A 288358-nucleotide genomic window follows, 5' to 3' on the forward strand; every position below is an offset into this window, starting at 1 on the left:
AGGGATGCAGATACGTTATCTGCATCCCTGATCAGCGCTTGGCGGGACGCACGGACAGATGCCATACAAAAAGCGTCGGGGATACGGAAAAAAAAGTCCCGCCAAAAATTGAGCAGGGATGCAGATACGTTATCTGCATCCCTGATCAGCGCTTGGCGGGACGCACGGACAGATGCCATACAAAAAGCGTTGGGGATACGGAAAAAAAAAAAGTCACGCCAAAAATTGAGCAGGGATGCAGATACGTTATCTGCATCCCTGATCAGCGCTCAGCGGGACGCACGGACAGATGAGGTGTAAAAATGGACAGGGGATACAGAAAAAAAAAAAAAAAGTTATACTCACAGTACCCAGAGGATCACTGACCAGAAGAGCTGCAGAGGAACAGATGGCAGAGAGATGGACAGCTTTACAGGAGCAGCAGGCAGATCAGCAGAATGCCCAGGAAGGACCCAGCGATGGAGGCAGATGTGATCGGGCCGGTGAAGACAGGTAAGAGGACGTCGGGGGAGAGCAGAGGGAGAGAGGGGGGGGTGAGAGCACGGGGGGGGAGCAGAGGGGGAGGGGGAAGAGCAGAGGGGGAGACCGGAGAGGGAGCTGCAGAAGCAGAATAGAGATAATGGGGGAGGCAGTCAGATCGCGGGGGGAGCAGATCGGGATGTCGGGGAAAGGGGGGGGAGCAGATCGGGATGTCGGGGGGGCAGATCGCAGGGGAGCGCGCACGGGCTGCAAGGTGAGCACAGTACTCACGTGCAGCAGGAGCAGTGACCTCAGCTACGGCGGCGGCAGCAGCAGCGGTGGCGTGGTACCACAAGTACCAGCCACTGCACGCTGCAGACATGTTGGGGGAGGGCTCGCAGGCCAGCACAGGCCTGGGGAGGGCGGCCACCGGCAGATCAGACCGCCCCACTGCACACTGATTGGAGCGATTGCGCATCATAGCACGATCACTCCAATCAGTGCTGCAGGGGCTGGGGGCGACATGTTTGAGGTCCACCTATGATATGCTGCAGCAGCTGCGGCATCTCATAGCTGGATCTCACAGTATCGCACTATTTCTGGCATTATTTTTGCCGAAATTAGTGCGATGTGGTTGGCGGTTCAGATTTGAACAGCCAATCACATCGATCGTCGATAGGGGGTGGCGATGCCGCCCCCCCCTGGAGTCAAGCAAAGGTCCCCTGCTGTAAGAAACAGCAGGGGACATCATTTGAAAGCCGTTGCTATGGCCACGGCAATCAAATGAAGTTTAGGCCGTAAAATTACGTCCCTGGTCGTTAAGTCACGTTAAAATAGGACGTAATTTTACTGACCGCGGTCGTGAAGGGGTTAAACTGGCCCTCAGTCTCTTATCCCAGAGGTACAACAGATGGTGGTGAGGTCTAGACCGCCAGCATAACCCTAACTCCTGAGAAGCCCTGATCTTATAACCTCTTATACCTACCCCTGGAGGGGGCTGGGACTGGAGTGATAAATCCCCACACAAATAGACAGACAGGGAGGAACAAAAACTCTAAAGGCCGTTTTACACGCTGCGATCTCGCTAGCGAGATCGCTAGCGTGCGTACCCTCCCCCATCATTTGTGCGCCATGGGCATATTGTGACGCCCTGGACTAGTCAGGTCGTCCCAGGTAGTCACACACAACACCACACCCCCTCCCGATTACGTAACACCAGTCAAACTAAAACCCTTGTCACCACCCTCCAGGTTTGATGTCCACATCAGGGGGCGGAGCCAGGCAGTTGGCTCCACCCACCGAGGAGTTCACAGGCCTGAAGGCGGAAAAACACACACAACAGTTCTAGTTCAAGTGGAGAGCAGTCAAGTTCACAGGCAGTCCTGTGTCCAGGCCTGCCAAGAGACTACCAGGTGGCTGGGTCAAAGCCCAGTCGCCATTGGCAAGGAGGCAGACAGTGGTGGCCACCTGCAGGAGCTGGGATTACAGCCGGTGGAACCGTAGGGACCGGGGTCGGGCGGTGGCCCGCCGATACCGAACCGGGGAACCGATTGGAAACCGGAGCACCAGGAGGGGTACTCAGACCCAGTACAAAGCCTTGAACCGACAGGGCCGAGTCAAATCAACTGATTGCGGACTGGACTTTAGGACCTATCCCACACAAGTCCCGTTAGAAGACAACAGCCCAACCATACAGGGTAAAGCCACCGCCAAGGCATAGAGACCCAAAGGGCCAGCGTCTGCGGAAAAATGGGCTCCTACAGCATATACAATTCGGGGAGTGGACTACCGGTGTCTAGGCATAGGAGTCAAACATTTACACACAGAGGTGCAGGAGAAAGGCACAATCACCACAACCCGTGAGTGGCGTCACGAACTTACATCATCCCAAACCAAACCACCGCGGCCCCAGCCGTGGAACTCCTCACCCAAGTCCCCACGTGTGACGCCAACTCCCTTGCAGAGCGACGTGACCCCCGGGTCCATGAGAGGCTCAAGCCACCACCCGCAGTACGAGCATGGATCCGAGCGGCTCGGCGGTCGCAGCCGAGCCCGCGGGGCGGTAAACATCGACTCTTCTGGCATCTGCGAACAGGATAGAACCGTCCACTTACCTGTGGAAGTGTGCCTTGAGATCATCGCCAGCGGTGTCCCGCTGAAAAATTGGAGAATCCGCCATCTTGGGCGCGAAAAGTTCCTGCCCGAGCCGTCTTCCCTGAACAGAAAGGGCGCGAAAGTGAAACCCCGCCCCCCGAGAGCGGAGCAGAGAAAAAAGCAAGCAAAGTGCTCGGAAAATGCCAAGGGGGGGGCGAGTGAAGAACGAGCCTCATGTGACTGAGGAGATAAAAGGCAGGGATGCCAGGACTCTGCTACCCATCTGGTTCCTGGACTCCTCAACAGCACCATGTCCGCCTCGTCAGGAGAACCCGAGTTCCTGGAGCCCGCGCCCGGATCGGCAGCGTGGCTGGAGGCCCAGACGATGCTACTGTGTCGCCACAACTGAGCCGAAGTGCGTCTCCTGATGGATCGATGGACAGCCGAGGTGGAGGAGCTGGTTGCGGTCACGCGGTCGTACGAGGTGGAGACCATTTTTGCGGAGCGGGTAGGTGATCCACGGCCGCTGCGGCTGAGGGACCCGGTCTGCCCCTGGCCCCTATATGGTCTTCCCTGTTGCCCGTGCTGGCCGCCATTGCTTCCCCGCCCGGCCCGCTGCCACCTCCACCAGCAGCAGAGTTCGCAGCCCTGGCCCGAGAGGATCCAGATACCACTAAGATCGTTGGCCTGCAAGAGGGCATAGCAGTGGCCGCAGGGGCTGAAGGAGCGGCCGACCTGGGGGTGCCGGCTGCGGCCCCCGGTGCGACAGCTGACGGTGAGCGGCCCGCAGCTGAAAAAGGGGTGGAACCCGGCCCGCAGGATCCCGTCGCCTGTCCCGAAGAGTCGGATAGCAGTGACTCGGGGCCCGACACGGAGCCGGTTTCGGAAAGTGAGGAGACCCCCGGTCTGATCGACATGGAGGCCATGTACATCCCGCGGAATGGTGGGAACGGGTACCGGATGGCCCGATCCCGCCGCGCCTGTTGTGTGCTGGAGTTGTACGAGGGCGAGGCAGAGTCTGCCTCAGAGGATGAAATCCCTCGCCCCCGACCAGAAGACAACTTAGAAAATGAAAGTTAAAGGCAGCGGAACCCGGCTGCCAATGTGACAGTCCCCGTTGGGACCTCTACTGCCCATCCCCGTTGGGACTTTTGTTGCCCCCGTTTTTACAAAACACAAGGCCGAGACCTGGCAGGCCACCCAAAAACTATTGGGCTTATAAATAATACCCCCCCTTAACCGGCCGTCCGGTTTCACCGCCTCCGGAGAGGCAGACTGGAGGATGGGCCTGCGGGAAGCTGTTGGCTGAGGCCCGCAACCACTACAACCGGTGTCCATCCTCCGAGTTAGAGGTCTCCTGGATGTGGGGCCTCTGAAAGGACTGTGAAACCTGCACCCGTCACGTTAAAAAACACCTGGGCCCATTCCTGGACTGGGGAAAAGGGGTGCTGCCCACTTCTTAGGGGCAGCATCAAGGCTAGGTTGTTTGGGTGGGAGACTGAGGACCCGGTTCCCGTATTAATAATAGTGTTTGACGTTCGAAACGTTTAAGTATGTGCCTCCCGTAAGGGAAGATTCAAAAAGCTAAAAAAATATTGAAAATTTGTACAAATGTTAGTATAATTGTATTATGTTCCCGTTTTCTATTTTACAGAAGCAAAAGAAATAAACCGGTGATGGACGGGCAGCCCATGGACAGTCTGCATTAAACCAAGTGGGAATGTGACGCCCTGGACTAGTCAGGTCGTCCCAGGTAGTCACACACAACACCACACCCCCTCCCGATTAGGTAACACCAGTCAAACTAAAAACCTTGTCACCACCCTCCAGGTTTGATGTCCACACCAGGGGGTGGAGCCATGCGGTTGGCTCCGCCCACCAAGGAGTTCACAGGCCTGGAGGCGGGAAAAACAAACACAACAGTTCTAGTTCGAGTGGAAAGCAGTCAAGTTCATGGGCAGTCCTGTGTCCAGGCCTGTCAAGAGACTACCAGGTGGCTGGGTCAGAGCCCAGTCGCCATTGGCAAGGAGGCAGACGGTGGTGGCCGCCTGCAGGAGCTGGGATTACAGCCGGTGGAACCGTAGGGACCGGGGTCGGGTTGTGTCAGAGTGAGTAAACCAGTGTCATCAGGCACCGCACCGCAACACTTCACCCTGCACCCCGACCCTCGCCAACCGGGGTGCAGCAACACCCCCTACCCACGGAGGGGTCAACACCTAGCTGCACCATTACACTGCTCCCGGGAGCCCCCATACCTTCACCGCAGCGGTGGTGTCTACAATCACCACAACCCGTGGGTGGCGTCATAAACTTACATCCCAAACCACCGCGGCCCCGGCCGTGGAACTCCTCACCCAAGTCCCCGCGTGTAACGCCAACTCCCTTGCAGAGCGACGTGACCCCCGGGTCCGTGAGAGGCTCGAGCCACCACCCGCAGTACGAGCACGGATCCGAGCAACTCGGCGGTCGCAGCCGAGCCCGCGGGGCGGTGCAATATCGCTGCCAGTGGCGCACAAAATCGCGCGGACCCGTCATACATACTTACCTGCATAGCGGCGTCGCTGTGACCGGCGAACCACCTCCTTTCTAAGGGGGCGGTTTGTTTGGCGTCACAGCAACGTCACTAAGCGGCCGCGCAATCAAAGTGGAGTGGCGGAGATGAGCGGGACGAACATCCCGCCCACCTCCTTCCTTCCTCATTGCTGGCGGGGGTTGTCACCGATTAGCGATTTTGAACATTTTTGCAACGATTCAAAATCGCTAATAGGTGTCACTCACAACGACATCGCTAACGCGGCTGGATGTGCGTCACAAAATCCATGACCCCAACGACATCACTTTAGCGATGTCGTAGCGTGTAAAGCCACCTTTACTCACAGCGGAGAAATAAGGAAAAGGAAGGAAATATGCAAGAAGGGTATCTCCCCAACACACCAAGATAGCATAAATCAGAGCTCCAGCAGCTGAATAACCATGCAACAAGACCGTTATTATTTTCGCTATATTCGGCATGGAGGAACAGGATCCACCATCTTTTAAAGGGCAGAGGCGGCTGTGATAGGTCTTCAGTAACCTGTGACCCCAGCAGCAACTCACAGGCTATCAGGAATTAACTCCTGCCAGACCGAGCACAAAACTGGTCGATGCCCGGCTCTGACTAAGCAACACAGAAGAACCAGGTGGTGTGTCAGACTCTGCAGTGTGAACAGAGTTCGAAGTCACCATGACATCTAGTGTGTATAGAGCAGCACATGTCAGTTCAGCGGCTTGTGCCACTTACATGGACAGAGCTGCTGAAATCACTGATTGTCTGCAATGCTACATAACGACAGCACTAGAGACAAACAACAGAGACCAGGGTAGCATTGGAGAGTAAAGCTGGATCAGGAGAGCATAAGTAATACTGTTTGTTTTTTTATTACTACTTTCGCTTTTGGAAGAAATACAACACAAATCTCTGTAATACGTTGCTAATACTTTACAATGGTCTAGACTGCATTGCATTGACTTTTTAGCTGAGGGCAGAACTAAAGGTGAACACACTATCATATTAATGTTGACCAAACCCCTTATCAGAGGTGAACACTGAGAGCAAAGGGCCCTATGTGCAAGAATTGTGTATGCCCCCCTTGCCCGAGGCTAAAAGTCACCTCTGGGACAATGTGTTCTTGAGATTCTGGAGCGCAGTGATGTCACTGAGAAGAGGAGAACAGTGCTGGACACTGGAGAAAGCAGCGGTAGGTGAGTATATTATCACACACTACATCACATGCACATACACATATTTAATGAATAAAAAATTTAATGGGAGCCTTCTTTAACAATGGTAAGGTTGTTACCAGAAAACATCAGATTTACCCCTCCATGCTGACCACCCACGCTCACACTTCAACGTATAGTTCTCCTACTTCTCCATACTATCCCCCTATGCTCCCACTTCTCCATACAATCCCCCCATGCTCCCACAAATGCATACTGTCCCCCCTATGCTCCCACTTATACATACTGTTCCCCCTATACGCCCACTTATCCATACAGTTCTCCCTATGCTCCCACTTAGTGATACTGTTCCCCCTATGCTCTCACTTATCCATACTGTACCCCTATGCTTCCACTTATTCATACTGTCTCCCCTATGCTCCCACTTATTCATACTCTCCCACTTATCCATACTGTTCCTGTTATGCTCCCACTTATTCATACTGTCCCCCCTAAGCTCCCACTTATCCATACTGTCCACCTTATGCTCTCACTCATTTATATTGTCCCCCTAAGCGCCCACTTATCCATTCTGTAAACCATGGTCCCATTTAGCCATATTGTCCCCCATGTGACCCCAATTTTCTATGTGGTGCACCCACCCCACACTGCTCTCTCTCACACTGTTCCAGTCTCTGGCTGCAGTCTGACGCCGTGTCATTGCCACCTCTGCAGCACAGCGTGATGCGATAAGCAGTGGTGGTCATTAAATGTCACTGCAGTGCACTGCGCGCTGATGGCAGTTCCAGGCACATAGCAGTGACATTCAATTGCTGCTGGCCTATCACAGGCCACTTGCTAACATGTCCAACCTTTGATAGGCCGGCGGCCAATAAATGTCACTGCTATGCGCTGCATGCTGACGTCAGCGTGTGGTGCATAGCAGTGGAGTTTGATGGTCCATAGGAGCGTCCTGCCAACCGCAGTTACTGGTGGCGGGTCCCCTCTATATCTAGCTCAGGGGCCCACCAAGAAAGCAGGGCCCACCGGGGAATCCCTTGCTGTCTCACCAGGCCAGTCAAACCTTGGATGTGAGAGTCCCCCCATACCCATATGGGCCTTGGTGCAGCTGCATTAGCTATATGTCCACCATTGCCCTTTATTTTCGGCAGGGTCAATTTACTATTTAATCTAAGGGTGTCCTGACTTCTGTATTGTCAATTTTTCATCAGCCCCTTTCACGGGATTGGGCATATTAGCTCTCATTATGTAGAGAGGTGATGATAACTTTAAATCGTTATTCGGACGTTTCCGCTCTGTGCCAGTAATTTCACTGGCTGCCGATACATTATACAATCCAATTTAAATTACTTGGTCTCACCCAGAAAGCCTTTCACAGTGTAGCACCCACCTACCTCTCCACCCTTATCTCTGTCTATCACCCTATCCATTCTCTATGCTCCGCAAACGACTTATGACTAATATTAACACTAATTCAAACCTCCCACTCCCGCCTCCAAGACAATCCCCTGGAGTGCTCTACCCCAAGAAACTAAAATGATCCATAGCTCGCACAGCTTCAGATACTCCTTACAGACACATCTTTTTAGGGTGGCCTATCACCCATCCTAATCAAAGTCAATTCATATATATCCTCTCCACTATTTCTCAGAACATTAATTCTCCCTCAAACTCCACTGTACCCAAAGCAATACAAAGGTTGGCTGATGATTGGTTCATGCAGCCTTTATCTATCCCCTCATTTTTTGGAGATGGCTGGACCGTCATTGGAAATAAGCACTTGAACCTTATATCACCCCCACCTCACCCCATTGTAGACTGTAAGCTCTTACGAGCAAGGATGTCTTTCTTTTTGCTTTAATATTATTGTATCTTCTATAACAGTTACATATAGAAACTCTGAATTCTAAAGCACTGCGGAATATGTGGGCGGTATAGAAATAAAGATTATTTTATTGTAAGTTTCAAAGTTGGGAATAACGTTTTCAAATTTTAGATGCCATTGTGTTTTTCTTTATTCCCAATGGATATATCTTTAAACGAACAAGATATAAAGTCACATGGAGTGCTCTTCTTCCAGAAATAGAGCCTCTGAGCTATGAGATATTTTAATTTATTAGCTCTATGTCAAATTGTACTGGGCTTAAGAAAAAAGGACAATGACTGCACCATTTTAGGAATAAAATTCTGTTGTGGCGCATAGTCTCTATTATAAATATTAGGTGGATGTCTTTAATGTTTAGATCATAATGGTTATCTCAATTTTTGTAAATTCATATAAAGAGCACACAACCTTCACTAAGGGGGGCTTTGCACACTACGATATCGCAGGTGAGATGTCAGTGGGGTCAAATCGAAAGTGACACACATCCGGCGTCGCAGTCGATATCGTAATGTGTAAATCCTTTTTGATACGATTAACGAGTGCAAAAGCGTCGTTATCGTATCATCGGTGTAGAGTCCGACATTTCCATAATGCCGGTGCAGCAACAGGTACTATGTTGTTTCTCGTTCCTGCGGCTGAACACATCGCTGTGTGTGAAGCCGCAGGAGCGAGGAACATCTCCTACCTGTGTCCCAGCTGCAATGCGGAAGGACGGAGGTGGGCGGGATGTTTACGTCCCGCTCCTCTCCGTCCCTCCACTGCTATTGGCCGCTTGCCGTGTGACATCGCTATGATGCTGCACGACCCGCCTCCTTAGGAAGGAGGCGGGTCGCCAGCCAGAGCGACGTCGCAGGACAGGTGAGTGCATGTGAAGCTGGCGTAGTGATAATGTTCGCTACGCCAGCTATCAAAAGATATTGCTGCTGCGACGGGGGCGGGGAATATCGCGCTCGACATCGCAGCATCGGCTTGCAGCGTGCAAAGTACCCCTTAGTCAATCCAACTAAATCTCTCATTTAATGTTTTTTTACACTATTAAAAATAGGGGACCCCAAAAAATTCCTGAATGTAAAATAACAAAAGCCAGATAGTACTCACCCTCCTTCGCTCTAGCACCAGCTCCTTGTTGGACTCTGTATTCTGGCTTCATTGGTGACAGCACATCAAAACTACAGCCAATTAATGAGGTCAGTGGCATTTCCATCTATATCGAGAGTTCAATGATTGGCTGCAGTAGTGATGTGAGCCTTCAATCATTACCACTGCAGTTAAAAGGAATCTATTTGCAGGTTTTTGCTATCTCATCTGACAGCAATATAATGTAAGCAAGGAGATTCTGAATCCAATGGTGTATCACATAGATTACTGGGTGCAGCCATTCTCATATAATCAAAGAATTGATCATGGAGCTGTCCTGCCCACACCAGGCTCTCAACAGAGATTGTGCATTGACTGTGAGATGTCAATCACAGCAGGGGGCGTGTCCAACTCCCAAACAGGAGCCAGCTGGACTCAGCTTACATAGCAAAAACCTGCTTACAGATTCTCTTTAACCCTGCTGTTCTGTTTGAGTCCATATGACCCAAAATGAAGTTTGAGACCCTGTAGATTATTTATTATGCGGATATGAAACTTGTGATTAAATGACTTCTCCACAATTGAGGGGTTCTTACAATGAGTGTTGTTTTTCTGTTTTTGTTTTGTTTAGTTTTTGCTACACACGGATTGTTACACTTGTACTGTTCGGGTTCAACAGGTCACTAATTATTTCTGCCTGCAAAATGTATATGTTTTCCTGTGTACTTCATCTCATTATTCAAAAGGGTGGAGGTTTCACTGTTCTTATCAGTAAGCAAATACTCATCCAGTCATTTCACTAGCCCCTATTAGAAATGTTTGGAATAAATGGGTAGAAATTCTACCAAAATTCTATAATAGTGGTGAAGCTGTAAATATCGAAAGACAGTTTTCCTAACAGGACTTGAGTGAGGTCATACCCTTGTGACCAGAAGGGGCGGGGCCTCAGTCAACAAAGCTGGATAACAGGTCACATGGTATGACCTTACACAGGTCCTGCAAGAGACAAAGTGAGTCGTTTGTATAATACTTATGCTAATTTTAACAGGGGGAGGGGATAACTATGAATATATGTTCTGCTCCATTGCAACTGTCCCTCAACAAGCAGCTCATTTTATAAACTTTACTTTTTTGGATTTCAAAACCTAAACATCCGAGCTGATCACTAAATGTATGTATGGAATCAGCCTGATAGTGCCAGTATAGCACTGGCTTTAGGTTATATAGGAATATCCTGGTGACTGGTTCCCTTTAAATCACTGTATGATCTTAATCCATGTGGTTTCAGGGTGTTGGCAATCTAATTATAGCCAACGCTATCTTTATGTAGAGCAACAATTTTTTTTTTTTCAGATCCTCAGAGAATTGTTTCCCATGAGGTGCAAGGCTAAACTTCTAGTGACCGGTATGAGAGTGTGCAAGTGATAACACCAAATTTAGCAGACCTGCTCCCCATTCACACCTGAGACCTTGTAAGGCTGCTTTCACACTACGTTTTTTTAACATGCATCATGAATGTTTTTTTGCTGTAAAAGTGGATCCTGTTTTTACAAAGAAAAACGCATGCAAACGCATGTGTTATTTTGCAGGATTCTGCCACTTGAAGTTTATGGGCGGGCATTGAAGTCATGTGATCGGGAGTGAGGGGAACGCAACGTGATAGACTGGGAGCCGGCATCTGACAGCTGCAGACGCTGGTAACTAAGGTAAACATCGGGTAACTAAGCTAAGTGCTTTGCTTGGATACCCGATATTTACCTTGGTTACGAGCGTTCGTAGCTGCTAGGAGCCGGGCTGCCTGCTCCCTGCACACGTAACCAAGGTAAACATCGGGTAACTAAGCGAAGCGCTTTGCTTGGTTACCCGATATTTACCTTGGTTACGAGCGTCCGCCGCTCTCAGGCGGGTGAGAGAGGGAGGGGGAGAGAGGGAGGGGGAGAGAGAGACTGATCACGCCAGGCTGGTTTCTGGGCATGCTCAGTAAAGCAAGCAGGATCCTGTCTATCAGCATGCCAGCGTTCACATGTGTTTGCGTGCAGTATAGTCAGGATCCAGTGAAAAACAGTATTTGGACGCAGCTCTAGCGTTTTTGAAAAAAGTTAAAAAACAACTCGCTGCATCCTCACTATAACGCACGCAAACGCATGTGAACGCATGTTGACGCGAGTCCATTGCAAATGCATTGAAATGAAAACGCATTTGCACTGGATCCGTTTTTGCATTAAAAAAACGTTCATGACGCATGTTAAAAAACGCAGTGTGAAAGCAGCCTAACACTAATCCAAGACACGATAGTGGGAAAATGGCTAATTGAGCACAATTAGTCCATTTTCACTTAGGGGTGTACTCACTTTTCTTCCAGTAGTTTTGACATTACTGGCTGTGTGGTGAGTTATTTAGAGGGCACACCAAATTGACACTGTTTTACAAGCTGTACACTGAGTACTTTACATTGTATCAAAGTGTCATATCTCCAGTGTTACCCTATGAGAAGATATAAATTATTTACAAAATACTGTGAGGGGTGTACTCACTTATTATATACAGTATATCACAAACTGAGAGACAAACTACAGAACCTTTTTTCTCAGGGTGTACAATATGTGGTCTTATCACGAGATGAGCAACAATGGAAACACAGGGTTTTTTATATTTAGAGTGAGGAAATGTCATAAAATGTTTACATTCCCGTCAAGAGTCACCTGAAGGCAAAGTAAATACTTTAATGGATAGAAGGATGTCACTAGCGATGTCCCAATGTCAATATCGTCACTGATCAAAGCTCTTAATGACACGATCTTTAAAAAGTGGTGTTTTCCGTGTATCGTACCTGAACGTTTTGTTCCTCTTCCTGTTCCTTCTCAGCAGCTCTGACGCAGGCGAAGTCAAGTGGGTGCGTCTTTCACGACTCTAACAAAACAAGTGGGTACATTTCCACCTGGCAGAGTGTCATGTCTCCTGCTCAGGACGCAATGTCACCCTCCCATGTTCTTCAGTAAATCTCCTATGGGAGGTTTCGTACATACTGTATATAAGCAAAAAAAACCATAATGTATGGTGCTGCGTTTTACCATAGAACCCAATATACCCAAACAAGCTGCAGGTTGTCCTGGTGTTACCAAATACTTCGACTACCAAGAATCAAAAGCAAATGTTGTGGCTAAATGCTTTAGAATGCAGTACATACGTAAGAACGCTGGACTCCATCCAAGATGCAGTCAGATGTAAATATTTCTTCTTGAACACCTCACGGACGGTTTAACTGCCTCATGCCTTTATAAGTCTCTTTGTAAGACTCTCATAGATCTATGTATTCAGTCGGTGAAATGTAATAAGATCACCGTCTTTCCTTATAGACTGAAAGACACTTGGTCACCTGATCCTGGGTTTCTTCAATGAATTAATATTTTGTATATTTTTTAAAAGGGCTTTGCAGGTAAACGAAAATACTTAAATCAGAAACTTGAATGGTATGTTCTACAATTTACTGATATGCTTCAATTATCAAAGGTGTCTCAATCTTCATATATGAGAATCCTGACAGGTTTGCTTCTGGTTTCTACTCAGTAGAAGAAAGGATCAGCAGTGCTGTGTGTGATGGGGGCTGGCTTATTGGCTCATTTAAAAAGCCATGCCAGCCTCCTTTATCAGCTATCATTTAGACACAGCACAGGTGACATAGCGTTTGGGAAAATAAATTCTGAGAGGGAGATTTACAGTACTAAATACGGCCTAAGGCCAGGGTCACACTGACGTATAGCATTGGAAATGAGAGCATCAGATGCCATATACTAATGACATTTGGCTCAGGCTCTGCTGCGAGCGTGAACCGAGTGTCATTTACTGTGATCCCATTCTCTCGCATGCGAGAATCAGATTACAGGTGCGTAGAAAATGGAGAGATTAAGTACTCCATCTTCTCCATTGTCTGTCTCAGCGTATTTTGGACTGCACTCTGAGGACATCAGTCTGATGTTTTACATGCACCCATAGAGTTATATGGGTGAGTATGATCCGACATACACTGCCAATCATAGCATCCTGTGATTGTTTTCTCATGCCGAAAAATGCTGATCAGCACTGCTCCACAGTATAACATTGGAGTGACTGCTATGCGATAAAACATCAGAGAGCCCTCGTCTGATTTATATGCAAATGTGAGCGACTCCTAAAGCTGTTTTGCATGCCTTTTACCCCATTTTTTTAAGAGGTTTTAGAGACTTTTAGTTACTTGTTCGTCAAGAAGTTATGGTGCAATGAGATACAGGCATCGCACTGTAGAAAGTGGTGTGGGATAACATGCAATGCTGTGAACCAAAATGTGCCACTTTTTTGTGCAAATTTATGGCACAAAGTACGTCAACTACTATGTGGCCTGAACTTAGATTAGACAGTCTAAAAATGCACTAAATTTGTTTTACAGCATGAGCCACAGTGATCAGGATTGGCCTGGCTCACATGGGTATATTCCCTGGTGGGCTAAAGTATGCCTCCTTCATGAGTAGTGCATGACACAGTACATTTGATGCACTATATACGGTAAGCCACCTTCTGCAGTATGAACATGCATCATATAGTGTCTCCTTTCGCATCCTAACTTATCCACCATTGTAGACCTACTTAAAAGAAAGAAAAATTTTTTTTTCCAATAACTGAAAAAATATAAAGTATTAATGTTTTTCTGTTATGTTTAAATAAAATTGTTTTTAATTGAAAAAAATATAAAATTGAAAAGTTTGATATTTTCCACTCTTAAACACTAGGGGGAGCAGCTGCTGAAATCCTACTGTAGAAGTACTGTAGAACTAGATCACATTACAACTGCAGTAAAAGTGGGCAGAATCTGCTCTCCTGTGTGTGATGTCACCCCCCCTCCCAATCTGGGTGTTTCCAAAAAGATAAGAGAGGATGAAGTTTATGATCACAGTGCGGAGCCATTTTGTTGGTGGCCGCAAACTGATCCTAATATGTCTAAAGTGTCACTAAGGCCAGCTGCATAGTGCTCCACTGTCTCTCTATGCCCCGCTCGCTGACAGTCTCCCTATGCCCCGCTCGCTGACAGTCTCCCTATGCCCCACTCGCTGACAGTCTCCCTATACCCCGCTCGCTGATTGTCTATCTATGCCCGCTCTCTGACAGTCTCCCTATGCCCCGCTCACTCCCAGTGCCTCACTGTATCTCATGCCCCCATATACTGTGCTGCCGGCCGGGATCGGAGGTCTGAGGTGACATGCGGCAAGGAGGGGTGATCTGCAGCCTGAGCGGCACCGCACTACAGATGTCACGCCGCGCTCACCGCTCCCAGCCGCATGCACTCACCTCAGATCTGCACCCCCAGCAGCCTGTCTTGTCAGCGATCACAGTACAAGCAGCGGAGGCCCGAGGTAAGTACATGTGGGGAAGAGGGGGTGAGCGGAGTGGTAGGGGGGTGACCGGCAGAGTGCGGCAGGGTGACTGGGCAGAGTATGGAGGCGGGGTGACTGGCAGAGTGGGGAGCAGCCAGGATGAGTTACGGTGCAATCACCGCTGCCCGACACCAGTACTCACCCCATCCATCCCGGCGGGTGACAGGGGGAAAGTGGAGCACACAGCATACGCTGTGAGCTCCACAAAGATGGCGGTGATATCCTCCCTTTGTTGTGATCTGGACAGCCCAAGGGGCGCATCCATTTCACAGCAGACGCTGTCTCTGTATCAAGTATAGGAGTCGGAGTCCGACTATCAGAGCGAATGCTCTGGGGGTTGCCATAAAGGAGGTGAGTAACTGTCGTCAGTCTCAGCAAATCCAAGATGGCATCACTCTGTGCTTCAGTAACACTAGAATTAAATAAAAATTAAATAAACAGTGAATTTAATTTTGTATTAAAAAATACTTGATTTCATAATCACTATTATTAATACAAAATAAAAAAAAGTGACACCTTCCCTCTGAACGGAATCTGTGAGCAGATATTTCCCATGTAATCTGAAGACAGCAGGAGATAGAGGCTGATTCACTGACTTTAGAGATGTTTCACTTATTAGGCTGAGTGCTGTTGTTTTAATACAATGAGCATTTTATCACTAAGAGATTATCACTGCCTGGATTTGAGGCTCATGAGCAGTTGTATGACTTTGCAGCCTCCTCTGATAAGCAGTTAGCTATCAATATACAATATACACAGAGAGCTGTGGTGTGGACGGGGTTAGGTTTCTGAGCTGTGCTACATATAAGAACAGTGATTGTTTCACAGCTGCTGCACCCAGTAAACTAAATGATACATCTTTGGAATCAGGATCTCTGCCCCCTACATTTTGTTGCTCTCAGATGAGGTAGTAAAAACCTCAGATTCCTTTTAAGCAACTGATTGCCTTACATTCAAGAATATTCTAGCATAAAGTGCAGTTTATTTTAAAATTTAAATAAACAAGCCCAAATCTTAAACTCATCCACCATCACACTTTACATATGTTGTATACAAGCAAACATCTCCACATCTGATCGGTTCAAAGGATATCCCAAAACTGTTGTGAATTGTTTAGATAGCCATTGCAAGCCATAATCATGCTAACATATTTTGTCTGGAGAGAAGGTGCTTTTCAACAAACAATTGTGCTGTCATGAATATAAACAGGACTGACACTTGTAGACATGTAGGCCACACACATAAGATATTGATGGAACATCAACAACTAGGAAGATTGATAAGGAGGTATTCACATGCAGCAGATTGTGCTCCAGGAATGATTAGAACTTCCAGAAAACCACATGCTGCAAAATCAGTTGTATTCAGAAAAATGGGACTGATTTTAGTTGCAAAAAATTGCAAAGAAAGTGTGAAGCTCTTTGTTAATAAAAAAAAAAGCCATTCTACTCTACAGTAGAATGATGAATTTCTAATTGTTTGAAGTTGGCCTTCACAGATTGGTGAGCTGCAACAATAGATTCCCTGAGGTCACATCTGAAGTCCTTTCTTCTTGGCATAACATAGCATATACCAGAGTGTTCCAGAACATCTAGATGATCAAGAAATCTTGGGTATCTGATTTTTAACACCTCGCTGTTAAATACTCTCTTAATTATTGGGGAAATTGTGTACTTACCGCTTCCATCTTAGTTTTGGAATGATTACTTTTATGGAAAAAAGTTTCTACATAGAAATCTGCTATACTTTCTCTGTTTTACCATTTGTTTTTACCATGGCAATCAGGAAGAGCAGAAACAAAGTGCCAGCATCTAATGTGATGTGCCACTTCTGGGGTGACTGCGGGCTGATATTTTTAAACTGGGAAGGGCCCAATAACCATGAATTTTCTCAGCCTGATAATATCAGCTCACAGCTGTCTGTTTTACTTTTGCTGGTTATTAAGAATTGGGAGGGAGCCCTCATCGTTTTTTTTTTTTATATACAGGGCAGATGGTGTCAAATGGTGGTCACACCAAATACTGACTGGATTTTTTTGTGACCCCCCCTGGACCTCCCAATACTGTAAAACTCCACATTTTAGAGTAGCCTTTTATTGTTGCTGGTTTCACGCATTCGCTTTTTGACGGTTTGCCGGATTCGGTGCACGCCAGTACAGTGTATAAAGTACAGTGGCAGCACAGCAACTTCCGGGTCACAGGCTCCGGTCACATGACAGCATGTGACCAGCACTTGTCGTGCAGCCATTGTACTGTATACACTGTACTGGCGTGCGCCGAATCCAACAAAACGGCGAAAAGCCGGATGTGTGAAACTAGCCTTAGGCACACCTGTGCAATAATCATGCTGTCTAATCAGCATCTTGATATGCCACACCTGTGAGATGGATGGACTGTCTTCGTAAAGGAGAAGTACTCACTAACACAGATTTAGACAAATTTGTGAACAGTATTTGAGAGAAAAAGGCCTTATGTGTATATGGAAAAAGTCTTAAGGCCGCTTTACACGCAACGACATCCCTAATGAGATGTCGTTGGGGTCACGGAATTCGTGACGCACATCCGGCCTCGTTAGTGATGTCATTGCGTGTGAAACGCACGAACGACCGTTAACGATCAAAATTACTTACCTTATCGTTGATCGTTGACGCGTCGTTCTATTGCCAATTATCGTTGCTGTTGCAGGACGCAGGTTGTTTGTCGTTCCCGAGGCAGCACACATCACTATGTGTGACACCGCAGGAACGAGGAACATCACCGTACCTGCGGCGGCCCGCAATGAGGAAGGAAGGGGGTGGGCGGGATGTTCCGCCCGCTCATCTCCGCCCCTCCGCTTCTTTTGGCCGGCCGCTTAGTGACGTCGCTGTGACGCCGCACGAACCTCCCCCTTAAAAAGGAGGAGGTTTGCTGGCCACAGCGACATCGCTAGGCAGGTAAGTACGTGTGACCGTTCTTAGCGATGTTGTGCGCCACGGGCAGCGATTTGCCCGTGATGCACAACCGACGGGGGCGGGTGCTTTCACCAGCGATATCGCTAGCGATATCGCTGTGTGTAAAGTGCCCTTTAGATCTTTGAGTTCAGCTCATGAAACATGGGAGTATAAAACAAAAGTGTTGTGTTTCTAAAGTATACTTTAGAAAAGCTGATTGGCATTAGTAACAGAAAGTCTAGTAAATATCTCCGTTTCTGATAACCTAGAGAAGTGTCGGGGTTTCTGTGATCATATTACCATAGCAATTTCTTTATAACCTTTACCTTAAAGGGTGTAGCTCTCCTGGTTTAATGCTCCCTAACCATATGACAGAAGCGTATTGACAAAAGAGGCAGATTGTATGTAGACGTTAACCTGTCATTTTCCAACCAAATTGTGACAAATATAATAATAAATGTATATTCTGAATGTTTCCGATAGAACTAAAAAGGTTGGCCATTATGAGATATCTGCACATGCTCTAATTAACATTGTGTCTCTAAGGCATCAAAAAGTGTCCTGTAGCAAAACAGTTAAAGGAAACTTGTAATACCAGCTGAGTCAAGGTCACAGCGCACAGAATAAACTTGTGAGAGGTTGTGACGCAGCACAAATGGAAGCTTCATGGAAAAAGCATCAACAGAAAACGAGGCGTGCCAGCTGAAAGCTGAAGTACAGCTGCTGTAGACATGCAGAGCCCCAGCATTATACCATACAATGATGAAACTGGTAAACTGCTGCGGGCAAAGAAGAAAATCGCTGGTAAACATGTTAATATAGAAATGTTGCTTAATCCAAAATCTCCGCAATAAGCAGATAAGTCCTAACATTAATAGGAGCTTGCATTTGTTTTTTAACTGATGACATTTTTAGCTGCTGTGAAATACGACACTTATGTACCTGATTAATCAAAGCTTTTCTCCATTATTCTGTTGTGAACAGCTTTGAAATGTTGCATATTTTTGGTGAACTTGAGGCAGCGCTAAAATTTTGTAACTTAGCCTGCCATTTTCCCCTAGCTCCAACAAAATGGGCAGAGCTGTGGTGAAACGGGGGTGAAGCAACTGCCACTTGACAAATTCATGACGAGTGGTGATGTTTGCTACAAATTTTACTCCACCTAGGACTGCAGTAGGATTTATGGTAAGGCGTACACAGACGTGTATGCCTCTTCATGAATCAGGAGTGCCGAATGAGTGGGGTACATCTCTGTGTGCACCTCACCACAAATCCTACTGCAGTCCCAGGAGGAGTAAGATTTGTGGCATAGACCGCTTCATGAACCAAGAGTGCTGGATGAGTGGTGTACACCTCTGTGTGCACCTTACCACAATTCCTACTGCAGTCCCAGGTGGAGTAAGATTTGTGGCATTGACCGCTTCATGAACCAGGAGTGCTGGATGAGTGGTGTATGAATCAGGAATGGTGTACACCTCTTTGTGCACCTTATCACAAATCCTATTGTAGTCCCAGGTGTAGTATGTTTTGTGGCGTAGACCACTTCATGAATCAGGAGCGTCAGATGAGTGGTGTACACCTCTGTGTGCAACTTGCCATGAATCCTACTGCAGCCTCAACTGCAGTAAGATTTGTGGCCTAAACCTCTTCATGAACCAGGAGCATCTGATTCTACCACAAATCCTCGCAAGGATTGGTGTCAACAATGCCGGTCTTAATGATTATGTTTGTAATAGGGCATTAATCATAAACCATATAAATACAATAAAACCATGAAAAGTGTGCCACTTTTTGAAATGTTCAGGTCTAATGTCTATTTAAAGAGGTTTTCCATGATAATTCCTTTTATAATGATGTGCTTCACGTATCACCACTGCGTCTATCTTTGTTGACAGACTGCAATGGTGATGTGGTGACTTCTGGAGTTAATCACTGAGCTCAGTGGTGATGATGATGTAGATGAGCCATTGACGTCCATGATTGGCTACAACAGTCACATCAGCTGTAGCCATTAGAGATGGGCGAATAGTAGCTATTCGTGCTCAGATAATGTGCACCAAATAAACAGTATTGTTCCAGTATTCATCACGGCAAGAAAATTGGTGAGGTTCCTCATTGACTTGGGTTAGTTATTTGTGACGAATACTGGCATAGTATTTTGGGATTCATTACAAATAATCAGAACATGAATGGTGACTATTCGCCCATCGCTAGTGGCCATGATGTCCTGCTGCAGCCTGTCAACGAAGAAATGAGTAGCTGTGGTGAAGAGTCATTGGAGTAACGGCTTCATTTATTTTAACCTTGGAAAAAAAAATCTTTAAGGCCTAAAATACACTTCCGCAAAAAAAACGTACGTGTCTCACGGTCCGTTTTTCGGGTCCGTGTTCCGTTTTTTAGGGGCGTTTCTCCGGTACGTATGGCATTCGTGTAATGGCATATGCGAGCCGTGTGTGCGTGTGGAATGTCCGTATTGACATAAAATACGTACGTGTGCTGTCCGTGTGCTGTCCGTTTATAAAGGTCCGCATTCTTACCCAATTAACGATTTTAATCATTCATCATGAGATCCTGGTGTTGTTGTTTGCTTTTAATTGTCCTGATAGATTGGAAACAAGTGTTTCAGATTTCGTGATGAAAAACGGACACGGACGATACGTGCTGAACACGGACATACTCCGTGTGCGGTCCGTGCAGGCACGGACCCATAGACTAAAGCGGGTCCGTGCCTGTGTGCTACCGGCCAAAAACGGACATGTCGTCCATGTAGAAAAGCGCACACCTGTACTTACGACACGGACACACGTTCCGTGTGATTTTACGTGTGTGTGCCATCTACCATTGAATAACATGGGTCTCCGTGTGTACGTGTCTCCGGTACGTGCAAATACGTACCGCACACGTACAAAAAAACCGGACGTGTGTTGCGGGTCTAAAAGGGTTTTCCCTATTATTAAAAAAAGTGCTAAAGTGATGCATATAAAAATAAACAAGTTTGTATATCGTAGTGTTTGAAGGTTAGCGAGGTTTCTGTCCCTATGTGCTTATCTCAGAATTGTTAGGCATAAGCAATTTTGCTTTGTACAAGAAAATGACTATAAACCAAACAGAAATACATCTGGCATGGTCAAAGAATATAGAATTAAAAAAAATGACTTATGGCTATACACCAAAGGATGCATAAAGGGTTAATTTGGCATTTCATGCAAACCTGAGGGGGCACAACTAATCAACTTTTTGCATTGACTACTCAAATGAAAAATGGTTCCAAAATACCCATATAACAGGTCATCTTCTTGCACAATCTTTGAAGTAACTGCTGTCCAGGTTCACTAATCCACAGTCTTCCAAAAGCAACTTAGCATTAAAACATTAATTAAGTCCTATAGGATACAGACAATATCTGTTACCCCATCAAATCCCCTGCCCTATTCATACAAGAATATGTGGACTATATGGCTCCTATTGGATGGAATTTTAGAAATGGTCATCAGGCCTTGATCTAAAGCTGGTGTCACACATAACGACGACGACAACGACGTCGCTGCTACGTCACCATTTTCTGTGACGTTGCAGCGACGTCCCGTCGCTGTCGCTGTGTGTGACATCCAGCAACGACCTGGCCCCTGCTGTGAGGTCGCCGGTCGTTGCTGAATGTCCAGCTTCATTTTTTGGTCGTCACTCTCCCGCTGTGACACACACATCGCTGTGTGTGACAGCGAGAGAGCGACGAAATGAAGCGAGCAGGAGCCGGCGTCTGGCAGCTGCGGTAAGCTGTAACCAGCGTAAACATCGGGTAACCAAGGGAAGACCTTTCCCTGGTTACCCGATGTTTACGCTGGTTACCAGCCTCCGCTCTTGCTGCCAGTGCCGGCTCCTGCACTGTGACATGTGGCTGCAGTATGCATCGGGTAATTAACCCGATGTATACTGTAGCAAGGAGAGCAAGGAGCCAGCGCTAAGCAGTGCGCGCGGCTCCCTGCTCTCTGCACTGTGACATGTAGCTGCAGCACACATCGGGTTAATTAACCCGATGTGTACTGTACCTAGGAGAGCAAGGAGCCAGCGCTAAGCGCGGCTCCCTGCTCTCCGCACATGTAGCACAGCGACGTTATGATCGCTGCTTCTGCTGTGTTTGACAGCTAAGCAGCGATCATAACAGCGACTTACAAGGTCGCTGTTACGTCACCGAAAATGGTGACGTAACAGCGACGTCGTTGTCGCTGTCGCTTAGTGTGACACCAGCTTTACTGAGATTTGGAGAATCCAGAGGAGGCAGGGAAGTCAACAAAGTGATTAGTAGGGTACAACCACTGGACATGTGATTCTCCAAAAGCTGATAAATAGATCACACCTAACTTGAGCAGGTAAGTTGGGTGGCCAAGGCCCCTCAATGACTGATATGGTGTCTGACCAGGGGTATGTGCCTCGTGCAGCCTTTTATTATAATAATAATAATAATATTTATTCATTTATATAGCGCTATTGATTCCAAAGCGCTTTACATACATTGGCAACACTGTCCCAATCGGGGCTCACAATCTAAAGTCCCTCTCAGTATGTCTTTGGCATGTGGGAGGAAACTGGAGTACTGAGAGGAAACCCACGCAAACACGGGGAAAACATACAAACTCCTTGCAGATGTTGTACTTGGTGGGATTTGAACCCAGGGCCCCAGTGCTGCAAGGCTGCAGTGCTAACCACTGAGCCACCGTGCCGCCCAATCCAACCATAGCCCAAGTGATGTAAAGGAGTTTACAGTATTATCTCCCAGTTGATTGATTTTTATTATTACAAGTGGGTATACTTAAAGGAAATGAGAACAAAGACTTACCAAAAACATTACTTGAATTCAATGTATTAGTAATAATGATAAAATATGTTTATCTGTAAAAAGATAGCATTATAGATGCAGTACTAAGTTTGGAAGTCATCCCCTATCAAAATTAATTTTGGTGGCTGTTCACCCTCAGCCACCTCGCCCTTTTCCACAGGCATTTAATTAAGCACCATTTCCATGGGCCTGCTCCGCCTTCATTCATGGCTGCTGGTTAGGCACTGTGAGGGTCAGTTCTGACATTGTCCTGGCGTGTGTAGCATCTGCTGCACATTCTGAGGCCTGGGCTGCCTTTATTTGCAGCTGCCTCTCTTTGCAACATGGAAGCGGTTCTGAAATGTTACAGGTATATGTGTTGCTTTAATATGGTTCTGCTTTTAATGTATTTAGGAGGCTGCATGGCACAATGGGAATAAAGAATATAGAGTAGGACTCCTCCTATCGAAATTTGCCGTGACGTGGCAGGGGTGGCTCAGAAAATTGATCAATTGTTTGCTAAAAATCTCATTTTGTATTGTAGTACAGTTGGAATGAATATGTTAATTTACACTTTTAATTGTTGCATGCCATTCTCAGGCAGTGCTGGCTCCCCTCTCTTTTTTATCTACAGGATAACGCACCGGTAGGCAATTGTTTTCCCAAGGAACCACATGAGATACCATGACTGGTGCGGAGGGCCGAACCAATAGGCTGAAATTCTGCTCAATATTAATTATAATCTCATGATTTTTATCCTATCATGATTTTTACCCTATCTGATCTGTATGAATCCTGTATACCCTCCTTAACAATATATGTATATGGTATGTTTTGATATATTGCACATTTTTTAATATTGCTTATCTCAGACATGTGAGCTATAGCTCAATTTTGCTGATATTGCTTTTCAATTTGTTAGTGGATTGATTATGGCACTTGTTTGTCTGATTACGTTTCTTATTACCCTACTTCCTGGTATTTGGAACGCATTGCATTCCACAGGTATGTTTGGAGAGCGTCCTGATTGATTTATCATTTCCGCCGGGTGGAACGTGATTTCATGCTGAGAAGAGTCTACACACAGTGCTCTGTGTGTATACAGGTTCCGCTGTTGTCACTTCCGGTTTCGGAGCCTGTGCACCCATTTTTTGTGCAAACGTTTGCTAAGCGGAACTAATGTGCACACACGGGGAAGACCTTTCTTGTTGCACAAGATCACGTGTTCTCCAGTTCCGGTTTCCGGACGCTGAATAATTAGATGCCGTGATTGTCTTTGTATGTGGTAAGCTATACAAATATGCGAATATAATGGCATTTTTTGAATCCATCAATGCTATAACTCCTTACATCTATCTCTGTGAAGTTTGTTGGTTTAAACGATAATTGTATGATTTGTTTAATGAGTCTGTATACTGGCGTTATAAAAACCCACTAAGGATGCTCATTGTAACATATGCCCTTGGAAAAAGCCAAGGCGAAACGCGTCAGGATGTCTCATTGGTAAGGTTTTATTAATATGTAGCAATGTGGTACAATCATCTATTGTTATTTGGCAGTTTAGTTACTTTTGTATCAGGTTTTCCCTGACATATCTATTATTTTTTATTTTTTCATCTGCCATCTTATTGATTCTTACATTGTTTCACATTGCTATCATATTATGCTTATGTCATCTTACTATGTAGGTTTCACCATTCATTTTTGTGGCACTGCTAATGCCTGATATGTTTATTATTCCCACTGCTGGGTGATCGTGAATATTTTTTGCACACTGTCATCCTTCATATAATAATTACCTATGATGGCTTAAAATTTATGTTGGCAGCTGTGTGTATTGTATGACTATCAGTTTCTTCATGTGCCACATACTCATTTCTACATTTTAAAATGCTGTGTATTCGTGAATTTCTTTGTATTTTTTTGTAATAAAGATTTATTTTAATTTAAAATCATTTGGATTTTCTTCTGGGTAGTTTTATAGGCATTAATTTTCCACTGAGCAACTACCTGGTTGTTCTTTTGCTACTATGGTCTCTCTCTTTTGATTGGTGGTCACAATTGTAAGTCTTCTCTTTAATTATAATCATATTGTATAATAATATAAATTGTATCACTTAATATTGAGCAGATTTAAGTATGTTGACATCCCCCTATATACAGTATGAGCCCACACACAGCCCCCCCATATACAGAATGAGCCCCCAACATAGCTCCTTACGTACAGGATGAGCCTTCACACAGCCCCCTATATACCATATGAGCCCTCACACAGCCCCTCTATATACAGTATGAGCCCCCCATATAATTATGTACATGATGAGCCCTCACATAGTCCTATATATACAGAAAAGGTTTGTCCGGCTCACCTGCTTGAATGGAGACCATAGACTGTGGACCGTGCAAAGAACAGAAGGTCGGCAAGTCCCTGTAGTAATGATGAAGGAGGAAAAATTCCAGCAACTGGGTTCAGACAGAAGGTTCTTTAAAACGTAGATTAGAAGTCAGTCTAAGAACCTCGTGTTCGAAACGCGTCCTCTCTGGCTTAGGCTTTGTTTCACCCTAACATGGACTTTTTAACATGTAAATAATAAAGAATCTACGTTTTAAAGAACCTTCTGTCTGGACCCAGTTGCTGGAATTTTTCCTCCTATATATACAGTATGGGCCCTCACATAGCTCTTCTATATACAGTGAGCCTCCACATAGACTCTCTATGTTCAATGTGAGCCGCCACATAGCCTCCTATACACAGTATAAGCCCCCACATAGCCTTCTAAATACTGTACGAAACAGAACATAGACTCCTAAATACAGTATAAGCCCCACATAGCCTCGTCAATCTAGCATGAGCCTTAACATGGCCTCCTATATACATTCTGAGCCCCACAAGCCTCACATATACTGTATGAGCACCCACATAGCCTCCTATATAGATTATGAGCTCCGCATAGCCTCCTATATACAATATGAGCACCAACATAGCCTCCTAGCCTCATATATATTATGAGCCCTACATAGCCTCTCAAATATATTATGAGCCCCACATCGCCTCATATACACAGATAATATGAATCCTCAGATAACCTCCTATATACATTGAGCCTCATAAAGCCTCCTATATACAGTATGGGCACCTACATCACCTCCTATATACATTATTAGTCCCACATAGCCTCCTATATACAGCATAAGCCTTGATATAGCCTCCTATATTCATTATGAGCTCCACATAGCCTTCTGTGTACGTTTTGAGCCCCAAATAGCCTCATATTTACAGTATGAGCTCCCACATAGCCTTCTACTCTATATACATTATGAGCCCCACATATTCTGCTATATACATTTCTGAGCCCTCAGATAGCTTTCTAATTAAATTCAAACATCCCATACACATGAAAAAAAAAGCACCACATAGTCACCTTCTCTTGTTCACCCTGACATTCTGCTCTGGCGCACTGATTCTCCACACAGCACAAGCAATGATGTGAAGTCATTGAGGGTGCTGTTCAACCCATGGATTGGTGGAAGACAGAGCCAGCCGCACCATCCTCCACCAATATATTCACCACTGTCTCCATCATGAGGGGATATCAGCAAGTGGGTAGCGGCAGGGGAGGGCATGGTGCAGCTCGAAGTCCATTGTTTTCAGCCCTTTGGCTGTCTCAGACTGTGTGGTGGACTGGAGGCCCGCTCCATTCACTCGGTGCTATTCAGTGCCTGGATTTTTGGAATCAATGGGTGTCCCAGTGGTTGGACCCCCAGTGATCGGGAAGTCATACTCTATCCTATGGATACAGGATAACTTTCAAACATGGTTTAACCCCCTTATGTGATCTTATGTGTGACAGCAATTGTTGAAGAAAATAGACTAGACTTCAATTTGCCTTTTCTTCAAGTCATTGAGAGACATTTTGAAAAAATAAACACACTGATAGAGTACAGCTAACATGGAGAATGAGTCTTACACATAAGGGTCCATTGTAGACAGCATTTCCTGAAAAAAAAAAAAAAGGAATAGATAAGTATTCACAATACTGTACGTGTTTAATTTTTTTTTATGAAATACCAGAAACTAAACACTATTATAATCATTATATTTATAGGGTACAATTAGACTGTCTAAACCGGCCGGTTGCTTAAAAATCATAGTTTTCGGCAGCACATTGTCCTGTTTAAGCAGGCCATGTGCTGCCGAGAACATTGACCATCTGTGACCGCAGAATGATTGGACAAATGATAGTTCTGTGCTCATGGACATACAGTCTAAACAGGCTATTAAACTATAGGAATGCGATTTCTCTGTGGCCAATCGGCAGTCATTTAACAGCCATTGGTTGGCCAGTCTAAATGCACATACAGTGGGCTATCAAGTTATAATATTTGTTCCAGAATGACCATTCCAGGCTGAAAATACCACAATGTTAGATGCTATCAGAAATGATTAATTAGTTCCAAAACTCCCAAATTATCCAAAATTAACCAAAATTAACCAAAAATAAGAAAAATGCAAAAACCTAATACAGAAAAACAAAGTTCTTACATATAAAAGTCAGAAATATTTGCTGAAAGCCATCATCGAGCATACTTTTAGGCTTGTTAAGCTATATATTTGATCAGTGTACTGTCCTTGAAAAAAAACAACAGAGCACTGATCCAATAATAACCAGTGTATCTGCACATATCAACGATAAAAAAGTTAAAAGGAACCCCTTCATCTGGTGGTAATAGGCAGCTAATCAGTGCATGCACTTTGGTAATACAGGGGCAGTGAAATGTCCATGCTCATTGTATTGTGGCTATTTTATTTTTTATCGCTTTATAGTTAGATGTTTTATAGATAACTTTAATCAATTTTCTTCAATTAGGAAAGCTCTACAGTAAAATAATCTGTGATCATATTCCTGAAGAAGGAAATTTTATCTCCGAAACGCATTGAATAAAAAATCACCATCAAGGAAAATGTGTGCATTCCGATATTTCTTCACGGCATTGCGGTGTTAACCCCTTCTTTCCTACTTTGTGACCAGTAAAATAATGAAATTCTGATCCCTTGCAGTTGCCACTTGTAGTTCACTGAAGAAAAAAATAGAATTATGGGAAATTGGTCCAGAATTATCATCCAAGGCTAAGTTCACATGTCCAGTAATCATCCGTTAGAACGGATCCAGCAGCAATCAAAGGGCAAAAAATTTGTATAAACACTGCTTTTTTTGTCCATTTTTATATAATTGATTTTAGCTGGATCTGTTTTTTTACATTGGATCCAATGGAAAATGGATTTATTAACGGACTGCTATTTAGCCATCTGGTGTTCTATTATTTGTACAGGATTCATTTTTTTTACTGGATCAGTTTCAAATGGAAGATAAATACCAATCCGTTAACGGATCCATTTTCCATAGACTCCAATGTTAAAAATAAATAATCCAGCTGAAATCAGTTATTTAAAAACAGACAAAAAAAATGTATGTTTCTACAACTTTTTTTGCCAACGGATTCCTGCTGATTCTTTTCTAACGATCATCACTGGACATGTGAACTTAGCCTAATGTAAAATACAAGTAATGTAAAATAGAGCTATGTAGTCTGTGTGGATTTTAAATAATTGTACTGCACATGAAATACCAATTAGGGAGAATATTCCCTTAAAACCCTGCTATTTAATAGTGAATATAAGTATTTACTAAAGCTAACATGCGAATGATGACAAACCGTTCTGCATTCTATTTGTAATGAGCATCCTACGTAGGTTTACATAATGAATCGTTATATATGAATTAGAATTTGGAACAGTTATGAAACACATAAACATGTGTCTGTGAGCAATGTCAGAAAGCAAAAACATCAGGGCAGATTTGTTCATGTGAATGCACCTCGTCTTTGGTGTAAAATGCATCAGATTGGTGCAGATGATCAAATCTTATTTTCAGAATCAGATGCATTTAAAACACTGTTTGTACCTCGCTTGAAAAAGGGATGTGCCTTTGTAAGGGGTGGGCAGACCCCTTACAAGGAGATGCAGTTTTCCCCCTGAAGATACCCCACGCTGGGGTAGATAGTAATGTTAATGTTGATGTTATTAATAAAAATGTCTTTACTGTGTAGTGGGTGTTCCCCTAGAGCCCGGGTGGGACGGCTGTCCCCATAGAAACTGTGCAGGAGGGAGGAGGAGCCGGCAGCTTAGGGGGAAGGGAGAGAAGTGTGTGGAAGGCAGTTGAGTCCGGGACTGGAGAGAAGAAGCAGAAGGGGCAGAGTGTGGGAGCTGGGTGGACAGAAAAGCGAAGGAAAGGAAAGAGAACGTGTCCTCAAAGGTGAAGCAGGAATTGTGTGGGTCAAGACTGTGATAGCCGGAGTGGGAGCCTAGGTGAAGTGAAGTAGCCGGGCACATCCCCACTAGAGGAGACGTCCAGAAAAGGTTTTCCCCCAGCAGAAGTCGTGAAACCATCTGATTATTGCCTCTGTTATGAAGATGCGTACAATAAACATGCCTTCTGGTTCAACCGATCTACGTCTGCCAAGTCTTTGTACATCTGACGGCGTTATCTGCACCACCACACTCTGCCCCACCAAACAATCTCCTGTCCCAATAGTGACGGCGGAGCCGGGGGTTAGCCTGATAGAAAAAGGGGCCACGACTACAACCCCCGAGGCACCCCCGGCACCCCGTTACATGTGGCGTAGTCGGCAGGATCCGGATTATTGGCGAAGGGTCCCGATTCCATGGTGGGAAGAACAAGTGGTGCCTAAGGCGTTGGACCGGGCACAAGATGGCGGTAAGATGGCCGCCGTCTTCACGAACACAGTGAGCGCGCGAAGAATTGGCGCCAAAAGAAAAGCATGGGGCTGGCCGGTGAAGAAAAAGAAGTGCAGAGTGCGCCGCTCAAAGAGGGGAGGTGCTGGCCCCAGGATGCTGATGAAGACATGTGAAGTGGGCGGCGTTACAGGAAAAAAGAAGAGCCGCCTCGGCCGGGTCGATTTGATCTGCGAGACTGGGGGTGGAGTGTATCCAAGAGCGGGAAAAGAAGGCCCGCCTCCACCTTCCCCAGCATCTCCACCTGCCCCGGCGCCATTGCAAGAAACGCCAACCCAGAGACCGACTCCGAGCGAGATGGAGACCCCGAGAAAACAGCATGCTGCAGTGGGCGCGCTGGTAGCAACCAGCCTGGGGAGAGGACGCCTGAAGCAGACTGCGGCCGCGGAAGGACTTACCCTTAACCTACCGGCTGTGCCAGGAGGACCGGAGCGGCCCACAAAAGTAACGTGGGTCACTTCCTGGGATGCCGCGACCGGTGAGACCTCGACTGAAGTCCGGGCCACCCACAAGGCGCAGCTACGGCTGGGAAGTGAAGTCCTGGGAGCACCACTCCAGTGTCCGGAGGTGTTCACACCAGTCGAGGTGGGACCTCCAACGCACACAGCAGTTCCGGCCCCGGAAGAGCAACATGCCCGGGAGCTAGAAGAAGATGAGTGGGGATTCTTTTGGGAGCCGGTAAAGCCGACGCCCCTGACTCAGCGAAAGTCCCCACTGCCTGAACCCGATCCGGTGCAGGAAAGGTTACTGGCCGAGACCGTGGCCCGCGAGATGATGGCCGGTCCCCTTAGCGACGAGTTTGATCGGCAGTGCACCGTTGGCACCATGGTCAAATTCAATCAGGCGGAGGGCTATGGATTCATTGAGGATGAAGAGACCGGTGACCATTTCTTCTACAACCGGGTTAACCTGGACACTGAGGGCTTACCACAACGCCTTCATACGCTGTACCCGGGAGAAAAGGTGAAGTTCCGGAGAGAAGTGGGATGCCGGGGCCTATTTGCCGTAGGAGTGACCCGAATGCCCACTGCACAAGAGGCCGCACAGTGGCAGCAAGAGATCAAACGGGAAGAGTGTCAGTACCGGAGACGTACACAACAGAGACCGGTGCTGGCTGAGATTTCCCGGCCGAGAAACACGCTGGCGGTGTCGCCAGAAGTCATGACAGGACTGAGTGCTGACCCAGAAAAGGGGCCACCGGCGGTGTTAGCGATCCACCAGAGCATGGTCACACACCCGGTGATCGTCGTGGGTAGTCCCCAGCCGTCCCGTTCAGCGACCCCGTCACCCCCGTCGGGGGTTGAAGAGGTAAAACCGGAGACAGAGGCGCCAGAACCACCAGTCAACTCAGAACCATTCCGGAGGCTGCGCCGCTTGCCAGGTCAGTCCCTTTCCGATTATGTGAGGGCTCAGCGGGCCGAATGGCAGCGCGCTTACCATCCCGTGTGACCCGTAATGACCGGAGGTAATGGACCTGTTCGTGTCGAGTACCGGCATTGTTAAAAGAGCCGGAAAAGTTCCACAGTTTGCAACTATGTTTAAGTTACCGAGCCCGGAAGGAGCATGATGCTGGACTGAGCCAGGGGCTCCCTCTGTGTTGTTAACGGAGACTTTACTGTTTGTACTTCTACCTACAAAGACCGGGAGTGCTGTGAAAGCCTCCGGGCAGAAGACCAGCCAAGACCGGGAGTGCTGTAACGGCCTCCGGGCACACTGTCTACAAAGACCGGGAGCTCACAGGAGGGACTCCGGGCGCAGAACTTGTGCGCTCAGTGGTTGACTTTGTTTATGAAGGTTTTAAAGTTTTATCCAAAGTTTGCCTTGCTGCTAAATTGTGTTTTACAGGTTCGAGCCTTGCCGGGAGGCTTAGGCAGAAAGAGGGGAGGAATGTAAGGGGTGGGCAGACCCCTTACAAGGAGGTGCAGTTTTCCCCCTGAAGATACCCCACGCTGGGGTAGATAGTAATGTTAATGTTGATGTTATTAATAAAAATGTCTTTACTGTGTAGTGGGTGTTCCCCTAGAGCCCGGGTGGGATGGCTGTCCCCATAGAAACTGTGCAGGAGGGAGGAGGAGCCGGCAGCTTAGGGGGAAGGGAGAGAAGTGTGTGGAAGGCAGTTGAGTCCGGGACGGGAGAGAAGAAGCAGAAGGGGCAGAGTGTGGGAGCTGGGTGGACAGAAAAGCGAAGGAAAGGAAAGAGAACGTGTCCTCAAAGGTGAAGCAGGAATTGTGTGGGTCAAGACTGTGATAGCCGGAGTGGGAGCCTAGGTGAAGTGGAGTAGCCGGGCACATCCCCACTAGAGGAGACGTCCAGAACAGGTTTTCCCCCAGCAGAAGTCGTGAAACATTCTGATTATTGCCTCTGTTATGAAGATGCGTACAATAAACATACCTTCTGGTTCAACCGATCTACGTCTGCCAAGTCTTTGTACATCTGACGGCGTTATCTGCACCACCACACTCTGCCCCACCAAACAATCTCCTGTCCCAATAGTGACGGCGGAGCCGGGGGTTAGCCTGATAGAAAAAGGGGCCACGACTACAACCCCCGAGGCACCCCCGGCACCCCGTTACACCTTCATGAGGTGGGGCAGAGTTTAGCTGGAAAGGTGCATGACTTAAAGGGAATCTGTCAGCAGGTTTTTGCTACTTTATCTGAGAGCAGCATGATGTAGGCAAAGAGACCCTGAATCCAAAGATGTATCACTTAGATTATTGGCTGCAGCCGTTCTGATAAAATAAAAGATTTTAACTGCCCCCTCCCACACCAGGCATTCAGTGCACATTTCCATAAACATGCTGCTAATTACAGAAGAGGGCGGAGTTGGACACGAGCTCTCGTGCTCCTGAGTCCATTATTGATAAAGCTACTGTAGCTTAAGCTAATATAGCAGGTAAACAAAATCACACTTTGTGATAAGACGCATGACTGCAATCTGTATGTTATCCCTTACAGTATGCTGTCTTCAGATTACATAGCAAAAACCTGCTGAAAGATTCCCTTTAAAGAGGTTCTTTCATAAGGTAACATATCATTCAGTATGAACCACACTAATAAACTTAAGGTACCGTCACACTAAACAACTTACCAGCTGATAGGGATCGCTGGTAAGTTGCTATGGAGGTCGCTGGTGAGATGTCACACTAACGCTCCAGCGATCCCACCAGCAACCTGACCTGGCAGGGATCGCTGGAGCGTTGCTACATGGGTTGCTGGTGAGCTGTCAAACAGGCAGATCTCACCAGCAACCAGTGACCAGCCCCCAGCCAGCAGCATGCGTGGAAATGATGCTGCGCTTGGTAACTAAGGTAAATATCGGGTAACCAACCCGATATTTACCTTGGTTGCCAGCGCACACCGCTTAACACTGGCTCCCTGCACTCCTAGCCAGAGTACACATCGGGTTAATTACCCGATGTGTACTCTGCTACGTGTGCAGGCAGCAGGGAGCCGGCTTCTGCGGATGCTAGTAACCACGGTAAACATCGGGTAACCAAGAAGCCCTTACCTTGGTTACCCGATATTTACCTTTGTTACCAGCGTCCCCGCTCTCATGCTGACAGTGCCGGCTCCCTGCTCCCTGCACTCCTAGCTGGTAACGAAGGTAAATATCGGGTAACCAAAGGTAAGGGCTTCTTGGTTACCCGATGTTTACCGTGGTTACTAGCATCCGCAGAAGCCGGCTCCATGCTCCCTGCACATTTAGTTGTTGCTCTGTCGCTGTCACACACAGCGATGTGTGCTTCACAGCGGGAGAGCAACAACTAAACAATGGTCCAGGACATTCAGCAACAACCAGCGACCTCACAGCAGGGGCCAGGTTGTTGCTGGATGTCACACTAAGCAACATCGCTAGTAACATCGCTTCTACGTCACAAAAGATGTTCCTCAGCAGCGATGTTGCTAGAGATGTTGCTTAGTGTGACGGTACCTTAAGTGTATTTTCAGTCTGTCTAGTATACAGGTTTACATGTCCATTAATCAGGTTGTTAATTGGCTCCATACAAGCTGATTGGAGGTCATTTAAATGCCTATGTACATAAGATACAAGTAAAATATATCTTTGTACCGTGTTAGCCAGTAGAGATAAAAAAAATTGTTTAAAAGAACAGAGAGTCCTCAGTGGTTGATACCTTTTAATGGCTAACTGAAAAGATGGTAATAATTGCAAGCTTTCGAGACTACTCAGGTCTCTTCATCAGGCATGGTATAACACAAAATCTGAAGAGTCACATATTTAACAGGACTTAGAATAGTGCAGTAAAAAAAAAAAAAAAAAAAAAAAGAAAAAAGAACAAGTTATATGAGACATGTCTCATATAACTTGTTCTTTTTTTTTTTTTTTTTACTGCACTATTCTAAGTCCTGTTGTGTATAAATATGTGACTCTTTTAAACAATTTTTTTTATGTAACCAGAATCCTTTGAACACCGAACAATTGATAATGCAATCATTTTGCACTCATGGAATATCATCATTACTGACAACACATTGTGACATGCTGCCGATAATGCTAATTATAATGCCGGGCTGAACAATCCACTCACCCAATGAATGTTTTGCTTATTCCTCATGTGACTTCTGGCATGTTTAATTAACAAGCAAGTGTTCTTCCCAATAATTGGCTTGTCTAAATAAATCCTACACTATGTGTATTAGACAGGATTACAAAATCTGCAGCACTAGATTTGATAATCTGTGCTCATTCAAAAGGCCTATGCTGAGCAGGTTTGCAGATTTGTATATTACTTAAAGGTCAAAATATAATCTTTTATTAGGAAAGCGGAAATTAAAAACAATGAACATTCTAATATTGAAGCCATTTTATTGCTCCAAACATTATAAAACTATATTTATTATGGCTAGTTCCTTTTTTATTAATCCCCATTTACCATACTTCCTCATCCAAACTCTGTAATGGACATTATGAGAGGCTCGTGCTCCACAGACCCTCATGTATAAAGGGATTTCCTTGCAGTATATAATTTACTATGAAATACAATTACTATAAATTACATGTACAGTACACTCATTGAGTATTTATCAATGGGGTATTTGGTGTACTTTTATCTACAGTTTGCAGTAAACACTATGTAAATGTTCAGTGAAGCCAGCAGGATCAGTTAGTTTTTATTCATGGTGAATAGATCTACAATTTGTCCAGAAATATTTGGACAGTGACACAAGTTTTGGCATTCTAGGTGTTAACCAAACATATTCAAAATACAGTTATATAATCAATATCGGCTAAAAGTGCAGACTCTCAGGTTTAGGGTACGCTCACATAAGCGTATGACTCGGACAAGTGCAATACGAGAAAATTTTATCGCATTGCACTCGGACTAATGTTATTCAATGAGGGAGGGCAGAAGGTCAGATTTTTTCTCATTCAGATTCTGGATGAGCGAAAAGTCGCAGCATCCTAAGATTGTCAGCGAGAGCCGTGTCACTCACACCCATACAAGTCTATGGTTGCGAGTGAAACATCGCACTGCACTCGGATGACATCCAAGTGCAGTGCGATAATTGCATCAGCTGACAATGGAGGAGATGGGGAGATTAACCCCTCTCTCTCCTCAGCAGTGCCCGCCCTCTCCTCCGCAGCTGTGATCCAATCGCAGGATCGGATCACAGTTGCATGACACTTGGCTCATGCTGCACAGTGGGATCTAAGGGTCATTAGCATATCACATTTGATGCACTCGCATTGGATGCCATACGATTGTTTGAATCCAGCCTGAAGTTGAGGGTGTTCATATCTTACGTGGAATAAGGGTTTGGGAATTACAACTTTAAAATTAGAAAATTTAGCAATTTTTGAACTTTGAATTTTTATGTCCTCAATCCAGATAGCTATATCACACAAAATTGTTAATAAATAGCATTTCCCACATGTGTACTTTACATTAGCATAATTTTTTATACATATTTTTTTTGTGTTATGAAGTTAGAAAGGTTGAAAGTTTATCAGCAATTTCTAATTTTTCTAACAAAATTCACCAAACCATTTTTTTAGGGACCACATCACAACTGAAGTGAATTTGAAGTGCTTATATGACAGAAAATACCCAAAAGTGACACCATGTTAAAAATTGCACTTCTCAAAGTGCTCAAATCCACATTCAAGAAGTTTATTAACCCTTTAGGTGATTCACACTGCTTCAAACTACTGTTTGGGCACAAGGCAGGACTCGAAAAGGAAGGAGCACAATTTGATTTTTGGAGTTCGAAATTGGCTGATATCATTATCGGACGCCATGTCACATTTGCAGATTAGCAGAGCACCTGATGTGTTTAAACAATGGAAATTCCTCACAGGAGACCTTATTTTGGAAACTACACGTCTCAAGGAATTAATATAACTGTGTAGTAAAACACTTTGAACCCCAGGTGCTTCACAGAATTTTAGATCATTGAGTCATGTAAATGAGAAAAGACATTTTTGCTACAAAAATGTTACTGTAGCCAAATTTTAGATTTTCACAAGGGTAGCAGTAGAAAATTAACCATGCAATTTGTTGTGCAATTTCTCCTGAGTGTGCTGATACTCCATATGTGTTGCAAAACTACTGTTTGGTTGCACAAGTAGGGCTCGGAAGGGACGGAGCACCATTTCACTTTTGGTGTGCAAAATAAAATAAAAATGAAATAAATAGTGGATACCATGTCAAGTTTGCAAAGCCCTTGATGTACCAAAACAGTGGAAAGCCCCACAAGTGACCATATTTTGAAAACTACATCTCTTGCGAAATTCATTTAGTAGAGTAGTGAACACTTTTATCTATCAGGCGAGTCACAGAATGCTATAACATTGGGCTGAATAAACAAGTGAAAGTTGCAAATCTGCCATTGGAGTGCTCATACATTGTAGTGCCTGTACAATTTGCACAACTTGTGCTTCTGGAGACAGGCACCAGGTAAATTATTGTTCAGGTCAATGCGATTTTAGCTATACAAGATTTATATACTACTATCACACACTAAAAACGCTTTTTTTTTTTTTCAAAAAAAATATTTTGCATCACCCTATTTTGAAAGCTGTAATTTTTCCAGATTTCTGCTGACAGAGTCATGTGAAGGCTTGTTTTTTGCAGGACGAGTTGACATTTTTATTGGTACCATTTTCTGGCACAACATTTTTGGATTGTTTTTTATCCTCATTCTTGAATGAATATGAAACAGCAATTTAGGAATTGTTTTTATTTTTTACGCTGTTCACTATTTGCTAAAAGTAATGACAGGTTTATTCTCAGGATCAGTATGATTATAGTGATACCACATTTATATCCTTTTTTTATTTGCCACTGTTACACAATAAAAAACATTTTATAGAAAAAAAAATGTTTTTGCCTTGCTATAGTCTGAGAGCTATAGCTGGAGCTGATGGAGCTGTATGGTGGCTTGTTTTTTGCTGAACAAGTTGATGTTTTCAGCAATATAATTTTTATATATGTTTGACTTTTTGATCGGGTTTTATTCCATCTTTTTTGGGTAGTATGATGAAAAAGCATATTTTGTTTTCATACATTTTTATGCATTTTTTAAAGTTGTTCACTAAAGGGGTTACAGTTTTATAAATCGGGTCATTTCCGGATGCAGAAATACCAAATATGTGTACTTTTTTGTTTATTTTTGTTTTTATTGCTATAATATTTCTTTCATTTTTTTTGTTCTTTAGTTTGTGATTTGTTTTTAATATTTTTACAATTTTTTTAAAACTTTTTTTATGTTTTTACTTAGTCACTCTATGGGATTTAACTTTTATTACTCTGATCGCTGGTGTAATGTATTGCAATACACATGGAAGGCAATACATTATACCGGTCAGACTAACACTGACAGATCGACAAATAGACCCTGCTTCTAACAGGTTTGGTCTAACAGGCCACCTTACATGGCCGACCTGGAGGTCATCATTTGACCTCCGGCTGCCATGACAACTCTCGGCTCCCCGGTAAAAACATTGCGGGGGTGCCAGAAAGGTGAGAGAAGGAGCCAACTCCCTTTCATAAACTTCTATATGCCATTATCACTATTAATTGCGGTATATCGAAGATAGCAAAGGGTTAACATAATCGGGACCCAATCCAATCAGGTCCAAATGATGTCGCTGGTCAGAACTAGCCTTCTGTACCAGAATCCCAGGGCCAGTGATACTCTGGGGATCCTGATCCTAGCTTGACCGCTGACTATAGAAAAACCTCAGCGCTGCACAAACCGCAGCAAAAGCCAAAGTTTGTCTACAGTTGGCAGTTGGGAACAGGTGAATATGTAGATGCCTCTTTTTCATGGGACCAAAAGTAATAGGACAATTATCTCAAAAGCTCATTAATCCATCATCAATTAAGCAGGTAAAAGGTCTGGAGCTGATTCCAGGTGTGGCATTTGCATTTGGAAGCAGTTGCTGTGAACCCACAACATGCGGTCAAAAAAGGTTTCAATGGAAGAGAAACACAATATAATTAGGATGAAAAAAAGAAGAAATCCATAAGAAAGATAACAGAAATGACAGGCAAAGCCAAATAAACAGTTTGGTACATTTTGCAAAAAGATTGAGAACAGAAGATTGGGAACTTAAAAAAGGCTGTAAGTCCACGGCATACAATAGTGGTGTAGGATTGCAGAATCCTTTTCAACATCCACTTGAGTGAAGATCACTCTCCAAGAAGCAGGTGTTTCAGTATGTAAGTCTACCATAAAAAGAAGACTATCATGAGAGAAAATACAGAGGATTCACCCCAAGGAGCAAATTATTAATCAACCTTAAAAATAGAAAAGCCAGATGAGATTTTACCAAAAAACATCTAAAGAAGCCGCCCTGTTCTGGAAAAGCATTATTTGGACAGATAAAACGAAGATCAACCTGTACCAGAATGATGGGAAAAAGAAAGTATGAAGAAGACTTGGAATGGCTTATGAGCCAAAGCACACCACATCCTATGTAAAACATGGTGGAGGCAGTGTGATGACATGGGCATGCATGGCTTCTAATGACACTGGGTTGCTAGTGTTTATTGATGATGTGACTGGAGACAGAAGCAGCTGGATGAAGTTTCAAGTGGCTACACTTTCTGCTCAAATTCAACCAAATGCAGAAAGTTTGATTGAACAGCACTTCACCCAAAACATACTGCAAAAGCAACCCAGGAGTGTTTTAAAGGAAACAAGTGCAATATTGTGCAATGGGCGAGTCAATCATCAGATCTCAACCCCATTGAACTGCATTTCACATGCATAAGACAAAATTTAAAGCAGAAAGACACAGAAACAAGCAACTGAAGTCAGCATCAGTAAAACGTGGCAAAGCATCACAAGGGAGGAAACCATGGTGACATCCATGGCTTCCAGACTTCAGGAAGTCCTTGCCTGCAAAGTATTCTCTACAAAGTATTAAAATGAACATTTTATTTATGGTAAAGTAAATTTGTCCAATTACTTTTGAGCCCCTGAAATGAGGAGACCTTGTAGAAAAATAGCTGAAATTCTAAACGTTTTACAGAATATTTTTGTTCAACCTCATAAATTAAACTTTAAAGTCTGCACTTCAATTGCATCTCAGGTGTTTCATTTTAAATAACAAATAGCAGAATGCAGATCCAAAATCACAAAAACTCGGTCACTGTCCAAATGTTTCTTGACCCAACTGTATATGGCTCACTTTATCCATCAGATATAAAAAGGTGTCCCTTTGGCAGACACCAGTATACAATTTGTTGGGATACCATTTTTAGAGTATGGAATAACGTAGCAGACGTATTTATATTTTTCATTAATTTTGTATAGGCGACGTTTTTCTAATTTGGAATCATTGTACTCCTGCCAAAGTAGACAGGCGTGCACTGTTTACAGAGCCTAATGGGAATAACCTAACTATCCTAGGAAAAACGGTTTAGACATGTAGGTTGATTAGTTCTCTGTTAGGCACTCAGATGTTCGAGAGACACATACATCCTATATCAGTGATTTTCACAGATTAAACACATACATACTCATTAAATTTATGGAGACTTGTCCATTTTTGATCAAAAGCACCTACACAAATACCGTCCACGTGGCATCCATATGGTGTCTGTGATGAATAAGAAAAATCACCGATGGTAAAACTACTGGTGAAATGAAAATCAGATCTAAACCACTGATGAAACATACTTTTTTTGGTGCATAAAAACCCCTCACTTTTGGCTGAATGAGGTCTTAAGGGTACTTTAAACGCTGCGATCTCGCTAGCGAGATCGCAACCGATTGTATCCGCCCCCGTCGGTTGTGTGACACAGGCAAATCGCTGCCCGTGGCACACAACCTCGCTTACACCCGTCACACTGACTTACCTGCCCTGCGACGTCGCTCTGGCCGGCAATCCGCCTCCTTTCTAAGGGGGCAGGTCGTGCGGCGTCACAGCGACGTCACACGGCAGCCGTCCAATAGAAGCGGAGGGGCGGAGATGAGCGGGACGTAACCTCCCATCCACCTCCTTCTTCTGCATTGCCGGTGGAGGCAGGTAAGGAGATCTTTGTCGTTCCTGCGGTGTCACACACAGCGATGTGTGCTGCCGCAGGAACGACAACAATATCGTACCTGCAGCAGCAGCGATATTAAGGAAATGAGCAACGTGTAAACGAGCAACTATTTTTCACGTTTTTGTGCACGTTGATCGTCGCTCATTTGTGTTACACGCTGCAATGTCGCTAACGGCGCCGGATGTGTGTCACTAACGACGTGACCCCGACGATATATCGTTACCGATATCGCAGCGTGTAAAGCACCCTTTAGAAGTATATCGCAGTGGATAATTCCGCCAAAGTGAGAACGAGACCACTATGAGTTGAACAGTTATCTACTGTATATAGCGAGCATGTGGCAGGAAAGAAAAGGGATCCATAATCTTTCATAAAAACAGGTCAGACAAGGAGTTCAATGCCAAGTCATTAGTTATACCTAAATGACTCATTTTGGAAATAAAACAGGGTCCTCTTGGCATCCGTTTCACAGGCTAACATCCGGATATAGCGAGTCTTTAGCTTTTACTATTCTCTGTAATATGGTATTCATCTTTTCTAAAATTCCGAAATCTGTATATTTCGATCCTAGAATACATCCTAATTAGGGATGATCGAATACCCTATTATTCGCTTCGCCGAATATCCGGCGAATACCTCGCCGCTATTCGAGTATTCACGAATATTCGACCCCCAATGTAAGTCTATGGGAAACCAGAATAATTCATGTTGGACCTGTCGGTGACCTGTGGTGACTGAGAAAGAGGCTGAAATGGATGGGAAAAGGCAGAAACAGTATGGGCACAGCCTGTAGAAGGTGCCTCACAGCATTTCTGCCCCCTCCCGATTCATCCAAGATGGCACGGCGCACACATGCAACAGAAAACTCCTCCCCGGGTCCAGCTAAGTCCCCCCCATACCACCCCGGTATTTCCGATTGTTCCCCCAGTGTCTTTACTTTTTTGCAGCATAAATCCCCCGCTTCCCTCCTCCTTCACAATAAATGCTAGGTGCATGTGCAGAGAGCGGCTGTCAGCTCAGCTTCCTGTGTTCACTGGGAGCTGCACTGGCTGCACACACTCTGCTGCTGTGACCCGGGGAGGGTAGGTGCAGATTCTTTGCACCCACACTACTCACATGGAGGGTCTGCAGTCCTAGAAAATGGGGGATACGTTCCCTGAGCGTTCCCCCCATATTGTAGAAGGTCCAGAGTCGTCGTGGGACTTCCAAAATGGATTACAGGGGATTTTTTTTTCTTTACAATAAATTGATGAAAGAGGGAATGTGTTGGGGAGTGTTTTTTCAAATAAAATTTTTTTTTGTCGTCTATTTTTTTTTCTATTTTTATAACTGACAGTTCGTGATGTCGGGTATAAAACTGCTGGGCTTAATGTCAGGTGACATTGCACATCTGGTATCAACCCCATGTATTACCCCGTTTGCCACCGCACCATGGCAACAGGATGAGCTGGGGCGAAGTGCCAGGATTGGCGCATCTAATGGATGCGCCACTTCTGGGATGGCTGCGGCCTGCTATTTTTAGGCTGGGAAGGGCCAATAACTATGGACCTTCCCACCCTGAGAATACCAGACCACAGCTGTTCGCTTTACCTTGGCTGGTGAACCAATTCAGTTCACTCTTTTTTTTCAATTATTTATTTTTAAATAATTATAAAAAAGAGCCTGGGGGCCCTCCAACCAAAGTAAAGCTGCCAGCTGTGGTCTACAGGCTGCAGCCATCTGCTTTACCCTAGATGGCTATCAAAAATGGGAGGAACCCCACGTCGCTTTTTTTTTAATTATTTTTTTTTTGGCTAAATCAAGGCTAGGCACCCTTTAGTGCCACATGAAAGTCTCTAAAGGGTGCCAGCTTAGAATATTCAGGGAGGTGGGACATTATATATGTGTTTGACATCGGTCTGCCTGTCTATCTATCTATCTATCCATCCATCTATCCTTTTTTATCCTTCCCTCTCTCCATCCATCCATCCCTCTCTCCATCCATCCATCCATCCATCCATCCCTCTCTCCATCCATCAATCCATCCATCCCTCTCTCCATCCATCCACCCATCCCTCTCTCCATCCATCAATCCATCCCTCTCTCCATCCATCCATCCATCCATCCCTCTCTCCATCTCTCTCCATCCATCCATCCATCCATCCATCCCTCTCCATCCATCCCTCTCTCCTTCCATCCATCCCTCTCTCTATCCCTCTCTCCATCCATCCCTCTCTCCATCCATCCATTCCTCTCTCCATCCATCCCTCTCTCCATCCATCCATCCATCCCTTTCTCTATCCATCCGTCCACTCATCCATCCCTCTCTCCATTCCTCTCTCTCTCCATCCATCCATCAATCCATCCCTCTCTCCATCCATCCATCCCTCTTTCCATCCCTTTCCCCATCCATCCCTCTCTCCATCCATCCATCCCTCTTTCCATCCATCCATCCCTCTCTCCATCCATCCATCCCTCTCTCCACCCATCCCTCTCTCCATCCATCCCTCTTTACATCCCTCTCTCCATGCATCTCTCCATCCATCCATCCCTCTCTCCATCCCTCTCTCCATCGCTCTCTCCATCCCTCTCTCCATCCATCTCTCCATCCATCCATCCCTCTCTCCATCCATCCATCCATCCATCCCTCTCTCCATCCATCCATCCCTCTCTCCATCCATCCCTCTGTCCATCCATTCATCCCTCTCTCCACCTATCCATCCATCCCTCTCTCAATCCATCCATCCCTCTCTCCATCCCTCCCCTCACTCTCTCCATCCCTCCCCTCACTCTCTCCATCCATCCATCCCTCTCTCCATCCATCCCTCTTTCCATCCATCCATCCTTTCCTCTCTCCATCCATCCCTCTCTCCATCCATCCATCCCTCTTTCCATCCCTTTCCCCATCCATCCCTCTCTCCATCCATCCATCCCTCTCTCCATCCATCCCTCTCTCCATCCATCCATCCCTCTCTCCACCCATCCCTCTCTCCATCCATCCCTCTTTACATCCCTCTCTCCATCCATCTCTCCATCCATCCATCCCTCTCTCCATCCCTCTCTCCATCGCTCTCTCCATCCCTCTCTCCATCCATCTCTCCATCCATCCATCCCTCTCTCCATCCATCCATCCCTCTCCATCCATCCATCCATCCCTCTCTCTCCATCCATCCATCCATCCCTCTCTCCATCCATCCCTCTGTCCATCCATTCATCCCTCTCTCCACCTATCCATCCATCCCTCTCTCAATCCATCCATCCCTCTCTCCATCCCTCCCCTCACTCTCTCCATCCCTCCCCTCACTCTCTCCATCCATCCATCCCTCTCTCCATCCATCCCTCTTTCCATCCATCCATCCTTTCCTCTCTCCATCCATCCCTCTCTCCATCCATCCATCCATCCATCCCTCTCTCCATCCATCTCTCTCTCCATGCATCCATCCCTCTCTCCATCCATCCCTCCCTCTTTCCATCCATCCCTCCATCCATCCATCCATCCCTCTCTCCATCCCTCTCTTCATCCATCCATCCATCCATCCATCCCTCTCTCCATCCATCCTTCAATCCATCCCTCCCCTCCCTCTCTCCATCCATCCCTCTCTCCATCCATCCATCCCTCTCTCCATCCATCCATCCCTCTCTCCATCCATCCATCCATCCCTCTCTCCATCCATCCATCCATTCCTCTCTCCATCCATCCATCCATTCCTCTCCATCCATCCATGCATCCATCCCTCTCTCCATCCATCCCTCCCTCTTTCCATCCATCCCTCCATCCATCCATCCATCCATCCCTCTCTCCATCCCTCTCTTCATCCATCCATCCATCCATCCATCCCTCTCTCCATCCATCCTTCAATCCATCCCTCCCCTCCCTCTCTCCATCCATCCCTCTCTCCATCCATCCATCCCTCTCTCCATCCATGCATCCCTCTCTCCATTCATCCATCCCTCTCTCCATCCATCCATCCATTCCTCTCTCCATCCATCCATCCATTCCTCTCCATCCATCCATGCATCCATCCCTCTCTCCATCCATCCCTCCCTCTTTCCATCCATCCCTCCATCCATCCATCCCTCTCTCCATCCCTCTCTTCATCCATCCATCCATCCCTCTCTCCATCCATCCTTCAATCCATCCCTCCCCTCCCTCTCTCCATCCATCCCTCTCTCCATCCATGCATCCCTCTCTCCATCCATCCATCCCTCTCTCCATCCATCCCTCTCTCCATCCATCCATTCATTCCTCTCTCCATCCATCCATCCATTCCTCTCCATCCATCCATGCATCCATCCCTCTCTCCATCCATCCCTCCCTCTCTCCATCCATCCATCCATCCCTCTCTCCATCCCTCTCTTCATCCATCCATCCATCCATCCTCCTCTCCATCCCTCTCTCCATCCACCGCTCTCTCCATCCCTCTCTTCATCCATCCATCCTTCCATCCATCCCTCTCTCCATCCATCCCTCTTGCCATCCATCCATCCAATCCTCTCTCCATCCATCCATCCATTCCTCTATCCATCCATCCATCCCTCTCTCCATCCATCCATGCATCCATCCCTCTCTCCATCCATCCATCCCTCTCTCCATGCATCCATCCCTTTCTCCATCCATCCCTCCCTCTCTCCATCCATTCCTCCATCCATCCATCCCTCTCTCCATCCCTCTCTTCATCCATCTATCCATCTGTCATCCATCCTTCCATCCATCCCTCTCTTCATCCATCCCTCCCCTCCCTCTCTCCATCCATCCATCCCTCTCTCCATCTATCCATCCCTCTCTCTATCCATCCATCCATTCCTCTCTCCATCCATCCATCCCTCTCTCCATCCATTCATGCATCCATCTCTCTCCATCCATCCATCCATCCCTCTCTTCATCCATCCCTCTCTCCATGCATCCATCCCTCTCTCCATCCATCCCTCCCTCTTTCCATCCATCCCTCCATCCATCCATCCCTCTCTCCATCCCTCTCTTCATCCATCCATCCATCCCTCTCTCCATCCATCCTTCAATCCATCCCTCCCCTCCCTCTCTCCATCCATCCCTCTCTCCATCCATCCCTCTCTCCATCCATCCATCCATCCCTCTCTCCATCCATCCATCCCTCTCTCCATCCATCCATCCCTCTCTCCATCCATCCATCCCTCTCTCCATCCATCCATCCATTCCTCTCTCCATCCATCCATCCATTCCTCTCTCCATCCATCCATCCATTCCTCTCCATCCATCCATGCATCCATCCCTCTCTCCATCCATCCCTCCCTCTTTCCATCCATCCCTCCATCCATCCATCCATCCCTCTCTCCATCCCTCTCTTCATCCATCCATCCATCCCTCTCTCCATCCATCCTTCAATCCATCCCTCCCCTCCCTCTCTCCATCCATCCCTCTCTCCATCAATCCATCCCTCTCTCCATCCATCCATCCCTCTCTCCATCCATCCATCCCTCTCTCCATCCATCCATCCATTCCTCTCCATCCATCCATGCATCCATCCCTCTCTCCATCCATCCCTCCCTCTCTCCATCCATCCATCCATCCCTCTCTCCATCCATCCATCCATCCATCCCCCTCTCCATCCCTCTCTCCATCCATCCCTCTCTCCATCCACCGCTCTCTCCATCCCTCTCTTCATCCATCCCTCTCTCCATCCATCCCTCTTGCCATCCATCCATCCAATCCTCTCTCCATCCATCCATCCATTCCTCTCTCCATCCATCAATCCCTCTCTCCATCCATTCATGCATCCATCTCTCTCCATCCATCCATCCATCCATCCATCCCTCTCTTCATCCATCCCTCTCTCCGTGCATCCATCCCTCTCTCCATCCATCCCTCCCTCTCTCCATCCATCCCTCCATCCATCCCTCTCTCCATCCATCCATCTATCCCTCTCTTCATCCCTCTCTCCATCCCTCTCTTCATCCTTCCATCCATCCATCCATCCATCCCTCCCTCTCTCCATCCCTCTCTCCATCCATCCATCCCCCTTTCCAGCCATCCATCCCTCTCTCCATCCATCCATCCATCCCTCTCTCCATCCCTTTCTCCATCAATCCATCCCTCTCTCCATCCATCCATCCCTCTCTCCATCCATCCCTCTCTCCATCCCTCCATCCAGCCCTCTCTCCATCCATCCATCCCTCTCTCCATGCATCCATCCCTCTCTCCATCCATCCCTCCCTCTCTCCATCCATCCATAACTCTCTCCATCACTCTCTTCATCCATCCATCCATCCATAACTCTCTCCATCCATCCCTCTCTCCATCCATCCATCGCTCTCTCCATCCCTTTCTTCATCCATCCATCCTTCCATCCATCCCTCTCTCCACCCATCCATCCCTCCCCTCCCTCTATCCATTCATCCATCCATCCATCCATCCATCCCTCTTGCCATCCATCCATCCATTCCTCTCTCCATCCATCCATCCATCCATCCATCCATTCCACTCTCCATCCATTCATCCCTCTCTCCATTCATCCATGCATCCATCCCTCTCTCCATCCATCCATCCCTCTCTCCATGCATCCATCCCTTTCCCCATCCATCCCTCCCTCTCTCCATCCATCCCTCCATCCATCCATCCATCCCTCTTTCCATCCCTCTCTTCCTCCATCCATCCATCCATCATCCATCCTTCCATCCATCCCTCTCTAAATCCATCTATCCCTCTTCTCCCTCTCTCCATCCATCCCTCTCTCCATCCATCCATCCCTCTCTCCATCCATCCCTCCATCCATCCATACATCCCTCTCTCCATCCATCCATCCATCCCTCTCTTCATCCATCCATCTATCCATCCCTCTCTCCATCCATACCTCCCTCTCTCCATCCATCCCTCCATCCATGCATCCATCCCTCTCTCCATCCATCCATCCATCCATCCCTCTCTCCATCCCTCTCTTCATCCATCCATCCATCCATCCCTCCCTCTCTCCATCCCTCTCTCCATCCATCCATCCATCCCCCTTTCCAGCCATCCATCCCTCTCTCCATCCATCCATCCATCCATCCCTCTCCCCATCCATCCATCCCTCTCTCCATCCATCCATCCCTTCCTCTCTTTTTCCATCCATCCCTCCATCCATCTATCCCTCTCTCCATCAATCCATCCCTCCACTCTCCATCCATCCCTCCATCATCCATAGATCATATTCCAGCTTTTATTTGTGATGTATGTGTTCCCCCCAACAGTATGTGTGATGGAGCAGTGACCCTGCGGGAGCTTGGATCTGAGTTCTCGCAGGGTCACTGCCGGTCAGTGACGTCACTCTGAGTTGTGCTTTACAGCAGCACTGAAGTTCTCGCGATATGGATGGATGGATGGATGGATAGATGGATAGATGGATAGAGGGATAGAGGGATAGAGGGATAGATGGATAGATGGATAGATGAATAGATAGATAGATAGATCGATAATGGATTGATAGATGGATAGATAGATAAAAAAGGATAGATGGATTGATGGATGGATAGATGGATGGATGGATAGATGGATAGATGGATAGAGGGATAGAGGGATAGAGGGATAGAGGGATAGAGGGATAGATGGATAGATGGATAATGGATAGATAGATCGATAATGGATTGATAGATCGATAATGGATTGATAGATAGATAGATAAAAAAGGATAGATGGATTGATGGATGGATAGATGGATAGATGGATGGATAGATAATGAATAGATAGAGGGATAGATAATAAATAGATAGAGGGATAGATAATGAATAGATAGAGGGATAGATAATGGATAGATGGATAGATGGATGGATAGATGGATGGATGGATGGATGGATGGATAGATGGCTAGATGGATAGATGGCTAGATGGCTAGATGAATAGATTGATGGATGGATGAATTGATAGATGGATGGATAGATAGATGGATAGAGGGATAGATAGAGGGATAGATAATGGAGAGATATATGGATGGATAGATGGATAGATGGATGGATTGATAGATGGATAGATGGATGGATGAATGGATGGATAGATAGATAGAGGGATAGATAGAGGGATAGATAATGGAGAGATAGATGGATGGATAGATGGATGGATTGATAGATGGTTATATGGATGGATGGATAGATGGATGGATAGATGGATGGATAGATGGATGGATGGAGGGATAGATAGATAGAGGGCTGGATAGAGGGATATATAATGGATAGATGGATGGATAGATGATATTACAGCTTTTATTTGTGATGTATGTGTTTCCCCCCCCAACAGTATGTGTGATGGAGCAGTGACCATGCGGAAGCTTGGATCTGAGTTCTCGCAGGGTAACTGCCGGTCAGTGACGTCACTCTGAGTTGTGCTTTACGGCAGCACTGAAGTTCTCGCAAGCGGTAACGTGTTGACATCACCAACCATGAGAAATGACCTGGAGTTACCCCTTACTTCAAGGAATGAAGCTGCATTGAGCACTTGCTCACAGATGTCGCTGAATCAGTGCGGATCACGCCGGACCTGGATATTTGAGGGGTTAATAAAGTGGTGACAGGGGGGCTTTTTGGTGTTTTATTTCAAATAAAGGATTTTTTTGGTGTGTGTTTATTTACTTTACTTACAGATTAGTGATGGTGTGTCATAGATGCTGCCATTACTAATCTTGGACTTAATCACAGCTATGGGTTGCTATTAACTCCTTATTACCCTGATTGCCACCGCATCACGGCAATCGGGAAGAGCCAGTGACACGCCAGGACTGTCGCATCTAATGGATGCGACATTCTCGGGGCAGCAGCAGGCTAATATTCTCGGCAGCGAGAGGGGGGGAAGTAACCAGGGCCCTTGCCCTCCTCAGCCTGAGAATATCAGCCTGCTGCTGTGTGCTTACCTCGGCTGGGTATCATTTGGGGAGGGGGACCACACGTCATTGTTTTAAATATTTATTTATTTTACTACACGATATAGACCCGCCCACTGGCGGCTGTGATTGGTTGCACTAAGACAACTGTCACTCAGCGTGGGAGCGTGTCTGACTGCAACCAATCATAGGTGCCAGTGGGCGGGAGAAGCAGGGAATACGAGATGGAATAATGAGCGGCCAGTATTTTCAAAAGCTGGAGAAACCGCCACAGTGTAACAGCCACGCCCGTGATCGGTGAGTAAGAACGAGAGAGGGAGAGACCGACTGACCAAAATGGCGGAAGCCTTATATAGCCCCTATGATGCTGTGCGGCCAAGCCAATCACAGTAACACCACAACAAAGATAGCTGCGGCATTACTGTGAGGGCAAGCAACGTCAGATGTGTTCATTGGCTGAAAAAAGGTGCCAGGAAGGCAGAAATGAAAGTATCGGAGCGAATACCATATTAGCCATCGGATAGCGAATACCTCTAATACCCCATTATCCGTCGGATACCGAATAGTGGCGAAAACATTCGCTCATCCCTAATCCTAATCAGTAGTGAGGATCATAACATTCAGTGTATAAGAGTGACATGCAATTCTACGCCTTTCCTGGAAACAGGGCGCGGTGCATGACATTAGTAACTTGACTACAGAAAATTAAGATTTACTTGTCACTTGATAACTTTAGATGACATGGAAATTATAACGTTCCACTTTGTAGCTTATCATAGAGAAAACTTCCCATAAGTACGCTGCAGGTTTTTTTTATTAATTGTGATGTGGAAGTCTGAATATCTCGGCTTCACTTAGTGAGTCATTGCTTATTCTTTACATTGACGTAAGAGACAAAAATAGCCCATGGGACAATCATGAGGAAGATGAGTGAGTAGGACGTTTTCTCCGATGTAAGTTAGGCAGTAAGTTAATGTACTGTGGCAGGCTGCATTGTAGGCAGATTAAGTCACAAAAAGAAATTAACTCTTGGGAGTCGATTGAATAGGAAAAGGAATCCTACAAAGCAAATGCGTGTAATAAGCGGTATGTGTTAGAATACATGTTAGCTCATGATATGAACGCAAAGGCAATACATGTTGGTCCTGAAACATTAAGACTGCTGTCTTAATGAGGGGTGTGCAGGAATAAAAGGAGTCAAATTAGTTAAGAGGCGTAAACCTATTAATGAATTTGGTGCATCATATCAATGAGGTATACTTCCTTGCCCCTTGACAGAAATTGCCACCACTTTTGGAGAATTTGTCTTGCGGGTATAGTCATGCCCCATCCCGCACCATCTCCCAGAGTTATCCTTTCTAGCGGAGCAGCCTGAAACTGGCATGAACATGTCAAAAGCTGAAACATTTTTGCTCAGCTCTGCGTTGTGGAAAGATTTTCTAACTTTTCAAAGTGTTTTACTACAGTTTTATGGCCTACACAATGAAATGAATAGGGGCTGTTCTCTCTTACTATTTCTAACTTTACATTTTTAACTAGCGGCAAACAAGAATAACAGGTTTGCCTGATGAAAGAACTCAATAGGATGGGACTTATGGGGAATGGTTCCATGGTGCGAAAGCTACACCCACTGTCACAGCAACTGTGCCAATAATAAGCTACTGGCTGGCGGGGATAGTCTTTGGCCTCATGCAGCTACTATACCCTTTTACTGCACACATAGGCATTCAGAGAAGGCTGGAAAGCAATATCTTCAATCAGACTGGGAAGTAATTAATCATTATGAATTAACACCATGAAAATGATCTGCTCTGAAGCTGCCATAGTCATGACATTTTACAGCATTTAAAGAGGTTATCCACCACTTTTACATTGATAGCCTATCCTTAGGATAGGTCATCAATGACTGATTGGCCAGGGTTCGACACCCTGCACCCCACCGATCAGCTGCACTTGGTATCAGAAGCAGCAGCCAGAATGCTCAATTCCGGAGCTGCTCCGTCTTTTGATAGAGGCTATTGCAGGGTACTGTATATCCGCCTTCATTTGATTTGAATAGGAGGCCACAGTACCTGGCCGAGGCCACAATTAGAAGATAGAGCAGCTCTAGAACTGAGCATTTCTTGCCGCCTGCTGCCACTACTGGCACCGAGAAGAGCTGATCGGCGAGGGTGCTGGGTGTTGGACCCTGGCCAATCAGACATTGATGACTTATCCTAAGCATAGACCATCAATGTAAAAGTAGTGGAAAACATCTTTAAGTTTGAATCTAGTCCCATATAGATGTACCATACATATGAATGGTTAGCCCTATTTTTTGGATTCTGCTCAACAGTTTTAATTAAAGGCAATCTGTCACCATATTTGATCTATCTAAACTATTATTATCGGCATAATGGTTAGAGAATGCTGAAAAAAAACATACCTGTCTGCCTCATATGAGATACCTTGCTATGGAAAAATCATCTTTTATCACTTTATATAAATGAGCTCTTCCAGGCTATGGGGCGGACGCTGCCTGGAAGATAACTCTATCTTCAGAGCTTAATATAAATAAAAGGGGGTGTTACCAGTGTGATATGTACTGTTTGCTCTCTACTCTCTCTGCAGCACTGTGTGTGATTATAACTGACACTTCTGCAGGTTCCTCCCAGCTTCAGCCTCTATATCACAGGCAGACAGTTTTACAATATTGTTGCAATACATCAGAGTTCCAAGAACTGTAAAAAATATATTCACAAGAAGACAAATTTCAATTCTCCTATTCTGCGTTAGTTACTTGTATCACACTTGTAACTCCTCGTTTTATTTAACCCCTTCACCACCAGGCGATTTTCCGTTTTTTTCCTCCCCATCCCCAAAGAACCATATTTTTTTTATTTTTTCCATCAATATAGCCATGTTGTTGTTTTTTGTGGGATGAGTTGTACTTTTGAACGTCATCATTCATTCTACCCTATATTGTACTAGAAAAAGAGAAAAAGTGTGGTGAAACTGCAATTGCACAATTGTTCTCGGATTTTTTTTATTTACCATGTTCACTATTTGGTAAAACTGACCTGACATTATGATTCCCCAAATCAGTACGAGTTCGTAGATACCAGACATGTATAGTTTTACTTTTAGCTAAGTGGTGAAAACATTTTTAGAAGTTTGTGAAAAAAAAGAATAGCGCTTTTGTCGCCATTTTCAAACCCATAGCATTCTCATTTTTCAGGATCTGGGGCTCAGTGATAGCTTATTTTTTGCATCTTGAGCTGGCATTTTTAATTATATTATTTTTGGATAGATACGACATTTTGATCACCTAGTATTGTATTTTAGTGCAATGTTGCGATGACCAAAAAGCTGTAATTCTGGCGCTTTTATGTTTTTCCTCGCTACGTTGTTTATCAATCACATCAATTGATTTTATATTTTGATAGATCGAGCATTTCTCAATGCGGCGATACCAATATTGTTTAATTTTCACTGGGGCAAAAAGGGGTGATTTGAACTTTTTGGCGAGGGTTCATATTTTTTTAAAAACTTTTTATTTTACATTTTTAATGCTTTTACTAGTCCCCCTAGGGGACTTTATGCCTGCACACTCCGTTCGCTTTTCCTGATTAGAGCGATGCTGCAGGATCATGGTCCATTATCAAACCATGACAAATATGTGAATAACGCCACGGTATTACAAATATCATTGAGGCATCACAATCTTTAATCAGCACACAACCATGGCCCAATTTGTAAAGTCCCTAGATGCATCCCCATGAACATATTATATCTATTTATGTAGTTAATGCATGTATCACTTATATGTACATAGTAATAGTGTGTAGAGGACAAAATATTTTACAATTCTGGACCAAAGTGGAGGAAAATTGCTTATAGGGATTGTCCAGTCTAAAATGAAAAGTCTGCAGGCACTCCACACTCCGCTATGATTTCTCAGTCTACAGATACAGCTATAGATTCTGTATGGCGTGCACTCAGTCAGGATGGAGGTGCTGGTAAAGGAGATGGCAATCCCACGTAGTCAATAATTCTAATCACCGCACACTCAGGCCTGAAACACACATCCGTGAAACACGTGCGTGTTTGGTCCGTTTCCGTGTATACTGGAGACACGGCCAAACGTGCACCAATGTTACTATATCTCTGCGGTTACAATTGCGTTTTTGGTTATGTCCGTGAGTCCGTCTCCGTGATGCGTTTTTTGGTCCGTGTCTCACGCCAGCATGTCCATTTTCTGCACGCAACACGCAGCACGGACCCAATGAAAGTCAATGGGTCTGTGCGCACGTCCGAGTGACACGGACGCATCTCTGTTTGCTCCCTGTACGTTTTGTGCTTTTTTCATGTGATGTCGGTCTTTTTTCTTTTTCTGTTTCGTTCTCTCCCTCAGCCCGTCGGTCGGTCTCTATGTCTGTCGGTCGGTCTCTCTGTCTTATCTGTCCCTCTAGCTGTCTGTCGGTCAGTTCCCCCCCCCTCTCTCATACTTACCGCTCCCCGATCTCCGGCGCGGCGCTGCACTGCTGTTATAAAAACTTCGGCGGCTTTTACTATTTTGAAAAAGCCGGCCGCCCATTAATCAATCTCGTATTCCCTGCTTTACCCGCCCACCGGCGCCTGTGATTGGTTGCAGTCACACACGCCCACCACGCTGAGTGACAGCTGTCTCACTGCACCCAATCACAGCAGCCGGTGGGCGTGTCTATACTGTGCAGTGAAAAAAATAAATAAATAATTAAAAAAAACGGCGTGTGGTCCCCCCCCATTTTAATACCAGCCAGATAAAGCCATACGGCTGAAGGCTGGTATTCTCAGGATGGGGAGCTCCACGTTATGGGGAGCCCCCCACCCTAACAATATCAGTCAGCAGCCGCCCAGAATTGCCGCATACATTATATGCGACAGTTCTGGGGCTGTACCCGGCTCTTCCCGATTTACCCTGGTGCGTTGGCAAATCGTGGTAATAAGGAGTTATTGGCAGCCCATAGCTGCCAATAAGTCCTAGATTAATCATGTCAGGCGTCTATGAGACACCTTCCATGATTAATCTGTAAGTGACAGTAAAAAAACACACACACCCGAAAAAAATCCTTTATTAGAAATAAAAAACACAAACAAATTCCCTCATCACCAATTTATTAACCCCGACAAACCCTCCATGTCCGGCGTAATCCACAAACCTCCAGCGTCGCTTCCAGCTCTGCTGCATGGAGGTGACAGGAGCAGCAGAAGACACCGCCGCTCCGGTCACCTCCACGCAGCTAATGAGATGAGTAGCGCGATCAGCTGCTGTCAGTCAGGTAACTCGCGGCCACCGCTGGATCCAGCGGTGGCCGCGGGTAACCTCAGTGGGTGGGTGCAGTGAGACAGCTGTCACTCAGCGTGGTGGGCGTGTGTGACTGCAACCAATCACAGGCACCGGTGGGGGGAGAAAGCAGGGAATACGAGATTGTTTAATGAGCGGCCGGCTTTTTCAAATTAGAAAAAGCCGCCGAAGCAGTGTGAACGCCGTGCAGCGCCGGTGATCGGGGAACGGTGAGTATGAGAGAGGGGGGGACACTTCAGTCACTCGGGGGATTAGCGGTCACCGGTGAATCCTTCACAGGTGACCGCTAATCAGTACACGGCACACAGAGCCGCAGCATGACTATGAAGTCGGGTGAAGTTCACCCGAGTTCATTCTCATCCCGCTACTCTGTCTTCCGACATGTAGTAACGACATTTTGCATCACACACGTACATTTCACACGGACAACACATACACATGTCAGTTATTTCACTCACGCACACACGGACATTCCACACGCACATACGGCTAGCATACGGGATACACACGCAGGCCACACATACCATAAAAACGGACCTAAAAAACGGAAAACGGACCCGAAAAACGGCCCGTTTTACACGGACGTGGTTTTCACGGATGTGTGGCGGAGGCCTCAGAAGTAGTTTGCAAAAAGTATTCAAAGTTTACTCACAAATGTGGTGCAATAGGTGGTGTCGGGAAATGAGGGACTAAAACAAGATTTTGACCCTGCATGGGTCTTGTTCACGTTGTCGCTCAGATATGCAGGGCAAATGGTACTCTCGTGCCTGTATCCATTAGTGGTAACCAATGGTGGGTACCTTGAATGATGTAATGAGAAAATAGGTATCTTCTGAGTCCTGGTTAATATAACGCACAAGCGTCTTGTAGTGATAGGGTTCTATTAGTTACATAGCTTTGAGAAAGGAGATAGTGATGCAAAACGTTCCTGCGTCTTGTAGTGGCAGAATTCTTACAGTTATATAGCCTAAAGGCCACGTCTCACTAAGCAACATCGCTAGCAACATCGCTGCTGAGGCATGACTTTTGTGACACAACAGCGATGTTGCTAGCGATGTTGCTGTGTGTGACATCCAGCAACAACCTGGCCCCTGCTGTGAGGTCGCTCGTTGTTGCTGAATGTCCTGGACCATTTTTCAGTTGTTGCTCTCCCACTGTGAAGCACACATCGCTGTGTGTGACAGCGAGAGAGCAACAACTGAATGTGCAGTGAGCAGGGAGCCGGCTTCTGCGGACGCTGGTAACCAATGTAAATATCGGGTAACCAAGAAGCCCTTTCCTTGGTTACCCGATATTTACCTTTGTTACCAGCGTCCGCCGCTCTCACGCTGTCAGTGCCGGCTCCCTGCTCCCTGCACACATAGCTGGAGTACACATCGGGTAATTAACCCGATGTGTACTCTGGCTAGGAGTGCAGGGAGCCAGCGCTAAGCGGTGTGCGCTGGTAACCAAGGTAAATGTTGGGTTGGTTACCCGATATTTGCCTTAGTTACCAAGCGCAGCATCGCTTCCACGCGTTGCTGCTGGCTGAGGCCTGGTCACTGGTTGCTGGTGAGATCTGCCTGTTTGACAGCTCACCAGCAACTCGTGTAGCGACGCTCCAGTGATCCCTGACAGGTCAGGTTGCTGGTGGGATCGCTGGAGCGTTGCTTAGTGTGACGGTATCTTTCGGAAGTAGTATAGGAGACCTGGGGATATGTTGTAAACATATGGCACGTACTCCAATAGTCATAGTGATAAGGTAGGTTTACCTTTAACATAAAGGTGATAAATCTGATGCTGCAGCATCTTGTAATAGCAGGGTTCTGACAGTTGTACAGCCTTGCAATTGGAGAAGGTTCACCAGCGTCTTGGAATGGCAGGGATTTTATAATTACTCAGCCTTTTAGATGAATATGGTTGATCTGACGCCCCAGAGCCTTGTAATGGCAGGGTACTGCCTTAAATAGCTGTGCTAGCGATGTCGCGTGCGATTGCACCCGCCCCCGTCGGTGGCACGATATGTAGTGATCGCTGCTGTAGCGAATATTATCGCTACGGCAGCGTCACACGCACATACCTGCTCTGCGACGTTGCTGTGACCGGCGAACCGCCTCCTTTCTAAGGGGGCAGTTCGTTCAGCATCACAGCGACGTCACAGCAGCGTCAATGAACCGCCACTCAATAGAAAAGGATGGGAGGAGATGAGCGGGCCGGAACATGCCACCCACCTCCTTCCTTCCTCCTTTTCCGGTGGGCGCAGGTAAGGAGATGTTTGTCGTTCCAGCGGCGTCACACATAGCGATGTGTGCTGCCGCAGGAACGACAAACAACATCGTTACTGCAGCAGCAACGATAATCGATAAACGATGAGCGATTTTGAACGTTTTTGCGACGATTCAAAATTGCTCATAGGTGTCACACACAATGACATCGCTAAAGCGGCCGGATGTGCGTCACAAATTCCGTGACCCCCAACGAGATCACTTTAGTGATCTCGTAGCGTGTAAAGCCACCTTAACTGCAGAATTTTCTTCTTAAACTGATTTACACCTTTAAAGGGGTTTCCACTATTTTGACACTGATGGTAGGGTAGGTCATCAATGTCTGATCGGCCAGGGTTCAACACCCCACATCCCCGCTAATCAAGTGACGTGAGTCCCAGCCGCGGTAGCAGGCAGCCAGAAATGCTCAGTTCCTGAGCTGCTCTGTTTTTTTATAGTGGCTGCGGACGGATACTGCACATCTGCTTCCTATTGATTAGAATGGGAGGCGGATGTGCAGTACCCGACCACGGCCACTACCAAAAGATGGAGCAGCTCTGGAACTGAGCATTTCCGGTTCCTGCTGCTGCCAATGGGACCAATGTCAGTAGATCAGAGGGGGTGCGGGGAGTTGGAACCTGGCTGATTAGAGATTGATGATCTATCCTTAGGGGTACTTTGCACACTACGACATTGTTGTCGGTGGGGTCAAATCGAAAGTGACGCACATCCGGCGTCGCTGTCGACATCGCAGTATGTGAATCGTTTTACATACGATTAACGAGCGCAAAAGCGTTGGTATCATATGATATGTGTAAGGTCCGACATTTCCATAATTTCGCAGCAGCGACGGTACGATGTTGTTCCTCATTCCAGCAGGCATCACACATCGCTGTGTGTGAAGCCGCAGGAGCGAGGAACATCTCCTTACCTGCGTCCCGGCTGCAATGCAGAAGGAAGGAGGTGGGCGGGATGTTTACGTCCCGTTCATCTCCGCCCCTCCGCTCCTATTGGCCGCCTGCCGTGTGACATCGCTGTGACGCCGCACGACCCGCCCCCTTAGGAAAGAGGCGGTTCGCAGGCCAGAGCGACGTCGCAGGGCAGGTAAGTGCATGTGAAGCTGACGTAGCGATAATGTGCGCTACGGCAGCAATCACAAGATATCGCTGCTGCGAAGGGGGCGGGTACTATCGTGCTCGGCATCGCAGCATCGGCTTGCGATGTCATAGAGTGCAAAGTACCCCTAAGGATAAGCCATCGATGTCAAAGTAGTGGACATCACCTTTAATATACTCTACATATTGTATCAATGGTATAATTTCATATGGATGTAATAAGCATTAACATTTAAAAGGAATCACCAGGTTTTTGCTATGAATCTGAAAGCAGCATGATGTAGGGGCAATGACCCTGATTCCAACGATGTGTCACTTACTGTACTGGATGCTACAGTTTTGATAAAATCATTGTTTTATCTGCTGCAGACCTAGCAGTTCTCTGAATGCTGATCTCTGGTATAACCCCGCCCACACCCCTAACTGATAGCTTTTTGCTGACAATGTGCATAGGCCGAAAGCTGGCAAGCATTGTAAGGGACAGGATGCTACAGAGCCAATGAATATAAAGGACTACATTTCAGCAGATTTACTAAAAAACTAGTGATCATCTCCAGCTCTCCTGCTGGTGATTTTCCAAAAACTACAGTAAACCGCCCAGTAAGTGACACATCACTGGAATCAGAATCTCTGTCCCTACAGTGCGCTATTCTCAGATTAAGTGTCAAAAAGCTGGTAATAACCATACTATAGTTAAAATGGTGTCTACAGGCTGTCAATACCTTTCATGGACACTGGTAACTCTTTCTACTACAGTTATGCTGATTATGACTTTAGTTAAACAATATGATAAAAAGTAAGGCTCCATCTTTAGGGAAGCAGTACTCCTAGATTTGGGAACTGCACTTACGATGTGCCTCTATTAACAAAGGAAAGAGGAGAACGGCTACATGAAAGGTAAATCATAACAATCAATTTTGTAAACCTTCGCTTTAAAGGGAACATGTCACCAGGATTTTCCCTTATGAACTGCGGCCATCACCAGTAAGACCTTGTATACAGAATTATAGAATAGTGGATATAAGTGCCCAGGCCACTTTGGGGGGCAGTCGGGTTCAATGGGCGTCGCTACTGGACCACCTTCTACAGAAGCGTTGTGCTTATCTGCAAAAGCTGGTCTCAGTCTGGTGTCTTTTCTATCTTGTGCAGCCACCATCCTCTTTCCTAGCTCTATGTGGATAACGCAGCCTATGTCATCTGTGTTGCTCAGGGTTATGGGGTACTCGGTCCCGGGCGGTGTATAACTGGGGAATGTCACTTTGGTGACCGTTGTCCAGTTCTGTGGCCTGGGTCTTTTTCGAAAAGGGGAATATTTACAAAGGATTATAATGGTGTTCACGCGTGATGCCACTTGTGGTGTTGTGGCTATGTAGATAGAGCCACCACTGCACAATGTCCACTACTGGGGCTGGTGTTAATGGCAGTTTGGATGTTAGGCCCTCCGCACGCAGAGCTGGGCCCCAGAGGGTAGGTGAAGGGACAGGTGTTGGAAGAACGTAGTCCACACAAGGGGTTCACTGTAACTGGTTCTTTACTCACTCTGGTGGTAACTCGTCACCCGAGGCCGGCTGGTTTCACCTTCAGGTCCCCTTTGTCCCAGTGACAGTTTAGTAATCTGGAACCTTCTTCCCCTGCACCTGTCTCTTGTTGGTGGGTCCCCGTGGCGTAGAGCAGCTGGGTGTCCCCATCTGGTGGTCTTCCACAACAGTCCATATCCGGGCCACGAGGTCACTTCTGTGGGTATCACGGTGGCGTGACCCGGTCTGTGATCCCAGGCTCCACAGTAAAAGGGGATTTGGTAAGGGAGATTGTCCGTGACGCCACCCACGGTTGTGGTGATTGTGTGGACACCACCGCTGCTCTTTATGGGGATCCCGGGAGTGGTGACAGGGAGCAGCTTGGTTGTTATTTCTCCCCTCCGTGGGTAGGGAGTTGGTTGTCCCGGGGCCCGGTGATGGGGTAAGCAGGGAGCAGGTGCGGTGCCCGAGGGCACGGGCATACTCACAGGTATTTCACACAGAGTCACTGGTAAACTAGGAATTGCCGGTGTCTGCAGCCTTCGGTACGGGGGGGTGTTAGTGTCCCACACACGGTGCAGCAGCTCCTGTTCTTTCCCTGCAGCCAGGTGCCTTTCTCTCCACTCTCTTCCTCTTTCTCTTTTCTCCTCAGCCGGGAACGGGGAATCCACTCCCCTGCAGTGATCCGGGTCACCCTAGGTACCGTCGGGCCACTACCCTGCTCCGGCTACCTCTGGCCCCTTCCTCACTAACAGCCTGTCCCGGCCCTTTCGGAGCACGCTTCACTATCAGCCTGGGAGCTACAACTCCAGACTCCTCTTCTGTCTGTCTCTCCACACACTGTGCTCCAGCCCCTCCCCTCTGCTCTGCTTTTCTCTTACACTGGGGGCTGTGGTTTGTCCTGCTGCACTGGTGTGGGATCAGGTTACCAAGGAGGATTAACTCTTTCTGTGACAACCTGGCTTTGCCAGGGCGTCACAGTAGCGTGAACCCTGTGGGGTTGGAGTCTCTGGTCCTGTCCCCGGTTCTCTCTTTGCTATTGATTCCTGTACTTCAAGGTCAGTGAGGTCCTTTATGGTCTCCTCACTGTGCAGGTGTTATCAGGCCTGCCAGGAGCTTCTGCCTGACCTAGGGTCCTGTACCCCGTTGGTGCGTAGTTCCGGGAGTACTCACCCGGCAACTAACCTCCTGGGCACCAGGTTACTGTTCACTCCTAGTCAGTGCGTCTCCTCATGTCCACCCTCACAGTCTGAGTCTGACTTACTACTGTCCACTGTCTGTCCCTCCCACCTGGTTAACTAGTGGACTGGACTGGCTCCACCTCTAGGCGGCCATCCATTGGTCCGACCCTAGCCTTGTACCATTTTATGGGGGATTGTCGGGGAAAAACTGGGATTTTGTGAAGTGTTTGTGTGTGACCAGCACTTGTCTTCTGGGTCCCTAGGGGGTAGGCCCTGCATCCTCGTGAGGATGCAGTACCTTGTAGCTCCCTGATGGCTTCAGGAATGCTACATCATCCACACAGAGGTCTCCATTGTGTTACTGTGCAGGCATACTTTGATCTGCCCGGCTGAGGGAACAAAGAGAGAACAAAGCATTGTAGTGCGCATGCGCTGACATCCTTTGACCTTTCCCCATGCCTGCGCATTACAGTACATTGCTCTGCCCCCGGCAGAGCAAATAAAAAAGGAATCCAATGGAGAACTCTGTGTGGATGATGTAAAACACGTCATTCACACAGAGCTATGATGGAGGAAAATGAGGGAACAAAGAAAGGAGGCGACAGAGAGAAACCAGCGACGCCCATCGGACCAGACTGCCTCCCATGTGAGTAGAATAAAAGCTCTTTTTTATGTTATACAAAGAGGCCTGGGCTCTTATATACAGTGTTCTAGAACGCTGTATATAAGAGGTCACTGGTGGTGGCCGCAGCCTATAAAGGAAAAACCTGGTGACAGGTTCCCTTTCAGGCTCTGTGAAAGCAACAGGCCAAAGAGACAATCTATAGTTTGCTGTGCTTATAGTGGAATATACAAGCACCATGACATATAAGTCATGCATTCCTCATTACCACTGACACATCGAGCCGTAAGGGCAAAAAGACATTATTCTCCTATTATCCTAATGAAGGAGTAATGATATTTTGGATCTACCATATGTACAACCTCTCTCGCAATGAAAATAGACCTTACTGCAGCATAATTATGGTGCTTTAGATTTCTCGCTGCCTGCAAGAAACTCCATGTTGCCAATAATATCTCTGCTGACATCACAAGCTGTGACGCCGTTCATGTTGCCAAGATGACTTAACACCCTCTATTCTTTATGCCAGCTGATACATGCCTTGAGGCTGATCCAGGAGGAAATTGTAACTCATTATTTTCCAGTGATATAACATTGGTCTTTATTATATCAGCTTCACAGCACTGTCACAGTTTGTGAATTGGGAGATTGTATGTGTGAAGAAGCTGAAACAATGCATGGATTCATCACCCCGTCAATATGGCAGATGGTTTGCTTGGATTTAATTGAGTCTGGAAGAGGATTAGAAAAACTGACACCTAAAAAAAGATCTATGACATAAAATTTGTATTAAAAATATTACTGTTCATTTCATAGACCTGCAAGCTGTTTAACCCCTCTAGAACCACAATAAGCGATTTGGGATTTCAGCAGCAGTAAGGCTATGTTCACATGTTGCATTTTTGCAGCACTTTTTAATGAAAATTAAAAGCTGTTTTTTACAGTACATGCTTATTTTTTTTTTCCTGATTGCATTTGAAAACTCCTGCCTCAATGAATTGTGAGTAGTGATGGGCTAATACACCGATGTTTGCGTTCAAGAGACTCGCCCGGACTTTTTGTCTACTGGCCGCTTCTGCTTCCGGGGCCGAGCATTAACTTCCGGGGGTATTCACTACACTGTTCATCACTCGGAAGTCTTCGGCTGTTTTCGGCCATGTTCGCGGTGACGTCAGGGTTCACCCGAGTCCATGAGCCATGGACTTGATTGAACTTTGACTGTCACTGTGCGAGTCTGGCATCGGTATCACCTGGCACTACGCACACTCTCCTTACAGAAGTGGGTCGGATGCATGTATTTCCATGCAGCTGAGGCGCTCCTGTTAGGAGAGTGTGCGTCGTGCTGGGTAATACCAATGCAAGACTCGCAGGAGTCATACGCAAGTGGAATCATACCCTCAGTGTCAGCCTTCTTCTCACTCTGTAGAGATGCTTGTCTGCACAGAGCGATGAAACACAGCTGACATTGCTCTCCCTGTGGACTACATCAGACTAAGGATTTTTGTATAATAAAGATGGAGTCTCTAAATGTTTTTTTTTGTTTTATTTCTAATAACAATTTTTTTTCCATGTGTTGTGTTTTTCTTTTTACTGTTTACTAGACATTCATGGTGGCCATGTCTAATTTGGCAGGACACCATGAATTTCGGGCGTAGTACCAGCTGAGACTACAAAGCTGGTATTACCCCTTTATTACCCAGCGTACCACAGCCATCAGGGTCGCTGGAAGAGCCGGGTATAGCACCTGGAAATGGTGCTAAAAAACAATGCGCCATTTCCAGTGGCGGCTGTTGTGAATGTCAGTTATGCTTTTGCTGCTGTGAGGCTCCCTTTTGTGGCCAGGAATGGTTTGGATGGAGACCAGGTGTGCTGGAGCAATGGGCGTTTCCATTGCTAACTCTCTGCCTATTTAAACCCTGGCCTCCTAGAAGGGCGAGCCGGTTATCATTGTCCTGTAGCTCTCCAGCCTTTTTATCTTGCTTCTAACCACATCTACTCCAGATAAGTGCTTGGTTCTTTCTTATGTTGTTTTTGTTCTTTAGTTCTTATCTGGGTTGTCAATTATTGTGGTTGTTTTCAGTTTATTTGCATGCAGGAATCTTCCCTCTCTGTTGCTTTGCTGTGAAGCTCCCTGCACCTATGTTTGGAGTTTTGCTCCTATAAGTCCATGTGTTTGTTGCTTCTTGAATTTGTAATTGTCCTGTTTTCTGTTGATTGGTTTGACAAGAGCGCCTGATATAGGACGGAGTGTAGCTCGTGCAATCTGAGGACCTTTTTGTACTATTAAGTATTTGGGTTTTTGTAGGGTTTTTCTCTGGCCACCATCAGTCCCTTTCCTATCCTTTCCTATTTAGCCAGTGGGGCCTCACCTTTGCTGATCTTATCATCCATCTGTATATTGTATTTTCCTATATCACCGTAGTCTTTGAATGTGGGGGGCTTGCTATACCTTTTGCAGTCTATTTCTGAGGCAGAGAATGATTCATCCTTCCTTCCTTTTAGGATAGCTAGTTCTCCGGCTAGGTTTGCGGTGCATAGGATGTTAGTTCACTCCTCAGCTACTTCTAGTGTTGATGGTTAGTAAGGCGATGGCAGCCAGATTAGTTGCCAATGCTCTTGTCACCTTTTGCCAATGACCTATTGTGATCTTCCATGGTCCCGGATCATAACAGTATAACCGGCCCCGCAGGACATCTCTCTGGTTTATCCCCCTGAAATTCCGCCAGTGCCAACCGCAGATCAGGCGAAATGGCCGAGAGAACTACACCATCATTCAGGATAGTAGACAGCTCGGCAACCTCCAAAGAGTCAGCACAGAAACTCCTAGAAAAAGCATCGGCCTTAACATTCTTGGTGCCCGGCAGAAAAGAGACCACAAAATTAAACCGAGGAAAAACCAAAGCCCACCTGGCCTGCCAAGGATTCAACCTTTAGGCAGATTCCAGATAGGTAAGATTCTTGTGGTCTGTAAGCACCACAACTTGATGTCTAGCCTCTTCCAACCAATGTCTCCATTCTTCAAATGCCCACTTCATAGCCAATAATTTCCGGTTGCCCACATCATAATTCCGTTCAGAAGGAGCAAACTTGTTGCATCATTCCCATGAAGACTCATGGCTGTACTAGCTCAAAAGGATGCTTCTACTCAATAAAGAGCAAAGGGTTTGAATATTTATGACCGTATGATATTTCAGTTTTCTTGTTTAATAAATTTGCAAAAATTTCTACATTTCTATTTCTTTCTGTCAAGATGGGGTGCAGAGTGTAGATTAATGAGAAAAAAATTTACTTTTTTGAATTTACCAATTGGTTGCATTGAAACAAAGAGTGAAAAATTTAAAAGGGTCTGAATACTTTCAGTAACCACTGTATATTCCCCTTCTATAGCCCTGCAGAATATGTGTACTTGGTGAGATTTGGCACTTGTCACACGGAGCGTAAAAATTACTAAGAATGTGGCTGCACGTTTACTTTTCTTAAAATGGCCACCCCAAGTAAAAACAAAAAGGGTAATGTCTTCCGTAAGTATCAGTGTATGCAGACCTATCCAAACATTGTTTCATGGAAGAGAGACAGATCAGCCAACTATATAATATGTATGGGAATGTCCCCAGATTACTAATGCCAGGAAAAGAAGCATCAACATGTAGGATTTTAACAAGTACTGGCATTTTTCCTATAGGAAATAATCCACTGCCAGAGAAGCCAAGTGTGCATTTATGATAGAGTCCGACGGAAATAGCTATAGACTGTATGAGCTCTTGGTCAACTGATATCGTTAAGTAGTACCTTTCACTGAACTTTTTAATTTACCTCCTCTAATTAGTGCTGCTCCACTGATTCTAGCACAGTTTTTCATTTTCTTCTGTGCCCCTCCATTCCAAAGTTATGACTCCTGGTATTAATGATTAATGCAATTTTCCCGTCAACCGACTGGGCATATACCACTGAACTTCTCTGTAGGTGTCTTTTATTCTATGACACTGGTGAATCAAAACACAACCACACTCACAGAAAAGTTGTGCGGTAAACGTCCATTGGGTTGATGGGAACGTTTGCACCATTATTCGGGGGGGGCATAACTTTGTAGCAGAGAGGCACAGAAGAAAAAGTAAAACTGTTACAGAATCAGTAGAGCAGTGGCAATTGGAAAAGGTATTCAGTTTAAATAAAAAAAATCTAGTGATAAGTTCTCTTTAAGCATGACCAACTTAAACCACCATTCCAGTGTTTTTTTTATTGCACCACTTGAGTGTTTCTTTAAATTTAAGTCCCCTGAACATTGGGTTATAAGCACCTTCTGGTGGCTTCATCTTCCAATGCCGCCGCTCTGGCTGGTCTCTGGCGATTTGTGATCTGCTGGCAGCTCCAGTGTTTGCTGGGGCACGCCGGAGGTCACAACTCAATACAACTCGCAGCAGATTGCAGCCATGACAGATGCACAATAAACAAGTTGTAAGAACTTACACAGTTTCCATTAATGATGTTTTCATCTGAATGTCACAGTTATTTGTCATGACCTACCCTGACAAGCAAAAGGGTAACAATGTTTTGAATTTTGACTTTCAGTCTCCATATCTTACTATTCATTACAGCTTTGCATGTGAGACTACCATTTTATTATGGACAATCATCTTGGCTATCTCATACATACATTTTACTTGTAACTATTTATCATATTCTTGTCATGTCACTATATTGTTACTGTTTTGCTCCTAAAAATATAAATTTTAATTTTTAACTTTTATTATTTTGTTAGTATTTTGTAAATCCGCCTTTGACTTTCAACACTGCCTGAATCCTTCTGGGCATGCTCTGGAACAGATTCAAGCATGTCTCGTCCACCTCTTGGCTTTTGAATGGACGGATAGACTTCATTTTGTATTCTTCCATCTGTCATGCAGTCACATGATGCAGTTTGGCAATTTTCCTGGTCGAGAGACCGCTATCGACGAGCTGGATGATGCTGTTTCTCTTTGCTTGGGAAATATTATTCATTGCTGCTCCTTAATATGAACCAGTGACCTTTCACTTGGCAATCAACTCACTGAACTAATTAGGAACTGTGAGAACAGGTTGTCATTTATAGTATACAGGAAGAACAGTTCAAAACGTGTGACGTCACAGGGCTGAAGACAGGCTACGGAAGCCTGTAGCGGGCAAAATGGGTCCCAACATGTTTCAAAGGTTCAAAACGTGCCTCCTTCGTCAGGAGTCACCTTTTACCCCGTGAAGCCCGCCCGCTGAACATCGCCAGTCCCTGCACCCACAGGGAAGAAGCAGCTATACTTCTGCAACCAAGACATTCACTCAACACGCCACCTCAGCAACGTTTCATGCTGATCAGATGAGGATTCGCATTTACTGCCATCATTTACACCAAGTAGGTTGTTCCCATTCATTTACATAATGCATTAACCCTTATCACACCACTTTGTGAGCGCTATAGCCTTTTGTTACTGTAGAAAAATAACACACCAAAAGCTCATCAAAAATAGAGTAAAAAAGCAGCAAAAAATGCTAAAATGCTACCCGTGAACATAGTCTTAACAGCATACCCCATCATGTATCCTGTGTAACTAAGTGCCTGTAACATCTAGTATGAAGGTAGTCTGAGAAACCTGATAACAGTGTTGTAAAGTAGAGCCACAAACCTTTTATTCCTTTTTTGGGGGGATATGGGAGGCTTTTGTTTCTCCACAATTTTCTAGATCAATTAGAAAATAGTGCTGTAACCTCCCGCAGCTCGTTTCTCTGAAGTCGTGATATGCAGAACCCGATCCTCAATATGTCATCTAATCTTTATTGTTTCAGTATACGGGAAGTCGTGCCAGCCAATTCAGCTTATAGCAGCATTTCTGTGAAAAAAAGGAGACAAATGTAGGAAACAGAGTGAGTAACAAAGGAAACAGAAATTATCAAAAAGAAGACCATTGCTTTATTAATATTTACAAGAAGTCACAACCACCTTTATATACATAGTATAAATTATACATGAGCAACCAGAAATTACCAGCACTATCATACTATTTACCTATCCTTAGAGCAGGTCATCGATAAAAGATCGGTGCAGGTCTGACATATGGCAGTGTAATGTGGCACATGGCGGTAGTTGTGCACAAGGTGCAGTTCTCTTACACTCTAATGCGGTACATGACAGATAGGGTCCTGGCTGGGTATGTGGGCTTGTGTTGTGAAGGCAGTATGCCCGTGCAGGCCACATGGTGCCTATGGCTTCATCTGGCCAGGACCATGCATCGACTTAAAGGGAACTTGTCAGGTCCAATATACACCCAGAACCTTGAGCAGTTCTTGGTGCATATTACTAATCCCTGCCTAACCGTTCCTGTATTCTGCTACTGAAATGTATGAGAAGTTGTGTAACGGCTATCTCATGTACATAGCTGTCATCAAAGAACTGTCGAGTAAAGTTATTATGTTACTTGTAAAGAACTTGTGGTCTCTTTTCCTTAAAGGAAACCTGTCTGGTGCAATATGCACCCAGAACCACGAGCAGTTCTGGGTGCATATTGCTAATCCCTGCCTAACCGTCCCTGTATACACTATACATAGGTAAAGAGATCTTTTGAAAAAGTATTTCTAAAGATCTTTTACCGTATGCTAATGAGCAAGGGCACTAACCCTCTCGGCGTTAGTTCCCCAACCAGTCACCCCCATTAACATGTTAGCACGCCCCTGTGAACGTGCTATTATGCTAATGAATACGCAGCTTTACAGGATGATCTCACTCACCTCTCTGCTGCCTTCGCTGGATTTTGGCTAAGTGCACATAACCCCAGAGTTTGGGTCATGTGCACTACTTCAGTTTGAAGCCAGAACGTGTAAACCCGGCTTCATAGTGCACATGACCCAAACTCCGTGGTCATGCGCACGGAGCCGAAATCCAGCGATGGCGGCGGAGAGGTGAGTGAGATCATCCTGTAACACTGCGTATTCATTAGCATAATAGCACGCCCTAATCATAAAGTATATAGACAGTAGAGTATTTCATTTGTCTAGAAAACTTTCCGGCTGAGAAGGTTTATGCCTACTAAACCATCTAGTGTCAGGAAGGGGATTTCAAGACACATTCAATCCAATTTGTGTGGACACAGATTGATTTAGCCAAGTGTTTGGTTATATAAATGCTCTGCACTGAAGCTACCCTTAAAGAAAGTTTTATATACCAATATTCATTCGAGAAAGATCCCTTTAACAATTTACGTTCAGTATGCACATAGTGATCCGAGACAGTTGGCCCCTATACCTCCGCTCATCACACAATTTACTAAGGTAAGGCAGCAACTTTCTTTTCAACTGGAGAGTTCATCTCAGGAAATCATTTGTAGAGAAGAAATCTCTGTTTCTATGGAAACTCTTAGCAACCTGTGATGAACCAATGTTGTGCAACCAAGGATCATACCGGGTCCAATAATTTATAATATACCAGCACAATACTCAAGGTTCCCTGTAAGCCTAGCAACTATTTTACGATACGCATAGTGAGACCTAAGCTTGAGGTGGACATTGGATTTTGAGGTGTCAGTAGATCCCTCTGAGGCAAACTGAGCTTTGAGCAAACAAAGCTAAAACGTACAAGACCCCTGATAGCGTCTTTGCCAAAAGATATCTATCTTCATCCTCCATAACCAACCTCAGCACCAAATGACTAGCAGGAGCCAATTCTCAGGACACTGATCCCACTCAAGTAAATGGGAGATAAAATCCAGTACTCGTCAGTGGCCATGAAGCATCAGTGCTCTATTCTTTTACCATAAGTGTTTTTCACGAATGGATTAATAAATAAATTACACCCCCATACACCCGGCTTCATAGTGCACATGACCAGAAGTGCCAAGACTTCTGATAAACGCGGTGTCTAAGGCAGTGGCAACGGACACAGGTACGCGCGTCTATGCCAATGACGCTGGGCACTGAATAGCTTGTTAGTATGCACCTGTGGGCGTGCTAACATGTTAAGAGGGCAGCCTAGTAGGGGGGAAAAACGCCCATGCGACTAGTCCCCTCGCTCATTAGCATAAGGTAAAAGATCTTTAGAAATACTGTTTCTAAAGATCTCTTTATCTATGCTAGTGTATACAGGGACAGTAAGGCAGGAATTAGCAATATGCACCCAGAACTGCTCGTGGTTCGAGGTGCATATTGCATCTGACAGGTTCACTTTAAACACATACAGCTGACAAATGGTAAACAAATGTGTCCTCCTTACAGTTAGGTCCAGAAATATTTGGACAGTGACACAAGTTTTGTTATTTTAGCTGCTTACAAAAACATGTTCAGAAATACAATTATATATATAATATGGGCTGAAAGTGCACACTCCCAGCTGCAATATGAGAGTTTTCACATCCAAATCAGAGAAAGGGTTTAGGAATCATAGCTCTGTAATGCATAGCCTCCTCTTTTTCAAGGGACCAAAAGTAATTGGACAAGGGACTCTAAGGGCTGCAATTAACTCTGAAGGTGTCTCCCTCGTTAACCTGTAATCAATGAAGTAGTTAAAAGGTCTGGGGTTGATTACAGGTGTGTGGTTTTGCATTTGGAAGCTGTTGCTGTGACCAGACAACATGCGGTCTAAGGAACTCTCAATTGAGGTGAAGCAGAACATCCTGAGGCTGAAAAAAAAGAAAAAAATCCATCAGAGAGATAGCAGACATGCTTGGAGTAGCAAAATCAACAGTCGGGTACATTCTGAGAAAAAAGGAATTGACTGGTAAGCTTGGGAACTCAAAAAGGCCTGGGCATCCACGGATGACAACAGTGGTGGATGATCGCCGCATACTTTCTTTGGTGAAGAAGAACCCGTTCACAACATCAACTGAAGTCCAGAACACTCTCAGTGAAGTAGGTGTATCTGTCTCTAAGTCAACAGTAAAGAGAAGACTCCATGAAAGTAAATACAAAGGGTTCACATCTAGATGCAAACCATTCATCAATTCCAAAAATAGACAGGCCAGAGTTAAATTTGCTGAAAAACACCTCATGAAGCCAGCTCAGTTCTGGAAAAGTATTCTATGGACAGATGAGACAAAGATCAACCTGTACCAGAATGATGGGAAGAAAAAAGTTTGGAGAAGAAAGGGAACGGCACATGATCCAAGGCACACCACATCCTCTGTAAAACATGGTGGAGGCAACGTGATGGCATGGGCATGCATGGCTTTCAATGGCACTGGGTCACTTGTGTTTATTGATGAAATAACAGCAGACAAGAGTAGCCGGATGAATTCTGAAGTGTACCGGGATATACTTTCAGCCCAGATTTAGCCAAATGCCGCAAAGTTGATCGGACGGCGCTTCATAGTACAGATGGACAATGACCCCAAGCATACAGCCAAAGCTACCCAGGAGTTCATGAGTGCAAAAAAGTGGAACATTCTGCAATGGCCAAGTCAATCACCAGATCTCTTAACCCAATTGAGCATGCATTTCACTTGCTCAAATCCAGACTTAAGACGGAAAGACCCACAAACAAGCAAGACCTGAAGGCTGCGGCTGTAAAGGCCTGGCAAAGCATTAAGAAGGAGGAAACCCAGCGTTTGGTGATGTCCATGGGTTCCAGACTTAAGGCAGTGATTGCCTCCAAAGGATTCGCAACAAAATATTGAAAATAAAAATATTTTGTTTGGGTTTGGTTTATTTGTCCAATTACTTTTGACCTCCTAAAATGTGGAGTGTTTGTAAAGAAATGTGTACAATTCCTACAATTTCTATCAGATATTTTTGTTCAAACTTTCAAATTAAACGTTACAATCTGCACTTGAATTCTGTTGTAGAGGTTTCATTTCAAATCCAATGTGGTGGCATGCAGAGCCCAACTCGCGAAAATTGTGTCACTGTCCAAATATTTCTGGACCTAACTGTATGTGTTTTTCACTGACTCACAGACTTGTATTAGCCCTTGTCACTCGAGCTGTCGAAAAAAAAACCGAATGTGTTTCCGTGTATTTTGCCGGGAGACACGGTAGGTCTAAATACAGTTAGGTCCAGAAATATTTGGACAGTGACACAAGTTTTGTTATTTTAGCTGTTTACAAAACATGTTCAGAAATACAATTATATATATAATATGGGCTAAAAGTGCACACTCCCAGCTGCAATATGAGAGTTTTCACATCCAAATCGGAGAAAGGGTTTAGGAATCATAGCTCTGTAATGCATAGCCTCCTCTTTTTCAAGGGACCAAAAGTAATTGGACAAGGGACTCTAAGGGCTGCAATAAACTCTGAAGGCGTCTCCCTCGTTAACCTGTAATCAATGAAGTAGTTAAAAGGTCTGGGGTTCATTACAGGTGTGTGGTTTTGCATTTGGAAGCGGTTGCTGTGACCAGACAACATGCGGTCTAAGGAACTCTCAATTGAGGTGAAGCAGAACATCCTGAGGCTGAAAAAAAAGAAAAAATCCATCAGAGAGATAGCAGACATGCTTGGAGTAGCAAAATCAACAGTCGGGTACATTCTGAGAAAAAAGGAATTGACTGGTGAGCTTGGGAACTCAAAAAGGCCTGGGCGTCCACGGATGACAACAGTGGTGGATGATCGCCAAATACTTTCTTTGGTGAAGAAGAACCCGTTCACAACATCAACTGAAGTCCAGAACACTCTCAGTGAAGTAGGTGTATCTGTCTCTAAGTCAACAGTAAAGAGAAGACTTCATGAAAGTAAATACAAAGGGTTCACATCTAGATGCAAACCATTCATCAATTGCAAAAATAGACAGGCCAGAGTTAAATTTGCTGAAAAACACCTCATGAAGCCAGCTCAGTTCTGGAAAAGTATTCTATGGACAGATGAGACCAAGATCAACCTGTACCAGAATGATGGGAAGAAAAAAGTTTGGAGAAGAAAGGGAACGGCACATGATCCAAGGCACACCACATCCTCTGTAAAACATGGTGGAGGCAACGTGATGGCATGGGCATGCATGGCTTTCAATGGCACTGGGTCACTTGTGTTTATTGATGACATAACAGCAGACAAGAGTAGCCGGATGAATTCTGAAGTGTACCGGGATATACTTTCAGCCCAGATTCAGCCAAATGCCGCAAAGTTGATCGGACGGCGCTTCATAGTACAGATGGACAATGATCCCAAGCGTACAGCCAAAGCTACCCAGGAGTTCATGAGTGCAAAAACGTGGAACATTCTGCAATGGCCAAGTCAGTCACCAGATCTTAACCCAATTGAGCATGCATTGCACTTGCTCAAATCCAGACTTAAGACGGAAAGACCCACAAACAAGCAAGACCTGAAGGCTGCGGCTATAAAGGCCTGGCAAAGCATTAAGAAGGAGGAAACCCAGCGTTTGGTGATGTCCATGGGTTCCAGACTTAATGCAGTGATTGCCTCCAAAGGATTCGCAACAAAATATTGAAAATAATTTTTTTTTTTTGGGTTTGGTTTATTTGTCCAATTACTTTTGACCTCCTAAAATGTGGAGTGTTTGTAAAGAAATGTGTACAATTCCTACAATTTCTATCAGATATTTTTGTTCAAACCTTCAAATTAAACGTTACAATCTGCACTTGAATTCTGTTGTAGAGGTTTAATTTCAAATCCAATGTGGTGGCATGCAGAGCCCAACTCGCGAAAATTGTGTCACTGTCCAAATATTTCTGGACCTAACTGTACATACACGTGACAAGTACCATAAGTTATTATGGGTACGTGTGGCGTCTGTTAAAAAAACATGGATACCACATGGATTTCTGTACGAGGCCCTACACCAAGTCAGGAAAGGGATTAGAAAGCTTTATCTTTTGTTAGAAGTTTAGCACAACTGCTAGGCCAGCTGATGAATGTTTTGACCTGCAAATGCCGGCAATCACTGGACTCAGCAATCTTGTGTCTTCTATGCCGGTATCACTGCTGAGTTCAGTGATTGACTGCAGCGGTCAAGTATTGTAAATAGGATATCACTGCTCTGTAAACAAAAACTGTTGGGGAGCAGCACCAGTGAAGCAGCAGGGGCTACAGTAATGGACATTTTATTATTTTTTTTAAATCGGACAACTCTATTAATGGAATAGACACTCCATTTACAATGACGGATCAGTTGGGTCAATGCTGCAATGTAAAATAAAGTACAGATAAACCTATATTATATGGTTTATTATCAGTGTAAATATCTGTATGATTTTCCATGCCATAATGTTTTTTGAAGTCTGAAATCTGGAAATTATTCTCTGATTTAGTGATCATGTTGCTTTTCTCAAATCATCGTATCTTTATATAGATACCTAAATTACTACCTGAATTACAAAATCACTAAGTTACTAATAAAAGCACAAAGCAATCCATAGCAAGCAAATCAAACAGTTATTAGTAATGTTGAATGGGGTAGACTTGTTTATGTTAAAGGGAATTTGTCACCAGGTCTTTGCCACCTAATCTGAGAGCAGCAAAACGTAGGGGCAGAGACCCTAATTCCAGTGGTGTGTCACTTATTGGGCTGCTTAGTGTGGTTTTGATAAAATCACTGATTAATCAGCAGTAGGTTATAATTAGAGGACTACTTTGCATGCTGCAGGTAGTCCGGCATATTCATGAGCTCTGTATAACTGCTTGATCTGCTGCAGTGAAAACATTGATTTTATCACAATGACAGCAAACAGTTCAATAAGTGACACATGGCTGGAATCAGGGTCTCTGTCTCTACATTATGCTGCTCTCATATGAGATAGCAAAAAGCTGGTGACAGATTCCCTTTAATATTAGACAAGCTCATTTTAATTTAAAGTAATCATCCTAAGATCCAACATCCATCTATCCACTGGACCCCCATTCTCACAATCAGTGAGGTCCCCATGCTTGTGGAACCATCAATCAGACACTTCTTATCATGAATCCTGTGGATAGTTGATAAGAAGTGTCGATCTAGGGACAACCCTTTTTGAGGGCTATTCAATACTGTACAATCCCTTACTAATGGCAAAGGCTGCCTGATGTGTGTAGATATATACTGTATATATATATATGTATATATACAGTATATATATACATATATATAATATATATATATATATATATATATATATATATATACAGTATATCTATATTTTTTTCTCAAAAAAATATAGGGAACACTACAATACCATATTGTTGTTTAAGTGTTCCTTTTCTTTTTTTTAGCAGTATATATATATATATATATATATATATATATATATGTATATATATATATCTGTATATACATGCAATATATACACTTAGCTCCCACACCGGTGGCATTACTCGGCTCTTAAACCTTTATCCGTCCCCAGTCTCTTGGCATAAAGTGTGATATAACTGCTGCTGACAATCAGTAGCCGCTGAATGGCTGAAGCCTTCATAATTCTGTATGAAAAAGTGAAGGCTGCAGGCAATCATTGGCCACTGGAATCATATGACATTGTTTATTGAACAAGGTCTGTATACCGAAATATTGGCTTCTTTTCTGTATAGACTTATTGCTGCACCATCAATCAAATAAAGACTGTATTAGTTGGAATATACGTGTGCCGTGGTATTCTGTTATATATTGCTGAGCACCGAGATCTTAATCTTACCATTGAGGGTCTACCATACTATTTTCCATTGTTTTTTGGCGATAAAGGTAAGTATAACTTGGGGGCCATTAATATGGGGTTGTCCATATGCCATATAACCCCGCCCACACCAATGATTACCTGCTCATGTTCAGTGTACACAGAAAGCAGCCAATCAGTGATGGAGGCGGCGTTACACAGAGCTCACAAAGACGGAGGACTACCTGACAGCAGTTTTACTAGTCCTCTAGTGATAATCTCCTGCCTATATAACAATGATTTTATAAAAACTACACTATGCAGCCCAGAAGGGAACACATCACTGGAATTAGGGTCTCTGCCCCTATGTTATGCTGCTCCTAGATTAGGTGTCAAAAACTTGGTGACAGATTCCCTTTAACAATTATCATTCTCATATACAGAATATACACGATGTCAACCAGAAGGCGGCCGAATATTTCATTACACAATGTATAAATGGAACCTGTCACCTGAATTTGTCACACTAAAGCGTCACCACATTGTTACTGCCACATTAACAATGCTACAGACAAGCTTTTATAGAAACTTTCTACAAAAGTCACAGTTTAAAAAACAAATCTATAATCTGACACGTGCAATATGCTAATTACCCACGCCGGATTATTCACGGGTTTTACACTGACTTCTCTGAATATTTATATGAAAGCTTGGCTGTGAGGCTGTGATAGAGACGGGTAACAATATCAGGACAGTTTAGGGCGGCAAATCGATGTGACACCTTACAATTAAACCTTACCTATAAATGATAATTAGATTTTATTATCAAGCTAAATATTTTACTTCTTTAATTCTAAAGCACCATTTACATTGGATTGTTCATTAAATCACTGTTGTACATCACCCCATGTAAACAGGGTAGTGCATTAAAAATCACTCTACCAGCATAAAGCTCATATCGGCCCATGTGAACAGGGCCATAAACGAGCACGGATCAACTTTCTGAAGTCTATCGGCCATTATTGAAACCACACACTGATTAATTTAATAGGGCATATTCTTCAAATGAAAATCACTTATACAAGTTATGGGTACTCAAAAAAGAAAATCGGATCCTATACTAAAAATCTGTGTAGCCTCAGATTATTATAAATACATCGTCATTATTAATGATTATGATTGATTTGGGATGAGCGAACCAGAACTGTAAACACCGGGTATCCTGGTCTCGGACTTCAAAACGGACTAAAAAAAAGTAATTGTCTGAGCTCGGAGTTCGGGTAATGTTCATACGTTAATAAAGTTTGTTGAAAGGCTGCAGCACAGCCAATCGGCAAGCTTGATTCAAAGCGGAAGTTGCCTTTCTGCTGCTGTGAACAATAAAGATAGAGAAAAAAAAATGACGTGGGCTCCTGCCTATTTTTGATACCGTGAGAAATTTTGGGCTGCCACTGACCAACAGTAACCTATGCAGCCTCGTTCTCACAAAGTTGTCAGAACGCAGCTCCTTGGGAATCCATGGACGTCATGGGACATTACACTTTGAATTACATCGAAAATTCCAGAATTTATTCTGAAGTAATGAATTTGTGAAAAAGGGGGTGTGAGGGAGTCTTTATTCACCAATTGGATTATGTCAGAACATGGAGGATTATTTTTTAATTAATTGGTGAATGAGGTCGTGTTGGGGAGTGTTTATTCACATACATTTTGTGTCTGTATTTTTTTTAATTGTACATTTGCCGGGTTAGTAATGGGGGGTGTTTGATAGACACCTATCCATTACTTACCCCTGGGCAAGTATTATCCCGATTTCCACTGAACCAGGGCAATTGGGAAGAGCTGGGCAGAGTGCCAGAATGGGTGCACTTAATGGATGCGGCACTTCTGGGGAAGCTGTGGGCTGCAATTTTTAGGCTGGGGGGGCAAGTAACCATGGGCACTCCCACCCTTATAATATCAGCCCCCAGTTGTCTGCGTTTCCTTGTCTTGTTATCAAAAATAGGGTGGAGTACATGCGGTTTATTTTACATTATTTATTTAAATAATTTAAGAAATGGAATGGGATCACCTCTATTTTTTAGGACTAGCCAAGGTAAAGCTAACAGCTGAGGGTTGCAGCCCATAGTTGTCTGCTTTACTTGCGTTGGTTATCAAAAATAGGAGGGAGCCCATGTCATTCCCTATTGACTTATATGGGGTTTGGGGTCAAGTCCAGCCAAACCCAGCGAACCTGAACATCCACAGATCTGCTCATTCATAATGTTGTTGTATAAAAATGGATGCCCTATGGACGTAAAAAAACGGCCACATGGATGACAATATGGATGAAAATGGTCCAAATGTTCTGGGTGATCTTTTATATGCTTGTCTGGAAACAGAGAACACGAGTAGTTTAGCAGACAGAAATGAGGAAACTAATGTGGGAAGTTGAAACATTTGTGGAATGATCTGTAGATGAGTAATAGAATTTGGAATCTTAGATTAAAAGAAACATGTAACCACAGAGGAAAAAATAAGTAACAAGTTGTCAAAGTGGATTAGTTCTTTAGTAGTGTTAATAGTGACAGAGGGCGAAGACAATCCAATTATTGCAAATGATCTAAAATCACTGTAGGAACATTTGAGACAAAAGGAAAAAGAAACATCTTTATGAACATGAAGGACACACATATCAGATACATGTATAAGGGAGAGACTGTTCCAGCAGGAGATGAGCACTGTCCGAGGAGACTGACAGCAGCTTACACGGTTACACCCCTATCTCTAAATGTAGTGATAAGCGGTTATTTTGCTTAAAAGCCTTCATTTTGATTACTTAATATGTATGGCCACTAACAGGATTGTCTTCTATGCCATAAATATCAGGTCAGTTAGTTGGCAATGACTTATTCAATCCGCTTTTTTACAGCAGCAGCAATTAATCATTTACAGGACCATTTACATTTTCCGATATTACAGAATTGCAATGTATCCCAAAAAATTGGATGATATACTGTAGCACCTGATTTTTTTATGTGCACCCATAGACTTGAATAACCAAGAGTCATCCGATTTGTGGAAGAAACTTTTTTCACAAGCAGATTCAGGCAGTGAAATAAATTATTCGGCAGCAAGTCCAAATTGCGTAACATTGGTCCTATTACTGTCTGTTTGTTTTCACAGACAGCATTAGGACTGAAAATACAGCCATGCATGTAAACGAGCCCTGAGTTCAACATCCCCACCAAATAGCCGTCACCAGCTTTGTAAGGGGCCCATAAGAAAACCATGGATGGAGAGGAACAGAGTTAATTATTACAACATAACTTTTAGTAAAGACACTAAAAAAATCATTTACTGCCTTGGTAAAATAGGACAAGAAAAGTCATGGCTCCAAATAAGACATTGGATCCAGTATATCAAGGATTTTAAATGGTTTGTCCAGTAGAAGGATGACTGACTCATCAATATGTGGGTCACAATACTTGGCAGATGGATAGGTGCATCAGGCAAGCAAGCAGTATCGGCCCAGATATTGATAATAAAAGGATCTGGTTAAAGACAATATAACTAACCCATCCAATATATATACTTGATGGTAAAAATATATATTACTGACCGGGATTAATAGAATTGATCATAATAGAGGGTGTATTGGACAGTGGTCAATAAAACCTCAAGGTGGTGAAGTAATATGTTGACAATAGTGGTCATTCAATTTTTGAGCAATGTACACCGTGTGCAGAATTATTAGGCAAGTTGTATTTTAGAGGATTTTTTTTATTATTGATCAACAACTATGTTCTCAATCAACCCAAAAGACTCATAAATATCAAAGCTTAATATAGGTAACTAATACTATGCATAATTATTAGGCAACTTAATAAAAACCAAATATATTCTCACTTGTTTATTTTCACCAGGTAAACCAATATAACTGCACAAAATGTAGAAATAAACATTTCTGACATGCAAAAACAAAACCCCCAAAATTTAGTGACCAATATAGCCACCTTTCTTTATGATGACACTCAACAGCCTACCAGCCAGAGATTCTGTCAGTTGCTTGATGTGTTTATGGTCAACATTGGGTGCAGCAGCCACCACAGCCTCCCAGAAACTGTTCCAAGAGGTGTACTGTTTTTCCTCCCTGTAGATCTCACATTTTATGAGGGAACACAGGTTTTCTATGGGATTCAGATCAGGTGAACAAGGGTGCCATGTCATTATTTTTTCATCTTTTTGACCTTTACTGGACAGCCACGCTGTGGAGTAGTTGGATGCATGTGATGGAACATTGTGCTGCATGAAAATCATGTTTTTCTTGCACAATACCAACTTCTTCCTGTACCACTGCTTGAAGGTGTCTTCCAAAAACTGGCAGTAGGTCTGGGGGTTGAGCTTCACTCCATCCGCAACCCGAAATGGTCCCACAAGTTCATCTTTGATGATACCAGCCCATACCAGTACCCCACCTCCACCTTGCTGGAGTTGGAGTGGAGCTCTCTGCCCTTTACTGATCCAGCTTCTGGCCCATCCATCTGGCCCATCAAGAGTCACTCTCATTTCATCAGTCCATAAAACCTTTGAAAAATCAGTCTTAAGATATTTCTTGGCCCAGTCTTGACGATTTATCTTATGTTTCTTGTTCAAAGATGGTCGTTTTTCAGCCTTCCTTACCTTGGCCATGTCCCTGAGTATGGCACACCTTGTGTTTTTTGATACTCCAGTAATGTTGCAGCTCTGAAATATGGCCAAACTGGTGGCAAATGGCATCTTGGCAGCTTCACGCTTGATTTTCCTCAATTTATGGGCAGTTATTTTGCGCCTTTTTTGCCCAACACACTTCTTGCGACCCTGTTGGCTTTTTGCCATGAAACGCTTGATTGTTCGGTGATCACGCTTCAAAAGTTTGGCAATTTCAAGACTGCTGCCTCCCTCTGCATCACACAATTTTGGACTTTTCAGAGCCTGTCAAATCTCTCTTCTGACCCATTTTGCCAAAGGAAAGGAAGTTGTCTAATAATTAAGCACACCTTATATAGGGTGTTGATGTCATTACACCCCACTCCTCCTAATTACAGAGATGCACATCACCTGATTTACTTAATTGGTAGTTGGCTCTCAAGCCTATACAGCTTGGAGTAGGACAACATGTATGAAAATTATCATGTGATCAAAATACTCATTTGCCTAATAATTCTGCACACAGTGTATATCCTTATGTAAATATATTTCCAAAGTGCAATTGTGCGTTACATGTAGAAACAAAATAAAATAAAATATATATACACTACAGTTCAAAAGTTTAGGGTCACTTAGATATTTCCTTATTTTTGAAAGGAAAGCAAATTTTTTTTTAATGAAGCTAAAATTAAATTAAACAGAAATACACTCTTTACATTGTTAATGTGGTAAATGACCATTCTAGCTGCAAACGTCTGGTTTTTAATGCAATATCTACATAGGTGTATAGAGGCCCATTTCCAACAACCACCACTCCAGTTTTCTAATGGTACATTGTGTTTGCTAACTTTGTTGGAAGGCTAATGGATGTTTAGAAATCAATTGAAAACCCTTGTGTAAGTATGTTAGCAGAACTGAAAACAGTTTTGCTGATTAGAAAAGCTATAAAACTGACCTTCCTTTGAGTTAGTTGAGAATCTGGAGCATTATATTTGTTGGTTCCATTAACCTCTCAAAATGGCCAGAAAAAGAGAACTTTCATGTGAAACTTGACAATCTATTCTTGTTCTTAGAAATGAAGGATATTCCATGCAAGAAATTGCCGAGAAACTGAACATTTCCTACAACGGTGTGTACTACTCCCTTCAGAGGAGAGCACAAACAGGCTCTAATCAGAGTAGAAAGAGAAATGGTAGGCCCCTCTACACACCTGAGCAACAAAACAAGTACATTAGATTTTCTAGTTTGAGAAATCGACGCCTCACAGGTCCTCAACTGTCAGTTTCATTAAATAGTACCTGCAAAATGCCAATGTCAATGTCTACAGTGAAGAGGTGACTCCGGGATGCTGGCCTTCAGGGCAGAGGGGCAAAGAAAAAGCCATATCTGAGACTGGCTAATAAAAGGAAAAGATTAATATGGGCAAAAGTACAGAGACATTGGACAGAGGAACATTGGAAAAAAGTGTTATGGAGAGACGAATCGAAGTTTGAGGTGTTTGGATCACACAGAAGAACATTTGTGAGACGGAGAACAACTGAAAAGATGCTGGAAGAGTGCCTGATGCCATCTGTCAAGCATGGTGGAGGTAGTGTGATGGTCTGGGGTTGCTTTGGTGCTAGTAAAGCGGGAGATTTGTACAAGGTAAAAGGGATTTTGAATAAAGAAGGCTATCACTCCATTTTGCAACGCCATGCCATACCCTATGGACAGCGCTTGATTGGAGCCAATTTCATCCTACAACAGGACAAAATTATGCATGAACTATTTAGGAAAGAAGCAGGCAGCTGGTATTCTATCTGTAATGGAGTGAACAGCCCAGTCACCAGATCTCAACCCTATTAAGCTGTTGTGAGAGCAGCTTGACCGTATGGTACGCAAAAAGTCCCCATCAAGCCAATCCAACTTGTGGGGGGCTTCTGGAAGCATGGGGTGAATTATCTCCAGATTACCGCAGCAAATTGACAGCTAGAATGCCAAAGGTCTGCAAAGCTATAATTGCCGCAAAGGGAGCATTCTTTGATGAAAGCAAAGTTTGAAGGAGAAAATTATTATTTCAAGTAAAAATCATTATTTCCAACTTAGTCAATATCTGGACTATATTTTCTCTTCATTATGCAACTTATTTGATAAATAAAATTATGATTTTTCATGGAAAAGACAAAATTGTCTGGGTGACCCCAAACTTTTGAACTGTAGTGTACATATAAGACTAGAGCAGCACTTTGGCTTCCACGTTATTGCTGTGATGAGCAAAAGATTAACAGTGTTTTGAACTTTTATCTCTCCGGATCCATATCTCATCATCCACCACATCTTTGAGTGTGAGGCTATTTTAATTTTATAAATAATCATCTTGGCTATCTCCTACATAAAATTGGCTTGTAAGTATTTAGCATATGATTATTTATGTAGATTCTAGGCATGTTACTGCATTGTTACTGTTTTGCTCCTGGTCTTTGACTTTTTTTTTCTTCCAATATACTACAAATTAAAACCTATTTTCAACCCCTAACTCCTCCCAGTCTGATTATCTTTGCTCCAGCAGGTCCTCTACCAGAGGTCTGATCTCGGATATTTATGCCCTTCTAAGTAACCATAAACCGACAGAAACCCTTAAACATACCTATATGCGGATATAAAGATAACCAAATTAAAATGCTGATGACGTGGTACCGCACACCTGCACTCCTCAAATTTAGTCACGCTATATCAGATAACTGAGATGTAACGTTAATGGTGCTTCTCTATACCACATTTTTTGGACCTGTGCTAGGGTAACTAGCTTCTGGAGGGAGGGCAAGACCCTAATTGGTAATGTTCTAGCCAAGCATATCCCTTTAGACCTTGAATGTGTTTCCACCAGGTTTAGATAAATCTGGGACCAAATTATTATTATACCTCCTAATGTCTGGTCCCTTTGTTTTGGAAGATGGTGGCTCCTATAGCGGATTTATATTCAAGCGTAAAATATATTAATTTAATGGAAAAGATGTCTGCTGTCCTAAATAATTCTATGGACAATTTTAACCGAACATTGAGTCCCTGGGAGCTCTTTGTTGACTCATTCCAACTACAGCGACCTGATCAAACTCGAGTCCCTGAGATGACAAGGAACACCACATTCTTCCTTCTTCAAACTATTGATCATTCTGCTGTCCCCGCCACCCAGCCCAAGATCTCAGACTTTACTCAAAATGTAGAACTTTCGCTGAGCTATATTATATGACTGCACATTTTAAATAATTGTTTTGACAAATTGTTTTCTTTAATATAAATATAATAAAAATAAACGTGAAAAAATATGACCTTGTTTTCACATTCCCTAATAGCTCAATGTTTTATTATTTTGATTTCCAAGTGAAAGGTCACTGGTTCGAATCGAGGAGCAGCCATGAAGAACATTTTCCAAGAAGAGAAACAGCATTATCCAGCTTTAAAATCTCAATATACTGGATCTAATATCTGTTTAACAAGGCAGTAATTGATTTTTTAGCACATTTACTAACATTATGTTTTAATAATTATTTCTCACATTTTGCTTCCTAAATCTAAGGAAGAAATATCACAAAAAATAAACAAGCCAATGCACAAAATCACAATAAAATATCCATGCTAAAATGATATAAATATATTAGTAAGAGACAAAGTTGTTTGGATGGGATCAGCAACAGGTGGTTGTACAGTACATAGAAAACAAGGAGTTATGCAAAGTGAACTGTGTCAGAGGAAGGATTGCTTCATAGTTAGTGCATGTTCACACTGTCTTTTTCCGGCAGTTTTTGCGTGGGAAAATGTTGTAAAAAATATTAAAGAATGCGCAAAAGAATGAACGTATTCATTTCTATGCAAAAAATGACTAGCTGTTTATATGTTCAAGCTTCTGAGCTTGAAATGATTCAGGCTTTCAAAAGGCGTCAAGTTATAATTTGTAATAATGAAGACAACATTTAACCAATTCATCACTAGGATTTTTTTTCGCCTTTACGCTTTCGTTTTGTTGCTATCGTTACAGACAGATAAACTTACCCACAACAACCGTACCCAACGTAGGACATTCTACTACATTTTATGTCAGGAAGAGGTTAAAAATGCAGGTATCACAGAGCATCCCATACTTTGGGCTACAATAAAAACATGGAGGAGGGTAAGAAAGATTTGCGGTGCTAGCTGCTATGTAACACCATTCCAGACATTTAGGTGGAACCCACACTTTCTAGAGGGCAGGCGCACAGTGGAGTACGAGATTCTGGCCACGCAAAAATGTCAGATGGCAGTGGATATGCTGGATTCCGGCTTTTCTTTACTGACTTTCGAGGAAGCGACACGCCACTTTCCAGCATTCACGCACAAACCTTTCTTATTCCTTCAAGCTCGTAGCTTGGCACTAAAAAATATTGCTCAAGGAGCAGAAGTAGGGCCAGGTAGAAAATTGGACACTTTTATCTGTAACGCTAGAACGTAGGCCACCTCCACTAGCCAGATATACTCGTTGCTACTTCCTCACTGGAACTGGGAGGAGGAGATGGCGGGCCCGACAAAATGGAAAACCGAGTTCCCGGAATATGAGATAGCAGATATATTGGAAGCTACCCTATCTCTAGTATAAATAGTGCCATATGCTAGTTAAATGGCTTTACGTGTCTTTCATAGGGCGTACATATCACCTCTGGTTCGGTCCAGGATGTTATCTACAATATAGGCTTGCGCTAAGTGTGGACTGGCAAAAGCTACACTATACCATCAGTTTTGGGAATGCATGCAAATTTTGGAACAGTGGAAACAAGTACATCTAAGAATTCAAAGCACATACAAGATTAAATTCCAGTTAACCACTCAATGGGCCATCTTTAATATCCTAGGAGGACTCAGCAAATTATCCCCAGGGAAACAAAGGCGGCACTTTCTATTTGGGCAGCGGCCACTAGGAAAAGCATTTTACACCAATGGATAAACTAGAATCCCCCAACTATGGCATTGGTTGACACAAAAATCAAATTTCTGTTTAAAATGGAGAGATTGGAGATGCTGACAAATAAGGAAAAATTGACCAGGACAGTTTTTGAAACATGGAGTCCATACATCCAGACACTCCCTATAGACACTACAAATAGTCTTAGAAACAATTTGAAAATACCTCATGGTACCTGCGGGAGGTCATTGGAGGGCACAACCCAATACCATAAAGATCTAGGTTTGGAGAGAGGACTCGCAAAGGTGAGGTGAGGGGAGGTCGGGAGGGGGGTTGGGATTCGAGGAGATATATTATCTGTAATTTTGTAGTTTAACATAACCATAATGTATTCTATTATATGATTATTGATTATCTGTTTTTGTTATTAAAAACTAATAAAAAGAATGTTAAAAAAATGCACGTATTAAACTACTTGCCCAGATGGCTGCCAACAGTCCAGATGGAGAACTAAAAACACGTCATGACTCATAGTTTCTCAAGTTCAGCTATCATTATCAGAGTACCCACTGTGAAGCTAAACTGGCTAATGGTCTTCTGACCTTAACAGCCTCATATTTGCCTTTGAGGATGTTGCGCTTGGGTCAGGAGACCAATGATCGGTCTGTATATTGATGGATGTGTGAAGCCAGTGTAAGTTAGGAAAAGAGAGAGAAGCTATTATGAAAAGCATTAGGGTATTATCAATATCTTTTAATCCTGGGTTCTAGACCAATCAATATTGTAAAGTAAAAAGAATGATTATTTAGTGACATGGCCTTCAATAGTGACCCTATTGGAGCAAAGAATTGGCCATGTAAAGGTACATTAGGGCTACATAAATTACACTGTTTTATATATTTTCAAAAGTTGTCAGGTTAAGTTATGAAATGACCCATTGTTTGTATGAAATCAAAGAGTTTTCCTTTTACTTCTACATATAATTCATGCACAAACATTTCAGTACTTTGAAACATTATGATTTTTGCAAATATAAAGATGCAGAATATTTCATGTCAATTTTCTGATTTTATTTAGAGGAAGCTTAGCAAGGATTCAAATACATAAAACATAACCAAACACTATTGTGAATTATAAACAGTTATAGAACTTATACTACAAAATTTGGTCTTAATTCAGTGACAAGTAATTTTTACTTGTCCCTCGAACTCCTGCATAGGCTCATCCTTTACAATTGTCCATCAGTAATCTACCAGCATTGATGGATTCCATTTTGATATCTTGATATCTTTTTTCCAAAACCAAAATATCTCAACGTGCTCGTTATTCATTGCTCCACAATGTGGTGGAAAAGTCTAGATGTGAATGTAAGAAATGGATCTTTACGAACATCTTACAGCCAAGATCCTTGTATGTTTTAAAGAGATTTTCCATTAGCGCTTCATAGTTTTCTGCTCTTGAGTTTCTTGATTTACCACTAATGCGAATGCTACCCATGCAACCTTTTCCTTGTTCTGCAACAAAGAAACTCCTCATCTTGAAGAAGCTTATAAATCTTCTATTAAACTCTTGAAGTTGTTGCATGCTACAAGATCACCCTCCAAGAGAAAATATTGGACAAGATTTTTATCACGGTTGCAGAACAAAGAAATCTGAACATCGCCCACTAGGAGATACAACTGCTGTAGTCTGGAACCTAAGAGCTCAGCTTTACTCTTGGGCAGATCCAAATCTATAGCAGATCGCTCAATTCACTTTGTGTTATAAGGTGTGATTGAGTTCAGGTTGCTGACAGAAAGTATGGGTTCTAAAAGAAAAATGCTTCATCACATTAAGCACCCTTTTTTTCCTCATTCGACTAAACTGAAAATGTTTCTGGTTCTTTTGGAACCAGCAATTATTCTGTATATGGTACTTGCCATATTGCAGATAGAATGTTTGAATGCTGTAAAGTCCACTTCTTCTTTCTTGAAACTCCTTTCCTAATGAGGAGCACCATGCAGAAATAGCAACTGACTGGTAATGTGATTGGTTGGCTCTCTCCATATCATGAGACTGCCAAAGGGAAAGACTGCCTCTTCCCATGCAACCACTGGGAAAGATGTGATGCACATCTATTGCAACATGAACTACTCACAAAAATTAGGGATATTTGGCTATTGGGTGAAATTATGTAAAATGTAAAAAGTTCACATTACAATATTTTATCATGAAAATAGGGTGTTTAAGTAGACGCCTGCAATTATGATTTCCTCATCTCAAACAATTTATGGAAACAAAAGCCAACAGGGATTAGTATACAGCCCAAAAAAATGGCAATGTCTCAATAACGTGTCATGGGGCCTTCAGCATCTATTATAGCTTGAGTAGAGTTATTGTCTGCTGAGGCATGGCATTCCACACTCTTCTTCAAGGGTGTCTCTCAGGTCATTTAGGTTCTGTGGTACAGAGTTACAATTCAGCTGATCCCATAGGTTTTCTATGGGATTCAAGTCTGGGGAAAGTGCAGGCCACACTATTTGAGGTACCCCAGTTTCCATTCCAGCAGCTGTTCGCTAATGATATGACCTTGATGAGCTGGAGCACTGTTGTCCATGAAGATTATATTAGGCCTGTATTGTTCATACAGAGGCACAATGACTGGATTAATCATGTTATTCAAGTAGTAAGGTCTTGTCACTGTACTATTCACAAAGTGTAGGGCAATTCTGTATTGACTAGACATACCTGCTCATACTATACCACCACCCGCAAATGTTCATGTGGTGATAACAGTGGCTGATGCATAGGAACGTCTCCAACATCGTTGGCGGCCAACATTTCTGCTCAGAGTGAATCGACTTTCATCAGTGAAAAGCACTGAAGTCCATTGGTCTCTTGTCCAGTGTCGATGACGCCTGTGCCTGGTGTGTGGTCAGGTATCCTTGCAGGTTGTTTAGCACGCAGACCACGCTGATATAAACTGTTTTGATTGGTCTGACGTGACAAGTAGGTGCCTCTTACCTCCCTTAATTATGTCTGGCGTTGTGTGCATTCATCATCCGGTTCTGAAGGGCATTGTTCATAATGAAGTGGTCATTATTTTAGGATTTGGTGAAAGGATGCCCACTTTTATGCCTTTTTTTGACCCTTCCAGTTTCTCTGTATCTCTGTTGCAACCTGCTGATGACACTCTAAGCTAAGTGGCTACTTCTGTCTGAGAACATCCTGCTTGAAGCCTCGCAATGGAGAGCTACTGTTGATCAATTGTTAGGTGTCATTTTGGTCTCATGATGTCAAAATGTGAACAGCATTATGGGGAGGCTGTTTGAATACCAATTGTAATTGAACCTGATGAGTGCATTTTAGGACCATATTGAAATTTCACCAAAAGTCATATATCCCTAATGTTTAGTGAGCAGGGTATGTCTGGAGCCCAACTCTTGTCCTGATCTCCTATTCTGCAGCCAAAATGCAGGTTGTAGGTATCCTTATTATGGTAGTCAACTTTCACCTTTGTGACACAAAAGTGACTTCTCCGCATAAGTAGCAAACACTATCTGCTTTTTTAATGCAAGAACAAGGCATATTTAAAAAGCATATGTGGAAACATATCTATGTTTATTAATATAGTAAGCTAAGAAATCCTAAAACTGTATACCTTACGCAGAGAGCATTTATAAAACTAGGTGATGCAACTATAAATAGGATTATCTTATTTGTGCTGAGTTGGCATTTTTTGATTGGTCACCCTAAGATGATAGAAAGCTGAAGGCTCAATAGATTAAATAGATGATGTGATAGACTGACTACTAACAATAATATGAAATAATAAAGAGGCAATTTTTCTATAAGCCTTCATGAAAGGTATCATAAGTAATTACAACCTCTGAATTTTGAAACTGAGAGCCAATCAGCAAATTTAAGCATCATATTTGTTTTCAGCATCACAAAATAAGTTCAATTCAACTGTTTTTGTCTCTGATTCAATTTGGTTGTAGACCAGTGTAATAGAAACTAAACATTGTAACATAATCTCATCATTTCTATTTATATTTGTAGAAATTATAAAATATGAAAAACACTATAAAAAAAATAGTTTAACACAAAAGCGATATTTCAACCCTTGATGCATTGTGAAGTACTTGGATACGTACGGAGACTGTTTATACACTCTTCCTAACATTTGCTTCTTTGGGCATAGTCTTTACAGTGGTATACATAGCAGCAGGTGGATAACAATGTATAAACTGGACATGAGATCTACATATTAAAACAGCAATACAATCTTTGTAATGATAATGCTTCATATGCCACCTAAACTAAGATCACTGATGTTACCAAAAATTGGAAACAGAGTACTTGAAGTGAGAAAACATTTCTAATTTTTATTACTTCATTGTTCTTTTACTGGACATAGTGTACTGCACTTTTCCTTCGAGTACACAGAGACCTTCACAGGAAAACCGTGTACCTTGTTGAAATACAATAGAGCTATAGTTTATAAACTTAAGAGAGCTGATAGGGAACCTACCATCAGTTTTGGCATTTTAAGATCATTATACCACTATATACAGTACTGTGCAAATATTTGAGGCATGCGCAGAAAAAAATGCTGCAAAGCAAGAATACTTTCAAAATAGCTGTGGTAATATTGTATTTTTTTGTCAATTAAAAAAATGCAAAGTGCATGAACAAACAAGAAATCTAAATCAGATCAATATTTGGAGTGACTAAACTGCATTCAAAACAAAATCAATTCTCCAAGATACAGCTGCATAGAGCAGCGATGGGTAAAGTGCGGCCCATGGGCCACATCCGGCCCCTATCTGCTCCATTCTGACCCACGGCTGTACCATGCCCTCCCCTGCTGCTGCTGCCTTATGTCTCCACTAGATGTATCCACAGGATGCAGGTAACAGGGACTACATTGGTGGAAGAGAAGCTACTGGCTCCTTCTTCCATCAATTAGAGCGAGGTACTGTAGACCCGATCATATTATCGCTTCTACTGTGTGGAGCTTAAATGCACCATAGCGCAGGGGAATGGCGTGAGATGAGAATGTGGTGTTTTCTTTCTTTTTTTTCTTGTGCATGGGAAATTTGCATTTACGTAGGAGGCTGTGTGGGGGCTCATACTGTATATAGGGGGCTATGTGTGGGCTCAAATGACATAGGCTATAATGGGGCTCATAATGTATATAGGGGCTATGTGGTGGCTCAGAAATGTAAATAGGATGCCATGTGGGGGCTCATACTATATATATATGAGGCAAAGCAGAGCTCATGCTGTATTTAGGAGGCTATGTGGGGGCTTATAATATACATAAGAGGCTGTGAAGGGGTTCATAATGTATATAGGAGGCTATGTGGGGGCTCATACTATATATATATATATATATATATATATATATATCATAGTATCATAGTATCATAGTTTTAAGGTTGAAGGGAGACTCTAAGTCCATCTAGTTCAACCCGTAGCCTAACATGTTGATCCAGAGGAAGGCAAAAAACCCCAATGTGGCAAACAAGTTCCAATGGGGAAAAAATTTCATTCCTGACTCCACATCCGGCAATCAGACTAGTTCCCTGGATCAATACCCTGTCATAAAATCTAATATACATAACTGGTTATATTAAATTTTTCAAGAAAGGCATCCAGGCTCTGCTTAAATGTTAGTAGTGAATCACTCATTACAACATCATGCGGCAGAGAATTCCATAGTCTCACTGCTCGTACAGTAAAGAATCCTCGTCTGTGATTATGATTAAACCTTCTTTCCTCAAGACGTAGCGGATGCCCCCGTGTTCCAGTCGCAGGCCTAGGTGTAAATAGATCTTTGGAAAGGTCTCTGTACTGTCCCCTCATATATTTATACATTGTGATTAGATCTCCCCTAAGCCTTCGTTTTTCCAGACTAAATAACCCCAAGTTTAATAACCTGTCTTCGTATTGCAGCCCCCCCATTCCTCTAATAATCTTGGTCGCTCTTCTTTGCACCCTCTCCAGTTCAGCTATGTCCTTCTTATATATCGGTGACCAGAATTGTACACAGTATTCTACGTGCGGTCGCACTAGTGACTTGTACAGAGGTAGAACTATATTTTTTTCATGAACACTTATACCTCTTTTAATACATCCCATTATTTTATTAGCCCTGGCAGCAGCTGCCTGACACTGTCCACTAAAGTGAAGTTTACCATCCACCCATACACCCAAGTCTTTTTCTGTGTCTGTTTTACCCAGTGTTCTACAATTAAGTACATAATCATAAATGTTATTTCCTCTACCCAAGTGCATGACCTTACATTTATCTACATTAAACTTCAATTGCCACTTCTCAGCCCAATCCTCCAATTTACATAAATCTCCCTGTAATATAAAATTATCCTCCTCTGTATTGATTACCCTGCAGAGTTTAGTATCATCTGCAAATATTGAAATTCTACTCCGCATGCCCCCAACAAGGTCATTTATAAATATGTTGAAAAGAAGCGGGCCCAATACTGACCCCTGTGGTACCCCACTATGAACTGAGACCCAGTCCGAGTACGTACCATTAATAACCACCCTTTGTTTCCTATCACTGAGCCAGTTTTTAACCCAGTTACACATATTTTCCCCTATCCCCATTATTCTCATTTTATGTACCAACCTTTTGTGTGGCACCGTATCAAAAGCTTTTGAAAAGTCCATATACACAACATCCACTGCATTTCCCTGGTCCAGGCTTGAACTTACCTCTTCATAGAAGCTGATCAAATTAGTTTGACAGGATCGATCCCTCATAAACCCATGTTGATACTCTGTCATAAGGTTATTTTTCTTGAGATACTCCAGTATAGCATCTCTCAAGAAACCCTCAAGGATTTTACCAACCGTAGAGGTTAAACTTACCGGCCTATAATTTCCCGGCTCAGTTTTTGTCCCCTTTTTGAATATTGGCACCACATTTGCTATGCGCCAGTCCTGCGGTACCGACCCTGTTATTAAGGAATCTGAGAAGATTAAAAATAATGGTCTATCTATCACAGAACTCAATTCCTGTAGTACTCTGGGGTGTATGCCATCCGGGCCCGGAGATTTGTCAACCTTAGTGATTTCGAGGCGGCGGCGTACTTCCTGCTGGGTTAAGCAGGTAATATTCAAGGGTGAATTTATGGCAATTTATGGCATATATATATACTCATGCTGTATGACTCACAGTAAATATAGTGAGACTATGTGGGTGCTCACATTACATTTAAAGAGACTACGTGGGTGCTCATGCTGATACTGTATGTAGGGGCTGAGTGAGGGCTCATACTGTATTTAGAAGGGTTGTGTGGGGACTCACATTGTATATAGAGGGGCTATGTGGGCGTATCATACTGTATTTAGGGGCTTTACTGGGGCTCATCCTGTATGTAGGGGCTATGTGGGGGCTCATGCTGTACATAAGGGGGGCTGTGTAAGGGCTCATCCTGAATGTAGGGAGCTATGTGAGGGATCATGCTTTATCCAGTGGATCTATGTGTGCACCCATACTGTATATAGAAAGTTATGTGAAGACTCATACTGCATGTAAGGGGCTGTGTGGAGGCTTAAACTGTATATAGGGGGCTGTGTTGAGGCTCATACTGTATAAAGGGAGTGAGGTTTTTGTACTCATACTGTATGTAAGGGGATGGCAACATACTTAGTTCTGCTAAATATTAACTGATACAATTAACATTATATGTTAATATTAATATTGAGCAATGATTTCAGCCTCCACACCAGTCACAGTCTCTCATCAGACCCCTTGGGCAAATTAATTACCCACCCCTAGCATAGAGTATTTAAAGGACCTCATCTAGGACATTTTTCAAAATATCTTGAAGAATAACACACAAATCTTCTGTGGATGTAGGCCTGTTGAAAATCCTTTTGTCTTCTCATTTATTCACAGCCAGGCTCAGGGGGACCATATCATCACCTCCAAGACTCAAATACCAATTTAATGGCATTGCATGCTGGATATGTATATGCCTGTATTTATCAGTATTGAGGACACACAAAAATGGGAATTGTTGAGGACTTAGATGCAGTGCATGGCTAAGAAAACTTAGTGCAGCAGATTAAAGGCAGTGGCATCAGTTCAGAATTGTCAGCAACCAGTGGGATCCAACTCCATCCATTTTCTGTTTGTTGAAGTCTGGCCAGAAGTGGTCTTCATGGAAATATTGCAGCTAAAGGACATACCATTGGAATGGAAACAAGGTGAACAGACTCAACTATACACAAAAGGGTGGGAACTGTGGTGCAGCGTGCTGGATAAACTTTGAAACATTTGGCTGTAAGTTAAGTCAGTTATTCGACAAGCGGCATGAGGGCAGTAAAATAACAAGTGCATGCAGGCTACAGTGGAACATGATGGAAATTTCTTGCAAATTTGAAGCTGCATTCCAACAAATGGAGTTGAGAATTTGGTCAAAATTAACAGTGTCCTCAATGATACGAAATACAGACAAATACTTATCCAGCATGAAGTACCATCAAAGAAGCATCTAATTTCTTCTGCAGCAGAACAATTACCTCACACAGCCCATGTCATTAACATCTGTCTTTGATCAGTGGTCCCCAACCTTTCTGACTTTGAAAGCCACATTCAGCTCTGAAAAAGAAAGTTGCAAGCCATTTTCAGTCCTGAGAGAGGGTTACAAGCCACATTCAGCTCTGAGAAAGTGTCGTGAGCCACATCCAGCTCCCTCCCCTCAAAGTAGTTGCACCCAGAGTGCCCATTACTGGTATAATTACAGCCAAAGCTTTCCCACATCACACCGAGGCTGTATGCAAATATCTAGGTGTTCCTACCTTCCCCTCGTTTAGATTTGCTCTTTTATGTTGGGCTACTCACAAAAGTCATCATCTAGAGACCTGCTCTTCATAACTGTTTGCTAGCCCTGGTGTTTATGCACCAAGCTGGAAGACAGCCGTGAGCCACACATCACTAGTTTGCGAACCACATTTGGCTCCCGAGCTACAGGTTGGGGACCCTTGCTTTAGAGTAAGAAAGAACAATGAGTCCAGGAAGTGATGATATGGCCCATATAGCACCCTGATCTCAACATCCTCAAGTCTGTCTGGGATTATCTAAAGATTCGCGCAAGCCTGCATACACAGAATATTTGTGGTTAGTTCTCCAAGATGTTTGAAACAACGTACTACCATGTTCCTTCAAGATCTGTGTACAAGTGTAACTAGAAGAATTGATATTTTCTTGCTGTTTTGAAAGCAAAGGTTGGTCACCTCAAGTATTGATCAGTTTTATATTTCTTTTGTTCATTCACTTTGCATTTTGCTATCTGATAAAAAAAAACTATTTTCAAATCTATTTTTAAAAGCATTCTCAGTTTGCAACATTTTTTCAAGATCTAACTAAAACGTTCGCACAGTACTTGAGGTTCTAGAGCAAACTTTAGAACATATCAATGTACAGCATAATTCCTACCTTATAAAAGTGTTTTCATATTTCTTGCTCAGTGACTCTACAAGTGTCTAATGGGCACATGTTTATCTATGCTTCCCTGATATTTGTTTTAGGGATCAGTAAATGACACAAGAAGCATCAGATGTCAATGAAGCATTGCTATGTTGGGCTACTGTTAAATTTGCAGGCCATTTTTTTCATTATAACTGTGGCTAATCATGGATATGTTCTGAAATTGACTTTAATCCCTAGATACCAGTTTAGTTTATATATTTTGCTTTTGGAGAGTTCCTGAAATCTACCCTGTGTATACATCTCAGTAACAGTCAGAGGCTGAATCCGCACCATCCACAACAGGAGCTGGCTATAATCTATTTTAACTCCTGGTTTCTGCTCCTTGGTTGTGGCCAACGAGAAGTCTGACCCTGGTTACTGAATCTTTTAGCTGTCACTGAATATTCAACAGGCAGAGATGTACAAAGAGCATTTCTGTGTATATCTTGAGTCCTAGACTTTTTCTCCTTTCTGTGCAGTGATGTAGATGGTAGGTATCATCATCATAAAAAAACCTCTGACCTGTGGTGACATTTCTTCTCTATACACGTCTTCCAGTATCTTTTGGTAGACTTCATAGCCTGAAGCTTTTTATTTTGCCTCATTCACCTGTCCTTCATTTTGTGGGTTTTTCCCTTTATATTTATATCTCATTATATTTATTTGGATTTAGAGTGTTTTCTCACCTCTAGAGGTTCTTGGAGTGGAATATCCTCAAATGATAAAATAAAAATTTGTGCAGGCACTAGGTCTGGTTAACCCCAACATTTTGGATGGTCTTCAGGCTTTTTGAGACTTAGGGAAGTCTCTGAATGCCAATCTTTCTGCTTCTATCTGAATAGTCCATATTTGTGTGGGTGGAGAGTGGAGATGAGGTTAGTGTTTAGGCAGGGCACTCTTACCTCCCAACTTTTAGAGAACAGAAAGAGGGACAAAGCACTCCATGCATTGTGGCAAATTTTTAGCAAGCTTGTAGCCACAGTCATTCATATAATTTCTTGATACACTAGCAGGAGAATATGCTAGAGGTGGCAGTGGTAGTGAGGAACATTCAGTTGATGCGTAAAACTGCAGGGAATGGACCCAAATCCAGAACTGTGCCTCTGTATCCAGGACGATTGGGACTAGAGATGAGTGAATCCATTCACGAGACTCCGATCCAGCATACAGGTCAGTGGTACTTGGCAGCAGGATGGAAAGCATGCAAATTTCTAACCTTCTGATGTCCCTGGTGTGGCTTTTGTTTAGCCTGCACTGGTACAACATCATTTGTGAGTCATGTTCTCCTGTAGTTGGGACTTATGGATTTATTTTTTGTTTATTCACTTAGAGTCGTAGCATCTAGAACGTTTTTGTTTTTTTGCAAGTGTCCGCGCCAAATTACATAATAATCTTCTCTGGTTATTATAGTTTTTCTGCATATTTTATGCCTTTTCCCCTGGTCTGCCGCATTTTTGGTGCAAATTTGCAGCAGAGTTTTTAAAGTGTGTTTACCAGTGTGTTTGCACTTAAAAAAGTAACTGCAGTCTTTACAAGGCGTTTTTTTTTTAGACTCCACATAGAAGTGGACCTATAGAAATTACCTATTGACAGCAAAACGTAGCGGTGACCACTCTCTGCTTATTCTTCTTGACCTTTCTGCTGCCTTCGACACTGTTGACCACAGTCTCCTTCTCTCTATGCTCCATTCTATCGGCCTAAAGGACACTGTGCTCTCCTGGTTCTCTTCCTATCTTTCTGGCCGTTCATTCAGTGTATCATTTGCTGGCTCCACATCTTCTCCTCTCCCTCTCACTGTTGGGGTCCCTCAAGGTTCAGTCCTTGGCCCTCTTCTTTTCTCCCTCTACACTGCCCCAATTGGACAGACCATCAGCAGTTTTGGCTTTCAGTACCATCTTTATGCTGATGACACACAGCTATACACCTCATCCCCTGCGCTCACCCCCCGCTGTACTACAGAACACAAGTGACTGCCTGACTGGAGTTTGCAATGTCATGTCTGCTCTCTATCTGAAACTTAACCTTTCAAAAACTGAACTTCTGCTTTTTCCTCCATCCTCCAACCTTCCTAAACCTGACATCTCCCTCTCTGTGTGTGGCACAACGATAAGTCCTAGGCAGCAGGCCCGCTGTCTGGGTGTTATACTTGACACTGATCTCTCCTTCACCTCCCACATACAATCTCTTGCCCGCTCCTGCCACTTGCACATCAAGAACATCTCTAGAATCCGCCCCTTTCTCACAATGGAAACAACAAAAACCCTCACCGTGGCCCTGATCCACTCTCGCCTTGACTACTGTAACTCTCTATTAATTGGTCTCCCCCTAACTAGACTCTCTCCTCTACAGTCCATCCTTAATGCAGCAGCCAGGGTCACCTATCTGGCTAACCGCTACTCGGATGCCTCTGCTCTGTGCCAGTCATTGCACTGGCTGCCCATATATCACAGGATCCAATTCAAACTGCTTGTTCTCACCCACAAAGCTCTCCACAGTGCGGCACCCCTCTACATCTCCACCCTCCTCTCTGTCTATCACCCCACCCATTCTCTACGCCCTGCAAGCAATTTTCGACTTACATCCACACTAATTCGAACCTCCCACTCCCGGATCCAAGATTTCTTCCGAGCTGCACCAACCCTCTGGAACGCTCTACCCCAAGAAGTTAGGACAAATCACATCTTACTCATCTTCAGATGCACCCTAAAGACGCATCTTTATCAGATTCGATTCACATAGTCCCTCTACAACTTCTCACAACATAAGTCCACATCAAACTCGATAGCACCCAAAGGCATCTCAAGGCTCGGGCCTACTGGTCGAGGAAACCACTATCTAGCCCCCATTTCCGTGAGATGGCTGGATTGTCATTGTAAATAAGCACTTGTACCTTCCCCCTCCCCCCCATCTCATTGTAGATTGTAAGCTCTCATGAGCAGGGTTGTGTGTTTTTCTTTTTTTTCCCTCTAAATATTTTATTTCTATAACTGTTACTTGCTTGTATATGATCTTCCTGAATTGTAAAGCGCTGCGGAATATGTTGGCGCTATAGAAATAAAGATTATTATTATTATTTATTATTATTAAGTCTTAAGAGTGAAAAAAAGCACCAAAAACGCACAGTTCAGCAGTGTCTGTAGATGCACAGTGGGCACAGTTTTCATGAAATGACAACCAATTTGCTTCATTCTCGAAAGTTAACAAGATAGTCAAAACAAGGTAAACACTTTTTGTTGTAAAACGTTTGTCCGACCAGATAATCGCACTGTGCTACACAACTAAAAATAACTTCTAGTGCTGCATTATTCACTGTAGTTGCTTTCAAGTGTGCTGCATAGTACTATCTAGTCTGACGAAGGTCTTACAGCCAGAAATGTTTACTGTGTATTGATTATGCTCTTCGTACAGTTTTATAGGCAGAAGGTGAAATTTGATCCCTTACTGCAGACAGATTTGGGTAGTTTTTGAGAGTGAATTGTTAAGGGGGCTTTACACGCTACAATATCGTTAATGATTTATCGTCGGGGTCACGTCGTTAGTGACGCACATCCGGCGTCATTAACGATTTCGCAGCGTGTGACACTTTTGTGCGACCTAAAATGATCGCAAAAGCGGCCAAAATCGTTTGCCTTAGAGAGGTCGTCCTAAAACAAAAAATCGTTCTCTTCTAATTAATGATGTTGTTCCTCGTTCCTGCGGCAGCACACATCACTATGTGTGACACCGCAGGAGCGAGGAACATCTCCTTACCTGCCTCCACCGGCAATGCGGAAGGAAGAGGTGGGCGGGATGTTTACGTCCCGCTCATATCCGCCGCTCCACTTCTATTGGACGCCTGCCGTGTGATGTCGCTGTGACGCCGCACGAACCGCCCCCTTAGAAAGGAGGCGGATCGCCGGCCAGAGCGGCGTCGCAGAATAGGTAAGTCTGTGTGACAGGGGTACGTGATCTTGTGCGCGACAGGCAGCGATTTGCCCGTGTCGCACAAACGATGGGGGCGGGTACGCACGCTAGCGATATCAGTTCCGATATCGCAGCGTGTAAAGCCTGCTTTAGTGTAGGAGACAAATTTTGATTGGTAAATGGAGGAAAAGGTATTTTTCACTATTAAAGGGAACCAAACATCAGGATTTTCATGTATAAGGTAAAGCCAGTGCAGTACTGGCACTATCAGGCACAGGCTGTACATACCATTAGTGGGCAATTCGGATGTTTAGGCTGTGAAATCCAAGTTTATAAAGTTTGAAAATTCATCCACTTTTTGATTGACGTGTGCACCTCTGCTGATAATATCCAGGGGGGGTTATGCACATGATTCCCGCCCTCCGCGCTCATCTCCGGCGCCGTGTTTCTGAAGCCCGCAGTACCTAGTATTGTGCATGAGCGCCCCCGCCTCTTCAGATCTCGTTGTGACCTCGGGAGCGCGCGAGGTCACAACAGGACTGGAGAACAGCTGATCTTACCCCGATTAGCTGCAGCAGGCGCCACCTCCGACGCCGTGTTTCTGAATAGAGAAATTTACATACAGCCAGTGAGAGGGAGGAACAGCGGCGGCGGGGTGGGAATCATGTGCATAACCCGCCCGGATATTATCTGGAGAGGTGCACACGTCAATCAAAAAGTGGATGAATTTTCCGTTCAAATGATTTTTATTAGGTTTTGTAGTTAACAAATCTTGAAATCATGCGTTAGAAAATTTAAGGACATATAGATAGTAATATGAAGGTTAAGAAAATTCACATATTTTGACCCCCCAGTTTGTTAGTGTTGATACATCAAGCAGTATATTTTGTTGGTCAAATCAATTGCTTATGAATTAACTTTTTGCAAAACATAACTAAACATCAAATAAAATTAACAACTTCATGACATGGATTCCGTAGACAGTCCAGCAAATTTGCGAAATCAAAAACGATGAATTTTCAAACTTTATAAACTTGGATTTCGCTGCCTAAACATCCGAACTGCCCACTAATGGTATGTATAGGCTGTGCCTGATAGTGCCAGTACTGCACTGGCTTTACCTTATGCACAAAAATCCTGATGTTTGGTTCCCTTTAAGAAATATTACAAATGTGTCTCAAACATGTACTCCCTGTGTACTGTTATTTTCTCCTCAGTTAGGTCCTGTAATCACATGGAGATCTCTGCAAATTTTATTTTGTGTCAGCACCTTAGATGCCAAAAATTCAAGTATGATGAAACGGCATAGACTGCACCAAACACTTCTTTTCACCAGGGGAAAAGAAGCTTTTATCTAACTTACTGATGATTATTATACAGCTCCAGTCACACAGTGTAATGATGGACATGACAGTTCAACCTCCCTGACTGTATACTTATAACATACTAGATTTTTTAGGCAAATATAAAAGAAACATGAATTAAACTTTTATACCAGTAGCCAGAGATACTAGCTGCAGCTGTCTATGTGATGTGTTAATGAATTATGCTATTAATATCAGGTCATAAAATGCAGGTTGGAATCTGAAAATCAAGATGGAATCTGAAGAGAAGAAGAGAAAAAGAAGAGAAAAAGCTGAAATGCAGGGACATAATTATGCTACAGACACAAGAAGGTGGAAAAAGTGGCAGGTCATCGGATGGGGGTACAACAATGGTAGTATTTTTTTGTATTATTGGACTGGTTCTTTAAGTAAATTCCTCCCATGTTGTTAAAGTTTATTGAAAATGAAGGTAATTACTTTCATTGCAGCCCTGTCTAGAGTGACAGAAGCATGAGAGGACATATCAAAGAGTTTTACAAATTCAGTATGATGCAATCTGAGGCTGAAATTGCAACTGAATATATAACCAATGCAAATCCATAGTGTGCCTGCAGTAATCCAACTAGAACCTGAAAGAAAAACAGCTCCGTGTGTAAAATCAAGTTCAAGTTTCTAGGCTAGAATGAAAGTGTGCTCTATGCTGTTTATTCACTTAATTTGCTTAGAGGCTAAATACACTATTTGAATTAGATAGATAATAGATACATAGATAGATAGATAGATTATAGATAGATAGATAATAGATAGATAGGTAATAAATGCAAGATAGATAGATAGAGGGATAGATAGATAGATAGAGGGATAGATAGATAGAAGGATAGATAGATAAATAGATAGATAGATAGATAGATAGAGGGATATATAGATAGATAGAGGATAGATAGATAAATAGATAGATAGATTATAGATAGATAGATAGATAATAGATAGATAGATAGATAGATAGATAGGTAATAAATGCAAGATAGATAGATAGAGGGATAGATAGATAGATAGATAGATAGATAGATAGATAGAAGGATAGATAGATAAATAGATAGATAGATAGAGGGATAGATAGATAGATAAATAGATAGATAGATAGATAGATAGATGAAAATGCTTTAACTAAACAGGAATAACATTTTGCTTTTCTTTGTCCAGTTACTGCCGCATCATCAGCACTGATTCAGGCAGTCTCTCTCACTTTCTCCCTGCAGTGTAAGGTAAAAGGGGGCCTATGTGATGTGGACTGGCAGGCTTGTAAAGTGATCGTGACCATTCTGCAGTTTTACTGCACGACACAATACTAAATTCTTGTTGGTCACTCCCATTAAAGGGAACCTGTCACCACTTTTTTGGCCTATAAGCTGCGGCCACCACCACCGGGCTCTTATATACAGCATGTTAGAATGCTGTATATAAGAGCCCAGGCCGGGGCTATAACATGAAAAAATCTTTATAATACTTACCTAAAGGTTGCGCGGTGGGCCTTATGGGTGTCTCCATTGTCCGGCGTCGGCACCGCCGCTTTTGTCCATCTTTGTGCTCCTTCTTCTCTAGCCACGGTGCATGACGGGTCCAACGTCATACACACTTGCCGGCATTCAGGTCCTGAGCAGGCGCACTTTGATCTGCCCTGAGCAGGGCAGATCAAAGTATTGTAGTGCGCCTGTGCAGGACCGCCGAGTCTGTATAACGCAGCCGTGTCATGCAGCCAGGCTTCAAAAAGAGAACGAAGATGGCTGAAAGGGGAGGAGGCGCCGGCACCGGACAACGGAGAAGCCCATATGGCCAACTGCGCGACCGTTAGGTAAGCATTATAAAGTGTTTTTTATGTTATACCTCCTGCCAGGGCTCTTATATACAGCATGTTAGAATGCTGTATATAAGAACACGGTGGTGGTGGCCGCAGCTTATAGACCAAAAAAGGGGTGACAGGTTCCCTTTAACTTTTTTTTATCCTTGTTAAATATTGCAGTCATCTTATGATATAGCACTGTCTATTTACAATTGCTCTTTTTGCAGGCTAAACAGGAGGCAAGCAAGGGCAAAAATAGGAAAGACAAAAAAAGAGAGACCAAACAGAGCCCTAAGGCAAATACGTGAAGACCGACTTTAAATTCAGGCAACTGTGTGGCGGAAGGAGCTACCTGATAAACCAAATGCTGGAAAGGGATAGACCATGAAATAAACACTCTGCTGGACACAGGGAATATAAATTCTTGCAGAGTCAGGCCACTCCTCATTATATCCAGGAGAACACTGACCAGCAAAAGGAGTATGCAGCAGACAAGGGAGAGTTGCATGAGAAAGCTCAGAAAGCTGGTCAGCAACAGCACAGTGACTGCAGTGAGTATGATGGCGCATACCAACAGGCGTGAATTGCAAAATGAGCAATTGTAAGTACACTGTGCCATATAATATGATTGCAATATATTAGAAGGATATACTAAGAGAATAAAAAGTTTGATTGGAGCCTTCTTTAAAGAAGCACTCCTGTTCATTTTTTATTCCCTAAACCTGTGTAAATGTTAGTGTATTGTAGTGCAAGTGTATAAATATACTCACCAATAGTATCCAAAACTGTTCCGTGTCTTTTCTTAGTCATGTGACAGCAATTCAAGACTCTCCGGAACACATTGCGCTCTGTGTGTCAGACAGAAGTCTCTTTTACAATGTAAGCCTGTAGGCCAACATTGTAAAAGCCACTTGTATATCATACAGAGTGCAGTTTGATTTGGATAATCTGAATTTCTGTCATGTGACTAAGAAGAGAAGGTAAGCGGCACTGCATACAAAAGTAGATGGCAATCAGTGAGTATATGCCAAGTTTGGAAGTGAAAGTCTTCACATAAGTAACAGAATATAGGATTTAACAGCATAATATGTAACGTTTTTTCATTTTTATAGGAAGTACCATTCAATTAATAAGGGTTTTGCAAAATAGTACAATATAGTGAAATGTCTCCTAAGTAATCCGTTCTAATCCAGAGTCCACATATTAAAGGGAATCTGTACCCCTTTTTCTTTTATTTAGCTATTAATATGGGCATACAAGTGGCCTAAAGGTGACATTAGCCAAACCTGTATGCCTCCTGGATGATGAATTGTTTGGCAAAAATCCTCTGTTATTACTTTCATCTTCCGGGCTATGGGGCGTGTGCTGCCCGGAATATAGGCTGGCCTCTGGTCTTCATTGTGCAAGATTACTCCTCCCCTTCTCTTCAGTGTCCCTGTGATGTCAGGTGCGAGGCCGGAAGTCCCGTACCTGCGCATTCTGCCTCCTATCTCTCCCCTGCACTATGAAGCAGCAGTGACTCCCCGTTGCCTGCACACAGCAAAATTGAAGCCTTGAAGCCTGTGCTCACAGATGGGCGGAATAGTGAAGGGAGGGATGACAAGAATAATGCGCAGGCACGAGATTTCCGGCCACGCACCTGACATCACAGGGACACCAGGGAAGAGAAGGGGAGGAGGAATCTTGTATAATGAAGACTGGAGGCAGGTTTATCCTCCAGGCAGTGCACGCCCCATATCCCGGAAGATAGGAGATATAAAAGAGGATAATAAAAATCAAGAAATTTGGGCACTGCAGTACTGGGCTGTGTAGTGGAGCCGTACTCACAGGTATCAGCGATCAGCTGTTCCAGGACTTGTTAGCTACTCCAGGTGGTGCTCTGCTTGCGGCGTGGTCAAGAAACAAGTAATCCAGGAAAATAGGAAAAGCGGCAGCTCACTATGGGAATTTGCAATGTTTATTCTGTATATACAGATAACATCAGATGGGGGAGAGGGGAATGCGGGTGCAGCAGACGTTCAACAGCCGTTTTGCGCTGTAACTAGCACTTTAACAAGTTCTAGGACATGTTAAAGCGCTAGTTACAGCGTGAAATGACTGTTATCCGTCTGCTGCACCCGCATTCCCCTCTTGCCCATCTGATGTTATCTGTATATACAGAATAAACATTGCAAATTCCCAGAGTGAGCTGATTTTCCTTCTTTACCTAGATATAAAAGAGGGTTTTTTGAAATGATTCCCCATCCAGGAGGCATACAGGTATAGCATAATTTCACTTTTATGCCACCTGTATGTCCATATTAATAACTAAAAAAATGCCAGAGGGGTGACAGATTCCCTTTAAGAAAGCATCACCTCACTATACAAGTTAGGCTATAAGTCAATGAATATAGATGAAAAGGTAGAGGAATAACTAAAACATAAAAATTTCATCGCACACAAAGCAACAGGACACCAAAATTACCTAATCAAAAACAAAACTTATATCACAACAAAAGTTACACATGCTTATGCTTACAGTATTAGGCCCTGTTCACACAGTTTTCTGGAGTGCGTGCAAGTGATTCTTTCAGAATCCCCCCCAAAAAAGGATTCAGACAGTTATAGACTGTAATAACACAAGTCGAGTTCATTTGCTAAAAGTGTCCGTTTGTGCAGATGGGCACCGAAACCCAGGATACTATGTTTCTGTGGCCATGTGAACAAATGGACAAGTTCAGAAAAAAAAACAAATGGAGTACATTTTCACTTCATTCGTATCATTACAGTCTATGGTGGGGGGTCCATTTAATTCCTGTTTTTAGGGGACTTCAGATGATATTACTGCAGAAACGCTGTTTCTACATATCTGCATAGAATGTGATAAAAGTGTTCCTTGGATGGAGAATTCATGCTGCGTGATCAGCAGCTACAATGAAAAGATGCAGATTTCACAGCCGTGCACATCCCCTATTCTAACAACTTGGTTAATAAGGAGGGGTGTAACAACCACCAAGTGACATAATGTACAGTAGCTCTGCGCATCACTGCCACTTTGTTTTCATTACTTTAAATTGTAAAGGGACAGAGTTGCTGCCATCGCTAGGGATCTAATACTAATGTACAAGTATAGGCTCCTTTTAGGTAAATAAAGAAACCTATAATGATCGTCTAGTAACAGTGGCAGTGGAGGCCCAAATTTTGAAAAGTGGAGTAATATATGACAGAACAGAAATAGAGCACTGTTTTGATATGAAACTCTCACATGACATCACCAGGGTGTCTCAAACATGGGTGTACAGTTCTGACTTATAAAAACATTAACTGAAATTTCCATGCTGGAAAACAGAATACTAAATTTCATCCCTAATCTACTGCGGAGAAATCAAGTAAATATACCATGACAATCTTCAAAACACTTTAAAACTGAACTTAAAGCTTTTTTTCCAGAAGTAATTATCAGACCCAAAATACATGAATTAAAGGGATCCAGTGAGTAGGTTTTTAGACCCCAAACTAACGTTATTGATATAAAGTCGCTGTAAGGCTGGAGTAACACTTGCCTGTGTCTTGCGTAATACTGCTTGGAATGGCCGGCGGTTTTCCTGACCGGAATATGTCAGCTTCATGTATTTCTATATGGCTATTGAAGCTGGGGACTTCATTCAGCTCATGTAGCAGGAAGGATTGGATCGGCAGCAGTATCTTGCGTGGAGAAGCTTGACAAATCAAGACAGACCAGTCTCTAATTTGTAAAGTTCCTTCTAGTAGAGCCGCCGGACAGTACGCAGAGTGCGATGCAATCCTTGCGAGAGTCCCACGGAAGTGTAACTACAGCCTAATGTTGAATACCTCCATACCTGTATTCTATAAATCGGTGTCTCAGTTTTATAGCAATCAATCTGCAAATTTATATGAGAATAAGCTGCCACTGTACATGCGGATGGTACTTACAACTCTCCGGCCTCTTTCCCTACCCATCACCACCCACCTGTCAGTAACTGACAGGACAGTCTTCTCTGTGACCAGCTTCCCCACCCAAGATCTTGCATAAACACTGTCAGGAATGGCATGACTTTATGGCGTTGAGGGAGCAGGACTATTGATCTGCACTTGCGCCACCAGGCTTGGACTGGTTCGCAGGAGAACAGAAGAACCTTCTGGTGGGCCCCCTTGCAGTATTTTGTCACATACCCCCCAAACATCATCTGTAGTTGGAACAATACACTTGTTTCACTATGTACAGACAAAGGAACCATCTTACCATTCATTTTACTAACTACCAGTATATTATAATACAGAAGCCTAGGTCAATTTGTGAATGTAATATTTGAATGTAGTTGATCTGAAGTCCCCCAGAGTCAGTGTTACTGGTGGGACCCTGGCGCTCAGTCTGACATTGGGTGCCACCCCTGGAAATGATGGCACTTGGCAAAATCTCAAATAAGGGAGTAGGTCACTGAGAAGAGTAACCTGTTAATCACTGAAAGGAGGCCGGCAGCAGTCGAGGAAAGAGGGAGAGAGGCTGAAGAGCTGTAAGTGCTGTGCCAAGCCTCCTGCACTTCCGGCTCATTTCCATTAACATGTGGCTATGAATTTCTGTAAAACAGATACACGGACGTATAAAACAACTGTATAACCGAAATCAACATTTCAGGGATGAAGTTTGTTTGGGGTCTAAAAACCTGCTGACAGGTTCCCTTTAAATCAATGCTTCATCTAGCCTCAACATTTAAAGAAAGTGTTAGTTGTTTCTTCACAAGGAAGTAATATAATAATTTGTTGAGACGTCATTACTTCTTGACACCAAAGGAAGATTTGCGACCATAAGATTATTTTAGCCTATGAGACTTGAGATTATACTGCACGTTACACTTTCTCCTATGACTTACAGACTTGAAATGTTATATAATTGACCGTATACATACCAGAAAGCATGAGCGTCCTAATAACATACTGCTGTAGAAGGAATGCCTGCTAATTCATTACTGTGAGGAGGAAGCACCTTGGATGTTTTCCTACACCCCCTACAGGTAGTTACTGCAATGCCTGCATCGTGACGGCCATGACTCAGCACCAAGAGATGCTACGCAGCAACATTACACAAGCACAGATTTGTTTCTTTAAAGGCGAATCTTACTATTGTTGATAACATTTCCCAAAAGAAAAAGGCTATCGAATACGAGCTATGCATATTCACACTCCTACACTGGGAATAATATTTATCCAGCTTTTAACTCTTTGTGCTCCTCTATTGCCAATTAAATAGTCACAAAACAAGAAAAAGCAGAACTTGCTGTAATCTTATTACATGGCGACATCTTGGGAATCGCTTCACTGAGCAAAAATATAATTTAACCGTTTAAAACGAGAGATGTTTAAACTGTATGAAATACATTAAATGCTAAAATGAATAAATAAATAAACAAATAAATAAATTCACAGAAAAATATAAGAAATATCTCCAAAGTCATTGCCAAAGAAATGCTTTATATTAAACATTAGATGGGGTAATTAGGAAAAGAGATTGAGCCTTGCAAGACAGAGGTAAAGATTTTTTAGTTGCTTCACAAGCCCCCGAACTGTCAGAGCTTCTTCCTGTCTTACTATTTTATCATGAAGCCAGACATAACCATCTATTCGGTCACACACTGGGAGTTATCCGGCGAAAAGCTATTCTAAAAGTTCACTAATCTAGGTCATCCTGTGTAAGCCTTTCAGAGTTGTCCAACATTGATCATTCAATTACGCAGCTGTATAAACTATAAAAAAGACATAAAACAGCTAATGTTTCGGTGGGTTCTCAGCAACCTGCCAAAGTGAAATCACAGTATATTAAGACTCCAGAAGTCATGTGTATCACAGTGTAAGATAATTGTATTATGTCTTATGGGTATTACATGGGTTAACCGGTCTATAAATATAGTGGGTGTTCACAGGAATACAGCTCAGGCACTGCCAACTGCTCAGAAAATATTGGGGTTAAAAGTTTGCAGCAGGAAGAATATGTCTAGTAGGAGGCTGCTCTAAGACATCTCCTTCTCTACGTACGTAGATATCGAATTTAAAACACAATGGGTTAACGAGACTTCTATAGCGGTTACTAATTAGGCTGACACTTTATACTTATCATGGAACAAGTTGTGTCAATACCAAGTGAACTTTTATAATATGAATACTATCATCTACCTTAAATTTTCTACTCTATAAATGCCAACATTATTGACTAATATCATTATATATAAGAAAAGGTTAAAAGCATAAACACAACAAAGTTATATAAAATACAATCTCCACTCGATAGTCATACTATAAACAATATACGCAGTAAAAACAGAGTAGATGTCATTTCAGAGGATGATCTCTGCCAATGGAGAGCAGAAATTCACCTGCCAGTGTCACTGCCCACCAATAAAATGCAGTGCTTGGGCTAGAAGCCCACCCCCAGCCAATCCTATTTGAGCTCATCCTCTAAACTAATGCAGAAGCCTAGGCAAGTATATCACATGGAGCCTGGAAAGCTGCCAACATGGAGATGGTTAGAGAAAGAAACAGACAGGTAAACAAGTTCTCCAAGCAGGGAGAGATGACATTTAGTTCTTAAAACACTGGCCTGTGCTCTCTTACTTCACGACTGCCTTCGAATGCTTGTTAACCCTCAATTGTAGAAAGGAAGGAAAAAAAACCCATAAAACAACCTGTAGATATGGTGGATGTTTAAACATACTACAATTTTCCCTTGCTCCCTTTATTGACACTGTAAATCCCAATCTCTCACCAGCTCTTGGACAAATGAGCTGCTGCGCCATCATACTTCTACATAATGGAGAAAGGGCAATAAACCACAGTATGGGATGTAACTGCGACATGCAATAAAATAAATAATACAAACGAGCAGCATGCAAACACAAACTAATATGCGAAGGTAAGTAAATAGAAAACATCTTACGGGGTTTGATGACCTCTAGTTTAAGTAAACAGGATAAAACAACATATCGGTACAATCTAGCAGCTAAGGCAACCTACCACTGAGAAAAAAAATTCTTGCAGTTCACTAATGTATCCCATAGAAAAAGTAATGTTTTGGGTAGAGGTTTTTACCGTTTCAGCCATCCGGTCGTGTCGTGGTAGAAGGTGACGCAGCTTTTAATACCACCGGGGTTCTGTAATACGTCTGTAGAAGAAGTCAGACTCTCGGAATATGAGAATGCTTGCCCCAATTGCTGCTGCGTAGGTTTGGGTAACCGCGTGACCTCCATGTACGGGTAGAAGGTTCCAGAATTGCCATTAACCCATTCGTTAGCCCGATTCCCGATTCCGAATCTTGCCGTTCTTTGCCCCCCCTCCCCTAGTCCGAGTACACCATCACCTCACCTCCTCCCCCTGCGGGCTTAAAATTTGACGCTTTTCCATCAGCTCAGATATGAAAGCAGAAAAATTGGGTGATGAGCCATTGGTTTATGAGAAGATGTTAAGATTATGACAGAACCCAGCCCATGATACTTCCACCGCTCTCTTCTCTGCTGTAGCAGCAGCAGCAGCTGATTTCCAGAGACCTGTCGACACAGACTGTTTCTTCTCTCTCTGCTCTGTGACGCAGCTGAAAATTCTCAGCTCTGCTCCCAGTGTCACCTATTGGAACTGCATTTTAGGAAAAGTGTTTTCCTAGTTCTGCACAACTAGGTAGCAAGAGTGATGAGGTTTCTACTAGAAGTGATCCAAGGTTAACCAACGATGCATCATCTAGAACACTGGAATGTTGCTAAACACTAACAATCTATCATAGCAATTACGTAATAAAACATAAAAAAGCATTTGGATACAATAACGTAATAGGAGCAAATGCAGTTAACTTAAACATACAAGCGATGAGAGAACGACTTATATCTCCTTGTCTTCTAAAAACTATTTTTAACCTATGTTTTACAGCAGTGCCAAATGACTATTAAAGCTATAGCTCAGCTTTTATTTAATATTCTATTTCCTTCATCTAACATACAGTAACCTAAATGTCTATCCAACGTCTCAATGGATCTTAATGCTTTGGACGGGTTTACCTTTCATGAAACTATATGTCAGAAAGCATCCGCTATTCTTTTTTGTAACACTGTAAATTTGCAAAGTCATTGTTCATTATTAATTATCCATGTAAAAACAATCTAAAAAGTATAGCTGTATTCACGTTTACTGACACCTAGTGGCCACACAGCCTTTAATACAGTCTTATGGGTGTGGACGGGGCATCTTGCTTTACAGAGAGGCTTGGACTGGCCCACATGGAAACAGGAGAATTCTCTGGTGGGCCCTTATGCAGGAACAACTTATTTACTCCCCAATATGAGCAGTAGTTGGCCAAATACATTTGATGCATATGTACAAACCAAAGCAGCATCTCATCATTCATTGAAGAAAGTACACAGTTTATTATAGAAAACCATAGGCAAATTTGTGAAAGAGGATAATGTAATATTTCCATGTAGCTGAACAGTGGGCTCCAGGATTTGATGTTACCGGTGAGCCCTTGCCACCCCAGTACAACATTGTTTACAGTCTACAGTGAAATTAAATAACCTCATTACTACTATTGTGCTATGTGTATAATTCAGGTGTATCTATAGGGTGACCTAGTAAGGGGAGTGAATGGGTATCGTTAACACTTGTGTGAACTCATGAGCTATCTGGACAGCAGCTGCACAGGAACAGAAGAAAATTGTAAAACTTGTTGTGCCACCAAATATTCAGGTGACCCTAGATTTTGTAATACTACTTTATGATGACACTAAAGTCTGAAGAATGTCAAATCCCATTAAGACTTGAAGTTTACCGGTAGCTGTTGGTAGTTCACAACAGAGTAGAGAGCACCAACAAGCAGCCAAGAATGACTAGGAGCAATTTAGGCTAAGAATTTAGGAATAAAATCTGAAAGATTATACTGTATATTGCCATCTTCCCAAAGTTTGGATTTAAGCCACGGCACAGATGTTGTTAGGTCCATTTACATTATGCGATATAAGGCTCTAAATGATCGCTAATGGGTTCATATTTGCCCATCAGCAGTCATTTAATTTGCAGATTGCAAACACAATGGACACAGAGCGATTAGTATTGTTCATTATACATAGGTTGCCGTAGGTCCCAGTAGCGCAGGTCCTGTTACACAGGAGGATTTGCTGCCAAGAATGATGATTTTTTTTTTCGGCAAACCAAAGGATAATTTCCACCGACTAACAAGAGTTTTGCTTGTTTGTCAGGTGATCAACAGCCTGTTTACATTGCCCAATTATTGTAAAATGAACCTTCCTAGGAACACTCATTTCTGATAAGTGGGCAGTGTAAAGCTGGGTTTACACACTGCAACATCTCAAACGACATCGCTGTAACGTCACCGGTTTTGTGACGCAATAGCGATGTTGTTTGCGATGTTGCAGTGTGTGAATCCTATCAGCGACCTGGCCCCTGCTGTGAAGTTGTAATCGTTACAAATCGTTCAGGACCATTCCTAGGTCCTTTGTTTCCCGCTGTGCAGCATGAAGTTTCAGTGTGTGAAGCCTTTTCAGCGACTTTGTTAGCAACTTCCCTTTCAAAAGGCTGCTTATCAACGTCCCCAACAACCAGCTAGGTCGCTCTGCAGGTCCGGATCGCTGTTGAGTTGTTGGCCAGGTTTGCCTGTTTGAACGCTCACCAGAGACTTAGCAGAGACTTAGGGAGGTCGCTATTGCGTCACCAAACCGGTGACGTTACAGCGATGTCCTTTGCGATGTTGCAGCGTGTAAACCCAGCTTAAAGGCACCTTTACCTGGGCTCACCACTTAACCAACTAACACTTCATGTACGCTACCAATGGGTGTTATATATGTCACTGCATAGGAATTATAAAAATGTGTTATCACTGTATAGTGAACATGGTATTTTATCCCAACTCTATCTATCCTTTTTTGATACCATAGAAAAGGTGTCTATTTAGCTCACGAGGCATTGTAAATCATTTAGAGTTGCTATTTTTGCTATCTATCCCTATTATATCTGTAATCAAGATCTTAAAATCGTAAAGTAAATAATTAAACCCTTTAAATATTAGATAAAAGTAAGCCAAAACCTCTTACTTTGGCATGACCATCTGACAATTTGATGTGTTTGGGAGTCTCCCGACTCTTCCCTGACTGATCATATCGGGAAAGAAAAGAATTAGGTAGGCAGAATATTAATGTCCTATCCTACTGTTTTTGATTACTGTTTGGAAACAAACCACTGCTTTCTCTTTTCTCCTCGTTGAAAACACATGAATGCTCAGCCATGTTTCAAAGGGGCATTGGGAGAAATAGCAGTCTGCAGAACAAGTGTTCAGCAATACCTTTATCATGTCTATGACCAACTTTCCCATCTCTACAGCTTTAAAACTGGTATTTTTAATCTATATCTCCTATTGAAAGGCTAAGAAAACACATATCTGTCAGGTCTGTTTTAAAGGCCCCCATACACATTAGAATAAATTCGGCTGGACCCACTGATAAGGAAAGATTTGGCTAGCGGTCTAAAGCCCCCGTCACATTTAACGACTTACTAGCGATCCCGAAAAAGATGCGACCTGATAAGGATCGCTGGTAAGTCGCTGGGAGGTTGCTGGTGAGATGTCACACAGTCAAATTTTACCAACGACGCAGTAACGTTAGTAAACCTGTAAACCTGTTTACCTGTTGGTAAACCTGAACGATCTCAGCAGGTGTTGGGACTGTGTTAGGAGGTCGTTGGTAGGCGTCAAACACGGTGATGTGTCCTTCCCAGCAGGACATCGCCTTTAAAGAAAATGGTCCCAACCATTCAGCAACGACTAGCGATCTCACAGCAGGGGCCTGATCGCTGGTAGGCGTTACATATAACGAAATCGCTGCTGCATCACAGAAACGGTGACGCAACAACGATCTCGTTAGCAATCTCGTTAGCGATCTCATTGTGTGTGACGGGGCATTAATGTACATGGAGGCACTGGCCTACTGATGGCTGGGAGAGATGTTGATCAGACATGTCCGATTTTGGTCTGTCGACTGCATTGTTCTCTCTTAGATAAGCTGACATGTCAGTCAATGTTTTGTTTTTTCCTTTTAGCCAACACAGTAGCACTCATCGAAATTGGCCATACGCATTAGATGACTATTGTTCAGTCAACAAACATCTCTGCTAACACTCCCATACACAGGAGCGCTTGCTCGGCCGGGTGCTACTGTGTTTTTTTTTTATGAGCAATTATGTACGTAGCTGAGATATTGCCTGAGGCTCAACAATTCTACTGGGAGTTCATATTAAAATTCTTTCTCAATTTTCAATTTGTTTGTGTCCTAAGCTCACAGTATCATCATAATCAATAACAATTAAGTCACTTATGTTGATAAACTACAGATCGTAGTAGCCATAGAAAGGGCTGTGTATCTCACCAACACCTAACTGGTGCCTCCATGGTGAGGGAAGCCTCACTGCTTGAGAAGTACAAGTCTAGATAGTACCGTAGTATCTCACCTGGTGTGTAAGCTAGTAGAGCTGGGCTACGTAGTGCCCCATGCAGTAATAACGACACAATATCTATTGCAAAAAAAATTGTCCCTTATCAGACAGTAAAGCGGGCTTTACACGCTACGATATCGTTAATGATTTATCGTCAGGGTCACGTTGTTTGTGAAGCACTTCCGGCGTCATTAACAATATCGCAGTGTGTGACACTTATGTGCGACCTAAAACGATCGCGGCCAAAGCGACCAAAATCGTTTTCCGCAGAGAGGTCGCCCTAAAACAAAAAATCGTTCTCTTCTAATTAGCGATGTTGTTCGTCGTTCCTGTGGCAGCACACATCGCTATGTTTACGTCCCGCTCATCTCCGCCCCTCTGCTTCTATTGGACGGCTGCCGTGTGACGTCGCTGTGACGCCGCACGACCCGCCCCCTTAGAAAGGAGGTGGATCGCCGGCCAGAGCGACGTCGCAGGACAGGTAAGTCCGTGTGACAGGGTTAAGCGAGGTTGTGCGTGACGGGCAATGATTTGCCCGTGTCGCACAACCGACGGGGGCGGGTACGATCGCTTGCGATCTCGTGTAAAACTCACTTAAGGCTATGTGCGCATGTTGCAGATTTGGTGCAGAAATTTTCTGCATCAAATTTGCAAAAAATCGCATACAGTTTTGGTGCGCTTTTGTGCCATGCATTTTTATCACTGAAGTCAATGGTGGAAGGGCTGAAAAATGCAGGGAAAAATGCACCAACAATTGACTTGCTACAAATTATTTTCTGCACCAAATCTGCAAGGAAAAAAAAAAAACTACGTGCACACAAAACTGCAGAGTTTTCATTGACTTTGCTGACATAGCTGGCTTATAAAGATAGACATGCCGATTTGTGCCACAATCTGCACCAAATCTGCATCAAAGCCAGTGCCTATGGTGGTAGTAATGTATCCAAGATTGTCGATTTATAGAAGTTGGTGAAGACAAAACAATTGTTTTTTTAAAGGGAATCGATCACTAAACTAAACAAGACAAACTGGACATATTACTAAATAAATCTATTGGAATTAATGAGCTTGTAGTACTAAGTTTTTAATTCATGTCAGAACAACTGTATAAATCTTTTAAACAGTTTTCTTGCCTGAAAGCAGAAAATGAATTAATAAAGGGCACATCTTGTTATCAAATTTATTCAGTCACTCTGGCATGGATTTTCATAGAAAATACATAATACCCATCAGGTCTAAGAGATACATTTAATAATATATGCAGTTTGCATTGTAAATTTTCGAGACAGAGGTTATTTAAAATTGTAAACCAAAGAAAAAGAAAATAAAAGACTGCGCATCATCAAAAACAACACCATACCCACCATGAAGTTAGGTGGTGGAAGAAGTGTGCATTGAGCTTGTTTTTTGCCAGCTTGAGCTGAGGCATTAACTCAAGGTGAAGGGAATTATGAACAGTTCCAAATATCAGTCAACTTTGTAACTAAACCTTCATGCTCCAGCTAAAAAGCTGAAGATAAAAAGTAATAATACCTTTCAGCATGACAATGACCCTAAGCATACCTTCAAATCAACAAAACAATGGCTGTTTCAGAGAAGATCACAGTTTTGGAATGACCAAGCCAGAGCCCAGACCTGAATCCAACTGAATATCTGTGGGTGACCTGAAGGGGTTTTATATAAGATATGCCCTCAGATATGGAACAGATTTGGAGCACTACTGAGAAGAAGGGTGAGCAAAGATTGCAAATTCTAGATGGGCCATGCTGATAAACTCTCACTCAGAAAGACTGAATGATGTTATAAATTTCAAGAGTACTATAAAAAGAATTAGTATGCATATTTATGCAACCACAATATTTTAGAACTTTATTCCTCCTTTTCCACTCGAAAAGTTTTTAGTTTGTTTTTCAATTGAATTATACAGCTATAGGGCTCGATTCCACTTGTGTTTTGCAAGGACGAGTGCAATCTGATAAAACATCGGATTGCTCTCAGTCTAGTGCAAAACTATGGGGCAGTGTCCATCTGCAACTGATTTCTCATGCTATATCAGCATGAGCAATGAATCAAAGCATGTTGCATTTGGCAGCAAGTCTCGGCTCACACGCACTCATACAAGTCTGTGGGTGCATGTAAAACATCGCACTGCACTCGCATGTCATCCGAGTGCCCTGTGATGTACCCAGGGACAGGCCAGGCTAAGAGACGGGAAGAAAGTGTTCCCTCCCTCTTCTCCACAGCTGTGACATGATCGCAAGATCGGATCACAGTCGCATGACCCTCGGCTAACAGCAGAGGGCCATTAGCATATTGCTTTCGATGCTCTTGCATCCAAAACTATGTGCAGGTGGAACTGAGGCCTAAGAGTGACCTTAAAGGTGGAAAAAGTTCTAAAATTATTGCGTTCATAATACCTCTCAGGTCCTCTTTTTAAACTGGGTATTTCTAAAACTAACACGCCTTTCCTCTTCAGCGTGGATAATTGGGGGAGATTTTAACACCATTTTCTCTGACTCTTTAGACAGACTATCTATCAATAACCAACCACCAGGCCTGTCTCAACGTAGACTATCAGCTGCCTTTCGTAGGCTGATCCACAGGATTGCTTTATTTGATTTGTGGCGCATTAAGCATCCCTCATGAAAAACCTTTACCTTTTATTCTCCTCTCCATGGCACGCACACCAGGATCGATTTCTTCTTCGGCAGCTATTCGCTCCGATCGTATTGTACATGGAGTAATGGTAAGAGACAAAGAGTTTAAGTTATCACTATTTGCAGATGATGTCTTGCTGATACTCACACAGCCAAATATCACCGTTCCGAACTTACATACTCTACTAATATATTTTGGAAAGTTCTCGGGATATAAGGTCAACCAGAGCAAAACGGAGGCTTTGCCTCTTAACATTCCACAGACACAAGTGACCAACTTGCGAGAAAACTACAACTACAAATGGAAAGATACATCCTTGACATACTTGGGAATACAATTAACATCTAATTATAAACTCCTATACCAGCATAACTATCCTAGCTTATTTACTGAGCTCAAAAGACTCCAATTCAGTTGGAATAAACTTCCAATGTCTCTATTTGGACGAATCTCCACTGTCAAAATGTCAGTTCTGCCGAAGCTACTTTACTTATTTGAGACCCTCCCGGTGTGTGCCATACAAAGATTTACGTAACATACAGTCCCTTAGGGCGGCTTTGCACGTTGCGACATTGCACGTGCGATGTCGGTGGGGTCAAATCGAAAGTGACGCACATCCGGCGTCGCAGTCGATATCGCAACGTGCAAATCCTTTTTGATACGATGAACGAGCGCAAAAGCGTCGTTATCGTATCATCGCTGCAGCCTCCGACATTTCCATAATGCTGGTGCAGCGACAGGTACGATGTTGTTCCTCGCTCCTGCGGCAGCACACATCGCTGTGTGTGAAGCCGCAGGAGCGAGGAACTTCACCTTACCTGCCGCCGGCTGCAATGAGAAGGACGGAGGTGGGCGGGATGTTTACATCCTGCTCATCTCCGCCCCTCCACTTCAATTGGCCGCCTGCCGTGTGACGTCGCTGTGACGCCGCACGACCCGCCCCCTTAGGAAGGAGGCGGGTCGCCGGCCAGAGGGACGTCGCACGGCAGGTATGTGCGTGTGAAACTGCCGTAGCGATATTAATCGCTACGGCAGCTTTCACTAGATATTGCACGTGCGACGGGGGCAGGACTATCGCTGCAGCATCGGTAACACATTGTTACTGATGTCGCAGCGTGCAAAGCCCGCCTTATACTTCAATTCATCTGGGCTCATAGTAGGCATAGAATTTAGAAAACTACTTTGCTTGACAGCAAATGAGGGGGGGTTTGGGGGTCCCTGATATAACTAAATACTACTGGGCAACTCATTTGCGTCACATCCCTGCATGGTCCAATCATTGTGCCTTCTCTAGATGGATGGAAATAGAGAAGTTCTGGTTGGCTCCATTACATCCCAACTCTTATCTTTGGGGCACCTCATCTAGCAAACCTGACCTACATACTCTAGGCCCCATAGCTTTCACCAAGAGGATCTTGGACTGTTGTGTTAAAAAGTTTCCACTTTGCTTTGAACGCTCCCCTCTGATTTCATTTCTTTTTAATCCCAGGATGCCGGATGGTATGCAGGGCACCATGACCAAAGTGTGGTTTGACAAGAAGCTGTTTTGGTATGCTAATATAGTGGACTCGCACTCCAAAGTTCTTCTTCCCTTCGCTACCATATCTACTAGATTTAATCTCCCTGAAAACTCCCAATATCGGTACCTACAAGTTAGACACCTGATGCACTCCCTTTTTTCCTCCCTAGAAGTTTATACCCCTACACTTTTTAAAAGATTATGCAGAGTCGGGGATTTCTACTAAGGGCCTTATCTTAGATATATATCGTATTCTAGTTACCCCCTATCCAGACGAATGGCCAAATCACGCATATATGGGTAAATGGGAGGATTTCCTGGATGAGACCATTCCCTTATGTGTGTGGAGATGGATTTGGGATAGTGCCTCAAAAACATCCACGTGCTATGTATGCAAGGAGAATCAGTATAAACTACTCATGTAATGGTACTACACCCCAACGTTATTACACCAACTAAATCCGGCTATACCTCATAACTGTTGGAGGTGTGGAGTTGCAGGAGGGGGATGCCCCACACCTATTCTGGGTATGTCCTAACATCCAGTGCTTTTGGAGGTTGGTACAATCCCTTATTTATAAAGTAACTGATCACCAGATACCGCTGGACCCTAAGTGTTACCTATTAAATATTCCACCTGTTCAGTTGGGTAGGAAAGTAAAACGGTTACTGCTACACATAACCACAGCGGCTAGGTGTTTAATTGCTCCTAGCTGGAGGTTGGCTCATCCACCCTCTCTCAACGATCTCCATTCTCGGATCCAAGAAGTGAGGAGAATGGAGTATCTATCGGTTATGTCAAATAACATGATAGATCACTTTGAGAGCATTTGGTCCTTTTGGGATATTTACTGGGCTAATAGAGAATAATGGATCTGTATGGTTTTTACGGAAATCCTATATACTCACCTGCACTCTTTGTACCTCCTTTGCCCTTGTCTTCTTGTCTAGTATTGTAATGTTTGTCTTGTTATAGTCTTTGTCTTTCTTATATTAATGGATAATAAGATATGTATCTTGATACATGGTTTTCTACTAATCGCTCACATGCTTGTGGAGCATATCCAGGTTATTTTTTCTTTGTATGCTTTGGAAAAATGTAATAAAAATTTCAGTTATAAAAAAAAAAAAGAAAATTATTCTTGGTGTGATTTTTTTTTTTTTTACACGACAAAAATCTGGCATTCAAACAGGGCCGTGTAGACGTTTTATATCCACTGTATTTCAAAATTTTACTAATTAGTCCAAAGCAACTACTGCTATTTTTTTGTGTATCACAGTTTCTATGTTCTCATGCATAATTAAGTTGCTTGGCCTTATTTCCATGTCAAAGATATGGCTTTTTGGCTGCAATTCTTCCATGAAGACCATTTTTGGCCAGACATCTACTGAACAGTAGATTGGTGTAGATTTCTCTAAGGGGCCCTTTGCACACTACGACATCGCAAGCCGATACTGCGATGCCGAGCGCGATAGTCCCCGCCCCCGTCGCAGCTGTGATATCTTGTGATAGCTGCCGTAGCGAATATTATCGCTACGGCACCTTCACATGCACTTACCTGCCCTGCGACGTCGCTCTGGCCAGCGACCCGCCTTCTTCCTAAGGGGGCGGGTCGTGTGGTGTCACAGCGATGTCACACGGCAGGCGGCCAATAGAAGCGGAGGGGCGGAGATGAGCGGGACGTAAACATCCCGCCCACCTCTTTCCTTCCGCATTGCAGATGGGACGCAGGTAGGAGATGTTCCTCGCTCTTGCGACTTCATACACAGCGATGTGTGCTGCCGCAGGAACGAGGAACAACATCGTACCGTCGCTGCAGCCAAAATAATGAAAATGACCGACACTACACCGATCATACGATACCGACGCTTTTGCGCTCGGTAATCGTAGTTAAAAAGATTTACACATTACGATGTCGAGAGCGACGCCGGAAGTGCGTCACTTTCAATTTGACCCCACCGACATCGCACCTGCGATGTCGTAGTGTGCAAAGGGCCCCTTACTGGTTGCTGAACTGATGGAATTCCTGGACATCTTCCAATTTCGAAGGGGAAAGTAAGCAAGATGCGTCTTTCATATGTTACATTAAGTTTCCTTGGCTGATTACTACATTTACAGTTCATAATGGAACCCATTAGTAGGTGCTTCTTCAAAAGAACTTGAACAACACATTTTGAAACCCCAGTTTGCTTTGAAATCTTAGCCTGGGAGAAGACTTGTGTCTTGTTGCGCTCAGTGTTGCCATTTTGTGCGATCTGTGTTATGAAACTGTCTTCTACAACCTCACCTTTGCAGAATAGCTTGGCTGTTCTTCACCCAGTTTAAAGACTACTAAACATCTGGTTCTGTTTCAGTTAATGTTTGTGTGTCAACTTACATATGAGAATGATGATCATTATCACCTTTTCGGTACAATTGGTTACTCACACAACTGACTATAATTACACAAAATGGGTAACTTTGTGCAATGTAATTAAAAGAATGTATACCATTTTGAAGGTAAAGGGTGGTAGTCAGTCACACCAAATATTGATTTGATTTGAATTTTTCTTTTGATAATTAACTTTGCATTTTGATATTTGATTAAAATTCAAAAAAGAACCATTAACACTTTTTTAAAAGCATTCTTTGCAGCACTTCTCCATACCTGCCATAATAGTTGCACAGTACTATACCTTGTCTAGTTCTAATTATATCTTTTGGCACCTTGCTTAAAGAAGTGGTTCACCAATATTTATTATTAGCCACAATGATATTATGTTGAGAAACAAAGTTTCTATCCAATACCTTGTGTTGCCAATAGTGTCTATGAGCGGCGCTATTGCAGTACGCTCATCCCCATCACCTGACTCCTGAGCTCTGTGACCTCGAGTATCCAGTGATGTCACGTCATCTTCCTGCTCACCTAACATCATTGTGGCCGGCCACAGTCTTCCTGAGTGACTGGGCTGTGGGCGGAGTTACACCGTTCATCACAGCCCAGCATCCATCCTTCACCAACTTCATGACTACAGCCAGGCTCCAAGGCAGCAGACGGATGGGCTCAGGTCAAAACCCCAGCAGGTCCTTCCACCTAGGCGGCCAGGACCAAATGGATTTTATTAGGAACAAAGGCTGATGGGTATTTCGAATACTTGTAGGTGACGGGTGTGGTCACAGAGTGGTTGCACCTAATATGGACTCCGAGAAAGTTGCTGGTAACAAAACTGACATTAAACCTTCATAGGCCAAAGGAAATGAAAACACGTTTAATATTAAGAGTTTCAGAGCACTGTGAGACTCTGGACCTGAACCTGTCACAAGTCTCTTAATATTGAGAGACCACCATGACAGTACCCCCCATTAATGAGGGGTGTCAGAACCTTCAAGACCGAATTTATCTGGAAAACATATTCGGATTGCAAGGTCCAACCTAGTAGTGTTCACTTCTAATATGAATTGACATCCAAAGTTACCAATAGTGCACACTGGTGATGCTGGTAATGACCTGTGAACAACATTATGGGCATTTAGTACTGGGGTAGCTCCAGCCGAATGGCCATAGGGTTAATCATGTCTGCTACATGATACAGATTGAGAAACATTGAGCCCAGAGCCACAGATGCACACTTTCACTTGATGTCTTTTGTGGACAAACACACGTAGTCATTCACACACAGGTCCAGAACTGCAAGTGTATTATCATACATGCATTTGTTCGAAACAGGTAACCTCCCAGAAAGACCAACAACACGGAAATCACCATTAGACTGCACAACTTTACACTCAGGAATAACAGGAACTCCCCTCAGACCACCTCTCCAGAGGGGATGCCGAGGCTGAGTGTTACCCGAGGCATGAGAATGTTAACACTGCTTTCCTCCAATTGAGCCTTAGAGACTTCGGTAGGAAAAACTGGTGTTACGGAGGAAATATAAACACCCAAGTCATCTTCCTGGACACGACCTGGGTGGGGGCGGGTTTTTAGATGGAGTAATACGTTGAAGTATCTGTGGGAAAACAGACTTCAAAATCTTACATTCAGGAATAGGATTAGGGGGAAACCGAGATCTAGCATTAGCGTGGGAAGGGTGTCCCCTGTTTGTCCCCTCTTTTTCCGTAAATGTCTTAGCTGTAAAAGAGGGGAAAATGGAGAAAATGCAGACACCCAGGTCGCCATTCTCCACACAACCAGGGGAACATTGTTTTTTGGAAGCATGTTACATGCTTGGGGATAGAAGGATAAACCCCAATTTAATGACTCTTGTCACCATAGTAAAAACAAGACCCCACCCCACAGCGAACTGCAGGCAACATAGTATTTGGTCTGTCCTCCCCCAACTACATGGGTTTGTCTACATGCACCACTGGGACCTTTTCCTACGAAACAAACTACAGGAGCTGGGTACCAATCTGTCTATTCCTGAGTCGTCTATCTACCCTAATTGCAAGGGCCGTGGCAGCCACCAGTGACTTTGGAGCAGCATACTGAACCAGAGAATCCCTTCACCGATCAGACAGACCCTGACAGAATTGACTCCTAAAAGCAGGATCATTCCATTGGGTGTCTGTGGCCCATTTCCAGAACTCAGAGCTATACTCCTCAGCCGGCCACGCCCCTGTGAAGTCTACAGAGTTTAGACTTCTCAAGGGAGACGCCATCAGCATCACTATACACCAGGGTCAAAGCCGGAAAAAAATTTGTCCACCGACCATAACGATCGGCAATTAGTCAGCAGAGAAAAGGGCCAAGACTGTAGATCTCCAGCAACAAGAAGACTACAATTCACACTTGCTGTTCCTCACTCCCTGAGGGCAGATCAAAGTGCACCTGCGCAGGACCTCACTGTCGGCTAGTGTAGATGACGTAGAACGGGTCATCCACACTAGCTTCAGAAGGAGGACAAAGATGGCCAAAAGAGGAGGCGTGGGACCCGGAAAAAAGAGACGCCCATCCAACCCATCTGCTCCGCGCCGACCGTTAGGCAAGTATTATACACATCCAGAGACAAGTTCCCTTTAAAAGACCTTGCCCCTTCTTCCTTCCTTCATCCTTGTCATGGAGATAGTATTTCAATCCAAGCCACTAGTTGTATCAGTGTGAATACACATACACACAAATTCCAACATTCATGACAGTTAGACGGTGAACATTGGTACAGATGGTGATAGGGATTAAAATAATTTCTCTATGAAAACAAGACTAAGAAACAGAAGAAATATTTTAATTGCGACCTTAGCACGCAAAACTAACTGAAAAAGTAGGATATATAAAAAAAGTTATTACATATTTTATGCACTTTGTCATGGTAACACAATTAGTCACCACTCTAGAACCAAACATTAAACACGCATTACAGGGAATAAAAAAAAATTGTACTTTTGTAATAAAACTAAAGCTCAGGCTAACAATATATAATAATTTCCAAGATTAGCTATTTCTTAGATTGACCATAAAGTCACTGCACGTATTAACCATTACTGTTATACAAAACAGTGGATACTTTTAGAATTTATTGCGTGTCCAATTCCTTTTTAATAGTTTGTATTAGGTATGGATCTAAATTTTAAATTGAAAAATTATGTAGTATAATTGCAATTCATATTCAACCTTCCATTGAAATGATCCAGACGTGAGATACGAGAGTTACGTTTTAAACAAAAAATGTGAAAGCAATTATATTAAGGAGGAAATCCCCCGAAGTTCCAAAAACACAAATGATAATGTTCATTGTTTTATGTATGCAAGAATGTGGAAGTGCTACAAAATATTAACTGCCTAACATTCAGACATATAAATGGAAACCCCTAATCTACCATTAACTTGTAATACTTTCTGTACATAATGTAATAGATCAGGCTAATATCAGGAATAGACCATAAAACTAAAATAATTTTTTTACTACCGGTATTACTACAATTCTTAAACACAGAATTCAAACAGAGTTCTACGTTTCTAAATGCAGAAACGGCTGCTTCTATATTTATTTTGTTGCCAAATCATTAAAGGTGATCAGATTTTGTAAACATGGTATCAATAATAACTGTATGAGGCAAAAGGCAGTGGTCTCGAATCTTTCTTACCTTGAGAGCCACATTCAACTCTGAGAGAGTTGCGTGGGGTCACAATTCATATCAAAAGTAGAGATAAGAAGACCCATGGAAATTTGGGTGCTGCTGGTCCAGTTGAACTTTTTAAAGTTCGGTTTTGGACCCAGAATTGATTTGAACTTCATTTGAAGTCACTAATAGGGCAGTTCGGGTCTCCGCCCATAATCAGCCAGCCATAAACAGAACACTTCCAGGGGAGGGTGGACAGGGTTTTTTCCATTTCTTTTGAGTGGTGTACACTACATCTGATCATGCAATTGTTACCCCCAGTGCGAGCTGTTCAAACACTGTAAGTGGCTCACACTGGGCTGAGCATCGTGCATACCCGAGCACAGCGATGCTCACACGAGTGGATTGCATTCGTAAAGCACTCAAACTCCGAATCCGAACTTTGTTTTGGAAAAGTTTGACTTAGTACAGAACACACTTCAGGTTCGCTCATCTCTAATCAAGAGCCCCAAGAGTCATGACTCCGGATATTGCTTCCCCCTCCCCCCTCACTAGTGCCACCCAGAGCTTTTATTGCTAGTATTATGTCAATGCTGTCACACCGAGGCAGTATACTTTCATCCAGGTGTTCCCACCTTACTCTATAAGGTAACCTTTCATCAAGCACTCCCCACACTATTACATCCAGATTTGTGCACCCCTTTATTTGGAAGTTTCATTCAATCTCGTTCAGATCTGCTCTTCTGTGTGGGTTACTCACAAAAGGAACCAAGTAAAGGGCTGTTCTTCATAGATGTTTGCAAAACTTGGTGCTAATACACCAAACTGGCAAGCTTGGGGTCCCCTGATATGAGATAATGCAGAGAACACACATTCCATGTTAATATCGCTGTACTGATATCATAAAAAGGAAAAAGATACAAGCATAAACAAAAATGTAAAGGTAATAAGAAAAATTATTAAACAGTACTCCTCCTAACCATACTTTCTAAGAATCTAGCTTGCACATTATGATTTTATTTTTTACATATTCAAATACGCAATCATTGCAGATCACGACAGATCTTCACTTACATAAATAACCACAGCTATTTACCAGAAGTAAAAACAATGTGACTATCAGACAAGAGTGCTGTCCAGGATATACACTAAACAAGCGCCACTAACATCAGCTACTCAGTTCAATTGTATTCAGTTCAGGAGTTGTTATTCCAGAAAATATGTCCTAACCTCTGATAAACCAAGCAAAGGAGATTCATTCTGGTCAAGTGACAGAACTCAACCTCAGTGCACCTTTGTGTTTTAACTCCCCTACCTTTCTTAGCTCCCATCCCATTGACGTTATCCATGTTGACTGGCTAAGGAGAACCTGACCTAAAGTTCACTGCTTGTTGTATTGAGCACATTACATATGTGACGCCCTGGACTAGCCAGGAAGTCACAGGTAGTGCCCCGCATAACACCGGTCCCCTAAAAAGGAGTCATCAGCCAATTACAAAAACCCTAGTCACCCCTCTCAGGGCTTGACGGACACACCAGGGGGCGGAGCCAGGTGGTTGGCCATGCCCTACGAGGCGTTCAGAGAGCCTGAGGTGGGAAAACGAGTAGTTAGGAGTAGTAGTCAGTGGAGTGGAGACGGAGTGACAGGTGTGAGGGTCGTAGCCCAAACACCTTGGCTAGGAGGCAAGGGATGGCCTCAGCAAAAAAACAAGTCATCCATTATGGGAAAAGCAATATAAAAGTTTGGTCAGTTTTGTTTAAACTACTTCCATCCTAATTGTACTTGAAAGCGCTGGAATGTCTGGAGTGGCTGGAGTGTACATTTTTGAATTAACAAAAAAGGAAAATTGGTTGATGCAAAAGTTTGGGCACCCTGCATGGTTAGTACCTAGTAACACCCTATTTGGCAAGTATCACAGCTTGTAAATACTTTTTGTAGGCAGCCAAGAATCTTAACTCTTGTTTAAGGAATTTTCCTCCAGTCTTCCTTGGAAAAGTCTTCCAGTTCTGTGATATTCCTGGGTCTTCTTGCATCCACTGCTCTTTTGAGGTCTAGCCACGGATTTTCAATGATGTTCTGGTCAGGGATCTGTAAGGGCTATTGTAAAACCTCAGCTTGTGCCTTTTGAGATAGTCTATTGTGGATTTTGGAGTGTGTTTAGGACTGTTATTGTTTGTAGAAGTCATCCTCTTTTCAACTTCAGCTTTTTTACATATGGTGTTGTAATGTTTGCATCAAGAATTTGTTGAAATTTCATTGAATCCATTCTTCCCTCTACCCATGGTTCCACGTAACTTTCCACTATCGCTTTTATCTTACCCAGCTTAGAAATCTTGGTGAAATATATACACCCTCTATTATTTTCCTGTCTGCAGGCACACATATCTCCTTCACTTTTCTCCAACCCAGAGAAATGAGCAGCTTTTAAGCCATACATTATACTTGGGTCATATACTGTATTAAAGTTTTGGGTCATACATTAAAGTGTCAAAAAAACATTATTAACCTGCGGATATGGGCTAATATGCAGGTTAATAGTGTTTGGAACTTGCACGGCGCCTGCATATAGAACCCTACTGCCAGGAGGAAATAAACTGTATTCCTTCCAGCAACCTGAGCAGTTGTCAGTAAGTGCAGTCGACACAGTTACAGCCACCAATCTCGATACACAGACCAGAGACTGAATTTGCTCCGGTGCCTCCCCATGACTGAAAACTCGAATAAAGGAATAAAGCCATAAATGTATTTCCTCCTGACAGCAGGGTTTGATGTGAAGGCGCCGGGCAGGTTCCAAGTGCTATTAACCTGCAGATAAACCCCATATCTGCCAGTCAATAGCGTTTTTTCACATGACAAGTTCCATTTAATGTTTCAGATTAGCCTTGCTGGCCTATACTCCACTGAAAAATTAAGGTTATGAAAATAAAATAATTTTTACATCTGAACCCTAACACTCTCATCGGGATGGACAAGCCAGGGGAGATGTAAAACCAGAAATATACATCTCCAAAAACTGGCTAGTACTTGCCCTAGATCTGACCCTGATTTGTCCTTGCCTAACAGTGGAGGTTGAGACACAAGGCTAGAAACATGCAAACACAGTTGTACAGGAATGATGAAATATAAGACACCCCCAAAAAATTACAGAATATGTGGAAACCCTTCCAAACCTAAACGGAACAAAGTAGGAGATAACTGGGAAGGGATTTACACAAACTGCCGGGAATAGCAATACCAATGTCTCAGTAAGAAAACCTTAACTGAGGAGCTGGAACTCCAGACAACCATTCATCCAGAAATATAGGCAGCACTGAGGCATGTGAGAAGTTAGTATAAATAGCCCCTCCAAAAATGTGATTGGGCAAACCAATGAGAAAGTGCACATACCTGAATAAAAGTGAAATAGGAAGGCAGAGCATACGAGCTCATTCAGACGACCATTCTGTTTGTCCTGTTCAGTTCCTGTTTGTTTGTGGACCTACTGACAAGACCATGTTTTCAATATCTTTTGTGAAGGATTGGGTGGCACATGGAAGCACTTCCATGTGCCATCAGTTCTTACAAAAAACACATCAGATGCTGTATGTCCGTTCAGTTATGGAACATGTACACATGTTCCACAATTCCACAATTGCAGACCGTGAGTCAATACAAGTCAATGTGTCTGCAAAATCCCTGGAAGCCCCACGGAAGCACTTCCGTGTGACTTCTGTCGGGTGCCCCTGCAGTCTGTGTCCCACTCCCGCACCAGCCTCTTGGCTGTTCGCACTGCAGTGTGTCAACATCTGCTTTCACAATAGTGCGAGCAGCTGTGGGGATGACAAGCGCCGACATCAGGAGGTTAGCTAAGTTCATTACATGCAGTGATGAAGTCCACTGCACTTCTGATGTCAGCGCTCATCACTGAGTTCCATGCCCGCTGCATTCTCATGTCAAGTCTCGACCCGAGACTGTGACTAGCGGTGACGTGAAGCGCAGCTCGCGGTACTTCGCTTGTAAATGCGGAAGACAATGGAAGTCAGTGGCGAGCACTGACGTCAAAAGTGCAGTGGAGTTCATCACCGCAGGTAATTTACCTAGCTAACCTCTTGACGGCAGCACTCCCCATCCCCTGTGGTGACTTGGGCTGACCTATTGATGTTAGCTCAGGTCAGTATACTGCTCTCCCAGCTAATGGGGAACATTCAGTTTTTCATTGACTGGGACAGTGAGTATGGATCGTCGTCGGACCCCCTTATTGGATTATGCTGGACCCGGATATGATTTTTCTTTCCAATAAATTGGTGAAAGAGGGAATGTGTTGGGGAGTGTTTTTTCAAATAAAAATTTGTTTGTCGTCTATTTTTTTTTTATTACATACTGGGTTAGTGATGTCGGGTATCTGATAGACGCCGTGACATCACTAACCCCAGGGCTTCATGCCAGGTGACATTACACAGCTGGTATCAACCCCCTATATTACCCCATTTGTCACCGCACCAGGTCAATGGGATGAGTTGGGGTGAATCACCAGGATTGGTGCATCTAATGGATGCACCACTTCTGGGGAGGCTGCGGACTGCTATTTTTAGGCTGAGGAGGGTCCAATAACCGTGGACCTCCCTAGTCTAAAAATACCAGACCACAGCTGTCCACTTTACCTTGGCTGGTGATCAAATTTGGGGCGGACCCCACGGTTTTTGTTTTAAATTATTTATTTAATTTAAAATAACAGTGTGGTGTGCCCTCAGTTTTGGATTTGGGGCGACCTACGTTGCTTTTTTTAATTATTTATTTATTTTTTGGCTAAGTAAAAGGCTAAGCACCCTTTAGTGTCACATGAAAGGAACTAAAGAATGCAAAATTACAAAATGCAGGGGAGTGGAACATTATATGTCTTTCTCATCTATCTACGATGAGTGCCGACATCATGAGGTCAACTAAGCTCATTACCTACGGTGATGAGCTCCGCTGAACTTGTGATGTCAGCGCTCATCTCTGAGTTCCATGGTCCGCTGCATCACATCAAGTATCGCTGGCTGTGACTACCGGTGACGTCGCTCAGGTGATGTGCGGTCACAGCTGGAGTCCTCCACCAGTGACCAGAAATCACCTGAGTGACGTGTCCGCTGACCGCATGGCTCACTTCACTTGCAGCCTAAATGTCATAGCAGACGGTCATGTTCTATGGTTCTTGCTGTGAGATTCAGATGTAGCAGTGCTGGATGTGTCGTTGGACCTTGAGTAGATTACATCGGACCTGGAGGGGTGTTTGGGGTGTTAATAAAGTGGTGAAAGAGGGTGGTTTTTTTGACTTTTATTTCAAATAAAGTATTTTTTAGATGTTTGTATATATTTCCTTTCACTTACAGATTAATGATGAGGGGGTGTCTCTTAAATGCCTGTTATCACTAATCTAGGACTTGGTGGCAGCTATGGGCTGCTATTAACTCCTTATTACCCCAATTGCCACCGCACCAAGGCAGTAGGAAAGAGCTGGGTAAAGTCCCGGGACTATCGCATCTAATGGATGCGGCAATCCCGGGCAGCTGATGGCTGATATTGTTAGGCTGAGAGGGCTCCCAATAACATCAGTCTCGCCAGCCTGAAAATACCAGCCCCCAGCTGTGAGGCTTTATCTTGGCTGGGTATCAAAATTAGGGGAGACCGCACACCATTTTTTTAAAATTATTTATTTTACTGTACGATGTAGACCCGCCCACTTGTGGCTGTGATTGGTTGCAGTCAGACAGCTGTCACTCAGCATGGGGGCGCATCTGACTGCAACCAATCACAGACGCCGGTGAGTAAGGGAAGCAGTGAATATGAATATGTAGCAGTGTGAGCCGTCCCGGTGATCTGTGAGTATGTAGCGCTTGCTCCTACCCATTTGTGCCGGATTCTGTTCCCCATAGACTTTATATGGGGACAAGCATCTGGCCAGATACTGTGGACTGCATGTAACGCTCCTTCTGTTTTTTTTTTGCAGTCCGCAAAAAAACCTGAAGTTACACTGATGGCACACAGACCATATACAGAATGGAACAGAAAAGATGCGGCTGTCACAAGGATGCATCTGTAGAAAAACAAGACCATTTTTTGCGGACCGCAAAAACGGAACGGTCATGTGAATGTAGCCTAAGAAAGAAAGACAAGAGATCTTTAAGCATGGGCGGCACGGTGGCTCAGTGGTTAGCACTGCAGCCTTGCAGCACTGGGGTCCTGGGTTCTAGTCCCTCTAAGGACAACATCTGCAAGGAGTTTGTATGTTCTCCCCGTGTTTGCGTGGGTTTCCTCCCACACTCCAAAAACATACTGATAGGGAATTTAGATTGTGAGCCCCAGTGGTGACAGTGTTGCTAATGTATGTAAAGCGCTGTGGAATTAATAGCGCTATATAAATGAATAAATATTATTATTATTATTATTATTATTATTATTAAGCAGTTGGACCAACACAAAACAGGCTGTGGTAAAACAAAACGCGGAATCGACAAACAACCAGAGCTCACCAATTTGAACCCCAGAGTAGAGCAATGACAACAATCCTGCAACACAGCAACAAAAAATGTTTCTACCGGATTCCACTTTCTATTCAACAATTGATAACTTAGGTCTGTAACGCAAAAAAAATATAATTTTTCAACACAAAAAAACTCTTAAAATCAGGCCTTGCATGCAATGGTTTATTTTACAGACTTCTTTTTTTTTGTGCCATTAGAGTCCAGAGCACTATTGTTGCCTATCATCGCTTTTTAACTTAGTCAATTGGACCCAAAATGAGGCAAAATTAGCACAAACTAATTCTTTACTGCCTCACTTTTGTTAACCTGCAGCTCAAATTAGCCTCTGACAGTGAGATATCAGATATAGCCGTCTTTTTCTACCCTGTGTGTACAGTTAGGTCCAGAAATATTTGGACAGTGACACAAGTTTTGTTATTTTAGCTGTTTACAAAAACATGTTCAGAAATACAATTATATATATATAATATGGGCTGAAAGTGCACACTCCCAGCTGCAATATGAGAGTTTTCACATCCAAATCGTAGAAAGAGTTTAGGAATCATAGCTCTGTAATGCATAGCCTCCTCTTTTTCAAGGGACCAAAAGTAATTGGACAAGGGACTCTAAGGGCTGCAATTAACTCTGAAGGCATCTCCCTCATTAACCTGTAATCAATGAAGTAGTTAAAAGGTCTGGTGTTGATTACAGGTGTGTGGTTTTGCATTTGGAAGTTGTTGCTGTGACCAGACAACATGCGGTCTAAGGAACTCTCAATTGAGGTGAAGGAGAACATCCTGAGGCTGAAAAAAAAGAAAAAATCCATCAGAGAGATAGCAGACATGCTTGGCGTAGCAAAATCAACAGTCGGGTACATTCTGAGAAAAAAGGAATTGACTGGTGAGCTTGGGAACTCAAAAAGGCCTGGGCGTCCACGGATGACAACAGTGGTGGATGATCGCCGCATACTTTCTTTGGTGAAAAAGAACCCGTTCACAACATCAACTGAAGTCCAGAACACTCTCAGTGAAGTAGGTGTATCAGTCTCTAAGTCAACAGTAAAGAGAAGACTCCATGAAAGTAAATACAAAGGGTTCACATCTAGATGCAAACCATTCATCAATTCCAAAAATAGACAGGCCAGAGTTAAATTTGCTGAAAAACACCTCATGAAGCCAGCTCAGTTCTGGAAAAGTATTCTATGGACAGATGAGACAAAGATCAACCTGTACCAGAATGATGGGAAGAAAAAAGTTTGGAGAAGAAAGGGAACGGCACATGATCCAAGGCACACCACATCCTCTGTAAAACATGGTGGAGGCAACGTGATGGCATGGGCATGCATGGCTTTCAATGGCACTGGGTCACTTGTTGTCAGGTTTCCGGGTTTTCCAGTCCTCTTTTGAAAAAGCTTGCCCTCGGTTAACATGGAGTTTTATGTTCTGTTGCCATACTTCCTGTCCAGCTGCTTAAAAGGCCGCCTCTAAGCCTAGTCCAGTGCCTGAGTATACTGCTTGCTGTGTGCTCCTGCTTTACTGCTGCTGCTACTTGGATCCTCCTGAAAATCTACCGACCGACTCTGGACCACACCCGGTTTCTTCAAACTGTACCCGGACTCCGTCTGCCGTCTTTGGTCAGCACGTCTGCCCGGTTTCTTCCGGTTCGTAACCATTCTGGACTTTCATCCCGTACGGACACTTCTGGACTTTACCGCTTGCCCCTTGTGTCCCGGCTGCGGCGCATTTAGGCCTTCCGGGGTTGATTGCCGGACAGTCCCTGTATAGGGGTTCGCTCTGGTGGTCTCCCTGGGGGAGTCCGGTGCGTGGCCCCGGGAATTCCCTCCGCTCCGTTTCGGGAAGGTATTTCGTGTGTTTGTTCTGCTGTGTTTGTTCTGCTGTGTTTGTTCTGCTGTGTTTGTTCCGTTGTGTATCTACCGTGGTTACATATCATAAACATCTTGTACCACAAACTCGTCTCTGGCTGTCATTGCCCTAACGCTATCGAAATCCTCAAAACATACAATAGTATTACATTATACTCAGGCCACAAGAGGATTTCGCTGGGGCAATGACTGAGACACGAGGAGTAGATCAGCTCTTTTCTATGATTAACTCCTTGCAGCAGGAGATGGAGGTGGTGCAGACTAAACTTAGAGATATGGAGGCACAGCTGGGCCATGATCACCAGGTACTGGGTCCGGCTATACAGGACTTGCAAGTCAGAGTGGAGGCTCAGGAAGCCGGCCCCACTACGTCCGTATCAGCTGCCGGTATGCCTAGGTTACCCCCATTCCGTTTCAATGGTGACCGTAGTCAGTTTCGTGGATTTGTGAACCAATGTATACTGTTTTTTGATGTACATGCTGATTATTACCGTTCTGACCGGTCCAAAGTGTTATGTATAATTATGTTATTAACCTCACGAGCACTGGCTTGGGCTAATCCTATGATAGAGAACCGGGACATCCGTTTAAATCACCTAGATGATTTTCTGACCGCAATGGCGCAGATGTTTGATGATCCGAATCGCCGTGCTACCGCTGAATCGGCTCTCCTTTCCTTACGTCAGGGAAAGCGTTCTGTAGTTGAATACGCCACTGAGTTCAAGAGGTTAGTGGTAGACACCGACTGGGGAAACAATGCATTATTGTCTGTTTTCAGAAAGGGGTTGTCCGGTACCATCAAGGACGAGTTAGCTCGTTCTGAATCTCCAGGGGATTTTGAACTGTTTCTCCAGCACTGTGTGCGTATTGATACCCGCTTGACGGAACGTAGACAGGAAAAATGGGCAGCTGTAAACCGTGTAAACAACTTTGCGTTTCCTTCCAGAGAACCCGCTCTCAGGACGCCACGGGAGGCCGAGGACGTTCCTATGCAAGTGGACTCTCTGCAAAAGCGAGAGACCAATGAACGTCGCGAACACCGGCTCCGTGAGCGTCTGTGTTTCTATTGCGGTCAATCGGACCATTTCTTGATCGACTGCCCGAAACGTCCGAATCGCCCAAATAAGGTATTGGCAGCCATGGCAGAGTGTGACAACACGGACGCAGAGTCCGATATCTCTGAGGCAAGTGGACACTTGGATGCGGTATTTCCCTTGACTGTAATGTCAACCTCACCGAAGGACTCGGAAGGGAAATATACCCATTGCTCGCTCCCCATTCAGATCCGGTGGGAGGGACAGCTAATACCTACCTCTGCAATGATAGATTCTGGGGCAGGGGGAAATTTCATGGACTCCTCTTTTGCCAGGAAACACGGTATCCGGACTCAGCAAAGAGCCTCACCGGTTACCATGGAGACGGTAGACGGATCTCCGTTAATCTCTGGACCAGTTGATCGGGAAACCATACCGCTAGAATGCGTCATGAAGCCAGGTCAGCAGGAGACCCTTGTTTTCATGCTAATTTCTTCTCCTCATTTTCCGATTATTTTAGGTATTCCGTGGCTACGGTCTACAAATCCGGTCATCGATTGGGAAACTAAGGAAATATCCTTCCCACCGCAGAATATTCCGACCATTAGTCCAACTGTTCCGGTTCCAGTAACACCGAATGCGGAGGGCACTGTACAGGTACCTGTTCTACCCCCGGTGTATAACGACTTTGCGGACATATGCGACAAAAGAAAAGCCGATCGGCTTCCCCCGCATAGACCGTATGATTGCCCCATAGACTTACTCCCAGGGGCGGAGATCCCGTTTGGTCATGTCTACCCGTTGGCGGCACCTGAGTTAGAAGCACTAAAAAACTACATTGATGAAAGTCTGGCTAAGGGATTTATTCGTCCGTCTACCTCACCAGCAGGGGCACCCATCTTTTTTGTGAAAAAGAAAGAGGGGACTCTAAGACCCTGTATTGACTACCGGGAACTGAATAAAATAACCATCCGGAACCGGTATCCGTTACCATTGATTCCTGAGCTATTGGAGAGGGTCCAACAGGCAAAAATATTCACCAAATTGGACCTCCGTGGGGCATACAATCTACTCCACATACGTCCCGGAGACGAGTGGAAGACCGCGTTCCGATGTCGGTATGGACATTTTGAGTACCTAGTGATGCCTTTTGGACTTTGTAACGCTCCCGCGGCTTTCCAACATCTAGTTAACGATATTTTTAGGGATATCATGGACCAATTCATGGTGATTTATCTGTACGATATCCTAATCTTTTCTGATTCCCTACAGGAACACCAGGAGCACGTCAAGACCGTACTTACCCGGCTGAGGGAAAACCACCTGTACATCAAACTGGAGAAATGCGAATTCCATTGCTCACAGATACAATTCTTAGGTTATGTCATCTCTCCTCAGGGACTGAACATGGAGTCTGGCAAAATACAAGCAATTCTAGACTGGCCGGAACCGGGAAACATCAAAGAGGTACAACGCTTTGTCGGTTTTGCCAACTTTTACCGACGTTTTATCCGTAATTTTTCAGAGATCGTTCGTCCCATCACTCTGTTAACCAAGAAAGGACAGAAGTTTGTGTGGTCCGCCCAGGCCCAGGAAGCCTTCCATCGTCTCAAGGTCTGTTTTACCTCAGCGCCTATATTGGTACATCCGAATCCCGCACTTCCCTTTATCGTGGAAGTCGACGCTTCCGACTACGCATTAGGGGCCATCCTTTCTCAAAGGACTGGGGACAAGAGTCTCTTACATCCGTGTGCTTTCTTTTCCCGCCGGTTGTCCCCTGCAGAAAGGAACTATGACATTGCGGACAAAGAATTGTTAGCGATTATTTCCGCTTTCAAGGAATGGAGACACCACTTACAGGGAGCCGCGCACCAAGTGATAGTACTCACAGATCATCGTAATCTGGAATTTCTTAAGTCTGCCAGGTGCCTGTCTCCACGGCAAGCCCGTTGGAGCCTATTCCTTAACCAGTTCAATTTTGTCGTTACATACCGTCCAGGTTCACGTAATGGGAAAGCCGATGCCTTGTCCCGAATCCACGCCGTGGACTCCGTGCCTGGAACCCCGTCTCAGACCGTGTTATCGGATGCCAATTTCGTTGGAGTAATCCAGGACCGGGACTTGTGGAAGGACATCAAGCTGGCCTATGATGGTGACGTATTTCTTGCTGCCCCCCCGAATGATGTAACTCTTGTTCTTCGGAATGGTGTGTGGCTGAGAGAGCGACGCATTTATGTCCCGGAGGCCGTAAGACTTCGGGTTCTCAAGTTGGTCCATGACTCCGTGTTGGCTGGTCATAGGGGGGTACAGAAGACGCAGGAATTTCTGAACCGTTTCTTCTGGTGGCCTACCTGTTTAAAGGACGTAAAGGACTATGTCCACTCATGTGTGGTTTGTGCCCGGTGCAAGGTCCCTCGTGTGGCTCCTACAGGACTCCTCCAACCGTTACCCGTGCCATCTCGCCCTTGGGGGTCTATCTCAATGGATTTTATTGTGGAGTTGCCCGTCTCAGACGGTCACAATACCATTTTAGTGGTGGTGGATCGGTTGACTAAAGCTGCTCACTTTATTCCGTGTGCCGGTCTTCCCTCAGCCTCAGAGACAGTGGATCTGGTTATCCAGAACGTATTCCGATTGCATGGGGTACCAGACGAGATCATCTCTGACCGGGGCGTGCAGTTCACGTCTAGGTTCTGGAAGGGGTTTTGTACGGCACTCCAGATTGATGTCTGTTTGTCTTCTGCATACCATCCTCAGACAAATGGGCAGACCGAACGGACCAATCAAACCCTGGAACAATACCTTCGCTGTTATGTCAGCCATCTGCAGGACGATTGGTTGAAGATGCTTCCGTTGGCGGAGTTCTCGTATAACAACACTCAGAGCAGCTCCACTAAGGTAACACCCTTCTTTGCTAACTTGGGTTACCATCCGACTATTTTGCCTAGGTCACCGGTTGCGGTCTCAGTGCCTGCGGTGGAGGACAGATTGACAGAGCTACGACAAAATCTGGAGGTTCTGAAGGACACTGTGGCTACAGCTCAGGAGCGTTACAAGAGGTCGGCAGACGCTCACCGGAAACCGGCACCCATGTATAAGGTAGGGGACTCTGTATGGTTGTCCACCAAGAACCTGAGATTGGGTGTCCCTTCGCAGAAGCTGGGACAAAAATTCATCGGTCCGTTCAAGATCACCGGGATCGTGAGCCCTGTGGCCTGTCGGCTGCGGTTACCGCACCATCTAAAGGTACACCCGGTCTTTCATGTTTCTCTCCTCAAATCCGTCTCTCCCAATACGTTTCATGGTCGTGTCGTGCCTCCTCCTCCGCCTGTGATGGTCGACGGCGAGGAGCAGTTCGTGGTTGAGGACATTATTGACTCCCGGCTCCATCGTCGTCGGCTTCAGTATCTGGTACGTTGGCAGGGGTACGCCCCCGAGGACGATTCCTGGGAACCGGTGGGTAACATTCGAGCACCCCGGAAGATCGCTCAGTTTCATCGACGGTACCCGGACAAGCCGGGCCCTGACCCGTCCTGAGGCCGTTTCTGGGGGGGGGAGTAATGTCAGGTTTCCGGGTTTTCCAGTCCTCTTTTGAAAAAGCTTGCCCTCGGTTAACATGGAGTTTTATGTTCTGTTGCCCTACTTCCTGTCCAGCTGCTTAAAAGGCCGCCTCTAAGCCTAGTCCAGTGCCTGAGTATACTGCTTGCTGTGTGCTCCTGCTTTACTGCTGCTGCTACTTGGATCCTCCTGAAAATCTACCGACCGACTCTGGACCACACCCGGTTTCTTCAAACTGTGCCCGGACTCCGTCTGCCGTCTTTGGTCAGCACGTCTGCCCGGTTTCTTCCGGTTCGTAACCATTCTGGACTTTCATCCCGTACGGACACTTCTGGACTTTACCGCTTGCCCCTTGTGTCCCGGCTGCGGCGCATTTAGGCCTTCCGGGGTTGATTGCCGGACAGTCCCTGTATAGGGGTTCGCTCTGGTGGTCTCCCTGGGGGAGTCCGGTGCGTGGCTCCGGGAATTCCCTCCGCTCCGTTTCGGGAAGGTATTTCGTGTGTTTGTTCTGCTGTGTTTGTTCTGCTGTGTTTGTTCTGCTGTGTTTGTTCTGCTGTGTTTGTTCCGTTGTGTATCTACCGTGGTTACATATCATAAACATCTTGTACCACAAACTCGTCTCTGGCTGTCATTGCCCTAACGCTATCGAAATCCTCAAAACATACAATAGTATTACACTTGTGTTTATTGATGACATAACAGCAGACAAGAGTAGCCGGATGAATTCTGAAGTGTACCGGGATATACTTTCAGCCCAGATTCAGCCAAATGCCGCAAAGTTGATTGGACGGCGCTTCATAGTACAGATGGACAATGACCCCAAGTATACAGCCAAAGCTACCCAGGAGTTCATGAGTGCAAAAAAGTGGAACATTCTGCAATGGCCAAGTCAATCACCAGATCTTAACCCAATTGAGCATGCATTTCACTTGCTCAAATCCAGACTTAAGACGGAAAGACCCACAAACAAGCAAGACCTGAAGGCTGCGGCTGTAAAGGCCTGGCAAAGCATTAAGAAGGAGGAAACCCAGCGTTTTGTGATGTCCATGGGTTCCAGACTTAAGGCAGTGATTGCCTCCAAAGGATTCGCAACAAAATATTGAAAATAAAAATATTTTGTTTGGGTTTGGTTTATTTGTCCAATTACTTTTGACCTCCTAAAATGTGGAGTGTTTGTAAAGAAATGTGTACAATTCCTACAATTTCTATCAGATATTTTTGTTCAAACCTTCAAATTAAACATTACAATCTGCACTTGAATTCTATTGTAGAGATTTCATTTCAAATCCAATGTGGTGGCATGCAGAGCCCAACTCGCGAAAATTGTGTCACTGTCCAAATATTTCTGGACCTAACTGTATGTTTACATTATGCTTTATTTACCCAGATTCCACCATGGAAGCCACCTAGAGAAGCCTCTTAAAATACTTTAACCCCTTCACGACCGCGGGCAGTAAAATTACGTCCTATTTTTATGTGACTTAACGACCAGGGACGTAACTTTACTGCCTAAAGTTCATTTGATTGCCGTCGCCATAGTAACGGCTTTCAAATTATGTCCCCTGCTGTTTCTTACAGCAGGGGACCTTTACTTGACCCCAGGGGGGGTGCCATCGCCTCCCCCCATCGATGATCGTTGTAATTGGCAGTTCAAATCTGAACCGCCAATCACATTGATCGCACTGTTTTCGGCAAAAAAATGCCCAAAATAGTGTGATCCGGTAATATCCAGCTAGGACAGGGGCAGTAGCAGCTCCGATCATTGGCTGGATGCCAGCAGACACAGCGCCCCCCCGCAGCACTTAATGGAGCGATCGTGCTATGACGCACAATCGCTACAATCAGCATGCAGAGGCAGTCTGACCTGGCGGTGACCGCTCTCCCAAGGGTTGTTTTAGCCTGGAGAGCCCTCCCCCAGCCATTCTGCGCTGTGCACCTGCTGGGAGTTGTAGTACCATGCTGCCCGCCGCCGCTTTCCAACCGCCTAATCTCTGCCCGACCACTGCTGCCGCCGCTTGATCTCTGCTGCCGGACCTCTGCTGCTGTCGCTGCCTTCGCAGGTGCCCGACCTCTGCTGTCCCCCCTGATCTGTCCTGCCCCCCTGGTCTCTCTTGCCCCCCCTTTATCTCTGCTGCCCCCCCCCCATCTCTGCTGCCATCGCCACCTTCGCAGGTGCACAACCTCTGCTCAGCCTCCGTCTGATCTGTGCTGCCCCCCCTGATCTGTGCTGCCCCCCCCTGATCTGTGCTGCCCCCCTGACCTCTGCTGCCCCCCCATCTCTACTGCCGTCGCCACCTTCACCGCTGCCCGATCTCTACTGCCACCGCTGCTGCCTGATCTGCCCCCCCTCTGATCGCTCTGTGCTGCTCCCCTCGGCTTCTCCTGTCCCCCCCTCGGCTTCTCCTGTCCACCCCTCGGCTTCTCCTGTCCCCCCCCTGTCATTCCCTTGCCTGCTGCCGCCGCTGCCTGATCTGCCCCGCTCCTCTGATCGCTCTGTGCCCCCCCTCAGCTTCTGCTGTCTTCCCCTCGGCTTCTCCTGTTCCCCCTCGGCTTCTGTCCCCCCCCGTCGTCCCCTTGCCTGCTGCCGCCGCTGCCTGATCTTTGCAGCCACCGCTGCCTGATCTGCCCCCTTTTGTCTCTCCATCTGCCCCCCCCTCTGATCGCTCTGTGCCCCCCCTCGGCTTCTCCTGTCACCCCCGCGTCGTCCCCTTGCCTGCTGCCACTGCTGTCTGGTTCCTCCTGCCTGGGTGTCTGATGGCTTCATCTTCCAGACTCATCTGTGTCCTTCCTGGGTCCTAGCTGCTTTCTGTACCTTCTGCAGTCTGGTGACTGATATTCCCGCTGGTCCTGTGAGTATAAATTTTTTTTTTTTCTTCTCCCTATCTCTTGTTGCTTTTTTGTACCTCATCTGTCTGTGCGTCCTGCAGCCGCCGAGCACAGATCCATGATGCAGATCACGTATCTGCGTCCGAGCTCAGTTTGTGCAGGACTTTTTTTTCTTTTCCGTATCAGTGGTTGCTTTTTGCACCTCAGCCGCTCAGTTTGCGCAGGACTTTTTTTTCTTTTCCGTATCAGTGGTTGCTTTTTGCACCTCAGCCGCTCAGTTTGCGCAGGACTTTTTTTTTTTTTTTTCTTTTACGGATACTAGTTTACTATGTTTCTTTTTTTATGTTTCCAAATTTTAAATCTAGTTATTTTCTTTTTCTTTCTAAGGTTTTTTTTTTTACTCAAAGAAAATACAGAAAAACACACACACACAATAAAGTTTAGTTTGTTGTTTTTTTTTCACGCCCCACACACCCTACACAATGTCCCACTTACACCTCTCATCCCAACCACAACTTTTTTCGGCCCAGGAAGCATATGCCTATGTTGCCTTCGAAACCGATAGTGAGGGAGAAGACCCCACATTCTTATACTCCTCCCACTCCTCCTCTTCCTCCTCCTTCAGTGAAGAAGAAGTACCAAGAAGCCACAGAAGAAGAAGTGGAAAACAACCAAGGGTGAGTGACCCCCAATCCAGCACTAGTGCTACTTCCCCCCAACCCAGCACTAGTGCTAGTGCCCCCCAGCCTAGCACTGATCCCCTCTGGTCCTCGGCCCCTGCAAACTTTGCACCACGGATTCCGCATTTCATTCCCCAATCAGGAATCCACTTTGAGACTGCCAACCTTAGTGAACTAGACTTTTTCAAAGTCTTTTTCACTGAACAGTTCATAAGTCTCCTGGTGGTGCAAACCAATTTGTACGCCGAACATTTTTTGGCTCAAAACGCTGTTTCCTCATTTTCTAACTGGTCTCCTAATGACGCAGTTGAAATGATGAAGTTCTGGGGTTTGGTTCTTCATATGGAGTTGGTGAAGAAGCCTGAAATCCGCCAATACTGGAGTGTAGATATTTTATATAACACTCCAGTATTTCGCATGGTAATGACCTGTCACCGTGTCGAGTCAATCCACAAATTTCTTCATTTCAGGGACAATTCGGAGTGTCTTCCCCGAGATGACCCGAATTTTGAAAGACTTTTCAAAATTCGTCCGGTCATCGATCACTTCAGCAACAAGTTTGCTGAAATGTACATTCCCGAAAGGAAAGAAACCCTCATCCACTTCAAGGGGAGGCTGGGATTCCGTCAGTACCTTCCCAACAAGAGGGCCAGGTATGAAATCAAACTCTATAAACTCTGCGTGATTACATCAGGGTACACTCACAGGTTTAGAGTTTATGAGGTGTGAGACTCATGTGGGATTAGTGGATGAGGGCAGGTATATCTCACCCCGGTATCGGTCCTATGTGACTTAGCCTGGTCAGGATCACCTGGCTACTAATGGATTAATGGGATGTGAAGGACTGATGTAAAAGGAATCTGGGAAGTTGGGGGAGGGTCTCCATCTGGGCAACACAGTAAGCCTGTCTGTGTAGGAGACACTCGTAAGTTCGAGCAATGCTTGATGTCTGTATGGTTTAGCTGGAAGGGAGAAGCCCTCCAGTTGGTAGTTAGGATATCATCCTGTATAGTTAGCGCCGGACAGGCAAGGATTTATTTTGTTGGTGTTTTTTTTCTTTTGTTTATGCTTCACTGCAATAAACCTGACCAAGCGTCAGTTACACCTTGAATTCGGCTGTCTGCCTGAGGTGAATACGTGCCCTTTGAACCCAGCAAAGGCGATTCCGGAGCGTGTTATCACAGAGGGAAAAGACACCCAGATCGAACCAGGTCCCTCTCTACCAGAGCTACTGCAGCATGCGGTACTGTGCGCAGAAACCAGAGGGGTCTCCCTACGTCGCAAACTGGGCAGCTGCTCCGAAAGTGCGAGAGCAGAGCCCAGCGTTGTGACAACATGCTTGTGGTCAAGTTCAGAGACAAGAGCGAAGTCTTTCTTGACCACAATCCATGATCCTGGCACCACTACCATCACAGTTCGGGGTTCTCTTTCAGAGGTCCAGAAACCTAACTGTGCCCTGGGGTACAACCGGTCCATGGGGAGAGTTGATCTCTCTGATCAAGTCCTCCAGCCCTACAGTGCAGCACGAAAGACTAAGGTGTGGTACAAGAAGCTGGCTGTGCACCTCGTACAAATGGCACTGTACAACGCATTTGTGCTATCACGATGTGCAGGCAGCACCAACACCTTCCTTCACTTCCAGGAGGTAGTGGTCAAGGCCCTAATGTTTGGAGATCAGGAGGTAGCTGCCCCCAGTACCTCTGGAACTGAAGGTTCTCATTTTGTACGAGGGCAACATTTCCCAGGCAAGGTCCCGCAAGCAGCCAGAAAAGGTAGGACACAGAGAAAGTGTAGAGTTTGCCACAGGAACGGGATAAGAACAGGATTAGAAAGGACACAACATGGCAATGCGACACCTGCCTCAACAAACCTGGACTCTGCATCATGGACTGTTTCAGAATTTACCACACATACATACCAACCTGACATTCTGCCTTACACAACATACAAACAAAAGAAAAAAAACAGCACTTACACATACCATTCTGACGTAGTCCCCTCAACTCACATAATACACACACAGCCAACAAAAAAAAAAAAAAAAAGCACTCGCGTGCCAACCTGACATTACCTCTATCACATGCCAACCTAACGTTCACTCCCATAACAAAAACACATACTTTCATCTTCAAGACGCAACACTGATTTTGGGATGGGGCATTGATCCAGGGAACTAGTCTCATTGCCATATGAGGAGTCGGGAAGGAATTATTTCCCTAATGTGGCGTTTTTGATGCATGGGGTTTTTGCCTTCCTCTGGATCGACATGGGGGACATGGGGGCTCAAATTGCTCAGCACTCATCTACATAGGTTCCCTGGGGGCTTCTAGTTTTCAAATTGGGGTCACATGTGGGGGGTTTCCACTGTTTAGGCACATCAGGGGCTCTCCAAATGCGACTTGACACCTGCAGATCAGTCCAAGATCTGCACTCCAAAACGTCCCTTCTTCCAATCTGAGCCTAAACAGTGGTTTTCCACCACATATGGGGTATCTGCGTACTCAGGAGAAATTGCACAACAAATTTTATGGGGCAATTTTTCCTGATACACTTGAGAAAATTAAAAATTTTTAGCTCAAAGAACATTTTTGTGGAGAAAATGTGATTTTTTAAATTTTCTTGGCTCAATGTTCCAATCTAATGTGAAGCACCTGGGGGATAAAGGTGCTCACTAAACATCTATATAAATTCCATGAGGGGTCTAGTTTCCAAAATGGGGTCACTTGTGGGGGAGCTCCATTGTTTAGCCACCTCAGGGGGACTCCAAACGCAACACGGCATCCGCTAACGATTACAGACAATTTTGCGTTTGAAAAGTTAAATGGCGCTCCTTGCCTTCTGAGCCCTGCCGTGCGCCCAAACAATTGATTTCCACCACATATGAGATATCGGCGTACTCAGGAGAAATTGCACAATACGTTTTATGGTGTTGTTTCCTGATACCCTTTTGAAAAAAAACTACTTGGTTAAAGTAACAATTTTGTGGTAATTTTTTTTTTTTTTATTTTCACGGCACAACGTAATAAACCTCTGTGAAGCCCCCAGGGGTTCAAAGTGCTCAGTAAACATCTAGATAAATTCCATGAGGGGTCTAGTTTCCAAAATTGGGGCACTTGTATGGGAGCTCCATTGTTTAGGCAAGGGGTCTCCAAACCCGACATAACATCCGCTAATGAGTCCAACTAATTTTGCGTTCAAAAATTCGAATGGCGCTCCTTCCCTTCTGAGCTCCGCCGTGCGCCCAAACCATTGATTTTTACCACATATGGGGTAACGTATCAGCGTACTCAGGAGAAATTGCACAATAAATTATATGGTGCACTTTCTCTTTTCTCCCTTGTGAAAATGTTTTATGGCTAAAGTAACATTTATGTGTAAAAAAGTAAAATTTTAATTTTTAATTGTTTTGGCTCCTGTGAAGTACCTAAAGGGTTAATAAACTTCTTAGATTTGGGTTTGAGCAATGTGAGGGGTGCAGTTTTTAGAATCGTGTCACTTTTGGGCATTTTCTGTCCCTTAGGCCTCTCAAAGTCACTTCAAATGTGATGTGGTCCCTAAAAAAAAATGGTTTTGTAAATTTTGTTGGAAAAATGAAAAATTGTTGATGAACTTTGACTCCTTCTAACTTCCTAACGAAAAAAAAAATTTGTTTCAAAAATTGCACTGGTGTAAAGTAGACAAGTGGGAAATGTTATTTAGCAACTATTTTGTGTGACATATCTCTCAGATTTAAAGGCATAAAATGTCAAAGTTTAAAAATTGCAACATTTTCACAAATAAACGCAAAATATATCGGCCTAAATTTACTACTATCATGAAGTACAAAATGCCACAAAAAAAAAAAAAGTCAGAATTGCCAGGATCCGTTGAAGCGTTATAACCTGTCAAAGTGACACTGGTCAGAATTGCAAAAAATGGCTCGGTCATTAGGGTGTTTTAGTGGCCGAGGGTGAAGAGGTTAAAAAAAATGATCATATGCATTTCTATGAACAAAATAATTTGCTGTTCATATGTTCAGGTTTTTGAACACCTACAAAGGCTTCAGGATTCTAAAAACATTATAGTAAAAAAAAACTATTGCATGCCCATTTATCTGACATTTTCTACTCAAAAGATGCTCTCTACTTTACAATATGAGTCACTGGAAAGCAAAAAAATGCCCGAAGATGACCGGACATCCTTTGGAGCTGTTTTTGTCATCATGTTTGCTTAAAGAAAACCTATCACCAGATTTGTCCCATTTAAACTGTATATATGTGCCCAAGCCTCTTTGCATAACCTAAAAAAGCCTTTTGTTATACTAAACTGTCGGGCAGTATGGTCCAATGGATGTCACTGGTCTTGATCTGACACCTCCTCTCTGCTTGGAATCGCTGTCCTCCTTCTTGCTTCGTTTGGATGACGCGACCTACGTTATCCAAACAGTGCCCTCCATTGCGCTTTTGCGCACTTCTCTTTGCCCTGCTGAGGACATATCAAAGTATTGTAATGTGCACTCACGGGTGATCTTTGACCTTACCAACGCCTGTGCATTACAGTACTTTGCTCTGCCCTAAGGGCAGAGAGAACTGCGTGTTCGCAGAAGTGCAATGAAGGACACTGAATGGATGACGTAGAGTTAGTCATGGGCAAACCTGTACTGTAAAGTTCAGGGTCTGTACCGGAAACCTAGTGTCCGTGCACTAACCTTGAACATGGACTTCTCGGGGAAGTCAGTGTTTTTGTTCGGGTCCGGCCACCTGGATAAAAAATAAAATGGAAGCAAAATGGGGTCTAAAGCACAACAATTATACTTACCAAATCTCCGCATGGCTGTTACACTGCTTCTGGGTCTGCTCATTAAATCTCATAAATATTCACTTCTTTCCCCATCCACCCTCTGTGACAGCATTTGCGATTGGTTGCAGGCAGACTGCCAACGTCTGTGATTGGTTGCCCTCACACTAGCTGTCTGGGTCCCCGGAGTGGAGTGTAAAGATAAATAATTGGAAAAAAAGGCATCGGGTCCCCTGTATTTTGATAATCAGTGCAGATAAAGCAGACAGCTGGAGTCTGCAGCCCCAAGCTGGGTGTGTTATCTTGACTGGGTATCAATATAGGAGGGACCCCATGCGTCTTTTTTAAAATTATTTAAATGAATAACTTTAAAAAATGGCATGCAGTCACCCCTAATTTTGATACCCAGCCAAGATAAAGCGGACAGCTGGGAGCAGGTATTCTCAGTCTGGTGAAGCCCATGGTTATTGGGCCCTCCTCAGCCTAAAAATAGCAGCCCGAAGCCGCCCCAGAACTAGATACATGAGCCAATCCTGGCGTTTAACTGGCTTACCCGATTGCACTGTGTGGTGGCAATCGGGATGATATAAGGAATTGTCACAAAATCTCAGCTGTCATCCAGCTCGAGGTTAGTAATTGAGAGGGGTCTATGAGACTTCAATTACTAATCATGTAAGTAAAAATAAATAAACACAAAACACAGAGAAAAATCCTTTATTAAAAAACAAACAAAAAACACACCCTCTTTCTCCAATTTATTAACCCCCAAAACACCCTTGCAGGTCCAACATAATTTCCCATGATGATCCCGGCTCTGCTACATCTGAGGTCACAGTATGCAGTCACATTAGAAAATGTGACAGAGCATCAGGGACACAATGACGGAGCCGCAACTGTGAATGGAGACTTCAGTTAGTTCACCTGAGATCACAGCTGGTGATTCCCACGGTATCCCAGCTGTGACCTCAGGTGAACTCATTGAATTCAGTTAACTCACCTCAATTGAACTCTATGAACTCACCTGAGGTGAACTCAATGCCAGATTACCAGCTTAGGCTAAGTACGCATATTGAGTATTTGGTTGCAGAAAATCTGCATATCTTGACAGAAGAACGCACCAAAAGCGCAATGCAGCTTTGAAGTGTATTTCTTCTAGGAGATGCAGATTTGGTGCAGAAATTTGTTGCCAAAATCTGCACTACATCTGCATCTCATGGCAGAAAAACACACCAAAAAATGCAATGCGGTTTTCATGCGTTTTTCTACCAGGAGATGCGCTTTTTGTGCAGATATTTGTGCACCAAATTGGCATCTCCTAGCAGAAAGAAGCATCAAAACTGCATCACATTTTTGGTGCTTTTTTCTGTCAGGAGATGCAGATTTTAGGCATACAATTGTTGCAGAAATCTTCATCATCAGGGAGTAAAAAAATCACCAAAAAATGAGATGCCGATTTGGTGCAACAACTTTTCTGCACCATAACTGCATCTCCTGGCATCAAAACATGTTAAAACCACATTGTGTTTTTTGGTGCGTTTTTCTGCCAGCATTCTAATGTGACTGTGCACTGCTACCTCAAATGTAGCAGAGCTGGGATCGTGTTAGGATGTCATGTCTGTGAGTTTCGGACCTGCAGGGATGTTTTGGGAGTTAATAAACTGGAGAAAGAATGTGTTTTGTTTTTTTTAAATAATAGATTTTCTGTGTTTTGTGTTTATTTTTACTTACACAATTAGTAATGGAGGGGTCTCATAGAACCCTCCCTATTACTAAACTCAGGCTTGATAACAGCTGTGATTTTTTGACAACCCCTTATATCACATAATTAGTAATTGGGGTCTCATAGACCCCTCTCAATTAGTAACTTCGGGCTTGATAACAGCTGTGATTTTTTGACAAACCACTGCTGTCATTAACCCTTTATATTACCCCAATTGCCTCCACACCAAGGCAATCAGGATGAGCCAGGTAAGCGCCAGGATTGGCGCATCTAATTGATCTGCCAATTTTGGGGCTGCTCAAGATGTGTTCGTAGCCTAAGCTGGTAATCTGGCATTGAGTTCACCTCAGGTGAGTCAATAGAGTTCAATTGAGGTGAGTTCACTGAATTCAATGAGTTCACTTGAGGTATGGCTCCGTCATTGTGTCCCTGATGCCGAAGTGCTCGGTCACATTTTCTAATGTGACTGCGTATTGTGACATCAGATGTAGTAGAGCCGGGATCATCATGCAAAATTATGTTGGACCTCCAAGGGTGTTTTGGGGGTTAATAAATTGGAGAAAGAGGGTGTGCTTTTTGTTTGTTTTTTTTTAAAAGGATTTTTCTCTGTGTTTTGTGTTTATTTATTTTTACTTACATGATTGGTAATTGGTGTCTCATAGACCCCTCTCAATTACTAACTTTGGGCTTGATGACAGCTGAGATTTTGTGACAACCCCTTAAATCACCCCGATTGCCACCACCCAGTGCAATTGGGATGACACAGGTAAATGCCAGGATTGGCTCATGTATCCAATTCTGGGGCGGCTGCGGAGCTGCTATTTTTAGGCTGAGGAGGGCCCAATAACCATGGGCCTCACCAGCCTGAGAATTTCAGCCCCCAGCTGTCCGCTTTATGTTGGCTGGGTATCAAAATTGGGGGCGACCGCATGCCTTGTTTTCAAATATTTATTTAAATAATTTTAAAAAAGCTGCATGGGGTCCCTCATATCTTTATACACAGCCAATATAATGCACACAGCTTGGGGTTGCAACCTCCAGCTGTTTGCTTTATCTGTGCTGGTCATTAAAATATGAGGGTTCCTACACCATTTTTTCACATTTTTTTTGTTACACTCCACTCTAGGGACCCAGAAAGCTAGGGTGAGTACAATCAATCATGGGTGCTGTCACCGAGTGTGGGGGAGGGAAGCAGTGAATATGCATGAGATTTAATGAGTGAACCCGGAAGCAGTGTACCAGCCACGGGGAAATTCTAAGTATAATTGTCCTGCTTTAATCCCCATTTTGCTTCATTTTGCACCCTGCTAGCTCTTACTAACACCATGTTACAGCACATGAAGTTAGGTTCCCATAGACTTATATGGAGTTTGGGGTCCGGTTAACCTGAGCTTAAAAGATGATGTGTGCACACATCCTAATGCATTTATTTCTTACTTGCTTAACTAATGTAGACTGGGCCTAGGACGAGTCACATTTTGAAACCTTGTTCAGCTTTCTAAAGTCATTACAAAACCTCTAAGTACAATGGGATTTATAAAGAAGGCCTGACCACTAATTTTTAGGCCAAATTGAGATGAATGTATCAAAAATGATTGTTCCCTTTTCCTGGATGACATCTATATACCAACTGTATGTAATGTGTGTCTCTTCTGTATCTCCATTTTTAACTTACATATTACATCCGCATTTTTATACATCCACATTTAAAAAAGTGTACACGACCAAATACAGTTTCCTGTGTTAGAAACTGCGATGTTTCTGTAAAAATTGGGGTAAAGAAAAGTCAGCAGAGACAAGTTCTACATATCAAAAAACATAATGGTGTCTAGTTCACATGGAGAAGAAAGGGATGAAAACTATACTAATTGCAGAAGATGTCACCTGTAATGAACATAGATGAAAATGTTTATTTTTGATACATCTAATAAGTATTGTGGTTCATTGATGGTCCTTAGTCTGATGATGGCTGATAACAACAACTTCAAGAATATCATTACCATTTTTAACAACATACCGGCAGCTGTATGTTCATGTGGTATAAATGAATATGGTCCAGGGTGACCTCACATTGCAACTCATTACTGTACTAAGCTTGGGGCTGTATTCATTTACTGATTGTGGTTCTGCTGCTGTAGTAATGTACTTTTGGTGGTTATCTTGCTGTATGCATGTACAGATGGTAGTTAAAGAGCTATATTCATATATTGATGGTGGTTCTGGTGTTGTATTCATGTTCTAAAGGAGATTTTGGAGCTGTATTCATGTACTATGGTTGTTCTTGTGCTGTATTCATGGTGATTTATTTAAATTCAGAATTAGGAAAAGCTGTGTATATTAATTAATGTTATCGGCATTGTAATGATCAGTGTTTGTAATCAGCTCTTTATCAGAGAGCAGGTACTGGCTTAGACATAGTGTTTCAAGAGAAAGTATTTCATATGGCTTTGGCAAGATTCCTCAGTAAGGAAGCTTTGTCGCAAACTATATTTGTCCCATGACGGAAGTAAACGTGGTGAAATGGATCCCTTTAAATATAGTGAGATCTGTTTGTTTTCCATTATCTGACAAATGATGGACACTGAAATCAAACAGAACCAATTATAGGTAAACTTTGTTAGTTTCCTTGATTAGTCTTGGTTTGACACTTAAAATACAGGATTTCAAAGATGAATATTGCTAATTATCCCCCGTATCATGTGAAGTATAGTAAACAGTCTGAAAGCAATGAGTTATTCCTATATCAAACTATGAAATTGCACTACCTGCGCACCATCAATGTCCACCCCCTTTTTTTTTACTTTGGCTGGAATTTTAAGGGCTGAAAAAGGTATCAATTAGGGATGAGCGAGTATACTCGTTACTACTCGGTACTCGCCGAGTAGTACAGTATTTGGGCTACTCGTTACTCCGCGAGTATCCTTGTAATTACTTGTTAGGAGTAGTGAGTCCAAGTCAATGGGAAATGTACAGTGACTACAAGTAGTATTCAACCCCCTGCAGATTTAGCAGGTTTACACATTCGGAATTAACTTGGCATTGTGACATTTGGACTGTAGATCAGCCTGGAAGTGGGAAATGCACTGCAGCCAAAAAGAATGTTATTTCTTTTTTTATTTTTTTTTTTAAATTGTGAAAAGTTTATTCAGAGGGTCATTTATTATTCAACCCCTCAAACCACAAGAATTCTGTTTGGTTCCCCTAAAGTTTTAAGAAGTATTTCAGGCACAAAAAACAATGAGCTTCACATGTTTGGATTAATTATCTCTTTTTCCAGCCTTTTCTGACTAATTAAGACCCTCCCCAAACTTGTGAACAGCACTCATACTTGGTCAACATGGGAAAGACAAAGGAGCATTCCAAGGCCATCAGAGACAAGATCGTGGAGGGTCACAAGGCTGGCAAGGGGTACAAAACCCTTTCCAAGGAGTTGGGCCTACCTGTCTCCACTGTTGGGAGCATCATCCGGAAGTGGAAGGCTTATGGAACTACTGTTAGCCTTCCACGGCCTGGACAGCCTTTGAAAGTTTCCACCCGTGCCGAGGCCAGGCTTGTCCGAAGAGTCAAGGCTAACCCAAGGACAACAAGGAAGGAGCTCCGGGAAGATCTCATGGCAGTGGGGACATTGGTTTCAGTCAATATCATAAGTAACGTACTCCACCGCAATGGTCTCCGTTCCAGGCGAGCCCGTAAGGTACCTTTACTTTCAAAGCGTCATGTCAAGGCTCGTCTACAGTTTGCTCATGATCACTTGGAGGACTCTGAGACAGACTGGTTCAAGGTTCTCTGGTCTGATGAGACCAAGATCGAGATCTTTGGTGCCAACCACACACGTGATGTTTGGAGACTGGATGGCACTGCATACGACCCCAAGAATACCATCCCTACAGTCAAGCATGGTGGTGGCAGCATCATGCTGTGGGGCTGTTTCTCAGCCAAGGGGCCTGGCCATCTGGTCCGCATCCATGGGAAGATGGATAGCACGGCCTACCTGGAGATTTTGGCCAAGAATCTCCGCTCCTCCATCAAGGATCTTAAGATGGGTCGTCATTTCATCTTCCAACAAGACAACGACCCAAAGCACACAGCCAAGAAAACCAAGGCCTGGTTCAAGAGGGAAAAAATCAAGGTGTTGCAGTGGCCTAGTCAGTCTCCTGACCTTAACCCAATTGAAAACTTGTGGAAGGAGCTCAAGATTAAAGTCCACATGAGACACCCAAAGAACCTAGATAACTTGGAGAAGATCTGCATAGAGGAGTGGGCCAAGATAACTCCAGAGACCTGTGCCGGCCTGATCAGGTCTTATAAAAGACGATTATTAGCTGTAATTGCAAACAAGGGTTATTCCACACAATATTAAACCTAGGGGTTGAATAATAATTGACCCACACTTTTATGTTGAAAATTTATTAAAATTTAACTGAGCAACATAACTTGTTGGTTTGTAAGATTTATGCATCTGTTAATAAATCCTGCTCTTGTTTGAAGTTTGCAGGCTCTGACTTATTTGCATCTTATCAAACCTGCTAAATCTGCAGGGGGTTGAATACTACTTGTAGGCACTGTAAGTAATTGCTGCACCCTGCAAAGTGCTTTGGGGGCTGAGTAAAAGGCTTAAATGGATGAATGGTAAATGGTGCGGCAGCGGGGAGGGAAGCACCAGGCGGGGGAGCCGTCGGTGAAGTCTCTCTCACTCTCTCTCTCTGTCGGTCTCTCTCTCTCTGTCGGTAGGTCAGTCTCTCTCTCTCTCTCTGTCGGTCTCTCTTTCTCTCTCTGTCTGTCGGTCTCTCTCTCTGTTGGTCGGACTCTCCCTCTCATCCCCTCTCTCATACTCACTGATCACCGGCAAAGTGCTGTACGGCTGTCACACTGCTCCAGCGACTTTTCCTGCTTTTGAAAATGTATTCTTTCTCATATGTGCAAGCAAATAATCTCTTCTGTTAACTTTTTTGACTACTCTATTGACCAAAAGAGGAACTCCCATGAAGCTTTTTTTTTTTTACTAAATTTATGTTTATGTGTGTGTAGTAAAATCTATGTGTGTGTTAATTTACTCACCTATCAATGTCTGCTCCGGTATCCAGCACCATTCTGCTTCTCTTCTCGGTGTTGTAAACGCTCTTCAGATCTTCATACTCTACAACTCACTCTATGATCTATGTGTCACGTTATCTGACAGATTAGGAGGGTGACTAGACGGAGGCCCCTGCACTTACCCTCAAGCTAAGGGGGTACCCTAGGCTATCCCTCAACCCAGCAGTATGCTTGAAGGTAGTACGTCTGGGTACCCAGTCTCTCCCTGTCTTTTGTTCTAACCCTGATGATACAAGCCCCTCCACACCCACCATCCAAGGGGCCGGGCCAGGCCAGGACAGGAGCCTCCAGACTACACAAAGAAATAAAGACAGAAGGGGGGTACAACAGAAACACATGTGCAACTACAACCAACATCAGGGGACTACAAAAAGTAAACAGGAACAACTAAGGTTAGAGGAAGGTAACAAAACAACAAGTAACTTCCACTCAACCAAACAATGGATAATAGCAGCAACACCCAGGACATGAACATTCACCTTCTGACCTAGCTGCAGTATGAATCCTGTATAACCGACACCCTCTGTTGGAAGAAGAGGGCTTTTATCCAGGTTGTAAGTGGTAATCGATGGAAACAGCCGATAATCACTGTGGAGTCTCCAGCTGCAACATAAACTGACATTAATTCTACATGTGCCAAATGAAAAAGACGTGTTTAAACACCATTGTCTCAGAATGCAAATGGCCCTCAGCCTGTCACAAGACACACGGCACCTAGCGACTATCGTGACACTATGCGTGAGCTGGAAACCTCTTTACCAATGTAAGCCTATAGCGCCTCGTTCTAATGCTCAATAGACTTACATTATAAAATTCACTTCCAGGCCACGCAATGTGAGCCCAAGTCTCAAGTCTCAAGAGTGGGGATGTCACTGAGAAGAAAAGCAGGACAGCGCTAGATACTAGAGAAGATGGAGGTAGCTGAGTATATTAACACACACACACACTATGCTGCATACAAATTTATATATATATATATATATATATATATATATATACAGTAAGGTCCAGAAATATTTGGACAGTGACACAAGTTTTGTTATTTTAGCTGTTTACAAAAACATGTTCAGAAATACAATTATATATATAATATGGGCTGAAAGTGCACACTCCCAGCTGCAATATGAGAGTTTTCACATCCAAATCGGAGAAAGGGTTTAGGAATCATAGCTCTGTAATGCATAGCCTCCTCTTTTTGAAGGGACCAAAAGTAATTGGACAAGGGACTCTAAGGGCTGCAATTAACTCTAAAGGCGTCTCCCTCGTTAACCTGTAATCAATGAAGTAGTTAAAAGGTCTGGTGTTGATTACAGGTGTGTGGTTTTGCATTTGGAAGCTGTTGCTGTGACCAGACAACATGCGGTCTAAGGAACTCTCAATTGAGATGAAGCAGAACATCCTGAGGCTGAAAAAAAAGAAAAAATCCATCAGAGAGATAGCAGACATGCTTGGAGTAGCAAAATCAACAGTCGGGTACATTCTGAGAAAAAAGGAATTGACTGGTGAGCTTGGTAACTCAAAAAGGCCTGGGCGTCCACGGATGACAACAGTGGTGGATGATCGCCGCATACTTTCTTTGGTGAAGAAGAACCCGTTCACAACATCAACTGAAGTCCAGAACACTCTCAGTGAAGTAGGTGTATCTGTCTCTAAGGGGTGCTTCACACACAGTGAGCTCGCTGCCGAGATCGCTGCTGAGTCACGCTTTTTGTGACGCAGCAGTGACCTCATTAGCGATCTCGCTGTGTGTGACACTGAGCAGCGATCTGGCCCCTGCTGCGAGATCGCTGCTCGTTACATACAGCCCTGGTTCGTTTTCTTCAAAGCCGCTCTCCCGCTGTGACACACAGATCGCTGTGTGTGACAGCGAGAGAGCGACAAATGAAGCGAGCAGGGAGCAGGAGCCGGCGTCTGACAGCTGAGGTAAGCTTGTAACCAAGATAAACATCAGGTAACCAAGGTGGTTACCCGATATTTACCTTAGTTACCAGCCTCCGCAGCTCTCACGCTGCCTGTGCTGCCGGCTCCAGCTCTCTGCACATGTAGCTGCATTACACATCGGGTTAATTAACCCGATGTGTACAGCAGCTAGGAGAGCAAGGAGCCAGCGCTAAGCAGTGTGCGCGGCTCCCTGCTCTCTGCACATGTAGCTGCATTACACATCGGGTTAATTAACCCGATGTGTACAGCAGCTAGGAGAGCAAGGAGCCAGCGCTCAGTGTGCGCGGCTCCCTGCTCTCTGCACACAGCGCTGGTAACTAATGTAAACATCGGGTAACCATACCCGATGTTTACCTTAGTTACCAGTCTCCGCAGCTTCCAGTCGGCGGCTCCGTGCAAGCGCAGCGTCGCTTGCACGTCGCTGCTGGCTGGGGGCTGTTCAGTGGTCGCTGGTGAGATCTGCCTGTTTGACAGCTCACCAGCGACCATGTAGCGATGCAGCAGCGATCCTGACCAGGTCAGATCGCTGGTCGGATCGCTGCAGCATCGCTAAGTGTGAAGGTACCCTAAGTCAACAGTAAAGAGAAGACTCCATGAAAGTAAATACAAAGGGTTCACATCTAGATGCAAACCATTCATCAATTCCAAAAATAGACAGGCCAGAGTTAAATTTGCTGAAAAACACCTCATAAAGCCAGCTCAGTTCTGGAAAAGTATTCTATGGACAGATGAGACAAAGATCAACCTGTACCAGAATGATGGGAAGAAAAAGTTTGGAGAAGAAAGGGAACGGCACATGATCCAAGGCACACCACATCCTCTGTAAAACATGGTGGAGGCAACGTGATGGCATGGGCATGCATGGCTTTCAATGGCACTGGGTCACTTGTGTTTATTGATGACATAACAGCAGACAAGAGTAGCCGGATGAATTCTGAAGTGTACCGGGATATACTTTCAGCCCAGATTCAGCCAAATGCCGCAAAGTTGATCGGACGGCGCTTCATAGTACAGATGGACAATGACCCCAAGCATACAGCCAAAGCTACCCAGGAGTTCATGAGTGCTAAAAAGTGGAACATTCTGCAATGGCCAAGTCAATCACCAGATCTTAACCCAATTGAGCATGCATTTCCCTTGCTCAAATCCAGACTTAAGACGGAAAGACCCACAAACAAGCAAGACCTGAAGGCTGCGGCTGTAAAGGCCTGGCAAAGCATTAAGAAGGAGGAAACCCAGCGTTTGGTGATGTCCATGGGTTCCAGACTTAAGGCAGTGATTGCCTCCAAAGGATTCGCAACAAAATATTGAAAATAAAAATATTTTGTTTGGGTTTGGTTTATTTGTCCAATTACTTTTGACCTCCTAAAATGTGGAGTGTTTGTAAAGAAATGTGTACAATTCCTACAATTTCTATCAGATATTTTTGTTCAAACCTTCAAATTAAACGTTACAATCTGCACTTGAATTCTGTTGTAGAGGTTTCATTTCAAATCCAATGTGGTGGCATGCAGAGCCCAACTCGCGAAAATTGTGTCACTGTCCAAATATTTCTGGACCTAACTGTATATATATATATATATATATTGTGAGACTGTGACCGGGGTTATCTATGACGGCCGGTATGTCTCGCCCCGGTTGTGCTCACTCCATGATAATCCACTATAGGGTTAATGCTGTTTTCCCTACAGGCTGAAGGGAGGGATAAATAGATTCAGGAACAAGGGCAGGTGTGCCGGGTGTGAGGGTGATCACATCTCCCTGAGTTCTCTGCCGGAAAGGCACATATGTAATATTGTGGACTTTTTCTTTGGAATAAACCGTGTGCTGTGAACCTTGGTGCCTGGATCCCGTGTCTTCTGCAGCGCAGCCGACGACCCTACCTCACATATGGTGGAGAATCGGCGGGCATGACAGCCGGTGAGGTGTAGCATCCATTCCTGGTGACCCAGTAGCACATGTCCTGGATTCGAGCGGCTATACTACAGCCCAAACCCGGCGACGCCATGGAGGACATACTAAAGCATTTGGCTCAGGCTAATGCACAGCAGCAACAGACCAATGCACACCTGCTTCAATCCTTGCAAATGCAGGAAAAAAAATTCCAAGAACAGATGGATCAGGCCAATGCACGTCAGCAGCAATCCTTGCAAGTGCACCAAGAACAGATGGAGCAGGCCAATGCACGTCAGCAGCAAGCCTTGCAATTGCAGGAAAAAAGGCACCAAGAACAGATGGTTCTCCTGGCCAAGTCGATCCGTGCCGGACCGGCAGCAACAACCCCGGGATCGGGTGATGACGGCAGCGTCCGGAAAGCGGTGAGACAAGCGTTGCAAAAGATGACCCCGGGTGATGATGTGGAAGCGTTCCTGGCGGTGTTTGAACGGGTGGCCGAGCGGGAAAAGCTGCCGACCCCGCAGTGGGCTGAGGTATTGTCACCTTATCTGACGGGGGAACCCCAAAAAGCATACCTGGACCTCTGTACCGAGGACGCCATTGACTATGTGACCCTGAAAGCCGAAATACTGGCTCGGTTGGGGGTGAATACCTATGTACGGGCTCAGCGGGTAAATCAGTGGTTCTTTGAGGAAGCCAAACCCGTACGCTCCCAGGCCTATGACTTGTTACATCTTGTAAAAAAGTGGTTGCAGCCTGACACTCTGAGCCCGGCGCAAATGGTGGAAAGGGTAGTAGTGGATCGTTTTGTGCGCACTTTACCCGTCACCGTTCAACGGTGGGTCGGACAGGGTGACCCGAGTACCCTGGACCAATTAGTGTCCCTGGTAGAGCGGCATGTGGCTACGCAGGACTTGATACGGGACACTGAGACTTTGCGTACCGCCCGGCGGTTCGGCCCCTCCAAGCCTAGGGCCAAGGACCCACCGCTGACACCGGTGCGGGAGTCCGCTACCGTCCCGTCTGAAGCTGCACCCTCCGTCCCTGAGGTCCGGAAAACTATGTACCCTAAACGACAACTCGTCAAGGGGGTGTCCTTCCCTATTAGATGTTGGCGGTGCCAGCGGGTGGGACATATGGAAGCCCAGTGTCCACTCACCACGGAGCCCATGGATTGTGGGGTTACCCGGCGGGGTTCAATGTATGCTCAGGTGGTGTGTACCGCTGACCTGGTCTACCCAGAGACTGAGCCCCACTTGTGCCAAATTCAGGTGAATGGATGTCCGGTTACAGGCTTGTTGGATTCCGGAAGCTTAGTGACCCTTGTGCGATCAACCCTAAGGGCTAAAGTAAAGGCCACCGGACGTACCGTGGGGGTGGTTTGCATACATGGGGACCGCCGAGACTATCCCACGGGGATAGTCACCATCACAGCACCTTGCGGTCAGGTGCAACATGAGGTGGGACTTATTAATACTCTTCCCTATGATGTGATCCTAGGAAGGGATCTGCCCTATTTTTGGACTTTATGGAAGGGACCTCCTAAGTCCCCTCAGATATTGGTCAGTCCGGGACCTGAGCCCTACAATCCTGAATCCGGGACGCCTGCCGTAGGGGTCCCCATGATAGGGACAGGATGTGAACCTGATAGGTCGCCCCTAGAGGTATTGGCAGGAGAGGCTGAGACGGTCGAGCCCATCCCGGAGTTGGAGGCGTCCCCGGATACGTTTGGGACAGCCCAACTCCAGGACCCTACATTAATACATGCCCGGAGTCGGGTGACAGTAGTTGACGGGGTGGCACAGCTGCCTGGTGCCCAGGTAAGATACCCCCATTTCGCTCTTAAGCAGGATTTACTCTACCGGGTAGATGAAATACGGGGCGTAGGGGTAGAGCAGTTGGTGGTGCCCCAGCCGTATCGCCGGCGGGTCCTCGACTTGGCTCATAAACACCTGATGAGTGGTCACCTAGGGGTCAAGAAAACGCAGGAGCGAATATTGCAAAGGTTCTATTGGCCCGGGGTCTTTGGGGAGGTAAAACGGTTCTGCGAAACCTGCCCGGAGTGTCAGCTTACCGCACCCCTGACCCACTTTCGCAGTCCGTTGGTACCGTTACCCATTATAGAAGTCCCTTTTGAACGGATAGGGATGGATCTGGTGGGGCCCCTCGTAAAGTCTGCTCGAGGGCACCAGCATATCCTAGTGATCGTTGACTATGCCACCCGGTATCCAGAGGCGATACCTCTCAGACATACTGCAGCCAAGCTTATAGCTCGGGAGTTGTTTGCTGTGTTCTGCCGGGTGGGGTTGCCCAAGGAGATCCTTACGGATCAGGGGACCCCATTCATGTCTAAAGTGACCAAAGAGCTATGCCGGCTACTCCAGATCAAGCAGTTGCGTACGTCTGTGTATCATCCTCAGACGGATGGTTTAGTGGAACGATTCAATAAAACCCTGAAAACTATGCTCAAAAGGGTGATTTCCAAAGACGGGAAAGACTGGGATATGATGCTTCCCTATTTGATGTTTGCCATACGAGAGGTGCCACAGGCATCCACGGGGTTTTCGCCTTTTGAATTGTTATACGGGCGACATCCCCGGGGATTGTTGGACCTGGCAAAAGAAACCTGGGAGCAGGAGCCCACCCCCCATAAAAGTGTGATTGAACACATTTTGGGTATGCAGAACCGCATAAGCGCGGTCATGCCAATTGTGAAGGAGCATTTACAGGAGGCTCAGGCCGCGCAAAGCGGCCGCTACAATAGACAAGCCGCCGTGCGGACCTTTAATCCCGGGGATCGGGTGTTGGTATTGATTCCCACGGCGGAGAGTAAATTCCTGGCTCAGTGGCAAGGCCCCTACGAGATAAAGGAAAGAGTCGGGGTGGTTAACTACAAAGTATTGCAGCCCGGTAGGCGGAAACCTGAACAAATATACCATGTCAACCTATTAAAACCTTGGCAGGAACGGGAAAACCTGATGGCTGTTTTTTCCCCACCTCCCTCCTCTTCGGGTCGTTCACATCCGGCTCCAGCGACCTCCGGAGGGGACGAACCGGAAGTAAGGATTGGAGAAGCCCTCACCAAGACACAGAGGCGAGAGGCCAGACGGTTGGTTCAGCAGAACCCCGATGTCTTCTCCGAGCTGCCCGGTAGGACCAGTCTGATACGACATGATATTGTCACCGAGCCCCACCTGAAGGTACGCCTGAAGTCATACCGGGTACCGGAGGCTCGACGACAAGCCATATCAGAGGAAGTAAAGTCAATGTTACGCCTGGGGGTCATCGAAAAATCCCGGAGTGAATGGGCTAGTCCGATTGTCCTAATACCAAAACCCGATGGCTCCTTAAGGTTCTGCAATGACTTTAGGAGATTGAACGAAATATCCAAGTTTGATCTCTACCCCATGCCCCGGGTGGATGAGCTGATTGATAGGCTGGGACAGGCGCGATATTTTACCACGCTCGACCTGACCAAGGGGTACTGGCAGGTGCCACTAACGGAGTCCGCCAAGGAGAAAACCGCTTTTGTTACGCCGGAGGGTCTCTTCCACTATGTTGTCTTGCCTTTTGGGTTACATGGCGCTCCAGCCACGTTCCAGAGGTTGATGGACTTAGTGCTGGAACCCCACCAGGCGTATGCTTCAGCGTACCTTGATGACATCATTATTTACAGCTCCGATTGGCAGACCCACTTGGAACAGGTACAAGCGGTGGTGGACGCGCTTCGAACAGCCGGATTGACAGCCAATCCCAAGAAATGTGCGTTGGGACTCACGGAAGCCCGCTTCTTGGGCTACGTAATAGGCCAAGGAGTGATTAAGCCCCAAATTAACAAAGTGGAGGCGATCCAGAAGTGGCCTAGACCCCTGACCACGAAGCAGGTTAGGGCCTTCCTGGGTATCGTGGGGTACTACAGGAGGTTTGTAAAAGATTTTGCGGGACTATCAGCCCCCTTGACGGACCTTCTCAAAGGCAAGAAGTCCGTCATGGTGCGCTGGACTCCGCAGGCCGAGGACTCCTTCCGGGCCCTGAAGGAGGTCCTGTGCGGACAGCCCGTTCTTGTAAACCCTGATTTCCGGAAAGAGTTCATAGTACAGACTGACGCCTCGGAGGTCGGCCTGGGGGCAGTGCTGTCTCAGGTGGTTCAGGGGGTGGAACACCCCGTCACCTTCTTAAGTAGGAAGCTCACCCCTCCCGAGCGGAATTATAGCGTAGTGGAGAAGGAGTGTCTGGCGATCAAGTGGGCCTTGGAGTCCCTACGCTATTACCTGCTGGGACGGCAGTTTCGCTTGGTGACGGATCACTCTCCACTGGTCTGGATGAGGTCCGCCAAGGAACGGAATGCCCGGGTTACCCGGTGGTTCCTTTCTCTGCAGAACTTCCGGTTTACGGTTGAACACCGGGCCGGTAGGTTGCAGGGCAACGCCGATGCCTTGTCCCGCGGCCCATGTTTGATGGCAGGAGTTCAACCCCGCACGCTTGAACTGAGGGGGGGGTATGTGAGACTGTGACCGGGGTTATCTATGACGGCCGGTATGTCTCGCCCCGGTTGTGCTCACTCCATGATAATCCACTATAGGGTTAATGCTGTTTTCCCTACAGGCTGAAGGGAGGGATAAATAGATTCAGGAACAAGGGCAGGTGTGCCGGGTGTGAGGGTGATCACATCTCCCTGAGTTCTCTGCCGGAAAGGCACATATGTAATATTGTGGACTTTTTCTTTGGAATAAACCGTGTGCTGTGAACCTTGGTGCCTGGATCCCGTGTCTTCTGCAGCGCAGCCGACGACGCTACCTCACAATATATATGCACAGATTTGTTTAAAAAATAATAATAATATTGGGAGAGCTTCTTTAAGCCGCCCTACATGCATGGTAGATAGCTATCAGAGTTGATTAGTCAACAGCTATCACTTCCCCAAAACATTATCTGAAGAGTGCTTCTCTGTTTTCTATGAGGGAGCTCCAAATTCCTCTGGTGATGGTATATATAATTGTTACTTGTTTGTATATGTTTATGTATATGATATGTATATGTTCCACCTGAATTGTAAAGCGCTGCGGAATATGTTGGCGCTATAGAAATAAAGATTATTATTATTATTATTATATCTCTCAGAGAACAAATGATTTGACTGTTGACAATCTCATATTAGAAGTAAGTCGGGAGGCCCCATTTACATCAGAGTAGTCTAATGTGAATGGTGCCCTTTAGCCACATGCACAACATGAAATCAAACATCACAGTCAATTTATATTTTTTTGCTTTTATGAGAGATTCTATTCAGGGAGTTGAGTAATTCTGAGACTGCAGTAGTCATTAAAATCGGGATTTTGTGTTGAATTTGTAGAAACCACTAATTATATTAGTTGGGATGAGCTATTTAAATTCCTATTGTCCGATTAGTTTATTGCAAACAGAAGAACTTTGTAAATTTTACTAAATAAAATAATTTGCAATGGCAAATAGATTTCAATGCATGCACATCAAATATATAGATATCTATCTATATATTATATATCTGTATATATAGATATATATATATATATATATATATCTATATATATATATATCTATATATATATATATATATATTTTATTTTTATTTTTTTTATTATGCAGCTTAGGCTACTTTCACACATCCGGATTTTTGCTCTGCGGCACAATACGGCGTTCTGCAGAAAAACCACAACCGGCTTTTGTAACGCCGGTTGCGGTTTTTTTTTTGCATAGACTTACATTAGTGCCGTATTGTGCCGCAGGGGCTTGCGTTCGGTCCGGTTTTTGCCGCATGCGGCAGATTTAGCCGATGCGGCGGCCGAATCGAACGTTCCCTGCAACGTTTTTTGCTCTGGCAAAAAACACCGCATCGCGCCGCATCCGGCCGCTGCGGCGCATTTTTCAATGCATACCTATGGAGGCCGGATGCGGCGCGATGCGGAAAAAAACGCATCCGCTCGTCGCATGCGGTTTTTTCCACTGCGCATGCTCAGTAGCATGCCGCGACCGGAAAAAAACGGACGGGCCGCATGTAAAAACTTATGCAAAGGATGCGGTGTTTTCGCCGCATCCGTTGCATAGTTTTCACAGCCGGATTGAGCCGCAGTGCTCAAACCGGATGTGTGAAAGTAGCCTTATATGAACAATGCAAATGTTCTCTGGTCTCATCTGACGTTGGAAAGAAATAACAGGATTATAGGTATTGTTCTAAGTGACATATGTAGTCCAATAAGTGTACACAATGTGACTGTGATTTACAACTTTGGAACAGGGATGCAGTCATCTACTTTGTTCCAAAAGGGAACATTTAACCCATTAATGAGCGCCAAAATATGTATTAAAATGGCAGCCATTAAGGGGCCAGTAAGGAATAAGTGAAAAGTGAATAGAGCTCCCCATGGGAAAAAATCCTGTAGGTGACAGCTGTATCTAAAATGTTAAAAGGGTTTTTAAAGACCCCCTTTGAAAGGATTGTCCCTCCTGCAGGAGCCGATCATTGCTATGATACCCATAGGCCATCTGATGATATCAGGGTAGGGTGGGCTGTTAGATCCTGCTACAAGCACAGACAGGTCTCATGTGCTACAGGACACAAATCCTGCAATATGAGACCAGCAATCAAAGTAAAAAATATTTATGTCCCACAATGGAACTAAGTGACAAAGTAAAAAAAAAAAAGTGAAATAAAATGTGTAAAACAAGCACATGATTTATTCCTTATGGCAAATAACGTTAAAAAAAATGTTGCTTTTTCATCATACCAACAAACAAAAAAAATGTAGTAAAAAACGATCAAAACGTCATATGTAAAAAAAATTGGTAAGAATGAAAATGCCAAACCGTCCCACAAAAAACAAGCCCTAATATGGTTAATTTGGGGGGAAAAAGTTACAACTCTCAGAATATGGTGATGTGTAATAGTAGCAAAACATATTTAAAGATATAAATCAGTCATTGCAATAATCGTACTGACCCGATGAATAAATCTGTGTAATCACTTTTAATATATGGTGAACTACTAAAAATAAATAAATAAATAAAACTAAGTGAGTTAATGGTTTTTGTTCATTCTGCATCTGAAAAATCTGAAAAAAAAGTGATCAAAAATGTTATATGAAGCAAAATAGTACCAAAATAATTTTCAACTCGTCGTGCAAAAAATAGGCCACCATACAGCCCTGTTCACAAAAAAAAATAAATAGCTACAGATCTGAGAACATGGCAAAGAAAAAAGTATTTAATATAAAAAAAAGTATTTTTACTGTGTGCATCAAAACATAAAAAACCCGATGTAAATCTGGTATCCCTGTAATTGCGCCGACCCAAAGAATAAATCTGTCTTATCACTAATACTGCAAGGGAAACCACGCAAAAATAAAAATGAGAATTATTCTTATACTTCTGTTTTTTTGTCCATTCTACCTTCTAAAAATTGGAATAAGGCTTGGCTCACATTTATCCTGAGCTCTCCATTGAGCGCTAAAGTCAGAGTTTCCATGTACATCCCAAAAAGCGAGATAGAGACACTTCAGAGTCCATCTGGTCTCTGTTCCGGTGGTGTACCATTATTTTAGGTATAAAATAAGTAAGTTCTGTGCACGCGTAAAAAGATGGATACAACCGGAAAAGATGCCAGAGTCCAAAGTGTCTGTATCTGTCTAAGTATAGTGAGTGGCCCCTTCTGAGCTTTCGTCTTATTATCCATTGTGAAAATTACAAATTTGGGCCTAAAACAACATTTTAGACGAAAAAAATGTAACTTTCGTTTTCACATCAACATTTTTAACAGTTCTGTGAAGCATCTACGGGTTCAACATGCTTAACACACCTCTAGATGAATTCATTGATGGATCAAGTTTCTAAAATGGGGTCATCTGTGGGGACTTCTGCTGTTTTGTTATATTAGGGGGTTTGCAAATGAGACATCGTGTCTGCAATCTATTGCAGCAAAATTTCCATTCCAAATGTCGCTACTTCCATTGTAAACCCTGCAGTTTGTCCAAGCAAAACTTTATACTACATATGGGGTCCATTCAGAAGAAAGTGGGTAACAAACTGTTGGTTACATTTCTTTGTGTTGCCTCTTGCAAAAGTGAAAAATGAGGGGCTTAAGCAACATTTTTATAAAAAATAAATAACTGAAAATTTTAAATATGATGACCTATTGTTATCAAATTCTATATGCTACCTGTGGGTTCAAAATGCTAAATTACCCTGCATAAAATCTTTGAGGGATATACAGCTCTGGCAAAAAATAAGAAACCACTGCAAAATTTTCAGTTTTTCTCTTTATAGGTATATTTTTGAGTAAAATGTAAATTGTTTTTTTTTTATTCTATAAACTACTGGCAACATGTCTCTGAATTTCCAAGCAATACATTTTGTATTTATTTTCTGAAAATGAGTAATGATCAAAATAACAAAAAAATGCATTGCTTTTAGATTTCAAATAATGCAAAGAAAACAAGTTCATAATCATTTAGAAACAACACTATTAACTCAAAAAGAGTTCAGAAATCAATATTTTGTGGGATAACTATGATTTTTAATCACCGCTTTCATGTGTCTTGGCATGCTTTCCATCAGTCTTTCACACTGCTTTTGGGTGCCCTTATGCCACACCTGGTGCAAATATGTAAGCAGTTCTTCTTTGTTTGATGTCTTGTGACTATACATCTTCCTCTTGATTACATTCAGCAGGTTTTCAATGGGGTTCAGGTCTGGAGAATGGGATGGCCATGACAGGGTTTCATGTGGTTGTCCTTCATCCACACATTGATTTACCTAGCTGTGTGGTATGGCGCATTGTCCTGCTGGAAAAAACAATCCTCAGAGGTGGGGAACATTGCTTGAACAAAAAGAAGGAACTGTTTTTTTCAGGATAACCTTGTATGCGGCTTGATTCATACGTCCTTCGCAAAGTTTAATATGCCCAATTCCTGCCCAATTTCTAGAGTAAGGTAATCTTCTCTGATGAGTCTAAATTTCAGCTTTGCCCAACACCTGGTCGTCTAATGGTTAGATGGAGACCTGGAGAGGCATACAAGCCATAGTTTCTTGCACCCACTGTGAAATTTGGTGGAGGATCAGTGATGATCTGGGGATGCTTCAGCAAGACTGAAATTGGGCAGATTAAACTTTGCGAAGGACGTATGAATAAAGCCGCATACACGGTTATCCTGGAAAAACAGTTGCTTCTTTCTGCTCAGGCAATGTTCTTCAACTCTGAGAACTGTTTTTTCCAGCAGGACATGCCACACAGCTAGGTCAATCAATGTATGGATGAAGGACCACCACATCAAAACCCTGTCATGGCCATCCCAAGCTCCAGACCTGAACCCCATTGAAAACCTCTGGAATGTAATCAAGAGGAAGATGGCTAGCCATCAAACAAATAACTGCTTACATTTTTGCACCAGTAGTGGAATAAGGTCAGCCAAAAGCAGTGTGAAAGACTGGTGGAAAGCATGCCAAGATGCATGAAAGCTGTGATTAAAAATCATTATATTCCACAAAATATTGATTTCTGAATTGTTCCTGAGTTAAAAACATTAGTATTGTTGTTTCTAAATGATTATGAACTTGTTTTCTTTGCATTATTTGAGTTCTGAAAGCAATTTTTTTTGTTATTTTGACCATTTCTCATTTTCAGAAAATACACATGTTGTCAATGGTTTATAGAATAAAAGAACGATTTACATTTTACTCAAAAATATACCTGTAAAGAGAAAAATCAGAAAATTTTACAGTGGTCTCTTAATTTTTGTCAGAGCTGTAGTTTACAAACTGGGGTCACTTATTTTAATTTTAATCTTTAAGTATCTTAGGAGCCCTGCAAATGTGACATGGTGCCTAAAATCTATTTCAGATGAATTCGTGTTCCAAAATTTAAATATTGCTCCTCCCGTTCCGAGCCCTCCCAGTTTTGACTACATGTGGGGTATCACTGTGCTTATAATAAACGGGTAACAAACTGTGGTGTCCACTTTTTGATGTTACCGATTGAATAAGTAGGAAATTTGGGGATAAAGCAACATTTTTATGGAAAAAATGAAAATTTGCAATATGACAACCTAATGTTATCAAATTCCGTGAAGTACCTTTGGGCTGTAAATGCTCACTATTCCCCAGGGTAAAATCCTTGACGGGTGTAATTTCCACAATTAGGTAAATTATGGGGGTTTCTCCTGTTTAGGTACCTTTGGGGCCCTGCAAAAGCAACATGGTGCCCACAATCTATTTCAGGTAAATTTGTGCTCCAAAATTCAAATGGTTCTCCTTTCCTTCCGAGTCCAGCTGAAAACAGATGTTTATGAGCACATGTAAGGTATCGCTGCACTCAGAAGAAACTGTGTAGCAAATTTTGGATTCCAATTTTTCATGCTATTCCTTGCATAAGTGAAAAAATATGTGGGTGTAAAGCAACATTTTAGAGGTAAAATTTATTTCTTTTTTTCACTCCCCTTCACGTTAATTCCAGTGTAGAGCCTGTAGAGTTAAAACATTTCCAAGTATTTGAGGGGTGTAATTTTTAAAATAGTATCACTTTTGGGGAGCTACCTATATATAGGCCCCTCAATGTTCATTTAAATCTGACTACATCCCTAAATGAACAGGTTTTATAAATTTCTTGAGACATTGGTACTAAATAGGGATGAGCGAATGTATTCGCCACTATTCAGTATCCGACAGATAATGGGGTATTCGAAGTATTTGCTATTCGACGGCTAATATGGTATTCACTTCGATACTTTCATTTTCATTTCTGACTTCCTGGCACCTGTTTTCCAGCCAATGAACACATTTGATGTTGCTTGCCCTCACAGTAACGCCGCAGCCATCTTTGTTGTGGTGTTACTGTGATTGGCTTGGCTGCACAGCTTCACAGGGGCTATATAAGCTAGTGGCCATTTTGTGAACACACAGCCATATGGAGCTGGTGGTGTAGATAAACTATATTGTGTGCGGGTAAGCGTTCTTAGATCTAAATAAAAAATAGTCCTTGTAAGAGTTGAACACAGTGTCCAGTAGCTGCTAGCAGCTCCATAAATCACTTTTTTGACAAACAAAAAGCAGGTCTTTTGGTCTCTCTCTCTGTCTGTGTCTCCCTCTCCCCCTCTCTCATACTCACCGATCACTGACCAATCACCGATGCGGCGCTGCACATCTGTCACACTGCTCTGGTGGCTTCTCCTCTTTTGAAAATGCTGGCCGCTCATTATTCTATCTCGTATTCCCTGCTTCCCCCGCCCACCGGCGCCTATGATTGGATTGCATACAGACACGTCCCCACGCTGAGTGACAGCTGTCTCACTGCAACCAATCACAGCCGCCGGTGGGCGGATCTATGTAGTGCAGTAAAATAAATAAATAATATAAAAAAAAACGGTGGGCAGTCCCCCCAAATTTTGATACCAGCCAAGATAAAGCCACACGGCTGAAGGCTGGTATCCTCAGGATGCGGAGCCCCACGTTATGGGAGCCCCCCAGCCTAAAAATATCAGCCAGCAGCTGCCCAGAATTGCCGCATCCTTTAGTTGAGACAGTCCCAGGACTCTACCCGGCTCATCCCGAATTGCCCTGGTGTGGTGGCAATCGGGGAAATAAGGAGTTAATGGCAGCCCATAGCTGCCACTAAGTCCTAAATTAATCATGTCAGGCGTCTATGAGACACCCCCAATGATTAACCTGTAAGTGACAGTAAATAAACACATACTCCCGAAAAAATCCTTTATTTGGAATAAAAGACAAAAAAACACCCTCTTTCACCCCTCCAGGTCCGGCGTAATCCTCACGAGGTCCCACGACGCATCCAGATTTGCTACAAGAAGCTGACAAGAGTGGCCGTACAACACCGCCGCTCTCTGTCAGCTCCACGGAGCAACTGAAGTGAGTCGCGTGATCAGCGGTGCCGTCACTCAGGTGACCCGCGGCCACCGCTCTCAGGTGGAGGACTGCACCTGGCCGCGGGTCAACTGAGTGATGGCACTGCTGATCGCGCGGCTTACTTCAGTCACTCAGGGGATATGAGGTCATCGGTGAGTCCTTCACCTGTGATCGCAAATCAGGCCGCGGCACAGACAGCACCACGCGATGACAATGAAGTCGGGTGAAGTTCATCTGAGTTCATTCTGATAGCGCGGCTCTGTCTCGCAGCCAGCCATGCTCTATGCTTTGCTTGCTGTCAATAAATAGAAACATTCCCCATCATCTCTGCTTGCTGTGAATAAATAGAAACATTCCCCATCATCTTTGTTTGCCGACATTGAATGGAAACATTCCCCAACACCTCTGCTTGCTGTTAGTGAATGGAAACATTGCCCACCATCTCTGCTTGCTGTCATTAAATGGAAACATTCCCTAACATGTCTGCTTGCTGTCAGTGAGCTGAAACATTCCCCATCATCTCTGCTTGCTGTCAGTGAATGAAAACATTCCCCATCATCTATGCTTGCTGTCAGTGAATGAAAACATTCCCCATCATCTATGCTTGCTGTCAGTGAATGGAAACATTCCCCATCATATCTACTTGCTGTCATTGAATGGAAACATTGCCCAACACATCGGCTTGCTGTCATTAAATGGAAACATTCCCCATCATCTATGCTTACTGTCATTGAATGGAAACATTCCCCAACACGTCTGCTTGGAATCATTCCCCACCATCTCTGCTTGCTGTCAGTGAGTGGAAACATTACCCATCATCTCTGCTTGCTGTCATTGAATGGAAACATTCCTCAACACGTCTGCTTGCTGTCAGTGAATGGAAACATTCCCCAATATGTCAGCTTGCTGTCAGTGAATGGAAACATTCCCCACCATCTCTGCTTGCTGTCAGTGAGTGGAAACATTCCCCAACACATCTGCTTGCTGTCAGTAAGTGGAAACATTCACCATCATCTCTGCTTGCTGTCATTGAATGGAAACATTCCCCAACATGTCAGCCTGCTGTCAGTGAGTGGAAACATTCCCCATCATCTCTGCTTGCTGTCATTGAATGGAAAAATTCCCCAACACGTCTGCTTGCTGTCATTAAATAGGAACATTCCCCAACACGTCTGCTTGCTGTCAGTGACTGGAAACATTCCCCAACATCTATGCTTGTTGTCATTGAATGGAAACATTCCCCAACATGTCTGCTTCCTGTCATTGAATGGAAACATTCTCGAACACGTCTGCTTGCTGTCAGTGAATGGAAACATTCCGCATCATCTCTGCTTGCTCTCTGTGAGTGGAAACATTCCCGATCAGCGTTTTGGATGCATTTTTGACAGTGCGGTCCCACTTGGCTCTGCTACATGCCCATACAACATGGCTGGCTGTGAGACAGAGCCACGTAATCAGAATGAACTCGGATGAACTTCACCTGACTTCATTGCCATCGCGCGGCTCTGTCTGATTTGCGATCACAGGTGAAAGACTCACCGGTGACCACAAATCCCCTGAGTGACTGAAGTAAGCCATACCATCAACGGTGCCGTCACTCAGGTGACCTGTGGCCAGCTGTAGTCCTCCACCTGAGAGCTGTGGCAGCGGGTAACCTGAGTGACGGCACCCCTGATCGCACGACTCTGTACAGTTGCTCCGTGGAGCTGACAGAGAGCGGCAGTGTTGTACGGTCGCTCCTGTCAGCTTCATGTAGCAGAGCTGGATGCGTCGCGGGACCTCGTGAGAATTAAACCGGACCTGGAGGGATATTTGAGGATTTTAATAAAGTGGTGAAAGAGGGTGTTTTTTTTTCGTCTTTTATTCCAAATAAAGGATTTTTTCGGGTGCATGTGTTTATTTACTTTCACTTACAGGTTAATTATTGGGGGTGTCTCATAGACGCCTGCCATGATTAACCTAGGACTTAGTGGCAGCTATGGGCTGCCATTAACTCCTTATTACCCCGATTGCCAGTGCACCAGGGCAATTCGGGAGGAGCCGGGTAGAGTCCCGGGACTGTCGCATCTAATAGATGTGGCAATTCCAGGCGGCTGCTGGCTGATAGTTTTAGGTTGGGGGCTCCCCATAACATGGGGCTCCCCATCCTGAGAATACCAGACTTCAGCCGTGTGGCTTTATCTTGGCTGGTATCAAAATTTCGGGGGACTGCACGCCGTTTTTTTTTAAATTATTTATTTATTTATTTTACTGCACTAGATAGACCCGCCTACCGGCGGCTGTGAATGGTTGCAGTGAGACAGCTGTCACTCAGCGTGGGGGCGCGTCTGCAACCAATCATAGGCGCCGTGGGCGGGGGAAGCAAGAAATACGAGATGGAATAATGAGCGGCCGGCATTTTCAAAAGCTGGAGAAGCCGCCAAAGCAGTGTGACAGCTGTGCAGCGCCATGCCGGTGATTGGTCATTGATTGGTGAGTATGAGAGAGAGGGGGAAAGAGGGAGAGACAGACAGACAGAGAGAGAGATCGAAAGACCTGCGTTCTGTTTGTCAAAAAGTGATTACTTTGGTTTGAGAGCTATTCTGGAGACTACATAAACGCCACGTGCTGCTCTGAGCACGTTATTCCAAGACACCAGAAATGCAGTCACGCACCTTCTACAGGCTGTGCCCATACTGTTTCTGCCTTTTCCTATCCATTTCATCCTATTCCTCAGTCACCACAGCTCGCCGTTAGGTCCATCGTGAAATTATTCAACTTTCCCATAGGCTTACATTGTGCATCGAATATTCACGAATAGTCGAATAGTGCCGACCTATTCGTCGGATATTCGTCAAAGCGGATATTTTGGTATTCGAGCATCCCTACTGCTAAACCTTTAACCCTTCTAACATCCTACCAAAATAAAAAAACAATTGAAAAATTATGACTAACTACTACTAGTTTAAGGATATAAAAATTAAAAGTTTGAAAATTGTGATTTTTTTTTTTAAATTTTGATAATGTCACAATTAAACGCAAAATAACCTAACTACATTTACCACTAACATAAAGTACAGTGTGTCATGAAAAAAAACATTCACAGAATCACAGGATCCATTGAAGTATTCCAGAGTTATTACCACATAAAGTTGCAATAGTTAAATTTAAAAAATTTGCCTTGGTCATGAAGGTCAAAATTACAGTGCCTTGCGAAAGTGTTCAACCCCCTTGGATTTTTACCTATTTTGTTACAATAAAACCTATGTTTAAATATTTTTGTAATCTGACGTGTGTGATGCATCAGTGCTAAATAGCCTAAGCTGGAGAAGAGAAGTGAGTAAATGTATGGGATAAAATAAATAAAAATTGCCATGTGCATATTTATTCACCCCTTTTGCTATTAAGCCCCTAAACATTTTTAATGCACGGAATTACCTTCATAAGTCACATGTTTAGTGAAAATAAAAGTCCACATCTGTGCATTCTAAAGCGGGCTTTACACGCTACGATATCGTTAATGTTTTATCGTCGGGGTCACGTTGTTTGTGACGCACATCCGGCGTCATTAACGATATCATAGTGTGTAACAGTTATGTGCGACCTAAAACGATCGCAAAAGTGGCAAAAATCGTTTGCTGCGGAGAGGTCGTCCTAAAACAAAAAATCATTTACCTCTCATTAGCGATGTTGTTACTCGTTCCTGCGGCAGCACACATCGCTGTGTGTGACACCGCAGGAGCAAGGAACATCTCCTTACCTGCCTCCACCGCCAATGCGGAAGGAAGGAGGTGGACGGGATGTTTATGTCTCGCTCATCTCCGCCCCTCCGCTTCTATTTGCCGCCTGCCGTGTGACGTCACTGTAACTCTGCACGACCCGCCCCCTTAGGAAGGAGGCGGGTCGCCGGCCAGAGCGACGTCGCAGGGCAGGTAAGTGCGTGTGATGGGGTAAGCGAGGTTGTGCGACATGGGCAGCGATATGCCCGTGTCGCTCAACCGACGGGGCGGGTATCATCGCTTGCGATCTCACTAGCGAGATCGCAGAGTGTAAAGCCCTCTTAAGTGTCACATGGTATGTCAGTATATACGCAGTTTTTCTGAAAGGCTGCAACACCATTAAGCAAGAGACATCACTATCCAAACAACACCATGAAGACCAAGGAGATCTCATAACAAGTCAAGGACAAACTCGCTGAGAAGTACAAGTCAGGATTGGGTTCTAAAAAACCCCCAAATCTCTGAAAATCCCCGGAGCACCATGAAAGCTATTAAAACTCTCAGCCCGGGCAAGGAGAGTATTAATCCGAGAGGCAACACAAAGACCAAAAATAACATTGAAGGGGCTGCAGAGTTCACAAGGAGACCGGAGTATCTGTCCATACAACCACAATAAGCTGTACACTCCATAGAGCTGACTTTTTGGGAGAGTAGCAAGAAACATAGCATTTTCTTAGAGCCAAAAATTCTAAGACTCATTTTAAATTTGCCAAAGGACATGTGAGAGACTCCTCAAATGTACACAGTAAGGTGTTGTGGTTAGATGAGACTAAAATTTAACTTTTTGGCCACCAAAGTAAACGCTATGTCTGGCACCAAACCAACACAGCTCATCAACCCTTGAAGATTATCCCCGCAGTTAAACATGGTGGTGGCAACATCATGTTGTGGGGATGTTTATCAGCAGCAGGGACAAGGAAAATGGTCCAAGTCAAAAGGAAGATGAATGGTGCGAAATACAGGGATATTCTTGAGCAAAACCTGTTTCAATCTGTCTATGATTTGAGACTGGGATAGAGGTTCACCTTCCAACAAGACAATTACTCAACGCATAATGCTAATGCAACACTCAAGTGGTTTGAGTGGAATTGTGTTAATGTATTGGTGTGGCCTTGTCAAACCCCAGACCTTAATTCAATTGATAATCCGTGGTCAGACTAGGAGATTGCTGTTCACCAGAGGAAATCATATAACTTGAAGGAGCTGGAGCAGTTTTGCCTTGAGGAATCGTTAAAAATCCTAGTGGCAAAATGTGGAAAGCTCATACAGACTTATCCAAAGCGACTTTCAGCTGTAATTGCCACAAACAGGAGGGTCTACAAAGTACTGGCTTTAGGCACGTGAATAGTTATGCACACTAAAGTTTCAAGTTATTTTGTCCTATTTGTTATTTGCTTCACAGTAACAAGAAAACTGGATGTTCACAGTTGTATGCATGTGTCGCGGGCGGCGGGGCGCTGCGCTCACCACGCTCGGGTCCGGCGCTGCTGCTGCTGCTCGGTGGCTCGAGCGGTGGGCCGGATCCGGGGACTCGAGCGGCGCTCCTCGCCCGTGAGTGAAAGGGGTGTTTTGTTGGTGTTTGGGATGTCGGATTATGACGCCACCCACGGTGTGTGGTGAGGTTGAAGCACCACCGCTGCTCTGTTCGGGGATCCCGGGAGCGATGACGGGGAGCAGCTGGGATGTTTCTCTCCCCTCCGTGGGTAGGGGGATTTTGGTAGTCCCGGGGCCCGGAGTTGTTGTCTGTTTGGTGGATTGCAGGGCTTGGCCAGGTGCAGGGTCGCGGGGCAGCACAGTGCCAGACGGCACGGTGGTACTTACTCAGCCAGTAACGCACACGGAGTCTCTGGTAAAACAAACGGCTGGATGGACGAGTCCCACAGATGGCTACGACGGTCACTCCCGGTAGGTTGGCGGTAACTGTCTCTCCCTGCACCGGTGTTATGTTCTCGGCCCCGATGGCTTCCCACCGGTAACCCGCTCCGGAGGAGCCCCTTTTGCCCGCAGGCGCCGGCTCTGGGAACTCTAGCTGTGGCGGTAGCTGTATTTCCCTTCACGGTTGAGCGGTTGTCTTCAGTCGGGTCTTTATTGCTGGGAAACCCTGGAGGTTCCCGTCGCTGACAGATTTGACCGGTTTAACGGCGACTCCTAGCCTGGTCGGGGTCCGTAGGCCCTGCCGGATGGTGCTGGCTTCTCTTCGCTCCCCGATCCGGTACCAGCCACTGCCTGTCCTCGGTCCTTACGGTTGTGCGTCAATCGGCCTCTCCTGCAGACGGTCACCACCGTCTGCCAACCTTGCTGTTTCTGTGCCCGAGCCACGTACCCGGACACAGCCAGTCAGTTCCTCCACTACCACTTCCCTCACTCACACTCTAAACTCAACTGCCGTCCTTTTCCCGCCTCCAGGACTGTAACTCCTTGGTGGGAGGAGCCAACCGCCTGGCTCCGCCCCACCTGGTGTGGACATCAGCCCCTGGAGGGAGGCAACAAGGATTTGTGTCTGACCTTGATGTTCCTAACCGGGGTGTGGGGTGTGTTGTTGCAGTACCTGTGACGTCCTGGCATGTCCAGGGCGCCACATTCCCCCTTGGTTAAACGCAGACCGTCCTTGGGCTGCTCGTCCATCACCGGTTTTATTTTCACAACTGAAAAAGTAGAAAAGTAGAAAACATGTAAAAACACAAACATTTTATACACTTCCCATAACGGGAGGCACGGTGCTTTAACGTTACCAACATTTTTATTAACGGTACGGCTTCCGCTTTCCCCCCGCCCAAACAACCCGGCCCTGATGCTGCCCCTAAGAAGTGGGCAGCACCCCTTGCCCCAGTCCAGAAACAAATTGCCCGAGCGGGTACGGTCTCTTTCAGGGGACCCGCGTCCATGGGGACCCCTGAACCCCCAGAGGATCGCCACCGGTTACGGTAGTGGCGGGCCTGGGCCATCCCTTTCCTCCAAGCCCATCCTCCCAAATCAGCCTCTCCGGAGGCGGTCACGGTAACAAGCCAACCTTTTTATTTACATGCCACCGGTTTGTGGCTGCCCTGTAAGTTCTCGGGCTTGTCCGTAAGCAGTTCCTTACGCACGGTGCAAGGGGTCCCAACGGGGACTAGTTGCCGGCAACGGCCGGTTCAATCTCGGTGCTAATCTGGTCACAGTTCGGTTGATTACTTCTTCTTATGATTAGGTTACATTCAACAACATCAAGAACATCACACGGTGCTTGTGGTCCCAACAGAGACACTTGCAGCGGGGGTCCGCTGACCCTGGGGCGGCTACCACCGCGGAGGGTCAGCCCAGTCCGGAACCGGACGGTACATCGGGTTCTCCTTCCATAAGCAGTGCAGTCCAGAACCGCTGATCGCTGTTGGTAACGGCGGCGGGGGCAGCGTGCTCGGGACTTCTTCACCCATCAGCTGCACTCTCTCTGGACCCCTTACGGCAGGGCCGGTCCCCGGCTCCCACTCAATCAAAGCTGGTTCGGGATCCTAGGTGGCCTGGTCACGGCGTGCCACGGCCCCTTGCTCCCGGGCCTCCACCACGGCGACCATCCTGTGCACCTCTGCCCGCCAATCCAACAACTGCTGCAGGCTCTGCGCCCTGACCTTCGTACAGAACCGACCCAGCTCTCGTTCCAGCCACGCAGCGGTCCCGGTGGGGAGCTCACCCGGGCCGCCGTCTTCGAAGGCTACTCCCCCTCTGCTCCTCCAAAGCTTAGACGCTCCGGTGGTGGGTGCTCCCGCGCTCCAGCCCCAAGATTCCGCCATTTCTCCATCCGCGTCTCCCCTTGGTGTCTTTTTGGCACCTCCTCTTCAGGGGCGGAGCTTCGACTTTCGCGCCTCCGCTGCTCGGGAAGACGCTCGAGCGGGGACTTTTCGCGCCCAATATGGCGGCCTCTGAGAATTTTCGGCTGGACACCTCCGGTGGGACACAAGGCGCACTTCTACCAGGCGGTAGAACGTTAGGATCCTGTTCATGACGCCAAGTTGTCGCGGGCGGCAGGGCGCTGCACGCACCACGCTCGAGTCCGGCGCTGCTGCTGCTGCTCGGTGGCTCGAGCGGTGGGCCGGATCCGGGGACTCGAGAAGCGCTCCTCGCCCGTGAGTGAAAGCGGTGTTTTGCTGGTGTTTGGGATGTCGGATTGTGACGCCACCCACGGTGTGTGGTGAGGTTGGGGCACCACCGCTGCTCTGTTCGGGGATCCCGGGAGCGATGACGGGGAGCAGCTGGGATGTTTCTCTCCCCTCCGTGGGTAGGGGGATTTTGGTAGTCCCGGGGCCCGGAGTTGTTGTCTGTTTGGTGGATTGCGGGGCTTGGCCAGGTGCAGGGTCGCGGGGTAGCGCAGTGCCAGACGGCACGGTGGTACTTACTCAGCCAGTAACGCACACGGAGTCTCTGGTAAACAAACGGCTGGATGGACGAGTCCCACAGACGGCTGCGACAGTCACTCCTGGTAGGTTGGCGGTAACTGTCTCTCCCTGCACCGGTGTTATGTTCTCGGCCCCGATGGCTTCCCACCGGTAACCCGCTCCCCAGCGGTATATTTGCCGGAGGAGCCTTTTTTGCCCACAGGCGCTGGCCCTGGGAACTCTAGCTGTGGCGGTAGCTGTATTTCCCTTCACGGTTGAGCGGTTGCCTTCAGTCGGGTCTTTATTGCTGGGAAACCCCGGAGGTTCCCGTCGCTGACGGATTTGACCGGTTTAACGGCGACTCCTAGCCTGGTCGGGGTCCGTAGGCCCTGTCGGATGGTGCTGGCTTCTCTTCGCTCCCCGATCCGGTACCGGCGGGCCACCGCCCGTCCCCGGTCCTTACGGTTGTGTGTAAATCGGCCTCTCCTGCAGACGGTCACCACCGTCTGCCAACCTTGCTGTTTCTGTGCCGGGCCACGTACCCGGACACGGCCAGTCAGTTCCTCCACTACCATTTCCCTCACTCACACTCTAAACTCAACTGCCTTCCTTTTCCCGCCTCCAGGACTGTGAACTCCTCGGTGGGAGGAGCCAACTGCCTGGCTCCGCCCCACCTGGTGTGGACATCAGCCCCTGGAGGGACGCAACAAGGATTTGTGTCTGACTTTGATGTTCCTAACCGGGGTGTGGGGTGTGTTGTTGCAGTACCTGTGACATCCTGGCTTGTCAAGGCGCCACACATGTTCTTTAGATGAAATGGTGCAAACCTTAAAAAAAAACCATTGAAACTCAAGATCGTAAGGTAGCAAAACACGAAAAATGCCAAGGTGGGTGAATACTTTCACAGGCACCTGTAGTTTAGTCACTAAGGGGTTAAATAGTCTCATTCAGGAATTTGCAGAAGTAAGGAATTGCAAAGTCAAAAAGACTGTTTAAATCCCATTTTTATGTTACATATTTTTATATTTAATGTGTTTTGTTTTTATTTTCCATGAAACATTACAATAAAAATGTAGCACTTTTTGAAGAAGCCACTGTGCTGTGTAGGACAAAACTGCAATAAAACGTAAACGTTCTACTATAAAGCTAGAAGCATAAAACAGGATCACTCCGGTATTATTAGGTTATGGTCACAAGTCACAACCCATCTCTTCTCTGCCCTGAACAACCTTTGCATAGATGACAGCATAAATACAAACATATATGTATCAGTATATAGTTTAAATTAAAAAAAATGTAGCTTATATATTTCGCTTGTATTAGGGGGATATTTAACACACTAAACTGATTGTATCTGTTTCTAATTATACCATCACTTTTACCCCAAAAAGATGTCACCAATTTGGAACATTAGGGTGAAACCTAATTATTCAAATCTAGCATGTTACTTTATGTGAAAATAACTTCAGAATGCTTCTACGTTATTCAGGTGATTCTGAGATTTTGGGACACATTGAACTTCATGTTAATATTAAATGAAAGTCGATTTGTTTTGAGTTAATAAAAAAAAAAAATCACAACATTTTTTGAAAACTGTGTGTCACGGTTGCACTGCTCGTGCATTGCTTGTCAGTTGACTGCTTGTCAGCTGTTAAAAGAGCTTCATCGGACAGGTTAAGTACTAGCCACTCCATTTACCAGATCTCAGTGGTTTCCCTAGCTTTCACCCTTTAACCTTTGTACAGGAATCTTGACTTACACAAGGGACCCCTGGGCTGGGGCCACAAAGTAAGCTGCTGACAGGTGGCGCAAGCTGGAGGCAAGAAAGGCCAACACACATGGTCATATCAGGGACAAAACCAGAGGTTCAACATACAAGTTGAGCTTAGAAAATACTGTAAATTAGGTTAACGCAATTGGAGGAAGGACTAGGACTACAGACCAGGTAAGCTGAACGTATTAACTGGCAGTGGAAGTCAGAGATGGGGTATGAATAGCAAACATCCCCTCTCGGGGCTCTCAGAAAAGAGAAAAGAAAACCAGAAAGAATTAACTCTAAGCTCCCTGATGTTGTGGCACCAAAAGTCCCAAAACTAAAACAGTATTGTCGCTGTCACTGTTGTCCGCAATAAAGGCGCAGCACTGCCCAGCAAAACAGAAGGGAAAGGAACCAGATTAGATGGTAACTGTGCAATTTTCAATTAGTAATTCTGCACTTAAAACACATGAACAGATAGTCACATCACACAAAAAAGTTACTAATAAGTCTTCTTTATATCGACATATTTTATAGGTTCACTTATTTTGGGAGGCATTGCACTGTGTGCAGAATTATTGGAAAAATGAGTAATATGATCACATGATAATTTTTATACATGTTGTCCTACTCCAAGCTATATAGGCTTGAGAGACAACTACCAATTAAGTAAATCAGGTGATGTGCATCTTTGTAATGAAGAGGGGTGTGGTGTAATGAGATTGTGAGATGTCTTGTAGAGGGATGAAGCAGTCTTGAAATTGCCAAACCTTTGAAGCGTGATCACCGAACAATCATGCGTTTTATGGCAAATAGCCAACAGGGTCGCAAGAAGTGTGTTGGGCAAAAAAGGCACAAAATAACTGCCCATAAATTGAGGAAAATCAAGCGTGAAGCTGCCAAGATGCCATTTGCCACCAGTTTGGCCATATTTCAGAGATGCAACGTTACTGGAGTGTCAAAAAGCACAAGGTGTACCATACTCAGGGACATAGCCAAGGTAAGGAATGCTGAAAAACTACCACCTTTGAGCAAAAAGCATGAGATAAAACGTCAAGACTGGGCCAAGAAATATCTTAAGACTGATTTTTCAAAGGTTTTATGGACTGATGAAATGAGACTTACTCTTAATGGACCAGATGGATGGGCCAGAGGCTGGATCAGTAAAGGGCAGAGAGCTCCACTCTGACTCAGGTGACAGCAAGGTGGAGGTGGGGTACTGGTATGGGCTGGTATCATCAAAGATGAACTTGTGGGACCTTTTCGGGTTGAGAATGAAGTGAAGCTCATCTCTCAGACCTACTGCCAGTTTCTGGAAGACAACTTCTTTAAGCAGTGGTACAGGAAAAAGATGGTATCGTTCAAGAAAAACATGATTTTCATGCAGGACAATGCTCCATCACATGCATCCAACTACTCCACAGCGTGGCTGCCCAGTAAAGGTCTAAAAGATGAAAAAATAATGACATGGCCCCCTTGTTCACCTGATCTAAACCCCATAGAGAACCTGTGGTCCCTCATAAAATGTGAGATCTACAGGGAGGGAAAATAGTACACCTCTCAGAACAGTGTCCTGGAGGCTGTGGTGGCTGCTGCATGCAATGTTGATCGTAAACAGATCAAGCAACTGACAGAATCTATGGATGGTAGGCTGTTGAGTGTCATCATAAAGAAAGATGGCTATATTGGTCACTAATTTTTTGGGGTTTTGTTTTTGCATGTCAGAAATGTTTATTTCTAAATTTTGTGCTGTTATATTGCTTTACCTGGTGAAAATAAAAAAAATGAGATGGGAATGTGGCGCCCCTGACCTGGTCAGGCACCACTGAGTACTGCACCCATGCTGGGGACAGTACAAAACAGGTAATCCAGAAGGCTGACCGAGGTGTGACTACACAGGCGCATAGTGATCAGGTCTCACACATGTACCTTTGGGAGGACCCCTGGGGATCCCAGGAGGGGGGCGAGGCCTCCATCTCCACTCAAGGGGTGTGGTAGAGAGCCTGGTTGCTAGGTGACGTAGGCAAGAATAGGAGAGGAGGGAAGAGTGAGCCGAAGACAGTTGAGTGGTGAAGTTCAGGGAGAGCAGAAGCAGACCCTGTAGCTCTACACAATTCTGACAACGTACGCGCAGTGACTACCGACGGGGGAGAACGGTCACCTGGTAGTGCTGCCCGAAATCCACCCACGACTAAAGAGAGAGCAACGGAGTGGAGAGTAAGGAGACTGTCAGGGAGATACCAGGCCCAAACGGGTAGCAGGTCCCAGTGCAGGGATAGATCCACCTGTCCTTTGCCAAACCTGCATGAGGGGGCACTTTACACCCCCAAGACAACACCACAAAGTCCGCAGCCACGTAGCAAAGTGAGGGCCCATAGCTCACAGGAGGCAAGCAGCCGGAGTGATCTGGTCCAGGCTACAAGCAAACGGGCCAAAAGGAAGGGGAGAGAGGCACCAGCAACTTCCCTGGGCGACCCCAGCAGGGCTTCAAGCAGGGGTTACCTCAAAACACAAAGGGCTAAGGAAGGCGAGTCGGTAGCCACCCTCATCAGTCAGCCTGAAGGACACCTGGTTCCAGCCTGGTTCATCCCAGCTACGCCCGGGTTACTCACCCTGCCACCCTCAGTGAGTAAAACCCTTGAAAGACATTCTGCTTGTGCGTGTGAGTCATTCTGCGACTTGTAGTTCCACACATCTACACGGGGCCCTGGGGCATGCCTCACTCTCAGGAGGCTATTACAACTGACTGCACCCACCATCGGCCCCAGGCACCCCTAACCTGCAATGGCGGTCTCCACTGACCGCAATTCTGAGAGTGGCGTCACGACAATCAAAATAGAGGATTTCCTACCTGTGACAAGATCCAGCCGCGTGGAGTCCCTGAAGGTAATCCACAGCTGCACCGACACCGCACCTCGGGGCCCCACAGGAACATATTTGTTTTTTATTAAGTTGCCTAATAATTCTGCATAGTAATAATTACCTGCACAAACAGATATTCTCTTGAGATAGCCAAATCTAAAAAAAAAACCACTCCAACCTTCAAAAATATTAAGCTTTGATATTTATGAGTCTTTTTGGTTGATTGAGAACATAGTTGTTGATCAATAATAGAAAAAATCCTCTAAAATACAACTTGCCTAATAATTCGCCACACAGTGTAGACTTGGTTAAAGGCATTATCTATGAAATACACGTTGATGACCTAATCTTAGAAAAGGCTTTTAATATCAGATCAGTAGTATTCTGACAGCAAGCACCTCCATGTTTGGAAAATGTATTTGCTTTTTTTTTTATTTTCCACCCCATCCATGCCTTTGTCAGTCAAAGGAATCTAACATCTTTCTTGAGGTGGAAGGGAATAGGGGGCACCCGGCATTCATTGTATTTGCGTCTTTAAGATGTAAATAGAAATAAAACTATGGATGTGGTTGGACGTCCGGGGTCAGAGGAGCACTGATCTGCTCCCTGACCTGACATGCAGAACCTTACTCATGCTGCTTACATCACTGCAGAGTGCCACAGAGTAGGAGACGGTGCCGGACGTGGATAAGCGGTAAGAGATCTGAAGATAGAGGAGACTTTCACTATACACTGGGTTAGGGGGCTTATAGAGTGGGGAGTAATGAGAGGGACAGTATCAAGAGGGACTGTGTGAAGAGGTGGCATATTGGGGAGACATGTGGGGCTCAATATGGAGGAGGCGCAACATAGGGGAGCCCTGTATGGAGAGAGACTGATTCGGAGCTTACTATGGAGAAGGGGCAATGTGTGGGGGCAATATGGTGAAGAGGCAGCATGCAGGGCTCAGTTTGGAGAAGCAGTATGGCAAGAGGACAGCATGGAAGCCTCAGTGGAAAGAGGGCAGCATGGGGGGCTCAGTATGGAAAAGAGGCAGCCCTGGAGGCGCAGTATAGAGAGGGGCAACATTTCAGGCTCTGTATGGATAATGGTTAAGCATGCAAGGTTCAGGATGAAGAACATGAGGCATAGGGAACTCAGAATGAAGAGTGGCATCATGGGTGCTCAGTATGAAGATGAGTCAAAATGAAAGGCTCAGTATGGAGAAGGGGTAACATGGAGGTGTTTGAAGAGGGGATTCAGTATAAAGAAGGAGCAGTATGGGGTAGACATTATGAAGAAGAGGCTCAGTACGAAGAGGGGTAAACATGGAGGGGGCTCATTATGGAGTAGGATCAGCATAGGGGGTGACAGTTTACATAGGCAGCAGCAGTGGTGGACAGTGTGAAGAGGAGGTTAGCAAGGGGGTTACAGTATGGAGGTCATAATTCATAAATGAGCATGGTATAGTGGGTATAATTTATTAGGAAGGACAGTATGGCAGTTGTAATATCTGTATGTAGAAAATCAAAGGTACAGAACAAATTCACTTACGGGCTAAGGGGGAGACCATAGGAGAATACTACTAAACCACGAGTGTTGCTGGATCTTTTGCTTATAGACAAGATTTCTGCTAGGAATGAATATTAAGCAAGATATTATTTATCATTATGATTAACAAGTCTACTAATATATGTTTTTATATTATGCCTAAGAATATTGTTTGTGTTTAAACGATATGGATTTCATTGGACATGGCCTGTTGATAATGTGATAGGTTGTCCTGATGCATGTGAGAAGCAGGAAATGACATAAGATGCCGAATACAGCAGTCTCTGATATACAATGACTAATGACTTATGTCCGAAATGCATTTAATAGGATTTTTACTGCATGTAACTGTTTTTACATAATCTTGTGGAAGATCTATTTACAACGTTTAAGGGAATGATCTAATAAAGACAGTTTTTTATGAAGTTTTGGATGCCTGAATATTGTGTATATCTTTTTAATATGTTTTAGGCACTATATTTCTAAGCAAATGGGTGGGAACCTTGGTCCTGAGACCCCAAGAAATGTTCCAAAGACCTCTTAGAAATGCGCATTTCAGGAAACGGGCGTACACACAGCGGATTCAATAGTGCTCCCATCTTCTGAGCTGTGCAAGTCTTTTGATAGATCAGTGGGGGTCTCAAGACCTGACTCCATCAACCTGATCCAAATTAAAGGGCATAAAACATAAAGTAGTACTCAAAAGTTAAGTTACTTGTAAATGTTGCATCTGCTTGCATCTAATCAGTACTATGGTATCTGTATGGTCCGCAGACTGATGTCAACCACCATCATCTCCTTATAATTTTTAAGGACAAACAATTGTATATACCGAACGCAGACCTGACATTGCAAATGATCGTTGTACTCAGCTTAGTGCTCTATCAATGAATTCTTGATGGCAGTTTATTCATCTACGTATGATGGTTCTGGTGTTGTATTCATATATTGACGATGGTTGTGGTGATGTATTTATGTACTGATGGTGGGTGTGGTGCTGTATTCACATACTGATGATAGTTCTAATATATTAATGTAAATGTAGCAATCTTTATTAGACTTAGTATTAGATCATTTTAGAGTTGGTGTGCTATCTGTTACACACAAGTACAAACATCTTCAACGGGATTATGATGTGGAATGGGGTTATACTTTTAATGTCCATTTGAATGCATTCTATCAATTTCTGGTCATCCTGATTTTTATCTGGTTGGTACTTATCAAATTGGATTGTGTGCCACAATGACAACATAAAATTGAAAATACAGCTATCCAAATAAGGCTATGTATGTTTGACTAAAGCTTTCATACACTTACAGTGTTCTCTATGAGAGATGTTTAGCAGTGGCTCTCTCACAGAGAACACAGCAGTGCTTAGCTTATCTCTTAAAGCCCCACTCCAACAATTTTTTTTATTATACCATTGGAGTGGTGCTTTTAATCTAAGTTCCCTCAGCCTTATGGTCACCTGCCACCGTCTTCACCTTTTATCACCGCCACTTCTGGTGGTCTCTGGCAGTTTGTGACCTGCAGAATCGCTCTAGTGTTTCATAGAGAAAGCCAGTGGTCACTCTTCAATGTAAGTTTATGAGAGCCTCGTTCTTGCTCTCATAGTCTTGCATTGAGAGCATGTGATATACCTTCTGAATGTCGGCCAGTCAGAAGTTGTGGTCACAAGATGGTGTTAGACCGTAGCTGCACCAATGGAAGGTATATACACCGGAAGGTGAGTAGAAAAATAGGAGCACGGACCTTTGATTCAAATCCCCACTGCAGCATTGGTTCATCATAGGTAATGTCCCCCCGCATCTTTCCCTGCACCTCGGCTGATCTGATGAGCTGACGTGTGCCTCAAACAGCAGAGGACGGAATGGAGATCCGCCTGCTGCTGTTTACTAGTTAAATCTCGCTGTCAATCTCCAACAGCAGGATTTAACAAGCGCCGGCGGGGAGCGCGTCATTTCCTGTTCCTTTCGGCAGCCCCATGACATGATTGCAGAGTGTCAATGGGTTGTCCTCACAGTCGGGGATCAGGTAATGACCCCTGTTTTTGTCATGATGATCTTCCTGTGAACGTCGGCTGTGAGCGGCATTCCTAAAAAGTCCTAATTTCTGCAGTACACTGAAAAAAACCCCATTTTTTTAAAAAGAAAATAAGAAATTACCCCCCCCCCTTGCCCCATTCAAAATAAACCATAAAATAAAAATTCTGATCTATGAAAATATAAAATAAATTAATCTAATCGGTAAAAAAAATAAAAAAAAGCCAAAATGATGTATCTTTGTTACTGTAACATTGCAATAAAATGCAATAAGAGATGATCAAAACATCACATCTACCCAAAAATGGTATTTGTTAAAAATTGTGCTCATGGAGCAAATATGAAGCCCTCACACGGCCCCAAATCCCTAAAAATTTAGAAGTTACGGTTCTCGGAAAATGGTGACAAAAGTGCAATTTTTTTATTTTTTTTTTACCAATTTCTGAATTTTTTTTACACCAATTAAATAAAAAAATATACATGTTTCGTATCTCATAGTGATATCATATTCCCAAGTCAGTTTAACCATGTAATAAACATAGTAAATAAAATTTAAAAAAAGTGGAATTGTACTTTTTTTTGCAATTTTACTGCACTTGTAATTTTTTTCCCCCATTTTTCAGTACACTATATGGTAAAATTAATGGTTTAATCGAAAAGTACAATTTGTCCAGCAAAAAACAAACCCTGCTATAAAAACAAAAAAGTTATGGCTTTTGGAAGAATGGGAGGGAAAAAACGAAAAACTGAAAATCGCCGGGTAGTGAAGGGCTTAAAGAACAAAAGGATCTACAGTCTGAAATTGGAAATGCTTCACACACAGCGAGATCGCTGCTGAGATCGCTGCTGAGTCACGGTTTTTGGTTTTTGTGACGCAGCAGTGACCTCATTAGCGATCTCGCTGTGTGTGACACTGAGCAGCGATCTGGCCCCTGCTGTGAGATCGCTGCTCGTTACACACAGCCCTGGTTCGTTTTTTTATTGTTGCTCTCCCGCTGTGACGCACAGATCGCTGTGTGTGACAGCGAGAGAGCGCCGAAATGAAGCGAGCAGGAGCCGGCGTCTGGCAGCTGCGGTAAGCTGTAGCCAGTGTAAACATCGGGTAACCAAGGTGGTCACCCAATATTTACCTTCGTTACCAGCCTCCGCCGCTCTCACGCTGCCAGTGCCGGCTCCCTGCTCTCTGCACATGTAGCTGCAGTACACATCGGGTTAATTAACCCGATGTGTACTATAGCTAGGAGAGCAGGGAGCCGCACTAAGCAGTGTGCGCGGCTCCCTGCTCATGTAGCTGCAGTACACATCGGGTTAATTAACCCGATGTGTACTGTAGCTAGGAGAGCAGGGAGCCAGCGCTAAGCAGTGTGCGCGGCTCCCTGCTCTCTGCACATGTAGCGACGTTATGATCGCTGCTGCGTCGCTGTGTTTGACAGCTAAGCAGCGATCATAACAGCGACATACAAGGTCGCTGTTACGTCACAGAAAATGGTGACGTAACAGCGACGTCGTTGTCGCTATGTGTGAACCCAGCTTACTTTATTCCTTCATCATTCCTTAACTCCTTTATGTTTTTGTACATTTAAAGCATTTATAAGAATCTCAAACATCTAAATATATGCACAAGCCATGTTTACATTGGATTGTATATATTCTTTTTTTTTACACGATTATTTAGTGTCTTTACTGGTTGGTTACACTGCATACCCACTTAAAAAAGACGTCTTGTACATATACACTCAGTCTGACTTACTAGTACGGGGTGTGATCACTTAAAATGCCTAGGGCAGCATGAACATAAATTATGGCCCTGCTTAAGTAGCAAAGTTTTGAACTTTTGTCTTGTCTCTCAACATATTAATTACATTTGGGGAATTCAATGGTACTGATTGAATGTTATTTTCTAAGGATGGTGTTGACTACCAGAGTCAATGGACTGTGTGGGACAAAGTGTTCTTTGCTTAAACACTGTTGGAAAATAAAAATGCAGCTGATGTCGCAATTGTTGGGAAAGTTCCAAAAGACATGCAAAGTTGGTCTTGAGAAGTCAGTATTTCGCAGTGTAGCTTCTTGCATTTTAAAAGAAACAGAAAAATAAGTCCAAACAGTTTTAAATATGCATTATTACACAATGTTGACAGTTGGCTGGTCATTGTCAGCAACTGGATACCCTATGAATCCTTATTCATACAGAATGTCTCAAGGAAATAATAGCCCAAGAAATAGGTAATAATAAATAAACATGAATAAAAGGAAATGAAATACAATTTTAAGGGGTTGGTTGAAATAAGGTATCTTTTTTTTCTCCCTTTCTCTCTTTATCAAAGAGATGGGTAAGGGGTGATGTGGAGGGGAAGGTGGGTGGGTTAGATTCAGATAAACTCATCTAGTATAAGAAAGAAGCATTAAAGGGACCCTGTCACCATGTTTTTCCTCTATAAGCTGCAGCCAACACCAGTCGGTCCTTATACAGTGCCTTGTGAAAGTTTTCGGCTCCTTTGAATTTTTCAACCTTTTCCCACATCAAGCTTCAAACATAAAGATATAAATTTAATGTTATGGTGAAGAATCAACAAGTGGGACACAATTGTGAAGTTGAACAAAATTTATTGCTTATTTTAAACTTTTTTAATAAAGAAATAACTGAAAAGTGAGGCATGCAATATTATTCATCCCCTTTACTTTCAGTGCAGCAAACTCACTCCAGAAGTTCATTGAGGATCTCTGAATGATCCAATATTGTCCTAAATGACTGATGATGATAAATATAAGCCACCTATGTGTAATCAATTTTCCGTATAAACGCACCTGCTCTGTGATAGTCTCAGTGTTCTGTTTAAAGCACAGATAGCATCATGAAGAACAAGGAACACAACAGGCAGGTCCGTGATACTGTTGTGGAGAAGTTTAAGCCAGATTTGGTTACAAAAAGATTTCCAAAACTTTAAAAATCCCAAGGAGCACGGTGCAAGTGATCATATCCACCCAAACTTTCATCTCAAACAAGGAGAAGACTGAGCAGAGATGCAGCCAAGATCCCATGATCACTCTGGATGAACTGCAGAGATCTACAGCTGAGGTGGGAGAGTCTGTCCATAGGACAACAATCAGTCGTACACTGCACAAATCTGTCCTTTATTGAATAGTGGCCAGGAGAAAGCCATTTCTCAAAGATATCCATAAATAGTGTTGTTTAAAGTTTGTCACAAGCCACCTGGGAGACACACCAAACATGTGGAAGAAGGTGCTTTGGTCAGATGAAACCAAAATCGAACTATTTGGGCACAATGCCAAAAGATATGTTTGGCGTAAAAGCAACACAGCTCATCACCCTGAACACGCCATCCCCACTGTGAAACATGGTGGTGGTAGCATCATGGTTTGAGACTGCTTTTCTTCAGCAGGGACAGGGAAGATGGTTAAAATTGATGGGCAGATGGATGGTGCCAAGCACAGGACCATTTTTGAAGAAAACCTGTTGGAGTCTCCAAAAGACCTGAGACTGGGACGGAGATTTGTCTTCCAACAAGACAATGATTCCAAACATAAAGCAAAATCTACAATGGAATAGTTCACAAATAAACGTAACCAGGTGTTAGAATGGCCAAGTCAAAGTCCAGACCTGAATCCATTTGAGAATCTGTGGAAAGAGCTAAAAACTGCTGTTCACAAACACTCTCCATCCAACCTCACTCAGCTCGAGCTGTTTGCAAAGGAAAAATGGGCAAGAATTTCAGGCTCTCGATGTGCAAAACTGAGACATAGAGACATACCCCAAGCGACTTTCAGCTGTAATCGCAGCAAAAGGTGGCATTACAAAGTATTAACTTAAAGGGGATGAATAATATTGCACGCCCCATTTTTCAGTTATTTACTTTTTTTAAAAGTTTAAAATAAGCAGTAAATTTCATTCAACTTCATAATTGTGTCCCACTTGTTGTTGATTCTTCACCATAACATTAAATTTTTTATCTTTATGTTTGAAGCCTGAAATGTGGGAAAAGGTTGAAAAATTGAAGGGAGCCGAATACTTTCACAAGGCACTGTATACAGCATTCTAGAATACTGTATACAGTGTGTCCACCTATATCCTGTCCACCGCCATTAACTTGAGAACGGCAGCAGCTTTAGGCATAGAAGTGGTGTCTAGGTATAGTAAAGTAGCTATGCTCTATGCAATGAAACCACCTATAGCGCCACCTGGTGGAAAACAACGGAGTTAGCATTTTTATCTCGAAAACGGAACAAGATAGAGGAAAAAAAAGTGAATTACAAAGTTGTAGGGCATCATCAATTCAATACGGATCGACACCTTGCATAAAGAAATGCTATGATTAGAACGTGTAAAACTCACAAGGCTGCGGACGTTAAGCGATACCTCATGGAGACCTTCCTGCACGTCATTGGGTGTGGTGGCTGCATGGAGTGCCCTCCACAATCACCTGACCTGACCCCATTGGACTTCTTTCTGTCAGGTCACATCAAACAGCAGGTATATGCGACCCCTCCACCAACATTGCAGGACCTACGACGATGTATCACAGATGCTTGTGCAAACGTGTCACCTACCATATTGCACAACGTGCAGCAAGAGCAAGATACAGTATGCCGTCCAGAATCCAGATGTGCATTGCAGCTGACGGTGGCCACTTTGAGCATCAAAGTTAAATGAGTGCCATATGTGTGACCAGCATTCAATGTTTTGGGGGGGTCATGGGTTTCATATCATAGCATTTCTGTATACAAGGTGTCGATTCGTATTGAATTGATGATGACCTACAATTTTTTAATTCACTTTTTTTTCTCTATCTTGTTCCGTTTTCGAGATAAAAATGTTTTCCACTAGGTGGCGCTATAAGTGGTTTCATTGCGTAGCGCATGGCTACTTTACTATACCTAAACACCACTTCTATGCCTATAGCTGCCGCCGTTCTCAAGTTAATGGCGGTGGACAGGATATGGGTGGACACACTGTATAAGAGCCAGGATGCTCTGTATAACATAAAAAAGAGCTTTTATTATGTACCGCCCTGTGGGCTCAGCTGCGACCGGCGAGCCGCTCGGCTCCGTGCTCGTACTGTGGGTGGTGGCTCGACCCTCTCACGGACCCGGGGGTCACGTCGCTCTGCAAGGGAGTTGGCGCTACACGCGGGGACTTGGGTAAGGAGTTCCACGGCCGGGGCCGCGGTGGTTTGGGATGTAAGTTCGTGACGCCACCCACGGGTTGTGGTGATTGTAGACACCACCGCTGCGGTGAAGGTATGGGGGCTCCCGGGAGCGTTGTAATGGTTCAGCTAGGTGTTGACCCCTCCGTGGGTAGGGGGTGTTGGTCCCGGGGCCTGGTTGGCGAGGGCCATGGTGCAGGGTGAAGTGTTGTGGTGCGGTGCCTGATGGCACTGTTGTACTCACTCTGACACAACACACTGAAGTCTCTGGTAAACCAAACAGAGTGATGAACGGGGACCGCAGCCAGCTGCAGCTTCTCCTGGTAGAGGTTGGTGGTTTCCGCCTTTCTCCTGTACCTCTGTGTGTAAATGTTTGACTCCTATGCCTAGACACCGGTAGTCCACTCCCCGACTTGTATATGCTGTAGGAGCCGGTTGCCCGCAGACGCTGGCCCTTTGGGTCGCTATGCCTTGGCGGTGGCTTTACCCTGTATGGTTGGGCTGTTGTCTTCTAACGGGACTTGTGTGGGACAAGTCCTTAAGTCCAGTCCGCAACCAGTTGATTTGACTCGGCCCTGTCGGTTCAGGGCTTTGTACTGGGTCTGAGTACCCCTCCTAGTGCTCCGGTTTCCAATCGGTTCCCCGGTTCGGTACCGGCGGGCCACCGCCCGACCCCGATCCCTACGGTTCCACCGGCTGTAATCCCAGCTCCTGCAGGTGGCCACCACCGTCTGCCTCCTTGCCAATGGCGACTGGGCTCTGACCCAGCCACCTGGTAGTCTCTTGGCAGGCCTGGACACAGGGCTGCCTGTGAACTTGACTGCTCTCTACCTCCTATAGACTACTCTGCACTCGTGCTTAACTTCTTGTGTCTGTTTTTCCACCTCCAGGCCTATGAACTCCTTGGTGGGTGGAGCCAATCACCTGGCTCCGCCCCCTGGTGTGGACATCAAACCTGGAGGGTGGTGACAAGGTTTTTAGATTGACTGATGTCACCTAATCGGGAGGGGGGTGTGGTGTTGTGTGTGGCTACCTTGGACGACCTGACTAGTCCAGGGCATCACAATTATACTCACCCAGGGTGCCTGCGGGCTGCTATTTTTAGGCTGGGAAGAGCCTAAATACCAGCCCTCAGATGCCTGTTTTACCTTGGCTGGTTATGAAAGACAGGGCGGAGCCCAAGCCGTTTTTTAAATTATTTATTTAAATAATTTTAAAAATGGAGTGGAATCCCCTTTATTTTGGTTAACCAGCCAAAGTAAAGCCCACGTTGTCTGCTTATCAAAAATAAGTGGGAGCTGCATCATTTTATTTTTTACTTTATTGCTCATAGCAGCATACAGGCATCTTCCAAATGTAATAAATCTTGTAGATTGCATCATTAGCGCAGCATTTCAACAAACTCTTAGCATATGAACAGTACCCGAACTCCTACTTTTATAGTCCATGTTCGAGTTCGATGTTCGGACACCCGGTGTCCGGTACGAACTTCAGATTGACTCATCCCTAGTTATGAGTCCAAAAATAGAAACTGCAATATCTAAACTTGAAATTTTTTAAAGAATTTTCATGCTTTTAAATAAAAAATACTTATTTTTCATATTTTAGAATTTAAAATGAACTAGCATTAGTAAATGAAGATGAAAACAATCAGGAAAGGAAACTGTAGCATTTGCAGCATTCCAAACAGAACGAGGCTGGATTGCCTACAGCTTGGAGATGTCACATAGCAGAAACAAGCATAACACTTACATAACTAGAAGGGTTTAACATAATCAGTCTGGCTCTCTCCAATAACTCAGCTCTTATGCAACTGCGTAAACAAAGTTCAAGGTTAGGTTCACTTCTCTTACCGCCTTCTAAACAAGACGAGCCTTGTATGTTACATTACCAACGAGCGTTCGGCAACTAGCAAGTGCTTAAAATTTATTTATGACATAATCACTATAGACGTACAGCGGTGATAGAAGTTGGAAAGTGGGTGCTTAGCTTCTACAAAATCTTGTCAGCAAATGTATTATACAAAGAAAAAAATAATGATCACAATAATAATAATAATAATAATAATAATAATAAAAAATAATATCTCTAATAGCAGGACTGTTTGTTTCATGAAAGATAGGATTATTTAGAGTCCCTCTATAGCCACAGCTCCCAGATCAAGATTAAATGACAGTTTAATCATTTATCCTTTCCAGCATTTGTACTGGCCAAATAATGTTCTGATTTTTTGGAAATAAATTATTTTTGCAATAATGATGTCACTAGGATTTTCAGGCATTATTGATCAGGGTCTTTCATCTATCAGATTGCTTGCCAACAGACTGATTCAAATTTTATTGATATTTTTTGTCTCAATCTGAAATCATTGATATGAATTTGAGACCTGCAATCAATGTAATTCTGTTACGACAGCCTTACAGAAATAAACGGCGGCAGAAAAAGGTACTTATTCTGATCCGCCGTTCATAAATGGTGGCAAGACAAAAGTAAATGGCGCCCCCCAGCGTTGGAAAATCTCCAAGGTTTCAACTACTGGAGGTATCGGAGACCCTGAAGATCACGATTTGGGCCGTTTTTTCCGGTCCCCGGTCACGTGATCACCGTTATACACCATATAAAGATGGTAATGTTACAGTAAATGGCGGCGGCGGTAAAAAATGATTTATCTCCCACCTGGCATGATGAAACATTTCAGATGGGAGACAAATCTCCTCCTCCAGTCCCCTCCATACTCCCAGTATTGCCAAAGTGCCCTCCCAATCCCCAATCCCCTTCGACCTTCCAAGATGGTGACTGCACTAGTGCAGCGCTGGCTGAATTCATCCTCCTCCTCCCATTTCTGTTGCATGTGACATATCAGATGCGACACAAAAGTCATCCCCAGATCAAACCCAGGTCATCCCCCATAACCCCCTGGTGTTCTCACTACTTGTTTCAGTGTCGATCCCCTGCAATCCCTCCTCCTCCTTCTCAAAAGATGGAGACCGCATGCGCAAAGTGGCTGTCAGCCGGCTTCCTGCGTTCAGTGACGCTGAGATTACTGCAGCTCATACTGCCGTGCTGTGGACCTGGGGAGAGTGGGTGCAGTATTCTCAGGGCACTGCACCCACACTCCTCACATGGAGGTTCTGGACTTCCAGAAAATGAGGATACGTTCTCTGAGCATGACCCCCATATTCTGGAATAAGGTTACTGCAGGTCACTCTGCCCTCGATTGGACTAGGGCAGTGTGAGTGCAGTATTCTCACTCAGATCACTGCACCCACACTCCTCACATGGAGGGTCTGCTGCACGTCCAGAAAACGGGGAATACATTCCCTAAGCGTGCCCCTTATTTCCTGATACATAGAGTTGTTGTGGAACCTCCAAAATGGATTACAGCGGACCGGAATTTTTTTTCTTTGTAATAAATTAGTGAAAGAGGGAATGTTTTGGGGATGTTTTATTCAAATAAAACAAATGTTGTTGTTTATTTTTAATACTGACTGGGTTAGTGATGTTGGGTATCTGATAGATGCCGTGACATCACTAACCCCAGGGCTTGATGCCAGGTGACATTACAGCTGGTGTCAACCCCATTTATTACCCCATTTGCCACCGCACCAGGGCAACAAGATAAGCAGTGGCGAAGCACCAGGTTTGGTGCATCTAATAGATGCGCCACTTCTGGGGTGGCTGCGTCCAGCTATTTTTAGGCTGGGAAGGGTCAAATAACCATGGCTCTTCCCACCCAGAGAATACGAGATCCCAGCTGTCCATTTTACCCATTTTACCTTGACTGGTAATCCAATTTGGGGGGACCCCATTTTTTTTTAATTATAAATATATAAATAATTAAAAAAACAGTGTGGGGTGACCTCCTTTTTGGATTACCAGCCAAGGTGAAACTGCCAGTTGTGGTCTGTAGGCTGCAGCTGTCTGCTTTACCCTAGCTGGCTATCAAAAATGGGGGGGACCCCACATAGTTTTTTTTTATTATTTATTTTTCGGATAAATACAAGGCTAAATAAACACTGTATAGTGCCACATGAACGTCACTAAAGGGTTCCAGCTTAGAATATGTTGGGGGGTGGGACATTATATATGTGTTTGACATCCATCGATCAGGATTTGCAGAACAAAATCTGTCCAATTTAGACCTGTTCACAAGTCTTCTTTAACTTCTTCCCTCTGTAGCCATTTTTCATTTTTGCGCTTTCTTTTTTTCTTCTCTTTTTCCAAGAGTCATATCTTTTTTATATTCCATCGACTTAGTCGTATGAGAGCTTTTTTTTTTCCATGAACAGTTGTAGATTTGAATAACCCCATGTGTAAAAAAATAAAAACCTCCAGCTCTGGAGCGACATTTACAAAAAATTTAATTTAACCTTGGCTTTATGAATTTTGTTTTTACTGCATATATAGTGCTGGCCAAAAGTATTGGCACCCCTGCAATTCTGTCAGATAATACTCAGTTTCTTCTTGAAAATGATTGCAATCACAAAATCTTTGGTATTATTATCTTCATTTATTTTGCTTGCAATGAAAATCACAACAGAGAATGAAACAAAAATCAAATCATTGATCATTTCACCACAAAGCTCCAAAAATGGGCCAGACAAAAGTATTGACACCCTTAGCCTAATACTTGGTTGCACAACCTTTAGCCAAAATAACTGCGAACAACCGCTTCCAGTAACCATCAAATGAGTTTCTTACAATGCTCTGCTGGAATTTTAGACCATTCTTCTTTGGCAAACTGCTCCAGGTCCCTGAGATTTGAAGGGTGCCTTCTCCAAACTGCCATTTTGAGATCTCTCCACAGGTGTTCTATGGGATTCAGGTCTGGGCTCATTGCTGACCACTTTAGTAGTCTCCAGTGCTTTCTCTCAAACCATTTTCTAGTGCTTTTTGAAGTGTGTTTTGGGTCATTGTCCTGCTGGAAGACCCTTGACCTCTGAGGGAAACCCAGCTTTCTCACACTGGGCCCTACATTATGCTGCAAAATTTGTTGGTAGTCTTCAGACTTCATAATGCCATGCACACGGTCAAGCAATCCAGTCCAGAGGCAGCAAAGCAACCCCAAAACATCAGGGAACCTCCGCCATGTTTGACTGTAGGGACCATGTTCTTTTCTTTGAATGCCTCTTTTTTTTTCCTGTAAACTCTATTTTGATGGCTTTTCCCAAAAAGCTCTACTTTTCTCTCATCTGACCAGAGAACATTCTTCCAAAATGTTTTAGGCTTTCTCAGGTAAGTTTTGGCAAATGGGGTAAGAAGTGGGGTCTTACTGGGTATTCTACCATACAGTCCCTTTTCATTCAGATGCCGACGGATAGTACGGGTTGACACTGTTGTACCCTCGTACTGCAGGGCAGCTTGAACTTGTTTGGATGTTAGTCGAGGTTCTTTATCCACCATCCGCACAATCTTGCATTGAAATCTCTCGTCAATTTTTCTTTTCCTTCCACATCTAGGGACGTTAGCCACAGTGCCATGGGCTTTAAACTTCTTGATGACACTTTGCACCGTTCACACAGGAACTTTCAGGATTTTAGAGATGGACTTGTAGCCTTGAGATTGCTCATGCTTCCTCACAATTTGGATTCTCAAGTCCTCAGACAGTTCTTTGGTCTTCTTTCTTTTCTCCATGCTCAATGTGGTACACACAAGGACACAGGACAGAGGTTGAGTCAACTTGAATCCATGTCAACTGGCTGCAAGTGTGATTTAGTTATTGCCAACACCTGTTAGGTGCCACAGGTAAGTTACATGTGCTGTTAATTACACAAATTAGAGAAGCATCACATGATTTTTCAAACAGTGCCAATACTTTTGTCCACCCCCTTTTTTATGTTTGGTGTGGAATTATATCCAATTTGGCTTTATGACAATTTTTTTTTTTTTTCATTGAAAACAAATTAGATGAAGATAATAATACCAAAGAATTTGTGATTGCAATCATTTTCAAGAAGAAACTGAGTATTACCTGACAGAATTGCAGTGGTGCCAATACTTTTGGCCAGCACTGTATTCTTTGGCAAAAAAATCATGATTTTTCAGGTCTGTACAATTACGCTAATACCAAACTTTTATAGATTTTATTCAATAAGGTGGAGAAGAAAAAATTATAAATTTGTAAAAAAAAACCCCACAAAAAACAGACCTGCATCATTTATATTTTCCCATCAACAGAACTGTGTAAAGGCTTATTTTTTGTGTGATGTGCAGTCAGTTTTATTGATGTGAATTTGGGGTTTAAACAACATTTGGCTCTATTTTTAAGAGGAGAGGGGACCAAAAAAAAAAATCAACTGTGGCATTTTGATTTTTCTTTTCTCATTACAGCATTTACCAATCAGGTTAACTAATTTTAGATTTTGATAGATTGGACTGTCATGAACATGGCAATAGCCGACATGTTTACTGTTTTCATTTTTCACATGTCTTTATTTTTAACGCCTTCACCCTCAAGCTTGTTTACACCTTCCTGACCAGGCCAAGATGTAATAACTCTGGAACGCTTCAACGGATTACGGTGATTCTGAGACTGTTTGTTTGTGACACATTGTACTTCATGCTAGTAGTAAATCTAGAGCAATATTTTTTGCGTTCATTTGTGAAGTGAAAATATTGAAAATTTGATGAAAATTGTAAACAATTCACAAGTTTCCAATTTTTTTATTTTATGTCCCTAAACCAATATTATGTTACACAAAATAGTAAGTTTTTTTTGTTTTTGTTAGGCCCCTTTCACACGTCAGTGATTCTGGTACGGAGGGACATGTGCGTGTTTTACACGTCAGTGAAGAACGTCTGTGGTTTTCACTGACGTGTGAAACGGGCCTTGGGAAGTTAGAATCGGTAAGTTTATCAACAATTTCTAATTTTTCCAACAAAGTATACAAAAACATTTTTTAGGGCTCATATCATATTTGAAGTTATTTTGAGAAGCCTACATGACAGAAAATACCCAAAAGTGGCACCATTCTAAAAATTGCACCTCAAATCCACAACCAAGACGTTTACTAACTCTTCAAGTGCTTCACAGGAAATACCGTATTTTTTCGGACTATAAGACACACTCCCCCCCCCCCTAATATTAGGGGAAAGTGGGGGGTGCATCTTATACTCTGAATGTAGCTGCGGGGAATGGGGGTGCTGAGGTGGAGCGGGTCATCTGTGGCATAAGCAGGCTGTAGCAGTCTGCCGTGAACACGTGGTCCCACTTTTTTGATCTCTACGCCCATCCTCCCGCCCATCATCCCTCAGCGCTGAAGCTGGTGCTGACAGGTGGGCAGGATGATGGGCGGGGGATGCGCGCATAGTAAAGAGCCTGCCCACCTGATCACCCCTGGCAACTACAGCCTGGAGTAATCATGTGCGGCTGTATTCAATGCTCCCCGCGCTTCATCATCAGCGCGGGGGGCAGTGAATAAGTAAACTCACTGGTCATTGTTCCCCATGCAGCATCACAATGTCCTCCTGTCTGCCGGCCAGCTGATCTGTGTAGAAGCTAGAAGCAGTGAGCACAGCGATGACGTCATCGCTGTGCACACCGCTAGTCTCCACACAAGTCAGCTGACAGGCAGACAGGAGGATATTGCGATGCTGCAGGGGAACAGGGATGGCTCCACACTCTAGCGGTGCTGCTGCCGGCACTGACAGGAGGAGGAGCGATGTTGCATGGAGTGAGGAAAGGTGAGTATAAACGTTTATATTTTTTTGTGTGCCACATGTAGCGGGTCATATAGCAGGATGAGGGTGTATAGCAGGATGGATGGGGGTATATAGCAGATGGGGGTATATAGCAGGATGGATGGGGGTATATAGCAGGATGGATGGGGTATATAGCAGGATGGATGGGGGTATATAGCAGGATGGGGGTATATAGCAGGATGGTGGTATATAGCAGGATGGCAGTATATAGCAGGATGGCAATATATAGCAGGATAAGGGCATATACCAGAATGGCGCTATGTAGCAGGATGGGGGCTATACCATGATGGCGGTATATAGCAGGATGGGAATATGTACCAGGATGAGGGACATATATACAAGGATGGGGATCATATACAAGGCAGAAGGATCATTATCAGGATGGGGTACCTTAGTAGAGAATTTGGGGACATTACCCCCATAACAGTCTCAGCAGCAGATCCTCGCCCCATAAGTGTGTCATGACCACATTTTTTGCTTAAAATTTTATTTTCATATTTTCCTCCTCTTAAACCAGGGTGCGCCTACTAGTCCGAAAAATATGGTAAAGAAATGTGTAAAGAAAAAAATAAAAATTTTACTTTTGCCCACAAAAATGTTACTTTAGCCCCAAATTTTGCATTTTCACAAGGGTAACAGGAGAAATCGCACCATACAGTTTGTTGTGCAGTTTCGCCTGAGTAGGAGCAGGAGCACCATTTGACTTTTGTACAGCAAAATTGACTGGAATCGAGTTGTTACAAAATTTCTCCTGAGTACGCTGTCACTCCATATGTGATGGGAACCTACTGTTTGGGCACATTACAGAGCTCCAAAAGGTATGCGTGACGATTTGGAGTGCAGACTTTAACGGAGTGGTGTGTGGGCGCCATGTCAAGTTTGGAGAGCCCCAACCACACAAGTGACTCCATTTTAGAAATTACACCCCTCAAGGAATTTATCTAGATGTGTTTGTGAGCACATTAATCCCGCAGGTGCTTCACAGAAGTTTACAATGTTGAACCGTGAAAATAAAATACTGCTTTAGTCCCATTTTTTTTCATTTTCATAAGGGTAGAAGGAAAAAATGGACCCCAAAGTTTGTTGTGCAATTTCTCTTGATTACATCGATACCCCATATGTGGTAGGAAACTATTGTTTGGACACACTATCAAACTGCAAGGAGTGACATATTTGAGCACAGTCTTTGATGGAATAGTTTGTGAGCACTATGTCATGTTTGGAGAGTCCTTGATGAGCCTAAACAGTGGAAACCCTCCACCAGTGAGGCCAGTTTGGAAACAACACCCCTCAAGGAATTATCTAGAGGCATTGATATAGTAACGATAATAATGCTTTTGGTTTTACTGGTACACAAATTAAAAATGTGGTGGTATGTGCAAGTTATGCGGAGTATATCAGCCTATAAAACGGTGTTGTGACAACAGGGTAAATTCATGGACGAGTAGTACACTTTGAAGCAATACTTAATGCAAAGGACAGGTTTCTTAGAGCAGATTTCACAGTGGTAAATTGTGTCCTTTTGTATTCCCCTTTTGGAGCATATTTTTCACTTTTTTGTGTTCTTTCCTTCCTTGCAGTTGGGAACCTGACTGGGAAAATGTTGAGCTGGTGTAATAGAGGGAATATCTGTTTCTGAAGTACGGGACCTTCACCTTCCTGACTGCCAAACATTAGGACCCTGAGGACTACCTCCTGAAACTGAAGGAAGGTCCCTGTATTGCCTGCATATCGAAACAGCACAAAGAATTGTGAAGTGGCATCTGTACAATGTGCACCGTCAACTTATTGTTATACTTTTGCTTTTCACAGGACCTGATCTGAGAGCTCTACACCCCTCATGAACTTATTATAATCCAGGATACAATCTGGCTTTGGAACTTCTGTTGTGGTAACTCAGACAGTGACAAGGGAGCTGTTGTCACAGTGCATTGAAGTCAAGATAATGATATCCCTCTTGTCCTTATTCTTGACCACCAGCATGTTGTCAAGGCATTCAGCTCTGCTTTCATCCTTTCTCAGCAGTTGCTCAATTAACGGCTTAGGGAGGCCTCTGATTTGTTTTGCATGGTGCAGAATTCAACTGTATCTCTTGGCAGAGAGAGATTTGAAGAGTGGGATGCTGGTGTAAAAGTTATCTACGTAAAGGTGATAACCCTTAAGCATCAGTGGGTCCACCAATTTTCACACAATTTTACCACTTACCCTAAGGACAGGGGGGCATTCAGGGACGCCAATCCAGGTGCCCTTCCAGTCATAAACCCTACATATGAGAGTGTACCCTGAGGTGCTCTCACATACAGCTTGTACAGCTCAATTCCGTGCCTCTTAATGGTGAAGTATTGTTGAAATTTTAGCCTCTTTTTGAAATGAACCAGAGATTAATTTATACAGATGTCACTTTTTAGGTTGTATGTCTCAGCAAATTTTCTGCTTAAGTGTTCAACCACTGGCCAAATTTTATATAGACAATCAAAGTTTGGATTGCTTTGGAGAGGATACTGTGCATTATCACTGTAGATTTTTTTGGAAAAGGAAATCTCGGTGAGGACTGTAGCTTCAAATTAAAATCCCAGCAAACCTGGAATAACAGGCTAATAATTTCGGGGGGGGTGGAGTCAATATGGGATCAATTGCTGAAAGGGTTGCTTCGGCTGTGGGGCGCCTTGCTGGGTGTCCCTCCTCACTAGATGAGAAGGAAGAAAAATAGAGAAATGTTGGATCTTACTCACTGACAAAATTTGTGTTTAAGGCAATGATACTGTAGGCCTCCTCTGCCTTCTTGACGAATGGGCCATTTTTATTTTATTCTTCTAACCAGTAGGGGATGTGTGTACGGGCTGCTTTACACGTGTACTGTGTGGGGCGTGTATAAAGGGTACTATTTATTATAAAATTGACTATTAAAAGTAGAAGAAACAAAAGTAGAGAAAAAAAAGTACAGAAAAAAGCAGAGGTAAAAAGGAAAAAGAAAAAAATAAGAAACACTAAGCAGAAAAAAAATTAAAAGAAAAATCAGTAGAAGTAAAAAACCCTTTGTAGAAAAAAATTACGATGACATTCACTACACTAATCCTATATCTATGAAGCTACTTGGTGCTATTATTTTTCTGCAAGAGAAAAACGGATGTCAGTAACACTGCAACATCCGTTCCCCTAATGCACTACCTATGAAACTACTGGGTTCAAATCCCACCAAGGACAACATCTGCAAAAAGTTTGCATGTGTTTGTGTGGGTCTCTTCCAACAATGCAAAGACATACTGATGCAATATTTACATTGTAAGTAATGATAATATCTGTAAAGCACTAAGGAAATTAATGGTGCTCTATAAGGGCCCTGCACACATTTATTTTATTATTATTTATTATTATAGCGCCATTTATTCCATGGCGCTTTACAAGTGAAAGAGGGTATACGTACAACAATTATTAACAATACAAAACAGACTGGTATAGGAGGAGAAACATCCATGTTTCCAGTACATGTAGTGTCTGTTTTCACATGTACTGGGCAAATGTTCACTGCATACTAATTAAAAAAAAATGGGGATCTTCACACCTCCTGAAATGAATGTTTTATTATGTGTGAAAAATGTGCAAATATAGATAGATAGATAGATAGATACTTAGCTACATAGCTCATATAACTATTTAGCCAAGTAAATAACTAATTAATTGAAAATAATGACTTGGGCTCCCCCCTATTTTTGATAACCAGCCAAAGTACAACAGACAGCTGTAGGCTAGATTATCATGGCAGGAAGGCCATGGTTATTTGGCCTTTCCTAGTCTAAAAATAGTAGCCCTGCTTTTCCATTCTTCACTGAAAAAGAATTGCTATTATTGATACTCCAAAATGGTGCTATTAAACCAACAAACTTAATTTTCTGGAACAATTTCCAGGGTGCCAACACATTTGGCCATGACTTCATGTATGGATATACTGTAGATACATTTTTTTTACTTTGGTATGGTCTCCTGCAAATGGTATGGTCTCCTGAGTAAATGCATTAATTCTGTGTATTGTGTATAGTTTCATATTCGATTATGTATATCAATTTTAATTTAATATAATTAACTTGGTACCTTTAATTTTTCAGGCAATTTGTGCAATGATATATAGGATGAATCTTTGCATTCGGCCTTGGAAACCATTGGGTCCATTGCTGGGAGTCAGTTGTCCTGTTAAGATGATAGAGGAATAATTATCAGACATGAAAAAGAAACATTAATTTAAATATTAATAACAATAATAATAGCAACTTTTACAAACTTCAGTGAAATCATATATCCATTTTCATGGCGGACTTATCACACAGATATCTGATAAATACTTAGGCAAAAATAAATCTAAATATATTGTATATAAATATAAAATAAAAAAAATATCTCCTAATATATGATAAGAAATATAACAAACAAAAATAAAAATAAATAAATGAAAATGTCTATTTGAGGAGAATTGCATATTGTGAAAAAAGGAATTCACCTTCAGAGTATGCATACACCATGTCAAGCATGATGGTTCTTTCTATACCTTGCAGTATAAAAAGAACCAGTGAGATCTTGATTCTTATCATGAGGTTGTGAGGTTATAACTAGTGTAGGGCGGACTCGCAGATACCTGGGATTGGCGGGTCCAACCAGGTTTGAATAAAAACCCCCGGGTACGGGCCCAACATTGATGCCAATTATCTGTCTATGGGGATCACAATCCAGTGCTTTAAAATGGTGGCAAAATGGATAGTAGGATTAGAGTAAGCGTGTTATACTTACCGAGTCTCTGGCACGGCTGTAACGCTACTTCCGGGCCGCTCATTATGCCTCATGTGACTAGTTACCACAAATCACTCTCTGACTAGTTACCACAAATAATATCACACATGTATATTGCCATGTATATTGCCATGTATATTGCCATCTGTATGACATGTATTGTTACCCTTAATGAGAATTTGATTATCTTTGCTGTTAAAGAATGTGCCCACATGGACTAATGTCTGATGTTAGCAACCATTATGCTTTTCTACACTACAAGAACTCTTGTAAGGATCTGCAAACTGGAATGGAACCATCAAAAACAGCCAGTGCAGTGAAATCGTACAATATGGTCTGTGTGCACCGCAGCTGCACTTAGGGACGATCAAAAGTGGTTTTGGGATGTAATCCAGAACCAAGTTAACACAAGTTATTTTGATCTATTTTGGACTGGAGCTCAGTTAATTAGTCCTACTCTTAACTCGTGCCTATACGCCACAAATAATATCACACAATTACATATATATTGCCATCTGTATGACATGTATTGTTAGCCTTAAAGAAAATTTGGTTCTCTCTGCTGCTCACAACAAAACATACATTTGCCCACACTCCCTTACTGGGTTTATTCTTTTGAGAGAAAACCAACTCTGGAGTGATGAGCCATAGAAGGATAAAGGGGAGGAGATTAGTTGTGAGGTAAATTTGAGTTGGTGGCAGTTGGTCATCGTGTGAGGTGAAGTGAAAAGCATACTGATGAGAGGTCCTGTCCTGAGGTGATTTTCGGAAACCTCTGGAGGGCCAGCTATACTTCAGGGTATCAGTCTCTAGGTCAGCAGTGCCTTCAAGGTAGGTGACAAAACTGAGAGACTGCAGCCTTTTTAAAAGGACCAGTGACATTTGCCTGGGAGCATAGTGTGAGTCCGGAAACTTTTAGAAGAAGTAGAGAGTTGTCCTTCAGGATTCCAGTCACTTGCTCGCCATAAGGGGTTACAAATCCGATTTATTGTTGTCTTGAAAATCCAAGGATACCAAGATTCCTATACCTACATAGGAAAATTGTAGCAGTGGAAGAGCACACTATCACCACACAGCAGAGAAGCCAAACTCTCATCAGGGCAGGAAGAGAACTACTATCTTTGTGAAGGCTGTAAAGAATGTTCCACACTATTGTGCAGAGCTTCAGTAAAAAGTAAAAGCTCCCTGTGCCGTCTCTGGCTGATTTATTCCCTGCTGCGTTATCCCTACCTCAACACATCCCCCAGGACCAAGCCCTAGTTGGGGGCGGCGAGAAGACAACCCTCTGGTACTGTGCATCACTACCTAAGTCCTAGAGCCCACCAGCAGTGCCCGGCCATACCACAGTCGAACATCCCAACTGGCATTATAAACTCTTTATTTTTTCTTTCTCCCATTTTTAAATATTATTTTTATTCCCCATTACAAAAAGCCTGTCGCTTGCGCCCAGTATGGCCACATCACCACTCAGAGCCATCAGAGGCCTCTAAGGTGGCTCACATGCTTCCCTGCCCACCGGCAGTCACCACCTCTCTGATTGGTTGCAGTCAGACACACCCCAAGCCTGTGTAACAGCGTGTCTGACTGCTTTCAATCAGAGATGCTGTGTGTGCATCTCTATTGGTAAAAAAAGTAAAAAAAATATGATACCCAGCACAGATAAAGCATACTGCTACAGGCTGCAGCCCCCAGCCATGTCCACAGCAGGCGGTCATGTTCTATGCCTGCATGCTGTCACTTTAGAAGTAGCAGAGCTGAAATCATTGTGGAACCTCATGTGGATTACATCAGACTTGGGTGTTTTGGGGGTTAATAAAGGGTTAATAAAGGAGTGAAAGAGGGTGGGTTTTTTTGTATTTGTATTCAAATAAAGGAATTTTTTTGTGTTTATATATTTTGACTTACAGATTAGTAATGGGGAGTCTCAGACACCTCACATTACTAATCTAGGGCTTAGTGGCAGCTGTGAGCTGTTATTAACCCTTTATTACCCTGTCTGCCACCATACTAGGGCAATCAGGATTAGCCAGGTAAAGTTCTGGGATTGTCGCATCTAATGCGACAATCCTGGGTGGCTGCAGGCTGCTATTTTTAGGCTGGGGGGCTCAATAAGCATCAGTTTCCCCAGCATGAGAATACCAGCCCCTAGCTATTGGGTTTATCATGGCTGGGTATCAAAATTGGGGGGACGCACATCGTTTTTTAAAGTTATTTATTTAAATAATTTAAAAAGGTGTATGCAGTCCCTCTTATTTTGATACACAACCAATATAAGTGCACAACTGGGAGCTGCAGCCTGTAGCCGTATGATTTATCTGTGCTAGGTATCATAATATGGGGGGACCCTGTGCCAATTTTTTTTACTTATTTATTTTTACACCACAGGTATGCACACAGCATCTCTGATTGAAAGTAATCAGACACGATGTCACACAGAATGGGGTCGCGTCTGCGTGCAACAAATCAGAGACGCAGGGACTGTCGGAGGGCGGAGGAAGTAGTTATTATGTATGAAAGATAATGAGAGGCCCTAGAAGTAGTATGTGCGGCAGTGTACAGATGCACAAAAAACTTGGTGCGCATAACATGCCTGCTTTCCTAGCTTTTTCTTTTGTTTTTCCTTTATTTTTTTTTAATTACCTGAGTTGCTGGACCCGGATCAATATCCGGAGTTCCTTGAGAACTCAGGGCACAGGGTCAGTGCTCGGTTACTTTTGAACCCGCTGGGATCCGGACTTTTATAGTTAAGGTCCACCCATCACTAGTTATAGTAGAAATCAAACAGCTCTCTTTTCTTCACAACTGAAATGTTGTGGGTACAGTCTGTGCTGATGGTGGTTAAGAGAATGTGGTTTGCACCTTTAGGCATTAAGATGCCTTCAAATAGAAACCACACACGGACTCTGGAGTTGACTACTTGGATATTGGTTTGTATATTAACCTAAACACAGAAAGAAATATTTATAAATGCCAAATTTGAGTAATTTGTTCCCAAGATAAACATAATCATGAACCAAAGTGGTTCATGGTACTTAGATATTGCAGTTGGATGCTTTAATTAACAACACTTTTGTCAATGTCTGGTGGGAAGTTCTCCATGTACTTCACGGCAAAATGTAGATTAGAGATAATCAATGCTTATTGTGTAGTATGGCAAAATAAAATCTGAAGTGCTCAGTGTGTCACGCAATATGAGTGATATAACACAAATTAGGAGGGCATGTTAACATCAGATACGCAGCAGATATTCCAGGTGAAAAATCCACTGCTTAGTACAGTGCCAGTAATAGGTATGTGTTTTTCTGAAATGTCATTCACATGGTAAGTAGAAGATCTAAACCATAAATTTAACTTTGATTACACATTCTTCAATTTATTGTGAGAATTTTTACTGCAGCTTTAACACTTTGCAATGCAGAATGAAAACTTTTTTGAAGAATGAAAACTTTACCGCTCAGTTGTCCGACCCCTCTTGATCCTCACCATCACCATATCTTGTATCACCGCTGTTCGCAATTAAATCTTGGGCCAGACTTTTTGGCTCTGATGAAGTCCCAGCCCAGTGGGAAGAGGACCGGGATTTCAGCACAAGTGGTGTGATAAGAACAACTCAGGAGGATTGGATGGGTTACAGTGAGGAATGAGAATCCGGAAAGGTGAGCAGTAAGGAATATGTCATTTTTTAATTCTTATGAAGATCCTTTACACATCCGCAAAATATCTAGTGGTCCATTTTGCTGAACTTGTGTGGAAGAAAGTTTAAAAAAAATCCATGTTTAGGCGAATGCAGATTATTGAAATATTTGAGGATGATAATGAGGATCGCTACTTCCAATAGGTGGCGCTGCGCTAGAGTTTGTCTCCTTTACTGGAGAGACAATTTGAAATATTTGAGAATTAAACTGCACTTGAATATATTTGCTCATCTTTAAATTATAGAAGCTATTACTTTTTTATATTTTAACTAAACATTAATATATACGGTCTTGTTTTAAAAAAAAAAATCATCATAATTTTGTCATGCACATATGTAAATGTTATGTTTGTATTAACGGTTATCAAAAGCAATAGTACAATTTTTATATATGCTATTTTCCAAAAATAATGGGCTAAATGGATTTAACAGGTTGTAATAAGTACAGGAATGGCAAATATGTAAATGTTATTTACTGGTTTGGGGTGTTGATTTAAAATGTATATTACAAAAATGATTTTCAAGTAATTGTTTTGGCAATGTTATCTTTTAATTTCATTGTATAAAAAAATCTCAGACTTTCTTCAGCTTTCTTATTTCTCAATACTGTACTAATTTATCTATATATACAAGTTTATTATGTCTTAAAAATCTAATACTACTGACATTTGTACAGTTCAATCTAGGAGGGAACTCTTAAAAGATATCTGTCACCATGGCTTTGACACCTAATCTGAGAGCAGCATAATGTAGAGACAGAGATTCTGAGTCCAATGATGTATCACTGGGCTGCTTACTGTAGTTTTGATAAAATCACTGTTTAATCACTATGAGATTATCATTAAGGGACAACTTGGCGTGCTGCCAAGTAGTCAAGCATATGCATGAGCTCTGTATAACCACACCCCCAGCACTGATTGGCAGCTTTCTGTGCATACTGTATATTGGCAGAAAACTGCCCAACTGTGATGGGGGTGGGGTTATAGAGCTTCACCTTCAATAAAATGCTTGTTCTGCAGCAGAGAAAAGATTGATTTTTTTCAAAATGAGAGCAAACAGCTCAGTAAGTGACACATCACTAGAACCAGGGTCTCAGTCTCTACATTATCTTGCTCTCAGATGGGGAAGCAAAAACCTGGTTATAGATTCCTTTTAATGTTAGCAATTTCCATGCAACAGATAATAAGTTTGAGTTCCCTCAGTGATAAGCTACAAAAGGAGAACTAAGTAACTTAATATTAAAAGGCAAAGTCAAATGGCCTCTTCCCAAGATGCTGTGTGAGTGAATATACTCCAAAACCTGGACTCTGCCAGAGAAATATGACATGTATGCCTTAGTCGCCAATTGTCACCATTCTTGTTGGAGCTGGCATGATGTGTGGGATAACTGCTAAGAGACCATCTAGTCTGTTGACAATAATTACAACCCCCCAATGTACATCTCCCAGTCACAAATAACCTAACTGCCACAGATAAGGTTTGGTTTGAGAACTAGCCCTCTTCAGTAAACATTCAGTTATTCCTTGACTTCTTGATACACTATTAAACTTAGCGCATGGATTTGTTAAAGAGGTGGATCACTACTCTGCAGTAGTGACCACATCTCTGTTAAACTGATAAGAGAGGCTTTTTGTAAACACCTTGTGTTGCCAATTCAGCCTCTGAGCGGAGCTATTGCAGTCTGTTCTTCCCCATCGCGTAACCCCCGGGCTTCCAGTTGACCTGACATCACCGTGGCCTGCCCCGGTTTTCCTGAGTGACTGGTCTGTGGGCGGAGTTTCACGGCTCATCACAGCGCAGCATCTCTCCTGTTTGCAGCGCTCTGCAGGGAACGAGAGCTTGCGAGATGCTGGGCTGTGATGCTGGAAAGTGATGAGCAGTGAAATGCCGCCCACAGCCCAGTCTCTCAGGAAGACTGGGGTTGGTAGTGGTGATGTCAGGGGTTATTGCAGTCCTCTCTTCCCCTTCGCGTGACCTCTGGGATCCGGTGATGTCGCGTTAACCTCTAGTTGACCTGACATTACCGCTCAGAGGCTGAATTGGCAAAAAATTTTTACAAAAAACCTCTCCTATCAGTGTTACAGAGATGTAGTCACTACTGCAGAGTAGTGAACCACCCATTTAAGAATGGAACTAAATAAATGTAGTTTAATGTGACAAAAATTGTCACAATGCTTAACCAACACACAAAAAATAGGATAGCAAAAAAAAAAAACCACAAAGTAAAAACATTTCCTAAAATAAAAAGAAACAAACCACAAACCTAAAACTCCCATTTTGAGCATAAGATTTAATGCCTGGGGAGGAAGAAGGCATAATAGTTTCCCTGAAAAGTGTGCCATTATCGCAGTACACCATTTCTGTATCAGATGCAGCTGGAAAGCTTTGCTGCCATGACCCTCATTCTTTCTAGTACAGGATCTATCTTTGGGCCTGAAATGCATGGCTTCTCACCTACTGATCAGCATGACTGGTGTGGAGCCTCAAAAGTGGAACCCCAATTGGTAACATATGGCATCACCACACACATTTAGGTTGCATTTACACATGCTAATTTAAGATCGTTAAAAGAGCACACTGAAATATATTGAACAAGTTTAGTGCTTATATATTTTTTCACTGTATACTCTATAACAGATAACCTCCAAACTTTTGGTGTATTTCATTGACTCTAGAAATGGAGTTTATCTAAAACGTTACTTGTAATCAAAATTTTCAAAACTCTACACCGATTGGACACCAATAATAAAGCCGTGCCGTGCGTGCCTTATCGTGACCTAAAATGCACACATTTCTCAGCTGGTTGTGAAGCCAAACCCTACAAGACAGAATATAGATTAAAGATTGTCAACTATATCACTGAGCAATGTAAAGATATCTGGTATCATCAGGACCTATTTGGTTCCTATGTTACTGGTGATGATGTTAAATAGAGCACAGAATTATAGATGTTCTGATAAGTTCCCCAAAATCATAAGGGATGTCTCTGTGCTTTATACATAACGTGTGTTTGGTATTAGTCACTAGACCTGTGATTACCAAACCTATAAGCTCAGTACATGGGACAGATGCCACTAAAATCGTTCGGTAAGGCACCAAAAAATATCTATCTGTTTTACCAAATGGTGGGTTTGACTGAAGCAGTTAAGCCATGCTGAGCAGTATCCCTAAATGCTATGTGCTGTGCTACCTAAAATGCTTGTGTTAAGAGCGCTTATGCCCTACGCATTTCCTTCATTAGTTATTCGTTGCTGCCTGAAAGTCTTCATTTGGGTATCACCTAAGAAAATGTGGAACAGTTCATGGAACATCATAAAGACTTTTTCAAGACACTATATATGTATTCAGGGACATGCTGAGCAGTGCAGCAAACTCTGGAAAGACTGCGTGAAAGCCCGGGTCACAGAATTAATATGTTGTCATGAAGGTTTAACAAGATCGATAGAAGAAACAAATAATATGGCTCTGATAAGATAAGTAGTCAGCAGTAAGGGTACTGTCACACTTTAGTGACGCTCCAGCGATCCCACCAGCGATCTGACCTGGTCAGGATCGCTGGTGCGTCGCTACATGGTCGCTGGTGAGCTGTCAATCAGCCAGATCTCACCAGCGACCAGTGACCAGCCCCCAGCGACCAGCGACGCTGTGCTTGGTAACTAAGGTAAATATCGGGTAACCAAGCGCTTGTCAGCAGTAAGGGTACTGTCACACTTTAGTGACGCTCCAGCGATCCCACCAGCGATCTGACCTGGTCAGGATCGCTGGTGCGTCGCTACATGGTCGCTGGTGAGCTGTCAATCAGCCAGATCTCACCAGCGACCAGTGACCAGCCCCCAGCGACGCTGTGCTTGGTAACTAAGGTAAATATCGGGTAACCAAGCGCTTGGTTACCCGATATTTAGCTTGGTTACCAGCGCACATCGCTTAGCGCTGGCTCCCTGCACTCCTTGCCAGAGCACACATCGGGTTAATAAGAAAACCGTTTTGCTTATTTACCTGATGTGTACTCCGGCTACGTGTGCAGGGAGCCGGCACTGGCAGCCTGAGAGCGGCGGGCGCTAGTAACCAAGGTAAATATCGGGTAACCAAGCAAAGCACTTCGCTTGGTTACCCAATATTTACCATGGTTACAGCTTACCGCAGGCTGTCAGAAGCCGGCTCCTTGCTCCCTGCACATTCAGATCGTTGCTCTCTCGCTGTCAAACACAGCTGTGTGCTTCACAGTGGGAGAGCAACGTCAAAAAAATGAACCAGCACTGTGTGTAATGAGCAGCGATCTCACAGCAGGGGCCAGATCGCTGCTCAGTGTCACACACAGCAAGATCGCTAATGAGGTCACTGCTGCATCACAAAAACTGTGACTCAGCAGCGATCTCGCTATGTGAGAAGTACCCCTAACTTACTGGATGTCTAAATATAAATATTTATCTGTATCTACACTGAATTGACTGTCAGCACTAAATCACCACCAACCAGTAAACCTTTAGCTATCAGCAGCTGTTTTATAACCTGTTGTGTATATTGTCTTCTTTTGTTATGTATAGAGCTGTTCCTTATTACAAGGCATCCCTTCTTATTTTGTATAGTGATGTCCATTATTACATAGCATCCCTTCATGTTTTGTATAGCGCTGTCCTTTATTATACAGTACAGACCAAAGGTTTGGACACACCTTCTCATTCAAAGAGTTTTCTTTATTTTCATGACTCTGAAAATTGTAGATTCACATTGAAGGCATCAAAACTATGAATTAACACACGTGGAATGAAATACTTAACAAAAAAGTGTGAAACAACTGAAAATATGTCTTATATTCTAGGTTCTTCAAAGTTACCACCTTTTGCTTTGATTACTGCTTTGCACACTCTTGGCATTCTCTTGATGAGCTTCAAGAGGTAGTCACCGGAAATGGTCTTCCAACAGTCTTGAAGGAGTTCCCAGAGATGCTTAGCACTTGTTGGGCTTTTTGCCTTCACTCTGCGGTCCAGCTCACCCCAAACCATCTCAATTGGGTTGAGGTCTGGTGACTGTGGAGGCCAGGTCATTCATAGTTTTGATGCTTTCAATGTGAATCTACGATTTTTAGAGTCATGAAAATAAAGAAAACTTTGAATGAGAATGTGTCCAAACGTTTGGTCTGTACTGTATAGCTTCCCATCTTGCTATGTATAAAGCTGTTCCTTACTACAAAGGGTCCACTATTGTTTTGTATAGCACTGCCTATCATAAATGGAATATATAAATATGAGTTATACAGCTTAAAGACTGGGGACACTGGTTCAAAAACTGCCCCTCCCACTGTGAAAAGGTAAATGAAGCAGGTTATCTGATAGAGAGAAAACATTGTGCGTATTTATCAAGATGTAGGTAACATTTGTTGAAAGGGAAAACTTTGACAGTGTAAGGCTGTGTGCGCACGTTGCGTTTTTTCATGCGTTTACGCAGCGTTTTAAATTGCACATTGGCACAAATGACAAAGTTAGAGGAAGGTGGAAGGTCCTTAAAGATGATTTCAGGGAATTAGGTTGTAAGCTTAAAGCATGGACCTCAAAGGTGGTATTTTCGGAAATACTACCTGTGCCACGAGCCACACCAGAAAGGCAAAGAGAGATCAGGGAGGTTAACAGGTGGCTCAGGAATTTGTGTAGGAAAGAGGGTTTTGGGTTCCTGGAGAATTGGGCCGACTTTTCAGTTGGCTACAGATTCTATGCTAGGGATTGGCTGCATCTTAATGGGGAGGGTGCAGCTCTGCTGGGGCAGAAAATGGCTAGAAGGTTGGAGGAGTGTTTAAACTAGGAATGGGGGGCGAGGGTATTCACTTTATAGAAGGGGAATGTAGTGCAGATAGTGACCAGGGCACAAGTAATGAAATTGGGGGTGGTACGGGGGGAAGGGTTAGGACAGTCAATACAGTAAGCAGGAATATAGGTACAGAGTCATACGTAACGTGCATTTACACTAATGCCCGAAGCCTCACAAATAAGGTGGAGGAATTAGAATTAATATTGTTGGAAGAAAATTATGATATAGTGGGGATATCAGAGACATGGGTGGATGAGAGCTATGACTGGGCTGTTAATTTACAGGGTTATAGCCTATTCAGGAATGACCGTACAAATAAGCGAGGGGGAGGTGTGTGTCTATATGTAAAATCATCCTTAAAACCCATCCTGCGTGACAACATATGTGAGGGTACTGAGAATGTAGAGTCCCTATGGGTGGAGAATGAATAATAAAATACTGATAGGGGTGTGTTATAAGACGCCGAATATTATGGAAGAGGTAGAGAATCTCCTCATAAAGCAAATTGATAAAGCAGCGAGTCTCGAAGAGGTAATTATTATGGGGGACTTTAACTATCCTGATATAAATTGGGGAGCAGAAACTTGCAGTTCCAGCAAAGGAAATAGATTTTTGATAACAATGAAAGATAATTACCTTTCACAAATGGTACAGGACCCCACAAGAGGGGGAGCACTACTAGACCTTGTACTAACCAATAGGCCAGACCGCATATCAAATATACAAGTTGGGGGTTACTTGGGGAATAGTGATCACAAAATAATAAGTTTTCATGTATTATTTAGTAAGATGTATAGTAGAGGGGCTACAAGGACACTAAACTTCAGGAAAGCAAATTTTAAACGGTTGAGAGATGATCTTAGTGCAACAAACTGGGATGATGTACTAAGTAATAAAAGTACACAAAGCAAATGGGAGACTTTTATGAGCATCCTGAATAGGGCTTGTGCAGAAAATGTACCCTATGGGAACAAACATGCTAGAAATAGGAGGAAACCCCTATGGCTAAATAGAGCTGTAAGGGAAGCAATAAAAGAAAAACAGAAAGCCTTAAAAGAGTTAAAGAGGGTAGGTAGTGATGAGGCATTATATAATTATAGAAAATTAAATAAAATATGTAAAAAGCAAATTAAGTTAGCTAAGTTTGAGACAGAGAGACTCATTGCGAGAGAAAGTAAAAATAATCCTAAAATATTCTTTAACTACATAAACAGTAAAAAACTGAAAAGCGATAGTGTTGGCCCCCTTAAAAATAGTCTTGGTGAAATGGTGGAAGGGGATGAGGGTAAAGCCAACCTGCTGAATGACTTTTTTTCTATGGTTTTTATACAAGAAAATGCCATGGCAAATGACATGACCAGTGATACCATAAATTCACCCTTGAATATTACCTGCTTAACCCAGCAGGAAGTACGCCGCCGCCTCAAAATCACTAAGGTTGACAAATCTCCGGGCCCGGATGGCATACAGAATATCAACATGGGTTTATGAGGGATCGATCCTGTCAAACTAATTTGATCAGCTTCTATGAAGAGGTAAGTTCAAGCCTGGACCAGGGAAATGCAGTGGATGTTGTGTATATGGACTTTTCAAAAGCTTTTGATACGGTGCCACACAAAAGGTTGGTACATAAAATGAGAATAATGGGGATAGGGGAAAATATGTGTACCTGGGTTAAAAACTGGCTCAGTGATAGGAAACAAAGGGTGGTTATTAATGGTACGTACTCGGACTGGGTCTCAGTTCATAGTGGGGTACCACAGGGGTCAGTATTGGGCCCGCTTCTTTTCAACATATTTATAAATGACCTTGTTGGGGGCATGCGGAGTAGAATTTCAATATTTGCAGATGATACTAAACTCTGCAGGGTAATCAATACAGAGGAGGATAATTTTATATTACAGGGAGATTTATGTAAATTGGAGGATTGGGCTGAGAAGTGGCAATTGAAGTTTAATGTAGATAAATGTAAGATCATGCACTTGGGTAGAGGAAATAACATTTATGATTATGTACTTAATTGTAGAACACTGGGTAAAACAGACACAGAAAAAGACTTGGGTGTATGGGTGGATGGTAAACTTCACTTTAGTGGACAGTGTCAGGCAACTGCTGCCAGGGCTAATAAAATAATGGGATGTATTAAAAGAGGTATAAGTGTTCATGAAAAAAATATAGTTCTACCTCTGTACAAGTCACTAGTGCGACCGCACTTAGAATACTGTGTACAATTCTGGTCACCGATATATAAGAAGGACATAGCTGAACTGGAGAGGGTGCAGAGAAGAGCCACCAAGATTATTAGAGGAATGGGTGGGCTGCAATACCAAGACAGGTTATCAAACTTGGGGTTATTTAGTTTGGAAAAACGAAGGCTTAGGGGGGATCTAATCACAATGTATAAATATATGAGGGGACAGTACAGAGACCTTTCCAAAGATCTTTTTACACCTAGGCCTGCGACTGGAACACGGGGGCATCCGCTACGTCTTGAGGAAAGAAGGTTTAATCATAATCACAGACGAGGATTCTTTACTGTACGAGCAGTGAGACTGTGGAACTCTCCGCCGCATGATGTTGTAATGAGTGATTCACTACTAACATTTAAGCAGAGCCTGGATGCCTTTGTTGAAAAATGTAATATTACCAGTTATGTATATTAGATTTTATGACAGGGTATTGATCCAGGGAACTAGTCTGATTGCCGGATGTGGAGTCAGGAAGGAAATTTTTTCCCCATTGGAACTTGTTTGCCACATTGGGGTTTTTTTTGCCTTCCTCTGGATCAACATGTTAGGCTACGGGTTGAACTAGATGGACTTAGAGTCTCCCTTCAACCTTAAAAACTATGATACTATGATACTATGAAATGCATGAGATGTGCTTCCACAGCAAAGTCTATGAGAATTAAGCAAATTCCATGCGCACTTTGCTTTTTGAAATGCAGCCTTTTGGATGCCAAATATTTGACAAAATCGATGTGTTTAAAAAAGCAGCATGTCAATTCTTTTGTGCGTTTTGGTTGCATTTTCCACCCATTGAAATCAATTAGGTGTATCAAAACGCAACGAAAATGTTTAGCTGTGCGCTTGCACTGCATTTTTGTTGCGTTCTGCATGCTTTTTTGACAAACAAAACGCAGGTCTTTCGGTCGGTCTCTGTCTGTCTGTCGATGTCGGTCTCTCTCTGTCTGTCTGTCGGTCTCTCTCTGTCGATGTCAGTCTCTGTCTGTCTGTTGGTCTCTCTCTTTCACTCTCTCTCATACTCACCGATCACTGGCGTGGCGCTGTACAGCTGTCACACTGCTCCGACGGCTTCTCCTGGTTTTGAAAATGCCAGCTCATTATTTTATCTTATATTCACTGCTTCCCCAGCCTACCAGCGCCTATGATTGGCTGCAGTCAGACGAGCCTCCACGCTGAGTGACAGCTGTCTCACTGCAACCAATCACAGCTGCCTGTGGGCATGTCTATATCGTGCAGTAAAATAAATAAATAAATAATTAAAAAAAACGACGTGTGGTCCCTCCCAATTTTGATACCAGCCAAGGTAAAGCCACATGGCTGAAGGCTGGTATTCTCAAGATGGGAGCCACATGTTATTGGTGAGCCCCCCAGCTTAACAATATCAGCCAACAGCCACCCGGAAATGCCGCATCCATTAGATGCGACAGTCCCGGGACTCTACCCGGCTCATCAAGAATTGCCCTGGTGCGGTGATAATCGGGGTAATAAGAAGTTAATGGCAGCCCATAACAGTCACTAAGTCCTAGGTTAATAATGGCAGGCGTCTATGAGACACCCCCCATGATTAATCTATAAGTTAAAGAAAATAAACACATACACCCAAAAAATCCTTTATTTGGAATAAAAGACAAAAAAACCCCTCTTTCACCACTTTATTAATCCCCAAACATCCCTCCAGGTCCGACATAATCCACAAGAGGTCCCACGACGCTTTCCCTCTGCTACATCGGAAGCTGACAGCGAGCGTCCACAGACCATGAACGCTCTGTCAGCTCCACGTAGCAACTGAAGTAAGTCGCGCTATCAGCGGTGACGTCACTCAGGTTACCCGCGGCCATCGCTGGATCCTCCAACTGTGACAGCAAGTTACCCAAGTGACTGAAGTGATCAACGATGTCCTCACTCAGGTGAGTTGCGGTCTCGGGTGGAGGACTTCAGCTGGCTGCTGGTAATCTGGGTGACGGCACCGCTGATTGCGCGGCTCACTTCAGTCACTCAGGGGATTTGCGGTCACTGGTGAGTTCTTCACCGGTGACCGCAAATCAGGCCGCAGCACACAGACAGAGCCGCGCGATGAGAATGAAGTCGGGTGAAGTTCATCCGAGTTCATTCTGATCACACGGCTCTGTCTCACAGCCAGTCATGCTCTATGGGGATGTAGGGATGTAGCAGAGCCGAGTGGGACCGCATTGTCAAAAATGCATCCAAACTGCATTCAAAACGCATTCAAAATGCATCCAAAAAGCATGCATTTTGGATGCATTTTTTTTTGTCAAGTGCAGTGTTTTTCAGTTGTCAAAACGCTGCAGTTTATTTGTCAAACCAGAATGCAGCATGTGCACATAGCCTAAGGCTATGTTCACACAAGATGTTTTTGTAGCATTTTTTACCTGACCTTGTGGCAGGATGTCTCCTGGGAGTCATCTGCGGTTTTGGTGCGGCTTTTGTGGAGTTTGTACAGCGTTTTTTTCTGTAATGTCAAGACCAGCAAGGGTTCAAGAGTACCCGAGTGCTGGGCCAAGCCGGAATTGACCTTGATCCGGCACTCGAGTAGTAAAAAAAAAAAAAAAATGTAAAGCAAGCGCGATATACTTACCAGTCTCCGGTAGATGCTAGAGTGTATGTGCTCCTTTCAGGTATGACGTCATTCAACAGGCCCTTATAACATGAGGGGCAGAGGGCGAAGCATGATTGTAGTGGAAGGGAGGAAACATTGCCAAACTTCCTAATCAAGCCAGTCACGCCCAATAACCCAGCTGGTCACGCCCACTAAGATGGAAGGAGCCCATACATTCTAGGATCATCCGTACCTGCTCCCATGGCCCCTCCTGCTTCCAGTGCCGCTCATTAGCCTTATGCATATTCACTGCTTCCCCCTTACTGGAGTCTGTGGGTCTATTGTACTGGAAAAAAATAAATAAATAAATAAAAAAATGACCTAGGGTCCCCCCATATTTTGATACCCAGCACAGATAAAGCCTACATCCACAGGCTGCAGCCCCCTGCTGTGGGTTTTATCTTGTCTGGGTATCAAAATAAGAGGGACCCTATGCTGTTTTTTTTAATTACTTAAAAAAATAATTAAAAAAAAAAATCAGCGTGCAGTCCCCCCAATATTGATACCCAGCCAAGATAAAGCCCACAGCTGGGTCTGGTATTCTCAGGCTGGAGAGACCCAGCCTAAAAATATCAGCTTGTAGCTGCCCAAGATTTTCACATCCATTAGATGATGCGACAATTCCAGCACTTTACCCGACTCTTCTCGAATTGCCCTGGTGCGGTTGTGTCAGGGCCAGGTGGACGGGCAGACCCAGGAGGTGGATCCACTGGGCCGAACTCCTAGATGGTGGTAAGGGGTCCGGTAGCTGGAGCACTATAGGCAGCAGAACAGTCCGTGCACAGGAGTATAACGGAGAAGTCCCTGGGACTACGGAGTCACTGGTGGTAGTCCGGGTGACGCAGCTCAGGTTCGGAAGCCGAGAAGATGTCAGGCGGGGTCCGGAACCTTTGGAGCGAGATGACAGGTCACCGCAGGGATCCGAGATGGTACGGACTGTCAGGATGGCAGATGGACTGCGTTCGGGGTTCGGGATTTGGTCTGGACCGGATGGCGAGGCAGGCACGGCTCTACAAGAGAGATAGGTGAGTATATACACATATACACCAGGAGACCTAACTCCTAGCTTAAGAAACACGAAGATCAGGCCCCGCCCCCTTGGACATAAACCCCCTTTATACCCTGTACCTGTTTTGCAGCATTTCCTGTTAATGGACGCTGGCCCTTTAAGAAAGGGTCAATGACCGCGCGCGCGCCCTAATGCGCATGCGCGCTGCCCGAGTGCCAGAAGCCAGAGCAGGAAGCTGCGAGGAGGAAGCAGCAGGGCCAGGATGGGGCTGTGAAGCCGACGGACGCCGGGTGCGGGGACCAGGACGCTGGGGACGCGCTGGCAAGGGGTGCTGGAGAGCGGGGAGCGTGACAGGTGAGCCGGAGGGCAGCACAGGGGACCCGGGGAGCGTGACAGTACCCCCCCCCACGCCCCCCTCCCCGCAACCGGGACAGGAAGGCACGGATCAGCGGAGTACCCACATTCTCCCGGGGCTCCCAGGACCTATCCTCAGGACCATACCCTGCCCAGTCCACCAGGAAGAACTGTCGACCCCGTACGGTCTTCATGGCCACGATATCCCTTACCGCATAGATGTCGTCATCGGCAATAGGTGGAGGAGCCGAACTGGCAGCAGCGGAGAAGGGACCCAGGACAACCGGCTTGAGCAGGGAGACGTGGAATGAGTTGGGTATCCTCATCGTGGCCGGGAGCTGTAGCTTGTAGGAGACCTCATTGATCTTGTTGAGGACTTTAAACGGCCCGATGTAGCGAGGACCCAGCTTGTAGGATGGTATCTTCAATCGGACGTACTTGGATGCAAGCCAGACTAGATCTCCAGGAGAGAAACACGGAGGGTCCAGACGTCTCTTGTCTGCGTGTCTTTTCATCCGCAGGGAAGCACGCCCAAGGGACGCCTTGACAGAGTCCCAAATGGTTGCAAAGTCACGGGCTACAGTATCAGCAGCAGGGACATCCGAAGAAGGGGATACAGGCAATGGGACGGAGGGCTGAAGTCCGTAAACGACATGGAAGGGAGAGCTGGAGGACGACTCACTGATGTTGTTACGGTTGCTGCGAGCACTGGAGACTATGTCCAGATTTCTTGCTACTGCACATGTGCGAGCGCTGGAGACTAAGTCCAGATTTCTTGCTACTGCACATGTGCGAGCGCTGGAGACTAAGTCCAGATTTCTTGCTACTGCACATGTGCGAGCGCTGGAGACTAAGTCCAGATTTCTTGCTACTGCACATGTGCGAGCGCCGGAGACTAAGTCCAATCTTGGAGCCATTGCACATGTGCGGGTGACATCATCGCTGACACGAGGTCACATGTCTCTGACACCTTCTATGCCGATTGGTCGCTGGTCATGTGCTTGTGACGTCTTGCTCGGTGATAGGCCAGCATGACGTCACTCCTGTCGTTCTGGAAGCGGATTGGCTCTGGTGTCCTCCATCTTGGATGAGGCACAGAGTCTATATAAGACCCTGACACACGCCGCATGGTGCTCAGTCCTCTTGGTTCATGCATATGAGTAGACGCTCTGTGCGCGTTCCTCTAGGCATTCCTCTGTCTATGCTAGGTGAGCGCTACCGGCAGGGTAGCGTTCTTATACCTTACAGCTTCGGCTGCTGTCCGTATCCTTACCTCTTAGGGGAGCGGACATAGGCAGGTGCCTGAGGCACATGGTCTGGCTGGGCCTTGTGATTGTACTCGTAGGTGGACGTTGCCGCTAGGGTAACGTTCCTTATACTGCGTCTGGCAGTTGTTCGTATCCTCGCACACTAGGGGAGCGAACAGAGGTAGGAGCTTTGTGCGGCTTACGCTGCTGTTCGTCTCTTTTGCACCACTAGAAGAGCGGACCTAGGCAGGTGCCATATCTAATGGTTCGTGTCCTCGCACACTAGTGGAGCGAACGCAGGTAGGAGCTTTGTGCGGCTTACGCTGCTGTTCGTCTCTTTTGCACCACTAGAAGAGCGGACCTAGGTAGGTGCCATTTCGCACACATTGCCTTTGTATCTGTGATTATTAACAGAGATCATTCCACACACCCTCCAAGTAAGGGAGGAATTGCTTTACTTTCTTATTATATCCTTCTGTGAGTTAACAGAGGTATTGCACTCTGCCATAGTCTGCAGCAAAGTCTTTGCACGGTGGACCCTGACTGTCTGATACTCCTTTCGGTTATTATCAGACAGCCCCCCGTAACATTAGGACTGAGCCAAGGGTCTGGCAGTTATGGCAGAATATCAGCAGTTACACCGTTACGTACAAGTACTTGAGTCACGGCTCAAGAGTATAGAGGATAAACCTCAGACCATGGTGACATCTGCACATGATCCTCGACTTGCTCTACCAAACAGATATTCTGGCGATGCCAGATCATGTCGTGGTTTCATTAGTCAGTGTCAGATACACCTAGAGGTTAACTCTTCTCGCTTCTCTACGGAGAGGTCCAGAGTAGGCTTTATCATCTCCTTACTTCAGGACAAAGCCTTAGAATGGGCGACTCCCCTATGGGAGCGCTCTGATGTGGTTACTCTGAGACATCAAGACTTTCTTGATGCTCTTAAGGCGGTATTCATGGGTCCGCAGGTTACCCATGATGCGGCCCTGAGACTGTTAGATCTATCTCAGGGTTCGTTATCCACTAGTTCTTATGCCATTGCTTTTAGAACTCTGGTGGCAGAACTAGATTGGCCAGAGAAGGTGTTGATTCCTATCTTCTGGAGAGGGTTGGCTGGCTATGTCAAGGATGCCCTTGCTACTCGTGAAGTCCCTGCTTCTCTGGAGGACTTGATCACAGTAGCAACGAGGATCGATGTACGCCATAAGGAACGTAGACTCGAGGTCTCTTCCTCACGCCCTAAGCATCGGGCTATTCCAGTTGTTGTGGGTCCACTACCATCTTCCTCAGCATCTGAAACATCTCCCACTCCTATGGAGTTAGGTCATACGTTCTCCAGACTACGCAAGTCTGGTCCTCCTATATGTTACGTATGTCGTCAGGCTGGGCACTATGCCAACAAGTGTCCTAGTCGTCAGGGAAACTCCCTGGCCTAGTAACCATTAGAGGGGGGTTACTAGAGACGTCTTCTGCACCCTCTAAGTGTTGTATCCCAGGTCAGCTCTCGTTATCTGAGAATACATGGCCTATTATGGCTTTTGTGGATTCCGGAGCTGACGGGATTTTTGTGTCCTCAGGATTTGTAAAGAGACACAATATTCCCTCTATCATGTTAGAGGCGCCTATTCCTGTCCGTGTTGTTAATGGAACTATGTTGTCTGACTCCATTACATTGAGGACAGTTCCCTTGCGCCTTTCCCTGTCTCAGGGTCACATAGAGGAGATTTCTTTTCTTGTTTTGCCTGAGGGTATAGACGACGTCCTTCTGGGTCTTCCATGGCTTCGGACTCATGCTCCTCACATTGACTGGGAGTCTGACAGCATTATTAGTTGGGGTTCGAAATGTCAGTCCCGATGTCTTCCCTTACCACCTAAGGTCGTTGCAGTTGCATCAACTGATCTCTCTCCCATACCTACACCCTATTTGGATTTCGCTGACGTGTTCTCCAAACAGGGTGCTGAGGTTCTTCCACCCCATAGGCCGTATGACTGTGCCATAGACCTTATCCCAGGTTCGGTTCCACCTAAAGGCAGGGTTTACCCCCTGTCGATACCTGAGTCGGAGGCCATGTCGACCTATATAAGAGAGAGCTTAGAGAAGGGGTTCATTCGTAAGTCTGTCTCTCCCGCGGGAGCTGGGTTTTTCTTTGTTCGGAAGAAAGAGGGTGATTTGCGTCCCTGCATAGATTACAGGGGTCTCAACGCAATCACAATAAAGAACAAATACCCATTACCTTTAATTTCGGAGCTCTTTGACAGACTGAGAGGAGCTCAAGTTTTTACGAAGTTGGATCTGCGGGGTGCGTATAACTTGGTACGAATTCGAAAGGGTGACGAATGGAAGACCGCTTTTAACACCCGAGACGGTCACTATGAATACCTCGTCATGCCTTTTGGGTTATGTAATGCACCCGCAGTATTTCAGGACTTCGTAAATGATGTGTTCAGGGATTTACTGTTATCCTCAGTAGTGGTGTATCTGGACGACATCCTGATTTTTTCTCCTGATCTGGAGACTCATCGTCAGGATGTCGTTCGTGTCCTTTCCCGTTTAAGGGAGCACTCATTGTTTGCTAAACTCGAGAAATGTGTATTCGAGCAGTCCTCATTGCCTTTTTTGGGTTACATTATCTCACAAGAGGGTCTGGCTATGGATCCTGCGAAGCTCTCTGCTGTCCTGCAATGGACCGAACCTCATTCCTTGAAGGCGGTGCAACGCTTCTTAGGATTTATAAATTATTACAGGCAGTTCATACCCCATTTTTCTACTTTGGTGGCCCCTTTGGTGGCCTTGACTAAGAAAGGTGCTAATCCCAAAGCCTGGTCTACTGAGACATCTCAGGCTTTTGAGGCAGTAAAAAGACACTTTTCAACTGCTCCCGTTCTTCAAAGACCTGATGAGAGTAAGCCCTTCCTCTTAGAGGTTGATGCCTCTTCAGTGGGTGCTGGTGCGGTCTTGTATCAAAAGAACGGTGCAGGTAGAAAAAGGCCGTGTTTCTTCTTTGCTAAAACCTTTTCACCGGCAGAGAGAAACTATACCATTGGGGATAGGGAACTGCTCGCCTTGAGATTAGCCTTGGAGGAGTGGCGTCACTTGCTGGAAGGAGCGAAACATCCTTTCCAGGTCTATACAGACCATAAGAATCTGACGTACTTACAAACCGCTCAGCGTCTGAATCCTCGCCAAGCCCGCTGGTCCTTGTTTTTCTCCCGCTTTCACTTCTCCATCAACTATTTGTCTGGGAGTAAGAATAACAAGGCAGACGCCCTGTCTCGCTCTATGCTTTCTACCCAGGAAGAGATTGACGAACCTCGTCTTATCCTTCCCTCCAGGGTTTTTCATACGCTCTCTCCTGTGACGTTAGACCAAATCCCACCGGGCAAGACATTTGTTCCGCCTGATCGACAGAATGATATACTGTCATGGGCCCACACCTCAAAGGTGGGTGGGCATTTTGGTATTAGGCGGACACGAGAGTTACTGGAGAGGTGGTATTGGTGGCCACACTTAGCCAGCCACGTCAAGAGATATGTCGGTTCCTGCTACTCGTGTGCTCGCAACCGTCCATTACGGCAGAGACCGGCTGGGCTCTTGCATCCTTTACCAGTGCCAGATAGACCATGGGAGGTGGTAGGCATGGACTTTGTGGGTGATCTTCCATGTTCACAGGGACATAGATTTGTGTGGGTCATTACGGACCATTTCTCCCGGATGGTTCATCTCGTACCGTTATCGAGAATCCCATCTTCCAGGGTACTAGCCAAACTATTCCTCAAGCATGTCTTTAGGCTTCACGGGATGCCAGATCGTATCATTTGTGATAGAGGCCCGCAATTTACTTCCCGTTTCTAGCGAGATCTTTGTAGCCTTCTGCAAATTGAGTTGAATCTCTCTTCGGCATACCATCCGGAGACTAATGGTTTGGTTGAACGTACCAATCAATCTATGATTATATACCTTCGACACTTTGTTGCTGAGAACCACGATAACTGGTCCTCCCTCCTACCCTGGGCAGAATTTGCCCTTAACAATTCGCTGGCTGAGGCCACTGGGCAGACACCGTTCGTACTCAATAATGGGCAACACCCTAGGGTACCGGTACCGTTTCCCGCTGCTGCACCTCCTCCTCTTGTGGCCGACTGGGCAACTAATGCCAGAGAGGTTTGGGATCGGACTCAAGAGTCGATCCAAGCAGCTAAGGACCGTATGAAGACGGTGTCCGATCGGTTTCGTCGCCCGGCTCCTGTCTTTTCTCCAGGGGACTTTGTGTGGCTCTCTGCAAAACACGTGAGACTTAGAGTGAGCTCTGTCAAATTTGCTCCTCGCTTCCTGGGTCCTTATGAGGTTCTTCGACAGGTAAATCCTGTAGTCTATCAATTGAAGTTACCTGTCCATCTTAGGATTCATGACAAATTCCATGTCTCACTGCTAAAGCCGGCTATTTTACCTCACGCTCGTGAAGTGCACTCTCCTGCCTCTGATTCCTCTCGCTCTAGCTATGAGGTACGAGCCATAGTTGGTTCTAAGATGGTTAGAGGGCGCAGGTTCTTCTTGATAGATTGGGAGGGCTATGGCCCGGAACATCGCTCTTGGGAGCCTGAGGAGGCTGTCCATGCTCCCGACTTAGTTGCCGATTATCTGCGTCGCCGGGAGGGGGGCCCTTGAGGGGGAGGTACTGTTACGGTTGCTGCGAGCACTGGAGACTATGTCCAGATTTCTTGCTACTGCACATGTGCGAGCGCTGGAGACTAAGTCCAGATTTCTTGCTACTGCACATGTGCGAGCGCTGGAGACTAAGTCCAGATTTCTTGCTACTGCACATGTGCGAGCGCTGGAGACTAAGTCCAGATTTCTTGCTACTGCACATGTGCGAGCGCCGGAGACTAAGTCCAATCTTGGAGCCATTGCACATGTGCGGGTGACATCATCGCTGACACGAGGTCACATGTCTCTGACACCTTCTATGCCGATTGGTCGCTGGTCATGTGCTTGTGACGTCTTGCTCGGTGATAGGCCAGCATGACGTCACTCCTGTCGTTCTGGAAGCGGATTGGCTCTGGTGTCCTCCATCTTGGATGAGGCACAGAGTCTATATAAGACCCTGACACACGCCGCATGGTGCTCAGTCCTCTTGGTTCATGCATATGAGTAGACGCTCTGTGCGCGTTCCTCTAGGCATTCCTCTGTCTATGCTAGGTGAGCGCTACCGGCAGGGTAGCGTTCTTATACCTTACAGCTTCGGCTGCTGTCCGTATCCTTACCTCTTAGGGGAGCGGACATAGGCAGGTGCCTGAGGCACATGGTCTGGCTGGGCCTTGTGATTGTACTCGTAGGTGGACGTTGCCGCTAGGGTAACGTTCCTTATACTGCGTCTGGCAGTTGTTCGTATCCTCGCACACTAGGGGAGCGAACAGAGGTAGGAGCTTTGTGCGGCTTACGCTGCTGTTCGTCTCTTTTGCACCACTAGAAGAGCGGACCTAGGCAGGTGCCATATCTAATGGTTCGTGTCCTCGCACACTAGTGGAGCGAACGCAGGTAGGAGCTTTGTGCGGCTTACGCTGCTGTTCGTCTCTTTTGCACCACTAGAAGAGCGGACCTAGGTAGGTGCCATTTCGCACACATTGCCTTTGTATCTGTGATTATTAACAGAGATCATTCCACACACCCTCCAAGTAAGGGAGGAATTGCTTTACTTTCTTATTATATCCTTCTGTGAGTTAACAGAGGTATTGCACTCTGCCATAGTCTGCAGCAAAGTCTTTGCACGGTGGACCCTGACTGTCTGATACTCCTTTCGGTTATTATCAGACAGCCCCCCGTAACAGATGTGGTGGTTATGGGAGAATTCAGCCCAAGGAAGAAGCGTGGACCAATCGTCATGATGGGCGTTGACATAGTGACGTAAGAAAGAGGTCAATATTTGATTGACCCTCTCCACTTGGCCATTAGACTGAGGATGGTATGCAGATGAAAAGTCCAGAGTCACTCCCAGATGGTTGCAGAGAGCCCTCCAGAAGCGGGAGGTGAACTGAGTTCCTCTATCGGATACGATGTGAGATGGAAAGCCATGCAAGCGGAAGATGTGATGTATGTAGGCGTCCGCGAGTTCCTGAGCAGAGGGCAATCCAGCCATAGGGACGAAATGAGCCATTTTAGAGAATCGATCCACCACGACCCATATGACTGTGTGTCCGGAGGACAATGGCAAGTCTGTAATAAAGTCCATCGCTATGTGTTGCCACGGAACTGAAGGTATCGGCAGAGGCAGAAGACGGCCATATGGCAGGTGTTTGGGCGTCTTGTTCCTGGCACAAGAGGAGCAGGCAGAGACAAAAGCAGCGACGTCCGTGCGAAGAGAGGGCCACCAGTAATGGCGTACAATCGCACCCCATGTTCTCTTCTGACCAGCATGACCGGCTGTTTTCGAGGCATGACCCCAGTGTAACACTTTTTGCCTGTCTGTCTCAGAGACATAGGTCTTCCCGGGCGGTATCTGGGCCAGGGTGACAGGAGCCACTGGAATGATTTTGCTAGGACAGATGATGGGTTGGGTAGTCTCCTCCTCCTGCTCTATGGGCATGAAAGACCTGGACAAGGCATCAGCGCGTACATTCTTGTCCGCGGGTCGGAAATGGAGCTGGAAATCAAACCTGGCAAAGAATAAGGACCACCTGGCTTGCCGTGGGTTCAGTCGCTGAGCAGACCGCAGGTATTCCAGGTTCTTGTGGTCCGTGTAAATGATAACGGGGTACACTGCTCCTTCCAGAAGGTAGCGCCATTCCTCCAGAGCCAGTTTGACTGCCAAGAGCTCTCGGTCACCGATGGTGTAGTTGCGTTCAGGCGCTGAGAAGCTCTTGGAGAAGAATCCGCAAGTCACCATCTTCCCGGAGGAGGATTTCTGCATGAGCACTGCTCCGGCTCCTGAGGAGGAGGCATCCACCTCCAAGGTGAACTGGCGGTTTAACTCCGGACGGTGAAGTACAGGAGAGGAGGCAAATGCCCGCTTCAGCGAGCCAAACGCGGCGTCGGCCGCAGGTGACCAGTCCTTTGGATTAGCCTCTTTCTTGGTCAAAGCGGAGAGAGGAGCAGTCAGAGCCGAGAAGTGAGGGATGAACTGGCGGTAGTAGTTGGCGAATCCCAGGAAGCGTTGGATTGCCTTTAGTCCAGAAGGAGGAGGCCAGTTGAGAATGGAGGAGACCTTCTTTGGATCCATCTGCAGTCCGGTATCAGAGATGATGTACCCCAGGAAGGGGAGAGAAGACTGCTCAAAGACACACTTCTCATACTTCGCGTACAGACGATTCTCCCTCAGTCTTTGTAGAACCAGCTGCACGTTCTCTCTGTGGGTCTGGAGGTCCGGAGAGAAGACAAGGATGTCATCCAGATATACTACCACACAGACGTAAAGAAGGTCCCGGAAGACGTCGTTCACCAGTTCTTGAAAGACGGCTGGGGCGTTACACAGGCCGAAGGGCATCACGCAGTATTCATAGTGCCCATCGCGAGTGTTGAACGCGGTCTTCCATTCGTCCCCAGAGCGGATGCGGACCAGATTGTAAGCACCCCGAAGATCCAGCTTGGTGAACACACGAGCTCCTCTAAGCCGGTCAAACAATTCAGGGATGAGCGGCAGAGGGTACTTGTTTTTTACGGTGATTTGATTCAAACCCCGGTAGTCTATGCATGGGCGTAAGTCGCCCTCTTTCTTCTTGACAAAGAAGAAACCTGCTCCAGCAGGAGAGGAGGATCTCCGGATGAATCCCCTTGCCAGGCTCTCTGTGATGTAAGTAGACATGGCCCTTGTTTCGGCTGGAGACAATGGATATATCCGTCCTCGAGGTGGTGTAGTTCCAGGGAGCAGGTCGATGGCACAATCGTAGGGACGATGTGGCGGAAGTACCTCGGATTCCTTTTTATCAAAGACGTCTGCAAAGGACCAATAGGCCGAGGGCAGCCCCGGTAGGTTCTCTGGAACCGGAGGTTGTCGGATGGGTTGTATGGTCTTCAGGCACTTCTCATGGCACGAAGAGCCCCATCGGGTGATTTCGCCAGTGCCCCAGCTGACTGATGGTTCGTGTGTCCGCAACCAGGGAAGTCCCAGCAGGATTTGATGGGACATGTGTGGGAGGACGTAGAGAGCGATGTTCTCGGTGTGCAGGGCACCGATACGCAGTTCCACCGGCTTGGTGATCCAGAAGATGGTGTCAGAGAGGGGTCTCCCATCCACAGAGGCAATCACGAGGGGCTTGTCAAGTGGAGTAACAGGCACCTGGTACTTGTCCACCGTGGCCTGCTGGATGAAATTGCCTGCTGCCCCGGAATCGAGGTATGCCTCAGCCGTGAACCGCGTCTCTCCCGTTGTCACTTGCACAGTCCATGTAACCGGGTCTGAGAGAGTCCCAGCACCTAGGGTGGCCTCTCCTACCAACCCTAGGCTTTGGAGTTTCCCGGCCTCTCAGGACAGGAGCGTAGCAGGTGTGTGTCCTCTCCGCAGTAAAAGCAGAGGCCCTTGGCGAGCCGCTCAGCTCTACGTTGTTCAGACTGCCGCACTCTGTCGATCTGCATGGGCTCGTGGACGGGGGCCCCAGCTGTTGACGACTGAAGTACGGAGGGCTTCTGCGGAGGAGAGGAATGCCGTACCGGACGTCTCTCACGGGACACTTCCTTGGATCGCTCCTGAAAGCGGATGTCCACTCGAGTCGCTAGGGTAATCAGGGCATCCAGGGTGGTCGGTACGTCACGACCCGCCAGCTCATCTTTAATTCGCCCCGAGAGTCCTTCCCAGAAGGCGGCGGTTAAGGCCTCGTTGTTCCACCCGAGTTCCGAAGCCAAGGTGCGAAACCGGATTGCGTATTGGCCCACCGTCAGAGTCCCCTGACGCAACCGGAGAAGAGACGAAGCAGACGCGGAGGCGCGTCCGGGCTCATCAAAGGTGCCACGGAATGCCTGCAGGAAGTCCTGGATGTTCGTGGTCACAGGATCCCCCTTCTCCCACAAGGGGTTCATCCACGCCAGTGCCTCACCCTCTAGATGGGACATGATGAAGGCGACCTTGGCTTGATCAGAGGCAAACAAATGCGGCAGCTGCGTGAAGTGGAGGGAGCATTGGTTTAAGAATCCCCTGCAGGTCTTGGGGTCTCCGGCGTACCGGGGTGGTGAGGCCAAACGAAGTCTGGAAGTATCTGACGAAGTCGCCACGGGAGCTGGAGCCGTGGCTTGACTAGTGGAGGCCCGGGATGCTGAAGCCGTGACTGCCGCTTGTAGCGTGTTCAGGCGGGCGTCCACAGAAGACATAAATTGCAGCATGCGGGTCTGAGTCTCTCGCTGGCGTTGGAGTTCCTCCTGTACGGCTGCTAGTGCTGCAGCGGGATCCATGGCCTGATCTTACTGTCAGGGCCAGGTGGACGGGCAGACCCAGGAGGTGGATCCACTGGGCCGAACTCCTAGATGGTGGTAAGGGGTCCGGTAGCTGGAGCACTATAGGCAGCAGAACAGTCCGTGCACAGGAGTATAACGGAGAAGTCCCTGGGACTACGGAGTCACTGGTGGTAGTCCGGGTGACGCAGCTCAGGTTCGGAAGCCGAGAAGATGTCAGGCGGGGTCCGGAACCTTTGGAGCGAGATGACAGGTCACCGCAGGGATCCGAGATGGTACGGACTGTCAGGATGGCAGATGGACTGCGTTCGGGGTTCGGGATTCGGTCTGGACCGGATGGCGAGGCAGGCACGGCTCTACAAGAGAGATAGGTGATATATACACATATACACCAGGAGACCTGACTCCTAGCTTAAGAAACACGAAGATCAGGCCCCGCCCCCTTGGACATAAACCCCCTTTATACCCTGTACCTGTTTTGCATCATTTCCTGTTAATGGACGCTGGCCCTTTAAGAAAGGGTCAATGACCGCGCGCGCGCCCTAATGCGCATGCGCGCTGCCCGAGTGCCAGAAGCCAGAGCAGGAAGCTGCGAGGAGGAAGCAGCAGGGCCAGGATGGGGCTGTGAAGCCGATGGACGCCGGGTGCGGGGACCAGGACGCTGGGGACGCGCTGGCAAGGGGTGCTGGAGAGTGGGGAGCGTGACAGGTGAGCCGGAGGGCAGCACAGGGGACCCGGGGAGCGTGACAGGTTGCAATTGGGGTAATATCAGGGGTTAATCGCAGCTCATAGTTGCAACTAAGACCTAGATTGGTAATGGCAGGTGTCTATGAAACACCCCCATCACTAATCTGTAATAAGTGACAAGAAATTAACACAAACACCGAAAAAATCCTTTATTTGAAATAAAATACAAAAAGCCCCCTCTTTCACCACTTTTTTAACCCCATAATCACCCTTGCAGGTCCGACGTAATCCACACAAGGTCTCACGACGATTCAGCTCTGCTACATCTGAAGACCACAGTGAGCACCATAGAACAGGACTGCCCGCTGTGAGCTCCAGAGAATGAATTAGCCGCACGATCAGCGGTCACTTCATTCAGGTGATTCCCGGTCACAGCTGGCGATACCTGTGACCGTAAATAGCCTGAGTGGGGTCACCGCTGAATGAGCGGCTCACTCATTCTCTGTACAGACCTGCAAACCAGGTCTGTACTTGGTTGCCGTCAGATGCTGGGGGTGCATCTGACTGCAACCAATGACAGATGAAAGCAGTGAATATGGAATGAGCGGGGAAGTGGAGGAGTCGCGGGAGTGTAAAGCCGGTAATTCGGTAAATATAGCTTGCCTGCTCGAATCCCCTTATCCCCACCATTATTTAAGTGCTGGCCAGATTCCCTGGAGCAATTTTGGGCATAACCGGGTTTTTTATTAACCCGGTTAAACCCGCTGATCCAGGGTATCTGCGAGTCCACCTGTCACTAGGATGAAAACTGAGGCATAAGCGCTGAAAAGAATTGACATGTTCATTCTATTCATAACACAGCAAAACCGGAGGTGGTTCACAAAACCGTCAGGAAAAAATCCTAACATATTTGTGTGTGTGTGTACGAGATTTCAGAAATCTAATAGACTTTGCTGGGACTGTAAGAAGCAGCATTTTATTAACATGGATTTGCATAAAAACAAGGCAAATCTGCAGCTATAAAATGCTGCAAAAACGTTGCAAAAACGCCCTGTTTGAATGTAGCTTAAATCCTAATTACCAAAGAGGCGCTAATATTTGCAAGGTATAGATACCAGCCCATAAGGCAAACATTAGGGCTCCGTATAAGTGCTCTCACACGGCAATGGAAATACAATATTTTCCATGTCATATCTTTAAAATTGGAATTTGACACAATCTATGGATATATCAGGGAACATATTGGCTTCTGTGGGTAAAATTGCAAAAGTTTTGTAAGCTGGGAACCCACAGGAATGCAATATCAGAATGCTGGAAGGATGTTTGGTTAAGATGATGGCCATATTTTTCTCTAGGAGGTTCCTGAGGAATATATGACCAACAGCAGAATTGAGAGATAAAACTGAATTAGAATAGAATCAAATCAGCCGTCTTCCTCTATCCTTCATGGAAGAAAGAGTGAGGGGTTTGATAGGCCCCTTTACAATATCTATGCTACTGAATATTATTGTCAGATCAGGAGAAGCAACTAGTATTGCAGATCTGTTCATAATTCCAGTGGTGGTCTCCACCAGATGTGCATACAGATGTAATTTGTAAGATGTACAAGTGCATCTCAATATCCTCAAGAAGAATATCCTCAAGAAGTTAATTTATTTCAGTAATTCAATACAAAAAGGGAAACACATATTATATAGAGTCATTACAAGCAGAGTGATCTATCCCGATTGCTTGTGGACCTTTTTCTACGACACTTTCTCCTTCAACTTCTCATTAATATGCTTTGATACAGCACTCTATGAACAGCCAGCTTCTTTAGCAATGACATTTTCTTGCTTACTCTCCTTATGGGGGTGTGTCAGTGACTGCCTTCTGGACATCTGCCAAGTCAGCAGTCTTCCCCATGATTGTGTAGCCTACTGAACCAGACTAAGGGACCAGTTTAAAAGCTTAGGAAGCCTTTGCAGGTGTTTTGTGGTAATTATTCTAAATATCTGAGATAATGACTTTTCGGTTTTCATTGGCTGTAAGCTATAATCAACAACATTAACAGAAATAAACACGTGACATAGATCACTCTTTAGTAATGACTCTATATAACATATGCGTTTCCCTTTTTGTATTGAATTACTGAAATAAATTATTTTTTTATGATATTCTAATTTATTGAGATGCACTTGTATGTTGTAGTATACAAGAAGAAAAAGATTTTTCTACCACCAGGAGCAAAACAGTAACAATACAATAACATTACAAGAATCTGCATAATTAATCATATGCAAATCAAATATACGAGGGGAGATCCAAAAGTAATGATAATCGGTTATTTCTATTGCACACAGAAATTAAAATAAAATGTTTTCTTCTTTCTTAGGTACCCACTAGTCCAGGAAAAAAAAATCAATTAAATAGGCCACGATTCCCGGGAGCTACATTCATTTGAATATGAACTGTCGAGGAGTGAACATCAAAATGGAAAAAAACGAGCTTAGAGCTGTCATCAAATACCTCTGCTTAAAAAAAATGACTACCAAAGACAGACACAGTGACTTGGTGGAAACATTGGGGGACTCTTCTCCATATTCCACAGTTGCACGCTGGGACAAGGAATTTAAGCTGGGAAGAACATCGACGGAAGATGAACATCGTGAAGGATGCCCATCCACGTCCCTCAATGAAGAAAACGTGAAAAAAGTTGAAGAAGTATTGGCAGATCGAAGAGTGACTATCAGGCATGTAGCTGAGGTCACAGGGATCTCATATGGCAGTATTCAAAGAATCCTTGCAAAAGAATTGCATATGAGAAAGGTCTCCGTGCGTTGGGTGCCAAAAATGTTAACCGACGAGCAAAAGAAACGAGTTGACATTTCAATAGCAAATCTCGAAAAGTTCCAAGCAGACAAAAAGAATTTTTGTCACATTTTTTGACCATGGACGAGACCTGAATCCACCACTTTGATCCCGAAACGAAACAACAATCGATGACAAGGAAACGAGCCGACGAACCGACGGCGAACAAAATTCAAAGTGTCAAGCTCAGAAGGGAAGGTTATGGCGTCCGTTTTTTGGGACGCTGAAGGAATTATTATGGTGGACTATTTGGAGAAGAAAGCCACTATTACGGGCTCCTACTATGCAGAACAAATAAGAAGATTGCGGGAGGCTATCAAGGAGAGAAGGCGTGGCAAACTGCGGGCTGGAGTGCTGTTTCACCAAGATAATGCGCCGGCTCACAAAGCTGCAGTTGCCATGGCAACCATCAAGAAGCAGGCTTTGAACTGGTGGAACACCCCCCCTATTCGCCAGATCTAGCCCCCAGTGACTTCTTTCTCTTTCCTCGCCTCAAGAGGCAAGAAATTTGACGACAATAGCGACGTGATAACAGCTGTGGGGGATTTTTTTGAGGGTCAAGATCAAGAATTTTTTTCGAAGGGAATTCTAAGTTTAGAAAAGAGATGAACTAAATGTATAGACTTGTTAGGAGACTATGTAGAAAAACATTTTTTTTTTTAATATATTCATTGTGTTTATTATTGATTATCAATAATTTTGGATCACCCCTCGTATGTATGCGATAGCCAAGATGATTGTCTATATAATGAAGCTAGTCTCACATTCGAAGTTGTAGTGGATGGTGAGCAAATTATTTTTACCATAAATAAAATGTTGATTTTTAATACTTTGCAGATAATCCTTTGAGGCAATGACTGCCTGAAGTCTGGAAGCCATGGACGTCACCAAACGCTGGGTTTCCTACTTTGTGATGCTTTGCCAAGTCTTTACTGTAGCTGATTTCAGTTGTTGCTTATTTGTTGGTCTTTCGGTCTTAAAGGGAATCTGTCACCAGGTTTCTGTCACCTAATCCAAGATCAGCATTATGTTGAGACAGAGACCATGATTCCAGCGATGTGTCACTTACTGGGCTACTGTCTGTAGTTTTGGTAAAATCACTCTTTAATCAGCAGGGATTTATTATTAGAGGACTACTTGGCACGCTGCCAGGTAGTCCATCATATTCATTGGCTCTGCATAACCCCCTCCTCACCAATGATTGACAGCTTTCTATACACAATTTACATGGACACAAAGCTGCCAATAATTATTGTGGTGAGGAAATAAAGCTCCACATACAAATAACTGCCAGATCTGCGTCAGAGAAAACATTGATTTGATCAAAATGACAACAAGCAGCCACACAAGTGGCACGTCTCTGTCTATAGATTATGCTGTTTTCAGAAAGGGTAGCAAAAGCCTGGTGCTAGATTCCCTTTAAATTTCACTTCATTGCTTTAAAAAACTCCTGGGTTGCTTTCACAGTATGTTTTGCATCATTGTCCCTCTGTACTGTGAAGTGCCGTCCAATCACCCTTGCGGCATTTGGTTGAATCTGAGCAGAGAGTATCGCACTGTACACTTCAGAATTCATCCAACTGCTTCTGTCTTCAGTCACATCATCAATAAACACTAATGACCCAGTGCCATTGGAAGGGATGTCTGCCCATGTCAACACACTGTCTGCAGCATGTTTTACAGAGGATGTGACATGCTTTGGATCATGAGCAATCAGTCATCATTGTCATCTTCTGTGGACACCCAGGCTTTTTTTTTATTTTCTAAGCTCAGTATATTTTTTTTTTTTTTTTTGCAGAATGTACCAAATTGTTGATTTAGCCACTCCTAACATTTCTGCTATCTCTCTGATGGATTTTTAATGATGGTTTGTTTCTCTTCCACTGACAGCTCCTTTTACCACATGTTGTGGCTTCACAGCAACAACTTGAAAATGCCACACCTGGAATCAACTCCAGACCTTTTGCCTACTTAATTCATGATGGATTAATGAGAGAATAGCCCATGCAACCCATTAAAGTGCTTTGGTCCCTTAAGAAAAGCCAACTATATATTAAGGAACTGTAATACCTAAACCCTTACTACAATTAGGACTTTAAGCCCATATTGATTATATAGCTATCTTTAATATGTTTTAGTAAACAGCTAAAATATCAAAGCTTATGTCACTGTCCAAATAATTCTGGACCTAACTATATGTATGCCAAGGTGAGTCAACTAACAAGAGGAATATACCCATGATATGCGAACTCTGGAGAAAAGTACAAGCTATGTGAATGAGGAGAAAAAAGGATGCATGTAAATACAGCGTAAAACAATGTTTATTTTAAAAATATAGCTATTCTGCTAGAATACATTTGCCCCAGCTGCTAACTCTATACCACAGGCTTTATTTTTAAAAGTGCTGAAATTGGTAAAATGAGAATGAGAAAACAAGCCAGAAGCACAACAGTGACATGATTAACAAAAGAGAAAGAAGAAACTGAATGAAATCCCAGCAGCCTTTGCAACAGGATCCGCTGAATTAGGATAGTGTCAGAGTAGCACACTGCTTGTTGACATGCTAAAAAAAGAAGACTATTCTCACTCAGAGGCCCCCTGTGTGTTCAAGGTTTCTGATTTCACAGGCTGGAAGGAAGACAAGTGTAGGCACTCATTCTACTAGTTCATTTAACTCTTTTGTTACTACATGTACAAACCCCAGAAACAATGCATACATATAGACATCAATGGTAATGATTAAAAAAATCCATTGTAGATGTGTATTTGTACAGAAACCACTTTATTGTAAAGCGCTGCGGAATATGTTGACGCTATAGAAATAAAGATTAGATACAAATTTTTTGGAATGTTCTACAAATGTTTTATCTACAGAATTTTGTGATGTATCTTCCTCCTGTTCATTTTTCATTCTGTGCTTGATTAAAGCTCATCAAGACGACCGTTCCGTTTGTCCTGTTCAGTTTCTGTTTTTTTGCAGACGTACTGACAAGACCATCTTTTCAACATGTTTTGTGTAGGATCAGATAGCACATGGAAGCACTTCTGTGTGCCATCAGTTCCTACAAAAAACACATCGGATGCCGTATGTCCATTCCGTTATTATGGAACATGTCCTATTATGCTCCGTAATTACGGACCGTGACACAATACAAGTCAATGGGTCCGGAAATCCTCGGAAGCCACACGGAAGCACTTCCGTGTGGCTTCCATCGGATGCCCCTGAAGTCTGTGTCCCACTCCCGCACCAGCTCCACAGCAGTTTGCACTGCAGTGTGTCATCATCCGCTCGCACAGCAGTGTGCGAGCAGCTGCAGAGATGATGAGCGCCGATATCAGGAGGTTAGCTAAATTCATTATCTGTGGGGCTGAAGTCCGCTGCACTCCTGACGTCAGTGCTCGTTATTGACTTCCATGCCCGCAGCATTCTCATATCAAGTCTCGTGAGTGGCCTGAGACTGTGAATAGGGATGACGTCACGTGCAGCTCACGATACTTCACTTGTGAATGCGGCGAACAATGGAAGTCAGTGACGAGCGCTGACGTCAGGAGTTCAGAGGAGTTCATCATCGCAGCTAGTGTACCTAGCTAACCTCCTGAAGTCAGCGCTCGTCATGCCCTGCTGTGACTTGACCTGACCTAATGATGTTAGCTCAGGTCTCTGCATTGCTCTCCCAGCCAATGGGAAACATTCTGTTCTTCATTAACTGGGACAGTGAGTATGGATCATCGTGGGACCCCCTTATTGGATTACGCTGGACCCGGATTTCTTTTTTCTTTTCAATAAATTGTTGAAAGAGAGAATGTGTTGGGGACTGTTTTTTCAAATAAAAATTTGTTTGTCGCCTATTTATTTTATTATTGACTGGGTTAGTGATGTCTGATATTTGATAGATGCCATGACATCACAAATGCTAAGGTGTGATTCCAGGTGACATTACACAGTTGGTATAAACCCTATATATTACCCTGTTTGCCACCGCACCAGGGCAACAGAATGAGCTGGGGAAAAGCACTAGGATTGGCGCATCTAATGCATGAGCCACTTCTGGGGTGACTGTGGCCTGCTATTTTTAGGCTGGGGAGTATCTAATAACCGTGCAACTCCCTAGTCTGAAAATACCAGACCCCACGTTTTCTGTTTTAAATTATTATTTAATCTAAAATAACAGCCTGGGGTGCCCTCTGTTTTGGATTACCAACTAAGGTGAAGCTGCTAGCTATGGTTTGCAGGCTGTAGCCGTCTACTTTACCCTAGTAGGCTACAAAAAATTGGGGGGCCCCACGTCTTTTTTTTAATTACTTATTTATTTTTTGGCTAAGTACAAGGCTAAACACCCTTTAGTGCCACATAAAAGGCACTAAAGGGTGCAAGATTACAAAATGCAGGAGAATGAAACAATATATATGGCTTTATCATCTATCTTTCTATGACGAGTGCCGACATCATGAGGTTAGCTAAGTTCATTACCTGCGGTAATAAGCTCCGCTGAACTCGTGACGTCAGCACTCATCACTGAGTTCCATGGTACGCCGCGTTCTCACATCAAGTATTGCAGGCTATGATTAGTGGTAGCATCGCTCAAGTGATGTGCGGTCACAGTTGGAGTCCTCCACCGATGACCGGAAATCACCTGAGTGATGTCTCTGCTGACAGCATGGCTCACTTCACTTGCGGCCTGAATCTCACAGCAGGCGGTGATGTTCTATGGCTCTCTGTGTGAGATTCAGATGTAGCAGTGCTGGAAGCATCGTGGGACCTTGTGTGTATTACGTCAGACCTGGAGGGGTGTTTTGGGGGTTAATAAAGTGGTGAGAAAGGATGCATTTTTGTCTTTTATTTCAAATAAAGGTTTTTTTTTTAGATGTTTGTGTTTATTTACTTTCACTTACAGATTCCTCATAATGGGGCGTCTCATAGACACCTGCCATCACTAATCTAGGACTTAGTGGCAGCTATGGGCTGCTATTAACTCCTTATTATCCCAATTGCCACTGCACCAAGGCAGTCGGGAAGAGTCGGGTAAAGTCCCGGGACTGTCGTATCTAATGGATGTGGCAATTCCAGGCGGCTGCTGGCTGATATTTTTAGGCTGGGGGCTTCCAATAACGTTGGTCTCCCCAGCCTGAGAATACCAGCCCCCAGCTGTGAAGCTTTATCTTGGCTGGGTATCAAAATTGGGGGGGACCGCATGCTGTTTTTAATTATTTTACTGTACAATATAGACCCGCCCACTGGCGGCTGTGATTGGTTGCAGTCAGACACCAATCCCAGACACCGGTGAGCAAGAGAAGCGGTGAGCCTAATGAGCGGCCGGCTCGGGACAAAGAAAGAGCTACTGCAGGAGCAGTGTGAGACGCCCCGGTGATCGGTGAGTATGTAGCCCTTGCTCCTACTCCATTGCGCCGGATTCTGTTCCCTATACACTTTATACGGGAACGAGCATCTGGCGAGATAACTGTAAGTAACCCTCCTTCAGCTTTTTTTGCAGTCCGCAAAAAAACGGAAGTCACACGGATGGCACATGGACTGTATACGGAACGGATGTGGTTGTCATATGGATGTCACACGGATGCATCCGTGGAAAAACATTTTTTACGGAATGGTTGTGTGAATGTAGCCTAAGTGAGTGGGCTATTCCTAGTGTCATGTAACAGCTGTGCTTAGAAAATCACAAGTCTTCTGTCCCACTGCTTCCCTTTTTTTCTCCCTCATTCCGATTCACCAAAATAGCAGATCCACCTTCATACCCCTAATCCCTTGATTCCCATATTTGTCTAAAGGGTTATTCCTAAAAGGTTATTCTATCTATCGTGAATGGAGTGATTACCAGACACAGTCCATCTGTTCATTCTATAGGTGAGTGCCAAAAGACTGGATAAGCAACAACATCTAAACATGGAAATTACCTGTCCAGTTTACTTAAAAGGTTATGAAGAGATAGCCATGTATGAACAACTCGCTCTCTTTAATGTCACTCATATTCTGCACTAAACTATTGAGAAATAAACTGAAATAATTGTAAGGGAGAAAATATATATAACAAAAGTAAAATAATGTGGTTTCAAAAGTGTGAACACCCTCTTATAATTAAGAAGGAGCTATGTTCAGAATTAGCCAATTACATTTAAACTCAAATTAAATAGTAGTCAGTACACAGATACCATCTTTTTAAAGTCATTCTGATTAAAATTTGGCAGTTCTAGTAGGTTTTTCCTGACATTTTCTTAGTTACATTGTCATGCCTCGGTTTCAAGACTCAGTCTTGTTATGTGGTTGGTTTTCTTCCCTGCTGAGCCATTGCCTGTTCAGTCTCTGTACAACTGCTGATGGGTCACCTATCGTTGCTTTTCTTCCTTTGCTTTGTTGCTAGTTAGGTTTTATCACTTTCCTATTTTATCTCTGTCCTATCACAGCTTGGATGGGGTTATTTATGGTCACCTTGCATCAGTGTTCTTTGCTGCCTATATTTCTAGGTGGATTTCAGCTATTGAGTTCCAGCCCTGAAACTGAGGGATTTTTCCTGCTAGGCAGAGACAAATTGTGTTAGGCCCTGTGCGCACTAGGCGCTTTTGCGACATTTTTTACCATGTTTTTGCTCAGAAAACGCTGTGACATTCCTTCCCCAGCAATGTCTATGGGTTTTCAGAAGTGGCTGCTGTGTACACAAAAATGCAGCATGTCAATTATTTCTGCGTTGTTCACTCATTGAGTTCAATGACATGTTAAAAAACGCAATGAAAAATGAAAATTGCAAATATAGTTGCGTTTCTATGACTAAAAACGCAGCTATAAACGCAATGGGTGGGTAGTAAAATGACATGTACAGGAAGAGGATTCCTTCTGTCAGTAAACACAGGAGCGTGAATCCTCCCGGTACCACCACCGCTGCTTCCACCTCCCGTGCGGCGTAATGTCCGCTCCCGTCCTGCGCCATGTCCGGGCGGGAGGTGGAGGCAGCTGTGAAATCAAAAGTAAACAGTAGAAAAAAAGTCACTGTCACTGTTACTCACCTGTCAGCAGACTCCCGGTGCCATGTCCGCTCCCAGCTCCTCTCCCGATACCACCACCCACGCTCCGGCTGTGTGCCGATTCCCAGGCACGTCTGATAGCTGCAGGACCTGGCGGTGATCACCTGATGCGGTCATCTGACGTATCAGCTGATCGTAAGCCTCGCGGTGACGCTGGCTTTTTCCCGCCCGGCCTGATGCCGTCAGGAGATCGCATCACTGATTACCGGCAGCTCCTGCAGCGATCGGACGGGAGTCAGCACAGACGTGTGTATTTTTTTTTGCACTGATGCATCAGCTGATTGTATAAACGGCTTTTATACAATCAGCTGATGTGTCATGTGATTCAGGCCTTTGAAGCTGACACATCATCTGATCGGTATGATTTCCAGCAAACCGATTAGATGATCTAGGATCTGGATTGAACGGCGCCGGACCCTTGACCCAGGATTACTGTGGAGGGGGGTTCTTTATTTCAATAAAGATGGAGTCACTAATTGTGTTGTGTTTTATTTCTAATAAAAATATTTTTCTGTGTGTTGTGTTTTTTTTTATCTTTACTAGAAATTCATGGTGGCCATGCCTAATATTGGCGTGACTCCATGAATTTCGGGCTTAGGGCTAGCTGATAATATACAGCTAGCCCTAACCCCATTATTACCCAGCAAGCCACCCGGCATCAGGGCAGCTGGAAGAGTTGGATACAGCGCCAGAAGATGGCGCTTCTGTAAAAGCGCCATTTTCTGGAGTGGCTGCGGACTGCAATTCGCAGCGGGGGTGCCCAGAAAGATTGGGCACTCTGCACTGAGAATTCCAATCCCCAGCTGCCTAGTTTTACTTGGCTGGACTCAAAAATTGGGCGAACACCACGTCATTTTTTTTTAAATTATTTCATGAAATTCTTTAGTTCTGCAGCTGTCTGCTCTCCTACATACATTAGTGAATGGAGTATGCTGAGCCTTCTAGTTCTGCTCCCCCTGCCTCTCCCTCCAGCATGCAGTCCTGGATGGAGCATGCTGAGCCTTGTAGTTCTGCAGCTGTCTGCTCTCCTGCATACACTAGTGGATGGAGTATGCTGAGCCTTCTAGTTCTGCTCTGCCTGCCTCTCCCTCCAGCATACAGTCCTGAATGGAGCATGCTAAGCCTTGTAGTTCTGCAGCTGCTGTCTGCTCTCCTGCATTCGCTAGCTCTGCAGCTGTCTGCTCTACTGCATACACTAGTGGAGAACATATTGAAGAAGGAAATGACATCAGACCTTTTTTCTTTTTCAACAATCTTTAATGGCATTGTTCACTGATTAAAAATGCAGTGAGCAAAAACGCAGCAAAAAACACACCAAAACGCGGTAAAAACGCACGCATTTTTGCCACGGGTGCGTTTTTTGCGACAAAAACGCACAAAAAGCACAGCGTGAAAAACACGCCTAGTGCGCATATAGCCTTACTGTTCTGTGTTTGCTCATTTACTTTCCCAACTTTCCTCAGTCCTCATGTAAGTTGGTGGGAGGTTTCCTCACCTTTGGTCACTGTCTACAATAGCGCCCCTGGTCCCATCAGGGTGCTACAAGGTTCTGCAGCCCCACAAAGATGCAGGGCCTACCCCCTTAGGGACCCAGAACCCCAGTGCCAGTAACACCAAAAACCCAGGGGATCGCAGTTTTCCCCAACAATCTCTCATACAATGGTTCCGAGCTAGGGTGAGACCATGGATGGCCGCCTAGAGGTGGAGCCACTCCAGTCCACTAGTTCACCAGGTGGGAGGGGCAGACTGTGGAGAGTAGTCAGTTGAGTAGTGACTGTAAAAGTGTAAAGGTGTGACTGAGGAGACGTCCTGACTTGGGTTAACAGTGACCTGGTACCCAGGGGAAGTGGTTTCCAGAGGAGTACGGTGGAGTACTCCCGTAACTATGCACTGACTGGGTACAGGACCCTAGGACAGGAAAGAGCTTCAAACTGACCTGTTAAAGGAGTTGTTCGACATTAGCTTACCAAAACATTTTGATTTCATCTGTGCTGTATTGTCATATAAAACACCCCTACATTGTTATTTTTTGTTTTCTATCTTTTGTTCCTCTTGAATCCCTTTATTCTCTGCAGCTCTTTGTTTACATTCAGCACAAGCAAACTGACCACTTCCTGTGCAAAACCTCAGTCAGAGCTGGCACCGCCCGGCCTCAGTGTCCAGCCTCGCCCCCTGCCCTCCTTCTGCCCGCCCCCTGCACATACATTCCCTGCCAGTATTCTGCCCAGCACCTGACCTGTTATCACTCTAGCAATGGAAATAACAGCCCCACATCGGGCTCTGCACCACACACACACACACACACATTGAACTCTTCACCCCACATCACATCAGGCTCTGCAACCCTCCCCCCACCCACCCACACAAACACACACAAGGCGCTCTGTACCGATCCCCCACCCATAGTTCTGTACCAACCCCTACCCCCATAGGGAACACATGTGGGCTACATTCACATGACCGTTCAGTTTTTGCGGTCCGCAAAAAACGGTCCATTTTTTCACGGATGCATCCGTGTGCCTTCCGTTTTTTTGCGGACCGCAAAAAACGGAAGCAGCAAGAAAGATAAATAGATGAGTAGATATAGAGATGAATAGATAGATATAGAGACAGAGATAGAGGGATGAATGAATGAATGAATAGCGGGATAGCTAGATAGACAGATAGATAGATAATGGATAGATGAATAGATAGATGAGAAAGACATATATAATGTCCTACCCCCTGCATATTCTAAGCTGGCACCCTTTAGTGACTTTCATGTGGCACTAAAGGGTGCTTAGCCTTGTATTTAGCCAAAAAAATAAATAATTAAAAAAAAAAAAAAAAAAAACGACATGGGGTCCCCCCTATCTTTTGTAGCCAGCTAGGGTAAAGCAGACGGCTGCAGGCTGCAGACCACAGCTGGCAGCTTCACCTTGGCTGATAATCCAAAACAGAGGGCACCCCACACTATTTTAAATTAAATAAATAATTTAAAACAAAAAACATGGGGTCCCCCCAAATTGGATCACCAGCCGAGGTAAAGCAGACAGCTGGGGTCTGATAATTCAGACTAGGGAGGTCCACTGTTATTGGACACTCCCCAGCCTACAAATAGCAGGCCGCAGCTGCCCCAGAAGTGGCGCATCCATTGGATGTGCCAATCCTGGCGCTTATCCTCAACTCATCCCATTGCCCTGGTGCGGTGGCAAACGGGGTAATATATGGGGTTGATGCCAGATGTGTAATGTCACCTGGCATCAAGCCCTTGGGTTAGTGATGTCACGCATCTATCAGATACCCGACATCACCAACCCAATCACTAATAAAAAAAATATACAACAAAAAAAGTTTTATTTGAAAAAACACTCCCCACATTCCCTCTTTCACCAATTTATTGAAAAGAACAATCAAATCCGGGTCCGGCATAATCCAATAAGGGGGACACATGACTATCCATACCATAGACAATGTCCCCCCAGTCAATGAAGAACAGAATGTTCCCCATTGGCTGGGAGTGCAATGCAGTGACCTGAGCTAACATCAATAGGTCAGCCCAGGTCACTGCAGGGGATGACGAGCGCTGCCAGGAGGTTAGATGAGATCATTACCTGCTGTGACGATCTCCTCTTCACTCCTGTCAGCGCGGTCACTGCCTTCTATGCCCGCCGCGTTCTCAGCAGTATCGCCTGTGACATCACCGCTAATGACGTGAGAATGCAGCGGGCATAGGCGGCAGTGACCGCGCTGACAGGAGTGAAGAGGAGATCGTCACAGCAGGTAATGATCTCATCTGCCTCTGGCAGCAGCGCTCTTCATCCCCGCGGCAGCCAGCACTGCAGGGTGAGAATCTGCATGCGGGCAGACACACACTGCAATGAAGGCAGCTGCGGGGCTGGAGCGGGACACAGACTGCACGGGCACTCCTGTGATCCTGAGCAGGAGGCCCGGTGCTGGCGGTGACACCGTGGGTGGGGAGAGTACGGGGTGCGAGGGAATGTGTGGGAGGGTGCAGGGAAGGGGGCAGGGACTCACGCACTGTACCCGCCCAGTAGGGCGGCAACATGCTGTTCCAGATTTGCATGTCAACATGGTCCTGCCCATGTTGACATGAAATGACCGGAAGCAGCAAAATTGCGGCAGGAGCGGTCACATGACCGCTCTGAGCCGGGGGAGAGGGGCTGACAGCAGGGAAGGTAAGTGGTCTCTATCTACTTACCTGCCCCAATGTAGCCTAATAGTGTAATAATAAAAAAAGTCAAAATAAGCCGGATAACCCCTTTAACACCTGCACAGCAAGGGGACCATCAAGGACCTTGCTGACCCTAAAGAATCCGAAGACTCAGTAGCAAAGGGAGAACCGGGGACAAGACCATAGACTCCAACTCCACAGGGTTCACACTACCATCAGGAAGACAGAAGTGGACAAACCACAGACCGGGGACCCCCAGTGTTCCATACCACAGGGACCCACTTACCAACAACAGGTGCAGGGAAAGAAGGTACCAGAGGACCAGACTGGGACCTGGAGGTGAAACCAGCCGGCCTCAAGCAACCAGTTAACATCTCAGCAGTGAGTAAACCAGTTGTACTGAATACCTGTCTGGACTCCTTCTTCCAACGCCCACTGCACCATACACCCGCTGGGGCAATACCCTACTTGCGAGTGATTACCATACTAGCTGCTAATAAAATCAGCCCCAGTAGAGATATTTTGCAGCGGCGGCTCCCTACATATAGCCACAACACCGCAAGTGGCGTCACAAATAGACTTTATTGACCAATCCCCTGTAAATATCCCCATTACAAAAAGGGCCCAGGGCACGTAACCGGGTAATGACCATGACTGTAACATTCCCCAGACGTCCACTGCCCGGAACCGAGTACCCCATATCCCTGGGTGCGACACTACCTGTTCACACTTTCTCTATCTTGTTTAGCTGTGCGTAATGGCTTGCCCTCAAGTTCCCCTGGAGGAATGAGAAACAACTTGATAGCCTTTCAGGGAGCCAGGACCAAATTGTAGTTTTAAATTGTGAAGCTAGGGATCTGTTAGTCTGTACAGGAACCAGTAGGGTGTGGTGCAGCTGTTGTGTTGTAGACTTTAATTCTCCCTTTACTCTTATTTATGTTAGGTACATGGATAACATGCATTTTACAGCAAAAGCCATGGTTGGTAAACAGCTTACAACACAGTAAAGAGTTCTCATTGTTAAAAGTTATCAGTCAGGAGAAGGGTACAAAAAATGTCCAACTTATTAGATATACCAAGAAATACCTTGAAGATGGTCATTGACAAGTGGCTTAAATTTGGCACAACAGTGACATTACCTATAATGCAATGACCCTCGAAAATTGATGGAACCCAAGAAAATGGGTCCAGGAGGCTGGCAAAAGGCCTACAACAACAATAAAGGAGCTACAGGAGAATGTCTGGTTGTGTACTGCATGTGAGAACAATCTCAGGCATTTTTGCATTCTTTACATATCTTGCCTGTAGGATAGGATGTCAAGATGAAAGTCTTTTCTTTCAAATAAAAACATCCAAGCCTTGCCATGTTTTGCCAAATCCTATGTGAAGTCTGTGAAAACCATGTGAGAAGCCATGCTTTGGTGTGATGAGATAAGTGTTGAACTTTATGTCCATAGTTCCGAAAGGAATGACTGGCATAAAGTCAACACTGCGCATCAGTAAAGGAACACCATACCTACATTGAAGCATGGTGGAGGCAGCATTATGTTTTAGGGCTATAGTTTTGCAGCTGAAACTAAAACTTTAGTAAAAGGTGGAGGGACATATGAACAGTTCCAAATATCAATTTTGCTTCAAAACATTCAGGCCGCTTTAAAAAGCTAAAGATGAAGAGAAATGTTATCTTGTAACGTCACAAGCACTCTAAGCATACCTCCAAATCAACAAATGAATGGCTTTTCTAGAAGAAGGTCAAGATTTTGGAATAGCGATGCAAAACCCAAGCCTGAATCCAATAAAAAAATCTGTGTGTTGACCTGAAGAGGGATGTACGCAGTAGATACCCTCTAAACAAGACAGATTTGAATCCCTGCAGCAAGGAAGAGCGGGCAACGATTGCCATTTCTACATATGCAATGCTAATAGACTCCTATCAATAAAGATTGAATGTTGTCATATATTTTAAGGGTACTTCAAAAAAGTATAAGTTTAAAACTGTATATTTATGCAGCCACATTATTTTAGTTCTTTATTTGATCCCCCCCCCCCAAAAAAAAAGAGTCCAGTTTGTTTTTCAATTGAATTGTACATGTTATGGGTGATATTAATGGCATTCTGTCAGGACGTTTTTGTTATGTAATCAGAAGCCAGCATGCTGTAGGAGTTAACGTGCAATTTACAGATAGCCATCTCTTATACCATCTAGAGATGAGCCACCCCCATAGAGTTCGAGTTCGGTTCGTCGAACAGTGCCCCGTTCAACGAAACATTCGACGAACCGTTCGACAAACCTCTCGAACCCCATTGAAAACATTGGGAGGCAATCACAAACACATAAAAACACATTATAAATGTACACATACAGTTAATAAACATTGCCATAACACTTACCTGTCCCCGCGATGCGTCCTGCACTCTGTCTCCCGCAGCTTTTCCATCGGTAATCGCTGTGTCCTCCCGGTAACCAGCAGTGATGACAGGACCTATCGTAACGTCAAAATAGCATGTGACCAGTCACGTGTCTATTATCTCATTGACTACAGACTGGTCACATGGCTTTGACGTCATGCTAGGTCCTGTCATTGCATCTCTCCAGTACACGGTGCACGTTTGTGTATCGCTGTGTACCGGCGACATACTCTGGCACACGGTCGACTCCCCGTTCTGCTTCCCCATTGCGTTATTGACCGGCTGACACAGCCAATCAATAACGGAGATCACCATTGCCATAGCAATGCGTCTGTTAGCGGTGATGTTACCGCTAACAGCCAGCAGCACTGATCACTCACGGAGTGACAAGCCTGCACGGGGAGCAGCAGCGTCTTTCTCCCATGCAGTGCTGCTGATGGAGCAGAGCTGCATGGGCTAAAGGAGAAAGAAGACAGAAGACCATGGATCGTGGAGGGATAAGAGGGAGTAATAAACATGGAGTCTCTAACAGTGTCTGTGTATTTATTTCTATTAAAGTAATTTTTCTCTGTGTGGTGTCTTTTTTTTAACCCTTTATTGGTGATTCTTAATGGCTGGGTCAAACTTGCCTGACATTATTAATCTCTAACTTAATATTAACTGGTAAAACAAAGCTAGTATTAACTCATTATTACCCAGCGAGACACCGGCATCATGGCAGCTGGAAGAGTTGGATGCAGCGCCAGAAGATGGCGCTTCTATGAGAGCGCCATTTTCTGGGGCGGCTGCGGACTGCAATTCGCAGCAGAGGGGCCCAGAAAGCTCAAGCTAACCTGTGCTGCGGATCCAATCCCCAGCTGCCTAATTGTACCCGGCTGGACACAAAAATGGGGCGAAGCTCACGTCGTTTTTTTTTTTATGAAATTCATGAAATAATTAAAGAAAGGGCTTTCCTATATTTTTAGTTCCCAGCCGGGTACAAATAGGCAGCTGGGGATTGGGGGCAGCCGTACCTGCCTGCTGTACCTGGCTAGCATACAAAAATATGGCGACGCTCACATCATTTTTTTGTAGTTTTTTGGCAAAAAAATAAAAAATGCTTCCCTGGATTTTCCATTTCCAGTGAAGGTAACACCAAGCAGTGGGGGTTAGCAGCCAGTAGCTGCTTGGATTACCCTTAGCTAGCAATAAAAAAAAATGCAGCGGGAGCCCATATATATTTAAAAAACTAAAATCAAAATGGGCTTCCCTGTATTTTAATTGCCTGACATCACAGTGCTGTAAAAATAAATCTTTAAAAAAAATGACATAGCGCTCCGCGGTATTTTTCATTCTCAGCGCAGATAAAGCAGACAGCTACGGGTTGCCACCCCCATCTGCCTGGCGTTACCTTGGCTGGCAATCAAAATACAGGGAAGCCAATTCATTTTTTTTATTTAAAAAAATAGTTAAAAAAAAAAATGACGTTGGGTCCCCCCATTTTTGATAGCCAGCTAGGGTAAAGCAGAAGGCTGTAGCCTGAAAACCACAGCTGGCAGCTTTACCGTGGTTGGGGATCCAATGTGGAGGTCCCCCCAGGCTCTTTTTTTATAATTAATTTATAAATATTAATAATTACAAAAAAAAAAGTAGGGTCCCCCCCAAATTGGATCACCAGCCAAGGTAAAGCGGACAGCTGTGGTCTGGTATTCTCAGGGTGGGAAGGTCCATAGTTATTGGCTCTTCACAGCCTAAAAATAGCAGGCCGCAGGCGCCCCAGAAGTGGCGCATCCACTCGATGCGCCAATCCTGGCGCTTCACCCCAGCTCATCCCGTGCCCTGGTGCGGTGGCAAACGGGGTAATAAATGGGGTTGATACTAGCTGTAAGGTCACCTGACATCAAACCCAGCAGTTTGTGATGTCATGGCGTTTATCAGATACCCGACATCACAAACTGTCAGTACTAACAAAAAAATAGACAAAAAAAAATGTATTTGGAAAAACACTCCCCAAAACATTCTCTCTTTCACCAATTTATTGTAAGGAAAAAAAATAAGGGGGTCCCACGATGACTCTGGACCATCTAGAATATGGGGGGACACGCTCAGGGAATGTATCCCCCATTTTCTTGGAGTGCAGACCCTCCATGTGAGAAGTGTGGGTGCACCCACTCTCCCCGGGTCCACAGCAGCATAGTCCATGTCGTAACGGTTGCTACCAAAGCTTCAATGCCCTGCTCATGAGGTAAGGGCATGCCTAATCAGGAGAACTATTCTACATTTCCAAATATTGGTATTTGCTGATATTATTGCTATTCCATCTACTATATATTGGGGATAGGATCTTGGAGATGGAATACCCCTTTAAGTCCAGGTATCCAGCTGAATGAATACTACACAAAGAACTCGCTATTTAGACATGTTTTCTTGTGGCGTATAACGGACTTTCATGTTTGGTAGTCGTTCAGCAGGGCAACTATAAAATCAAATACCTCCATTTGGAAATGTAGTATAGCTCTCCTGATTAACTATGTTCCTTACCTCATGAGCGGCATTGCAGCAGCTTACAGATGCATGGTTACCACCACTCACTGTGTTTGAACACAGGAAACTGAGCTGACAGCCGCTCTGTGCAAGCGGCAGCGTCTGTTGTGAAGGAGGGGGCCGCGGGGGATCAATGCTGCACAGGCACACCGGGGAACACCGGTGGAGTTCTAGGGGGTGACCTGGCAGGGCCTGGGGAGGAGTTTTCTGTCGCATGTGTCATGGCACATGCGACAGAAATCAGAGGAGTAGGGTGAATGCGGCCGGCGCGCTGCTGTGCGCGTGGCCATCATGGATTTCCGGGAGGGGGTCGGGAGGGTGCACTTTGGCGACACCGGGGAACGGGGAGGAGATTTATCTCCCATCTGACATGTTTGTTCATGCCAGATGGGAGATAAATCATTTTTTACCGGCACTGTCATTTACTGTAACGTGATAAGCAGTATACGGTGTATACCTGTGATCACGTGAGCGGGGACCGGAAAAACCGGCCTGAATCATGATCTTCAGGGTCTCAGCTACCCCTGAAACCCCGGAGATTTTCTGACACTAGGGGGCACTATTCACTTATTTCTGCCTGCTGTTTATAAACGGCAGATCAGAATAAGGCTACATTCACACGACCGATCCGTTTTTGCGGTCCGGAAAAAACGGTCCGCTCCGTACACGGTCCGTATGTCATCTGTTTGTCATCCGTGTGCCTTCCGTTTTTTTTTTTTGCATACTGCAAAAAACTGAAGGAGGGAAAATACATAAATTTACCCAGGATCCATAGCTTCAACCTACATGAGGCGGTCACATGTTCACTCCAGTGCCATTTTCTACTGCTTTTCACAGCATAGAGCGCTCTGGTGATTTTCCTGTGCTTGTACACTTCATATCAGTCTTTTCTGTCATTATAATGGCAGAAAGACACATCATGTCCTACTCTCCTGCATTTTGTAATTTTGCACCCTTTGGTGCCTTTCATGTGGCACTAAGGGGTACTTAGCCTTGTATTTAGCCAAAAAAAAAAAATTAAAAAAAAAAAAAAAGACGTAGGGTTCCCCCTATTTTTGATAGCCAGCTAGGGTAAAGCAGACGGCTGCAGCCTGCAGACCACAGCTGGCAGCTTCACCTTGGCTGGTAATCCAAAACTGAGGGCACCCCACGCTGTTATTTTAAATTAAATAAATAATTAAAAAAAAAAAACACGTGGGGGTCCCCCCAAAATTGGATCACCAGCCAAGGTAAAGCGGACAGCTGTGGTCTGATATTCTCAGACTAGGGAGGTCCATGGTTATTGGACTCTCCCCAGCCGAAAAATAGCAGGCCGCAGCCGCCCCAGAAGTGGCGCATCCATTAGATGCGCCAATCCTGGTGCTTCGCCCCAGCTCATCCCGTGCCCTGGTGCTGTGGCAAACGGGGTAATATATGGGGTTAATACCAGATGTGTAATGTCACCTGGCATCAAGCCCTGGGGTTCGTGAGGTCAGGCGTCTATCAGATACCCGACATCACCAACCCAGTCAGTTATAAAAAAAAAAATAGACGACAAACACATTTTTATTTGAAAAAACACTCCCCAAAACATTCCTTCTTTCACCAATTTATTAGAAAGAAAAACAAATCCTAGTCTTCTGTAATCCAAGGGGGTCCCATGACGATCCATACCATAGTCAATGTCCCAGTCAATGAAGAACAGAATGTTCCCCATTGGCTGGGAGAGCAATGCAGTGACCTGAGCTAACATCAATAGGTCAGCCCAGGTCACTGCAGGGCATGACAAGTGCTGCTGTCAGGAGCGAAGTACATTACCTGTGGTGATGATCTCCTGCACTGCTGATAAGAGAGCTGTCACTGACTTCAATGACCGCCGCCTTCACAGCCAAGTATCGCGGGAGCCTGTGACGTCACCGCTAGTCACAGTCTCGGGTCGGCAGTAAGAGGAGGAGATGTGACAAGCGGCGGCCATGGAGGACAGTGACAGCGCTGAGGTCGGGACTTCATCACCGCAGGTAAGCCGAGCAGGGTAATGTGTGCGGAGTGCGAGGTGGGTGGAGCCGAGCGGGGCCATGTGTGCGGAGTGTGAGGTGGGTGGAGCCAAGCGGGGTAATGTGTGCGGAGTGCGAGGTGGGTGGAGCCAAGCAGGGTAATGTGTGTGTAGTGCGAGGTGGGTGGAGCCGAGTGGGGCCATGTGTGCGTAGTGTGAGGTGGGTGGAGCCAAGTGGGGTAATGTGTGCGGACTGTGAGGTGGGTGGAGCTAAGCAGGGGAATGTGTGTGGAGTGCAAGGTGGGTGGAGCCAAGCGGGGTAATGTGTGTGGAGTGCAAGGTGGGTGGAGCCAAGCGGGGTAATGTGTGTGGAGTGCAAGGTGGGTGGAGCCAAGCGGGGTAATGTGTGTGGAGTGCAAGGTGGGTGGAGCCAAGCGGGGTAATGTGTGTGGAGTGCGTGGTGGGTGGAGCCGAGCGGGGCCATGTGTGCGGAGTGCGAGGTGGGTGGAGCCTAGCAAGGTAATATGTGCGGAGTGCGAGGTGGGTGGAGCCAAGCGGGGTAATGTGTGCAGAGTGCGAGGTGGGTGGAGCCAAGCGGGGTAATGTGTACGGAGTGCGAGGTGGGTGGAGCTGAGTGGGGCCATGTGTACAGAGTGCGAGGTGGGTGGAGCCAAGCGGGGTAATTTGTGCAGAGTGTGAGGTGGGTGGAGCCGAGCGGGGCCATGTGCAGGCGATGGAGTGCGAAGTTGGTGGAGCCTAGCGGGACCATGTGGCACTGAGGACGTCAGTGCCGAGGACTGTATGGCTGGGGACAGGTGAGTGTGAGTGTGTGTGTGTGTGTGTGTACATGCCGAGTGCAGGAGGGGGCGGAGCCGAGCAGGGAAGTGTCGGCTCACTGCACACGTAACCAGGGTAAATATCGGGTTACCAAGCAAAGCGCTTTGCTTGGATACCCGATATTTACATTGGTTACCAGCTTACCGCAGGCTGCCAGCGATGGCTCCCTGCACACTGTAGCTGTAAAAAGCCCTGCTTTTGGTGATCGAACCATTGTCGAATGTAACTCGAACTGTCAAGCTTTTAGCAAAAAGCTCGAGTTCGAGTTCGATCTCGAGCACCCCCCAAAATCACTCGAACATGAAATTGGCAAACCTCGAACATCGCTCATCTCTAATACCAACGTGTATTTTTGTTTACCACCAATGTGAGGAGCTAGTGAGATGTAGTCTAATTCCACCCTTCTGTGATTAGCAGCTTTGGTCTATGGAAATGTACACTGAAAGCCTGGTGTGGGCGGGTACAGCTCCCAGAGCTATGCTACATGTTAAAAATATTATCTTTCACTCTGTCAGAATAGTTTTACCCAGTAATATAAGTGATACATGGTTAGATTCAGAATCTCTTTGCCAACATCATGCTGTTCTTAGAAGAAGTAGCAAAAAACTGCTGACAAATTCCCTTTAAAGGTCGAAAAAGTTCTGAAGTATTCCTTCTTGGTGTCACGCTGTACAAAAGGGCTGGTGAGAAGTAGTACAGCGTATTCCCCACTAGGTGGCAGCAGTATAGTGAAGGAGAGTCAAAGTAACACTGTGACAGAAGGGAGAGGCTGAAGAACAGCAGAGTAACTTCAGCAGGCAGTTTACAGGCGAACCACCAGGGGACAATAAGAGTAGTCAAGCAGTCAGGGTCTAGCAGTGCAGAGGGAGGATCAAGATCAGGTCAGAAAACAGAACCGAGGTCTGATGCCGGGAGTTCAGGTATGCAGAGGTGAACACAAAGGGCATAGGAAACATAAGACAAGACTGGAGGGTGAGGAGACACAAACATGGGAAGAGGATGAACCAGGATGGGTAAACAACTGACAGGTGTGGGAAGACAGGGACTGGGACAGACGGAAGGGTAAAGGTCAGGGCATGGTAACTAGGAATCAGATCAAACAGGAAATCTCACCGGAGCCATTCACAGGCTGCAGAGAAAATCTATAACCAGCACTGGAATGGTAGTGCAGCGCCCAAATATAGTGTCTCCTGAAACCGGAACGAGGCCGATGGGAGTTAACCCCTGCCATGATCACGTTGGGTCTGGGAAACTCTGGAGAAACATGTACGAAACAAACCAGAATGTGTGTTACACCTCAGAACCCTCAAAAAATATATTTGTGCTCTAAGGTCAGCTTTATACTCCCCTGGCATTTTCTCAAGCGGCTTCATTAAGTAGTCACCTGGAATGATGTTCCAATACTGTTGAAGGAGACCGAACAGCACTTCAGCTGCTTTGCCTTCACTCTGGAGTCCAAATCAAAACATTTAGTTTGATTGAGGGCAGAAGATGCTGGAATCCAGATGGGATGGCATGAAGTTGTTGCTATCATAACCGTCCTCAGCAAGTGTACCTTGAAATTAGAATAAATCAGCATTGATGTCACCAGGAAAGGACCCCTACAACATGAAACCTTCCACTCCATGCTTTATGCTGGATACCACACATGTAGAAACCATCTGCTCTCTTTCTTTGCAAGTCACAAACACTTGGTAGTTAACAATAAAAATCTCAAATTTTGACTCATCAGACCACAGAACAGTATTTTGCTGATCAATGTATAATCCTAGTGGCTTGCCTAAAAAAGTCTTTTCTTGTTTTTAGTCTTCAGTAGAAACTATTTTTTTAACAGCAATTTGACCAAAAGGCCTGCTTTTCGCTGACTCCTCTGAACAATTGGTGTTGAAATGTGTTGACTAATTGATGTCTGTGCATTATTTTGAGGGATATTATCTGAGGTGCTATCAATTTACATTTTCTGAAGATGGTAACTTTGTTGAACTTATCCTCTGTAGCAGAGGTTCTTCTTGGTTTTCTTTTCCTGGGTTGATCCTCATGAAAGCATTTTAGTCATACTAATTGATTATTTTCATGACTGCACTTGAGGATAACTACAATAGTCCAGCAATTTTCCAGACTAACGTTCATGTCTTAAAATAAAGGGGTTGTCCCCTACTCGGACAACCCCTTCTCATTCTCCATATTGGTTCCCAGTATACTCACCTCCTATGCCAGCACCATTCCAGGAGTGTAGGTGCTAACGTTCTCTCAACGCTTACATGATGTTGTTACGTAAAGCGATCCCTGGACCCAATCACTACCGCTTTCTGTTTCCCTGCCTTTGGATGTTTAAGTAATTAACAGGGAGTGAAAATACAGCCGCAGCTCCTACTTCCTGTTGATTACTTATACGTCTGAAGGCAGGTAGATAGAAGTGGGAAGTGATTGGGCACAGGGCTCATTTGATGTAACAGCATCACGTTTACCCCAGGTACGTGAGTTCTAAAGCTGCTGAAAAGGGGAGTATAGGCTTTTTTATGTTAATGGGGGCAAACATGGGAAATAAGAAGGGGCTGTCCAAGTAGTAGACAACCTATTTAATGATGAGCTGTCATTTCTTTTTACTTGGTTGAGAATGTCTTGTCATATTCTGGCTTAGAATAGTTGTGGAATAGGTATCAGCACTCTGCAATATTCATCTGATGGTCGCAAATGCTTTCTGAAAACTAGTGATTACACAAATGAACTCTTGTTGAGACATTCTTGTTCATTGGAAGCCATGCTAACAAACATATAATAAGCTGCTTGAGAGAATGCCAAGGGTATGTAAACATGTAATCAAAGTAAAAAGGGTGTATAGAGTGTATATATAGTTTGCTTCCCTGAAATAAGACACTGTCTTATATTTTTTTTTTACCTCGGAAAAAGTGCTAGGGCTTATTTACGGGGAAACACAGTATATATGCACTACTCAAAAAAAGTTAGGGATACTTGCCTTTTGGGGGAAATTTATTTATGTAAAACGTTATATTTTATCATGAAAGTAGGGCATTTATGTAGAAGCATAGCCTGATGATTTCCTCATCTCAAACAACTTATTAAAACGAAAGCCAAAAAATAATGTCAATATCTCAAAAATCTGTCATTTGGCCTTGAGCATCAATTACAGCTTGACAATGACGTCTCACGGTGTTCACAAGTGGAGTTATTGTCTGCTGAGGCATGACATCCCACTGTTCTTCTTTTCTGTGATTTGATTCAGTATTTTCTGCCTCCCTGGCCCACACAGAAAGATTGACAGCTCTCTACGCAAACTAACCCATACAAGAAAAGCTGTCATCACTGTGTTAGCCTGAGGTTGTTTCTCAGGATCTAGTTTCCGGCAACGGCTAGGAACTGACTGTATTTGAACTTATAGACAAAGCAAGTAACCCTGAAATGTAAATACAAGTTGTTAGGCCTGGATGTTGTTAATATCACTTGTTTCCACAGACAATATAACATCATTACTTACTACAAAGAAATCCGAAAGCAGTTGCCCAGCAACACCCTGTCTGCTGGTGAAAACCATCCACATGAATTTCTAAAACCGGGTTTGCGTGAGTTGACTGCTCAGCTAAACTGCATAATGTTATCATAAATTGCTGTGGTTCTTCAGTCCTTGTCGGATATTTGTTATGAAATGACGCAGTTTTGCCAAGTACTACAGCACTGCTTGTGTAAACAGTAAAAATGAAATTAATGAAATCACCTAGACAAACGCTAAAAGAATGGACATGCTGCTTCTTTTAAAAACACAGCAGTTTTACATTTCCATTAGGAAAAAAAGCAAGTGTGTGTGTGTGTGCATGAGATTTCTGAAATCTCACAGTACTGTAAAAAGCAGCTTTTTTTTTGCATAAAACTGAGAACAAAAAATATGCAAAAAAAAAAAACGTAGCAAAAACAACCTGTGAACACATCCTTAAGGCCCCGTTACATGCAGCGACATCGCTAACTAGATGTCGCTGGGGTCACAGAATTCATGACGCACATCCGGTCGATACGAGCGACCGCTAACAATCAAAAATACTCACCTAATTGTTGATCGTTGACACTTCGTTTAGTTTCAAAAAATCATTGCTGGTGCTGGACGCAGGTTATTCTTGAGCAAAACCTGTTTCAATCTGTCTATGATTTGAGACTGGGACAGAGGTTCACCTTCCAACAAGACAATTACCCAATGCATAATGCTAAAGCAAACACAGTGGTTTGAGGGGAATTGTGTAAATGTATTGGTGTGGCCTAGTCAAAGCCCAGACCTTAATGCAATTGATAATCCGTGGTCAGACTAGGAGATTGCTGTTCACCAAAGGAAATCCTATAACTTTAAGGAGCTGGAGCAGTTTTGCCTTGAGGAATCGTTAAAAATCCAAGTGGCAAAATGTGGAAAGCTCATAGAGACTTATCCAAAGCAACTTGCAGCTGTAATTGCCACAAACAGGAGGGTCTACAAAGTACTGAATTTAGGCACGTGAATAGTTATGCACTCTAAAGTTTCAAGTTATTTTGTCCTATTTGTTATTTGCTTCACAGTAACAAGAAAACCGAATATTCACAGTTGTATACATGTTCTTTAGATGAAATGATGCAAACCTTAAAAAAACCCCATTGAAACTCAAGATCGTAAGGTAGCAAAACACGAAAAAATGCCAAGGTGCGTGAATACTTTCACAAGGCACTTGTAGTTTAGTCACTAAGGGGTTAAATAGTCTCATTCAGGAATTTGCAAAAGTAAGGAATTGCAAAGTCAAAAAGACTGTTTAAATCCCATTTTTATGTTACTTTTTTAATATTTAAGGTCTTTTGTTTTTATTTTCCATGAAACATTACAATAATAAAAATGTAGCACTTTTTGAAGGAGCCACTGTGCTGTGTAGGACAAAACTGCAATAAAATGTAAATGTTCTACTATAAAGCTAGAAGCATAAAACAGGATCACTCCGGTATTATTAGGTGATGGTCACAAGTCACAACCCATCTCTTCTCTGCCCTGAACAACCTTTGCATAGATGACAGCATAAATACAAACATACAGTTAGGTCCAGAAATATTTGGACAGTGACACAAGTTTTGTTATTTTAGCTGTTTACAAAAACATGTTCAGAAATACAATTATATATATAATATGGGCTGAAAGTGCACACTCCCAGCTGCAATATGAGAGTTTTCACATCCAAATCGGAGAAAGGGTTTAGGAATCATAGCTCTGTAATGCATAGCCTCCTCTTTTTCAAGGGACCAAAGGTAATTGGACAAGGGACTCTAAGGGCTGCAATTAACTCTGAAGGCGTCTCCCTCGTTAACCTGTAATCAATGAAGTAGTTAAAAGGTCTGGGGTTGATTACAGGTGTATGGTTTTGCATTTGGAAGCTGTTGCTGTGACCAGACAACATGCGGTCTAAGGAACTCTCAATTGAGGTGAAGCAGAACATCCTGAGGCTGAAAAAAAAGAAAAAATCCATCAGAGAGATAGCAGACATGCTTGGAGTAGCAAAATCAACAGTCGGGTACATTCTGAGAAAAAAGGAATTGACTGGTGAGCTTGGGAACTCAAAAAGGCCTGGGCGTCCACGGATGACAACAGTGGTGGATGATCGCCGCATACTTTCTTTGGTGAAGAAGAACCCATTCACAACATCAACTGAAGTCCAGAACACTCTCAGTGAAGTAGGTGTATCTGTCTCTAAGTCAACAGTAAAGAGAAGACTCCATGAAAGTAAATACAAAGGGTTCACATCTAGATGCAAACCATTCATCAATTCCAAAAATAGACAGGCCAGAGTTAAATTTGCTGAAAAACACCTCATGAAGCCAGCTCAGTTCTGGAAAAGTATTCTATGGATAGATGAGACAAAGATCAACCTGTCCCAGAATGATGAGAAGAAAAAAGTTTGGAGAAGAAAGGGAACGGCACATGATCCAAGGCACACCACATCCTCTGTAAAACATGGTGGAGGCAACGTGATGGCATGGGCATGCATGGCTTTCAATGGCACTGGGTCACTTGTGTTTATTGATGACATAACAGCAGACAAGAGTAGCCGGATGAATTCTGAAGTGTACCGGGATATACTTTCAGCCCAGATTCAGCCAAATGCCGCAAAGTTGATCGGACGGCGCTTCATAGTACAGATGGACAATGACCCCAAGCATACAGCCAAAGCTACCCAGGAGTTCATGAGTGCAAAAAAGTGGAACATTCTGCAATGGCCAAGTCAATCACCAGATCTTAACCCAATTGAGCATGCATTTCACTTGCTCAAATCCAGACTTAAGACGGAAAGACCCACAAACAAGCAAGACCTGAAGGCTGCGGCTGTAAAGGCCTGGCAAAGCATTAAGAAGGAGGAAACCCAGCGTTTGGTGATGTCCATGGGTTCCAGACTTAAGGCAGTGATTGCCTCCAAAGGATTCACAACAAAATATTGAAAATAAAAATATTTTGTTTGGGTTTGGTTTATTTGTCCAATTACTTTTGACCTCCTAAAATGTGGAGTGTTTGTAAAGAAATGTGTACAATTCCTACAATTTCTATCAGATATTTTTGTTCAAACCTTCAAATTAAACGTTACAATCTGCACTTGAATTCTGTTGTAGAGGTTTCATTTCAAATCCAATGTGGTGGCATGCAGAGCCCAACTCGCGAAAATTGTGTCACTGTCCAAATATTTCTGGACCTAACTGTATATGTATCAGTATATAGTTTAAATAAAAAAAATGTAGCTTATATATTCCGTTTGCCACTAAAGGAGGCATTACACTCTACGATATATCTAACAATATGTCGTTGGGGTCACGGAATTCGGCACATCTGGCGTCGTTAGAGATGTTGTAGCGTGTGACACGTCCGAATGACTGTTAATGAGCAAATATACTCACCTTATCGTTGCTCGTTGACACGTCGTTCATTTTCATAATGTCGTTCCTCCTTCTGTGAACCGGTTGTTCGTCATTCCTGAGGCAGCACACATCGCTATGTGTTACACTCCGGGAATGATGAACAACAACGTCCCTGCGTCCTGCCGGCAACGAGGTGGGCGTGTCGTTAATGCGGCTGGTCTCCGCCCCTCCACTTCTATTGGCGGGCTGCTGTGTGACGTCGCTGTGAGGGTGCACGAACCTACCCCTTAAAAAAGAGGTTGTTCGCCGCCCACAGCGACGCCGCTAGGAAGGTAAGTACATGTTACGTGTTCTAGTGATATTGTGTGCCACGGGCAGCGATTTGCCCATGACGTACAAACAATGGGGGCGGGTGCTTTCCCGAGCGACATCGCTAGCGACGTCGCAGCGTGTAAAGCAGCCTTTAGACTCTGAAAGACCTCTGAAGGTGGACTTGGGTAACTGAAAACATAATATTAGCAGCAGATTGTATTTGTACCATATTGTTCATTTTATAAGACGCACCGGATTATAAGACGCATCCTAAATTTAGAGATAAAAAAGGTAAAAAAAATTGGATCCGTTTTATGCTCCGGTGTTGTCTTACCGGAGGTGGGTGGCAGCGGTGGTGGAGCGGGGTCACAGGAGGCAGAGGCTGTGCTAGCAGCGGCGGCAGGTCAGTGCTTGTGGTGGGTGAGTGATGGAAGTGGTGGCAGGTCAGTGCTCGCAGCGGCGGCGGGTCAGTGGTGGTGGTGATGGCGGATCTGTGCTGGCAGTGGAAGCTGCAGAGGTTGTGTGTTGTAGCAGGTTGGTGCTTCGAGTGTCCCAGATGCTCTGTCATTCAAGAGCTCCATTTGCGCATGCACTAACTCTGGGCGCCATCATTTGAAGCCTGAAGCCTGACTGCGGACAGATCATCTAGTACACCCGACACAGCTTCCACTGCCAGCACAATTACCGAAGTCCGCACAGCGTGGCAGCCAGCAGACCACCCGACTACCCGCACAGAAAGGCAGCCAGCCGCCGGCACAGAAAGGCAGCTGGCCGCTGACACAGAGAGGCAGCCGCGCACACGCACCGACAGGCACCTGGCTGCCCGCACAGATAGGTACCCGGCAGCACACCCAGAGGGCCCACAGATAGCCCCCACTAATTCTCCACCTCCCGGTAAGCTATATTCAAATTTCAAGGAGCACCCCTTATTTTCCTCCCAAATTTTTGGCAGGAAAAGTGCGTCTTATAATCCGAAAAATACAGTATATATTGTCTCAGTGTTTTCACAAAGCAGATAGGCAAAGTTAGACTTATATATGTTACATAGGTGACCGGGCCAATTTTTTAATTTCTGACCAGTGTCACTTTGACAGGTTATAACTAGAGTTGAGCGCGGTTCGTGGTTCGAGGTTCTCCAGTTCTAGGCTCGAGTGATTTTGGGGCCTGTTCTAGATCGAACTAGAACTCGAGCTTTTTGCAAAAGCTCGATAGTTCTAGAAACGTTCGAGAACGGTTCTAGCAGCAAAAAACCAGCTAAATCCTAGCTTGGTTTCTGCTGTAATAGTGTAAGTCACTCTGTGAATCACACTATTATGACATTTCAGTGTATAGTGTGCGTGAACAGCGCCTTCAGATCACTGCTGTTTCTATAATGGCGATCGCCATTTTTTTTTTTTTTCCTTGTCTTCCTTCCCTAAGCGCGCGCGTGTAGTGGGGCGGGCCAGCATGTCAGCCAATCCCAGACACACACACAGCTAAGTGGACTTTTAGCCAGAGAAGCAACGGCATGTGTGATAGGATGTCCATGTCACATGTCCCTGCATTATAAAACCGGACATTTTCCTCCAGGACGCCATTATCTCTTCTGCGTCTTTGGTGTCAGACATCACTGTCGCAGCTCCGTCCTTTGTCCTATCGCTGATACAGCTGTATGCGCTCCATACACAGCGCTGGACAGCTTAGGGAGAGCACTTTCTAGCAGTCCTTTTAAGGGCTCAAACCGGCAGGGTCAGAGTTAAGGTGACAGGTCCTGAAAACAGCGACAGCGTCTGTGTAGCCAAGGTCAGGGATTTCCTCCCTGCATTTCCCTATTAGGAGGGAATAGAAAGGCAGGCTTCCATTCCTCTACCCAGACCCCACAATACTGGCACTGTACCCTCCTGTCCTCTGCACACTCCAACTCATTATAACTAAGCCATTATACTAGCAAACACTCAGTGTACCTAGTGGCATCCTATACGTGGCTATTGGACTTTGCTATAGTCCCACTAGTGCAAAGACATTTGCAGAGCGCGTCTGCCTGCATTGCACACTCCATCTCATTATAACTAAGCCATTATACTAGCAAACACTCAGTGTACCTAGTGGCATCCTATACGTGGCTATTGGACTTTGCTATAGTCCCACTAGTGCAAAGACATTTGCAGAGCGCGTCTGCCTGCATTGCACACTCCAACTCATTATAACTAAGCCATTATACTAGCAAACACTCAGTGTACCTAGTGGCATCCTATACGTGGCTATTGGACTTTGCTATAGTCCCACTAGTGCAAAGAAATTTGCAGAGCGCGTCTGCCTGCATTGCACACTCCAACTCATTATAACTAAGCCATTATACTAGCAAACACTCAGTGTACCTAGTGGCATCCTATACATGGCTATTGGACTTTGCTATAGTCCCACTAGTGCAAAGACATTTGCAGAGCGCGTCTGCCTGCATTGCACACTCCAACTCATTATAACTAAGCCATTATACTAGCAAACACTCAGTGTACCTAGTGGCATCCTATACGTGGCTATTGGACTTTGCTATAGTCCCACTAGTGCAAAGACATTTGCAGAGCGCGTCTGCCTGCATTGCACACTCCAACTCATTATAACTAAGCCATTATACTAGCAAACACTCAGTGTACCTAGTGGCATCCTATACGTGGCTATTGGACTTTGCTATAGTCCCACTAGTGCAAAGACATTTGCAGAGCGCGTCTGCCTGCATTGCACACTCCAACTCATTATAACCAAGCCATTATACTAGCAAACACTCAGTGTACCTAGTGGCATCCTATACGTGGCTATTGGACTTTGCTATAGTCCCACTAGTGCAAAGACATTTGCAGAGCGCGTCTGCCTGCATTGCACACTCCAACTCATTATAACTAAGCCATTATACTAGCAAACACTCAGTGTACCTAGTGGCATCCTATAAGTGGCTATTGGACTTTGCTGTAGTCCCACTAGTGCAAAGACATTTGCAGAGCGCGTCTGCCTGCATTGCACACTCCAACTCATTATAACTAAGCCATTATACTAGCAAACACTCAGTGTACCTAGTGGCATCCTATACGTGGCTATTGGACTTTGCTATAGTCCCACTAGTGCAAAGACATTTGCAGAGCGCGTCTGCCTGCATTGCACACTCCAACTCATTATAACTAAGCCATTATACTAGCAATTTTTGCTGCCAGTTTAAGGGCCGTAGTTGCATTGTCAGGGATATTTATTCTTTATTATTCTGCTGTTAATAAAGCTAGACCACCACTGCAATCTACACCACCTCTCAATTTTTACTACCACATTTTCAGTCCACAATCTTGTCGCAATCAACATGAGTGGCAAAATGACAGATGCTGGTGGAAAGGGGAAGAGGCGTGGTGGAAAAGGCAAAAAAGGTTTTGTCCGTGGGGAAGGTGGCAAAGCTCCATTATCATCTGCTGAAGATAGACCATCTACCAGCAAAAGTAAGATGTCTACTACTTACCGTGGACAATCCGATGTGCTCCCTTTTTTACGGACACGAACAACAGGAACAAAGGTAGATGATGGGCAAAAAAGGAAAATGCTTGAATGGATCTCAAGTGGTCCAACAAGTGCCCTCTCAGCCACTTCAAGTACAGCATCCAAAAAACACCAGTCCTCTCAGTTGTCATCCCAATCACACTTGATTTCTCCCAGCTCTGAAGTCTCCATCAGCCCTGCACAGTATGGTGGAACTGAGATGGCTGAGTCTGCAGAGCTGTTCAGTCACACTATAGCCTGGGAATCAGAGGTCTGCTCCCAAGCTACAGTGAGTACAGAACAGGAAATGGTCTGCAGTGATGCCCAGAACCTTTGTGACTCTGATTCAGGCCGTGAGGACCAAGTTTCTGAGCATAATGTTGACCCTTTGTCACAAACTGTAACACCTGTGGTTATAGACAATGAGGAACATTCTGATGAAGATGAGACGCAGATACCCGATTGGGATGACAACTTAAATATTCGGTCAGGGCAAGAAGAGGCTCGGTCTGAGGGGGAGGGGAGTGCAAACACAACAATTGATGATGAAGTTCTAGATCCCACCTACTGTCAACCCCCAGTCAGGCACTCGAGGAGGTCAACAGAGGCGGTGGAGGAGGATGCAACCGACGACGAAGTTACCTTGCAACTTCCTGGACAGAGTCGGAGCACTGGTAGCACGTCTACAACTGCATCCTCAGCCACCACTCTGCCTCTGAGCATTATTCGGGGTGGATCAACAGGTCGCATGGCCTCTAAGCCTTGCCTAGCCTGGTCCTTTTTTGACATAGAAAAAGATCGCCCAAATTATGTGATCTGTAAAATTTGTCATGGTTCTCTTAGTAGAGGTCAAAACCTCAGCAGTTTGACAACTTCTTCCATGAATCGTCACATGAATAAATATCATATGGCCCGGTGGGAAGCTCACCGTGCTGCAATGCGGCCTAGCGGAGCGAACCATCCACCACCTGCCCCTTCCAGTGCATCCGCGCTCGTCATCTTCTAGGACTGTGGGGACAGCTGTCACACCTGTTTTTCCACCCACAACTTCCACCACTGTAACCGCAACAGGCAGTTTGCTTGGTAGGTCGTCAGTTGTTTTGGAAGGGGAAACAAGTGAGTGTGTACAGCTCTCTCAGACATCGATAGCACCAACTTTGGATGAAGGCAACATCATGTCTCCGCCTGCACTTTCCTCACAAACCTGCATTTTTCCAAGGACACCCTACTCAACACCGTCTACACACAGCAGCCAGATCTCTGTCCCTCAGATGTGGTCAAATAAAAGGCCACTTCCTGCGACCCATGACAAAGCTAAGAGGTTGACTCTATCCCTCTGTAAGCTGTTGGCTACCGAAATGCTGCCTTTCCGCCTAGTGGACACACAGGATTTTAGAGACCTTATGTCTGTCGCTGTGCCCCAGTACCAGATGCCTAGTCGCCACTACTTCTCTAAGAAAGGTGTGCCCGCGCTACACCAGCATGTCGCACACAACATCACCGCTTCATTGAGAAACTCTGTGTGTGAACGGGTGCATTTCACCACCGATACTTGGACCAGTAAGCATGGACAGGGACGTTACATGTCGCTGACTGGGCACTGGGTAACTATGGTGATAGATGGTGAAGGGTCTGCTGCACAAGTTTTGCCGTCCCCACGACTTGTGTGTCAATCCTCTGTCTGTTCAAGTTCCGCCACTGCTTCTGCATCCTCCACCTCATCTGGGTCCTCCACCTCCGCCCCAAGCCTGCCTGGTCAGGCCACCAGCGTTCTCACTGCGCAGAAGGAATCACGCACCCCTCATTACTATGCTGGCAGCAGAGCGCAACGGCATCAGGCGGTCTTTAGCTTGACATGTCTTGGGAATAAGAGTCACACAGCTGAGGAGTTGTGGTCAGCTCTGCGGTCCGAGTTTAATAAATGGTTGTCTCCACTGAACCTGCAGCCTGGTAAGGCCGTGTGCGACAATGCTGCAAACCTGGGTGCGGCCCTTCGCCTGGGCAAGGTGACACACGTACCTTGTATGGCTCACGTGTTGAACCTTGTCAAGCAGCAATTTTTAACACAGTATCCCGGCCTAGATGGCCTTCTGAACAGGGCACGAAAACTGTCTGCTCACTTCCGCCGTTCAAGCGCCGCAGCTGAGCGACTTGCATCGCTCCAGAAGTCTTTCGGCCTGCCGGTTCATCGCCTGAAATGCGATGTGCCGACACGCTGGAATTCAACTCTCCACATGTTACAGCGACTGTGGCAGCACCGCCGTGCCCTGGTGCAATACGTCATGACGTATAGCCTGGGCCAACGAGATGCAGAGGTGGGGCAGATCACCCTGATGGAGTGGTCTCAGATCAAGGACCTATGCACCCTTCTGCACAGTTTCGACATGGCGACGAATATGTTTAGCGCTGACAATGCCATTATCAGCATGACGATTCCAGTCATTTACATGCTGGAACACACGCTAAACACTATTCGGAGTCAGGGGGTGGGACAACAGGAAGGGGATGAACTACAGGAGGATTCATATGCACAAGGGACAACAACATCACCAAGGTCCAGACGTTCTTCATCACCAAGGCGCCAGGCATGGGAGCATGGGGGACAGGGATCAACAAGGGCGCATGGTAGCAGGCGAGATGTTGAGGAAGGTGCAGGAGGACATGAAGAAATGGAGGACGAACTGTCCATGGACATGGAAGACTCAGCAGATGAGGGAGACCTTGGTCAAATTTCAGTTGAAAGAGGTTGGGGGGAGATGTCAGAGGAAGAAAGAACGGTTAGCACCTCTATGCCACAAACACAGCGTGGACTTGATCCGCATGGCTGCGCAAGACACATGAGTGCCTTCTTGTTGCACTACCTCCAACATGACCCTCGTATTGTCAAAATTAGAAGTGATGATGACTACTGGCTTGCCACACTATTATATCCCCGGTACAAGTCCAAATTTTGTGACATAATTCCAGCCATAGAAAGGGACGCACGTATGCAGGAGTATCAGCAGAAGCTGTTACTCGATCTTAGATCCGCTTTTCCACCAAACAACCGTGCAGGTGCAGGGAGTGAATCTCCCAGTTGTAACTTGACAAACATGGGATGGTCTCGTCATCTTCAACAGTCTACACGTACCAGTAGGACCGTATCTGGTGCTGGTAACAGCAATTTCATGGAATCTTTTCATAATTTTTTTAGACCCTCCTTTGCAAGGCCACCAGAGACAACAAGTCTGACACATAGTCAACGGCTGGAGAGGATGATACAGGAGTATCTCCAAATGAACATCGATGCCATGACTGTGCAACTGGAGCCTTGCTCCTTTTGGGCTTCAAACCTAGAAAAATTGCCAGAGCTATCAACTTACGCCTTGGAGATTTTGTCGTGTCCAGCTGCCAGCGTTGTCTCTGAACGTGTCTTCAGTGCTGCTGGGTGTGTGCTGACAGATAAGCGCACGCGTCTGTCTAGTGACAATGTGGACAGACTGACGTTCATCAAAATGAACAAGTCATGGATCCAGAAGGAATTTACAACCCCTGTGTCATCCTGGGGAGAGTAAATGCTTGTGGATTTGGAATGTGCTTGATGCAAATCTAGCTGTGAAGTGTACAACTAGGGCACAAGTGCTGCCACTGAATGGGTGGGTGTGTGTGGGGCACAATTTTTGGAAAAAAAGGGAGACTCCGCTTGGAGTAACCCTTGCTTACATTGTTTTTAAAAGAAGCCAAGATGAACAAGTCATGGGTCAGCAAAGACTTTATCTACCTACCCCGGTGTCATGCTGGGGACGGTTAATTATGGCGTATTTTTGAATGTGCTTGATGCAAATCAAAACATCCTGTTTGCAACTAGGGCCCAAGTGCTGCCACTGATGGGGTGGGTGTCTGTGTGGCCCAATTTTTGGAAAAAAGGGAGACTCCGCTTGGAGTAACCCTTGCTTACATTGTTTTTAAAAGAAACCAAGATGAACAGAGATGGGATCAGGAAAGACTTTGCTACCTACCCTGGTGTCATCCTGGGGACGGTTAATTATGGCGTATTTTTGAATGTGCTTGATGCAAATCTAGCTGTGAAGTGTACAACTAGGGCACAAGTGCTGCCACTGAATGGGTGGGTGTGTGGGGCCCAATTTTTGGAAAAAAAAGGGAGACTCCGCTTGAAGTAACCCTTGCTTACATTGTTTTTAAAAGAAGCCAAGATGAACAGAGATGGGATCAGGAAAGACTTTGCTACCTACCCTGGTGTCATCCTGGGGACGGTTAATTATGGCGTATTTTTGAATGTGCTTGATGCAAATCTAGCTGTGAAGTGTACAACTAGGGCACAAGTGCTGCCACTGAATGGGTGGGTGTGTGTGGGGCACAATTTTTGGAAAAAAAGGGAGACTCCGCTTGGAGTAACCCTTGCTTACATTGTTTTTAAAAGAAGCCAAGATGAACAAGTCATGGGTCAGCAAAGACTTTATCTACCTACCCCGGTGTCATGCTGGGGACGGTTAATTATGGCGTATTTTTGAATGTGCTTGATGCAAATCTAGCTGTGAAGTGTACAACTGGGGCACAACTGCTGCCACTTAAGGGGTGGGTGTGTGCGGGGCCCAATTTTTGGAAAAAAGGGAGACTCCGATTGGAGTAACCCTTGCTTACATTGTTTTTAAAAGAAGCCAAGATGAACAGAGCTGGGATCAGGAAAGACTTTGCTACCTACCCTGGTGTCATCCTGGGGACGGTTAATTATGGCGTATTTTTGAATGTGCTTGATGCAAATCTAGCTGTGAAGTGTACAACTAGGGCACAAGTGCTGCCACTGAATGGGTGGGTGTGTGTGGGGCACAATTTTTGGAAAAAAAGGGAGACTCCGCTTGGAGTAACCCTTGCTTACATTGTTTTTAAAAGAAGCCAAGATGAACAAGTCATGGGTCAGCAAAGACTTTATCTACCTACCCCGGTGTCATGCTGGGGACGGTTAATTATGGCGTATTTTGGAATGTGCTTGATGCAAATCAAAACATCCTGTTTGCAACTAGGGCCCAAGTGCTGCCACTGATGGGGTGGGTGTCTGTGTGGCCCAATTTTTGGAAAAAAGGGAGACTCCGCTTGGAGTAACCCTTGCTTACATTGTTTTTAAAAGAAGCCACGATGAACAGAGCTGGGATCAGGAAAGACTTTGCTACCTACCCTGGTGTCATCCTGGGGACGGTTAATTATGGCGTATTTTTGAATGTGCTTGATGCAAATCTAGCTGTGAAGTGTACAACTAGGGCACAAGTGCTGCCACTGAATGGGTGGGTGTGTGTGGGGCACAATTTTTGGAAAAAAAGGGAGACTCCGCTTGGAGTAACCCTTGCTTGATGTGTTTTTAAAAGTAGCCAAGATGAACAGAGCTGGGATCAGGAAAGACTTAGCTACCTACCCCGGTGTCCTCCTGGGGACGGTTAAGTATGGCGCATTTTTGAATGTGCTTGATGCAAATCTAGCTGTGAAGTGTACAACTGTGGCACAACTGCTGCCACTGAAGGGGTGGGTGTGTGTGGGGCATAATTTTTGGAAAAAAGGGAGGCTCCGCTTGGAGTCACCTTGCGGTGTTTTACATGACTTTAGAAAGGCGTGCCATGCCTATATCTGTGTCTCCTCCTCTTTTTCTTTGTCCAGCTCTTTTGTTTTTGCATAAGTATATGTCCTTGTCACTTTCCCATGTGTTTGTGTTGTGTTGTGAGTTGTTTGTGACCTTTTGGACACCTTTGAGGGTGTTTTCTAGGTGTTTTTCTGTGTTTGTGATTGCCTGCCATTGTTTCCTATGCAGTTCGAGTTCGGTTCGTCGAACGTTCGACGAGCCGAACTCGAACGGGACCTCCGTTCGGCGAACCGGCCTCGAGCCGAACCGAGACCGGTTCGCTCATCTCTAGTTATAACTCTGGAATGCTTCAACAGATCCCAGTGGTTTTTTTTTGTGACATATTGTACTTCATGTTAGTAGTAAAATTAAGATGATATTTTTTGCGTTTATTGTGTAAATATTGGAAATGTGAAAATTTCGCAATTTTCAAACTTTAAATTTTTATGCCCTTAAACCAGAAACTTATATCACACTAAGTAATTACTAAATAACATTTCCCACACCTCTACTTTACATCAGCACAATTTTTGATACAATTTTTTTTTGTTAGGAAGCTAGAAGGGTTCAAAGTTCATCAGCAATTTCTCATTTTTCCAACAATATTTACAAAACCATTTTTTTACGGACCACATCACATTTGAAATGACTTTGATGGGCCTAGGTGACAAATACCCAAAAGTAAATGTTACTTTACCCTCAAATTTTGCATTTCCACAAAGGTAACAGGAGAAAATGCACTGTACAATTTATTGTGCAAGTTCTCTTGAGTACACTGATGTGATATGTGGTAGAAATCTTGTATTTTGGGCGCAGCACAGGGCTTGGAAGGGAATGAGTGCCATTTGAATTTTAGAGCACAAAATTGTCTGGAATAGATAGCAAACGCCATGTCACGTTGGAGAGCCATCTATGTGACAAGTCGACATTTCTATTGGTACAATTTTTGGATCGTTTTTATTCTCATTTTTGGTAGGTAGAATTAACATGAAACAGCAATTTAGGAATTGGTTTTTGAGAATTTTTTTTATGCCATTCACTGTTTGGTAAAAGTAACAACACAGGTTTATTCCTTGGGTCAGTACAGATACACCGATACCACATTTATATATTTTTTTTATGTTTTGCACATTTATATTTTCCCTTTTATACAATAAAACAATTTTTTAGACAAAATAAATGTCTTTGCATTGCTGTATTCTCAGATGTATAACCTTTTTTTTCACTGTGGTGGCTTATTTTTTTTGGAACAAGATGTAGTTTTCAGTAATACCATTGTTATTTATGATCAACTTTTTGATTGCATTTTATTCCTCTTTTTTTCTACAGGATGATGAAAAAGCATTAAATAGTGTGACAGTGTTATAGATCAAGTCGGGATGGACCTGGCGATACCAAATATGTGTATTTTTTGTTTGTTTATTTTTGTTTATTTATAAATAAATGTATTTTTTGGTATATTTTTTGTTTTTTACATTTTGCAGTTTGTTTTTTAATTTAACTTTTTTAAATTTTTTCCTTAGTCACTATATGGGACTTTAACTTTACTCAGTCTGATCGCTGGTATAATGCATTGCCATGCACAATCATGGCACTGCATTATACTGACAGTGTCAGGCTGCAGATCACCTGTCAGACCCTGCTGCAGGTTGGGTCTGACAAGCCACCATACATGGCAGACCCGGAGGTCATCATGGGACTTCTGGCTGCCATGACAACCCTTGGTTCCCCTGTGATCATGTAACGGGAGAGCCGAAGAGAAAAGAGAAGGAGCTCACTGCTTCTCTCTAACTGATCGCAAAGGGTTAACATCATCTGGACCTGACCCAATCAAGAACCCCGGAGATTGTGTAGAGCCCACGTGCAGCAGTCGCCTCAGGGACATCACTCCACCTTTAGGGACGCCACAGGGTCTTCACTTTGGTATTTCTGGCAACAGATATATCGGTTTTGTACGAATATGAGTCGTGACGCCACTCACAGTTTGCGGTCAGGGATATGGGTGACTGCCACTGCAGTTTTAACGAGCGTCTGGGGCTGATGGAGTCTGCAGTCGGATGGTGGGGCCTATCGTGAGTGAGGCTGGCCCCAGGGGCTCGGGTGTGTAGAACAACAGGTTCCAGAATAACTCAGTTTCAGTCCGAAATGTCTTTCAACTTGCTTTTACTCACTTTTGGATGGTTTTGTGAGGTCCCTGGGCGATGCTGAGATTAACCAGGTGAAATCAGGTATCCTTTAGGCCACTCTAAGGGTAAACGTTAACTCGCCTTCCTAGCACTTCTTGTTTCGGATAACCCCTGACTTGAAGTAATGTGGGATTCATCCAGGGACGTCACTACTGCATTATCTCCCCTTTTTGGCCCATTTGCCGGCAGCATGGACCAAGTGATATGGCTCCAGGTTCGATCCCTCTTATGGGCCCCCTTGTTGCTGCTGAGGCTCGTGCCTAATCACCAGGAGTCTCCGTACTCGACTGACTGACTCCCTCAGCGTCTTTCTGACTGACTGACTGACTGGTAACCGTTCTTCCCCGCTAACGGCTACTTCACGTGCAGGGTCTGACTAGAGTGAGTGTGCGATTGCGTCTCCTAGCAACCGCCACTCACTGCTACCAGACTGGATCACTCCCCTTCTTTCCTGACAGCCTCTGCAACCTTAGCTCCCAGCCCCTCCACTATACCCCTTGATGAGATGTGGAGGCAAGCACCCTCTTGGGCTGCCCAAGGGTCCCTCTCAAGGTGTGGGAGACCTGGTTGCTATGTGTCTGTGCGTACACACCCTATTCCAGCCTTTAGGATTACCTGAAAGTACTGCCCCAGCATGGGTGCAGTACTTAGTGGTGCCTGACCAGGTCAGGGGCGCCACAGTTGCAGCGACCGTAATTAAACAATGACTCTGCACAAAGCCCAGCAGAAGCCGTTGTGTATATTTACCAGTGGAGGTCTTGAACCAGTTAAATAACTACTTTAGTTTTGCAAAGTACAGTTTTGATTACTCCAAAACTGCATAGAATGAACTCCATTTAGTTTTAGTATGAACAGTTTTAACAAACAGGGTTTGACTACATGTATTTTTTTTTTATTCTATTTTGTTAAAAGTGTTAACACCAGAGTGGTATATGGCGATTATGCTACAGAAAACTATTTAAGTGGTCCAGACCCTTGTTATGGTAGTAAGTAAGGCTAAAAGTGTCCATACCTTCCAGGTAGTCTAATCTGCATGGGGGTCTTAACTGCTAATCTCAGCCAAACGGGTTCGGCTGACAATCTAATGTGTATGGCGGCCCCAACAGATGAGTGTTGGAGAAGATATGGATCCAGAATGTCCGTTTCCAGAAAGTCTAGCAATGGCTTTTTCAGGAGCGCACCTGTGTATGGGATGAAGATTAGTTGAATTTAAACCCTCATACCCTTTAAATAGCTGACGTCAAACACTTATATGGCTGAAATTTATGGTCTTGTTCAGATGATATGCATTTTCAGTCTTTGTATTGTCCTCTTGTTTAATTATTGGATATTCTCAGTGAGTCACTGAGGAACAAAATTATAATCTTGTGATACCTTTTAATAGCTAATTAAAATAAAATAAAGTGATGTTACAAAGCAAGCTTTCGAGACATCTCAGGTCCCTTCATCAGGCATGGTATGACAAAATATCTGAAGAAACACAAATACATGCACAAACAAAGCAGAGGGATGGCATAATAAAAGACATTTAAATAAACCAACACAAAGCTGTCTTGTTTAAAGGACAGCACATTGAGCCTATAAAGAGCTATTGAAAACTCTGACTAATTATGGATTACTACATTAAAATTTCTACAGTATCAAAACCACCATCAGTACACAAATACATCAGCAGAACCACCATCATTACATACATACAGAACTATTATCAGCATGGATACAGTACTAAGAATACCAACACTATATGAATACAGTATCAGAATCACTATCAGTACATGAATACTGCACAAGAACTATCATCAGTACATGAATACTGCACTAAGAATAGTAAAGCGATCAATTGCAATGTCAGGTGAGCTCTCCGGCACATACAATTGAACTGCATAAACTTGCAATTCCCAGTATGTCCATAACAATAGTAAGGAAATGTTGTGAGTTATTGTAACCAGCAATCATCAGACAGGGGAACAAACAGGAACCACAGTACTGCTTAGATGCAGTCAGTATCACTACTTAAAGACTAACTGAACTATTGGAAGGTATGCTATATGTTTTAGACTCTCTAATTCTCTAATTCTCAGCAGACTTGTGGGTGTTTTGGTCCCGACTGATCACTCAAATTACCACTTTGAAACAGGAAACAGGAGCACACAGAAAGCATATCACTTTCTACTGTATATGTTGTGTTTATGTTCTCCTGTCTCCTGTTCTCCTGCACTGTGGTCTCACCCTATGACTTACATTACATATAATTTAATCATAGCTGGCAAGGATCCTGAAGGGCATTGGTCCCCAAGCTTTATGACATTGAGAGCCATATTCAGTATTTATAGAGGGTCATGAGCTACATCCAGCTCTCGCCGCTCCCAGTAGTGACACACAGGGCCCCCATTACCAGTATAATGACATCTAAAGCTTCTTCACAGAAAGCACATTGAGGTATTATACCGAGCTCCAGGGGACCCTAACCTACACCCATTCAGATTTGCTCTTCTATGTGGAGCTACTCACAAAAGTCGCCATCTGGAGACTTGCTCTTCATAGCTGTTTGTTAGACCAGGTGCTTATGCACCAAGCTGGCAGACAGCGGCAAGCTACACATAACAGGCCCATGATCAACCTGTGGATCCCAAGCCACAGGTTGGGGACCTCTGCCCAAGGGTATGTTCACATTGAATTTTTTTTGTCCGATGTTCAAAAACATACATTTTTGAAGGAGAAAACTCCTAAGGACACTTTTTTTGTGGAGTCTGAAGCATATTTTGTTATTGTTTTTGATCTTTACCTAAGCTTTTTGTTTTCCAGCATTTTTTACTTCCCATTTTTTATATCCATAAAGAAATAATAAAATACTAGAATTTTTGGTGGCGGAAATGCTAAAAACAAACACGAAAAAATAACAGCCGGGCATCTTCCGGTTATTTTTGTCCTTCTCATTGACTTGCATTGTAAACTATTGAATGTTAAAGTTGAAAATTGATTGTGCATGTTACTTCTTTTAAATCTCTTAAACACAAAAAAATCAATACACTATAATAAGGAGGGTGCACAATTGTATTTTAAAGAACAGGCATATTTTATTGTGTGCTCTGAAAATAAGCAAAGTCCTCTGAGCGATATTGCATTTGAAGGCTTTGTTAAAGACCGGCTTCTCGCAACCTCCTCTGGACAGTTGATATTGATATATGTCTGCTAACTGACATCTCTGCATCATTAACTGAGACACTGTCAATTTGCAATTTCTGAGGCTTGGTAACTCTGATGAACTTATCCTCTGCCTTTCCTGAGGCTGTACTCATCATAGCAATTGATGGTTTTCATGACTTCATGGTTCTAGCAATTTATCGGATTGACTGACCTTAATGTCTAAAAGTAATGATGGTAATAGACAAGAAAATAGGAAATCCAGTGGTGCTGTCTGATTAAAACCAGTTTTACTGCTGGTGTTTTAAATCCAAGATAAAACCATGGTAAATTGCAAAAACATTAAAAATGATTAAAAAATGTTAACAAAGGTTGAACAAATGCTTTTTCAGTCCGGTACTAGAACCTGGCTTAGGTTTTATCATTCCTAGCAGTAACGGTTAAAAAGGACCTGCAAATTGAGGCGCAAGCTAAATAGGCAGTGAAGTTATATTACACAGCACAGAAGTGTGGAAATACTAACTGGCGCTGCACAATTCTGTGCTGTGTAATATATCTACAGTGGTTATTTAGGCTGCACACTCCGAGCGGCAGGACCTGTGGCCTCAACTCATGTTACCCTGATGACACTATCCCAGGTTCTTCTGCACTTCTATGTTGCTGCTTGCTTATGATTGGTTAGCAGCATACATGAGGCAGAAGAAATACAATTAAAACTATCTAATAACACCCAAGGCAAGTTGATAAGAAAAAAAATGTTTTATTCTGGTCTGCAGCCACTATTACATCATGTAGACAGCAAAAAAAAGCGTGTCTTTTTTTTTAATTGTAAAAACACTGTATTTAAACCAGGCAGCTTATCCACTACTGCTGGAACTATTAAATCATTAAATCAAAGGAGGTGTCATACAATGACTACCGGGGTTCCGCCAGGTATAAGGGAACTTTCAGCCAGCTCCGCAACACACAGAGTACACAAGGAATAGGATACAAAGGTAATCTCTGGTGTTAGGGAGAGGGGAACAGGGTCATCTCCTGACACTCACCTGAGGCTGATCCCTGCACTCCATAACATCCTGATATGGGTCCTTCCCCCATCGCCAATCACGTGCCGAGGCCCTCGCTTGCCCAGAGCTCTACTTTCACCACGTCAATAATACAACACAAGGGAATTGAGATAGAGGAAAAATAGACACAAAAGTAAAACATTCCAAGCTCTTTCAATGCAGCTAAATACCACAGCTGCAACTGGCACGACTCCTCAGCTTCTTAAAGAGATTAGCTCCTTCCAAAGTGATTGGCATAAGAATGAAGATTCTATAACCGGTATCAGACAGTATGATGTGAATTTTCATAGCAAATGGCAATGGTCATAAAAGAGCTGCACCTGGGATTAAGGCTAGGCTACAAAGGACAGCCATATAGGAAAGATTCTTTAACCCCTTCAGCACTCAAAGCAAATAGATTTTACTCAAATAGAAGAAGTGAATCTGCGAGCAATAAGGTGTTGTCACCTTCTTATTCCAGAACATGCATGACAGGAAGGTGCTAGTAGACCAAAAATGAGTTTGCTTATCCTATGCAACCATTTCTTATTTTTTATTTTTATTGTATTGGTAATTTACTATGGTTTTATCCTGCCTTTAACAAAGCAGCAATCACAGTGCTTTTAAATCAGACAGCACCTAATTAAACTTCCTAATTTATTATTTATTTTTTTTAGCACCATGGGGCTGTACATGACAAGTGAATACTTTCAAAACAAGTATAAATTACAAGAACAAACTAACAATGACAATCTGGTACAGATAGGAGAGGGCCCTGCACTTTGTAGTTACAGGCTACCTACTGCACTTATCCATGAACCCAGTAGGTTATGCCCATAGGGGTTGGCAGCAGTCTGCATAGTTTGTACATTTCTATGCTTTGTGGCAAAGTGCACCAAGTGAGAGCTTAATTTTTCATACCACCTACAGTGGCATGCAAAATTTTTGGCACCCTTGGTCAAAAGTACTGTTATTGTGAACAGTTAAGCAAGTTGAATATGAAATAATCCCTAAAAGGCATAGATTTAAAGATGTCCCATTTCCTTTGTATTTAAGGAAAATATATATATATTTTAATCTTTTACATATGAGAAATTTCAAAAAGAAAAATGGGCAGATTCAAAAGTATGGACACTTTTGGAGATTTGTGTGCTCATATAACTTTGATCAAGGTTTCAGACCTTAATTAGACTGTTAGGGTTATGGCTTGTTCAACACAACCGATAGGAAAGGCCAGGTAATACAAATTTCACAGCTTTATAAAAACCTAGCCTCTTCTAACGTTGTACCAAAAAACAGCAGTCATGGGTTCTTCTAAGTAGCTGCCTAGCACTCTGAAAATTAAAATGGTGGAGGCCCACAAAGCAGGAGAAGGCTATAAGAAGATAGCTAAACGTTTTCAAGTTGCCATTTACACAGTTTGAAATGTAATTAAGAAATGGCAGTGACCAGGAATAGTTGAGGTCAAGATAAGGTCTAGAAGACCAAGCAAAATCTCTGTGAGAGCTGCTCATAGGATTGCTAGAGAGCAAATCAGAACCCCTGCTTAACTGCAAAAGACCTTCAGAAAGATTTAGCAGACTCTAGAGTTGTTCTACTATCAAGAGACATCTGCATAAATATGGCCTTCATGGACGATTCATCAGAAGAAAACCTCTCCTGCATCCTCACCATAAACTTCAGAAGTATGCAAAATAACATCTAAATACAATTCCAGCACTGCTACATCTGAGTTCACAGCAAGTGGCCATAGAACATGACCGCTCACTGTGAGGTGCAGGCAATGACTGAATGAGCCACACAGTCAGCCGTAACATCAATCAGATTTGCAGTCACATGGTGGAGGACCGTGGGAACCTCCAGCTGTGACCGGAAATAGCTTGAGTGACGTCCCTGCTCATCTCGCAGCTCATTCATTCTCTGCTTGAAGTTGACAGCAAGCGGTCATTGTTCTATGGCCACGTGCTGTGCCTTCTCAGATATAGCAAAGATGAAATCGTTGTGGGATATCATGTGGATTATGTCGTACCTTCAGGGGTATTTTGGGGGGTTAATAAAGTGGTGAAAGGATACTCTTTTGTCTTTTATTTCAAATAAAGGATTTTTTCGGTGTTCGTGTCTATTTACTTTCACTTACAGATTAGTAATGGAGGGTCTCATTGATGCCTCCCATTACTAATCTAGGGTGTAGTGGCAGTTATGGGCTTACATTTACCCCTTATTACCCCAACTGCCACAGGGTAATCGGGAAGAGCCGGGAAAAGTGCCAAGACTGTTGGATCTAATGGATGCGACAATCCTGGGCGGCTGCTGGCTGCCATTTTTAGGCTGGTGGTCCAAAAAGCATTGGTCTCCTCAGCATGACAATACCAGTCCCCAGCTGTTGGGGTTTATCATGGCTGGGGAGGGGGCTGGGGGGGGCTTGCACATCATTTTTGTAAAATTATTTATTATCTTGGCTGTGTATTTTGATACACAACCAAGATAAGTACATGGCTGGAGGCTGCAGCCAATAACTGTGGGCTTTATCTGTGCTGGATATCATAATATGGGGTGACCCTACACCATTTTTTTCAATTTATTTATTTATTTTTATACCACGATAGACCCGCAAACAGGGTCTGTGATTCCACGCAATCACAGATGCTGTCTGGTGGCGGGGTCTGATTGCAGCCAATCAGAGATGCTGGTGAGCAGGAAAAACAGTGAATATGCAAGAGGCTAATGAGTGGCCCTGGAAGAAGAGTGAGCGGTGGCGGGAACAGTTCCAGCTGAGCCGGAGGCTCGGTAAGTATCACACTTGCTCCTATCCCTCTATCCCTTCTACTATCATTTTTAAGCGCCAAATTCTGGTCCCCATAGATTTATATGGGGAACGGCATCTGGCCAGATACCTGGGATCAATTCGGGATGGAAGCATTTTTTTTTTCAAACCCGGTTAGACCTGCTGATCCTGGGTATCACTAAAACGCTGGTCAAAAACATACAAAGAAATGACATGATACTTCTTTTTTATGCACCCAAAATTGCAAGGAAAAAAGAAGTAACATACGCACTGCATTTCTGAACTCTCATACACTTTGCTGGGGAAGGAAATATATGCAGTTTTGGACAACAAAGTGCACCAAAAAACGCAGCAAAATAAAAGCAGCGTGCCCACATGGCCTTAAAACAGTTGTGGAATAGTATACCAACACTGCTTTTGTGGATGTATAAGCTGAACATGCCATTAGTTTTAATTCAGCTTCATACCATCAAAGACACATGCTTTTCACTGTGCTCTGATAACAAGCTGGATGGTCCCTCTCCTCTTGAGTCTGCAAGACACAGTGTCTGTGGTCTCCAAAAAGCTTTCAAAATTTTGATTCATCTGACCACAGAACAGTTTTTAACTTTTTGCCTCAGTTCATTTTAAATTAATTTTAGTCCAAAGAATACAGCTGTGTTTCTGGCTTGTGTTAAAGGGAACCAATCATCAGGATTTTCGTATATAAGCTAAAGCCAGTTGGATATGGTAGTGTGGTTGAGAGTGCTTGATGTGACAATACCGAAAGGTGAGAACTCCTTGATGTACGTATACTGCCTTGGTGTGATTTCTGTGGTCAAGCTTTGGTTGTCACTTTTCTGGTAATCGGGGTTCAGGATGTCACTACTGTGGGGAAGGGGGTAGAAGCAGCTGTATGTCAAATTAGAGAGTAATGTCTGCTCACTCGAAAAATTGGGCGCTCGAAAAAAAGAAGTCAAATAAAGGTAGATTATTTTCGGCACACCATAGGTGAAATAATAGGAGTCCAAAGAATAATATTTGCAATATAAGTCCACTTTTTATTTTTCAAGCAGAAAAAATGTAAAAAAGAATACAGATGTCCAGAGACCAATGTTTCGGCCTTTTGGGGCCTTTATCAAGGTGGTTATCTGTGTCCTGGACAACTCATCTCATCACATGGCTGCACTCTTGTCCAGGACACAGATAAGCACCTTGATAAAGGCCCAAAAAGGCCGAAACATTGGTCTCTGGACATCTGTATTCTTTTTTACATTTTTTCTGCTTGAAAAATAAAAAGTAGACTTATATTGCAAATATTATTTTTTGGAGTCCCATTATGGTGCGCCAAAAATAATCTACCTTTATTTAGCAGCTGGATGTCACTACTCTGTGGAATCTTGAAGTGGCACACATCCCTTTTTCAGAGCTAAATGTGGTTCTAAATATTTTCCAGGCATGTGTGAGCTTTTCACACCGGTCAGCTGGTGATTTGTTTCACTCTTTCACTGCAATCCTCTCAAGTTCTTGAATGTTTGCAGAGTTCCTATGCTGAGTAATAAATTTCACCACTCTCTAAAGATTTTCCACTTGATTGAGTTTAAAACTGTTCATTTTTGTTTTCTTAACCACTATTGTAAAATTTTGGATGTGGGTTTGAGTCAATTTCCTGCTATAGGACCCATTTTGTTTAATTCAAACTTAGTTTTCTTACACTCAAGATAGAAAACTCCATCTAAAGTGCTCTGATAATCCTCTTACTTAATTGTTGTTGTAATAAATTCAAGTCCCAAAAGCAGAATCACAATATTATGGTTCCGGTGTCAGCACCCGGACAAATGCCGCGGCCCTGGACAGCTGGGGGGCCCACTCACGGTCGGCAGGAGCAGGTCATCAATAGCTATTCTGCGGCCTCCAGGCAGATTTCCATGGACCGCAGGCAGTGCTCCGGCCGGCAGCCTCACTGCTGTGTGTTGGCACTGTAAACCAGCAGAGCAAACGCCCACAGGCCGGGGGTTCATCTGTGGGTAGAGCTAGCATGCAATGTACTCCTGTCCCACAGATGAAGAGGAGAGGCTGCTGCCACCCCACGGCCTACAGTGCTGCTGCCTGCCTGCATATGTCCCCAGAGCCAGTATGTGTATGCCCCATAGGCTCCCAGACGCAGTATTTGCGCGCCCCCCAGGGCCAGTATGTGAGTGTCCCTTGGGCCCCAGGGCCAGTATGTGCATGCCCCATGGACCCTCAGGGCCAGTATGTGTATGTCCCTTGGGCCCCAGGGCCACTATGTGTATGCCCTATGGGCCCCCAGGGCCACTACGTCTATGTCTCAGAGGCCCTCAGGGCCAGTAATGTGTATACCTCCCAGGTCCCCAGTATCCTCAGTAATGTGTATATCCCACAGGCTCACAGAGTCTCCCAGTAATGTGTATGCCCCTCAGGTCCCCAGCATCCCCCAGTAATGTGTATGTCCCCAGGTCCCCAGCATGCCACAGTAGTGTGTATATCTCACAGGCCCCCAGGTTTCCATTGTAATGTGTATACCCCACAGGCCTCTAGTAATGTGTATGCCCCCCAGGCACACAGTAATGTGTATATCCCACAGGCCCCCAGTAATATGTATATCCCACAGACTCCCAACATCCCCCAGTAATATGTATTTTATATTTCACTGGGCCCCTAGCCCCCTAGCCCCCCCCCCCAGTAATGTGTATGCCCCCCAGCATCTCCCAGTAATGTGTATATCCCACAGGCTTCCAGCATCCCCCAGTAATGTGTATCCCCCAGGTCCCCCAGTAATGTGTTCATCTCACAGGCCCCCAGCGTCCCCTAGTATTGTGTATGTCCCCAGACACCCAGCATCCCCAGTAATGTGTATGCCCTCCAGGACCCCAGCGTCCCTCAGTAATGTGTATATCCCACAGGACCCCAGCGTCCCCCAGTAATGTAAATGCCCCCCAAGCCACTAGCATTCCTCAGTAATGTGTATATCCCACAGGCCCCCAGCGTCCCTCCGTAATGTGTATGCCCCCCCTCAGTGCTGTCTATGCCCCAGAGAAGTATTTACCCTCAGCTCCTTCTGTTGCTGTCTGTATGACAGCAGTGTCAGTGTGCAATGTACAGCCATGTCTGTTAGTGACTGACATCACGCAGCATGGCCTGGACAGCCACATGCCTGGGAGGAACTGGACAGAGACAAGCGAAGGGAGGTGAGTGAGGCTTCCCCATATTAATAATATCTCTAGGGTGTTTGTGTGTGCATGTATGATCTGTAGCTATGCATGTCAGTGTATATGACTGTGTATATACTTATGTCTGTTTATATGTATTTTTGTGAATTTATTTTTAAATATGTATATGTACATATGCTTGTATGTGTACATATCTGTGTATGTGCGTGTTCATGGGGCCCACTGAGACACTTTCGCTCGGGGCCCACAAAAACCGGGAGCCGGCACTGTATATGACCAAAGTTCTAGTTTGGTTTCTTCTGTACATAGAACTTTTCTCATAAGGATTGTGGTTAGGCTGTGTAATTTTTGCAAAATTCAGTCACTCTTTTTATGGAATCCTTTCAGGCCTTCACCCATAATGCTGTTATTTTCTGTGTGCGGCATATGGTACAAGTTGGAAACGATCACTCCAAATTGATGAAGCTGGGATGTTAAGGTCATTGGAGACAATCTTGTACCCTTTAGAATGCCTGAGATTGGTGATAATAGCATTTCGGCTCATATATACCCCTGATTTTGGCCACTCTGAACAAATAATAAGTAATAAAAACTATCTTTTTTAAACATCAAAGCCAATATTGATGAGCTAATTAGAGCAATGTGTGCACTGAAAGGTGGAAACAGGTGAGTCTAACTTGTAATAAATCACAGGCTAGTCTTATTTTGTCCTTTGCTTCAGACTGATAAAGTGTGCTATTAATCATATGCTGGCATTGCTTTTTATATCTTTTTTCATGGGAAGTTTTTATTTTGTCATCTTTTAGTAAATTCACTTAGTTATTGTGTGTGAACCAATTTATTCTCACATCTTTGAATCTGCTCTACAATCTGTTTAGGAGAAATTGAGGAATTGACTATCAGTGTGAGCTAATCAAGCAAGGTGGCAACTGGGTTATACTGTACTTGTTGTTGGAGGATAAAACAAAAAAGCCTGTTGGATGTACCATGTGTTATTATCTTAGGTGGAGTGTTTGCCAATGGAAACAAAGTCGATTCCACCTTTTATTTTTTATGGACCCTTTAAAAAATTAGAGCAGCAACCTAACTGGTTGCCATAGAAAACTTGGCCACTTTTTCTTTGCACCAAATCTGCATTAATTAGTATAATATATATACCATGTTTCCCCTAAAATAACACAGGGTCTGATATTTTTTGCCCCGAAAAATGCACTAGGCCTTATTCTTGGGGTAGGTCTTATTTTTGGGGAAACTGCTAAGTTTGGGAAACCCTATCCACCGTATTTATATCTTTTCGTGGCGGTGTCCTTTACTAGGGGTAAAGGTGCTGGACTGGCCAAACATATCTTTAGAACTATTGATGATCTGTGGAGTATCCTCACATGGAAGGTGGAGGAGCGAAAGGTCTCTAATAGGGCTGAGCGGACCCGGACTGTAAAAGTTCGGATCTGCGCATTTTCAAAGATTCCCGGTTGCCGGACCCGGTCCCGGGATTTCTGGTGTACGATCCGGGAAATGGGATCTGGGAAAATTAAAGGAAAAATAAAGAAAAGAAGAACTAACCGAACGTTTCATACTTATGGAGTCTCAGTATCATGGCAGCAAACTACTTCCGGGTCGCGCATTCACTTCCTGTACTGCGTAATAGGCTCATCGCATACACACAGCTTTCCATGCTGTCCCCGCCCACCAGCCGTCCTGTCGTCTGTGATTGTTAAAGTCAGAAGCGCTCCCAGCCTGTGACAGCGTCTACCTGCAGTCATTCATAAGGAATAAGCTAGGCTCACCTGCAAAGACCTGGTGCTCAGAAGAAAAAAGTAATCTCAATATGAAAGAAATTCCACACAGTCGAGAAAAAAAGTATACCAGTCAATGAATTGCTTGTGTATGCTTGTGATTTTATTCAAAAGTAAAGGAGTGACAACCAAAATGTGTAACAGTTGTCAAAGAAATTCCATCCGACGCTTCGACTCTATAGAGAGCCTTCATCTGGGACACAGTTTTTACCGGTGAAGGGGTATACAAATTTGTTAGAGGTCCTGTATATGTGTATATGTGGGTGAAAAATGGTATGTCACGTTATCTCTGAATGATTATGGATTTAAGAATAATTATACAGATATGAATGCCTCAAAAGAGGGGAAATGCATAAAATACTTTCGCAGTATCTACCATGCCGTAATAAATGGACAAAATGTATTCTCCAATATAATGGGATGAAGTCGCACTGGTATTAACAAACAGTAAAATTCACAGGAGGACTTTACTGAATAAAGGTTCCGACCTCAATAGTAGCATTAATGTATCCAGGTACATGCAGTAAGTGGATAACCAGATTGATATGAGAGGTATATTTGGATGACAAACTAATGGCTGAAAATAAGATAGGGAGAATCCCAAGGGGAAGCCTATCGCCTGGAGGATTGTGGTTAAAGAGGCTGGAGCCTCTTTTTGTTTGCATAGAGGTATTAATTTCATATAGTCAATAATTTAGTCCCAATATTTTGGTGCTCATATCACCTTTTGGACTTTTGTATTGCTTTTTTCATTGCTATTTCACCCTGATTTTGGTTTTCATCCGAGGGGCATAAAAAAATTTGTTTTCAGGGTATCATACATCATTGCCTCATCATTTGTAATGTGTTGTTTGTTCCCTCGTATTTTAATAGATTGATTAAAAGTTAAATTTATATATTTTTGGGCACAATTTGGCCATTTTTACTTAGTGGTATGCTCACTTTTGTTGCCAGCGGTTCTGACATTAATGGCTAGCGGCTATTTAGAGGGCACCAAATTTACACTGTTATACAAGCTGTACACTGCCTACTTTACTGTATCAAAGTGTCATATATTCAGTTTTGTCCCATGAAAATATCTAATAAAATATTTAAAAAAAAGTAAGGGGTGTACTCAATTTTATGATATGCTGTATATTTTTAAGCAAAAAACAAACATGTGAACAGTTTCATAGACTAATGGTATCTGTTCCATTCATGAAAAACATAGTACACCGATGTCTGAATGAGGCCTAAAGGCCTAGTACAATTGAGATTCAAAGCTTAATAAATTATGTGTAAATATAACTGCAAATTTGCAAATCACCAGATATTTAAAAAAATTAGACTGAATATATAAAATTAAAATTGTACATATTTATATCCTTCCTTAACTTGGACATACTGGTATGTCCTATTTTGTGATAACATCCCGACCTTGGACTTACTGGCATATCCTGGGGGTCGCGCGTGTACAGGAGCTGTGCAAGCAAGATTGCTGCAGGGATATCGGCTTATGAGACAGCCAAGCTTCGGAACTCACAGCCAGGAGTGGTGTCTGCTTCGCCCTGAACTGCTTAACCCACTAAATGCCACAATCGATAATTCAATCACAACATTTAGGAGGCTGGGAGAGGGAGGGAGCTCCCTCTACCGTCCAACAGGGCCCCTGCAACGTCATCGCAATGGCCTGATTCTTGCCATGGGAACCCGAGGTCATCATGGAAAAATTAATTTTTAATTTCTATGACCCAATGTTACACAATTCTGTGAATCATATGTGGGTTTAAAATGCTCACTACACCCCCTGGACAAATCAAATTCCTCAAGATGTGTCCTTTGCTAAATGGGCCACATGTGGGTGGTTTCTGCTGTTTTGGCACCATTGCAGCTCTTCTAATGTGAAAGGGCACCTGCAGGTTCCTGACAAATCTGCGCTTGAATAGCGATCCTTCCATTCCGAGCCCTGCCATGCGTCCAGACAGTAGTATAACACTATGTGGTATTGGTGTACTCAGGAGAAATTGCTCAATAAGTAGTATGGTCCTATTTTTCGTTACCCTTCTGAAAATGAACAATTTAGGGCTAAAGCAACATTTTTGTGAGTAAAATGTGATTTTTTTTATTTTCACAGCTCAGTGTTATAAAATTCTGTGAAGCACCTGTGGGTTCATCATGCTCAAATTTCTTGAGGGGTGTAGTTTCCACAATGGGGTCACTTGTAGGAGTTTCCATTGTTTAGGCACATCAGAGGATCTGCAAATGTGACATGGAGTTTGCTATCAATTCTAGCTGATTTTATGTTCCAAAAGTCAAATAGCACTTCTTCCCTTTCGAGCCCTGCCATTCACCCATACAGCAGTTTTCCACCACATGTGGACTCAGTGTATCAGTGTACTCAGGAGAAATTGCGCAACAAATTGTACAGTGTATTTTCTACTGTTACCTTTGTAAAAAAATTGTGGCCAAAGCAGCATTTCTGTGAGGAATACATGATTTTTTTTTTTGTTGTTTTCATGGCTCAACGTTCTAAAATTTTGTGAAGCACCTGCGGGATCAAGGGGCTCACCACACATTTAGTTACATTGCTTGATGTGTCTAGTTTCAAAAATAAGGTAATTTTTGGGGGGTTTCCACTGTTTAGGCACAACAGGGGCTCTGCAAACGCGACATAGCGTCCGCTATCTATTCCACATGATTTTGCATTCAAAAGTCAAATGGCACTCCTTCCCTTCCGAGACCTACTGGGCATTCAAACAGTAGTTTTTCACTATATATGGGGTATTGGTGTACTCAGGAGAAGTTACACAACAAATTATATGGTATATTATCTCCTGTTAACCTTGTGAAAATGAAAAAGTTTGGCTAAAGCAACATTTTTATGGGAAAATTGTTTTAATTCCTGTGAAGCACCTAAAAGGTTAAAAACATATTGAATTTTTTTTTAGCACTTTCTGGGATGCGGTTGTAAAATTGTGTGACTTTTGAGTATTTTCTGTCATATAGGCCCCTCAAAGTCGCTTCAAATGTGATGTGATGCTTAAAAAATTGTTTACATATATATTTTGCTGGAAAAATGAGAAATTGCTGATAATTTTTTAACCCTTCTAACTAACTAAAAAAAAAAAAAAAAAAAAAAAAAAAATTCACTCTTTTGTGTGTCAGTTGATTTAATGTCATAAAATTCAAAGTTTGAAAACTGTGAATTTTTCAAAATGTTTGAATTTATTTTCACAAGTAAAGACAAAAAATATTGTCCTAAATTTTTCCACTATCCTGAAGTACTATATGTCACAAAAAAACTATTTCATTATCACCGGGATCCGTTAAAGGGAACCTGTCACCACTTTTTTGGCATATAAGCTGCAGACACCACCACCGGGCTCTTATATACAGCATTCTAACATGATGTATATAAGAGCCCAGGCCGCTGTGAGAACATAAAAAACACTTTATAATAATTACCTAACGGTCGCGCGGTTGGCCATATGGGCATCTTCGTTGTCCGGTGTCGGCGCCGCCTCTTTCGGCCATCTTCGTCCTCCTTCTTCTATAGCCGCGATGCACTATGCGTCCGAAGTCATCCACACTCGCCGGCATTCAGGTCCTGAGCAGGTGCACTTTGATCTGCCCTGAGCAGGGCAGATCAAAGTATTGTAGTGCGCCTGCACAGGATCGGCGAGTGTGTATGACATAGGACACGTCATGCACACAGGAGTCAGAAGGAGGACGAAGATGGCCGAAAGAGGCGGCGCCGGCACTGCACAACGGAGACTCCCATATCGCCAACCGAGCGACCGTTAGGTAAGTATTATAAATTTATTTTTACGTTCCACACAGCGGCCTGGGCTCTTATATACAGTGATGGCTGCAGATTATAGGCCAAAAAACTGGTGACAGGTTCCCTTTAAAGTGTTCCAGAGTTGTTACCTCCCTCATAAAGTGACAAAATTGGCCTGGACAAGAAGGTGAGAACAAGCTGGTGGTGAAGGAGTTATAAAATGGTTTTTTTTGTTTTGTTTTGTTTTTAAACACAGGCAAGAATAATTTGGAATTTCTATATCGCCTTGGAAAAGTATGTCCTTGACAACATTAATATTATGACATGTTTTGGCTAGCCTTATTGACATAAATCCTTGATAAAGGAAAAAGTGTGAGAAAAAAAGAGCAGAATAGCTGTGGGGTGAACAAAATGCAAACATCTATTAAAGAATACTGTAACTACTGAGCAGAGGAAGAGAATTGTGTATTATTTTCTAATTATTATCAGGCTCTCTAAGCAAATTAACCGGTCTATTCTTCATTTTAGAAAAAAATATGTCTTGACCTGTTGTGCGCTGATAACTACCAACATCTTCTAATCTACTCTTCATCTCTAACTCCTGCATAGTTTTATTTTCATTTTACTACTATATTCTGGCTTCCAAATTCTACAGAAACCATCCTTGGGTCTCAAATGTTTTCCTGATGCTAAGTGTTAACATCTACACTCCATTGATTCTTCTGGATCTCCATGCTGCATCTAACACCGTAGACCACCACTTCTACATTGTACCATATTTTTCAGTCTATAAGACGCACCGGACCATAAGACGCACACTAGTTTTAGAGGAGGAAAATAGGAAAATAAAAGTTTTAAGCAAAAAATGTGGTCATGACACACTGTTATGGGGCGAGGATCTGCTGCTGACACTGTATGGGGGTAATTTAAAAAAAGAAAAAAAAAACCTGCGCGCAGTTCCCCCAATCTTGATAACCAGTCAAGATAAAATCTCACAGCTGATTCCTGGTATTCTCAGGCTGGGGAGACTCACGTTATTGCGAGCCCCCTAAGCCTAAAAATATCAGCCAGCAGCTGCCCAGAATTGCCGCATGCATTAGATGCGACAGTCCTGGGACTTTTCCCGGCTCTTCCCATTGCCCTGATGCAGTGGAAATCGGGGTAATAAGGAGTTAATGGCAGCAGCCCAAAGCTGCCACTAAGTCCTAGCTTAGTGATGGCAGGCGTCTGAGACACCCCCGTTGTACTTTTCTGGGGGTGATCTCACGGGCCGGCTCTTTAGTATGCGCACATCCCCCGCCCATCATCCCGCCCACCTGTAAGCGCCGGCTTCAGGGCTGAGAGATGATGGGTGGGATGATGGGCATGCATATGAAATGAGCGGACCCACGTGGTCATCGTAACGCTGCTACAGCCTGCTCCTGCCTCTGTTTACCCGCTCCACCACCACTGCACCCACCTTCACCCGCTCCACCACCTCCGCACAGCAGCTATCAGACTATAAGACGCACCCCCAATTTCCCCAAAAATTTTGGGGGGAAAAAGTGCGTCTTATAGTCTGAAAAATACAGTATTTTTTGGGGGTTTCTTTTTACATGCGTGTGTTGTGAGAATTTTATACATGTATCGTTATAATGTTTTTGCTATGCTTTTTGTCTCTTGTTGGTATGTCATGTTTTAAACAAACTGATTTGTTTTGATACTTCCTGGTATTTGGCTTTGACAAAACAATATTGATCTAGTTAAGTGTGAATTACATGGATTTTTGATGCATTGCGTGTACCCGCAAATGTGATTGACCTGTTGCGGATTTGAAACACGCACCGCAGGTCAGTTTGCATAAAAAATAATTACAGTGGGCAGGAGATTTCTGTAAATCCCATCCACTTTACTGGAACTGTAAGTTGCTGTGTTTTTGACAGAGCAAAGGTACACAGTGCCATAAACTCGCTAAAAACTCATTGTGGGCACACAGCCTTAAGATACCGTCACACTAAGCAACATCACTAGCAACATCGCTGCTAAGGCACAACTTGCTAGCGATGTTGCTGTGTGTGACATCCAGCAACAACCTGGCCCCTGCTGTGTGGTCGCTCGTTGTTGCTGAATGTCCTGGACCATTTTTTAGTTGTTGCTCTCCCGCTGTGAAGTACACATCGCTGTGTGTGACAGCGACAGAGCAACAACTAAATGTGCAGTGAGCAGGGAGCCGGCTTCTGCGGACGCTGGTAACCAATGTAAATATCGGGTAACCAAGAAGCCCTTCCCTTGGTTACCCGACATTTACCTTCGTTACCAGCGTCGCCGCTCTCACACTGCCAGTGCTGGCTCTCTGCTCCCTGCACACGTAGCTGGAGTACACATCGGGTAATTAACCCGATGTGTACTGTGGCTAGGGTGTGCAGGGAGCCAGCGCTAAGCGGTGTGCGCTGGTAACCAAGGTAAATATCGGGTTGGTTACCCGATATTTACCTTAGTTACCAAGCACAGCATGCTTCCATGTGTAGCGACGCTCCAGTGATCCCTGCCAGGTCAGGTTGCTGGTGGGATCGCTGGAGCGTTGCTTAGTGGGACATATCACCAGCAACCTCCTAGCAACTTACCAGCGATCCCTATCAGGTTGTATCATTGTTGGGATCGCTGGTAAGTGTGACTGGGCCTTTACTGTTGATGTCATCACTCTTTCTAAAACAGAATATATAAAAAAACGAACTTGAATTTCCTCTGTCTACTAATCTACCTAAACCTGTCTTTGGGATAGGTATTACTTAAATGATACTTACTCCTAATATTTAATGCCTTACCTGCTTATGTCACCTGCAATTCGAAATCATCTTCAAAGCCCCTTTTTTTTTCTCTTGTGGAAATTAAAAACTTTTTTTGCTCTGGTTCATTTTGAAAACAAACTCAATATTAATTGTATTTCCCATCACTATACCCTCCCCTAATTTCTGTCTACCACTAAACCAGCGCTCTACATCCTGAGAACAAGCTGAAGGTGCATTTAGATGATTCAATCCTGGCCTATCAACAAGCGCCAAATTATCTACAATTTTTTTTGGCCTGTTGACTTGGGCCAAGGAGTACTGATGGGGACGGACGTAGGCCAATGAGTACTGATGGGGACAGAACATTAATTTTATTTCTGTTCCTATACAGAACAATGTTAATGGCAACATATCCAGTTTACTATTGGTGTTGTGGTGCTGATAATATTGAATTATTTAATGATAGAATGCGTGTTTAAATGCCTGATTAAATCCACCTCAAGGCTATATATTCACAGATATGTCTCCTGACCAATAGCTTCATGTATCCTTATGATTCTGACCTAAATTTGATTGCCCCATTCATATTGAATCATGTTTCTTAAAGTTTAGAACCCTATTTATATAAAAGATGGCTAAACTATTGTGCGAAACAAGTGTATTTACCCCTAGTGTCACCCCTATTTCTCATAGATTGTACATTCATTCCTCTTATTTATTTTGCTTACTATGTATCGCCATCATATTCTGTAGCACTTTACAGTTGCTATCACTTTACCTATTGGAGTCACAATCTCTCAGTATGTTGTTTGCGTGTCGGCAGAAACTGGAGTACCTAGAGGAAACCCACGTCAACACAGAGCAAACATACAAAGTCCTATTGTTAAAAAGTAGCAATGTATCTTGCTTTGTTTATACATACACCCCATGAAATGTAATACACTATAGATAAAATGATGATATATAAATTTAGGTCATTTTTAGTCCCATTAAAGATCAGCCGCATCCACCAATATCGAGGGATGTGGCCGACAGTCAAATTGTGTACAGGTGCACTGGCCACTTTACTGTCATGGTAGATGTTGATGGGCATGACCTGATTTAAGACCAATGATCACTCTTTTTCTACTAGAGATAAGCCACTAACAGTCATGCCTGTCAGCGGCTTTTTCATAGGGAACAAAAAAGGAACAAGCACTCTTGAGTACAAGAGAGTCGGGTGAGATGGTTGCTGGCCAAACAAATCAGCCATAGTGTCATTCAGCTGACAACCATCTAAAGTGTATGGGGGACTAAAGGCTAGACAAAAGCAAGAGGATAGAATGTAACTTCTTTTACATGTAATTTTTCATTAGACTGCAAGTACACTCACTGCAGTAAAAATAATGTTATAAGCTATAGCCAACTCTGTTATATCTGTCAAAAAGAAATCATGCAAATTTGCTGAAATCAACAACTATGAACTGTTCTGAAATACATACAAGTCACTCCACCACTGCAGCCAATCACAAGCCTCAATAGGGGGGATTGCACTGGAGACTCAAAAGGTTGGAGTGGGCGAGATTGTATCCTTTTATTATTATTAATAGAGATGAGCGAAAATGAATGGTAACTCTCAGGGATCATACTGGACACCTAGTGTCCGGTGCCGAACTCTGAACATGGACAACTAAGTGGAAGTTTGTGTTAGAGTTCGTGTTCAGAAGCAGAACAAAGCTTCTTGAAAGGCTGCAGCACAGCCACTCAACAAGCCATTCGGCTGTGGGCACTTCTGGACTCATCACAGCCATGCAGAGTACTGGCATTGCTATGTTGTGGCCGCTGCACCACAGGACAGCGGCCTGTATAAAGGCCAGATCATGGGTTGCCCTGCCATTCTGAGAACTTCTCAGACTGTTGCAGACAGCTTTAGACCAGCATGATTCATACAAGCCTAATCCAGCCACGTAGACCCAGCCCTAATGCAGACTGGTTCAAACAGGCCTAAGGCTATGTGCGCACTAGAAATGTGAAGTTTCTCAAGAAAATTTCTTGAGAAACTTCTGGGAGTGAAAGATTTCCGGACCTCCGGAAAAAATCGGCACCAAATCCGCATGCGGATTTGCCGCGGATTTGTCGCGGATTAGCCGCGGAATAGCTGCGATTTTCCCGCGAGTGGTTCCCTGCGGATTTTGCAGGCTGTACTGCCGAAATCCGCAGGGTACCTGCGGAAATAATGGACATGCTCATTTTCTCAAGAAATTTTCTCGAGAAATTCTTCTCAAGGAAATTTCTTGAGAAAAATCCGCACAGTGCGCACAGCTATTTTTTTTTTTCATAGAATTTGCTGGGAAATGTCTGCACAAAGATTGCAGACATTTCTCAAGAAATTTCCGCGGCAAATCCGCGGGTAAAATGGTCTAGTGCGCACAGAGCCTAATACATCCAGCCCTAACAACAGCTTGTTCCATACTGCTCTAATCCAACCTGGTGCATCCAACTCTATTACAGCTTTATCCATACAAGCCTAATCCAGCCTTGTGCATCAACTCTAATACAGCCTAGTAATTACAGGCTTAATCTAGCCTGGTACATCCAGCCCTAATACAGCATGGTCCATACTGTCCATAGTGCCTCCAGTTTCTTTGCATTGTCTTCCACTCGGTCCCCTGCTGAAAGTGGAGAGTTAGCACCGGAGGACTATGGGCATGCGCACTCCAATATTTTGATTTGCCCTCAGCAGGGTGCAGACATGTGTGCGTGTGCATTGGAGGGAAGAACGGGTCATCCGCATGAAGCAAGATGGAGGACGGCGATCGCAAGGATAGAGGAGGCACCAGGTCAAGACCAGCAACAGCCATCGGACCAGACAGCCCCGTAGTTGAGTAGGTGACAGGTTCCTTTAAGTTATCTTTAAATCCCCAAAGCCAGTATATGGGCATCCAGATCTGCTCTTCTGTGTGGGGCTAGTAATATAATTCACCATGTAAAGACCTGCTCTTCATCGCTGTTTGCTAGACCT

General features: G+C 44.4%; 1 long non-coding RNA gene across 2 annotated transcripts; it reads right to left on the reverse strand.

Annotated features, from left to right (window-relative positions):
- Positions 1 to 25639: 25639 nt before the first annotated feature.
- On the reverse strand, positions 25640 to 198991 carry LOC142289772 (uncharacterized). Of its 2 annotated transcripts, none has more exons than XR_012750155.1 (3): positions 198899 to 198991; positions 66173 to 66376; positions 25640 to 26379 (listed from the first exon to the last, which is right to left on the reverse strand). It is a non-coding gene; the product is annotated as an uncharacterized LOC142289772 (long non-coding RNA). The 2 variants fall into 2 exon arrangements; XR_012750154.1 differs by lacking the exon at positions 198899 to 198991 and adding an exon at positions 107259 to 107718.
- Between the last annotated feature and the right edge of the window lie 89367 nt (positions 198992 to 288358).

The sequence above is a fragment of the Anomaloglossus baeobatrachus genome, chromosome 2, assembly GCF_048569485.1.
Source record: "Anomaloglossus baeobatrachus isolate aAnoBae1 chromosome 2, aAnoBae1.hap1, whole genome shotgun sequence".
NCBI lineage: Eukaryota > Metazoa > Chordata > Amphibia > Anura > Aromobatidae > Anomaloglossus > Anomaloglossus baeobatrachus.